The 232895-nt window shown below is 38.2% G+C and overlaps 4 protein-coding genes and 2 long non-coding RNA genes across 9 annotated transcripts; 3 read left to right on the top strand and 3 right to left on the bottom strand.

Annotated features, from left to right (window-relative positions):
- The first annotated feature begins 12215 nt into the window (after window positions 1-12215).
- LOC120299281 (cytosolic phospholipase A2 beta-like) lies at window positions 12216-59050 on the top strand. The gene is made up of 18 exons (XM_039323926.1): window positions 12216-12236; window positions 25041-25172; window positions 25702-25760; window positions 28052-28094; window positions 28331-28394; window positions 31662-31789; window positions 32480-32584; window positions 33327-33364; window positions 34413-34548; window positions 36439-36575; window positions 37236-37458; window positions 37741-37858; window positions 40742-40882; window positions 50705-50896; window positions 53237-53403; window positions 54363-54491; window positions 56098-56284; window positions 58827-59050. The coding sequence occupies exons 1-18, from the start codon at window positions 12216-12218 to the stop codon at window positions 59048-59050; spliced, it is 2244 nt and encodes a 747-aa protein (XP_039179860.1).
- A 1910-nt stretch (window positions 59051-60960) lies between these two features.
- On the bottom strand, window positions 60961-171863 carry SPTBN5 (spectrin beta, non-erythrocytic 5). 4 transcript variants are annotated; one of them, XM_039323905.1, is made up of 70 exons: window positions 171776-171863; window positions 171067-171145; window positions 169734-169850; window positions 168720-168887; window positions 166493-166612; window positions 165494-165651; window positions 163872-164100; window positions 162499-163133; window positions 161008-161146; window positions 159310-159542; window positions 157688-157841; window positions 155950-156147; window positions 155291-155488; window positions 154285-154491; window positions 153399-153551; window positions 151144-151274; window positions 150329-150580; window positions 147761-148048; window positions 147082-147304; window positions 146369-146508; window positions 144708-144807; window positions 143701-143871; window positions 141567-141731; window positions 141037-141263; window positions 139828-140014; window positions 137442-137642; window positions 136765-136881; window positions 134917-135080; window positions 133882-134014; window positions 131965-132110; window positions 130473-130587; window positions 129661-129771; window positions 128335-128514; window positions 126876-127079; window positions 126415-126564; window positions 119676-119780; window positions 118961-119146; window positions 117111-117266; window positions 116432-116623; window positions 115342-115434; window positions 114052-114170; window positions 112698-112812; window positions 111692-111805; window positions 109911-110032; window positions 105787-105949; window positions 104028-104216; window positions 102971-103048; window positions 101973-102145; window positions 101514-101604; window positions 101063-101209; window positions 99911-100048; window positions 99407-99663; window positions 97685-97871; window positions 96278-96490; window positions 85650-85846; window positions 80303-80507; window positions 79829-80023; window positions 78881-79036; window positions 77656-77873; window positions 77210-77399; window positions 74200-74376; window positions 73221-73325; window positions 70723-71265; window positions 68472-68543; window positions 66453-66539; window positions 65687-65778; window positions 64966-65051; window positions 64662-64785; window positions 63885-63997; window positions 60961-62645 (listed from the first exon to the last, which is right to left on the bottom strand). In XM_039323905.1, the coding sequence occupies exons 2-70, from the start codon at window positions 171118-171120 to the stop codon at window positions 62515-62517; spliced, it is 11697 nt and encodes a 3898-aa protein (XP_039179839.1). In that variant the 5' UTR covers window positions 171121-171145; window positions 171776-171863; the 3' UTR covers window positions 60961-62514. The 4 variants fall into 4 exon arrangements, with proteins under 4 accessions (XP_039179839.1, XP_039179842.1, XP_039179840.1 ...); XM_039323908.1 differs by having other exon boundaries at window positions 154285-154410; XM_039323906.1 differs by having other exon boundaries at window positions 166493-166609.
- On the top strand, window positions 171046-182812 carry LOC120299274. The gene is made up of 2 exons (XR_005554372.1): window positions 171046-171154; window positions 180253-182812. It is a non-coding gene; the product is annotated as an uncharacterized LOC120299274 (long non-coding RNA).
- Window positions 180757-211679, bottom strand: EHD4 (EH domain containing 4). The gene is made up of 6 exons (XM_039323909.1): window positions 211298-211679; window positions 202258-202434; window positions 192366-192463; window positions 189581-189993; window positions 185689-185853; window positions 180757-183775 (listed from the first exon to the last, which is right to left on the bottom strand). The coding sequence occupies exons 1-6, from the start codon at window positions 211528-211530 to the stop codon at window positions 183236-183238; spliced, it is 1626 nt and encodes a 541-aa protein (XP_039179843.1). The 5' UTR covers window positions 211531-211679; the 3' UTR covers window positions 180757-183235.
- Window positions 211680-212429: 750 nt separating this feature from the next.
- LOC120299273 lies at window positions 212430-220098 on the top strand. The gene is made up of 2 exons (XR_005554371.1): window positions 212430-212562; window positions 219759-220098. It is a non-coding gene; the product is annotated as an uncharacterized LOC120299273 (long non-coding RNA).
- Window positions 220099-220388: 290 nt separating this feature from the next.
- Window positions 220389-228430, bottom strand: LOC120299261 (cytosolic phospholipase A2 epsilon-like). The gene is made up of 7 exons (XM_039323896.1): window positions 228361-228430; window positions 227866-228003; window positions 226455-226562; window positions 224802-224987; window positions 224184-224350; window positions 222773-222959; window positions 220389-221082 (listed from the first exon to the last, which is right to left on the bottom strand). Exons 1-7 carry the CDS (start codon window positions 228428-228430, stop codon window positions 220859-220861), a joined length of 1080 nt encoding a protein of 359 aa, XP_039179830.1. The 3' UTR covers window positions 220389-220858.
- Between the last annotated feature and the right edge of the window lie 4465 nt (window positions 228431-232895).

The following is a 232895-nucleotide window of genomic DNA, read 5'->3' as shown; positions in this document are numbered from 1 at the left end:
TCAGGATGGACACCCTGCTCCTCTGCGCCAAATGTTCTAGTGTAATAATAATAATAATAATATAAAAAAAAAACCAAGGATGCGGCTTGGTTAAAAGAGGTGGATGCAAATAAAACAGAAGTTGAAATGAAAGAACTAGTAATAACAACAAAACTGGTAGAAAAAAGAGCAAGGAAAATCAAAAATTGGTCAGCACCAGGTGAAGATGAACTGCATGGGTTTTGGTTGAAACATCTAACTGTTATACACCCACTCATTGCCAAGCAGTTCAACAATATACTACAAGGAGGATAAATTGAAAAGTGGCTAACAACTGGGAAAACCTACCTAATAATGAAAAATCCAGCAAAAGGGGCAACACCAGGCAACTACAGGCCAATTACCTGCTTACCAACAACTTTCAAATTGCTAACTGGTGTGGTAGCTGATGCAGTACAACAGCATCTAGTTGAAAACAATCTCTTTCCACCTGAGCAGGAAGGAAACCGCCCCAATAGCAGAGGAACAAAAGATCAACTCCTAATAGACAAAATGATCTTGGAAAACTGCAAGAGAAGGAAGACCAACCTGAATGTGGCATGGATTGACTACAAAAAGGCATTTGACTCTCTGCCACATGATTGGATAATCAAGTGCCTCGAAATAACAGGAGTCAGTAGAAACATCAGAAAATTTGTGCAAAGATCGATGGCACAATGGAAGACACAGTTGCAGATCAATGGTGAGAGAGTAATATTTTAAGGAGATTCATTGTCACCATTACTATTTGTTATTGCACTGTTTCCTCTGTCAACAATACTGAATAACTCAGGACATGGCTATCAAACATCAAAAACATCTACCAGATTATCCCATCTCCTTTACATGGATGATCTGAAGCTGTATGGAAAAACATCATCTGAAATAGAATCGCTCCTCAACACTGTCCGTATATATAGCCAAGATATTGTAATGGAGTTTGGCTTGGACAAATGTGCCACACTTACTATCAAACAAGGAAAAATAGTGAAAACTGAAGGAATCAAGATGCCCCACGAAAATAACATTAAGAGTCTGGATGAGGAAGAGTACTACAAATACGTGGGTATCCTTCAAGCTGACAACATCAAGCACACTGAAGTCAAGAAAAAGATTAGAGGTGAATACATCAAGAGATTGAAGAAGATCTTAAAGTCCAAACTCAATGGAGGAAATACCATAAAGGCAATCAACACCTGGGCAATCCCAGTCATTAGGTACACAGCTGGAATAGTGGACTGGACTCAAGCAGAACTAAAAGCAATGGATAGGCAGACCAGAAAAATAATGACAATGAATCATGCCCTTCATCCATGCAGTGACATTGACAGACTTATCTACCAAGGCAAATAGGTGGGCGTGGAATGCTACAAGTACATCAGATGGTTGAAGAAGAAAAAATGGCTTTGGAAGAATATCTGAAGAACAATGATGAAGATGCCCTGAAATTAGTATATCAGGAAGGCTTACTAACTACTGGAGAGACCAAACTGGCCTTCAAGAAAGACCAAATGAAGAACAGAATAGAGGCATGGGAAGACAAAGCACTACATGGCCAATATATTAAAAAAATAGCTAGGAAAGCAGATATTAACAAGACCTGGCAATGGCTAAGAGCAGGAAAATTGAAGAAAGAGACCGAGGGACTAATTCTGGCTGCACAAGACCAAGCCTTAAGGACAAATGCATATAAATCAAAATTGAGAAGACAGCAACAGACAGTAAGTGCCGCTTATGCAAAGAAGCTGAAGAAACAGTGGACCACCTAGTAAGCTGTTGCAAGAAGATTGCACAGACTGACTACAAGCAGTCCTGGTGATTTGAACTCATCTAGACTGGACAAATGCTCACTTACCATTTTCTTGCCTATCTTAACTTGTGTTTCTAATCTGTTTTTTACAGTACTGTTTTTGATAGGTTGGGCTGTTTTTTCCCTTTGTGTAAAAAAATTGAGCTAAATAGTTCTGCTTTCTCCCTCTTGCTTATCACCTTCATGCCACTTTCTCCCATGAATGGGCCAATCATTTCCTTGACTTTTTTCTTGTTTTTCATTCTGAGCCTTAGCTTTCCTCACTTCACCTTTGCAGACTCAGGCTATTTGCTGATATTTTGCCTTAGTTATGTGCCTCTCTTTCCACTTGTTATACTTGCCCTTTTTGTCTTTCAATTTGTCCTCCAAGTTACATCATTCTCCAGTCAATGCTGAGAATCTTGAGACTGAAGCCCACATATCTAGAGCAGAGGTCCTCAATCTTTTGGGCACCATGGACCAGTTCCGTGGAGAGAGCTTTTTCCATGGGCCGGAGGCTGTGTGGTTTTGTGTGCTGCCTGCATCCCACGGATGGGGCTTTGCTTATTTGGGAAGACCGGTTGCTGGCATGCCACGGCCCAGTACTGGTCCACGGACCAGGGGTTGGGGACCCCTGATCTAGATGTTCAGGTTGAGGATGGCTGTTCTGCAGAACTGGAACTCTGATGAGCATAAATCTGGATCCAACTCATTGTGAAGAATAAAAATGAAAACGGACATAGTCAGCATGTCTTACTTGTCCTGTTGCTCACTGATTTTTAAAGACAATTGTCAACTTTGTCAATAAAGCCTTATATCTTCCCCTTATTTGTGTTTGCATTTAACTTGTCTGAAACCACATCCAAGTTTTTTTGGATATATGTGAAGGGGAGAGGGAGTAAAGTATAATTTAATATAACTAAATACAATTACAGATGTTTAACTAAATAACTAAATCTCTATGTGTAGTATTCCTCACCATCATCTCACACTGCTTAATAGCAGGGCTCACACTTTATTTATTGTGGGACCAATTGCAAAGAATATCTCTCTATGCAAAGAGATAAACATTCAATTGCTACATGTTTTCATTTTTATCTTTTGAATCTGTGAGCTTTAATTAGTTTTGGTTCTAAATGATAATTGTGATTTTAAGATGTTAATTGGCCTTTGCAGGTAGGGAGTGGCTGCCCAGAATTACTTAGATCAGTGATGGTGAACTTTTTAGAGACCAAGTGCCCAAACTGCAACCAAAACCCCACTTATTTATCATCGGGTGCTGGATGGGCGTGGCCCATTGGGTGGGCGTGGCCCACTGGGTAAACATGGCCTACTGGGTGGGCATGGCCTACTGGGTGGGTGTGGCTGGCATGGGTGTGGCCTACTGGGTGGGCATGGCCAACTCGACGTCACTCATGTCAGGGGCACTTGTGCGGGCCTGGGCAGGTCTGGGGTGGATCTGAGGGTCTCCGATGGAGAGGGAGTGGGACCAGGGTGAGCACTGGGCATGGTCCACTGGAGGAGCCTCACTGAGTCTCAGGCCATGCAGAGGGCCCCTGGATGGTGGCACGGACTGCCTGGAGCCCTAGGCAGTGGAGGTCAAACACCCAGCCTGGCCCTTGAGCTCCCATGGCATCAGGACCCCACAGCCCTGCCTACCCTAGCCGCACTTCCCCAAGGGGGTGTCCAGCTGCGTTTACCTCCTCCTCAAGGCTACTGCTTCTGTGCTCGCTCTTCTTGGCCAGGTTGCTCATGGTGGGTGCAGAAGGGCAAAGTGCATGGGTCAGAGGGAGGCCCACTCCCTCTGCATGCGAGGAGACCTGGTTTTGTAACCAAAGCATCCTCAGCAGTAGGATGGGAGACCACCAGGGGATGGAGAAAGGGCAACAGGGCTGCTGGTGGCCAAGTGCTAAGGCAGGACTTCCCTCAGACCCTCCCTCTTATTCCAATCTCCTTCCTTCCTTCCTTCCTTCCTTCCTTCCTTCCTTCCTTCCTTCCTTCCTTCCTTCCTTCCTTCCTTCCTTCCTTCTTTCCTTCCCTCCTTCCTTCCTTCCCTCCCTCCTTTTCTCTGTGCCCAGGAAGGGACGAGGGGAGGGGAAGAGGTTGGCAGCACTTCTCTCAAAGAGTAAGAGAGTTGGAAGAGACCTTTGAGGTCTATAGTCCAAGCCCCTGCTCAAGCAGGGGACATATACCATTCCAGACAATGGAATAACCAATCTCTACTTAAAAGCCTCCAGTGATGGAGCATCCACAACTTCTGAAAGCAAGCCTTTTCACTGGTTAGTTGTTTTCACAAGTCCTTAGTTCTAGGCTGGTTTTCTTCTTGATTAATTTCCATCTATTATTGCCTTCTGATGCTTTGGAAAATAGGTTGACCCCTTCTTCTCTGTGGCAGCCATCAAATATTAGAACATTGCTATCATGTCACCACCCCTAGTCTTTTTCACTAAGCTAGACACACCCAATTCCCACAAACATTTGTCATATGTTTTAGCCTCCAGCCCCCTAATTATCTATGTTTACCATCCATTTAGATCAGATGGTCCCCCTGGTTTGGTTTATAGAACAGTGGCCATGAGCAGAGCCTTCTCAGAGACAGCACTCCAATTATAGAATTTTCTTCCAAGAAAAATATGAACAGTGCATCCCTCACCCGTTTAGAGGCAACTCCAAACACTGTTCCGCCAGGCATATGTAGAACAACACTACATTTTATGGTCAAACAGCACTAAGTAAATTACTAGTAATATTTTTCTTTCTTAAAATACAAACTTTTAATATTGTTTTAAGCAGTGTTAGTGATGCTTTACAATAGCTGTCTTTGAGAGTTTTTTTGTAAACCACCCTGGATTTCTCAGAAACATTTAATTTCAAATTAGATGTTGATTTAATAAATTAGGCAGAAGAAACAAATGTTTAAATACATCTAAATTCCACAGACCTATTGCCTCTTAGGCGCATACTGCAGAGAAAATAAGGCATTGCATTTCTAGCCAGCATAGCCACAGGATTATGGGAACTATGATCCATGACACCCAAGAGACATTAATTTGGATAAGGCTGGATTAAATTATAAAAGAGCAGATGAGAGGAAGTAGAAGCAAGAAAGACTTTCCATGTCTCTGACAAAACAATTGCGGGGGGGGGGGAGAGTTGACTCGGCCTTTTAATTTCAACTCATGCCAATTCCTCTTAACTTCCCATTCAATCCAAAGAGTTCTATGATTTTAGGGAGGGGAGGTGGCAAGAATAGACCACAAAGCCAATCTGCGAGTTTGCTGTCTCGCCTGCCTGCACACCACCTCCCCGACGCAGCACGGGTGTGTGTGTGTGTGTGTGTGTGTGTGTGAGACAGAGAGAGAGATTCCCTTTTTCTAAGTTTGCTTACTCTGCAACGCTTTCCTTTCCCCACACTTTCGCTTCCCTGCTGGCTCAATCTCTCTTTCTCTCCCTCACACACAAAAATTCTCCCTGCTTTCTCCCCCTTCTCGCCCCTTTCCTCCAGCTCAGTGGTTCTCAACCTTTTTAATGTCGCGACCCCCAACCGGTTGTAAGTCGAGGACTACTCAACCGGTTGTAAGTCGAGGACTACTCAACTAGTGCAGCACTGTTTGCAGAATGGGACTTTTGGCGGGCTCAGCAGGGCAGAGACAGCCTGGACAATTCCTATTGGCTTTTGAAAGCCAATAGAATTAGACTCTATTCAAGAGAGTCTATTCTATTGGCTTTCAAAAGCCAATAGAATAAAAGGGAGTAGCACAGCTAAGGAAAAGGGAAAAAAAATGGCGGACTGCATTGTTTGGCGACCCCCGTAAAATGGTCGTTCGACCCCAAATGGGGTCCCAACCCACAGGTTGAGAACCACTGCTCCAGCTGCACCTGAATGGAGAGGGAGGAGGTTAAAAAAAAAGAAAGTGGGAAGAAAGGGGGAAGCTCCCCTTTTTTGTAACACCTTGGCTTCCTCCTCCTTCTCCTTTTCTCCTCCTGGCTCTCTCTCTCTCTCCCTCTCTCTCTCTCTCTCTCTCACGCACGCACACACACACACACACAGAGGGAAACCCTTCCTGCTTTCTCCTTCTCATTCTTTCTCTCCAGCTGCCACATGTTGCCAGCCACCAGCAGTTCCAGGCTACGGTTCTACATGACTGCTGCATTCCCCTCTCCGGCCCTAAAATGTGGCAGAGAGGGCGAATGGGAGTTGGCCAATGCTTGCCTTGTGCCACTGCACGCTCCCATCTCTGCGCCTTTCATCCCACAGGCCGGGCGTGCGCAGGGGCACTTGGCTCACAGAATGCCAAGGCCCAAGTGAGGAAAGGTGTGATGCAGCAAAGCAGAGCCAGACGAGGAGAGGCTTAGCAAAGCAGGAAATGGCGGGGCATGATGGATGAGGCTGGGAGGGGCAGGGTGAGGCAAATGAGCTGCACCTGCTGCTGCAAACCACCAGCCCCTGAGCGCTCGCCGTTTCCTGTGTGTGTGCCAGGAAGGCGCCCAGCTGGGTTGGGGTGGGCCAGGGCTGGGGCAGAGGGGGCTGGTCCCTTGCCATTTCTGGGACAGCCGCAGGGGTTAAATTTGGGCCCTCCCTAGCCTGCGGGCCTTGTGTTTTACATGTCTGAGCTACAGCTTTGGTGGCTCTGTAGGCTCTGTAGGCACCTGCTGCCTTGGTGGCTCTGTCAGAGAAGAGAACTTTGCAGCTCTGTCTACAGAGCCACCAAAGCAGCAGGTGAAGCGCTGGAGGTTCGGGAAGCGAGGGCGCTGAAGTGGGCGGTTGGGCCATTGGCAAGAGCAACGCGTCTGAGCAGAAGGCAGCCTCAGAACAAGTGGGGCAGGTAAGGAAAGAAATCCTTGCTCCCCCCAGAAACTGCCTTTCTTTCCTTACCTGTCTCCCAGCCCTGTGCCATTTCTCCTTCATGATCCGCCCCCACTATGTGCAAAGAAACAAAGGATTTTTTGGGGGAAAAAGGTCAATCAATCAATTCCAACTTTACGATCTTTCACAAGAAGTTGGAATTGATTGATTGACCTTCCCCCCCCAAAAAAAACTTCCTTTTGTTTCTTTGCACGCGGCAGTGGCAGCAGATCGCAAAGGAGAAATGCCATGGGGCTGAGAGTCAGGTAAAGAAAGAAAGGCAGTTTCTGGGGGGACCAAAACTTTCCTTACCTGCCCCAGTTGTTCTGAGGCTGCTTTCCGCTCAGACGCATTGCTCTTGCCAATGGCCCAACCGCCCACTTCAGCACTCTCCCTTCCTGAGCCTCTGGCACTCCACCTGCTACTTTGGTCAGCCTGCCAGCCCCCATCTCAATGCCCTGCCCACCCCCTCCCAGCATGGCTGCCCCAGGGCTGCAAGGGTTGGCCTGGCAAGGGAAAAGCATGTGCCCCATCTTCCCACTACCTTGTAGGGTAAGGTTACCGTGCCCATCCCTACCCAGATGCCCTCGCCTCCCCAAGCATTTTTTTTTACTAACCTGCCTTTCAGTTGCGATGATTCAATTCAATTCACCTAGTGACCAAAATTCTGGTCCCAATTGTAGTTGCAAGTTGAGAACTACCTTCCTTCTGTTCATTATAGCAGGGCAGGATGGAAATCAGTGTTGACTCACCTTTAGCGCACATGTTAATATGTACACATATATACTTATACAAGCTGATCCAAATCTACTTAGGAAGCTAGGCATCGCTCTAATGATACATTAGCTAATATTACTTAAAAGAATCCAGTTATCTCTCCACTCAATTTCATCCAATCTTGGAAATCTTGTTATTCATTAAATTAGAACAATTAGTGCTAAGTGTTTTGCCAGAAAATACTGGGAGTGGCTGTACATCATTAAACTGCATTCCTGCTGAGGTAAACCTCCTGGAACAATGGCCATCTTAGGTAAATGTATTGTAGAGTGTGATCCAGTCTTTAATTTTAACTGTTTCTTCATTGTTTATTTTTTTTTGCTAATAATTGTTGAACATTTCTGATGATGTGGATCATTTATATGCCTCTTAACGGATCCAAGAAATTATTGAATCTTATTCTTCTTTGGCACCCTGGAAACTCTGTTGTATTTAGTTCCAGCTTTTGTGATCTCAAAGATACTTCTTCTTAGCTGTTTTATTATTTCTTATTAAAAAGCAGAACACTTCTTTTCTGAGGGAAAAAGAGCTAGATGAAAGAAGGTCTGTTCCAATGGTTATTTCACTTCTACCCAGTAGCCCAGTCCTGGTTTCCTGTCATTGCAAGCCTCTGAATACCATGAAGTCAGAATATGTCTGCTTCTGGAATTATTTCATGGATGGGCTTGAAGAATGCTGTACATCCAAGAACATTATTTTCTCTACATAGAGAAGAATTCTGTTTGTACTGTTGGCATATATCAAGGTTCTCTATCAACACCAACATTATCTCTGGGTGGAGAAGAACTACCTCCCAGACGAATAGCCTTGCAATTTGGGGATCCTTCTGGATTTATTGCTTCTGCTTAAGCAGCAAATGGAAGTCTTAGCTAGAGGGGCCTTTACTCAGCTTAGTGTGCCAATGATGACTTGACCTGGTACAGGGGGACCTAGCTACATAACGCATGCCTTCTTCAGTTAGACTATTGCAATACAGTGTTCTTGCGGCTATCTCTGAAGTCTATTCAGAAGCTGCAATTAGTCTAGAAGACAGTAGTCAGTGTGCTAATCAGCATACATCTGTGGGAACATGTAACACCTCTGCTATTATTAGCCCCATTAAGTAGATGAACTGAGGAAACCAACTCCACAAGAAGGCTAAAAGTATTTTTTTATAGTATTGCGATTGTCTTTAATTCTCCATGATTCTTGACATGCATTTGCTGAAGATGGAGATCCCGCTATCACTGCTTTAGAACAAGTACACATCAGCAATTGGTTTTGCAGATATTCATCAGGTCTAGTCCCACCATCTTCAGATTAATTATGTCAACCTGCAAGAACTAGAAAAAGTGCAGAGAAAAGCAAAAAAGGTGATTAGGGACTGAAGGTAAAACATATGAAAAATAGTTGCAGGAACTGGGCATGGCTAGTCTAGTGAAGGGAAGGACCAGGGATGACATGATAGCAATGTTCCAATATTTGAGGGGGCTGTCACAGAGAAGAGAGAGAGTCAACCTATTTTCCAAAGCACCTGAAGGCCAGACAAGGAACAATGGATGGAAACCAATTAAGGAGAGGTTCAACCTAGAAACAAGGAGAAATCTTCTGACAGTTTGCCTTCAGAAGTTGTGGGAGCTTCACCACTGTAAGCTTTCAAGAAAAGACTGGACTGCCATCTGTCAGAAATAGTGTAGGGTTTCCTGCTTGGGGGGGGGGGTGGATTAGATGACCTATAAGATCACTTCCAACTCTGTTACTCTGTTACTGATACCTCAGGTCTCCAAAAGTAACGGGGCAACTAAAGCTGGATCTCTGGGCCAAAGAGTGGCAAATGGTGGGTGCACAGAGAAACAATCATATTATTTTTCTTCCTCCAGTGGTTTCCAGTGGGAAGTCAGCATGGAAGCATCTTTAGAATCTGAAAGGAAGGAAATAAATTTATAGAACTACAGGTAGTTTTTGACTTACAACTATTTTTTAATGTTCAAAGTTACAACAGTGATGAAAAAGGCTACTTACAACTGATTCTCATCCTTACGACCATTGCAACATCTTCGCAAGTATGGAATCAAAATTTAGGCTTTTGGCAACTGGCATGTATTTACTATGGTTGTAGCATCCTGAGGTCATGTGATCACCATTTAGGACCTTTCCAGGGGGCTTCCAATGACCACGTCAAGGGCAGAAACTAGATTTGCTTAACAACACAGTGATATGCTTAATGACTGCAGCAAAAGAGATTGTAAAATCGGGTGTGACTCATTTAATGACCACATAGCTTAGTAATAGAAGTTCTGGTCCTAATTGTGTCATAGGTTGAGAATTACCTGTAACAAAGAAAAGGTGAAGCACTTCTCTATAGAGCTTCCTTTACTTTGTATTCTCTTCTCTAAATTGGTTTAAATATATGCAATAACTGATCAATAAAATATTGTAGACTCTTTGTTTCCATAATTACAATGCATTGTTTATAATACATTGTTAAACAGAGGTCCATAATTTTGAAGGGAAAATATTCTTAAAATTATTTTTTTTTAAAAAAATCATTGAAATGAAAATAGGTAAGATATTATTGAATTAAAACAGGGGGATGTATTTACATACATTTACATACATAAACTTTGCTGATCTAATGGTTATCTGCAAGCATAAGTTCTTTTGTAACTGTAAGCTAAATTGTTATAAAAGTCATCCTGAATAAGAGATTCATCTAAGAGACATCCAACCTCCCTCACTTTCAGGTTACACAACATCTTTGAAGAATCACACCCGCTCCTCATATGCATTTCAAATACTCTATGAATAGTGATTCTGTAGAAACTGCTGCCTCTTAGAGCTTCTGTGGTTTCTGGCTAGTTAGTTGAGATATTTGCACCATGAAAAATGCAGACAACTAAACGTGTCAGTAGTCATATAAAGGCATCATTCAGGAATGTTCCTGACCAAGTTTCCCAACTTGCCTGAGTAGCTCTTCATGAAATTTTAGTTTATTTTTAAAAATTCATGGCTCCTCTTTTTGTCATTTGGCAAGAGAAAATTGAAATCTCTCTTTTCTAGCTTTTCTTTTCCTTAATATAGTTTCTGAGTTCTTGTTTTCTTTCTTGTAACTGCATTGCACCTTCTAATTTGTTGAAGGTTCACAAGATGTGCAGAATGAGTTGTAAATGAAATTGGATGCTGGCACCATGCTTTATGTGCCATAGTTGTATAGCAAAGAGAAATATAATAGGAAAGATCCCACACAAAGAAAAGGATAAATGTTTTCTGGTTGGGAGGTCCAGGAAAGGGTGATGGTTTGAAATGGGTAAGATAGGAACAAAAATGCTTTCTCAGGTAAAAAAGAAAAAAATAAGGGACACAAGGAACAAATTGTAAATGTCGTTTTGTCCTAATTTCAACAAGTGAAATGGTATTATTAATACTTCTAAAAACATCTTGTTATGAGGCATGTCAATAGCTTGTATGCTAGATGGTTTATGCCAATAAAGTGGTAGTGCCTCATTGCTATTTTAAACTCCCCCATTAAGTTTCAGACAATAAGATAGATATAGATAAAAATTTAAATTCAGCAATGTAATTAGATATAATAGATTGCTACACTGTCTTGGAGAATAGGAAGACCATTTCTCAGGGAGACAGTCATATCAATTGTCACTAGAGTGTCCTCATGATACTGTTCTATTTTAGGACAGTTCCTAGGATAATGCAGCTATCTTTGGTCCAAGATCACGGGAAGAGGTGTAGCCGTGTTGAAGCATTATAAAGAATAACTCCTTTCTACTTTGAAGGATCTTTTTGTAACTATAAAGGATGATCAGCATCATGGTGGATGGATTTCATTATAGTCATGATAGGTGTCCATTAGAAAACCTGAAGGAGTGACCTGGGACATATCATCTGGGAGAAAGTTTATCTACTTGTATATGATTGTTAAGAGGAAACACTGACTTGATGACACATAACCAACCAACCAACCAACCAACCAACCAACCAACCAATTTCTCCTATCATCTGGTGATCAGATTTTTACACTCTGTGTATCAACGTTTTATTGCCAGTTATGCAATTTCACTCTGTACTGGAGACTTGTTTTTTTTTCCTTACCATAGATCATGATATTAACAGTTACAGGCTATAGTCTACTGTAGCAGTCCCCAATCTTTGTGGCTTGATGGTGTGATGGAGAGGGGAACCAGCCATGTAAGTGGTGGGCTGGCACACATGGATGCATACAATTTGACTTGCATGAGTGGTGGGCCGGCGCGCATGCGCATGCATGCACAGCTCCACTTGTGCAAGTTGAGCTGCGTGTTTTTGTGTGTATGTGTATGTGTGTGCCGGCCTGCTGCTCATGCAGCCCAGTTGCGAATAGGCCCTGGCCCAGTTGTAGACTATGGCCTGTGGGTTGGGGACCCCTGGTTTATCACATCATACCTGAAAAATGGGTAATTATAACAAGAAAATAGTGCTACTGTTTGTGTGTGTAGTGGGAAGAGAAGGAGAGAAAAATCAGGAACTGTTTGTACTGGAATGAATGCATTGGTTCAGGATTCAGAACAGATAATGGTTAGTTACTTCATCTGGGTTTATGGTGGTGAAGTTTAACTGCAGCTATTTCTTGGGCTAGAAAAAAACCACAGTCCTTTCTTCTTTTCTTATCCAGAAGTCACACTGGGTGGAGCCTGGAATGTGCATATATGATTCTTGTCTTTTGGGATGTGCCAAGGAAGAGCAACAGATTTGTGTGTGGTCTGTCTGTTAACGAATTGTTTCTTGCGCTTGTGAAAAGACTACTTGACAAGAATGGAAACTACAGAGGAGAAGGTAAGAAAGAGACTGTCATTGCTGTCTATATTTTTTTGATTTCTCTGCTGAGAAATCATAACAAGTAGGTACATTCTCTCTAATCTTTCAGTCAATCTGAATTTTTTGAAATGATGAAAGTTGGCTCTATTTCAAACTTGGAATAGTTTCTGGGTGTTCTGATAAATAGAGGGGATCTCTTTCTCTACAAGAAGATACTAATCTATTACTGGGTGGGTTTGAATATTATAAAATTGGTTGGGCATTGAAAGGAATGACTGAAAATCCATTTAAACTTTATGGACAAAGCAAACTTCTTAAGAACATCAATCAACTCCTTGTTGCTGATGTATTGTTTTAAAAGTATTCAAGAAAGTTGAAGACCTATACAAGGTGTCCTTGCAAAAATTGCCCCTGTGTCAGAAAAAAAAAAGAAAGAAAATGGGAGAATGCTAATTGCCTCACAGTCTTAAGTAGCAGGTTTGGGGAGAAAATCTGGCTGTTTGTTTGGATTTCAGCACATTAAGTTGTGTTTTAATTCATTAATCTTGTTTCCGTGGTTTTGGTTTCATACTGATTCATTAATCCTGCTTGTTTCCTTTTTTTATTTTTTATTTTAAAAAAATCTAGATGTCTTTGAAACTATCAACAAGATGAAATTTTGGAACCCTGCAGATTATTTATTATTTTTTAAAAAACAACTTATAAGATGTAGCTAACATTTTGTGAGATTGCACCCTGTTTATTTCTTGGCGGCTGTCTGCATCATTCAAAACCTTGTGACAGCATTAAAGGAAGTTGGTGCCTGTTGCATTTCAAAGTTTTGCCATTTAAATATGAAGCGGCACACCTTTTTGCCTGCAAATAAAAATTTAGCTCTGTTCATTCAGTTCACTATTCAACTTGACTTTTTCTTTTTTTCTTAGAGTTTTTGAACACAATAAAAGCATAAAAAAGGAAAAATAAGAGAGAATTTTTTAAAAAGAAAAGTAATATATATATATAAATTATAACTTCTGTCCTTCTTTCTATCCAGTAGTTGCGGTCTCACTGTTTCCTCTCTCTCTTTAACTGTTTTTAGTTCTAATATCATCAATTCAGTCTTTTTTTTCTTTCAGCAAAAAGTTCACATAAAGTTTCTAGTCTTTCAAATAAGTCTTTTATCATTTTTTCTTGGCTTTTCACGTTTCAAAAGGAATATAGTCTTTTAAAAATGTATCTAACTAATAGTTGGATAGAAACATATTGAAATACGACAGGAACACAGAGATAGCAAAACTTATAATTTAAATCTACTGTAACTGAGATCTTAAAAAGCAAGAGAACTGAGAAGGGCAATTTAAATTTGTGAGTAATTATTGGGAGAGACAACTGGGCAATTCCAATAAATCCCCTTTGATGAATTACACTTAAAATCCTTATATAGAATTAACTGAAAGAAAATTGAACACTTTTATAGTGCAAAATAGAAAAAGCAATGCATTTTTAAAAAATGTGTGTATAATTGTATATGTAACTGTAAAACTGAAAAGCTGTGATTCACACACACACTCCTACATGCATATATTTTACTTTTTATGAATTTAAAGTAAATTAATTCTTAAAAATTACAATCCTAGGATAATTTTGATATGTTGGCAGATCTTTAATTCTTTGCTGGTATTTTTATTCCTACTGATATTGGTCTAATTCCTGTTTAGAAACCAAGTCAGTCATGAGCAATTATTTTGAATCAGTTCCATCATATATATAAATTAGGGTACACACCATTTTATATAATTTTCTACTATCTAAAAACTTCTGTTGCAGTATTCTGATTTTCACAATCAAATCAGACATTTTTTTTAAAAAAATAAATTTATTAAATGTAATAGGTAGTCCACCTTTTCACCACAATATACATCAGTTCTCTAAATTCCTAATAAAAGAAAACATTAGCACAGAAAAATAATAATGCCTTCATTCAGACATGTTCCTAATTTCCTTTTCAATTCTAGCCAGGAGAGATGTAGTAGCCTCTCCATTTAACTATATAAAATAAATGATTGATGAGAAAATATGATATCAAATTAGATAAGTAAATTACACCTTTCCTAAACTATTTTTTCCCCAAGAAACTAAACTGCCAGCTTCATTTAGAAGGCCAATGAATGCTGACAGGTTGGGAAAAGATTGGAAGGTGAACAAGTTATTGTAGGATGGGATAGGTATCTTAAAATTTTAAAATATTTTATCTGGTTTAAGTTGATAATTCTGGACTGATATTATCTGCAGACAGAGCAGTTATTTAACTTAAGTCCATTTCTAGAAGTTCTCTAGTTTTATGAAAGATATATCTATCTTTTAATATCTTTCTCTCTTGTATTTCCAACGTCTTCACAGAGATTGATAGACCTGCCTGATTACAGTATATACTACCTCCAGTCTATGGCTGCTTGCTGTTTAATTAAAGGAACCCTAGGAAAATAGTTTTAAATATCAATATGCAATTTGTCTCCTTTTTTCTTTGAAAATATCTACAAAACCTATTGAGTAGTGGTGGTAGAAATGGGGTTTGCTGACAACAGAAATAGGGTACAGGTAGTCCTTGACTTACACTATTTGTTCAGCGACCATTTAAAATTACAATAGTACTAAAACCAGTGACTTATGACCAGTCTTCACAATTATGAGAGTTGCAGCATCCCCTCAATCCCAAGATCCAAATTCAGGCAACTGGCACGTATTTATGACTTTGGCAGCATCCTGGGGTCATGGGATTGCCATTTGCAATTTTCCCAGATCAGCTGGTTTCTGATAAGGAAAGTCAATGGTGGAAACTGGATTCACTTAATGACAGTGTGACTTACTGAAAAACTGCAGCGATTCACTTAACAACCGTGGGAAAAAAGTCAAGTTCGTAAAATTGAGTGTGACTCATTTAACAACCATCTTGCTTAGCAATGGAAATTCTGGTCCCAATTGTGATCATAAGCTGAGGACCATCTGTTTTGGGGGAGTGGGACAACTTTTTTTCATGAAAGTTAATCTTGGGAGAAGAATACAGTCTGTGTGATGACAGTAGTTCTCCATGAGCTTGTCTGGTCAAATTTATACACATTTGGATTTAATTAACGATAGTAAAGATTTCAGCAAATGATCAGATGTTTATCGTATTATACTGTCATAGAATAGCTGCTGACTCTAGTCAGCTAGGAATGTGCAGATTTCCATCTGTGTCAATGTATGCATATTCAATTCCAACTTTAACAGACAGTTTTAAAATAGTTTAAAAGTCAAATACCAAAATGCCATAGTTATATACATTCTGGATATATGATTTCCCAATATACATTGTTTTATATGCATTCGGGGGGACTCTGTGTATTGTATGTTTTATATGCAATTAACTAAATATACTGATTAGACAAATGCGTGCTGTTTTTTTAACACAGTGTTCTCCAGTCACTGTTGGTTTTATATTTCTAAGACAGGGACTGCTTAGGGTAGTCAGGATATCTGGGAATCTGTACTGTATGGAGTCTGTAGTGCCTGTTGAGCTTAGTTGCTTGCTTGGAGATATTTCATTACCTGAACAAGTAACATAAGGTTTCCTAGTTAGGTAATGAAACATCTACAAAGAGATGAATTAATTTATCCTGAATGGGTTTTTGGGATGGATGTTCTTTTGGAGGAGAAAAGACAGGATGCTAGGACCCAACAAGTAGCCAGAGAATAGAGGAAAATTAGTACAAGGATTATTATAGGAGAAATTAATGGACACGTTTTTCTGCAACAGTAGGAGATTCCTTAATTATTTCCCTTAGCAGGATATTAATATTTAGGCAAGACAGGATGAAAAGTGAATTGCGCACTTTTGCTACTGTAAAGCTCATTTGAAATGGTGTTTAATTAGTGATATAACTGTAGCTATGTAAAGAAGGTACAGCTGGCAGTTCATCAATTTCATATGGCAAGTTGATAAAATCAGGCCTGGAAATGCTATCTTGACTGTCACTCACCTATGTGCTGTATTTCTTGGGAAGACACAGATTTCTGTGCTGCAGTCAAAGAAGATAATGTCAGGGTTTGAGTAAGTCCATGAAAAGCAGGAAGGGTGGAAGAAGGCCTTAGGGCACAGCCCAAGAACCAAGACTCTGGAAGTTAGGTGCAAATGGGTGTACAAATATACTTCCTACGTGTGAGATGATACAGGTACACACAGATCACCAAATTTTCTAAGAAACTGATGTTCAATGAAAAGGTCTGCAATTCTGATGCTAAAAATAAGGTAGCTTTGCCTGGGACAATAACTTGTCTGGTTAGTTCTATAATTTCAGGTTGTTTGAAACACATTGGTTATATAATAGGAAGTGGAACTACAATTTTATAGGCAGCTTTGAAGGGAAATAATTAATGGTATGCACATTAAAAGATGGAGCAACCATATTTTTATGCTTTAATTGAATGAATAATGAATGCTGGGATTTCTGTTTGCAGGGCATCCATTCTGCATTTCTTATTTTATGATCTCAATTTCTATAACTTTTTATAACTCATTTATTCTACTGTAACAAAAATGATGAAAGAAAATAAAATGATTGCATTACAAAATGTTAAACATGGGAATCCTTACATGCAAGCAGGAAGTATGGCTTTCTTTTTTTAAAGCTTCACTAAAGAAAGCATAAAGGACAGAGAAGAGTAGGAAGCTTGGAAAGAGAAGAATAAAAATTCTGTAAGATTTTGAATACTTTGAGTTGCAAGGCAAAAGTTATAACTGTGCTATTATAGTTGTCCTTTAAAAGGTGGATGAAGATTTCCGATTTGCCGACACAGCCACTGCGGCTGTTTGGAAGGCGACTCCGTGTTCAACGTCTGATTTTCCTTCACTGAGGGACCCTGGAAAGGGTCGAAAGTTGCCCTGTAGGGGTGATGAGCAAGGAGGGGACCCCCGCTTTATATGGGGCAGCCCTCTAAACTGGCAGAGAAAAGACCGGCCATAGCAATATGGCTCAGTATTAGGCTGCAGACAGCCAAAGTCAAATCCATTATCAAGCACTTTGAAAGCAACGCGGAAGAAACTGGGTGAGATCTGATTTTCTCTTTACCCCAAGTACCTTCTTTTGCCCCTGTGAGGAGGGAGGGAAGGGAATTTCTATCCCACCCTCTAAGAACAGCGGTGTCTGACTACCCAGGGGAATCAAAGCATTAAAAAGAACAACTTTAATTTAATTGGATTTATATGTTTCTGAAACTTGGGGACTAAAAATTTTCCTATTTCTATTGGAGACTTTTGTTTTTATCTACAAAAAAGAAATAAAATTGAAAAAGAATTAGACAAATTTGGGACTTAAAAAAATCTAAACGGCATTGGTGACATCTTGTGGTGAAGCGTGGTATTGCAATTTGTTATTTCCTAAAAAGAAACTTGGCTCAAAGCCCAGACCTAGATAAGATTTTCCTGACCTTGGAACTATCCGTGAGAAGATTCAGCTGTAAGAGAACAGCTGGGCAGCAAAATTGGCCCACATGAACTGTAACTGTAAACCTTTACTGACTTTTGCTTAACAAATAACTTTCACTAGAAAGGCTATTTACAAATAAGTGAAAGATGGATGAAGACCAAGAATTTTTTTTTCTACGTTGAAAGCAATACATGAAAGCATTCTTGAAGCTTGTGATAAAATAAGACCTAAAAAAAAGATCAAGATGCCAATTTAGATGCACAAAGCCAAATTTTGACTACAACTAAAGAACCAACAATGCAGAAGATAACAGAAGAAGTGGGACAACCAAATATGAAGATAGAGGACCCAATTGACCACCAAATTCACCTGATGGAAAATTTGGAAAAGGAAGTGACAACATTGAAAATGGAAATGACTTTCTATATAAATCAGAAGAAATTTGAGAAAGAAGTGGAACAGATTGAACTGAAGACAAATATACTAGAGCAAATATGGGGAACTGGAATAACAGGGAGACAATTTAATGAATACAAATGGGCTAGTCCTTCCAGAAAACTGGCAATCAAATGGTCTCCTTTAATTCAAACAATACATGTAAGAATAGAGGGAGATCCATTTGATGATTTAAAGGCGCTAATATGGAAGCCTAATTGGCAAAGGAAGACAGGTAGAATAAGGTTGAAAAAACTGGGATTTTGACTTATTAGAGGGGATTTTATATTGCCAATTAGAGGATTAAAGGGAGATGTTGAGATAAGGGGAATTTTGGTTATTAGATTTATAATAGTTGGAAAATAGCTGAAAATAAGGATTTTATCGGCTTAATATTTAAAAATTGGACTTAAAAGGGAAAAGAAAGTTAAATATTATGAATATGTTTGATTTATTGATTAACCCAGGCAATATATATAATGGTTTTGATTTATTAAAGGGGATATTGTGTTATTAAGTAGATGATTAAATAAGATGGGAAATAGATAACTCTTAGGAAATAGAACAAGATTATATTCAAATAGATAAAATATGTATTTTGGACATTACAGCTTGTTATGAAGTGAGATAAGGGACATTTTGGTTACCCAAAGTCTGGAAATTACAAATATTAAAGGTTAAATTGGAATATTGATAAGAAATTAAAAATTGAGTAAAATTAATAACAGGATATGGATTGTTTATGAAGATTGAAGGTAATTAAGATATGTATAAGCTAAAAATCTATTGATAAATGTAATAATGATGTTCTTATTGGATTGATATAATTAGAAATGTACTAACCTGAATATGAGACAGTAAATGTTAAGGGAAAAAGAGAAGAAATATTCGATGTTGTAACCTGAGATTTGCACTAAGATTTTGTTATTGAGCTATTGAAACCCAGTCACCATGTTGCTTTTTAAATATTCAAATGTAAAATTGGAAAACTAATAAAATATTTTAAAAAGGTGGATGCAGACATCCTTAGATAGAAGTACAGCATTAAGGAAGCATTTTTGAAAGAAAAGCTTTTGTTGTGTCTCCTTTTATGTGTATTTTGGTACTTTAACTTGGTATATATAATAATTCAATTTCATTTTGTCGGTGTATGTACAGTATATACAGAAAATGCTATGCATGAAAATACATATGATAAGGAACCAGTCCACAGGAATGGAAAGTGACAGATATAATATTTGTAATTCAGGGTTGAATTGTTGGGTCCTCGATTCTCTCTGAGCTTGGTGGGGTTTTTTTTTGTTTTTTTTTTTGCAGATATTTCATTACTAAACTAGGTAACATCATCAGTGCTAGAAGGGAGTGGGGTTTGCTCTTGTTTTTATATATTAGTGGCTTGCCCTGTCAGTGTTAGTGGGGAGTGTTCTTGGTGATTTCTTGATTAGGCTGTTTACTGTTAGCTTGTTTGTCTATGTCAGTAGTTCCTTGATTGGGTTATCATTTACTTCTTGATTGTTGGTCTAATATTAATCTTGGTGTTAATCTCTCAAAGTATCTCTGCAGAAAAATTAATTTCTGTGGTCAGGTTTCAAGATTTTACCAATTACCCTATCAACAATATAGATTTTTCCAGAAATCCCAGTGCTTCATGTTTTCTGAGCTTGCCAGTTTTATAGAGCTTAATATAAAGCCCTTTCACATACACATAAAATACGTGTGGCGGTCAAGCATCACATAATAATCATCAACGAATCCAAGAAATGGGCTCTGTCACACAGATTATTGCATGACCATGGCCATCTCCAGGTTTATTTGCAAGGACTTCTCATAAGGAAAGTAATCTGGATTTGGAAAGTATAATAATTTAACTACTGAAGATAATAAAACCTGAATATTGTATATGGCAACTATAGCTCTGCAGTATGACAATGATCATGAAGTAATCTGGAAAACATCTGAAAACTAAAAGAACAAGAAAAGTATGCATTTCATGAGTTGGGTGGCCCTTCCCTTCTGCACTGCACCAGAATTCCACAGCAACATCTAAGGATCTTTCATGGCTGGGCATTGCAGGGAAATATCATAAGCTGCCTATAACAAATAGCAGTAGCACTTAGATTTATATAGCGCTTCATAGTGCTTTACAGTCCTTTCTAAGCAGTTTACAGAGTCAGCATATTTCCCCAAAATGAAAGGAATATGGATGGGGGTATATAATATCATATGCCAGATCCTAGGGACTGGCTCAGGACCTCATTATTGGCTTTGTTTCCATTGCAGAACCAACTCTTTCCACTATGCCTGCTGTCTGTCAAGATACTGAAAGCCAGGATTCTCCCCTCTTATATGCCAGGTAAGTTCCTAGCATGTTATGGTTGAAAAATAGAGTTGAGTTACTTGTGTTGATCTCACAGAAACAAAATTTTAGAAAAGCTGAGCTCAGAATTTTAGAGATTGTTTTGTGACCTAGAGCAAAATAAAATATAATAAACTTGATTGTTTACAGCTTATATGGGATATCAATCTTTTTTTTCAACAGCATCTCTTGCTTTTGTTCCAGATTTTTCCACTGATTCTCTACCACTAGTCCCTAGGTTTCATTTTCCTGTTAATGCACCACTCTGTCTCCAACCCAAAAGCATGGTTTTTAATAAATTTCCTGCAGTGAATCTTCAAATAATCTTTTCTGGAACCCAGATCAGGACATGCTTTCTTATTACACTTTTTTCTATGAAGAGGATTCATCTTCTACCCAGTTTACACTGCTCCTATATCTCATTTGATGTTTTATCTCATTAAATTGAATCTCATTTCCACTACATAAAATTGTTTCTAAAAAGTCTACATCTTAATAAGAGTTTCTCAGAATCTGAGGACTTCCGGTTTTGTGCCCGTAGCACATGGCCAAGCGAGAGTGGACCTCCACTCCCCACGGCTAGTTTCGTCCTGCCAGGGGAACCCTAGATGGGTCTGAAGTCGCCTCAAAGAGGTGACTGTGAAGGAGGGGCACCCCGTTGATCACGAAGCGATGGCAATCACTTTGTTTGATCTGGGAGAAGCCCTCTGAACCCGACAGGAGAAAGGCTAGCTGCATGTCAGTGTCTAAGCTAAGCTACCTGCAGCCGAGAAGTCCAAGAGCACTAACAAGAACACCGGTGAACAGCGTGCTTGGAATTGGTGAGAGTATTTAATCTTCTCTCCCTTATTTTGCAACTAAGTCCCTGGGAAAGGTCCCCAAAGCAAAAAAAACCTCTGAAAGTGAGAAGAAAATGTTTTTATTTAATCATTTATATATGGAAAATATCAAATATCAAAAATTATATTTGTTTGATGATGAAGAAGGAGAATGCTATTGGGAGAAGAGAGGATCAAGGAAATATCAATTGATATACTAATTATGGAAATATAAAATTTAATAATTATTGACTGTTAATTAACTATTATTGATTATATATATATACATTTTTAGATTGCAAACAAAGAATAAAGGGAGAACTGGGATAACTATTTCGAGTTTCTTAACTCTCTTCAGCCAGACTTACCCTTCTGAGATTCGAACCTGGGCTGTGTGCATGTTAGGCAGCTGTATTAACCTCTAGGCCACAGGCTCTTTCTCATTTAGAGAAAGGTTAGAGGTTAATACAGCTGCCTAACATGCACACAGCCCAGGTTTGAATCTCAGAAGGGTAAGTCTGGCTGAAGAGAGTTAAGAAACTCGAAATAGCTATCCCAGTTCTTCCTTTATTCTTTGTTAGCAATCTAAAAATGTATATGTAAATAATGTTGCAGTTGGTGACTGCTGCCTGTGGATGGCTCTGGATTGAGCTGATACAGGCAAAAGAAAAAAGAAAAAGAAAGAAGATTTCTTTCTCCCATATTTGGGCCGACACACACACACACACACACACACACATATATATATAATTTATATATATATAAATTCATGAACCAAGATAACACGCTGTACACCAGGTTGTTATTCTAAAAAATCAATAAAATTCTTACAAAAAAAGAGTTTCTCAGAATCTAAAGAGCTGAAAAACCTTTAAATTAATTCACTTAATTCATTTATTTATTACATTAACAGAGGGATTGAATCAAGATCATGTGAGGTACTAATACTAATGGTACTAATGCCTTAGTAAGACCACACCTAGAATAGTGCATCTAGTTTTGGTCACCAGACTATAAAAAAAGATGATGAGACTCTAGAAAGAATGCAGAGAAGAGCAACAAAGATGATTAGGGGACTGGAGGCTAAAACATATGAAGAACAGTTGCAGAAAATTGGCATGGCTAGTCTAGTGAAGAGAAGGAGCAGGAGTGACATGATAGCAGTATTTCAATATCTGAGGGGCTGTCACAGAGAGGAGGGGGGTCAACCTATTTTCCAAAGCACCTGAAGGCCAGACAAGGAACAATGGATGGAAACTGATCGAGGAGAGAACCTAGAAATAAGGAGAAATCTTCTGACAGTGAGAACAATCACCCAATGGAACAATTTGCCTTCAGATGTTGTGGGTCTTTCATCCTTGGAAGCTTTCAAGAAGAGACTGGACAGCCATCTGTCAGAAATGATACAGGGTCTCCTGCTTAAGCAGAGGGTTGGACTAGGTCAGGGGTAGGCAACCTTGGCTCTTTTATGACTCGTGGACTTCAACTTGGCTGGCTCAGGAATTCTGGGAGTTGAAGTCCACGAGTCATAAAAGAGCCAAGGTTGCCTACCCCTGGACTAGATGATCTATAAGGTCCCTTCCAACTCTGTTATTTTATTCTATTATATTGCAATTTTAGCTTGCCACTCTTGGTGGCATGTATTTAATGACAAATAATGTATAGATTAATATATAACAAATAGAACTATAACAAATAGATATTTTTAGAAGGAGGTGGCACTCTTAAATTCCCATAGGAAGGTAGTCATTATATTTCTTTTGTTTCTTAAGCTGTGCTGAATATTTGAAAAAACAATTACCAAGTTCTTCTTTTTCCTGCTGTAGTTTCTGCATCACGTTGCTATGTGACTTTGCATCTGCCAACAGCATCGCAGGAGATATTCAGAACCCAGACTATCAGGAATTCTTATTACCCAGTCTGGAATGAAACATTTTATTTTAGGATCCAAACCAAAATCAAGGTAGTGTAACGTAATTGCAAATAGTACGTACTATTTGAGCTTACAGGATAAACAAATCCATAAAATGTTATTGCAAAATGGACTTTTCCAAACAAAACTGTAAAGTTTACTCCCTGATTTGATACTTGAAACAGAAAACAAACTACTGAAATTTTTGGCTTCTATCATTTGGAGATGCTTGCATGCTGAAAGTACTTATCAGAAATTTTGTTTGTAGGCATAGAGATCAGATAGTTAATGCCTTTTGTTCAGAGATTACTGTTAATTCCTTGCCAAGACTGGAAACAAATACCCTGAGGTTGCCAGTAGTGAAACATATTCCATTATACATATTTAATATGAGGGTTTTAAAATGCCAGTGGCATCTGTTGTAAAAGAAAAGAGTGCTAATAATTTCTGGGAACTTAGTAGACAGGGTTTTTTGGGGGGGGGATTTTTTCCTAATATAATATCCCAGAAAATACATTTTGGTTAAGTTTTCAGGTGAATTTTCCATCTTTCCTGGAAATGGGGCTGTATATATTTATTTAACCACACTGGCATTGGAAGAATTATTTAGATGAAATAGCATCTAAGACCTTTTTCAACATCTTAATGCCAGCTCTATGCCTTGATCTTGGAGATTCTGATCCAAACTGGGATAGGGTTGCAGAGGGCTGGATATCATTGCTAATTTGACACTAGCAGAATGATCAAGGACATGACTAAATAGATGACTTAAAGAAGAGTGGAGAGTGGTTCCAGTCTAAGCTCAAGACAAAACCTTCACCATCAACAATACATCAAGATGTCATGAGCTCTAGGCAAAGGTCCGAATTTCCTGAATTTCCCTAAGTCTGAGTATAGCTAGACTTGATTGTTTCTAATTGCAGAAACTGAAGTGCTTGGGAGTAATAAGACAAGCTGTTATTTGCAAGTGGAACATGATGTCCAATGTGATCTGTCAAAGAACTTATAGGCCTTTCTTTCTTGGCCCTTTTGGTTCTTGACACAAAAGCCTTTGTATTGTCACAGGGTAGAGACCATGATTTGGAATTGAAATGAGAATTCAGAGGCAGTGGAAGATGGTTTGCTAGTCCCTCAGTAATATCTCCTGAGATCGCCAAATGATCATAATTATTGATTTGGCTTCTGTTCTTCCTTCTTTTTGTTCTTCACCTGAAAGATCCATAATTTTGAGCAATAAGTTGAGACACCATAAACTGGAACAATATTATGAAGATAGGATCTTGTATTTTTCCAAAGACTTGAGGTAAAAATAGCAGCTTTTTTTTTAGATTAAAGTTTCCAAGTAGGAACAAAAGGTAATTACCAACTCATCTGAAGCTAGAGATTTGCCATAACAGATGGTATCAAAAGCTGCTGAGAGAAATGAGAATTCCTCAAAAACAGACCTCCATCATAAAATAGAAATAGACACAAAGAAGATATTATGAAAAACAGTACCTTTCTACACATTTTAAAGAGCTAGAATTGTTGGCTGCTGAAGTTTCAAATACAACTTGTATTTATCCATTTATGTATATGATAGTGGAGAATATATAGTACTTTCTCTCAACAGCTTCCACATTGATTATCCAAAATAAGATTCAGATTGTGGGGGGGGGGTATAAATGAACTATACATAAGTAAATAAATTAGCAGCTATACAGAGTTAATAAGATTGACTAATTAGATTTCTTACTCTGAGTATATGTCAATAGCCAAAATTCCATCAATTTGGAAGAAAATATTATAGCAGAAATACCTACATTGTCATCAGTAAAAAGGTGCCTGCAATTGCCATTTCTTCTCTTCTGTCCCCAGAATATCATACAGTTGAATGTTTGCGATGCTGATCCAATCACCAGTGATGATATCCAATTTATTGTTCTTTTTGATTTGTCAAACGTCCAGCCTGGAAATCCAATCCTTGAGAAATTCTCCTTAAAACCAAAGGTGAGGGCCAAAAAGTTATTTTGAAGATAATGTACGGTACATTTATTCCTTATCCCTAATGGATGTTCTTTCCCCAAGTTTATTAAATGGTACATTTCATGGGTTTTGTGGAAGGAAAGCACAGATAGAGTGAAATTTAAGGAAAAGTTTTATAAGCCTAGACATAAGTATAAAGTGTTTATTTTGAAATGTGGAAGTTTATTTCTGTGGAAGTACAATTTCTATCCATTTGCTTCACCAAAAATCAAAACTAAAGGAGACTTAGGCAACCATTCCTGGTAAAATAGCAGGTGGCCAAGAAAAGAAGTGTCCTTATAGAGGGGATTAGGCTTCTAATCACATGTCATCTAAACAAAATTTGAAGCAACCTCAACTTCCTTTCCTTTCCTTTCCTTCTTTCCTTTCCTTTCCTTTCCTTTCCTTTCCTTTCCTTTCCTTTCCTTTCCTTTCCTTCTTTCCTTTCCTGTGGACTGCATATGTTAATGTTGTCTTCATTACTTACATTTTATAAATATTTTTCTATTACCAGAAACAAGAACAACCTTATCGTTATGAATTTCTAGAAGTGGAATTCAAGCTCTCAGATGTGTAAGTGATTTGAAAGCTGATTAAGTCATTGTTCATAGTTTGGTTCTTGGAAATTCCTTCTTTGAATTATTCAGCAGATAATAAAGCTTGGTTTTCGGGTATTTGAGTATCCTATCCTATCCTACCTCAACCTGTCCTACCTATTTTGTTTAGTAAGCCATACAATTCTGCAATGATCTGTTACAGAATTCAATATAAATATATTCTGATACATTGCCTGGATTTATGTAACATAACAGACTGAAGCAGATTTCTGTTTATATAGCATACTGTATTCCAGGGGTGTCAAACTCGCAACATCACGTGATGTGTTGTAACGTATTGCGACGTTTTCTCCATTGCTGGCAATGGGGTGGACACAGTTTTGGCATGATGCATCCGGCCATGGGCCGGCAGTTTGACACCCCTGCTGTATTCAAATAAATGAAACATAATATGATGTAACTTTGTTCTGAATTATACAATATGCTAAACCATGTTGGAGTTCCTGCAGATATTGAACCACTATTTTTTCATCCCTATTTAGCTCATATCATGTGAAAACAACCATTTGGAGGTTCCACTAGTTCTTCTATATGCTGTCCATAATTAGAACAGAATCACCCTTCCAACTCAATCTCAGGATGAGTTCCCTGTCCCCAAAAAATTCTCAAAAAGATGGCCAGTTCTAGAGCACTTTTGTGGTTGTTGAGTGTGTTTCCTTAACAATGAAAATAGCCAGTTTCTGTACTGCATTGTCAGAACCTGGATCCTGGAATGCTAATTTGATTTGAACAAGGATCATTAGCCACTAATTCCGCATTATTCTGAATTTAAGGAACTATATTTCGTATTTTTATTTATAGATTGCATAAGTTAGAAGTTATATAAAACAGGAAAAAAAGATCTGTTTCTGGTCTATTTGGTGAACAAAAGACTTTTTCTTCTTCTTTTGCTTCTGTAATAATTATAATCAATAGGATTTTTTCATGATGACAGTCATTTCCTGTAATGGCTCCATCTCTATTCAAGGAGGTTCTCCAGGCTAAGCATGAGCCCTAACTCAGATATTTTATTTTTGTAGGTGGAAGAGAAAGGAGCTTGCTTTATTTATTAAATGTATAATCATATAATCAGCCTTTTTGCTTCTATAAGCACCAATGGTGAATTTACAACAAGAAAGAAAAATACAAAGGTGTTTAATGGACAAATTATCTTATCCTTTAATTCAGTGCTGTGCTGAAGTACTGCTGGTATTGTTTTATTTTTGGATTATTATTTTTATGGCTGGTTGAGTGGTGCAATAGCCTAGAGGTAAAGCCCAAAATCTGGAGGCTGAGAGTTCAATCCTAGGCAGCGACAGATGTTTATCAGGGCGCAAAGAGTAAATATCTGCTCTGAACTCCACATAGGCATCAGGAAGGGCATCCGACCAGTAAACACTCAGCTCCATTCAGTTACCTTTCAGTCCTTCCCAAGGACCTGGGATAGGCAGATGTTGTTTGAGATATTGTCACAGCTTTCCAAGCAGAACTGCCCATTTTCAATTGACTGAGGGTGTCAATATAAATGGTGTTCAAGTGATGTTCCAGTTGTTATCTTGTTGTTGTTGTTGTTGTTGTTGTTGTTGTTATCACAGTGGTTAGAATGTAGTAATGCAGGCTAACTCACTGCTCACTCCAGGAGTTTGATTATGACCGGCTCTGATAGCATCCTTTCGAGGTCGGTAAAATAAGGACCTAGATTGTTGGGGGTAATATGCTGACTCTGTAAACTGCTTAAAGAGAGCTGTAAAGCACTGTGAAGTGTTATATAAGTCTAAGTGCTATTGCTATTGCTCAGTGGTGGGATTCAAATATGTGAACAACCAGTTCTCTATGTGGATGCCACTTACGGAAGTCCACTCTGGACCTGGACAACCAAAAATTAGCTACCAGTTCTGCCGTACTGGTGCAAACTGGCTCAATCCCATCACTGCTATTGCTATTATATTTTGGGTTTGGTTTTTCCACACTCCACTATGTTTTATTGGTGTCCCTTTAAATTCAGTTCATGGACAAACTGATAAAGATGTAATGAGTAAAGAATTTTACTCTGTGTCACAATGCACAAACATCATAATGATGTGTCTGTCTGTAGTTGCAATTTATAGAATAGGAGTGTCTTCAGCTGTTTGTATTCCCTTTCTTGTTCTTGTCAGTCATCCACAAGGCCTTATTTCTAAAACAGCAAAGACTAACAACATTGGTCTTATTTGTTTTTTTTTTGTGTGTGTGTTGTGTTTATTTTTCTTTTTTTCCTCTGCTTTTTAGGCCAGGCCCTTCTGAGCAACTGATTTCCAATGGTGTCCTAGTGGTAAGTTTATCTGGAGTCTTGTGTAAACCAGCCTTCTATAACTTGGTATTCCTTAAAGGTGTTGGGTCCGTGTTAACCACATGGGCTGGAAAATCTGCAAGAGGCAGGTTGGGAAAAATGGGTATATGCCATCATTTTTCTCCATAGGAAGCACTGCATTGTGGGATATGATGTAATGCAAGGAAAGAAATAGATCAGAAGTTCTAGACACAATGTTGCATCTTTGGTTTTCATAGGCCCGTGAACTTTCCATTTTGGATGTAAGAGTGAACAAGGAGGATAATGAGAAGGTTTTGAAAGGTATGTCCCTTGTTCGTTTGTGTACATGTGTGGGTAACTTTTAGTCAGTGTTGACTCCTGCTGTTTTTCCTGCAGTTTTCAAGTGGTCTGTCATTGCCTGCGTCCCAGGGCTGAGAAAGAGGAACTGGCCCAAGGTCACCCAGCTGGCTTGTGGCTAAGGTGGGATTAGAACTCATGGCCCCTGGTATCTAGCAGGGACCTTAAACACTACACCAGACTGGCACTGTCTTTAGGGACTTTTTGTCTTACATAACCAGCTGGTGTTTTACCAGATTCCTTTTAACTACAGAGGTATTATTAGTTGCAGCCCTGGACTGATTAATCAGGTAATTTAATATGTAAAATACTCTTTTAATTTATTAAAAAGACAAACCTGATAGGCTCGTGGTGGCAAACCTATGGCATGCATGCCAGAGGTGGCATGCAGAGCCCTCACTGTGGGCACGTGCACCATTGTCACAGACAGAGGGACACAGGGCTGGGCCGCTCCCCTCCCCCTCTCCATGCATGGCGGGTCCAGGAATAGCTGAGAGAGCTGGGTGGGGTGAGGGAAACCTATAAAAGGAGCAAGTTTTGGTGGGAGAATGAGTGAGCAGCATTTGGTGCAGACAGCGAGCGATCGAGTGAGCAAGCACGAGTGACCAGTGGTGAGTTTCATCGGCTGCTGCTCCAAGCCCCTCAACCGGCCAGCCACACAGGGGAGAATGAGGATGAGTGGTGGCTGGGTGTCTGGAGCTGCCTTGGTTGCTTTCTGGGGCAGGCCCCAATGAGGCACACTGGCTGCCCAGCCTCGTGGGGCAGCAGCGCCTGGGCAACGTGCGGGGCTGAGCAGGAGGTGGTGGTGGGGAACCCTGCATTGCCAGGCCTGGCCGGCAGCAGATCTGGAAGTGAAGCTGTGCTGCCTATCGTTGTGCTATGGCACATGCCCATATCTCCAAGCTGCCCCCCCACATCATCCTGCATGCTCGTCCTGGAGGTGCACGTGGAATGATGTGGGGCAACAGCAGCAAAGGGTGGGTGTATGCCAGATCCCACCTTCCCCCACTGCTGCCCCTACCAGTGCGAAGATGGGTGGCACAGCTTCACTTCTGGATCTGCTACCTGACACCATAGGCCCCTGCACACAGAGGCCAGTTAGCGTATGGGGGCCAACAGTATCCGTCAGCAGCCACAGTCTGCCAGCTGTTCTGCATCATGGTGAACTGGCCATGGAGCCCCATCGGCGCGGGAGGAGACAGCCCTGGGATGGCCAAAAGGAATCCTTTCCCTGGCCTGGGCCCCATCCACTTGATGGCTCTGATGGGGGCAACAGCTGCTGCTGCTCCAACCAGCCAACCATGCAGGGAAGCAGGAGGAGGTAGAGGGGCAGTTGGGGGTCTGGGCAGCTGGTACGTGAGATCCGCTGCCTCATTGGGCTGCCAGAGAGCAGCCGAGGTGGCTCCAAACCCCCAGCTGCCCCTCCACGTCCTGCTGCTTCCCTGCATGGTTGGCTGGTCAGAGCAGCAGCAGCAGCCACTCCCATCAGAGCTGTCGAGTGGATGGGGCCCAGGCTGGGCAGGGTCTTCCTTCTGGCTGTCCTGGGGCCATTTCCGCCTGTGCCGATAGGGCTCCCTGGCCAGTTTGCCATGATGCAGGACAGCTAGCAGGCTGTGGCTGCTGAGGACACCGTCAGCCCCCATGTGCTCACTGGCCTCTGTGTGCAGGGGCTGATGGTGTCAGGCAGCAGCGGCCCCGGCCACTGCCTCGCCTTGCCTTGCCCCGCACAATTGGCCACCACGCCCTGACTTGCCTTACCCACAGGACGAACCTCCGGTCCATTGCCCCACCTGCCAGGAACACCCTGGATTTTCCCCAACCCTGCCCGGCCCCCACAGGCATCTCTCCCCACAAGCATCATCGAGGTGGCGATGCCCATCCAGGCCATGCCCACCCAATTGGCTGTGACAACCACAGCCATGCCCACCCAATTGGCCACTTCCACCTGGCACCCAGCAATAAATGAATTTTGGGTTGCAGTTTGGGCACTCGATCTCTAAAAGGTTTGCCATCACTGGCTCTGGAGAATATTTAAAGAGTATTATTTTAAAGTAATTACTGCACATGGTTAATATTTAATATGATATATGTATTAAAATATTTTTGAAAAATGTGCTGACTTTTTTGTTGCTCAGCTTTGAGTAAATTAATAATAATAATAAAGTTGAAAGTTGACCTTGTAGGCCATCTAGTCCAACCCCCTGCTCAGGCAGGAAACTCTATACCATTTCAGACAAATGGCTGTCCAGTCTCTTCTTAAAGACTTCCAGTGTTGGAGCATTCACCGCTTCTGGAGGCAGATTGTTCAACTGATTAATTGTTCTAACTGTCAGGAAGTTCCTCCTTAGTTCTAGGTTGCTTCTCTCTTTGGTTAGTTTCCATCCATTGCTTCTTGTCCTGCCTTCAGGTGCTTTGGAGAATAGCTTCACTCCCACTTTGTGGCATAGCTTCCTCACCACTCTTTTTTGACACCTGTGTGAAACTGCTGGGTGAGGTCATTCAATGACATAGGATGTGGTATTATCAGTATGCAGATGATTTTAGCTAAAGTTAAAAAAGTTAAAAGTTAAAACCTTCTCTTTTAACATTGTGTATTTTGTGGGACTTGATTTTTGGTATGCAATAATATTTAGAGTACACTGTTTTTGATATAGTGTTCATGATTTCTATCAGTATCCAGATCTATCACATCTGAAGCATCTGAATGTTAAAGTGAAAGTAGTGTGAAATCTGAATAAAATATTTAATTTTATATTCAAATTATAAAATGTGAATGGCAATTGGCAAAATGTGAATTTGAGGTGGAGTTCAATTTTTTTTAAAGTGTTGTATTTTCTTTGTATCAGATTTATGAAAACAGAAAAAAGCCCTGCCAGTTTAATGTATCAGCTGATATTAGATTCTTCAGGCTATATTCACTTATGCATACCTGGTTATAAATTATCTAAATTTTAGCAAGACTTTTGACCTAATCTAACAATTCTTTCATATTCACAAGCTGTAAGCAGAATATCCTTTTATACAGTCATAGTATTAAATATTGTATGTATGAAAGAGACATGGGGTTCTATGTCTACTGTATGTCTGATCCATTTGACAAAGGATGCAGTTCAATAATTTATTTATAAATACAAAATAACAAGCGTCCATGCTAAAATAAAGTGTTCAACAACACATTTTTGGAAGCATAAATATATAATGCCTAATTTATCATGTATTGTTTTATTTTAGCCAATAGAAATGTGGTCTTTTCAGTCCAACAATCTTATGAAGGAACACAGAAGACAAGCACAAATTTAGATTCCTTCCGCTTTCATTGCATAAAAAGCTTTGGACCAGTACTAAAAGTTAAAACTCAGGTAATTGTCTCAGTTACTATGTACCCACAGCAGCACAGGGAAATAAGTATGAATGTATCCCTTTTCCATGGATGGCCAGTTATTCATTGGGTTATAGTATAGCAATAAATAAATAGCCATCAGTACCATCCTGCTGATGTTTCAAAGAGTCTTGAAGATTTGGGTCTTCATCCAGGTCTTTGGCAAGTGGCCACTTTTAGATTGTGTGGGTTGGTTTTTTTCCCCCCAATCTGGTCTTGTTATTCTTGCCATCTTCACTCTTCATTTTTGTGGTTAGCTATTTTCTTGTTTTCACTTTTTAAAATAATTTGAAAATGGTAGCCAAAATACGATGAGACAGTCTGCTTCCATATAGCTGTTGAATACATACATTTCTTTACCCCAGACTTGTGCTAGATGGCAAAAAGGTTTCCTCTGAACCAGCAAGAATTACTGTAAATTTAATGAAGGTTTAATAAAAAGTTAAAGGAAAATAGAAGAAAAGAGTCCAAACAATTCTTGAGGTTCAAGAATTTTCAGATTCAGCTAGGGTTTTTTAAAACTTTAACCTGAATTTTCCTGAATGAAAAGTTCATTCAGTGACTGAAAGGCCAGCTAATCATCATTATCATGATCACCATTAAACAATAAGTAATCTTCATTTTTAGTATGCATCTTTTTCATTTGGCTCATCTTTTTTTTTCTTCCCAGAACATTTTACCTAACGAGGACAGTGATTCTGATTATTCTTTAATTCTGCCTTTGAAACTGCTTCCAGTTGGCTATCAAGTCAAAGTTGAATTACCAACGGGGAAGGCAAGTTTTGATTTTTAAAATGAATGATCATGTTAGAGAATTTTAATTTCTCTATTGGTGAAAAAATAAATCAAAAGCTCTCACAGTTGACTGCATTTAGCTGATTCAAAATAACTTCTTTATATTCATATAAAAATATTTACAATACCATACATTCTTCTTTACAGCAACATAGCTCAATTGAAGACTTCTTACAGAGAGATACAGAGACAAACCTGAGACTGAAAATTCAGCTTCTAACTCAATACCTTTTTCCACAGACTCAGTAGCACTTTCTTCACATTGGCTGACTAAGTTTCCACATGACTCTTCCTGCTCATGAATATTCCAACAGATCACATTTCCTGATATTGTTAATTTTTTTTTAAAAAAAAACAGCAACACAAAAGGTTGCTATTCAATGTAACTGACTGCTGGTCAGAAATCATACATAAACTTCATAAACTACATAATGAGCTAATAGGAATTTCTTATTTTGAAGTAGGGAGCAACATACTAGAAGCTCTATTCAGTAATTCAAAATACGAATTACTGAAATTTCAAGAATAAGTCTAATATAGCACTTTCTGAGTTTCTTTACTGATTGATAAAATGAATTTAAGTGCTCTTATGCCTCCTCAGTTGAACAAATCTAAAGAGTTCGTTTGGTTATTGTTTTTTCATATGCCCAACTTATTTGTCCCTCTACCCCTTTTTGGTCCAGATTCACTGTCTTCACTAAGGCATGTTTTTTGCTTTTTAGGGTAGTACCTTTGACCTGTATCTCCAGGTAATGGACTGGTAAGGTATTTTCTTTCTTGGCATAGTTAATACACTGAGTGAATGCAAAGGAAAGACAGTTTATCCTCAGCATAAATGACATGTGCCCCATTTGAGGCTTGCATGCAACTCCCTAGTACAGCGGTTCTCAATCTTCGTGTGATGGCGACCCCTGTCACATGGACGTTCCGCCCCCATGCGCGGCACGCATGCGTGGGGCCGCCCCCATGCGCGGTGCGCACGCGTGGGCTGCCCCCATGCGCGGCATGCATGCGCGGGGCTGCCCCCATGCGTGGCGTGCATGCACGGTGCCGCCCCCTGGGGGGGAAATGGCAGATCGCGTTGTTTCGCGACCCCCATAAAATGGTCGATCAACCCCAAATGGGGTCGTGACCCATAGGTTGAGAACTGCTGCCCTAGTATCTCATTCGTACTTCTTCAGAAATTCAGGAGCAAAACTACCCTATTTCACTGCTTTGATTTCGCCCTGAAAAGTGGGAAGGAGAACAGTTTCCCTCTGTGTCTCATCTTTGCCCTTAAACTTTTCACAGAGAGTTTCCCCAAAGCCTTAAACAGTTTTCCCAAACCTGAAAAGGAAAAGGAAAAAATCAGCCACAGCCCTTCCTGTAGTTAAGAAGCTGAGATGTAGCTTCTGACCATTCAACACTCTTTGAATGAGAACTTGGTTTTTCTAATTGTAGTCTAATCTGCTGTAGGCTTCAGATATAACTTCATATCAACATAAGAAGCCAGTTGGGTACCCATGAATTAATTGATGGTATTGCTGGGCATGCTCCAATGGTCTAAGGCTGGACTTCCTCCCGAGGTGTTCCCTTTGCATAAAACAAGTCCATCGAAGGAGGAGGAAATCAAGGCTTAGTGCAATGAAGAGCATCCAGCAATCCTCAACTGATTGGCATGGGGCTGATTTTGATTCCCATACAGACCTGAAACCAAATCCGGTAAATGCCTGTAAGTTGTGAATTGATATCAGCTAACTGCATTATTGTTTAAATGATCAGACATCTAGTCTATGTTTAGCAGTGATGTGGCTATTTCTGTGTTCCAGGTCACAGAATCTTCATGTGCGTTTGGGTTACGAGCTTTGTCCTGATGAGCAGGGTTATCTGCGCAAAAGGAAAAAGGTTGTTGCAGATGCCCTATATAAGCTTTTTAATCTAGGAGAGGAGTTACAAGAGGATGAGGTATGTGGACATCTTGTAATTATTTGCATGTTAATGAATTACCATCATGTTATTGCCAAACATAATTGTGCTTGCACAGCACGCTAGATTGAAAATGTAAGTTAAGGAGCTGCCATCTGTATGATTCTAACAGAGATTGAGGTATGCTATGTTGTCTGGGCACAAAATGGAAGCCATACTGGATTTCTAGAAATCAAATTGTTACTTAAATTCATGGAATGTTACAAAATCCAGTTTCTGGATATCCATTTTGGATTTGCACAGATCTAAACCTCTGTTTGTATATAGTTTGATCCTACATATAAGCTGACTATAAAGAGAGCCAGTCTGGTCTAGTGGTTAAGGCATTAGATTAGAAACTCAGAAGGTGTGAGTTCTAGGTCTGCACTAGTTACGAAGCCAGCTGCATGAATTTAGGCCAGTCACTCTCTCAGCCTTAGGAAAGAAGAGATTGCAAACCACTTCTGAAAAGTCTTCTCAAGAAAATTGCAGAGGTTTGTCCAGCTCCTTACTTAGGAGCCAAAACTTTATAAGCTTTTAAAATGCATATCTAAATCTTCAGCTCTCTTTATTACTTAGCCTAGATCCAGTCAAAATTAACAAAAATGACATAAATATATATCCCTCTTGTCCATTTAGTCTATGTTCCTCTCATGCCTTTCTTAACAATTAAACATTATAAAAATTAATTAAACATTATCAAAAATAATTTCCCCTTGTGTAGATGTCAAAAACTCATCTACTACCCCGTTAGATATTTCTAAAAAAAACCCAACAGTATCCAATCCATATAACCATTCAATATCATCATAAAAAATAAGCTCATTATTTAGCCAGTTAGTCAGATAAACCAATTTTATATTTTTCTTTTTACTCCCAACCATTCTTAAATCCCATAAATAAAATTCTGACTCATTTTCTTTTAGTGTCTTTTCCTCTTTTATTGAAATTTTTATCATCTTTCAAGTCCACTTCCAATTTCCATGAAGTAACTCCAATAAATTTCTTATATTTCAATTTGAAAGGGAAATCCACAATGTCCTTTTCAATGTTTGAATGAACATCTAATTGCATTTGTAATCCAGTGAATCTATCTCAATTGTTTCCAGAAGGATTTGTTCATTTTCAGTTGTTACTTCTGGTTCCAGTAAAAAATTATCGTCACATTCCATAAATCAAACATTTTCTTTAAAGTAGCCATCTTGTGTTCTGGTAATTGACCTTCAAGGTTTTGTTTTATAACTGATATATAAACAAGGCAGCTTTCCTATACAAGAGTTTTTTCTTTTATTTTTTTCCTTTTTAAATTTTAAAAAATTATTTTATTTTATTTTAATCTCTTTAGTGTAGTTTTTGTGAGGCAAGCAAAAATCAATAAAGTTGTCAGAGATTTCTAAATATTATAGTCCCTGAAATAATGACAATCACCAGTCATATTTAAACAAAATCTCTCTTTAACTGAAGAAGAAATTATAATCTAAAAATTGCATTAGAATGAGGAATGTCAGTTTTAGTATCCATAAATTTAGGCTATGATATAGCTGTGAGCTCACCTGAACTCACCTATCTGTTGCTCAATTCACTAACCAATCGGGGAAAAAATCTTTTTCTATGACTTATTCATGAGGTGTGACAGTAGGAAGGACATATGTTAATTTCAAGTTTCTTTCTTAAATCTAGAGGAAGAAAAAGCATCCTCCCTCAATAACTGGAAGTGAAAAAAGCTGCAACACTGTTTCCGTTTGGAGACAGTTAAGCTGCCATTTTCCCCACTGGAAACTGGAACTACCAATTTGATCTATTAAAAGATAACTTGGAATTTATATTCTAGAATCCAAGATTGTACTATGTTTATATTATTGATGAAGTGATTGTATATATTTCTAACAGGTCCCAGTGATTGCTCTTGTGGCAACTGGAGGTGGTATCAGAGCCATGACATCATTATATGGTCATCTCTCAGCCTTCCAGAAACTGAACCTTTTGGATTGCATTACATATATCACCAGTGCTTCTGGATCAACGTGGTAAAAACTAAGATAAATGTGTTACATTTTATTAGAATTCCAATTATACTGGGCCCAGTGCTGAGAACATTATGTCTGTGGAAATGAATTCAATTAGAAAAATACATTATTCAGCCTGCTTTACCATGATGAGTATTTTTGGGACTTCACTCCCTGTACTCCTTCATTAGAGTAGGACTATGAAAGTCAATGTTCTACTGAGCAGAAAGAATGGAAGGGATTCCTTGGTGGAGCAGAAATATCCCACACCCCAATTCTGAATGTAAAATGATTCAACAATATTATCGAAGGCTGGATTAAAAGTTGAGAATCAAGATGAATATTCATATCTTTCAGCCAGAAAAAAAGATGAAGTTCACGTTGGGGTTAAAGATTACTATAAGTATAATTAGAACTGAATTGTCCATGTCCACTATATGTCAGCATTTAATAAAGGACAAGAATAAATTCTTCTATTTCAAAATGTGCGTCCAAAGAGTTAATTAAAACCATGTGGGTTGAATTCTTTGGGCAATTCAACTTGAAAAATAGATATCGACATCAGATTTCTCACTTTACAAGAACAGGATATTTCTAAAATGCTTGTAAAATACTATGAATATATACTAGTGGAGAATTTTTATTTTATTTTATTAAATATCATTTTTCCTACTACTGCAGGACACTGACAAATTTGTATCGTCATATTGACTGGTCCCATCAAAGTTTCAACAACCACATCAGAAATTTGAAAAGAGAGTTGATCAAGAACAAAAAGGATACTATTTCTAGTGAAAGATTGAAGCAGTATCATAAGGAGCTAACTGAGCGGATCAAAGCTGGTCATCTTTCATCTTTTACAGCACTCTGGGCCCTTATTCAGGAAGCTTTTTTCCACAATGGAGTATGTTAATTATTTGTTATGCAGCAAAGATGTGCTCGCTAGTTTCTTCTATTGAAGCAGGAATGTGACATTATGTAATATCATCTGTGCTGGTGAGTGTGGGTTGCCTCACACTTCTGAGCACTGATGATGTTATCTAGTTGGGTAATGAAACATCTGAAAACAAACAACCAGGCTCAGAGAATATCAAGGATTTCACAGTTTAACGCTGAGCTACATGTATTCTCTTCTATTGAATGATGCATATGTTAAAATATTTATTTTGTTTCCCTTTATTTGAAGGCAAATCCCACTAAGCTTTCAGAACAGCAACAGGCTTTGACTCAGGGGCAGAACCCCTTTCCTATTTATACAGCCATAAATGTCAAACAGGATCATGTCAGCACTTTTGACTTTAGAGGTGGGTAATCACATACCAGTCTCTCCACTGTGGAAATTTAGATTTTGGTTGCATGCTATAGGCATTGGAAGAGAGGAGAAAAAATGTTGACCTTGAATTTAACAGAACAAGTACTTCCTATTTATCACAAATCTCTTAGAGTACTTCTACATGGATTGTATAGAAAAGGTTGCATTATACTCAGTTCTACCCAATGTCATCAAGGCAGAAAGATCGTGCAGAAGATCAAAGATAAAAATGTAGTACTGTAATATTTAAGCTATTGATAGGTTAGAGATGCTTTGTTGTTGTTGTTGTTAGTTGCGAAGTCGTGTCTGACCTATCGTGACCCCATGGACAATGTTCCTTCAGGTCTTCCTGTTCTCTACCATTGTCCATTTAAGCTCACACCTACTGCTTCAGTGACTCCATCCAGCCACCTCATTCTCTGTCATCCCCTTCTTTATTGCCCTCAATCTTTTCCAGCATGAGGCTCTTCTCCAGTGAGTCCTTCCTTCTCATTAGGTGGCCAAAGTATTTGAGATTCAACTTCAGGATCTGGCCTGCTAAAAAACAGTCAGGGTTTATCTCTTTTAAGACTGACCAGTTGAACGCCTTGCAGTTCAAGGGACTTGCAGGAGTCTTCTCCAGCATCATAGTTCAAAGGCCTCAATTCTTTGGTGCTCAGCCTTTCTTATGGTTCAACTTTCATAGCCATACATTGCAACTGGGAAAACCATGGCCTTGATTATATGTATTTTTGTTGTAAGGGTGATGTCTCTGCCTTTTAATATGCTGTCTAGATTTGCCATAGCTTTCCTCCCCAGGAGCAAGCGTCTTTTAATTTCTTGGCTGCAGTCCCCATCTGCAGTGATCTTGGAGCCTAGGAAAATAAAATCTGTCACTACCTCCATTTCTATTTGCCAGGAATTGAGAGGGCCAGATGCCATGATCTTAGTTTTCTTAATGTTGAGTTTCAAGCCTACTTTTGCACTCTCCTTTTTCACCCGCATCAAGAGGCTCTTTAGTTCCTCTTCACTTTCTGCCATTAGAGTGGTATTATCTGCATATCTTAGGTTGTTGATATTTGTCCCAGCAATCTTAATTCCAACTTTTGATTCATCTAGCCCTGCCTTTCTCATGATGTGCTCTACATATAAGTTAAATAGGCAGGGTGACAGTATACAGCCTTGCCAGACTCCTTTTCCAATTTTGAACCAATTAGTGGTTCCGTGTCCAGTTCTCACTGTTGCTTCTTGACCCACTTATAGGTTTCTCAAGAGACAAATAAGATGGTCTGGTACTCCCATCTCTTTAAGAACTTGCCACAACAATTTGCACTGATAAGAGTTAAAGCCCAAAACATCCAGCAGGGAACCAGTTTCCTGTCCTGATCTAAGTTATCTCTGCTTGCATTGTTATTTAGAATAATGAAAACTGTTCTCCTCTACATCAATATTTTGAATGTTTGAAAGGACCTGCTTATGTTTTTGCTGAGCAACTAGGCCTTTTTTTAAAGCATCCACGTTTAACCTCCAAAAACCTAATATGTTGAAAGCTAGTGATTCAAATCTATATCTGAGTAAGAGGAAATGACATTATCTTTTATTGGCTAAGAATTACAGGTAGTTCCAGAAATTTTCTTTTAGAAACTTATGCATAAGATTTGAATAAGTATTTAAAGAGCTATAAATTATTCCCTTAAACAGCTTTTCATTATTCTCTATTTTATAAACATAGTGATGCAAGTTGTTCTTTGAATAAAAACTTCTGGTTTGTCATGCTTTGCATTTAGATTTGTGGTAGATGTTACAAAATTTATCAGGGTAATTGGGACAAGATGGTTGTTTGTCTGATGCTATTTTTTTCTACAGGAAATTTCTCTGGAGGTCTTTCTTTCTTTCTTTCTTTCTTTCTTTCTTTCTTTCTTTCTTTCTTTCTTTCTTCTGATTTAATTAGATTAATTACATAACCTTTATTGTCATTTTTTACTCTGGGCACATTGGCAGACATTAAAAATGAAATTTAGTTGCTTGCTCTCAAAGTGTACACATACTGTACATAACACACATTTAAACATGCTATATACAATGTAAGGACCTGCTCAATCAGTCCTACCAAGAAAGCAGAACTCTTGAAATGGACATCATTTCAAAAGGAACTTTTATTGGGAGATGTTGACAGCAGGAATAGAAGGCAGTATTTGAGGGTTTCCCGCATGAATCAATAGGTCAAAAGAATCAATTGTAACCCCATCCCAACTGTCCATCTCGATGAGTCAAACAGGCCAATCTGCAAGTGTGAAAATGCTATGGGAATGGGGTGATAAGGCGCTGCTTCCAAGGCTGTTTGATCTCTCTGCACTGTGTCTTCTGTGCCCGGAGATAAGGCAGATGGCTGGAGCCAAATTCCATTCTCACCCCAATGGAGAAACATCAAAGAAGAATAGAGCAAGGAATAGAGCAAAGGAAATACACATCAGCAGTCCCAAGCTTCCCCCTTCCCCTCAGGAGAATAGCAGAACCCGAAAAGAACAAGAAACCCCATGCCCATAGAAAGACAGGGTTCTGACATACAACATATGTATAAACCCATACCATTACATATAAATAACATCTAAATATTAATCACTGTCCATCTTGAATACATAATTGAAAAGGGAAGCTTTAGAGTTTAGAGTATGGAACGAAACTATGACTGAATCTGGATGTTCTGGTGGTTCAGATACCACCGAGCTTCCTCCCAGAAGGTAACAAGGAAAACAGTCATGAAGAAGATGTGTAGTGTCCCAGACAATCTTGTGGACTCTGCTCAAGCAATACTTATATGCTATGTCCAATTTCATTTTTGGATCAGTAGCCAACCAAGCTGTCTTTCACTCCTTTGTGTATCCCTTTGTTGCAGAATGGCTGGAGTTCAATCCTTATGAAGTGAGTTTCCTAAAATATGGTGCACAGATTCGCTCAGAGGATTTTGATAGCGAATTCTTCATGGGAAGGGTGGTGAAGAAGATCCCAGAGTCCCGGATTTGCTATCTGGAAGGTGGTCTGTTTAATTATAAGCTAAAGGAAAATACAGCAGAACTTATCAGAGAAATCTTGGAAAGATCCTGTCTTCCTGGGCAGCCTTAGGTTTCTAGCCATTTTACTCCAAAGTGCTTAGAGCTCCATTGTGTCAATATTCCAGTGATAAGTAGTCTTCTCATGCTGTTTACACGAAGCCAAAAACACCAGCCTGAAGATGACGAAAGGGATTTCGTCGAAACGTCGCCAAGACACTTCCAATTTTACGTGGAAGAAAACCTGAATAACCAAAGACCTACATACAAACACCCGCGAAAACCTCAGAAAACATATATAACACTATATATATATATAACACTATATATATATAACACTATATATATATATATATATATATATATATATATATATATATATATATATATATATGTAGGTCTTTGGTTGTTCGGGTTTTCTCCCGCGTAAAATTGGAAGTGTCTTGGCGACGTTTCGACAAAGTCCCATTCGTCATCTTCAGGCTGGTGTTTTCAGCTTCGTGCTTCGAGCAGCAATGTGTGGTCTTAGCTGTTTCTTCCTTTTAACTGCCAGTGGGGGTATGAACTGATTGGGTGGGAGCTTGGCTGTGTTCTGATTGGGTGGAGGTGTGTTCTGAATGGTTAGGGGCTTGGCTGTGCTCTGATTGGCTGGGGGAGTGTTCTGTTTGGTTGTGCTCAGGTTAGTCTGAGTTGCAGAGGGGTTTAAGATTTTGGGCTGCCTTGCTATTTTTTGGCTTCGCGTTCGTGGTCGTGCCTCCTCTTCATGGAGGGTGTCAGTTTGCTTCATGTATGGATTGGAGGGGTTTAAAGTGGCTAATGATGCAGCTGTGGTCTGGCTTCTGGCTTGTGGTCGTGCCTCATCATCGGTGTGGCTTTGGGTTTGTTTTTTGCGTGGATGTGTGGTGGTGACATCCTGTGTGGTTTTTGTGAGTGTGGGTCTGGTATCATTTTTTGTGTTAGGGAGTCGTTTGTCAATAAGGGCGGGTTTCCAAATGGCTGGTAGGCGGGAGGTATCATCTCGTTTGTTCATGCTGTGTGGGCGTTTTTCTATCTCGATGGCTTCTCTGATTATTCTGTTATTAAAATGTTCAGTTTTGGCGATAGTTCTGGTATTTTTAAAGTCAATTTCATGTCCTGTGGCTTTAAGGTGTTGGACCAGGGAAGATGTTGGTTCCTCTTTTTTGACTGAGTTCTTATGTTCTTCAATGCGTGCACTTATTCTTCTGTTGGTTTGTCCGATGTATGTGGTGGGACAAGTGGTGCATGGGATTTCGTATACTCCTTGATTTTCTAATTCAATTTTATCTTTGGGGTTTCTAAGGATGGTGGATATTTTTCTGTTTGTGCAGAATGCTGTTTTGATGTTGTGTTTATGGAGGATCTTACTGATTCTGTCTGTGGTGCCTTTTATGTATGGGAGGAGGGCTTTGCCGTTTTCTTGTTCTTTGTCTTGGATTTTAGTGGGGGTTTCTTTTTGGATTAGGTTTGTAATCTTATTTCTATGGAATCCATTGGATGTTAGTACATTGGTGAGAGTGTGTAGTTCGGGTTTTAGGTGTTGTTCGTCAGCTAAGCGTTTTGTTCTGGAGATGAGTGTCTTGGCTACAGAGTTGATCTGTGCTGGGTGGTGGTGTGAGAGAGCGTGCAGATAGCGGTTTGTGTGTGTTTTCTTCTGGTAGATGGTGTGTCCTAGGGAGCCATTGGATTTCTTGTAGACTAAGACATCCAGGAAGGGAAGTTGGTTGTTAGCTTCTGTTTCCATGGTGAACTGTATTTTGGGGTGTAGGCTGTTGAGGTGTGTGAGGAAGTTGTCCAGTTTTTCTTTCCCATGTGGCCAGATTATGAAAGTGTCGTCTACGTATCTGAGCCAGAGTTTGGGTTTGTGATCCGATTTTTCTAGAGCTTGGGTTTCAAAGTGTTCCATGTAGAGGTTTGCAATGACAGGTGAGAGGGGTGATCCCATGGGTGCTCCTTTGTTTGTTTGTATTTTTGTCCATTATAGATGAAGTATGTGTTGGATAGGCAGTGGTTGGTCAGATCTAAGATGTGTTTGGGGGGGTATATTTGTTTTGAATAGCTGTCAAGGCTTCTTTGATAGGCACTTGGGTGAAGAGGGATATGACATCGAAGCTCACTAGTAGGTCGCTGGGCTGTAAGTTTTGTTTCTTTATGATCTCTATAAACTGGAATGAGTTTTTTACATGTGAGGTGATGGATTCTGCATAGGGCTGTAGTTGTTTGGCGAGAAATTTGGCTAGGTTTTGTAGAGGTGAGCCTATGGAGCTGACTATAGGTCTGAGTGGGGTTCCTTCTTTGTGTATCTTGGGGAGACCATAGAGTTTGGGGCATCTGGATGATTTTTCTCTGGGAATGATTCTTTGCTGGATCTCTTCGCTAATGGGGGAGGCTTTTATTTTGGATCTGGTGGTTTTTTCCAGGTAGGTGGTGGGATCTGTATTTAGGGGTTTGTATGTGGAGTCTTGGAGTAGGTTGGTTAATTTGGTTTGGTAGTCAGATGTGTTCATAACCACTGTGGCGTTGCCCTTGTCTGCTGGTAGGATTATTATGCTGGTGTCTTCTTTCAGGTTACGTAATGTTGTCTGTTCCTCTTTGGGTAAGTTGCTTTTGGGTGGCTTGCTGGTGCAGAGGATGTTGGTGATTTCAAGTCTGATTCTGTTAGCGTCATCGGGGTTGATTTTGGTCAGGCTGGTTTCAACTCCACATATAATGGTTTCAGTGGAGATGTGTTTGGGAGCGACTGCAAAGTTGAATCCTTTCGAAAGGACATTGGTTTCGGCTTTGGTGAGGATCCTATCTGAGATGTTATGCACTGTTTGTTTCATGTGTGGCTGTGAGGGAGGAGGGGTTTGTTTCTGGCATTCTTGTAGTCTTCGGAGTTTGTTGGTGTGTGTATCTGTCTTGAGGGTGGTCTGTGTTTTGGCTCTCCAGACGGCGAGTTGTTTGGATTTGTCCCAAAGTGCGGGGTGGATCTTGTTGCTGAGTTTGAGGTGGAGTGTGAGGAGATCTTTGTTAATTTGGTCTAGGAGGAATCTTTTTGTGTGAAGTTCATTTCTGATTAGGGCCAATTCTGTTCTTTTCAGGATCCGTTTGGTGGCTGCAGAGTTGGAGTGGAATTTCAGTTGGAAACATGGGGGGATTAGATTTTGATCTCGGCAGTTGCGTAGGAATGCGAGGTCGCATAAAATGGAAGCTCTTTGGACTTCAAGTTTTTCCTAGGTCCTGGTCAGATGGTGGATTTCCTCCCCGTAGAGGTTCGATATTTGTTTTCTGAGGTTTTCGCGGGTATTTGTATGTAGGTCTTTGGTTGTTCGGGTTTTCCCCCGCGTAAAATTGGAAGTGTCTTGGTGACGTTTCGACGAAGTCCCATTCGTCATCTTCAGGCTGGTGTTTTCAGCTTCGTGCTTTGAGCAGCAATGTGTGGTCTTAGCTGTTTCTTCCTTTTAACTGCCAGTGGGGGTATGAACTGATTGGGTGGGAGCTTGGCTGTGTTCTGATTGGGTGGAGGTGTGTTCTGAATGGTTAGGGGCTTGGCTGTGCTCTGATTGGCTGGGGGAGTGTTCTGTTTGGTTGTGCTCAGGTTAGTCTGAGTTGCAGAGGGGTTTAAGATTTTGGGCTGCCTTGCTATTTTTTGGCTTCGCGTTCGTGGTCGTGCCTCCTCTTCATGGGGGTGTCAGTTTGCTTCATGTATGGATTGGAGGGGTTTAAAGTGGCTAATGATGCAGCTGTGGTCTGGCTTCTGGTTTGTGGTCGTGCCTCATCATCGGTGTGGCTTTGGGTTTGTTTTTGCGTGGATGTGTGGTGGTGACATCCTGTGTGGTTTTTGTGAGTGTGGGTCTGGTGTCATTTTTTGTGTTAGGGAGTCGTTTGTCAATAAGGGCGGGTTTCCAAATGGCTGGTAGGCGGGACGTATCATCTCGCTTGTTCATGCTGTGTGGGCGTTTTTCTATCTCGATGGCTTCTCTGATTATTCTGTTATTAAAATGTTCACTTTTGGCAATGGTTCTGGTATTTTTAAAGTCAATTTCATGTCCTGTGGCTTTAAGGTGTTGGACCAGGGAAGATGTTGGTTCCTCTTTTTTGACTGAGTTCTTATGTTCTTCAATGCGTGCACTTATTCTTCTGTTGGTTTGTCCGATGTATGTGGTGGGACAAGTGGTGCATGGGATTTCGTATACTCCTTGATTTTCTAATTCAATTTTATCTTTGGGGTTTCTTAGGATGGTGGATATTTTTCTGTTTGTGCAGAATGCTGTTTTGATGTTGTGTTTATGGAGGATCTTACTGATTCTGTCTGTGGTGCCTTTTATGTATGGGAGGAGGGCTTTGCCGTTTTCTTGTTCTCTGTCTTGGATTTTAGTGGGGGTTTCTTTTTGGATTAGGTTTGTAATCTTATTTCTTTGGAATCCATTGGATGTTAGTACATTGGTGAGAGTGTGTAGTTTGGTTTTTAGGTGTTGTTCATCAGCTAAGCATTTTGTTCTGGAGATGAGTATCTTGGCTATGGAGCTGATCTGTGCTGGGTGGTGGTGTGAGAAAGCGTGCAGATAGTGGTTTGTTTACTTCTGGTAGATGGTGTGTCCTAGGGAGCCATTGGATTTCTTGTAGACTAAGACATCCAGGAAGGGAAGTTGGTTATTAGCTTCTGTTTCCATGGTGAACTGTATTTTGGGGTGTAGGCTATTGAGGTGTGTGAGGAAGTTGTCCAGTTTTTCTTTCCCATGTGGCCAGATTATGAAGGTGTCGTCTACATATCTGAACCAGAGTTTGGGTTTGTGATCCGATTTTTCTAGAGCTTGGGTTTCAAAGTGTTCCATGTAGAGGTTGGCAATGACAGGTGAGAGGGGTGATCCCATGGGTGCTTCTTCTGTTTGTTTGTATTTTTGTCCATTATAGATGAAGTATGTGTTGGATAGGCAGTGGTTGGTCAGATCTAAGATGTGTTTGGGGGGGGTATATTTGTTTTGGATAGCTGTCAAGGCTTCTTTGATAGGCACTTGGGTGAAGAGGGATATGACATCGAAGCTCACGAGTAGGTCGCTGGGCTGTAAGTTTTGTTTCTTTATGATCTCTATAAACTGGAATGATTTTTTACGTATGAGGTGATGGATTCTGCATAGGGCTGTAGTTGTTTGGCAAGAAATTTGGCTATGTTTTGTAGAGGTGAGCCTATGGAGCTGACTATGGGTCTGAGTGGGATTCCTTCTTTATGTATCTTGGGGAGACCATAGAGTTTGGGGCATCTGGATGATTTCTCTCTGGGAATGATTCTTTGCTGGATCTCTTCGCTAATGGGGGAGGCTTTTATTTTGGATCTGGTGGTTTTTTCCAGGTAGGTGGTGGGATCTGTGTTTAGGGGTTTGTATGTGGAGTCTTGGAGTAGGTTGGTTAATTTGGTTTGGTAGTCAGATGTGTTCATAACCACCGTGGCGTTGCCCTTGTCTGCTGGTAGGATTATTATGCTGGTGTCTTCTTTCAGGTTACGTAGTGCTGTCTGTTCCTCTTTAGGTAAGTTGCTTTTGGGTGGCTTGCTGGTGCAGAGGATGTTGGTGATTTCGAGTCTGATTCTGTTAGCGTCATCGGGGTTGATTTTGGTCAGGCTGGTTTCCCACCATCTTAAACCCCCCCTGCAACTCAGACTAACCTGAGCACAACAAAGCACCCACCCAAACAGAACACTCCCCCAGCCAATCAGAGCACAGCCAACTCCCCCAGCCAATCACAGCCAACCTCCCCAGCCAATCAGAGCACAGCCAAGCCCCTAACCAATCAGAACACACCTCCACCCAATCAGAACACAGCCAAGCTCCCATCCAATCAGTTCATACCCCCATTGGCAGTTAAAAGAAAGAAACAGCTAAGACCACACATTGCTCCTCGAAGCACGAAGCTGAAAACACCAGGCTGAAGATGACGAATGGGACTTCATCGAAACGTTGCCAAGACACTTCCAATTTTACGCGGGAGAAAACCCGAATAACCAAAGACCTACACACACACACACACACACACACACACACACACACACACACACACATGTGTTTTCTGAGGTTTTCGCGGGTGTTTGTATGTAGGTCTTTGGTTATTCGGGTTTTCTCCCAGGTAAAATTGGAAGTGTCTTGACGACGTTTCGACGACGTCTCATTCGTCATCTTCAGGCTGGTGCTTTCGGCTTCGTGCTTCTAGGAGCAATGTGTGATTGTAGCTGTTTCCTCCTTTTAACTGCCAGTGGGGGTATGAACTGATTGGATGAGAGCTTGGCTGTGTTCTGATTGGAGGGAGTTGTGTTCTGATTGGTTAGGAGCTTGGCTGTGCTCTGATTGGCTGGTGGGTTGGCTGTGCTCTGATTGGCTGGGGGGTTGGCTGTGCTCTGATTGGCTGGGGGAGTGTTCTGTTTGGGTGGGGGCTTTGTTGTGCTCAGGTTAGTCTGAGTTGCAGAGGGGTTTAAGATTTTGGGCTGCCTTGCTATTTTTTGGCTTCGCATTCGTGCCTCATCTTCATGGTGGGTGTCAGTTTGCTTCATGTATGGATTGGAGGGGTTTAAAGTGGCTAATGATGCAACTGTGGTCTGGCTTCTGGTTTGTGGTCGTGCCTCATCATCGGTGTGGTTTTGGGTTTGCTTTTTACGTGGATGTGTGGTGGTGACATCCTGTGTGGTTTTTGTGAGTGTAGGTCTGGTGTCATTTTTTGTGTTAGGGAGTTGTTTGTCAATAAGGGCTGGTTTCCAAATGGCTGGTAGGTGGGAGGTATCATCTCGTTTGTTCATGCTGTGTGGGCGTTTTTCTATCTTGATGGCTTCTCTGATTATTCTGTTATTAAAATGTTCAGTTTTGGCGATAGTTCTGGTCTTTTTAAAGTCAATTTCATGTCCTGTGATTTTAAGGTGTTGGACCAGGGAAGAAGTTGGTTTCTCTTTTTTGACTGAGTTCTTATGTTCTTCAATGCGTGCACTTATTCTTAATATATATATATTAAGAATATATATATATATTCTTAATATATATATATATATTCAATAATGATGGTGAAATTGCAACTCCTGGGCATAATTATAAATAGAATGAATAAAGCGCGTTCACCAGGAGAGTTTAAAGTTAAAATACTTTAATTAAAGTATTTTACTATATTAAGAGGTTTCCAAGCTTTCGTTGGGAAAACTCCCCAACATCTTCAGGGCTGAGAGATCGTTTCTAATAAGGTGGTTTAAACAGGTTCCATAGATGTCTGCGCGTGGCTCCTAGACCGTGCTAGCGTTCCCCGCTGAACAGCTGATAGGTGGGAGGGGGAATCGGAGTAAAGATTTCTTCCGTCGTTTTCTCCAGCACTTTTGTTCACATCTCCACCTTCGATCTCAGGGGATATTGTTAACACTATGTTCCGCCCTCTCCCGGCAGCACTGGCTCTCGTTGCAGCGGGGGGATTTAGTTCGATGTCATTGTGTATCCTACCATGGAAGCGGGGCTTCATCAGCTGCAATTTAACATCTTTCCTCTGCTGCGTGCTCCCGTATTTATCTTCACTCGCGTGTACAAGCATCAACTGAATATGGTATTTTTCAATGTTTGAATCATCCTCCTCTGTCATAGTGTCCTCCATGCTCATCTTCCCTCGCAGGTCAATATTCAAATTAAATCCCCCCTGTTTCTGTGAGCAAAAGTCTGATGGTATTTGGGCAGACTCCCTGCTCATGTTACTTTCCCTTTTATCAAGCGAACGGGTCGTCATCACATGTTTTTTCTCCCCTCTCTGTATGGGATATTCACCTTTATTATTATGGGTAGTGCTAAATTTAGTGGTTCTATCCTCAAATTTCTTAAGCGGTCCAATGTCATTATTGTTGTTTCCTCCAATCAAAGGGGGTGTGGGTTCCCCTTGATGTTGGTGTCTGGGTAGTTGGGAGGTGTCTGGGTAGTCTATATCAGATCGTTCCTGGTAGGGAGGGGGTGTAGCTCCTGGTTTAGAATGTTGTGGATGTTGATTGTAAGGTTTGTGATATAAAGGATGATGGTTTGAGTTCCATTTTCGTAGTGCTTGTTGCGCTGGGTGCAAGTCAATGTGACGATTGATTGAGTTGTTATTCAAGAACCAGGCTTCTTTTAGCAGCCGACCTCCCTTCGTGGCATCACTGGCTACGATAAGGGTGTTATTGAAATCAAACTGATGGCCTTGTTGTGCCATATGCATCCAAAGTTGTGAGTGTGGTTTGCCTCGTTTTATGGCCAGTTTGCGTTCGTGGAGGCGAGTTTTCATATATATATATATTGCATTGATGCATTGTGCAAATCTAAGATGATTGGATAAACATCTAGCAAAAAGGTGGTTGCTTTGATTTTGATATTCCTGGCTTTTGACTCCTGTTAGGATTTCCTTTAGGTTCTCCAGCTGTGTTATACTAGAGTCACCTATTTTTATTCTTGTCATAATGACTGAGTTTGTATAGCATAATAGTTTAGATTAAAATGAAGCTGGATACTTTGTATTCAGTCTGATTAGGGGACCAAGCCATTGTCCTAGCATAATGTGCCATCATTTTAAACCATAATATGCATTGTTTATTTGTTTGGCTATAGTACATTAGCTAAACTCAATATTTGTGCTTTGTTAATGTGTTAACAGTTGATATGACATTATCACAATAATTTTATTAGCCATAATGGTTTTGTTAATACTGGGATACTAAATTGTTTCTGCAGTATTTAATTAGCTGGCAGTAATAAATATTTATAACAGTTTCTCAGTTAATGAGTCTATATCTTTTGATACAGTTGAGATGGACTATAATTTGAGTTAATGCAATGTCTTGTAGGTATCTGGACTAACATTTTAAGTCCAAATCTCCTGGATTGTTTATACTGGACCTCAACACCAGATGAATTCTGGGAACGATGGGTGAAAGACATGGAAATAAAGCGTAAGAATTTCAATACTATTTTATTCTTTGCTTTGGCAGAGGTTTTTTTTTTTAAAATTGGTTCGTTTACAAAGTAAAATAAAGGAGAGAGACATTCTAACCTCTTCTGTTTCTGGTCACATACTCAGCCAGATAGGAACTAATTGTGGGATCATTGCAGTTACTATAACCTATTATTCAAAAAATTATAGATAGTTAAGAAAATAGGGACTGTTTTGATTTATGAATATTTTGATGTTTAAGGAAAATGACATTTCTAGATTACGTATTGATATAGATCATTGCAACCTTTGCAATACATGCATATAATAATAATGAAAAAAAAATGTGAATATATAAAACCTTGGGATTCTGTCATATATTTTTTAAATATCTCCTCAGCAGATACAAGGAATTTCTCTGTGCCTGCTCATAATCAGGAGTGAAACTGTTGCCTCCTAGCCCCAAACTACAGCAACAATGACACATTTGGAGAAACTTGTACTTATATGCCTATTCTTTAGGAAGAGTGGAAGAGTGATGGTGTTGTGCTTATAGAATTATAATAATGAGCTATTTGTTTAGTATTTCCTTATGCACAACTTTGATTTATAGTCTACTTTCCTGTTCATATGTAGGTGATAGATATGAAAAGATCCATCTGGAATCAATGCTAGAGAAAAGGCTAATTAGCAGGCTAAGCCTGTGATAGGAGAAGAGCTCATTTTTAAGTGACTCAGATCTGTGTCTGTTTTTGCAGGGCACATTCCTTTTTGATGCCACCATTTTCAATGGAATATGCTATATTAAAAAAAAAAAGCCCCAGTAATCCAGAAATGTTATATTTTGGAAACAAAAGGAAAAGTAGCCATAAATGAAGTATTTCTACATTTTGTTTCAGATGAGAATTATTCTTCAATTGATTATCCTGCCACAGTCTACAAACCTCCAAATTATCTCTGTGGAAAACTTTGTGAAATCTTCAATGACATTTTAACTAATCGTCCTTTAAGTGGGGAAAATCATAACTTCCTGCAAAGCTTTGCTTTTGATAAAGATTATCTGCATCAGAAAGAATTCATACGATGGAGTGGTAAGTGAGAATGATAATTTCTAGAAACACTCTAAATGTTCAGAATTGAATCAATTCGGAAATATCTCCAGTCAGTTTCATAACTAGGAGTTATGAAGGAGATGGTTATATAGTCCTGTGGTATCTATTCCTTAAAAGATGATCTTTGATCTAGATCAGGGGTGTCCAACTGCTGGCCTGTGGGCCTGTTGCATCATGCGGAAGCCGCGCCCACTCCAGCTCCGGCAATACAAAAAAAGTTGAGATACATTGTGACATGTCACGACACGTCACTAGATGAGAATATTTTTCATGTATTATAGAAGTGGTATAGTAAGAAAGGTGTTTTGGGGGTATGTGACTTCCAATTATTCTTCCTGCAGGGGACAGAAATAGCACCTTAGGGAAGACATACGATCTACAGCATTCTTGGATAACTTTCCCTTATATAAAAACTTTCTCTAGAGGAAAAAAAGTATCACATATATATTTTTTCAGTCTTGGGAATATTTATTGAAACACACACAATTTTATCTTGTTTCTTTGTCAGGAAATGACCATGTAAAAGGTTGAATTTGGCCTTCCTTTAGCTCTGGAATGGTTTTCCGTTTTTACATTCCCAATGGCCAATGATACACAAAACAATTCTTGATCATTACACATTTGGAACAAATGGGAGTTGTTCCCATGTTTCATTTTCATAATAGTCTGTTTCAGAGATTTCTTAATTAAGCCAAACAATGACATTACTTGTGTAGTCTCTTAAGAATGTGAAAAGTTTGCTGGATTGGACCAAAGCATTATTTTTTTTTTTTGCTGGTGGACTTTCTAGATGGCTGTGGAAAGTCCACCAGCAGCCAAAAGGGCAATAACATTTGGTTACCTGTTTCTCAGTATTTCATATTCATTCATCAGAAATATATTCTGATCCTGTTAGATTAAGCCACAATGATTGCTAAGTAATGTCATATAGTTTTCCTACATGAATTTGTCTAATATTGTTAAAATGGTTATTGGCCTATTTTATTTACACATTGATGGCAATGTGATGAGGTGATAATTACAGCATTCAGAACATTAACTGGGGAGGAATAGAGTCACACAAGATTTTACAATATTCAGAATGTTATAGTTTTAGGATCAATCTCTAATGATTAATAATAAAAAGCTGTTCAGTAAACTATTAAAGCCATGGGTAAGAAGCTGGCAGAATTCCTTTGTGTGTTGAGTGTATCTGTCATTGTGTTCAGAATTCAGCTTTTAATATGCTATATGCATAAAGCAATATTTGCAATGTCTTGGCAAAACTTGTTTTTGTTTGTGTGGGTATGTGAGGGTACTTCTGAGTGGCATGGTGGCCTACTAGTGAACTCTCCCACTTGAGAGTTGAGAGTTCAATCCTAGATAGCAGCAGGTGTTCCTCTTCTAGGGTGCAAAGAAAAAAAATATCTGCTGCGAACACCACATGGTGTCAGGAAGGGCATCCGTCCAGTAAAAACTCAGACCCATCCCATCAATTCGACTCTACCCTGAATTAAGGGATTATACGGTTGTAAAAAGAAAGGTTTTGTGGGAATATTTTCATTGGCTTTGGAATCAACATAAGATAGAGTGCCTAAATATTTTGTTGGATGGAATAATAGACTAATAGCCAACAGATTTTATGATTGAGTTATATACCAACTGTGGTTTTTTTCTTCTTCTGAAGACAATGTTATGAACAAGCTAAATATATATCATTTGGATAAATAAGATTCCGAACTCACCAATGTTCCAATAATATAGTTTAGATTATATTTTGCTTATTTAAACATAAGTACTTGTGTTGCTATTGCTATGCAATTCACTGTTTGCTCAATGAGAATTAAACTTATTGGACTCCTGGCCCATCTACTTCAGCAGTCATTTCTCATAATAGCCAACCTGCATGAAGAAGCTCCCTAGTCTCCTAGCAGATGGCTTTTAGAGGCAATCACACTACCATTGAAGCTAATAGCCATTGGCCCACATGACTTACATGAATTGGTCAAACCTATTTTTGAAGCCAGCCAAGCTCGTAATGAGCAGCACATTTTGTAATATAACATTTCAAAGTTAATTATGTATGGTATAAAAATGTCAAGATTCATCCAAGATTCTATCTCATTAGTGACTTTTAGTTCTAGTATTTTGGGAAGGGGAAAAGAGCTTCTCCTTTTCTACTTTATCCACACAATATATAATTCTGAACACCTTAATCATGTCTCTTATCATTGTTTCCTTTCTCAGACTATGTGAGGCAGCACAGGTTTTGTTGGTGAAAGACTGCCTGGAGTTATCATTCATGTTGGTTGGAAAAAATGCTTATCAATTGTCTTTCAGATACCATATTTGACACTTCTTCTAACAAATTGACTCCAAACACAAGTTCCCTCTGTTTAATAGATGTAGGATATTTTATGAACAACAGTGGCATATCACTTCTCAAGCCAGAAAGGAATCTGGATATAATTATTTTTCTGGATTATGAGATGAGTGGAATCTTAACGGTGAGAAAAAATATTTTCACTATTATTTTCCTTTTGAATGCTTGTGTGCTTACAGGATGGAAAGGTGTTTTAGAGTTTCTTAGATCTATAATTATAGTTCAGCTATACCATAGACACCAAGTTTATCAATATGGTGGATAAGTAGAACACAGATAGTTTCAATTTAACCCAAGAAACAAAAAAGGATCATCTTTATTTTAGTATAAAAAGGATATGATAGTTGAACATATTTGAACATCATTTTTAGGTACCAACACAGCTGATGGGGGGGGGGCAGAGTTCAAGCAACTGAGACAAATAAAACACCTCAAGATGAGATAGTCTGGAAAGAGAGAGAGAGAGAGAGAGAGAGAGAGAGAGAGAGAGAGAGAGAGAGAGAGAGAGAGAGAGAGAGAGAGAGAGAGAGAGAGAGAGAGAGAGAGCATGCTCCAAGTGAATCTCTTCAAACTGTAGGATAACTTGTTAAATTCCATAGTATTATATCTAATAGGAGCTCCATTTTGAATGTAGAAAGTATGTAGTTAGTCTGGAAGAAAAGGAAAGACAATAGTGAGTGAAACAGGCTTCTCTAATACTGCTTTCCTTTTTTTTGTGAAAGAAAGAAAGAAGAAATATGTTGGGTAACCAATTGGAAGTTGTCTGGAGTGTGGACTTTGAATTGTGGTTCAAACTTCAGTTGGACTGGAAATTTCATCTAGAATTTCCTTTCCTCCTTTTCCTTGTACAAAAGTAGTTGAGAAAACAGAATTGTATGTTCAAGGTACTGTATGTGAAGAGGCATTAGGATGGCGAAACAACAATATAAATGCAAGGTGGAGAACCACCTAGTAGATAACAACCCAAAGCAAGTGTGGCAGGGACTGCAGCATTTAACCAACCATAAGGGCAATATGTGGAACACGGTGAATACCGATGCCTCGCTGGCAGAGTAGCTGAACATCTTCTTTGCTCATTATGAGGCAAATGAACCAGACCGCGTAACCCCTGCTGGCCGGCCTTCTGATTCTCAGCCACTCACCTTGTACGAACACCAGGTGAGAGAGGTATTGAAGGCTTTGAATCTCAGCAAAGCTGCAGGCCCAGATGGGGTACTGGGGTCTGTGGTAAAGAATTGTGCTGATCAATTAGCAGGGGTCCTGATAAGGATCTTTAACATCTCCTTGCAAATAGCCTGTGTATCATCATGCTTGAAAGCAGCTATCATTGTCCCAGTTCTGAAGAAAACAGCGATCAATTGCCTGAACGACAATAGGCCCATTGCATTAACATCTGTAGTGATGAAATGGTTTGAAAGATTGGTTCTCCGACATCTTAGGACATGCCTCCACTGGACTTTGATAAACATCAATTTGCCTACAGAAGAAATAGGTTGACAGTTGATGCCATAGCTACTGCTTTACATTTGGTAGCAAGACATCTGGAGAAATCTGGAAGCTATGTCAGGATGCTTTTCATTGATTATAGCTCGGCTTTCAATACTATTCTGCTGAGTATCCTTATTGAAAAGCTGACTGACCTGAATTTTCCCCCTCCATCTGTGATTGGATTAAAGACTTTCTGAGGGACCGGCTACAAACAGTGAGGATTGGGTCTGTTTTATCCACCTCCCTGAAGCTTTGCATTGGCTCTCCACAGGGCTGCATGCTTAGCTCCTGCCTGTACTCATTGTACACATATGGTTGTGTATCATCCGACCCGTCCACTGCGATCATCAAGTTTGCAGATGATACCACTGTGGTGGGTCTTATTACAGGCGGAGATGAGACAGTGTACGGGGGGAGGTACAAAAACTATCCTCATGGTGCCTAGAAAACAACCTGCACCTGAACATTGGCAAGACAAAGGAGATGGTGTTAGATTTCCAGAGGAAAAGAGAGGAACCTGCCCCACTTTACATCAAAGCGGACTGTGTGGAGAGAGTTTCCTCCTTCAAATTCCTGGGAGTCTACCTCTGTGAAGATCTTACCTGGAAAATTAACACAGCCCAGGTGGCCAGAAAGGCCCCACAGAGACTCCACTTCCTCAGGGTCTTACGGAAGCACAGGGTAGAACGACGACTCATGACCTTCTTCTACCGGTCTACTATTGAAAGCATTCTCACACACTGTATTGTGGTTTGGTATGCTGGCTTGACAGCCATGGACAGGAAGGCATTACAGAGGGTGGTGAGCACAGCACAAAATATCGTGGGCTGTTCCCTGACACCACTGAATGACATCGCCAGGGCCCGTTGCCTTGGTAGAGTGAGGAAAATTCTCAGGGATGACTCACACCCTGGTTGGTATCTCTTTACTCTCCTACCATCGGGTAGGAGATATAGAAACATAGTCAGCCGTACCAACAGACTGAAGAACAGCTTTTATCCATGGGCTGCCAGGCTCTTGAATGGGACATAATTTTATGCATGACAGACTTGTGAGGCTGGCGTGCTGTGCAATTAGCTCACAGGGTGTAATAAGTTGGGGGGTTTGTAATCACTGTGAATTGTGGGGGGGGGCACGGAGGGAGGCTCAGCCAATCTCACTGTATACATGTTATACTTTGATAATAAACGTTCATTCGTTCATTCATTCACTGAATCTTCTGCTTATCACAGACAATTACAGATTATTTGGTAGGGGAGGTTCTGATTTACATATGGAAAGCAAAATGAATATATTTGGGAAGATTTTTCTTTTTTGGTCTTTTCTTCAGCAACTAAAGAAGACCGCCGATTACTGTGAAATCCAAGGCATTCCCTTTCCAAAGATTCATCTGAGTGAGAAAGAGCGAAAGGATTTGAAGGAGTGCTACGTTTTCTCAGATGAAGATAATCCCAGTGCACCAATAGTGCTTTGTTTTCCACTGGTCTGTTGCACCTTCATAGAATACTCAGCACCAGGTAAATTCAGCTGATGCACTTGTTACACAATTTTCTGATTTAAGCATTTGCAGTTCCTTCAGTGATTTCTTTAATTCACACATGTTGACTGAAATCCCTTCTGCAATAGCTACACTTTGCATTCAATATGTGATGATTAATTATGTATGCACACACAGACATTGTTCTGTTTTCTGAATATTAATCAGCTGAAGCAGTGTTTTTCACACTTGGCAAATTTAAGATGTGTGGAATTCAATTCTCAGAATTCCCCAGCCAGCATGTTCACACATCTTATGTCCACACAACTTAAGAAACACTTAGAAGAAGACACTATTGAATTATTCTATTTAAAAATAGCTTAGGTAGTTCCAGGCTTTAAATCTGTACCTGAAATATATTCAGCAACCCAAACTGGTATTGGTTCTTGAAAGACAGCAAAGGGGGAAACTGATAAAATATACATCATAACACAGCAAATTATTTCCTTGAATCTCATTAGGATGTAAGTTTGTAAGGATGAAATTTGTGTCATGATATTACCTCATGCATTATGATTTTAATGTGGTTTTGGTTCATTGTGGATGCCTATGTCTAGATATCCTAGTACTTCTTTTTCATATTTAAGCAGAGAGGTCATCAAGAGCAAATAGTGGAGCTGACCAATGGTGGAGGAAAAAATCTTTTTTCTCTCTGTTGCAATCTCTGTCCCTGCCATAGGACAATAGGCTGTATGCAGAGAATAACAGTAGAATAATAATTCCTTGTGGCTGTGAGTGAGTTCATCAGGGCTGAAGTCAAGGGTGGAATCTATTATTTGACTGTTGCAGAACACTGAAGTTCCCTGGAATTTAGTGCAACTGGAGGTTTCCCTAAGCATAAATGAGCACCATTTAAGGCGTTGGAAGGTTGCCTTTGATATTCTGGAGGTCATCCAGGGATGCCTAGAAAGGGTAGGGCTGAAATTTTGAAGACTGCTTTTTGTTGGGCTATGGATAGGGGGCTGGAGATCTCTCAAAAATAAACCAATTCTATTCTCACCAAAATTTGGCTCTTTTTCACTGAATTCTGCAGATCACTGGGTGCTATAGGGATGCTTGAAAACTATATACAGCCCCTGAATTGTTCATTTCTGGCCAGTAAGACTCTGCTTTTCCCCTTATTTTACCAAACAGCTGAACAATAAAAAAAATCTTCCTAAAAACATCATGAGCAGTTAATGTGAGCATAGGAATGTAGCAGAGTGAGGAGGGTGGATGCATACAACTGTCCATAATGGACCTCATGTAAAATTTTACTTTCCTCTTTAGATCCAATGGGAATATATGGAAAGAATATTAGGCAAAGATTCTCATTGCTCCAATCTGTTAACTGGAGACAAGCAGACAGGGACTCTTCAGAATAAGGCATTCATACTTTTGAGTTATATACTACAACTGTGAAAGAATATTGGGGGGGGGGGTTAATAGTAAGGCTTCCAACCACAAGATCAGAGGCAAATAGGTTTATATTGCTTTAAAAGTCTGCCTTAAAAAAATAAAAAAGTTACTTGGCTCAGTGAGATGGTCTAAGTATCACTCCTAAGATTACTCTTAAAACAGCATAGTATAGATTCCCTACAAATATTTTCATATTCTATGCAAAAGCTTCAAATCATAAGAGTAGTTCTGGAAAGTTTCAATCTCCTCTCCCACCCACCTACCCCTTGGCATTTCAAAATGTGCAGTTTTATTTCTCTGGAAAGTGTTCAGACTGAACCAGATTTGCAAGTTCAGGAGAAAAGGACATGTTGCCTAACCATTCCTTAAGCTGTTTTAGGATTTCACAGTTTCAGGTCACGCAAGAAATAGTGGCATAGCTGTAATAATACTTAATTTCAGCTACATTCTGAAGTAGCTTTTCAATTTGCTTTTTTAAAAAAAGAATCTCCTATTATATTGCCACCAAGATCTAAATTTGGAAAGCATTTCTCAGCCCTGCAAAGTATTTGTGGCTGTTAAAAATTATCCTTTAAATACTTGAAAGGCTACCCATGGTAATTATCAATTGAAGATATTTCTTTCACAGGCACTAATAGCTAAAAAAAGAATTTCATCCATGCTCTGCAACGTCTGTTAATTTCACCAGCAAGATGGTGCACATCAGTCAGGGCAAGGTTGGAAACAATATTTTATATTCTGGGTTATGACAGATTTAAAAAAAATGTTTACAGAAAAAACTGCTCCTTTTTTTTCTTCATTGGAAAAAGGGGGTCCCCAGAGAAACATGATTCTTGGGATTTCTACCTGGATTTTTATTGACATATTGCAGTAATATTCCATAACTGAAGTGCTTTCTCTATAGTACATAATTTTAACTAAACTTAACTCTTCAGCAAAATGAAGAATGCCTATCAATGTGCCATTGCTATATCAGTTCCAGAAAATGAGGGTACAAAATAGATAAGTTGATATAAGACCAATTTATTTTGCTTCCAAATACCAAATGTTTTAAATCTTTACCTACTGTGCATTGTTTTGCTTCAAATAAGGTGCACTCACTCACTTTTTTTTTTAATTTTCAGGAGTCAAACGCACTCCTTCAGAAATGAAAGAAGGCAAAGTCAATCTGGAAAAAGGCACTTCACCCTATCAAACTCTTGAAATAACCTACACTGAAGAAATCCTTGACAAACTAATAAATTTATGCAGTTACAATGTTCTTAATAGCAAAGACTTCATCTTCCAAGCCATTCAAAACGCTATACAGAAAAAGCGACACAGTGGGCCCAGAAATGCTAAACAATGATAATGTGTCTCCTTAAAGAGAAGAAATCCAATGTGTAACATGATGCATTGTTTGTGGTAATGTTAATTGGTTGTCATTATGCTGCAATTGGTTGGATGCTTGGGTAATTCTCACTCCTGACTGATATAGCAAGTGGATTTATACTGCTGTAGGCTTTCACAGCTGGTATTTGTTGGACTTCAGGGTTTTGAGATCATGGTCTATAGAACAGAAGTTCTGATGTTAAACAGCAGCTGTGTTTTCAGAGGCAAAGTGGCCAGCAGGCAGTGACAGCGATCCTGACCAATTCACCTTTAGTAGACCAGGTTTCCAATTGGTGCAGGCTGGTGACAGCTAAGGGAGGTTGAGGGATCATTTTGTCTCTGAAGATGCCAGCCATAGTTGTTGGCGAAACATCAGGAACTCTGTTCTCTAGACTATGGTCACTAAACCCTGAAAGCCCAATGGCTTGTAAACTCCTTATTTATTTACATTTTGAAATAGCCATCTTGCCTCAGGTAAACTCTAGTTTGTGTGCCTGTGTAATCAAGCTATAATCTGATCAGTGTTGTTCTCTTAGACCTAGTACTTATAATTCTATTATTCTATTTCTGATTTTTTTATAAAGGTGAGATCAATAAAAGATATACATTCAAATATTATCTATTAGCGGCATCCAACATTTACTATTAGAAGTGATTTAGGAGATGGTGTTGACTGAAATTGATGACATACTGTTTTCTGAAGTAATTGAACCACAGTTATGTTTCTTTATAACATTATAAAAGAAATTATCCTCTACTACTGTATTGGACATGATTTGATGTGATTGGATTTTAACATTTGCAGAAAAGCATGAATTGACTTCACTTTGTTCAGTACCAGCTGTAAGTCATTGCAGTGTATAAAAAAGGGTAAACATTTACTTTGTAAAATGAGAGTTATTCTTTGCTATTTTAAGATGATTGACACATTTCACATGTAAATGATAGCAGTTCAACATGAAAATTATTTTATTATTTAAATGGAATTGTTGGGGGTATTGCTTTATGCATTTTCCCAGTCTTAATGTCTAATAATTCATTAATAGTTCAGTTTCAATCCATACCTTATTGCCTATTCTTGAATTTTTTTTTTAGTCTAGGTCTGTAACTTCACATAACACAAGGAATATATGTCCTCAGTGCAAACTGATATGAACCTTCTTTTTGCTGTTTGCAACAAAATTAAGTTTGGGGGAAAATATAGACTCAGCAACTCCTTTTTTTTTGGTGTGTATTTGTAATTGGCTTTCTTGTCATGCTGGAGAGGTATTGTAATTATTTGTCTGAGTGCAGAAATGAGATCTAGATTTAGTTCCAGGAATTAAATTGTGTCCACTTGATACTTTAAGACCAGATACCTATCAAGCATGGAAAATTAGATTGGATTTATAAACCATGTAACATTGGCATTCTCAGGACAGAGGGAATATTAGAATTTCTGTTGTCACATTGTGATGTGAAAGAGGGAAACTTGCATCATGATGGCACGATGTAAATTTCATCATTATGGCATCTTTTCATTTAGCAATATAGAGATCTATGTCATACAATTTATTTGATTTTGGGTTAGCATAGCCTAGGAACCTAGCCAAATATTTTTTAAAAAAATCATTCAGCAATTAAATAAATCAACTATACATTATTGTGAACTTATGTAAACAGTAGGTGGCTCTTCAACTATTTTCAGACAGTTGTTTTATCCAATGGCATATTTGTTTAAATAGGAAGTGGAAAGCGGTACAGCCTCATAGAAGAGAAATTGATCACAATAGCACAATGTCACTCTCACTAATCTGTTGTATTTTGAAAAGCAAAATCAAGTTATTATCCTAACATTATGTTTGTGATGGATCATAATACAAGGTAACAGACCAGTTGGCAAAAGTATTGTAGCTATTGTTTTGTTTTATTATACCATTTGACAAACTAAAGCAGGTACTGTCCAGCGTCTATCTGGGAATAAGTTCAGTAAACTTCATACGACTTATTTCTGAATTAAAACTCAGAAATTAAAAAAATGAAAGGCAATGTAAGGATTAACCACTGGTATTAATTTGTTTGAAATTCTAAAACCACATTGGTGTAATTCAACAGATACTGAATCAAATTCTAATTATATGCTTTTAAACATGAGCCTATAGCTTAGTTTATTATCTTAATTTATTGAAAGTATCTGTGCTTTGAGACATTTATTTAATATATTTCTGTACGGTTTTCTATATAATTGCTTCTTGAAGATATTTATTCTTTTAATATCTAATGACAATGCTGAAATCTCAAATGTTATCTCAGGTTGGAATAATGATAAATGAAGGACAATCTTTTTATCATGAAGATCTGATTAAAACTCAACTATGGAAGCTTAATTCTTGGTAGCTATTGCCCAACAGCTATTGGTTTGCTATTTTCTGTGATTTAATTTATTGAACCCTCTCCCATGACACCTGCTGATAACCTTTTTTTGAAAAAGATATACTCATTTATCCATTGTAGAATGAAAAAAATAGTTTTTTGAGATTAATCTGAGAAAATGCTACTATTCTTCAAAAATTCTCTTTACCAGAGGCTTCTGTATGCTATTACTGTGGGGGAAAAGAAACCAAAAATGTATGTAGCGGTACACAGCGATTACTACTTCATAATAAAATAAATACATTAAACTCCTTGTGTCTTTCTGGATTTGTTTGAGAAATGCATGAATATATTTATTAATTTAAGGAAAGACCTGAATAAAATCTGGTTTTTATACTATATCTTTTCTTTAGAAAACAGTTTTCAAACTTTGAAAATACATACTAATTTATTTCTTGTGCTGGTGTGTCACCTACTTCAATTTTTCAAGTATTGTTTTTTAAAATGTAGACAAAATGATGGGCAGAATTGTTTTTATTACTTGATATAGATTTAATTAATTTTACCTAATGACGATTGGATGTATCCTTTTATAAATCAATAATCAGGACTTTCCCAATATTAGAAGCTGTCCTGTCAAGGTTATGACGCTTCTCTAGTCCTCATATCTGCATAGAAGAAATATTTGCTCAGAGATACCTGTAGTGCATTTTTTCATACAACCAAAGTTTTTCATTAAATAGAAATCCTACTTCTTATTTCCCTCTTTTTAATCTCCTATAGATGTTAAGGAGGGTAACAGCACTGATATACTCACAATTGTCCAATATTAACTCCAAACTTTCATGGCTTTCAGATGCATGCAATTATAAATACCTGGTGCTACATAATTTACGTGATAATTGTTTATAATTTCTGGCAGAAATATTGGAGGGATATGAATGTACATTTGGTGGAGGATGCTTATTCAATAGATAATGTGCACATTTCTTTTTCAGCCATACCTCTTAAATTAATCGTAAAGGCAATAGGGTTCAATGGACTGAAGAACCTAGCATCTCTAGGAAATTCAAGCAAACTGTATTGCTTCTATTTCTTCCTGAAAAGATGCTTAAAAATCCCCTTATGTTTCTTGACATCTGTTTGTGTTCCAGATCTCTCTGCAGCATCAGGATTGTCTACATACTTTGTTGTGTTCACCATGGGCTCAGTTCCGCTGCCTGAAAAAAAAAAAAGTATTAGTATTGGATGAGAAAGACTGTATAGAAACAGAAGACAATAGAAATTGTATAAAAAAATAAAACAGATATTTTACAACACCTGTATGGCAAACCATTCAATTAAAAACGGCTGCCAATTGAATTCTACTCTCTCATGACCTTTCTGCTGAGTGACATGACTGTAGCTCAGTGGTAGAAAGTATATTTTGCATCAATGCATCGTAAGCTTTAATTTATTGGTTGTAAGCTACCCAAAGTTTTTTTAAAAAGATGGGCAGCTATAGAAATGGAAAGAAAGAAAGAGAGAAAAAAAGAAAGAAATCCAGTATATTCACTTTTTCTAAGCAGAGCTTTAAAGAAACTGCTTTATATCAAGTCTAAGCCCTTTTCTAGTTCAGAATTGTCAACTTATAGTCCTGTTGTTTCTTTGTTTAATTTTTATGTTACCCACCTCCCTACAAGGTGATTCTAGGCAGCATAAAAACCCTAGTGAGCAGAAATATTTCTGAATTTGTACTGTTCTCTTAAAGTTACAAACCAAGAATGAAGAGTTTGTATTAAATAATGCTTTTGCCACGAAAGCAGGATAGGTGAGGCCTAAAAAAACATTTTATTCTTATATCATCATTTTGCTGTTATTTGAAAATGCAAAATTAGGACAATCATCAAACGTTTAGTCAGCCACACAGCTGGTCTGATGACTTGCATTCCTATGATTGAACACTAGCTATGATGGCCTGATTTATGTCTTTTGCTGTTCACATTCCCCTTTTAAAATAGGTTTAATCGATAAAATTTGACTATTTTTTACTATCACATGCACTGCATAGATAAATCCCATAATAAATTAATATATATAACTCATTTTCATTAAATATTTTATAATAGGGGAAATGATGAGAATTAAAAATAAGAAGGCAAATCTTTTAATATTTTACGCAATCCATAAATGACCTGTTCTGATCCCAAACTCAAAACTATGCATGCATCACAGAGAAAATTATGACACTCCATTCTAAACTGATATAAATGCCCTCTATGTTATAATAATCAGTGACAAAAGCAAAGTGAATTGTCATCAACTGATTATAGTGATTTTTTAAAAAAAACTAAACATAGAATGACATCATTTTTATTTTATAAAACTCTTAGCATCTCTCATCTCTAAATAAGCGTTATGTATTATTTTATTAAATATATATTAAGAAAAGGGAAAAAAAACCAGTACAGTGGTATTACCAGGTTCTTTAGAATTCGGAGCAAGAGTTTTGTAATTTTGCTTTGATATTTCTGATTTAACAGAACTTCCAGAGAGCCTTTCTTCTCGATTAGCTTTGAAGGAAGGAGTTCTCCTATTACCAAACAGTATTAACAGAATTAATTCATTAAATAAAATGGATTTATACATTGCTTTTTTTTGTAAAAACAAAAGGTGCCGGAACTCACACGTCATTCAACCCGCCTTGCCTACCCTACAAGGTTCCATCCACAAAAGGTGCCGGAACTCCGTTCTGGGTGTTCTATGACAAAAAAAGCCCTGGATTTATATGGCCACCCATCTCACAAATGCAAGTCTGGGCAGCAGTTAGTTTTCCTTTACTGAACATGTAGATAAGGATTTAAATTTAAAATGCATAAATACAGTGTTATTTATTTTACCTTTAGCTATAAGTATTTTCATGGTAGCTAACATCAAGAAATAAACATGTGCTCAACCACTTAGCAAAACCATAAGGAAATAAAAACATAGCAGTTTTTCATCTTTTCTTCTTTCTTGAACTGAAATGTCTACAACTGTCTATTCAACAAAACAGAACTAGATGGAACAATTGTTAGTCTTTTAGTGCTGTGACACAAGTCCTGTTCTCAAAGTTCAAAGCTCTCTATGATGCTTGGTATTCTAATGTTGTTGAGCACATTGAAAAAACAAGCAATAGTTTATCTGGATTTTTTTGAAGGATACGAACTTAATATATTGAATCAAATATAATTGAATGAACAGAAATCTATGCCTACCTCAGAAGGAAATCTTTGTTAGTCTGTTTATGTGTAGAAGTTCCAGCTGCAGAAATCCAAGGTTTTATCTGAGGTTTCACCACATTTACATTGATTAAAACTGCCTTCTGATTGCTGTTATGATCTTGAGGAATCCATATAAGAAATCAAAGGAATAAAAGAAAAAAAATACTGCTATGGAGAATCTGAAAATTTAGCATTGATGTTCATCCTTTTGCCCAATATTTTGTTTCTGTTCTTGTTTTGTAAGGGTTCTCTGGGCAAACTGAGATACTCCTGACCCCTTAAGACTACATTGATTTACCTAAATTACTCCATAAGGCTTGCATCCAATCCTCCATTAACTTCTCAGAAGATGCTGCAAGGTAGTATTCTGCTCCATCACTTGTTCTGTAAACCGTATATTGAAGACAGAAGTGATGTATTCAATATATTAACTGATATATCTTCACAAGAAAATACATACAGAAACAAACCCACCAAAAGTTCAATTCTTTTTCTTATAAAAATGTTATTAACATTAGCAGACCAGAAAACAAATACACATGCTAGTTTTTGTATTCAGCAAAGCCCAAGATATCTTCTCATGCACTGATTTCAGATAAATTCTGTCTTATAATTCCTAAATAAAATCGATAACTTACTTCAGACCCGAGACTTTCTCCCTTTTGTTAAATGCAATAATGCTTTAGTGAATTCTAGTCTAGTGAAGAGCATTGATAGAGGAATTTATGCTTCAAGATGATTAATAGCTTAACCTTTGTGAACCAAGGGAAGTCCTTTTGCCATCAAATGACAACATTTATAGAGCTGGGATGTGCAATGCCAAGAACTTCTTACTTCTCTGATCTTGACAAGTGTGACATCTTTCACATTCTGTGGGTATTTTTATTTTCACTTTGATTCTTATGGTGCAGATGGCAGCATCCAATTGTACAAAATCATTCTACAGTAAGCTAAGCAGTATTTAGCTCACGAAAATGAGAGCACTGCATTTTATTCTAACTAACAGTGATGTATTTTACCTTAAGCTGAAAGCATATTGTTTCCTGGGATAGTTCATTAGCCTCTCACACCTGGCTCCAGCTATGCTAAGTGATAAGTCTGGAAGTATTTTCTAAGAAAGGGGAAAGACAAGACAAAATTAGCAAAGATTTTCTATCCCATCCTTTTGATTCCATATTCTTTAGAACAGTAAAACTGTAAAATTATATAGATGATTCTTAAATAAAAATCTGTGTAGTGGGAAATAAGCATTTTGGAGGGAGGGCCTGTGCGTTATAATCTACCCACATTTGTGATACACAAATGTGATTTCTGATGCACAAATGCACAAGAGAATGTTTATTCATTGTAAGGAACCTTGTAGTAGGTGAAATGAGTTTTAGCAATTTGGGTTAATACTTTAAAGAAAATAACTGAGCTGCCTCAAATATGCCATGGAAACTTCTGTAGCCTAAATAGTTTTCTCAAAATGTAACTTTCAAAATTATTGTTCTAGAAAATATGGCAATGTCACACATTGTTCCAGAAAAATTGCCAAGGACCATGATGACAATCAACCATTCAATCTATAGATGTATTTTAAATTTGATCCAGAAATATTTTAATCAAGTATTTTGTTGAGTCAGCAGTTTTGATTTCTGTTAATAGGAATTTCAGTAGATGGTTTTAGAAAACATAGTCATTTATCAAACTGCATGTCTTAGCTAGCTAAAAAAAGGGTGGAGAAGGATTTTCAGTGAGACTGCAATGGATATTTAAGATCTAAATGATTATAAAATAAAGTACCTGAATCACTTCCTTCTCATCATTATAGAAGTCAAGTTTATGTCTTTGAAGCTGAACATAAAAAGTGTTCCAAGCTCTTGTCTTTGGCTGAAATAATATAAAATAAAATCAACTATTTCCAAACTGTGCACGGATCAATCTCGTAATTATTTAGAATTATTCATCCATTAGTAGCTTGCTTCCATTCTGAAATAACTGAAATTAATCTAATGAAGGGTGAACTCTTCTGAACTCTTTGAACACAGTCAATCTTCTGCTGCAATTATAGCCTGCCTCTTTCTCTGTCTGTGTATCTGGGTCCACATATACACAACCATTAGACTATCCTTAGTGAGGGGTAAAGTTTATAACTCCCTGATTACAACGATCCTGCTCCACAATGTTGCTTCTTTACTACTATTGACAAAATTCTTGACACATCTTCAAGTCAGCACTGGCTCCTGATAGTTGTCCTGAATTTTTTCCTGGCAAGGTTTTTCATAAGTGGTTTGCCATCTCCTTTTTCCTATGGCTGAGAGACTGGCCCAAAGGCACCCTTCATGCCTAAGGCAAGACCAGAATTCACAATCTCCCAGTTTCTAGATGTGCCTGAACCATGTAATCTCTGGCTAATTGTGTTCCACCTTAACTTTTCTTTCTTTTATCATATTTTATTGGCTTTTAAATTAATAAAGAAAGAGAAAAAAACGACAAAACATATATATGATAAAAATTGCTAAAAACATCTCAGACTAAAAACTTTATTATACACTTAGCTTTCATCAGCGACTGCGACCAGGATCTAGGAACGCTTGTTTTTATAGTCTTTGAGAAGCCAACAATTTGGCTTCATAGGTCTGTCTGTCCCACCCACAACTGGCTGCATCAATCCTATTTCTATAGTGCTGGCTGACACCTGTTTGAATTTTGCCACTCTGCCTCTCCCCACTTGCCCCGCCCACCGAGAATGTTCATCCTGTGGCGTGCGATCATCTGATGCCGCTGCCTGACTGTTCCCCCCACTGTCATGCATTCCTAGATCCTGGTTTATACTTTGACAACGTCAGCAGTCGCTGACAAAAGCTAAGTATGTAATAAAGTTTTTAGTCTCGGTGATCACGTTTTTAGAAGTTTTTATCATGAATATACCCGGGAGTCGCATTTTTAAAGTAATTATATACATATATACTCGCATTTTTAAAGTAATCATATATATATATATATATATATATATATATATATATATATATATATATATATAATTATGTAGGTCTTTGGTTACTCGGGTTTTCTCCCACGTCAAATTGGAAGTGTCTTGGCGACGTTTCGACAAAGTCTCATTCATCATCTTCAGACTGGTGTTTTTGGCTTTGTGCTTCTAGAAGCACGAAGCCAAAAACACCAACCTGAAGATGACAAATGAGACTTCGTCGAAACGTCGCCAAGACACTTCCAATTTGACATGGGAGAAAACCTGAATAACCAAAGACCTACATACAAACACCCGCAAAAACCTCAGAAAACAAATATATATATATATATATATATATATATATATATATATATATATAATATTGCCTAATGCAATATTTTCTAAATATGTATAAGTTTCTAATACCTAACTTATTTCATTATAATAAACATTTACAATTCTATATATACTCATCTAATGCAAATGTTATCCAAACATGTATATATTTCTAATACATATTTCATTATAACATTAAACATTTGCAACTCTATATATACTCAAATGTAAATATTATTTAAATATGTAGATTTTGAAAATATTTATGCAACCATCTTTTTTGTATAAATGAGCCCCATGTTTCATTATACTTGTCTGTACAAAGTCTACAAAGTCAAAAACCTATAAGCATAAGCAGGTATCTGCTCATAAGTGGCAAGTGCAGTTGGGTCTTCTATCCACTGAATAAATCTTTATCATTACAACATATCAATTTGTTAGCCATATTAAGGGCATGGATATTCCATCTTAACTTTTCATCCATATCATGCAGGTATTCTGCTTACATTTACCTCTTTTTTTCTTGAAAGGACCTGGTCTCTCTTTTCTAGAAAACCTGCCATAATGTATTGATTTGCAGAAATCTGAAATGCATAAGAACCTTTCAAGTAATTTAATATGTTATGATGAAAGCTTGAATACAATAATTCACTCATAAATTTCTACAATAATATGACAGAAAAAATGCCATGCAGACAATCTACAGTTGGAAGGAGATGGAATAAGAAATATTTTTTTTATGGATTACAAAATCAGTAGATAATTAAGTCTCCAGTCTTGGAAATATTAATCTTTATGTATTTGAATAATGAAGACTGAATTACTGAAGCAATCTGACATACTAGAGGCCTCTGGCTGGGCCACTACTCTAACTAATGATTTATAAAGTTTCATTGGATAATCCAACTAATCTAACCACTTTTCCGCTAAAGTCAGATTAATGGTGATAAGTTATATTTTGCCTTATTGATGTTTGGATGATGTTAGAAGATGCCATAAATCAGAAGAATATATATATACATTGCTTACTGGTGTACACCGCTTAGAGAGTGCTTGCACTTAAAGCGGTATATGAGTCTCATAAATAAATAAATAAAGAGAAATGGCAGATTTGTAGCATTAAAAACTGTATGTTTAAAGAAGTGTGCTTTATGTTATGAAAAGTAGACGACAGTTGTTGTCTTTTTCTATCATACATTGTAATGACAAGTTGATTTTGGTCCCATTCATCCTGATCTTTAGAGTTTGTGCATATATGCATGTCTTTGTCTTTCTGGTGCATGCTTGCACATGTGTATAAATATGCTGTTCAACATTGGATTTGAATGCAAAAAACCTTCAGAGCCTCAAGCAACATCTATAATTCCTAAAAGGAACTCCACCTCTTTTGAAGAAAAAGATGTCTTTGGTTTGAGAAGTTGCACCTAGATACTATATACATATCTCTCTGCACACTTTTGTATCAATATGATTGATCCTAATAAACAATGTTGCTTAAGAATGAGGATTTTAGAATGCTTCTGATGGATCTTTGAAGATTACTGTGTTTTATATGCAATTTGAAAAATGTCTAATTTATTCTTGTGGTAGCAGTTTTCTTTAATATTCAGCAAATATAAAATTACTTCAAGCAATTTCAGACAACTAGCCATTCTGCAACCAGGACATCCCAGGTTATTAGTTTCCCTTGACCCATTCCGTTTCCCACTGAAAAATGAATTCCCCACGACCACTACAAAGTAAAATACAGTAAATTGAATGCATCTGATCTATCATGTTGTCTTCTTGGCCGGCCTTTTTATTCAGTCCTGATATTTTATCATTAAAGTGGTAGATGGATAGTAGGGCAAATCAGATGTACTGACAATAGGTGCACAGACTGCCTTAGGCCAATCATCAGAGCCAATGAAGCTACTTTTGCAGCATTAATCAGTGAGGCCAAGAAAGTTCTCCTTATATGAAAAAAATCTCATGAAACCACCAAAAAAAAAAAAAAAAAAGGTACCAAGCACAAAAGGACAAAGAAACAATCTATTTTGTGAGTGGATGGGAACCTATGACTGGTAATGGTTCATGATTCCTCTTTCCTGGAAAATGCAAAGAATAAAAGTAAACTATTTTGTCTAAGATTTGAACCAAATATAAATAAATACTGGGTTTTGAATATTGAGAGATCAATCATTTTCTGTGCAGTCCTAGACGAACCTAAAACTTGCAGTTCTAAGAATGCCTACTAGGAAATTTAGAATGATGTTACCTTGTGGAAAGTTAAGTAGTTTATTTCAGCTTAGGTCTCTTTCTCTTCTCTTAATATGAAACAACATTTTTATGGCAACGACTAACATTTTCATTATTCCTTAACTGATTTTTGATGGCTGAAGGCTATGCATGGTACCAAATTACAAAATCGAGGAGTTAAGATCAGAATTTTTGCCTTGGGGTGGGTAGGGATACAGAGGTACCCATGTATGGTACCTGTTTTTTGGTGACTTTTACTGCTGAAAATTGAAAGGAAATTCTGTTTCATTAGTAGATTGCAGCTGAATTTTAGTGATATAATCTTGGAGGACATTGACCCATAAAAATGAAATATGAAATTGCAAAATATTGCTCACAATTGGCAGTACGTTTGGCTGTTCTGAAGAAAGGCATCACCTGATTATGGAATGTTTCTTTTGAATCAGCATGATTATTTTATATAAAAATAAGTAATGAAGTCAATGTTCAGTCAACAAAAGGGTAACACAAAAGGGAATAACTTACTTGGGAAGCAGCTTCTGATCCTTCTGGTGCTAAATCTGAGCGCAGAAAACCTTGGCAATCATCAGGGGATCCTTGACCATCCAGAGTTTTCATTTCACTAGTTTCTAACTCAGAGCTAGAAGTTTCGCAACTGTTTTTCACATCTGACGGATTAAAATCACGAGTGTGTGACTCTAAAACCTCAACATCAGCTTGCTGGATATTCAAGTCTGAAGTCAATGAAGGACATAAAGAATTCTCCATTTCTGGCATGGAATTTTCTAAGCCAAGCACTCTTGGTTCAGGAGAATCATTTATCAAGATCAAGTCTTCTTCAGAACTGATTTGGTGCAAACTCTCTTTGGAGTTTTGGGTAGGAGAGACACTGAGGGGTTTTCTTAAGTTGGAAATTGAGGACCTAAGTGGTAATTGCTGAGTTTTCTTTGGCTCAAGCATTGTGGTTCTTCTATCTGAATGTCGCCTTCTTAGTGAGGGGACTTTGATCAATTTTGTCATTTGCTCATTTTCTTCTATAGTCACTTGTCTCAGTAGCTTCAATTCTCTCTGAAAGAAATCATTTGGAATGAGTGGAAGGACACACAAAAGATTGCTCCTGCTTTCTATTGAAACTCTATCATCAGTACATGAAATTTGCAAGTTTCCTGCCACTTTATCAAATGATATTTAAAGTTCTGCACATAGAATTATTCATTCCTTGAACACATATGCACATGAATATGGAAGAGTTCACCCCTGTATGTAAGTTTGTTACAAATGTCTCACATAGTTTCTATACCACTGGGAAAACCACAATGGACTCCGGTTGTTGAATTTTCATGCCTATCCTCCTTCCCATTTTGAAGAAAACATGCAATTTTGTAGCAGCTCCACTGGTTCACTATTTAGTCTCACCACCACCACCACCACCACCACCACCACCACCACCACCACCACCACCACCACCACTACTACTACTACTACTACTACTACTACTACTACTACTACTATATTACTACCACCACTATTTGTCTCTATTGCCATTTCTTTGGCTGTAACGTACACCAATAGTCATTGGCAATTTTCACTGACACTTTCAGAGTGACTTATGCAAAATGAAACAAAGAGTCCAGAATAGTGGGTAAAAGAAATTAAAGGTGTGAAATAAGAGAAAAGGAAATCTAATTAAACAACTATTTATATGAAGCCTATTTACTACCTTTGGGTCCCTGCAAACCATCCTTGCTTCCACTACAACCAGGCAGTGAATCATGTGTTGTCTTTTATTTTAAATTTGTCTCTAACTGAAAATCTCATCATTTTCCCCCCAAACATGACATTCTCAATCTTCCCTTTCCTCTTGCTCTTTTCTCAGATATTTATTTTGCAATTTGATCTTCATTTATTCTTTTTGTATTAGCAATGTAATTTCATGCTCATCACTCTCCTTTGTATTTAATCTATGCTCACTTATTATCCATTGATTATCTATGTCTTCTTTTCCTACTCACATCTCTTAAGTAATCCTTTGCCATTGCACTGAGCCTATTTTTATATTTTTCCTGATTTCAATTATATATAACAATGTAGGCAGAAAAACAGTCTTGTTTGCTTCTTTTGTCAAATACTCATTCCTAATAGACTACATACTACTGGCCAAATATTGAGAAGTAGAAGTCATGGAGGCTACAAGGAGAATAAGATTAACCACACTAGAGTACTCTATTACTTTGAAAAAAAATGCAATTTAAAAACAAACCCAAAGAAATGTAAAGCATTCTCAGAATGATATGGAAAAACATTCATCTTTTGCAAAGGAAGAAAACTTTTGGAAAATTGGCAGAGGGATTTTGGTGCTTTTGTAGATAATCTCCCATGGTAGCTATTTCACAGAAGGAGCAAAGATCAGTAAGAATTTTGAAAATTGGGATTTAAGGGAAAAAAACATCAGAGCGAGACAAGATCAATCCATTCCTTAACTGCCATTGTCTTAAATTGTATTTTTTTCCTGGCAAGATCACCTCTATGGTACAATAGACCTCTTCATACATGCATCAAAAGTAGCACTTCTGGCTCTGCCTCTGATAGCCACATGGCAGCCATAATCTGCAAAGAAAAGTCTGCAGAGCCAGAAAGTCTACTTACACAGATATCCACTGGAAATGAGAAGGATGGATGATGTAATGCTCTGTAATTTTCTTACTACTCTATGAAGAGCAAAGTGCACATGTGCAAGACAACTGAGGGGAAAAAAAACCTAAAGATGGTCTTCTGTCATTCCTGTATTTTAAATCTCTGTGGTTAGAAGGTTGCTCTTTTCTTTTTTAAAAAAGCTATTGTTGCACTTAGTAATCCATACATAACCATAAGAAGGCCAAGCATTATGTAAAAAACAGGTTTGCATGAATTGCCACTTTATTATTAAGCTCAAGTAAAAAAACCACATGGGTTTGGGAAAGATGATGAAATGTATTTATATATAGTCTGTCCACCACATGTCTTCCTTGGGTTTAACACAGTACCTTTGTCTTTCTATTCAACTGTGCAAACTTCTCTTCTTGGGCTTCTAGCATTTTTTCAAAATCTTGATGCTTCTTCAACAGATGTTTAACATCAGAAACAGAATTCTATGGGAATGAAGTCAATAAATACAATTATTTAATACCAAAAGGCCATTGGAGAGAAAAAAGAGAGGAAAAAACAGAGTAGGGAGAAAGAAACATCCAAGTTGGTTGTGAGGAATGGCTATGAAGCTTTCCACTAATGAAGCACAGATTACTTCTTCCATTTCTTCATTAATGAGGTTATATTTTGAATATGAGTGTTGAAAGGCAACAAGATTTGTGTCTTTACTTGCTATATATGACAAGAACATTCAATTTTGCAGGAATTTTGTTTAGGGGAAGGGCAGGGTAGCTATAATTATTGGCTCAGCAGCCTGCAGTGACTGCAGCAATTTCACTAGAAATTCCCATCCAGCTGGCATTGATACTAGTGGGAGTTTTTCTCTCTCCTGATGGCAACATTGCTACATACCTAGAGAGTCAGCTTTGCTGTCACTGGGGTTGGGGAGAGAATTCTTTCAGTATTATACAATACTGGCCATAAGCCTGTGTCTCATGCTTTCACGAAGACTCATTGGATGGATTTGAGCTGTTCATTCTGCCTCAGCACTAATCTTACAGAGTTGTTGAGGGAAAAATGAAGGGAGCCTACTTGCGTTCCTGAAGAAAAGGCAGGCTATAAATCAGACACAAATTCCTCTACTCTTTGGCAGAATGGTAGCTGGGAAAAATACAAAGTGATGGAAAGATGTTTAATAGAAACCAGCCATAGCATCCTTCCTTATTTCTAGCAATAAGAGAAATTCAAAAGAAATTTCCCAGTGCTCTGGGGAAAAGCTAAAAAATAAAAGTAGGTAATTAAAATGTTTCAGAAGTGATACAGTTGTTTTGGGATAGGTTTGAGTTTGGCATTTTGCACTATATTATGCTTACTTACCCCATAATTTGAATCTGAAAGAAAACTCTCCTTAGCTGTCAACCAGGTTTCAGCAAAGTCCAGCTCCCTTTTTAATAGCTGAATCTCCCAGTTTTCCTCATACAAGTCTTTCTTCATATTCCAGATTTCCCTCACTTTTTGCATTAGCTCCAATAATTCAGAGAGTTTCTCTTTGATCTAGAGAAACAAATTCCCATATTTAAATTGAAGGAGGGGAACAAAAATACAAAAATAGATCATTTCATTTCTCATTTATTACGTAAGCTGAATTTGTGGAATCTTTCCAGGAAACCTCTTGAGCTATTTTGCTTTGGGGAATTCAATCCTAAATTATGCACAGTAGTGAAATGGTCTCCCCCCCCCCCCAAACAAGGCTTATCTCTCAAAAGAATTTCAAAGTGATACAATACCCACTAAATGCCAACAATCAATAAGCAACAAAGAGTATAGTTAGCCATAGTCTTTAATCACATCTTTTAAGTAACTGAGAAAATAACAACAAATGAATTTAGTAACATATGGATAGGAGAACAACAGGTTTCAGCTGAACACTGACAAGACTGAATGGCTTTGGTTTTGGGGCCTTCTGGATAAGAGCTTCACAATCTGGCCCAGACAAATTTTGTGTGCAATTTGGCTGTTTTTCTATACTTATGATTCCTGCTTGAGGAGCAGGTGGCAGTCATGGATAGGAGGACCTTTGCATAACTTTGAATTGTACATCAGTTGCACATTTTCCTGAACTACAAAGAAAATTATTTATGCCGTTTACCTGTAGAATGGGTTAGTATAACATAGCCTACATGAAGTTGCTCTTGAAGAATAACTGGAAGTTTAAGCTGATGCAAAATGTGGCTGTTTTAATTTTTCTGCCATGGCAGAAAGAAAGAAGATGAACAAAGAGAAGTATGAACATAAGGTTTGGCTTTAAATTCCAAAAATGAGGCAGATCAATTGTACAATATAATCTTTGTCTGGAAGTCCTACAGATCCAAGATATTAAAGCAAGCTGAATATTTTGAGGACTTGACGAATTTGTTTTTGGAGGTTACAATAACTTTTAATTTTTTTTATCCTGAGAAATGCAAATAGAATGGTTTCCCAAAAATGCCAGAAAAATTCATATTTAGTAATAAGATTTTTTAACAATTTTTACCCCCTGACTTATTTTTACAATTCATACATACTGAATATAATTATAAAAGTCATTATGAAGTTATTAAGATATGGCCATAAGGAATTTTTTAAACAAATCCTGTTCTCTTCTTCCCTCTTTCTTGATACACTCTGAAGGATCACATTTTGTGTTTAGATCTGGAGACCTTGAGTCTGACTGGGTTGTGTCATATCAAATTACCATCTTATTCTCTCCCTACCCTGTGTGTGCTTTTTTTAGTTCACAAGATCAATTTATTTATTTTGAAACTTTATCTAGATGCCTTATGCCATCCCTATTTTAATCCTCTAAATCACTCTGAAAAGAGGGTAAGACAGTGATTCTTGCAGTTGAAAATAAAATTAAACTGGAATTTCCTGAATCATTTGTATATCCATATCAGAAATGCAAGTGCAATAATTAGGTGATATTTGTTGAAGTCAATTTAGAAGCAAGATTCAGAGTAATTTTTTAAAAAGTAAAACAAGTTAAATTAACCACCTCAGTATTTCCCAACTTTTGATGTGTTGGAACTGCAATTTCCAGGTAATATTTTTGGAATTGCACTCTCAACACAATTGAACAATGTCAGATTAGGGAAGGCTGGCTTTACCATTTAAATTAATTTTCCTTGTAGGAAAAAAAATCTCCAAGAACCATTTCTTATGTTGTGTAAAACTAAGATACATTGTAGTGTAAGTTAAACCCAATTAAAACAATGGCTTAATATCCTAATTTGTTGAACTGTTTCCCATAATTTTCCAATTTAAATGAACTGGGAATCTTGTCAGGCAGACAGAGCTGCATTTGCGTCAAGAAACTAAGTCATATTTCAGTTTATAAAGGATACTGTCAACGTTGGCATATAGTTTCTGAATGTTTGGCATAAGAGGAGTATGAAACTTGGGTTTTTTGCTGACTTTTGATGATGGGGCATACAGTTTATCAATTTTCAAGGGAAGTTATGAAGTCCTCAGTTTTAAAATTTTTAAAAGCCTTTAGCTTTTTTTTCAGATGGCACTATAAAAAAGTTACAGAATCAAGGCCCAAATATTTTGAAGCCTATTTGAAAGAATAGTCTCTCTCCTGACATACCCTATAAGAAAATGAGAGAATATCAGCTCCAGAAAGAGAGGCAACCACAAACTTTTTAGTAAATGTAAATGCATAGGATTTGCAGTTGTTTAGAATCTGCTCAGGAAACAAACCCAGAGTAAAAGGGTTTGAAAACTTATTTTTTCAGAAAGATATGCAGCCATTAACATACATGCTAATGCTTATTCTTGCCTAGCACATTCTAAAAGGAGCTTTGATATCTCAATGACTAATATCCTACTCCATTAGTTTCATCTGGGTTAGCAAAGATCTTGATGTCCTGCTCCTAATTTTTTCTTGCTCTTAGGTTACAGTTACTTTCTGAACCCAGCTGGGAAGGTTGGCATGTTTGTAAATTAAGTGTAGAAACCAAACATGCAAACTCTTCTGCTTTGATGAAAGAAGACTCCTAGATTTGATCATGAGTTTTGTCTTGTCTTAGCTCCTTTTCCTATAGCCCTCCCCTTCTGTAGGTAGTAATAATAATTTATGCTATCCTATTTACTAATGCAAACACAATTTGGTTGCAGGAAGGCAGTTCATAGTTCACTCACTCAACTGCTTTAATGCCAGTAAATGAATTCATTGATTCAAGTCATTTAAAGCATTCAAAGTACATTCTTTTGTAGTTCTAAGTACCTCACAACAATGGTGAAAATGCAGAAATATAAAATAATAAGAAGCAAACAGATTAACCATGTTATGTGTATAGCTACGCTTGCTATTTCAACTTATTGCTTTCTTTAATCAGTAGCTTACTTCCATGCACATAAAATGCCCGTCCTTCACCAGATTATTTCCAATTTGCTCCAAATCTTCATATTTCAACCATTGTTTGTCTATGTCAAGCTTGTATTCCTTGTGGCGTTCAATAAGCAATTCAGCTCCCAGAAGATCATTTGCTACCTCCTCTGAAACAATCAGGGAATGCATCTTTCTTGCCCAGGCTCTGCCAAAATTCCAGAAAATAAAAAAGTAGGATTATTACCATATGAGACACATTGGGTACATAGCAAGTAAATACTTCATATATATCTCAAAATGTTAAATATAGTTTCCACTGTCTTATATTCAAAAGCATTGAATATATAGAGATAAGTATAGTACCGGTATACATGTATCCAAAAGTTTTTAAAATTTGCTGTACCCTCCCCCCTGCCTTTAATATTAGGAAAGGAAACTCTATCGGGCTAATTCATACATACGTCAACTCTCTGCAGTCATTGAAGTAGATTTGGACTTGTTCAGCCTGCTGCAATTTCAGCTTTCTTTCCACACACTTCTTGTCCAGTTTTTCCCAGCACTCATCAACCTCAGAAAGTCTGTTCATCATGTTCTCCCTGGGCAGAGGGTAGAGGCAGCCCAGGCGGCAGGCCTCTCCTCTAACCCTTTCCAACTCTTTTGCAATGGCCACTAGTTCCCTCTGAAATACACGAAGGAAAACTAATTAGCTTGGAATATTCAAGGCACATTTTTTTGCTTCTTTCCCATAGGGCAGTGTTTCTCAACCTTGACAATTTTAAGGCATGTGGACTTCAATTCCCAGAATTCCACAGCCAGCACTGCTGGCTGTGGAATTCTGGGAGTTGAAGTCCACATGCCTTAAAATTGTCAAGGTTGAGAAACACTGCAATAGGGCTTCATGTCTTTTTACTAGATAGAGTGAGATGGATCTGAATCACCTTTCCCTCCCTGTCAATAATACAGTTTCAAACAATGTGAAGAAGGAAACAATCTGAGCAAAAGAGAAAGTCAGAAAGAGAGAGAGAGAGAGAGAACAGTGAAAGAACCCATGTGAGATGGCACCCATGGATAGCCTAATAGAAAGGAAGGGGCTTCTGGGTAATGTAAACGTTCTATTGTAAGCTTGGTCAATACTTACCTATTCTCCTACTTACATTAGGAAAGCAAAGGATAGATATTTCTCCTGCTAGCAGGAAATCTATCAGTCGATTTCCTTAACTTGTCCCAAAATAAACTTTTTAGGATGAAAGAGATAATCGGCCAGGGCAAAGCAATCTGCCCGCTCAGGGACTTGAAGAAAGTCCATTGATTTAGCAGAAAAGAGTACCGTAGTCCTAACTCTCTTTGATATTTTGATTTTAACATATCTTTACACTCTGTTTTACTTCGTTTTTATTATATTGTTTACTATCGTTACTCTTTTACTCTTGTTCTATTTTAGAATGATTTTATAGTTTTCTTAAAAAATAAAATATCTCTCACATTTATTGAAATACAATAAATAAAAAATAAATGGTTAAACTAACCCTGAGTAGATTGCTATTAAGAGCTTATAGTAAGAGAGTAGCCAATCTCTTTAAGGCTGTGAACAAAAATCCCATCACTGGAAATTCTGTAGATTGAAATGTCAGATTTTTTAATTATATCTATGAAGTCAGTTTTTTCAAAGTGACTGTTTCTACTTACCTCCACTCCTTCATGTTGGCTAAGGAGGGTCTGAACTCCAAGTAGATCATAACCATAATCATCTCTGGTCACAACAGCCTCTTTCTCCTGCATCCAACCTTTTAGGTCATCCACATCACGATCATATTGATGAACTTGATGAGCTGCTCTGAGATTCTGATGAAGGGAAAAATGCTTCAGTAAGACTTGTCCCTAACAAACCAGTTTAAAAGTGCTCATGATGTAAGGCAGATGCAAGCGAGGGATACTGACTAACATTGCTATAGTATCATACTTTTGTGTATTATAAATTATGTTCTAAATATCTGATGGTTTTAAGTTACACGTGCTTCATTTTTTGACACAATCATTACCAATCAACAAACCTTATTCTAATGGTACAAGATCACACAGAGGTAAGTCTTGCTTCTATCAAGCACTACACGCAATATCAATGGTACTTGTAACAGCATTATATGATCAAGAACAGTAAAATCACATCATATTTTTTGCCTTGTTATTTTGTATTCAATTTACATAGATCAGCTTGCCCATAATTTTTGATTATATATAGTAACTCATAAAGTATAATCAACATTTTTTAATCATGATAACACTGCCATAATGCAAATGGAGTATTTTGTGGGCATCAGAGGCTACATTTTAACAAGTTTGGTCTTTGAAAGGATAGAGCAATAATCTGTTAATTGGAGAGTCAGGACTAAATGTTTTCATATTCAGAGGTTTGGGAGAGATATGAAGATCAAAAAGATATATACAGCCTATTAAAAACTCAACACTTTTACTTAATATAACTGTATAATAGGGAAGCTCAGAATCATTCAGCCAATCTTGGGTGATCTAATTTTTTAAAAAACTACAACAAAGGACTGGGGTGGTATGTGACATATAACCCGTACATTGCTCATTCATGTCCTAAGGAGCCCATCTGGATACCAGGAAGCTCACCTCTGCTCTTGTTTGGACAGCTTGCTGCAATCTCTCCCATCTGTCATGGATATCCTGGGTCTTCTTCTGGATGTGACTTATTTGATTGTGACACACAGTTCTAAGATGAGATGCTAGATTGTTTATCAGGAGAACTTTTTTATGGCCTAGGGATTCTACCTCTTTCATAAAATCTTCAAATTTCTTTTCTAGCACCTATAGCACCAACAAAGAAGTAGCAGTCAGAGTTATTCAAAATCTTCCTCCTATTTCTTGATATTAGTCTTGAGATAATTAAAAAAATATGAATAGGGCTTGGAAAGTCACTCAGCATTTTTAAAAAAGTGTATGCTTAACAACTAATAATAATAAGCATATGTGAACCACTGCTATCTTTAGTCAATCTCATGTAACTTTTAATAATTAAGGAACTTCAGGAACTATAGAATATAAAATAATCTAGTTGAGGTATTCCAAGGACTACATTTGCTTTACCTCCACATTCTCCAAATCCTGACCATAGTTATCTGATTCAGCCATAGTCTGTTTGCTCAATAGCCAAGCATCCACCAGTTGGATTTCCCTTTCAAAGTGATGCAGCTGAGATTGTTCCTGCAAAGCTTTTATTTGTCTCTCTGCTCTATCCTGGAGACACAAGTATTGTTCTAAAACAGTCTGGAGTTTGGGCAGGATAGTTGAACTATAAAGAGAGATAGACAGAGACACAGACATAGACAGAGAGGAGAGTTTAGAAAATAACATCATTCATTTATATCACTATCCATGTTCCCAGCAATTTTCATATACAGCTCTTGTCTAACTCAAATTGAACATTTATATTTATTACCTATTGTCTGTCTTTCTAATATTAGTAATGGTCTGAAATGTGAAAATATACATACAGTATACATATATATAAGATGTGGATGAATATTATTTGATTCCAGCTCAACCCATTGTTTGCAAAATTAGTACAGTGTATTCAGGGCTTTTATTAATTCCAGATGAAATCCCAAGCATGCTTAAATTTGAGCAGGATGACCACTTTTTTTAATACCCTAATGGCATTCTATTCATAGAGAAAGCATCCAAGCTTCAGGATAAGATGAGGTAACTGCATACAGAAAGCTTGACTTGGTACCAGGTTTTTGTTTTTAATATGCTTGGTTTTTATAACTTTAATATGACTTTTATGTTGTTTTGGTTTTTGATTGCAAGCTTCCCAGGGTTTGTTAAAGATGGACAGCTACATAAATAATTAAGTTAACATATTCATGATAAATCAGAAGGGATATTTGTAATTCCTACCTAACTTCCTATATGTAGAATTTCAAGTTTTGATTATCAAAGGTAAAATTATAAAAGAGCATGGAGTTTTCATACAGAAGTCAGTTGGACTTAAATAATAACATGGATTCTGAACAAAGAAATTATCAATCAAGAAGACTGAATGCATAATAAAGCTTTTTCTTTTGTTATGGTTGATTCTGTCATTTTGTTGAGCCTGCAAGCATCAGAAATATTGTATGAATTACGCTGGTATTTAACACCAGATAAGTTATCTAGAACAGGCATGTAAAACTCGCAACGTCGTGTGACGTATTGTGACTTTTTCCCCATTGCTGTCAATGGGGTGGGTGCAGTTTCGATATGACACATCTGGCCTGCGGACTGGCAGTTTGACATGCCTGATCTAGAATGTATAAAGGTATTTCAAATGAATGTTGGAAATGTAAATGTAAAGAAGGAACTTTTTATCATTTAAGGTGGATATGTGATAAGGCAAAGAAATATTGGAGTAGGATTCATATATTAATGCAGAAAATTCTTAAAGTGAACATAAAAGATTAAAGCAGAAATTTTCCTTCCGAGTCTACTGGAAAGAGAACTGGAAAAAAAAACCTTGGAACTCTGATTTTTTTTATATGGTGGCAGCAGCAAGATTGCTCTATCCACAAAAGTGGAAGTATGCCTTGATTCCTACCATGGATGATAAATGGAATTAGCAGAGATGGCCAAATTGACTGTGCTGATAAAGGAAAAGAACATAAGTACTTTTGTTTCTACTTGGAAACCACTTTTGGACTTTGTGCTTGAGGTGCAAGAAAATGATATCATGATTTTGGGTTTTACTGATTAGACTGATTTGCTGATACAGAAATGGCTAGGGCATACTACTATAGAAATGTAAAAAGTTGAGGGACTTCCAGTATGACGTCATAGCAACACAGATGCAGTAAGGCAAGGCTCTGCTTTCTGTGCCCGATTTTGCCCTGCTGAGGGACCTAAAAGTGATCCTGAAGAGGCAATGAAGAAGGAGGGGTGCCTCGTTGATCACAGAAAGATTGTGGTTAATCCATTTGATCTGAGGAAAGCCCTCCGAACTGGCAGGGGAAAGACTGGCTGCATTCCTGTGGCCAGCCTCTAGCTACTGACAACCCAAGAAAAAAGCACTAATTTACAGACTGTAAACAGGGTGTTTGGAACTGAGTGAGAATATTGATCCTTTCTTTACAATTTACAACCGGATTTCATGGAAAAGGCTCCCAAGAAGCTAAAAACCTCCGAATGAGAGAAGGAAGGGATTTGCAGCCCCACCCTTCCAGAGGAATGGAAGCAGCATTTTTTTATATGTGAGACAGAAATATTTAACATTGAATTGCAAGTAACATAAAGCTTAGTTTTGATAAATTTGAGAACTGAGAAAATTGTTAAGATTTTCTCTTTGAAAAAATACTGGGACAAAATACAAGAAATCAATCTTCTGTTTTAAGAGTCGGAAAATGGATATTGAATGACATCTAGTGGTGGATGAGAGTATAGCACCACAGCTGCAATGACTGAGGCAGACTTGGCAAGAAGCCTAGAAAGAGATAACAACCTAGCTTTTTTGTTGTTTGGTGACTTTTAATTCAACAGAGAACAGATGGCAACAGAGAAAAATATCTTGGCATACTTACTACAGTGTGAGAACTTAATTGCTTTGAAACCTGTTGACCTTCTTGGATTATAAACATATACTGAGCTCTGATTTTTAATCTTAAGAACTATTTGGAGAGAAAGAAAAACTTGACTTCTGGCTACGTTTGTCTGGGGGAGGTTTTTGGATTGTTTTTAGGGTGGTTGAACATTTTGAACATTTTGGATTGTAAATCTCATCTGATTGACAATTTCTGGATGCTTGAGCAGAAGGACTATTACAAAATATTGCTTTCAGTGGTGGATTTATATCCTGGATTCTATTGGATTATAAAGGCTACATACAAAGACCAGAAGAACCAGACAAGACTTTGTTCTATGAACATTAAGATTGGTGGTATTAGACAAGATTAATATTCGAGGATCACAACACTTCTGATAGAATATCTGTAGGGGGAAAATGCATTCTTTATATCTAGCTAAAAGTGATAGGAAAACATACTTAATACTTCCATCCAGGTTTGCCAGAGAGCTGCAGGAGTGACACCTCAAGAAGAAGTAAACATTTTCCAGAAGGAAATACATTCTATGCTACAATTAATTCAGGAGACAATTATTTCACAAAAAGAAGTTGCCAGAAGAAACCATGAGGAGATTAAAAATAATTTTGACAATATAAATGAGCAAATCTCCAATCTAAACTTACAACTATACAGTTCCCAGAAAATGACTACAAAGATTGAACAAACAATCAGAAAACAGTAGATGAATTAGAGGAAATTGATCCAAAGACACAAGATATAAAAGAAAGGAAATATAAACTGGCACAGATAAATAAAAATCTGTAAGACTTAGTTACAACAATGGAAATGGAAAAGACACCCTTTTCAAAATATACCTGACGATAAGAAAGAAGATTTAAAAAAACAGATTATAAAGCTGTTATGGGAAATACTAGAAATTGGGAGACAAAAAATGAAAAGAGAAACTGAGGGAGAAGGAAAGTGAGAGTTCTTTAATGAATACAACTGGGTGGAATTCCCCTTCAAAAATATCCTACTTAAATTGTTCTTCCCATTCCAAACAATATTCACAAAAATAGAGGAAGGAAGAAAGCTAGAGTTACAGTAGACTAAAAAAAACAACAGAAGATCTGACATACCAGATGGGTATTATATGATCCAATATTGGTTTGAATATGGTAAAAAGAATAGATAGCACATAGATATAAATAGATTTTTATAATACAAAAGATATGATTCATAATCACATCCTTTCTTTTGATATGGTAATTATAAAAACACTAGGATGGCTTATATAAATGAAATTTCTGGCTACACAAATGTAACTAATTTTGAGAAAATCATAAATGACAAATTATATTTTGAAATTAAACTTAAATAAGAACTCGAAAAATAGGACATTGATTTATTAAGGAGACTTTAATTGTAAATACAATTTAAATATAAGGTGGTTAGAAAAGAGGTTGTAAATTGATACTATTGTTATTTGTATAACACTAGAAAAATATGAAGAGGATGTGTATACCTAATTTTGTATGTATTAATAGTAGTAAGAACTGTATTTGTTCAATGTTGAGAAAATGAAAAAAACTATGGGAAGAAGAGAGGATCAGGGGAAAAAAACCACTGGGTTGAACAGATTTATATTGAAGAGGTTAAGATGCAACACTGAGTAACAAATATATCCGGAGATCATGTTGTTTACTAAACACTTATGATTTGTAATAATAGAAAATGAATAAAATATTTATAAAAAAACAAAATGTAAAAAGTTGAGATTTGATTTTAATGTCTGATTTTACAGCAATAGAGAGAGTCGGAAGTCAATGCCTTTTGTCCCCCCGCCCTTTCTTCTTGTTTTCCCTTTTTCTATTGTTGTCCCCTACTATTTGCTTTTGTATTTTCACATATTATGTTAAAAAAGAATAAAACTAATAACAAAAGAAATATTGTATGAATTAATACATTACAAAGCTGATGTTTTATGTTCATAAATCTGAATTAGGGTAACATGTATATAATTTTTTAAATTCTTGCAATATGTAAGAATTAAAAGTAAAGTAATGAAATTGCTTTTATGGAATTTATGTCATCCAGAATATATATATGGAAATCCTAACATGGTTTGTTATTCCTAGCTGCTTATCTATGAATACATATGTTTCATTATACAAAAATTCCAACTACAAAGGAGTTCCCATCCAGCTTACTGAAGATGACTTAAATAAGTATGCAAATATGAAAAATTGTTAAGAGATAAACAACCCCATATCTCTGTTGTAACCAAGAACTTCTACATATCTCTCCAGCCTCTTCATCTGTTTTCCCATGCTTTGTAACACTTGCACTATTCATGTTATTGGTTGTGTCTACAGCTTCTTACATCCTCATATCCACTAGAACCAACCCGATCTTAATAGCATTTTGGGGATTTTCTATTAAGAAGTTATTGCTAGACATCAGAAACGTTTTGCAACTGGCTAAGCTATAATTTCTTTTCTCTTGCCTTTTGAACATTTCCCCATCTGATGCAACTAACAGCTGCCATAGGTAAGGGGATCTGCATTTGTATCTGTGCATACAAGTCAATGAAAACTTTTCCTGTTGATCTTCTTGAAAACACAATAAACCTTATTGTGACATTAAGAAATTTGTTAAGATTTCAGATTCTTATTTGATAAGTTCACATTTGAAATTTATCAACTTAATCAAATAGTTACAGGGTTGTTCTTAGAGTTTTACAATTCATATGCTTGTGATAAAACAAATTTACACTTTTCAAATAGCACAAATGTTTGCATGCAGAAGGGGCTTTATGAAATAATGTCTGAAGAAATCCTGAAAATAACAGAAACTGTATTAGTAATTGATTCTCCTCTAGAGAGTTTATGGACACCTACCTCTCTGGGTTATTACTGTTCAAGAAATAGTCTCCTGTTTCCTTCAGCTTCTCAATTCGGGATTTAAATCCCTCCAGATCAAGCTTTGTAGCTTCCATTTTACGTAACAGTGCTTGAGTTGATTCTTCATTTCTCCCATAATCTGGAGTTTCTAGTAGAAATCCTTTTTCTGCCATCCAGGATTCCACTTCCAAAAGCTGAAAGAAAAGCAGTGCTGATGGGACTTGCATGTGAAACAGATTGTTATAATCTGCTAAAAGAGAACGATATTCAATAGGGACAAAGCAAACTACGCATGTTCTCAAGTAAATATGTGAATCAGTGTAAATCCTATCCATGCCAGTATAGCATATTTATTTATTTATTTATTTATTTATTTATTTATTTATTTATTTATTTATGAGACTTATATACCGCTTTAAGTGCAAGCACTCTCTAAGCGGTATACACCAGTAAGCAATGTATATATATATTTACATTGCCCCCAACAATCTGGGTCCTCATTTTACCTACCCCGGAAGGATGGAAGGCTGAGTCAACCTTGAGCCGGTGAGATTTGAACTGCTGACCTGCTGAACATAGTCAGCTAAAGTGGCCTGCAGTACTGCACTCTAACTGCTGCGCCACCTCGGCTCTTATATACATGTGTTAGTCCATTGTGTCAAGTATTCTACACATTATTTTTTAATGTAAAAACTATGCAATAGTTGTATATAACTTTCCACAAAGCCCAAGGAACATTAGATTAAGGATACTTGTTTAATAGTTGCTAGCATTGGCAGTTCAAAGATATTGTGTAGCTATTTCATTTTTAGTCAATTACAGAACTGGAGGAGGGAGAGGTAGAATAAACACAGGAAACGATGCAAACAATGCTGACAGGATTCCTCATAAAATTCCATGGAAGAGGAAAGGTAACTGCAGGAAAGAAAACCCTACACCACTCTACTTCAGATAAGGAAAAGGAACAAAATTGGAAAAACAGTACAATACTTCAACTTTTGAAGGGTCAGACTTTTCCAAAAAAAGAGAAAACATTATATTTTTTTCATTCATTTCATTTTCATTTCATTTAACATTTCATTTCATAAAAGCTAGGCAATAACTAAGCTAGGCAACTTGATAAGGCCACACTTGGAATACTGCATCCACTTTTTTAGTCACCACAATGTAAAAAAAGATGTTGAGACTCTAGAAAAAGTACAGAGAGACTTCTGGTATGACGTCAGGGCAGTGTGGAAGCAAGAGGACAGCCTCTGTCCCCTAACTCTGATCTTTCTATGATTGGGGACCCTTCAGGGATGCTACTCATGATAAAGGGTGAAGCCTGAAGAGTAACAAAATGAGAGGCGATCGCCCATTACAACAAAGGAAACCCCCTAAATCCAGCATGGAAAATTCTGCCATCAACAAATGGCGGATCTGAGGCCCTGACAAAATCACAGAAGATGCAGAAGCAAAGAGGAGCTTAATAGACTATTTTAATGAGGGAGTTAAAATAGTCTAAAATATCTCTATGAAATAAATAGAAAAGCCAAAAAAAAAGATCTACGTGTCTAAGAGAGTGGGTATTGAAAGAAAGCTCAACTGGTGAGGGAATCCTCAATGCAAGCAGTGACCCAGCAGGAAGAGCCGTGAGTTGACAGATTTAACAACCAGAGGATTAACAGGAGGGTGACATAAAAGAAGAAAGACCCTGTGGTAAAAGTTTGAGTGCAAATACAAGGAAGAAGGTGGAGGATTAAAGAAGAAAAAGCTGAGAGGCTGTGGTGAAGGTGGCGTTGGTGGAGCCTGTGTGAAGAGAGAAGTGAAGGGAGAATACTTGGGAAGGAAAAGAAAATGGTGATTTAGGAGGAATGGAGGAGTGAATATGTTCTGGAACATTAGAGATCCTTGGAGAAACTAGTTGGAGAAGAAAGTTGGAGACAGACCTGAACGTGGTGAGGATCTGGAAAGCCAAGGAGATGAGGAGAAAGTGTGAAAAGACAATGGCGTGCAGTAAAAATCTGGAAGGTGAAAGATGGCGAGAGGACACAACAGGAGACAAAGGCGAAAAGAATGGATTCCCGAGGAGAGTGACGAGATCACAAGGAAAACCCGGAGCCTAACAGGGATGGTGTTTTCAGTTGAGAGAGGCGAGAGAGGAGGCGAAAGTGAAAGGAACTGATTGATGGCCGGAGTGACAAAATTGGAAGGAAAATCCGGAGTTTGATAGGGACAGCGTCTTTAGTTAAGAGAAGCGAGAGAAAGTGATGGATTGAGAGGGGGGATACGGTGACGAGTGTGAGAGTGAGCAGAAGGGAAGGAGATGACTAGAGGATGGGGGCATGATGTTGGAAATGACAGGAACGTGGATGAGGCTTGGAAGGCAAAGGAAGAGATAAGAATGGACTAATGATTGAAAATATAGGATTGGAGAAGTAATTTGGATTTTTAGAAAAACTGTGTGATAAGTAAGAAAGAGGAAAGAAAGCGAAGAGGGTTAGAGAAGGTAAAGAGAGAGTGGGGGAACTGTGACAGTGGAGGTAATCTCAGAGGAGTTGAGGAAAGGAAACGAAAAATCAGAAGTTTAGAGTTAAAATAAAGTTGAATAAGCTGTTGGCTAAATAGAATGACATTCAGAAATAGGAAATATTAGAGAAGTAAGTGATAACTATGGCAACACTGAGGACAGGAAAAAAATGGTGTCAAGTCTAACACTGACACCCTCATTTCCACCTGGTCAAAGAACACTAGAAGGAATGTTTGGTACAGAAAAACGGAGTGTAATGTCTAGTATACAAACCATGCAGGCATCACTTCTTACTATTCAAGAAACAATGCTAAAAATGCAGGAGACAATATCTAAAAATCACATAGAAATGAGAGGGGATATGAATAAATTGGATAATAGAATTGAGATGATCCAACAAATGATGGAGAAAAATGAAGCAAGAATCTAGACAGTAGAAGTGGGGTTGGACAAAGTAGGGAAAAAAGTTGATATATGATACAGAAATGATGGAAACTAATAAAAAATTGGAGGAATCAATCATCCATCTAGAAATGGATAGGGCGGCATTCTACCTATGATTTCAAAATGTGGTAGAGGAGAAGGAAGAGGATTTGGGTGCTATCATGGTGGATTTGATTGCCAAGGCCCTGCAAAGGGACAAACAAGAGATTTTGATAGAGATAGATGAGATGTATAGAATCCATACAAATTATGCCAGATGCAACAGACTCCCACGAGAAGTACATATTAGATTTGCTAGGAAAAGGGTGAGAGACATAATCTATGAAATCACAAGAGAGGATCCAATGATTTACAAAGGAGTGGAAATACAAACTCTAAAACAGGTACCAAAGAAGATAAGAGAACAGAGAAGGGAATATAGATTCCTTAGTGCTTATTTAATTAAAAGAAGTATACCGTTCAGATGGTTAATCCCAGAAGGGATGTTAATATCATGGAGGGAGAGGAGGATTAAGATAGATAGCCTAGAGAAAGAACAGGAATTCTATGAGCAACTGGAAGGAGTGGAGGAAGAGAATAGCAGCAAGGAAGAATTGGAATCTAAAAGGCAGGAAGACCAACAGCAGGAAGTAAGGGAAAGAGAACGAGGGACAGAAAGCAAGGAAGAAAAAGGACAGAGGAAAGAAAAAGGACTAGGTCCAAGAATAAGACAAACACACAAATAGGCACACAGGTAGAAAATGAAAAAAGAGATCAGACTATTATCTATTAATATAAATGGGTTAAATGCACCTGCAAAAAGAAAACAAATACTAACAAAATTAGCCAAACAGCATATAGATATAGTTTGTTTACAGGAAGTACATATCAAAGAACATAGGAAATATTTAGAGTTCCCCAGATTAGGAATATTATACACAGCATTAACTGAACAAAAACGGAGAGGATTAGCAGTTTATATTAAAAAAGAAATTAATGCCAAATTGAAATATCAAGATACAGATGGAAGAATATTAGCAATAGAATTACAAACCGAACATAAAACATGGCTACTATTGGTAATATATGCACAAAATGACAAGCAAAAAGAATTTTTACTACAAATTACATGAGAAACTTATAGAAATTGGTCAGGGAAATATTTGTATAGTATTAGATTACAATGCGATAGTGGATGTAAAAAAAGACTATATTAGTGATACAAAAAATAAAAAGAAAGGATATTTTTTGATTTGGTCCATGAATTTAACTTATCAGACCAGTGGAGGAAGCGGAATAATAATAAAAAAGAATATACATTCTTCTCGAACCCACATAAATCTTGGTCTCGAATAGACATGGCATGGACCAATGAAGAAGTAGGTCAATACAGTGAGACAATAGAAATAATGCCAAATATATGGGCTGATCACAATCCTTTGCAAATAATTTGGAAAGGGCAGAAAAAAGCAAGGAGAAGATGGATAATGAACTCTCACATTTTGAAAGAAAAAGAATTTATAGCAAGGAGTAGAAGGGAAATGGAATTTTTTTAAAAAAGAGAACATAAAACAACAATCATCAATACAAACTATTTGGGACACTGAGAAAGCATATTTAAGAGGATTAGTAATAGTTTACACAGCAAGAAAAAACAAGGTGAAAAGGCAAACGCAAAATATATTACAGGAAGAGATTAAAAAATTGGAATCTAAATTATAAAAAGAGCCCCAAAATGAATCGATTAAAATGGAAATGGTTTTGGTTAAACATAAACTAAATGTGATAGATCAAGAGGAAAGAACAAAAGAATTGAAAATAGCAAAATAAAATTTCTTTGAACACGCAAACAAACCTGGGAGATGGCTCTCTTATAAACTAAAAAAAGAGAAAGAAAAAGATTTATTCAGGAATTACACGATAAAAATGGAGAATCACAATATAGAATGGATAAAAAGAAAGAAATAATTGAGAACTATTTTGAGTCATTATATAAAAAAGAGGAGATAGATGTGGAGAGCATTAAACAATATTTAAAGGCGAAGGGTCTGCCAGAATTAAAAGAAGGACAGAGAGAAATTTTGAATGGGAAAATAACAGCCTTGGAATTAAAAACTACTGTGCAAAAACGAAAAAATAATAAAACCCTGGGGCCAGTTGGCCTTCCAGGGGAAGTACACAAGACTCTTTATGAGGACTTTGAAAAGATATTGTTGGAGAAAGCTAAATTACCAGACTCCTGGATAAAAGCTACCATATCCCTGATCCCAAAAGAAGGCACAGAAGACCCCAAACAGATCAAAAATTATAGGCCAATCTCGTTGCTAAATACTGATTATAAAATTTTTACTACTATAACGGCAGAAAGATTGAAACTAATATTACAGGAGATAATACACCCAAAACGGCTTTTTACCTACAAGACAAATTAGAAATAATATGAGAACGGTGTTAAATGTCTTAGAGTATTACAAAGCACATCCGGGAAAACAGGTAGCACTAATTTTTTTAGATGCGCAGAAAGCATTTGATAGTCTCAGTTGGCAATTTATGTTCCAACAGATTGAGGACATGAAATTTGGAGGGAAATTTGAGAATATGATTAAGGCAATATACAAAACACAAAAAACCAGCGTGATAATTAATGGAGATAATACCAAAAACTTTGACATAAATAAAGGGGTAAGACAGGGATGCCCAATGTCACCTCTACTTTTTATTTTGACCTTAGAAGTGCTGCTAACTCAAATCAGAGCCAATAAAGAGATAAAAAGGATACAGGTTAAGACAGAAGAGTATAAGATACAAGCATTTGCAGATGATTTGGTATTTTTTTATTGAGGAACCATTAGTGAGAGGAAAGATTTTGATGAAAAAATAGAAAAATATGGAATAGTGGCAGGATTAAAAATCAATAGAGAAAAGACCAAAATGTTAGTCAAAAACCTAACTGAAAAACAGAAAAGGAAATTAGAAGAGAATCTGGAATTGCAAATTTTAAAAAAGATCAAATATTTAGTAATCTGGCTTACTACAAGGTGCTCCTCAATAAAAGAAGATAACTATAAAAAATTAATACTACAAATGAAGAAAAATTTTGAGACCTGGGGTAAATTACAATTATCATTATTAGGTAGGATTGCGTTGATTAAAATGAATACATTACCAAGACTATTATATTTATTCCAAACAGTCCAGATAAAATTAGAGAATTTTTTTGAAGAATTAGATAAAATAATAAATAAATTCATTTGGTTGGACAAAAAAGCACGGATAAACATGAAAATATTAAAAGATAGTAGAAGTAGAGGTGGACTTGGGCTCCCAAAATGGGAAATTTATTATCAAGCAGCTGGACTACTCTGGATCAAAGATTGGATAAACCTAGACAATAAAAGAGTTTTAACGATTGAAGGACACGACTTACAGGCTGGCTGGCATGCCTTTTTATGGGGGAAACATAAGAAAACACATTCATACTTTTATCAACATCAGATAAGAGATGCGCTGATTCGGATGTGGGAAAAAGTTAAAAAAAGACATTACAGGAAAATCCCAAATTGGATTTCACCGATGGAGGCGATGATTCACCCTAACACCTTGGATAAGAAAAAGATGATTAGATACAAAGAACTATTAGATAACCAAGAAAACCTTAAATCAAGAGAAGAATTAGAAGAACAAGGAATAATCATAGATTGGTGGCCATATTTACAGATCAAATCTAAACATAGTAAGTGTTATGTCCCGAGCCTTTACAAATGGCTCGGGCGTTTGCAGGCAGTCCCGGGCAGGTGCAAAGCTGCCCGGGACCAGACAGGCTGTCGCCAGCGCCGTGCGCATGCGCGGGTGCTGGCGCGGGAAAAGTAACCCATTTACCCGGGAGTTGCCTATATAAGAGGCTGCGAGGCGTTTGGGCGAGGCTGAAGCCATCTTCCTGTAAGCTGAACGCTGAATAAATGAAACTGAGAACTCCAGCTGCTTCTCGTGTCTGTTTTCCCGCCACGGACTCAACACTGGCGACGAGGTGGGATGCCTTGCACTACCTGGAAAGGAAGAAGTGTAAGCTTACCCAAGGAGTCCTGAGCGGCGGAAGAGGAACGGCGTTGACTCGGCAGCTGCCCGCCATTCCGGTGCGCATTCGGGGGTAGGCTGACTGATAGACCCGTCTCCTGAAGATCCGAAGATGGCGAAAATCAGAAGGCTTTCAGAATTCGACGTCTCACATCCAGAGCGGTGGGAGTCCTACGTATCCAGAATGGAGAACTACTTCAAGGCAAACCAAGTGAGGGAAGATAGCTTGAAGGCTGCCACCCTGCTTTGCGTTTGCGGCCAAGACGCCTTCGAAATCGCAGAAAACCTTGCAGCACCTGTTCCAGTAGAGTCTGTAAGCTACGCAGACCTGAAGAAGCTGCTGAAGGAGCACTTCCACCCCAAGGTGTCCGTTATCTCATGGCGCCACACCTTCGAACAGAGGGATCAACGGTCCGGTGAGTCAGCCAAGGAATACATCGCCGCGTTACGGAAGGCCGCCAAGCCCTGCGAGTTCAAGGACCTCGAGGAACGACTGAGGGACCGATTCGTGTGCGGGTTAAGGCATCGAGAGCTACAAAAGAGACTTTTCGCTAAGGAAGAATTATCCTTCCAAGACGCCTTAAGGGAAGTCACCGCAGAAGAAGCAGCAGGCGGCGCCGTCAAGAACATGCGGCCGATCAGAAGCAGTGCAGAGGGTGCGTCCGTGCACCAGGAAGACGTCCGACGAAACTCCGAGGAGGATCCGGACGAAGAAGTCGACCGTCTACACCCCGCGAAGGAAGAGAACCAGAAGGGAAGCTCTTCGGCTCCGCTCAAGTGCATCGGCTGTGGAGGTCGCCACAGGAGAACCGACTGCAAGTTCCGCTCCGCTACCTGCCGGGCATGCGGCAAACAAGGGCAAGAGCTACTGCCCATCTCCACTGAGGGAGCCACAAACGGCCCATCTCAGGGTTCTGCAATTGCTCCGAAAAGAAAGTCATGGAGCTTACCCACACAACAGGCACTCACGCCTACTCCAGCCAGGGAGTCACCCCGGGGGCATACTCACTTTCCACACACATCACACAGCACTCCAGTAACGGAGGATACCCGGGGGCATCCCAACAAATCATTCCCCGCAAGAGAGCTGGCACACAATTCCCAAGGTTGGCCTGACCTTACCCCAAATCCTACAGGGGGTCAAACATACACAGAGCTAGTCGAGGAACCAAGTCCCGACTACAACACCCCTAGCACAAATCAGGGAACACCTGAGTTTTGGGAAAGTACAGAAACCCACACGAGCCCGAGCACAGAATGGGGTTCAGGGAATGGACAGCCTCCTGACAGGTCTTGGACTGACCTAGGAGGTTCTACAGAGACGCCCAGCAGTGGCTATCACTTCAAGGGGCCTGAGGGTCTACAGCTAGGTAGGACAACCAGGTCACAAAGCAACAGAAGCCCTGGCCTGACGAGCCCGGTGGGCAAGCAAGCAGGCCAGGCATCGGGGCACAGTCCTTGGAAGACACCAGGGCACAATAGAGAGAACAGGCTCACGCCTCCCTCCAGTCAGGGGACTTATGCCAGTAACCCAGAGCTAAGAAGGTCACAGAGAGCAAAGAAATCTCCTAAGTATCTAGAAGATTACAGATCTGATTACTGGCAAAAGCCAGTAATCAGTGGGAGCACTGGGGAGCAAAATGTCATATAAAATAAATGTTGTATGTTGGTAGTAGTTTTAGCCCGGGGGAAAGGGGTGTTATGTCCCGAGCCTTTGCAAATGGCTCGGGCGTTTGCAGGCAGTCCCGGGCAGGTGCAAAGCTGCCCGGGACCAGACAGGCTGTCGCCAGCGCCGTGCGCATGCGCGGGTGCTGGCGCGGGAAAAGTAACCCTTTACCCGGGAGTTGCCTATATAAGAGGCTGCGAGGCGTTTGGGCGAGGCTGAAGCCATCTTCCTGTAAGCTGAACGCTGAATAAAAGAAACTGAGAACTCCAGCTGCTTCTCGTGTCTGTTTTCCCGCCACGGACTCAACAGTAAGGATATGGAAGAGCATGGAATAAGCCAGACCCCACATCAATTGGATAAAATTTTAACAGTTAAGGAAGGAAAATTTTTAACAAAAACCTATAAATATTTATTAGAGGTAGATCTGGAGGAAGAATTAGTGAAAGGGCCAAGGATAGCATGGGCAAGAAATGTGGGTCGAAATATAAATTTGGAAGAATGGGAAAGATTATGGAACATAAATTGCAAACTGACACTGTCAACTGCATATAGGGAAAATCAATACAAAATGTTTTATAGATGGCATTTAACACCGGTGAGATTGGCCAAAATGTACAAAAATATGAATCCGGAATGTTGAAAATGTAAAAATAAGGAAGGAACATTTTATAATATGTGGTGGCTGTGCCCTAAAGCAAAGAGCTATTGGGAATGGATAAGGAACTGGATACAGGAGATAACCAAGTTGCAAATTGAATTCAAACCTGAACTATTTCTTCTGGGTATAATAAATTTAAAGATGGAAAAGCAACTCCAACACATCATTATACATATATTGACAGCAGCCCACATAGTATACGCTCAGTGTTGGAAGGGTGAAAACATACCTACAAACGATATGATTATACACAAAATTCTTGAATGTGTGGAAATGAATAAACTTACGCTAGAATTAAAAGACCAGGAGGCAACAGAATTTTATGAAATATGGAACAAATGTTATGATTGGCTAGAACAAAGAAAGAAAAAGACATGATTACTGATGTAAATAAACTGTAAATAATATATATGAGATGTATAACACAGTTTTGTTAAGGGGGAAAAAAAAGAGTACAGAGAAGAGTAACAAAGATGATTAGGGGACTGAAGGCTAAAACATGTAAGGAACAGTTGCTGGAACTGGGTATGTCTAGTTTAACGAAGAGAAGGACGAGGGTGGACATGATAGCTGTGTTCCAATATCTCAGGGGCTGCCACAAAGAAGAGGGAGTCGAGCTATTCTCCAAAGCACCTGAAGGCAGGACAAGAAGCAACGGATGGAAACTAACCAAAGAAAGAAGCAGCTTAGAACTAAGGAGAAATTTGCTGACAGTTAGAACAATTAATCAGTTGAACAACCTGCCTCCAGAAGTTGTGAATGCTCCAACACTGAAAGTTTTTAAGAAGAGACTGGACAACCATTTGTCTGAAATGGTATAGGGTTTCCTGCCTGAGCAAGGGGCTGGACTAGAAGACCTTCAAAGTTCCTTCCAACTTATTATTATTATTATTATTATTATTATTATTATTATTATTATTATTATTATTATTATTTCCATTCAGACTCTAGTAATGTATTTACTATATTAATAAAAAATATCTGACTCTCCACATATTTGATCACAGAGACAAGCAATCAGAGGCCTGCTCACACCAAATAGCTTCCCTGATTTTGCTTGTCTGTATAGTTACCCATCAACCTATGGAAAGATGCTCCTGAATTGCAAGAACCCCTTGGAATAACATAGTTGACGTGGGAGTGGCTTAGAAGAGAAGGACTGCATCAGAATAAAGAAATTTGGTCAGTTCATCTGAACTGGTTTGGAAAAGAAGTGATGTCCTTCTGGCAAAACAGTTATAATTCCATGGATGTAAATAATAGAAATTGAAAATAGCTTTCCATCACTACTTTACCTCACTGAAAAAGTGCTGGGCTTTATGAGATTCTACAAGCCTCCATCTTCTTTCCTGAGTTTCATCCTTCAGATTTTCAAAGCAAATTGTCAGTTTCTTTACTTGTTCCATGATTGTCTGGGAAGCAACCTGTTTTTCCTTCGCCAGCTTCTGCCCAGAACTGATCACTGCTTTAGTCAAGGCATCATGGCTGTTAATCTCATTCTCTAAATTCTGGAAAATACAAGATAAGAGACACACGTATTTTAACAATATAAGGATTTTCTCCATATATTCATAAACATGTCTGTGTTTTTAGGTTGTCAAGCTGCAGCATACCACTTTTAGATTCTGCTAACAAATTAAAATGCTCATGCAGAGTTTTGCATCTATGGGAAAATTGCCAACATAAGCAAGTGTCCACTCACTTGAGTGAAATAAAACTCTCCACTTCGGTGGAGTCTCTTTAATAGCTTAACTTTCCTATACCATCTGTCCTATACCTTTGTAAAGAAGATTAGCACACCCTAATATATTTCTCTAGCTATCAACTTAAAGAGGTTAGGAGCAAGTTGTGCCTTATTAATAAATAAAAGGATTTCTTTTAAAAATGCAAAACTGCTCTGGGGTTTTAGATGGATAGTTAGATATTTTTCTTGTCACCATCACAGAAACCACCCAATTAATATTATATGATTCTTTTTTTTAGAATATAAACAAGCTGTTTTGGTAATTACAAGAAAACAGTAATACTTCAAGCATGAATGAAATATGGCCCTGATATATGTTTTGTAATATTTGTTGCTGTTACTGTTTACCCTATTTTTGCTGTTAACATTACATCATAATGTTGACTGAGGTGGCTTTAAACTGATTAAACAATCAAATAGATAAAATTGACATTGTTTTAAATTATGGATCTAAAAGGCTAGCTCAATTTTTATTTCTGTGTTACTGTCTTTAACTTTTTTCAATAAATAATAGCAGATGCAATGCAGAGAATGTAATATTTGTTTGTATACAGATAAGAAGCGCAGACATATTTCTCGATAGCTTGAATAATAATAAAAAAAAAAGTGGCAGTGGAGCTTCGTGTTGCAGAAGATTACTCTAGAAAATTGTTTCTCAACCTCAGCAACTTTAAGACGCCTGGACTTCAATTCCCAGAATTCCCCAGCAATACGCCTTAAAATTGCTGAAGTTGAGAAAAACTGCTCTAGAAAAAGATATTATTCATTTAATTGACTTCACTATGACACGGAAATGTGAAAAACATGCAACTTTCTGAAGAACAGAAAGTGAGCTTATAGGCCTTGTGGTAAGCTAGCTAAAATTTGTAAAAATAAATTGTAAAAAGCAATGGAAGAAGTGACCAAGAATTTCTCTTTTTTTCCAGTATTTCCTGCTTTATCACTCTATCTATTTTACCTGGTGCTTTTCCTGTAAGCTCTGAACAGTTGCCAAAGACTGGCCATAGTCTCTGGAAGATGCCAGAGGGAGTTTGTCATGAATCCAGGTCAATTCTTCATTGACATCCTGGAGGAACTGGTACAGCAATTTGTTGGCTTCCAAATGCTGCCGCCTTTCCTGGAGTGGCTCCCTAAAACTTTTATATCTGGAAATTCAAAATGAAGCTGTGGGTTAGATTGTTTTTTAAGGAAGACAGATTATGAATCTGAATTGGTCTTTCCACACATCATCCTTAGTGAAGCGTGCAAACCAACATTTGCATTTCCTGTGTCAGATGATCTTTCTCCTTCTGTCATGGCCATTTTTTATAGAGGTATGACTGAAAGCATTTTAACAAACTGAATCACTGTCTGGTTTGGTGGCAGCAGTGCCTCAGATAGAAAGTCCATACAGAGAATGGTAAGTGTTGTGTCCTGAGCCTGCTGAAGTAAACGGTCCCGGGCAACCCAAAAGCTGCCAGCCTTGTGCTCATGCACAAGGCACAAAATAGCCAGATCCCTATTGGTTGTGCTCTCCGGGTTCAGAACGCTATAAAAGGCCTGCGTGCATTTTGCTGCTTGCTTGGTTGGAAGGAGAAGATCAATAAAGAGATTGCTTGTTCACCACGTGTCTTCATCTAATGCCTGAGAACCGAATACATAAATGTAAGGACAGCCAAGAAGATCATTGGACACTCGCTCCCTGGTATTCAGGATGCTGTTTATAAGCACTATGTGCTTAGAGCTCAAAGCATTGTTAGAGACCCCACACACCCACTTTATGGTCTGTTTCTGTTGCTCCCCTCTGGGAGGAAGTTTTAAAATATTTCTAGCAGGATTACCCGATTCTGTTATAGCTTTGTTCCCTATGCCATCCATCTAGTAAACTCGCAAGATTCATTTTTCTCCCCATGCATATGTATACATAACCCGTACTATACTGTTGTTTCTCTGTGTGATATAATATATGTGGGTATATGCATAATTCTGTATTTATTTATTTTTGTCATATTTATATGGTGTATATTGGAGGTGGTGACCCTCTGAGAGCTGTATGCAATGAAATTTCATTTTAGTGTATGCCAATTAGTGTACATTCAAAGCGACAATAAAGTTATTATTCTATTCTAGTAATAGTAATAGTAGTAAAGTTGGAAGGGACCTTGGAGTCATCTAGTCCAACCCCCTGCTCAGGCAGGAAACCCTACACCATTTCGGACAAATGGCTGTCCAGTCTCTTCTTAAAAACTTCCAGTGTTGGAGCATTTACTGCTTCTGGAGGCAAGCTGTTCCACTGATTAATTGTTCTCACTGTCAGGAAGTTTCTCCTTAGTTCTAGGTTGCTTCTCTCCTTGATTAGTTTCCACCCGTTGCTTCTTGTCCTGCCTTCAGGTGCTTTGGAAAATAGCTTAATTCCCTCTTCTTTATGGCAGCCCCTGAGACATTGGAATACTGCTATCATGTCCCCCCTTGTCCTTCTCTTCGTTAAACTAGACATACCCAATTCTAGCAACCGTTCCTTATATGTTTTAGCCTCCAGTCCCCTAATGGGTCTGTTATTCTATGGACTAGCATGCATTGACTGTTAAAATTAGAAACACCAGGCTGATAAACCGAAGAATGATGATATTATTAAAGGTGAAAATTAGAATATTTAGAAGGGGCAGACGAGCAAAGAGAAACTGCAGAACCGTTCAAGCACCTGTGTACCACCTGATCCACCCTTATCTCTATCTCATCTGCCAGAAAATGTTTCTCCTGCTGAAATTCTTGCACTCTGTTGATCAGACTTTGGAAATGGTCCCTGTGGGCAACAAAGCTGGCTTCCAGTTCTTCCTGTTTCTTTAGGAGATCATTCAGAATCAGTAGATTATCACTGCTTTCTGGTGAATTCATTTCGCCATCTAGGTCTTCCAACCATTTATCAGCCTCATCCACGAGATGTAGAAATTGCAGAGCCTGAAGTCAGAGGGAAGTAATCTAGGCAAATAATGACATTTAAACACTGTAGCTACTAGCATCCTTTGTGGATTGATCAGTTCTGTCTCTACAATGCTCTCTCACAAGCACACACATAAACACAATAGGATTATTTTAATTTTTTTGCTTTTTGCTAACCTGAAAATTAGTTAACCAGCTTAATTGGGGAATTTCCAGAATGCTAAGTCACCACTAAAACCTTGAGTTCTTTCCTGTTGTGTTTTACCTTGTAAGCATCCAGAATTTTTCTTTTCTTTTCCTCGCAGTTTTCCAGCAACTCATCCCAAAGCTCATCTATTTCTTGGAGTCTAGACTGGAGGACATCAGAAGCATAATGCCTTTCGTGGAACATTTTCTCTCCTTCCTGCAATAAAGATACTCAAAGTCATCTCTTATGGCTTAGCTTTCTATATGATGTCTTTAAGCAATGATACTATCCAACAATCTTATCATTATAATAACATTTAAGTTATTTGCATTTTTGCTTAAGGCAGTAGTTCCCAACATTTTCTATACCCCGCACGCCTAGAACCCTTCTGATATATTTTGGCACCCCTTACAAAAGTTCTAAATAATGGCAACAAATTATGCATATACACTATAATTTTGAAAACCCAAGTTTTCGCACCCCCTGGAATATCATCTCGCACCCCAGGGAGTGCAAGCACCCCTGGTTGGGAACCCTTGGCTTAAGGCATTTAATTTTGCAAATTATTTGTTTAACTCAGATTCTTCCAGAATCAGCTTTTGAGAAAGTCTCATTCTTTGAAATGTACTGAAACTTCAAAAATTATTTGGAATGTATAGGAACAAGGGCACAGCATGAAAGAAGTTGCATTTTTTGTCAGATTTCTGCATAAGCCTGAATGAGAAGATAGCTACTTTTATGAAGCAATTTATGAAAGTAGCCATATGTCTAATGAACCATTTTTGCAGGCATAGCTGTTTTAAAATGGTAATGTGCTTATAGTCGTATGTATACTGAACTACCTCTTTTGAATTATTTTTGAATAATTATAATCAATAATGTAATGTAATAATGCCATGCTGTGCTGTGCTATAGTATACCAGGGGTCCCCAACCCCCGGTCCATGGACTGGTACCGGGCCATGGCATGCCAACAACTGGTCTGCACAAACAAGCAAAGCCCCTTCCATGGGATGCAGGCAGCACACAAAACCATGCACTCTCTAGTCCGTGGAAAAACCTTTCTCCACGGAATTGGTTCCTGGTGCCCAAAAGGTCGGTGATCTTTATACTATACTATACTATACTGTACTGTACTGTACTGTACTGTACTGTACTGTACCGTACCGTACCGTACCGTACCATACCATACCATACCATACCATACCATACCATTTACTTATTTACTTACTGTTTTGATTCTGTTAAGATGATTTTTGTTAGCCACAATCTCTGCCTGGAAAGTCTGGTGCTTTTGTAGTTTAGCCTGAAGATTGCTAGGATCTCTCCAGCTCTCATCAAGGGCAATACTGTTTTTTTCGTTCATCCAGGCAGCTATCTTTGGATAGAAAAACACAATTATGAGATTGCTGATTAGATTCAATTCCTAATTGTTCAAGGAACTGGAACGGTCTCCCATCTGAAACCCTGAAAGAATGGCAGCAAGTCTACCAAGAATCAGGAACAAGCAATTTGGTCTCTCCCTACATTCTTTGAAGTATACTGCTGTACCACATTTGTTCTTATTGGCTACGTTGAATAGGGTTTCTGGCATTTGTTGATTATTGGAAGTTTTCAAATTTCTCTGAAATTTGAAATGTAAGTATATATGTATCCTCAGGAAATTAAATGAATCGTTATACCTCAAAAGAATTGTGCAGAAATTTTTGTAATAGCCAGGACTCCTCCAGCAGACGCCTCCGAATTAAAGTGATTTCCAAAAGTTTTTCCTTCCTGGAAAGAATAAATAATACTAGTGATATAAGTCAATGTAGCTTATTAAACTTCTTTTCATTTCAGAAGTGATTATAAATGCAAGCTTAATCTTTGCCAAGAGCAGTAGAAGGAAAACACAAAAAGCACAGCATGAGGAAATGAAACAGCAAATGCCACAGCAGGGTTGTTCCTCAAATAGGCACATTATATAAATCTTATCTTCTTTCTAGAGTGACTAGATGGGTGGATAATCACTGTATTCTCTTAGGGTTTTATTTGAAGCACAAAATAATATAGTTAATGAGTGGCAAGTAATAAAAAAAAAATCCATTAAGAAAGAGGAGAGGTGTGGGGTGGTTAAACCATACAGGATGAAACAGGAGTACCTTCTCAACACAGCCTGGCACTTAGTCATTATATTCTCAGAATCATAATGCTGACTGTCCTTCAGCTTTTGGGCAAAGAAAGTTATCTTATCAATCTTCTTCAGGTGGGCCTTCAAGTCTTTTTCAAACTGCATGTGATTTTGCTGCAGACTCTCCACACTGGATACTGAATCCTGCATCAATTGGAACAAGTTAATGTAATAAGGAAAGCTGTCTTCTAAAATAGATTGTTTGTTCATCTAACCCAGTTTTCCTAACTCCAGATGAGTAGATTTTAACTTCTAAAATGTCTCAGCCAGCATGGCAATTGATAAGAAATGTGGGAGTTGGTTGGCTTTTGAAAAATGCCCAGGTTGGGAAGAGCTGATCTAATGCCGTATGATTACTCCAAATCATACGGCATTAGATCTCGGTTAGAAGAGTTATGTTTATAAAGAGTTATGTTTATAAACTGTCTAAATGTGTATAATCCATGCATGCACAGAACAAGAGAAGGATTTGGGGATCACTATTCTAAACAGTCAGGATTCAAATTATTTCTATAAAACTTCCCTTTTTTAATATGAAATCAAAGAATATTGGATTCCTCCCCAAGCAACTTTTCTTTATATTCAGGTCTATAGAGCTCAGATATAATAAGATGTCCAGACACATTTTATTGTAAGATGAGTGGAATATAAATTTAACTAAATAAATAAATGAACTTTAGAGGATTTCAGTTTTTTTCATTTTTTTTAAATTCTGCATGTATTTCTGCTTTTCTGGGCTCTATAGCAGCAAAACTGGGTTGGAAAATGATGACACAGACTAGAAGGCAAAATCCAATAAATTTGCAAAACAACCAAATGCTTTGTGATGTAATGTAATGGAATGAGAGATTCAGTGAGACTTTGGCAGGAAAAAAAACTGAAAGTAAGCACTCCAAAATTATTTGTTTTGCACTTTTGTTCTATGCCAACACTTTTCAGTTTTTAGTGAGAATAGTCTATTTCACTTACCCCCAAGTCTTTGTTTGTTAGAAAGGCCTCTTTGCTGCTTAGCCAACTTTCACTCTCTTCCACATAACCAAAGAATATCTGTTTAGGAGAGAAAGAAACTATTTTACTTCCCAATATAATTACATTGCAAAGTTCAATGGGGCTTAATTGGAAACAAGAGTGCTTGGAATTGGACCCACAGATGAACACTATAGTATAGTATGTGAAAGCGGTCCATTGAGCCAATGCAGTATTAATAAAGGAGTCTATGACAAACTTGTAGTTCAGAATAATAGTAAATAAGGTAGTATTGCCTTTTTTTGAGTTTGCATAAATACTGTAAATAGATTTTATTTACATTTATATATATGATCTATTTATATTTATTGGTATTACTTATAGATTTTATCTATTTATTTGTATACCAAGACTAGTAGATATCATTTTCCTACTAATTTGTTCTAGAGCCATCTAGTAATTATCCATATTTATTCAGGACATATTGATAGCCAAAGACCGTTCCGATTAATTGTTAGCAGTTCTCTATAATTTAAAAGAATTAGCACTGGTATTTTACCCAGCATTCTAACTTTTAACCAGGGACATCAGGGACTGAATCAAAAATTTCTGCATGTGTTACGTGGTCCTTCAGGGCACTGCAACTGTTCCCTAACTTGTACACCATTTCAAAAATAAATAAATAATTGGGATCCTTAAATATATTAATTCTTCCAAGCTTTTCCCCACATAGGGAGAGTAGACCAAAAGTTCCAGTTCCTAGTATTTAAAGTTGAAACCGTGCCACGGTGCATTTAAGGAGAAACATTTCATTAAATCAAAATTACCAAAAAAGGTTTGAAGCTGAGACGAAGATCAGTTTTAGGATCCAAATAAAAAAAGAAATGAAATGTAAATATATTTCTTCTATTTGGAGAAGATTCTATGTTTAAAGAATATCCACCAGCAACCACTGTTTGCTTCCATTTGCCATGCCCTAACTACCAATCAAAACTCTTCCTGACAGCATATATTCTTATTCTTGTGGGCTGCTTCAGAATTATTATTTTTTTTTATCTACCTGTAAGTCTCTGGCTTGAAGTAATTTTAGACTTTGTTCTTCATAGGTCTGGATCATTTCATTTAATGCTTGTTGTAACTTGATGAGGGAATGATGGATCTCAGGAGCTGCATAATGGCCAGAACTGCCAAGTTTCTGACCGTAGTTGCTGAGAGCACCAAGTCTTTCCCCTCGAGCTTCAATCTCTGCCTAAAAAATGTCAGACAGATTGATGGTAAATGTTTGCACAGAAGCAACATTCAGGATTTTTGGAAAACAAAAGTAGATTTTATTCAGCAACCTTTCACGATTAATATTTATGTGGAAAGTAAGGAGTCTGAGAAAGAAGGAAGATTTCAAAATTTGAAAAATATATAAAGAACAAATTACCCTCTCTTTCACCTTAGCAAAGACTAATTTTTACCCTAATTAAATTTGGAAACTTAGATATAAATGAAACATGTTTTTAATTGCACATAATTAAGAAAAACAGCATCACCCATAACTGAGGTAAACAATATCCCCAAAATTTCAGTTTTCTTTTGGTGTTCACAGCAGATTTCATTATTCAAGCACTTTCATGATTGTATTCTTGATGTCAACATTAAAAAACATCAAATGCGTTTATTTAACTGACATCTTTCATCATTTCAAATTTATGAAAGATGTGAACTCAGTCGTTCTTAAACTGTTTGACCAATTATTCCTTTCCCTAATCTTAAATAATGTCATTATTCCCACAAAACAAACAAAAAAACAGCCTCTGCTATTTTACAGAAACATCTTAGTGACAGCTGTCCCAAACCGAATCCATAACTCACAAAAAAGCAATTACAAATTGCTCCATCATCTCTAGAATATATTCCATTTATCCCTAGTGTAAGAACCTCTAAGTTAAGCTCTGGATACTATGAAGCATTCCAGATGTCTTTTTTAGTCTACCAGGAAATTATGTAACTCACTGGCCATTTTTATGGTGTGGATAGTCCTCCTGCCCTCACCTTTTCCTCAAAATAAAAACTCCCCCTCCATCTTTATTTCTCTGAACAAATGAGCTTCTGCACCTTATCTCATTTCCAAGTGGAAGTAGAAGACCTACTGGATCTATAATTATTCTTTTCTCTCTTCTTTCCTCCTGAGACTTTCCATCTTGTTCAATGGAGCTTTCAGTGTCTCCAAGCATGTGTTAATACTATCTATTTTTCTCCTTTCCTTCTCTGTGGTTCAGAAGAATCTTTGTAATAAAAGCTTAGCACAATACCTCCAAATGTGTATATTCCAAGGGAGTTCCTCTGTAACTTGTCTTGATCTCAATAGGCTTAACCTCCACGGGCAGGATATGTATTAGCTTCTTCCCCCCCCCCCCCAACAATTGCTTCAGCATTTGTTGAATATGTAGGCCTCTTCAGTGGCAGAATTATTCAAACAAATAAGTACTTACAATATGTCCTCTAAATTGCCAGTAGCTGAATGTTGATATTCCATGTAAGTTCTAGACTTGCAAAAGATGTGCTCATGTTTACACTGCTATTAATTTTAGCAGAATCCAAATAAAACTGAGGTTTACAGAGAGAACAGACCACATCTGAGCTAAGAAAAGAATGTTCCAGCTCAAAAAGTAAGCACAGAAATAAATAATGAGGATGTAATTACTTATGTGCGTATTGCTACAATCAATGTTATTTCCATTGTCAAGTATTGAAATTGCTAATTAGGAACTTTTTAAAGTAATGGAAACTATTATAAAGATGGCAATATCAACTGACATAATCATACTTGCCTTTACTTCTTGATGCTCCTCTATCAGACTTTCTGCTTCAGCTAAATTTTTAGGAACATCCCCAAGTTCCATTTGACCTTTGACCTCCTGAATCCAATCAAGCAATTCCTTCAGTTCAGAGTTAAACTTCTGTAACTGGTAAGAAGCAATCAGCTTCTCACCCCTGTTGTATACAAAAGAACATAAATAATAATTGAAACTCTTACTAAATATAAGCTGGTGGAATAAAATTGAGTTTAACAAAAACAGAAAGCTTGTAAATTGTTGTTTACTTATTTCAAGGGGGTTGTAAGAATACATACTTAGAAATGTTGGGCTTTTCACATTTCTAGTTTTCAAACCATATTTTTTCATTTAACAGTACTAAAGTCTCTGGAGAGAACTCTATTACTGCACATGCCAAACTGATTCTGCTACCAGAATTTGGCTAGATACCTCAAATTCGCTTTCTCCCCCTACCCCCCCCCCAATTCACTTCCTCACCTTTATCCCTCAATCAGGGACCCACCAAAATGATCCAAAATAAGTAAAACTCTGAAGGTTATCAGGCCCAAAGGGAGAAGAAATGTACTCTTTGCAGGATGGAATATCAATGCCAGTACTCCTAATTCTGCACCTTTGCATAAACTTAGTATTCAGCTAAAACAGAAGATGGAGGAACTTTGCTTCTTCACAAAGATTTCAATCCTTTTCACAACCAGCAATAACATTTAGTAATACCCTGATGGATAATATATTCTAACAGCATTTATTAATCACATTGTGGCTATATGGTTGCCACATGAAGTTTTCTGGAACCAGAGTTCTTAAAATAAAAAATGGGATCATCTGTTAAAATGTCATCTGGCTCCTGCACTTAGCAGGGATTTGGACTAGTTGACTTCTAAGGTTCCTCTCAACTTTATGACTAAACACATCTATTAATATATTGTAGAGTGCATTTGTGGATTCAAAATGTTGGAAGTCTATTTTGAATTTTCACTAAATAATGGCAAAAAACAGGATTGACTAAAGCACAATATGTGAAATCTACAGACTGACAATATAAAGTATTCAGGAATGACCCTGAGAGATAGGAGGAAGAGTCACAGTCTAGATCAGTGGTTTTCAATCTTCCTAATGCCGCGACCCTTTAATACAGTTCCTCATGTTGTGGTGACCCCCAACCCCCCATCCAGCTGGCTGGGGGGGGGTATCAAAAGTTTGACCAAAAAAAAAAAAAGAGAGGGAAAAATGGGAAAGTATAAGTAGTCCTCGACTTACAACAATTCGCTTAGTGACTGAAGTTACAACAGCACTTAAAAAGCGAATTATGACCATTTTTCACACTTATGATTGTTGCAGCATCCCCAGGGCCATGTGATTTAGATTCGGATGCTTGACAACTGATTCATACTTATGATGTTCACAGTGTCCCAGGGTCACGTGATCAATGGCCAGGGGGCGTGGCCAGCTGATCACTCAGGTTGCAGTGTGCCTGTGGGGGGGAATCTGTGGGTCTCTGGGATGGGACTGGGGTGGGTGCCTGCCTTCCTTCCCTCCCTTCTCTCACCTTGTCCCTTCCTTCCTTCTTTTCTTCCTTTCCTTCACCTCCCTCTTAGTCTCTTTCTCCTTCCCTCCCTCTTTCCCATTGTCCCTTCCTTCTTTCCTTCCTTCCTCACCTCCTTCTTAGTCTCTTCCTCCTTTCCTCCCTCTCCCATTGTTCCTTCCTTCCTTTATTCTTTCCTTCCTTTCCTTCACCTCCCTTAGCCTCTTCCTCCTTCCCTCCCTCTCCCTCATTGTTCCTTCCTTCCTTCATTCCTTCCTTTCTTTCACCTCCCTTAGTCTCTTCCTCCTTCCCTCCCTCTTTCCCATTGTCCCTTCCTTCTTTCCTTCCTTTCCTTCACCTCCCTTAGTCTCTTCCTCTTCCCTTCCTCTTTCCCATTGTCCCTTCCTTCTTTCCTTCCTTTCCTTCCCCTCCCTCTTAGTTCCTTCCTTCCTTCCTTCCTTCCTTCCTTCCTTCCTTCCTTCCTTCCTTCCTTCCTTCCTTCCTTCCTTCCTTCCCTCTTTGTCCCTTCCTTCCTTCCCTCCCTTCCATTGTTCCTTCCTTCCCTCTCTCATTGTCCCTTACTTCCCTCCCTCTTCGTCCCTTCCTTCCTCCCCCCCTCGGTGCCCAGGAAGGGACAAGGGGAGAGGGACAGGCTGCCAGAGGCAGAGGAGAGCTCTGCCCAGTTCACTTGCTCAGCTTCACCAGAAAACATGCCGCTTGATAAGTTAGCAGAAGCCCCAGGATCAGCACCGGGCTACAGCTGATTCGTGCTTCTGCTAAATTAGCAAGCAGCATGTTTTCTAGCAAAGCTCGAGCAAGTTTGCTGGGCAGGACCCAAGGAGAGCTGCTACAGCTGACCTGCTTCTTGGCTGCTCTGCAGAAGCGCGGATCAGCTGTAGAGGTTCGCCCTGATCCTGGACAAGAGGGAAGGAAGGAAGGACGGAAGGGACAAGGGGAAAGAGGGAGGGAAGGAGGGACAAAGAGGGAGGCAAAGGAAAAGAAGGAAGGAAGGGACAAGGGGAGAGAGGGAGGGAAGGAGGGATAAAGAGGGAGGTGAAGGAAAGGAAGGAAGGGACAATGGGAGAGGGAGAGAAGGAGGAAGAGACCAAGAGGGAGGGAAGGAAAGGAAGTTCCAGCCAACAGAGGCTTGGCAGCCTGGCCGCTGAGGAACAGAAGAGTGCAAAGCCAAGGAGAAGAAGGTGGCGGTTTCCTCCCAAAGGGGGCTCCTTTTCTCCACCCCTTCCCTGGGTTTGTGGGGAATTTCTCATCACCAACGCTGACAGGTGCTCCTTCGAGCCTTCCAGGAGCTTTCTCACCCCCTTTGCTCCCCCCCGCTTTCGTGAGGATTGTGGCGCCCTTGGAAGCTGATCGTGCTTTGAAGCTTAGGAGAGGAGGAGGAGTCCCTTCCTCCTTCCCTCCCTCTCTCCCTGTCAAGCCCCGGCGGGCTTGATATGAACTGGTGGAGGAGGAGTTGAGGACGGGAGGGGTGGCAAAGGAGACCGGCAGCCATTGACAGACCTCCCGGCTGACAAGTGCAAGTTCGGAGGTCGCCAGCTGACAGGCACAGGAGTTGGGTGCTGTGGCGGCCTCCCCTTCTCTGACCTGCATGCGCGAGAGGAAGTCAATCCGGTTGCTGCACAATGAGTCTCTGGGGAGGGTGTGGCCTTGCTCTGTGCCTGCGCTCTTCATGCGCCCCCTGCAGGCCACATTTGGTAGAATTCGTGCAGACTGCCACCAAGCAGCATATTTTCCACAAACAAGTGAGGTGGAGTGGAGGGGGGGGGGGAGAAAAGAAGGCGGTTGACATGCCCTGCCTAAGACCATTGGAAATATGTGTTTTCCAATGGTCTTAGGCGACCCTTGTGAAAGACTCGTGTGACCCCCAAAAGGGTCGTGACCCACAGGTTGAGAACCGCTGGTCTAGACATTGTCTGATGAACAAAGTCTGAGTCCAGATCAGGAGGGGTCGGAGAGAAAACATCTCAGAAGAGACCATCCTTAGTTTGGGGGAGAGTGAAAATAGGAGGTGGGAGGAGTACTTTCAGATTTGCAATGTAATTTTACAATAAAGACAGAGTTAGAAATCAGGGTTGTGTGTTTAGTCTATGGCTAATAGAAGACAAGGCCTTGTAAAAAATATTTATTTATTTAAAACATTTGTATAGGCAGCCATTTTAAAACAGCTTTGAGCAACTTACAACCAATAAAACAATATAAAAGTAACAGTGATAAAACTAAAAACAAAAAAGGTGCATAGCTTCTGATGCACCCACATTCTCATCCTGATCTTGCTCAATCCCAGCACATAGGAGAAGATCCAGGGATGCTCTCTGGAAGGATAGAAGGGCAGGGGCTTGTTGGTTCTTAATGGGGAGGCCATTCCATAGGGCAGGGGCTGCAATGGAAAAGGTACTTTTCCATAGACCCATAAGATGGCAATGTTTAAGGGAAGGGACACGGAGCATGCCTATCCTATCTGCTCTAATGGGACATACAGATGTCCTCAGAGAGAGATGATCCTGCAGATCACTTGATCTCATGCCATGTGGGACTTTAAAGGTAATAACCAGCATCTTGAATTGCACCTTGAATTTACCTTTGTTTGGTCTCATTCTGGAGTTGTAACCAATGGTTTCCCATTTCCTTTTGCTTTGTAGTCAGTTTGTTACTTATAGTAGATGGATTCCTTTCAATTTGACATAGTTCTGGTTCCAGTGACTAAAAGAAAAACAGGCACTCTACATAGTTAACATGTTTTTCTTTCTGAAGCTGCTCTTAATTTAAACATCTATTCTGTGTCAGGCTTTTCTTTTCATGATATTTCAAAAGGCTTCTCAGAATGAAAAAAGAGAGAGAAAACCAGTTTAATTTGTACTCAGCCACATTTCCAGACAATCTTTATAGCCAAATCAGAGCGAGCAAGCATATACGGTACATCATTTAGTTCAACTGGCCAAATATATAACTTATTAATTAATTAATTAAACAAGACAAAAATCAGGACCAAAAGCTGGCAAAGGTAGGGAGAAAGTAGAAGAAGAGATATGGTAGAAGATCAAAAGGACAGAGGAACTTAACATCAACAATCTGCATATTTCAATTTACAGATCAAAAAATCACAGACATTTTCAGAGTCAATGAAAAGTACATGGAGAATAATTAGCATAGACAGTCTCTTAAGGAATAGCCTTTCATTATTCTGGATTTAACTTTTTTATCTACATCACAGCAGCAGAACAGAGATGGGATAAAATGGGATGAAATAAGATGGTTATCCCCCCTCCCCACACACATTTTGTACCATTAACCAAACAATTTTATGGACTCGGATGTATCCAATATAGATAGATTCTGGTTGAGAGGTTACAGACGTGGAGCATCTGATTAGATAACTTGACAGGAAATTAAACTTGCTGTTCAAGTCACCTGCCTATACTTGCCTAGCCCTGCCCTACCTCAAATTAAAAAGAACAATTGGTGCTTGTTTTTTTTTACTAGTTGGTAGCGCTTGATGGGTTGGGAAAGGAACCAGAGGAATCCACCAATAAGTTTCTTTAATTTGTACCTTATTAAAACTGTATCAGCAACAATGCTCACCAGCTTCATTAATGTGACAAAATAAGGCTTGGCCAACATGCTTTCCCCAGCAAATCACTGGTAGATTGCACTTTTCCCCTGGCTTCCTTATTTTGCCTTCGAGCTCTAAGTTTAGGTGAGATATGGGTTGGATAGTAGGGTTCTTCCTGCCTTGAATGTACTGTTCTTGCTGTTCTTAAGAACAATTGGTTTTGGTGCAGCAGGCTAGCATGGGGCATACTGTAGCATTTAGAATTCTCTGATGGGACCTATTTTTGGAGCAAGCATAAGCATGAGGAAAAAAACATTTTTTAGCCATTCCCCAAAGCCGAATAGAAAGTTTGAATGATGGGGACACCTTGATTTACTAAGTTACCAACCTCTCTATGTTGAAAACCATAGGCACAGTTAAACTGACATTCTTAAGACTCAGTGTGGAAATATTCTGATCATCCAAAAAGGAAATTAATCACACTCATCTTTGAAAGCGAATAACTGTTTTAGGCTGTGATTTAATTTGTTATTTAAAGAAAAAAATTCATTCCACTATTCTATTCTTCAGGTTTCAAACATAAAATCTAGTTGTGGTAGGCTTGTGTTCATATGTTCTGACTCCCTACCGAAAACTTATATTTATATTTTAGAATAAATCAAACTTCTGAAAGCAGCCAAGTCTTGGAATTGAGATTATAGAAATGAGATTACTACACAGTTCTACGTAGTACATATGCACGGCAAATTTCCAGGATTTATGTTCATATTATTTGCAATTGTATTTCAAATATCAGTTATATGTTTTACCTCCATCTTGGACTGAATAATGCCAATTTCTCTCTCTATTTCATCCTGCTTCCGAAGTAGATTTTCTACACTTTCAACATCTTTTCCATAATCCAAGGCTTGTATCAGTGAACTCTGAGGAAGAAAAAAAGATAATAACTCCATTCTTTAGAAAATTACACCTTTGAATATTTTCATCCTTTCGATATTTCTAACTTAAACTTTACATCTTTATATAATGTGAGGATTTAAGAGATATCTATAGAACAAATTTTTAGGCACTGAGTAATCATTTGAAATAAAATAACACAATACTATTATGTCTAGATATAGCATAATATACTAGAGTATATCTCTAGATGGATTGGGGCATCACTGAGATTTGGGTGGCATATAAATTTATTAAATAAATAAATAAATAATAATATACCTTGATAGATGGATAAAACCCCCAAATCCTGTCTAATCATTTGGCTGACTGTACAACCAACCATCGTAATTTTGCCTTTGATGGCTCCAGCTTATCTGCTCCTGAATAAGTAAAATTAGTATTTTGCTAACCTAAAAACTCAATCCCTCCCTATTCTCAAGCTAAATCCATTTTCTATCAAAATTAATCTTTTCATGCATATTTGTTTTTATTTATTTGTTATTCAGGAACTGCTGAATAAAATGGATTCCAATAGCAAAATATGGAAAACCATTTGAGTAATTTTCTTTTTATAGGACTAAAAAATAATGAAGTTATCAAGTTTAATAAAGCTTATACATCTGAAAAAATTATTAGCATTTTCAGAGTATTTTGTAAAAAACTCTTAAAATAAAGAAGAGATGGAGCAAGAACTGTTTGTGTATGATAGTGTTCAGGAATGTTTTTCTGAATTTCTCTTTTCTTTGCACCTCTGACTGTCAAAATTCCCTCTTGATATTTTATTACTATTTGGTTTTCTGAAATTTCATCCACTCTGGATAACTTGTCAAGATTTTTTTTTTCAAAAAATCCTTTAAAAATAATAAAATAAATCACCTTTTCACCAATTCTCTCTGTGATGTCATCAATTTCTCTAATCAAGGCATGGATCTGCAAGGCTTCTTCCAACTTCCTCTTATATGTTTTAAGATCACCATAGAAACTGTTCCACCTGTCATTGAAACATTTAATTTTATTTGAGAAGATCAAATAGATCAAATATGAGATCAGAGCAAAAAAAAGTATATACCGTATATGCCAGCGTACAAGGCGACCCGGCGTATAAGACGACCCCCATCTTTATCGCCGGGACGCATTCCTAGAACGTCATCTTATATGCCGGAAACTACCAGTATTTCCGGCGTATAAGATGACTCGGCGTATAAGACGACCCCCATCTTTGGCACCGATTTTAGCGCTCGCGGAAGTCGCCTTATATGCTGGCATATACGGTATTTGGGTTTATGAATTCCCATAATCAACATAATCCCAACTTTATTTACCTATATGTTTAAGCAAGCACAAACAAAATGACATCAAAAGTGATTAATGTGCAAGACTGGATCTGATTGGATAGCAATAAAAGGGCTCTAAGAGGAGGGGGGAATCACGCCCCCCCCAACAGTAGTGATTTCCATTCTGCTCACCAGTGTTTTCTATCACCAGAGGAATTTTAGTCAATCAAATGTCTTTAATAACAGAGATTTTGTAACCATGTCATTTGCAAAAAGTGATAGAGTATACTGTAGAGTTCAACATCCAAAGGGGGGGGGGGGAAGAGAATGAATGGGAAGTTTGTATGTCATTTGGCACAGATTAGAGATGACAAGAGGCCTTAAAAATGCAAAATAATGAGAAATTTGCATGTCCCTAAGGTGGTGGATTACAGACCATTGTTTGATCACAGACCACAGGCATGGGTTGCAATTTTGAGTATTTTTCCCACATCCTCCCTGAAAAACTAACTGGTAACAATAGCTAGAATAGCTCGCTCTTTCTCTTGGCTTACTCCAGGGAGTCCTCAAGTTATGACCAGCTGAGTTAATTGAAATCATTCTTATTTCACAATTATATTTTTATGTGGGTTGAGTAGCCTGAGGATACATTGACATTTATTCATAACTAGAAGATTACCATTGCCTTAGCAATTTAGGCTTCAATGATGTTTATACCAAAAATTCTTAACAAGTGTTAGGAATGAAATTCAAATAGCTCAGTGTCACTCCCTCTTTACTCCCCCACATCCATTATTCAATGGCAGTTCATTTATACTGGAAGATGATCTATGAAAGAAGATCAGCCGTCTCCATATAAACACCGACACAGGAATGTCAGCATTCCTCTCTGGCTCTGGTCAGATTTGATTGGACTTTTTCCTCTTCTTTTGGATCAGTAGAATTTATCCACACACCTTTCATTCAGCTGTTCTTGGCGTTGGCGTATTATTTTCATCTCTTCCTCATTCTGCCTCTTCAATCGCAGAGCGAGAGCATTGATGTCTCTGATGTGTGCATCATCTACTGTTACCCCCTAGAAGACCAAGGCCAAAGAGGAACCAGATAATAAAGCAAAGTCTTAATTCTCTCCTCCTTTAGATGTTCCTTCTAAGATGCTAAGTCTCAAATCCATGTGTACATGTTAAACCTAACTGTGAGTTCCTATTGGACTGGATATCTGCCTTTCTCAACATTTACTATCGCTCTGGCATCCTGGAAGGAACATTCTCAAAATTGGCACTTTAAACTGCCTCGTCACTATTTTTTTTATAATTGTTGCTGTGAAAAAAGGGTAGAAATGGAAGCAAAACACAATAAAAATGTGAAGACGTTTTCTTCAGAATATAAAATACAGGTAGTCCTCAACTTCTAACAGTTCATTTAGTGACCGTTCAAAGTTACAACGGCACCAAAAAAAGTGACTTATGACTGTTTTTCACACTTATAACTATTGCAGCATCTGCATGGTCACATGATCAAAATCCAGAAATTGGGCAACTGACTCATATTTATGATGGTTGTAGTGTTCCACGATCATGTGATCACTTTTTGCAACCTTCTGACAAGCAAAGTCAGTGGGGGAGTCAAATTCAGTTAACAACTGTGTTACTAACTTAACAACAGCACTGATTCACTTAATAACTGTGGCAAGAAAGGTTATAAAATGGAGCAAAACTCACTTAACAAATGTTTCACTTAGCAATAGAGATTTTGGGCACAATTGTGGTTGTAAGTCAAGGATGTAATGGCGCTACAACTTCTACAAACAAAGTGAAATTTAGTTTTTTCAAAGAGATCACACTTGATTTAGAAATAAATCAATTCTAACATTCCTGACATTATGGAACATAATGATCTATGTCAGTTTTCTAATCAGCCCAAAATCCTCTTGTTGAAATATACTCGGCCACATGACTCTAGACCAATTGCAGTCTCCAAACCAAACCTACCTCAGAGGATTATTATAAGCATTAAATATGAGAAGGCATGCTGTGCATACTATTTTGAAGTCTCTTCTTGGTATAATGTAATTCAGGGAAATAATTAACTCTAGCATTCACATGGTAAATTAGAAGGCCAACAATTTAGAGGATTTAAAAACCCAACAACTCTGATGTCACACTATCTTTCATCAGTCAAATTATCCGGAAACACCAATGTCCTGAAGTGTTATTCATTTAGCTAATAGAAACAATATCACTTACCTCTGACATTCCTCGGAATTCGTTTAATTTTTTCAAAAGCTGAAGGCAATGTTCATAGTCATTCCCCACATCACCAATATTAACCATGACTACCTGGTGAGCAACACAATACCATTAGGAGTCCATTAAAACACAATGAAATCTTCAATGTTTATCTAGTCTTTTTTTTCCACTGGAATTCAAGTCTATTTTGGGTTTGGCTATCTGCCTTCTAAAATGCAATATCAATAGCATACTAAATAACACACTCTGCATTATGAACTGTCTTGATAACAGTACTTGTTATTTGCTTGAAAAGTTAATGCAAGTTGATTCATTGGATGTGTTTTAAAAAGTATGGAGGTAAAATAATCCAGAAATCAGAGCAGAAGTTTGAAGGAATCAATGCAAAATTTTAGTGAATGGATTTAGCAATTCTTTTCTGATGCTTCAATGAATTTTGACTTAAAACAATCCTTACCTTACCTTAAAATTCCAATCACACATCTAATTCTTAAAATGTTGCAACCAGTGGCAGACAAAATGACTGCAAAACGTGCTTGATGAAGAAAAAAAATTCATGATAACATTAAGGTTTCTCTTGAATTTTGAGGAATATTAAATATTTTCTGCCGGTCCTATTTTGTTACCAATTATCTAACATTACAGCCCAATAAATGCCTACTTGCAGTTCATAAAATCATGTAACAGTTTTCTAACACACAAAACAAAACTTTCTAAAATACCCATATAAAATGAATAGCAATTGCTTAACAAAAGAGTCTTAATACATTTTGGAACAAGAAATCCCCCCTCCCCTTGATGGTCACCAAGTTAATTGTGGGAAGATGTAAATTTTGTACTCTTCTGTACATTGCTCATTTTTTAAAAAGTACATTTCTAATAGGAGAGTCACGCATATAGAACACAGTAGCAGCCTCCATGAAATACAGGTTTGATTTATATTCATATATTTGGAAAGAGGAAAACATTTCAGGCATTTTTCAAAATTAAACAAAAATATACATTTTCTTCTACAATTACCATTTTCCAAATGTTCAGCTATAAATGTGTTTTCTAAAGAGAAAGAGTTGTCTACAAATTCACTGACCTTGTCTCTGATCCAAGCCTCTGCATGGTCAACTTTTTGTAGAAATTCAAGAAAATCCCTGCTCTCCTCAAGCATCTTTCCATGAGCAGCAACAGCCTGATCCAACTTTTCCCATTGTTCTTGGAGCAAGGACATCTTTTGGCGGATCTCTTCCGACTGGGGAATATTATGGTGTAGTAGAGCTTCTCCTCTCTTTAAATAGTTAAGAGGGAATAATTAATAAGAAGAAAATTGCAATATCTCTATGCTATTTCTAACACAACTCAGTTCTAAAAGATTGGAAGGCCAGTGGCAAAGGTTAAACACATTGTTTACTTAAGACTAGTTCTGGGATATCTGATCCAGATTTATATCCCGCAGAGATAGATGGATTGACTGATTTGATGTGTAAATTATTCAGGATATGAGAAAGAAGTAGAAAGATTACACTTGTCTAAAGCTGTCTATCTGTCAGAAGGCAGCCAAGGTGATGCGAGCCATCAAAACATTTAAGGCTGAAATTTTCTAACAATTGCAATACAGATCTATCTATCTATCTATCTATCTATCTATCTATCTATCTATCTATCTATCTATCCATCCATCCATCTATCCATCCATCCATCCATGATTTGACCTCATGCTACAGAAGAACCTCACAAGAACCACATAACACAAAACATAAGCTAGCAATACTTGCCATATTAACACTTGCAATTATATCCTTATGAGCCAGAATCTCAGCCTCAAAGACTTGATGCTTCTGAAGAAGCTTCATTTTGTCACATGACTTGCTGAAGTTTTGAAAAGAAGGAGCCTTTATCTTTTGCATGCGTTCAGCAATCCAACTCTCTGCCTGTCACCAAAGGAGCAACATGATTATCACTACATGCAAGACTAAGAGTGGTATATGCAAATCTGATAAGATCAGATTTGCTTTTCGGTTCAAGGGTGCAATTCAACCCAAAGTGTGACCTGGATTTCAAATGTGAAGACATGGTCTATTGCAAAACTGTTTAATCTGTAAATCAGTTTGACATTTCGAAGATGTGATATAATGTAACTGAACTAGCTTTTAAACAAAGCTACAAACAAAAGCTTCACTCAGCCCTTTAATTCTCTACATCACCAAAGTGATCAGACTTAAATTAATGCAGTGTAACTTTTTTGGGTGAGACTTGAGACCCACTATGAAGAACCAAGTGGAAGTTAGTGGTTGCAACATTTCTTCAGATTTTACTGTATTTGGCTTTCCTGAAGTACTGAGTCAGGCCAAGAAATAGTGATAAAACAAAGGCTACCAGCTACCTGATAAAAAAATACTTTGGATTTTTTCCAAATGTACAAGAATAAGATATAATAGTAGTTCTCTAATATAATATGTCCTTTCTCAGCCTTATGCTCTCCAGATGAACTGGTTATATCACTATTATAATTCACAGTCCATATTCATAGCCATAGTGGCTAAAGGTTTGGTTTAGAGGCTAATCTATGCACATCTAAAGGGCACCAGGCTGGGGAAGGCTGCTGTAATGTAAATGTTAAATTAAATGTTAATTTAAATATTGCATTATATTCCATTCATGTTTAAATGTATTTTAGATAGGAATACATGGAATGTGAACACCATGTTCCAAAGCACAGAGCCTCAGAATTATAATAATGTACAATAGCTCTTTTGATTTTTCTTTCTTTAAAAGATGTGAGAAAAATTTAAAAAAAAAACTCAAAAAGAAGTGGGAAAATACAAGAGGGTCAGAAGAGGGTCAGGGGACCACAGGTGTCTTGGTGGTGGGCAAGGGTGGGGGTTAGACTGACAAAAGCAGTGTAGCATGGTCCAAAAGGATGGAGTTTGTGTGGTGATGTCACAATATCGCTTTTGTCATTCTGATGCAAGCATCAAGATCCTATGGATGCCACGGCAGATGACGGTGTCTGATCTTCTTCAGAATTACCTCTTGCTTCCAGATGATACTTTAATTATTTTGCCTCAGTTATTTGCTTAGTAGAATGTTTATTTTGATTACTATATTGCAGGAGGCACCTTTTTACATCCATACACACTACAACAATTACCGTAACCATTAAAGTCAGTCTTCCTTTGCCTTCAATTGACTGCTTGTTCAGCGATCAATCAAAGTTATGACAGTACTGAAAAAAGAGATTTATCATTGTTTCTCAAACTTGGGCTGCCTCAGCATCTCATGGTCATCTGATTACAATTTGTAACCTTCACAACCAGCTTCTAACAAGCAAAGTCAATGGGAAAACAGCAGGAAATCACAGATTTAATCTCAACCACCATGAGTGATTTACGTCACGACTGCAGCTGGAACTGACATCTAAATCGGGTGCAGTCATGTGATATTTCATTATACAATCGCATCATTTAGTGATGGAGTTACTGGTTCCAATTGCAATCAGTAAGTGAGGACTACCTGAGCTGGCAGTCTGAATGGAGAGTGAGACAGCAACCCTTCACTGCCTGCAAAGAGAATGAAAGTTTTTATTTCCCAGACAATGCTTCACTAATACACAACTTATTCTCACCTCAGTTAGACCCTGGTAGAATACAGCCAGCAGGAGTTCTACCTGCAATTTTTCTTGCCTACTTTGAGAAAGGTCTCTGATGCATCTTCTTTTCTTTAACACCACACTGAACCTCTGTTGAATCTGTCTTACTTCCAACTCACTGCCTGGTTGCAATTTTTCCATTTGCTCCTGAAGAGATAGTTCCTAAAAAACCAACACTTAAAATCACAACTACAGTTAACTGATCACAGTTTGCATACATAAAATATTATTTTTTCTATTGGAAGTTCAAAATTGCCCATAACCAAAAACCAGTAACAAGAATATACAGATATGTATTTGTGTGATATGAATGGGTAAAGCTTTCTGAGAACCTCTACTTATCTTGTTGATATTATCTGAAATATTATTTGGGAAATTTTATTTAAGGGTAAATCTTTAAATTCACTGTATATCTTGCTTTTGGTGACATTTGGTGTCAAACTAAGATATTCTTTCTCCCCAAGTGAAATTTCTCAGGTATTTTGCCTGAAGAACTCCCATATTTCTTGAAAATCAGCACTTCAAAGTGTCTTATAGATCAGCTTCTATAAAACAATATCTATTGTTTGAATTGCTTTTGCAAGTTTGTCACAGTATTTGTTTCCCAGTCCACCGAGATGACACATAAGTACCAGGTTTTACCTGGAATGTTCCCATGTCTTTCTTTATATATTATGTATAAAGATTTTACCTTTTCTTCCTGGGAGGCTAGAATCTTCTCGAAAGCCTCATGTTTCTTGATCTGCTGTATCACTTCATCCACACTGCTTCCAAAATCACAGCTTTTCAAATACATCTGTGAAAAATTGGAATCAGTTCTGGCAATATAGTTTTTTTTTTAAAAAAAACACATGGAATTATGGGACCAAATCTGTTGCTTTCTGGAATGAAAGTCAAGAAACATCAGATGATCAAATGATTCTAAGAGATTTTACAAGATGTGTTTCTTACAGAGCTCTGGTCTCTTGTTAGATATTTGGATTAATCAAGAGAAGAGGAATATAGCGTAGTCTGTTTGGAAGTTGGTTTTTTTTCTTTTTCTTTTTGTAAAGTATTATTTTCAAGAATTCCAAATAGAAAACCATATTCAACAGATAACATAAAGATTTTTTAATTTTATTTATTAAATTTATATGCCATCCATCCCTGAAAGAATATAGCTTGAAAATTAGGCAGTAGAATAAATTAGCTATATACATTCCAAATAGTATATAGTCTTAACCTGAGTCCTCTAAATTATCATTTATGTCCTAGCCACTTTGGGTGCAGATTTTTGCAATGAGCACTTCACTGGGCTGCTCCTGAAATTTATGTAGCTGGCCAGAATGTAGTGATGAGCACACCATGATATACCCATGTAACACTACTGCTCAGAAAGTTGCACTGTATGCAATTAGCTTCTGATGATATTCAAGATGCTGGTCACCTCTAAAGGCCCTGGCTATCTGAGGGCTACTTATCTCCAATAGTTTCTGCTTGCCTGAAAAATTGGAGAAGTGGGCACCTATAAGGTCCTTTTGATTAGCAATGTTACCTGATAGGATCCAGGAAGCAAGCTTTCTCTGCCATGGTATCTGCCCTCTGAACAGAATTCCACAAAGCCTAACTTTTTCCCATGACTTAGATTAGGGTGAGTAGCAAGCCTCTTCCGGGACAGCCTGTATTGCTTGAATGTTTTCGTCTATGATGAACATTCTTTTTTATTATTTTGATTTCTATTATTTTTAATATTGTGTGCTTGTGGACTCTGGCGTGATTCCCAAAGACCCATTGCTATACCAACTTTCCCTCTTATACCAAGTTGGGTAATTCCATAAATAAAACAGGTAGATAAATGCATTTTGAAGTGGAACATAGATGAGAACAGAAAGTAAGTATTTTATACTGGTATCTTTTCTTTCAAATGACCACCTTTAATATAGGAAAATTATATTAGCTGTTCCTTTATGTGAATCATTTTATATTACATAGCAAGTGCTCATAACGCAAATAGCTGCAAAACATTTATTACACAGGAAATTGAATACTCTAAATAAAATGCACAATAAATATGAATATATGTGTTACATGGGATTCCATCCATTGTCATGTGAACAGAAGGCTATTCACATAACAGAACCGTGCCTTGTTCTTCTGCTCGTACGCCTTTTAAACTGATTCCACTCAGATTATCATAGTCTCATCTGAGAATGATATCTGAGAAGACAACAGGTCAAGCAGTTTCAAAGAGACTTCTTCACATATTGAGTTACACCCTAATGCAGACTGGAGCCAGGACCTTCTGTCCAGAATTTTGCTCTAGATTCAATGTGTTCCCATTCACCTGTCCCTTTGAAGAGTATCAATGCAAGGGTGACCTTTGGAATGGGGAGGTTTTTTTTTCCAATCCCATTTTAAGCACAACATTTACATATCAAACGGTAACTGCCATTCAAAGCTGTATTACACATGACAATTTGCAGAAACAGAGAGCATAGTGGCACAACTGTGTAAATACGGCAGTGAATTTGAGCAGCCCACCAACGAAAGCAATACTCAGAGTGGCATTTCATATTTAACATTACAGCTTCTGAGGTCATTACTTCAAGTATCTGTCAGCTTATCACAGGCTGAAGAATGGCATGCCCGATGTCCTGTGGTAATAATACACAAGAGTTTTCCATAAAAAAGAATATAAAAGAATCTTTATATAGATAGGAAAGCAGGATTCTGCATTCTTGAACTAAACAATATTTATTTTTGAAATATTCCCCATAAGATTTAAATATTCCACAAAGTAGGGCATGACACGTGAACAATGAGGATTTATCATCCTATTTACATAGCAGTGAAATGCAGTTCATGATTAAGGGTAAATTTTACTGATTATTTTTCTCAAGCAAATCTTATCAAGAAACAATAAAAAATAAGAGAAATCAAGATCTTTCAAGAAAGATCTTTCAAAAGACATTTTTTCTAAAGTGAGCAAAAATGCATATATAGAATAATGACAACTAGAAATATATTTTTTAAATCAGACTGAATTCTCTATTGAAATAATACTATTTTAAGAAATGGCAACTTTTTTTTTCTGTTTCATAGAAATTGTTTAAGACGCCATCTTCCACCAATCTGTTGTCAGAATGGAGCCCAATAGAAGATCTACATTTTATAGATCTGCATAATATACCACAGTGGATTTTTAAATTTGTTCTTCTTATTTTATTTTCCTTCAGCTAAAACTAGTAGTAAAACTTGAAGGGGCTCTAATATCTTGTCCCCAAACCAAATCTATTTTTTCCTAGTGTAAACTAACAAGCTAATAAGGCATTTCTAGAAAAAAAAAGATTTAACATATTTTTGGTTTGAAAATATATGTTTATGTGTATCTATGTACAAAATCTCTCTTTCAATACATTCATGGTTTTTACTAATAAAAATTAGATGACAGTTTACAGAGAGTATATACACATGTACATACAAACACACAGCATTGGGAAATATAGCAAATGTGAGTGTATGTTTATGTGTATCTATGTACACAATCTCTTTCAATACATTCATGGTTTTTACTAATAACAATTAGATGACAGTTTACAGAGAGTATACACACACACCCACACACACACACGTCTATTTTACTAAAGTCACATATTTAGAGCAACTGAAGGCATAACTTGTTTTACTCTAGTCTACTGTATGTGAAAGCTTGAAACAGCAGAATTTAAGCAATAACTAGTAAACAGGCTTCCAATGTCAAGAAGAAACCTCTAGAGTCTTGCAGTTCCTAATCATCCTACTTTAAGAAAACAAAAGTACTTTTGAAGGCTTTACCATTCCCAGAAACCTTTACAACAAATTAACAAAAGAATTGATAATACTGTCAGTTAAAACTAATCTCAGAACAAATTACAGTTGAGAGTACATTTTTCTAAAATGGAATGGAAATCTTCACCACTTTCCTCCCAGTTCCAAAGGATGCAATTTTTACTGAGATAGAGGGACACCATGTATTCTCACCATGTCCATGAGATGATGCCTGCATATTTGTTAAGAAGGCAGCTTGACCTGCATTTGTTGCAGCATCTGGATCCTGAAGATGCTTTGACTCTTGTGAAGGCTGGTATTCAGAACAATAAACAGGGTTTATGGACAATAAGATGCTAGAGCCTTTACAATCTGACTGTAAAGTAGACCCACCCATATCTGAACCTGAAGCTTCGATCAAGACTGAAGGAGTTGGCTGTTTTCTGAATTCTTTTACTACTTTAATAGGAAAGGATGTCCAAGGGGTAGCAAGCATTAAAGATATCTTGGAAATCTTGTGATGAGCAGGAATTATTCCAACACTAGAAGACTTCCCAAATTCTTTGCTAGCTGAGTGATGGTTCTGAAAGACAAGCATATCAGGATCTAATTGTGAATGTGTAACAGTTCTTTTGCCAAGAAGGGTATCTGCTTTAGCTAATGCAGATGGAGTCAACCATATTTCTTTGAAGACTGTCTGTGGAGGAAGAATGGGACACTTAGTGGTGTTGATTACATGAAGTTGTTTAACTTGCTGATCTGCAGCATTTCCAGAAGGGATAACTTGATGACTCTTCTGGGTTCCTCTTGTAAGACCAGGAGATGTAGTTGAATTTTTTTTCAGATGAGGTAATAGAACACTGGAATAAGCTGCTCTGATTGGTTTGATAGCAACACTGCAAGTTGAAATATAGACTTTTACTGAAGCATGGAAATCTGAAAACTGAGAATTGCACTGATTATAGTTCTGCTCCTTTGACTTGGAATTACAAGGTGCAAGAATTTGATACAGATTTTTATTCTGAGACAATGAAGCATCTGGAATGGCACACAGAGAAACATCTAGACGTGATGTCCAGCATGGTAGAACTCTTGAAGCAGCCGATTGGAAAGCTATTGCAGAAGAATGACAAGCATCCAAGTAATTTCCTTTCCAGCCACTTGCACCACTGCAGGAGACAAGCAATGATTGAGCATAAGTGCTGTTGTATCCTTTGCACTGAGTATCTCTCAAAAGTGTAGAACAGGCAGACTTGAAGGTGGAAGAATTAATACAGCTGTTATCTTTCTCTAAACCATTCCTCTTATTTGAATGTGCCAGCACTATATCTAGCCTTGAGCTGTGAACCTCTGAAGACAGGCAGGGAGAAGGCAAGATGGTCTCTGCAGATGATGAATAAGCTGGAAAATACCAAGCTGAGTCTGATATATTTTCTGCTGGTGGCATCGTTTGGAAAGAAGCACCATAAACAGCAGCTCTGGAGATTGGTGATGGAACCACTCGGGCAGAAGACAACATAACTTCCACAGTAGAAATAAAGATGGGTGTGTCTGAAGTCTTCTTAGGAAGATATCTGCATGACATCTTGCAGTTTTAATCCTAGGCTTAGCTTCTGAGCTGTTGCTTAAGACAAATGTTTCATCCTTTTTATGTTGGCTGTAGAGATTTCCATTCTTCCTCTGGTGTGAATAAGTGAAATGTAAAGACGTATTTTTATAATGAAGACATCTGTATTTGATTAAGAACGAGACATAGTGGCACGACTGCTTATTCAGACTGCAAAATATTAGGAGCATGTAGCAAACCGAAAAATGATCAAAATGATGAGGCAGAAGCCAGATGTGTAATCCGAGACCTAATTAACAGTTCTTAGATAAAAAAATTAAGTTATTAACTCACCAGTGCTTCTATAGCCTTGAAAGACAAGAATATTTTCTACTGGTGCTAACAGCAAAAGAGCTGCACTAATGTTCTCTATCCGTCTCTCAATCTGCAAAAGGAATATCTGCACAAGGAATAGCAGCTTCTCTGTCTAACAAAGTCTTAGAAAAATTTCCTACAACTCTTCCAAGTAATGGCATTCCCAGAGTCAGTAATAAAAAAGACAGATATATACTTGCTTAATTTCCTCCATATGCGCTGTTATTTACTTTAGGACAGAGAAATCGTAGACTAAATCTTGCTGAAAACTTCTGAAGCCTTAAGTAATTTGGATGTAACCTAAGCTGCTGGCATAAAATCAAGGACAGACACACTGGCATGAATGGGAAAGCACTCTACTTCAGAACATGACCCAATGCTTTTCTTTCTGTCATATGTCACTGCTGGGATAGCCTTTATATAAATTTAGAGACACAGTTCGGTTCAATCAAGATCCATTGTGATAAAAGATAAATATTCATACACAGTTAACACCATCCAGACACTCCCTTTTCCAAATACAGATGAAAAGGTAATGATGCATTGCCCTCTCAGTTTTAAATTCTTGCTTTCTGCTAATGTTGTGCCACTTAGAAGGGTTAACCTGGCTGCATAAAGCTCCTTGAAAACACCATCTGAAACTTTGGTGTGTGAGACAGGAAAATGTGAGAATTTAGGTGAAAGGCTTTTGATCTCCTTTCCAAAGAACAATAACAAAACAATTTATTAAAAACAAGAATTTGTCCTCTTCAAATATAGAATGAGCTTGCACTATAACCCAGGTGGAAGTGAATTTAAGATTTTCTGAGCTGTGTCATGGATTCAAGAAAAACCTTCTACACCATAACCATGCAAGCAGAAACTGTTATTTCAGCCAGAGACAAATGGTGCTCACACTGTCAGCAGCTAGCAGTCCCTTCATTTCACATAGTAGCTACCAGGGAAGTAATTTTCAATTGGACCATGATATGTGGAAAAGGAATAATGCTTTCCTTCTCATCTGCTACAACAGCTAACTCCTGATGCCTTCCTTTGCAGGTGTTAGCTTAAAAAGCAAATATTTAATGCCACTACATTGAATGTCATTACAATTTGATATTGAGTTGAGCTGATGCTTACTCCTTTGAGGCTGTGCTATTTTCCAAAGCACTAGAAGGCAAGTCAAGAAGCAATGGATGAAAACTAATCAAGGAGAAATGCAACCTAGAACTAAATGCAACCTAGAACTAAAAAGAAGTTTCCTGACAGTGAGTACAATAAAGTAGTAGAATGGGTTGCCTTCAGAAGTTGTGGGTGCTCCATCGCTGGAGGCTTTTAAAAAGAGACTGGGCAGCCAATTAACTGAAATGGTATAAGGTTGGACTAAAAGAACTCCAAGATACCTTCTAACTCTCTTATTCTATTATTCTGTTATTCTGTGATAGTTTTTTTTTTTAGAATCAAGGGATTAATTTCACATCATATATCCTTGCACAGGTGTATAATTGACCATGCTACTAAAAAGTCAGAAACCAAATTTCCTTTTAGGAATTTTGATCAATAAGTTTGGTCAAAAGCAAACTAAGCAGTTTTCTTACTGATATAAGTCTTCTATATATGCAAGTATGTGTAAGATAGAAGGAATAGGTAGAGCATAGGACAAAAGGCAGAGATTAAGTACTTAATAGATTAAAATACACTTTACAATGCATTAAAACATCACTAAAGCATGTGCCAGCACTACCTCTTGGGAGTTTGAAATGTTGTCCAGGTATTCACAGTCTCGGTAAAATATCTGCAAAAGATGGGTCTTCTCTAGCCATTCCTTCTTTTGTGCCCATACCTGGTACACTCTGCGCTTTGCTTCTATCAGAGTTTTTAATACACTTTGGATCTAAAAAAGAAGAAGCCAACTGCTATAAAGCATCAGTTATAATCCATGAAGGGGCAATGATTAATATGTAATTTATACTGCTGTTAATGGAAATATGCTAAGGCTCAGTTTCCAATTATAATTACAGCAATTGCCTGTTTATACATGAGAAAGCTGGTGGGTGTATTTTAATAAAACTCATTTTCCTTTGCTTGGTGCTTATCTCATGAAATCTCTGGATTTAAAAACTTACTCATAACAGGCTAATTTTGTGGAAATGCTGGTGGTCTGAGCTCTGTGCAAAATTACAAAACTGGATCCTGTGTATATACCTCTTCTGTTGCCATTTTCTGTTCCAGTGCGAGCTCTTGTCCCAGCTGTGATACTCGCTCGTAAATCTCATCGCGAGACTCAATCTCTGGCAATAGCTGCTGATGCTGATTAATCTTCAGACCGCTGGTAGATGCATCTCGAATGGTCTCCTCAGCTGCCATTGTTCTTATCATCTCAGATGCCCAGGAAGAATAGTCCCATACCTTAACATTGAGGAAAGGAAATTTAAGATATGGGGTAAGATCTATATCCTTAGATGACAATATAGGTAACAGATGATACTTCTTGTGGCTCGGTTCACACATAGCACTAAAATGTGGTTGGTTATTCATACGTAGGTTCACGCATTGTGTTTTGCCTCACACAAAAATTAAAAAAAACTGTCAAGACTATCTATCGAGTATAGAATACATGTCCTTGGGCATCAAGGCTCAGTTAAGTGGATATATTGCAGCAAAACTATAAAACAGTTACAAAAGAATTTATGTAGCTGCTGTGCATCAAATGCAAGTTCTATTTATAACAATTCATGTTCAAATTTCCTGTAGCTGATATTGTAAACCAACCCAGAGAGTGTTGTAATGCACTATGGAGCAGTATATAAGTCTAAGTCAGGGGTCTTCAAACTTGGCCCTTTTATGTCTTGTGGATTTCAACTACCAGAATTCCTCAGCCAGGCATGCTGCCTGAGGAATTCTGGGAGTTGAAGTCCACAAGTCATAAAAGGGCCAAGTTTGAAGATCCCTGGTCTAAGTGCTATTGCTATAAAAGAAACCCCTCTTGTCATAGGTTTTATGGCCTTTGGCAGAAAGGGTGGTGACAAATAGTAATAGAAGTCCCCCAGCAGCCCCTAGATTCAAGTTGGTTTAGGAAAATAGGGGAGGAGTGGAAAAACAAGTAATGATGTAAGAAGAAACCATACAGGAAGACTATGTGAGTAAACAAAAATGAGACAAATGAAGGAAAGAGTTGAGGAAAGTCAAGTTGAACACTACAAGTTCAGGAAAATCTCATACAGTACAATAAAAAAGAACTGAATGGACTTCAAGTATTTTGAATAACTAACCCTAGAAATTTATTAGATGAAAGAACTTTACAAAGATTGCTGTTGAGACAGATTCTTTATGTTTTTCATAATCATTATGTTGGCAAATATTACATTAAACTTTTAATAGGTCCATATGAAAGATGGATGTCAACCTTCAGCTTCATGAAGGCCTCTTGTTTTCCACAAGACCTAAGCCGGGTTATTCATCTTTAGAATGTTCACTATAAATAATATATTAATGCAGGTACATGATATAACAGTCTGCAGTTAAATGTGTGCAATTGTATGGGCCAGTTGCGGAATATTGATTGATCATTCTAGAAAAAAACTGGCCAACACAACTGGAGAACAGAATAATATAGGATTTTTTTTTTTTAAAAAAAATGTGACAAGGACATTGAAATCCTTACGTAGGTTTGGAAGCGGTATAATCTGTAAGCACGTTCCAGCTGCTCCCTGTTTTGTTCCACTTTACATCGCAAGATTTCCCAATTCTCCACTAAGGCCTGTTGCTTTGCCTTGATCGCCTCCGCCTGCCTCTCAGAGCACAGGCAGAGCACGCCATCTGCAGTATCAATCAAAACATGCAGCTGCAAAAGGAGAGAAAATGAAGTGAATAATTTAACTTTAAAAAAAAAAGTTTAAGAACCCATCCATCAATGACATCTTCCCAAAAGATGGATAACTATACTCCATTCTATACAGAACTTCATAAGCAGCCAGAGTCTTGAATTTCAGTTTTGCAGAGACAAGCAGACCTTTGAAAACTAAATGACTGAAACAGGCTGTCTAGTCTATTTACACTAGCTGGGGATTTGAAACTGGCACAAGATCTGCAGCTGGCTGTATTAAGTAGCCCAGTAGGACAATCTGTCACATCTATATGAGAAATAGTCTGATACAGAGGAGGAGCAGTAGCCAAATCGTTTTCCTTTCTGCAGACATGACTGCCTCACATTTGTCCATCAGCAAATCTGTCAGCCCAAGTGCTGATTTGCCTTCTTCTTACTGCTCAATATGTTCAGCCTGTTTCCCTCTCCTCCTCCAAAAGGAGGCGGAGGAAGAATTGCTGAAGCTAGCATCTCACAAGGTAGCAAAAGCAAATGCTGGACAAATACTGGGAAGGTGAAAGTAAGGACGAGGTTGGGTAGACTGGGATTGCAGCTATGGTGCTTCTTCTCCCTTCCCAAAGGTCTCAGCCTGATACTCCTGGGTGGTAAGGAGATAAAAGAGTTCTAGGTATATTCAAGGCAAGGAATGACTCTACCATCTCATCCATAGCACTTGAAAGAACCCTCTGAGAAGTTCCTGTTTCAACACATGTGCTTTCTTCTTTTAATTTATTTATTACATTTATAAGTCATATTTTATTCATGAACTCAACAATGCAACCTAGCACTCTTACCCCCTAGTTTCCCTTGCAACAACTGCCCTATATTGAGGTAGGGTGGGCTGAAAGAATGTGAATGGCTCAGTGTTATCCAATGAATTTCCATGACTGAGGGTATATAACCTGGCCTCTCCTCCTCCTAGCCCAAGGCATTAATCACCATGGCATCTTGCTGATGATTAGTTTCAGTCCTAATTTATATTTAAAGGATAACATATTCAGAAGACAAGAACCACAGGCAAATTCAAAACAAGACCATTGTATCTGTAAGCTGCCTGGAGTTTCTGTGAGTTCGGCAACCATGTAAATTTTCTTAATACATTTATAGGACTGCAGTATAGCTTACCTGCTGCTCATTCCCAAATAATTCATGCTCAAGAGTTGCTTGCTTATGTAGCTGTGCCTTCACCCCACTCAGATCTTTAGTAGTGGAATCTGGGATGGTCTTCAGTTTGTCCTAAAGACCAAATGTGCTTTCTGTTAATTGCTCTGGTTTGATTTTGTTCTAAGATAGGCAGTATATAAAACTCTTTTCATTTGCATATGCGGGAGTCTATTTGTTAATGAAAAGAATCATAAATTGATCTAAATCTCTCGCCTCCACTGTATAAAACCTTTCCTCCATCTTTGATGCTGGAAAGAAAGAGGTTGAAGAAAAAAATATGTCATGCAGTGGAGTACAATTTAATCCCCTTATTCATTTGAACCAAATTTCCACATATCTATATGTATATATGAGAAAAATATGGGAATTAAACTTTGGACAACTGTTTTTATTGTGCTTCTATATCTTTCTGATTTAAAAATGTTATGGCAAATGTAAATGTCTATGGAGATTTTCAGTCATCCCAGTCATGGTTGTCCCAAAGGTCCTTTTTCAAGAAGCAATTGGACTTTCTTGTTTTTCTTTGAAGATGTTTCGCTTCTCATCCAAGAAGCTGAAGAAACATTTTCAAAGAAAAACAAGAAAGTCCAGTTGCCTCTTGAAAAAGCACCTTTGTGACAAATGTAAACTTTCATAGTACTATAGTTTTACATTTATTGTTAGCCATTGGTGTGGAAAGGCTAGGTAAACAATAGAAATGAATGGTTGTTCTTTCATATCTAATCTGAGCCTCAAAAAGACACATGTTTGGAAACAAAACTGTTTTCTTTCACCTCAATGTGGCTGAGAGCTTCCGTCAAGTCCTGTAGGCACTTGTAAATTGCTTCAGCATCTTGTAACTGTTTGCCTTTGTAGTTTGTCATCTCCAGCAGCTCCTGCCAGTTGTTCCTAAAGCGGGAAAAAAGAGAGAGGTAGGAGGCAGTATCCAGAAGCAAGTTAGAAGTAGACAATCCTGAAAGAATGTGTCAGTCAGTGATTAGTTGTCAATCAGCTATGCCAGTGGTGGCGAACCTATGGCACGCGTGCCGGAGCCCTCTCTGTTGGCACACACACCACTGCCGCCAGCAGCAGGTCCATCAGGCTGCCACTGCCGCCCGGAGCAGGAGCCCCGCCCACCACAAAGGAGGCAAAGCGGCTGAGTAGCAAGCTTGAGTAGAGGTGGTAGAGCAGATTGATAGACTGGAAGAAAAGGGAGGGGGAAGCATTTTACATGCGTGCATGTGCGCATGGGGCCACGAGCACACATGTGCTGCAAATGGGGCGGGGCTAGTGCCTGCATGATATTCACTAGCCCTGCCCCATTCTTGCGTGGTGCAGCGCCTTGTATCTGCACTCTGCATTGGTGCAGCGGCCATTTTTGCACCTTGCAGCACAGTGGCCCATTTTTGCACCCCTGGGTTTTGTGTGTCAGAAGCAGCACTCAGAGGCGCCTCCCTGCCCTTCCTGAGGGCACCACAATGCTGATGCGGCCCTGGCACTTTGTGATAAATAAGTGGGTTTTGGGTTGTGGTTTGGGCACTCGGTCTCTAAAAGGTTCACCATCACTGAGCTATGCCAATTTCTGATGGTGTTTTTCTGCAACAGAAGTTAAAAAATACACAGTGGTGTCAGCCTATAAATCTATTTACCTTCCTCTTGCAAGAAATCTATCCATATTTCTTCAGTTAAGATTTAAAACAAGTTAAGAAATGTGTACAATTTTACTGTAGTACTGAATTAATTAACAAAAGTATATATGTGTGCATACAAGAATGGAGGAGGAGGAGGAGGAGGAGGAGGAGGAGGAGGTGATGGTTCTGGCAATGGCCAACCATCCTTCCTATCTATCTATCTATCTATCTATCTATCTATCTATCTATCTATCTATCTATCTATCTATCTATTCCTCCATCTCTGAAAGGTTTTCAGATAGATAAAATTATATAAACAAATCAACACCTCAAACTAATAAGAAATATAAGAGCATATAAAAAGTCATCAAATGCATGCATTTTATATATTATATTGCTTGAAAGTCTCCTTTTCTCTTGGTTGAGAATAAATAATGAATTTAAATATTGACATAACAATCCTTCCACTTCTGTAAAATTCTGAATAGTTTAAGAAAGACTTAGGTCTTGCAACAAACTAGACATGCCACCCAAATGTTCTTCATGGAATATTTTCCCCCCATGTGGCTCTTTTACAGCTTTCCTGATCTTTGTCTTGAAAAAGAAAAGATCAGGCTGAAAAAAATAATGGAAAAAGACAAGAATGCCTTCTTACCTCAACTGTTTCTGCTTGTTCCGAATCTCCCTGGATTCAAAATGGCCATGATCCAACATTTTCTGCGCTAACTGATCACACGCTGCAACTCTCTGGGCAACAATTTCCATTTGATGCTGAGATTTATCATATTTGACACAAAGAACCTATAAAAAAACAAATAGAAGGAAAAATTGAAGTGATGAATAGTTTTGAATAACTTTTCCAACTTAGCCCTTTTGATTTTTTTCCTGTATGATCCCAGTATGAATTTATTTCAAAGTACAGTGTCTACCAAGTCTGAAATTCCAAACATCTTTGTTCTATATTTTGTTCTAGAAGGATAATTCTAGAGCAATTTGAAAATCTTTAATATCTTTCTCGTTCAAACAATAATAAGTATTACACAGGGAGTCTATTCACAACATTCACTTAATTTCACAGGAACTAAAATTTTGCTCAAATTTTGCCCCCTATAGGGGACCTCTTCTCTCCAAATAATTGTGTCAAAATGCCAAAGTCTCCAGGAGAAACCAAATTAGCTGAGATGATTGGTTAAACATTAATTAGACTGATGTGCGTATTTTTTGATGCAGTTTTAGGACATTAGAAGATTTTTTTTTTTTTGCATCGGTTTTGAATACTGCTCATTGACTTTTATAATCTGGTAGTACAATACTTACGTTTGAGCAGTGGCTTGGTCTCAATTGCTTGAAAATCTCTTCCAATTCTATGATGCTAATTATAAATGAAAACTAATCATGAAAAATCTATTTTTTAAAATCATCTCAAGTGTAAAAACAAAAAAGGAAAGCAAAAAAAAAAAATGACCCCTCAACCTCAGTCAAATCATGCACCATATGAATAGTGCTCTGGAGGGGGGATTATTTATTTGGAGCTTTAAACTTTAGCCTATAATCCAAGGATATTCAGGTACTATTCCCATTGATTATCATATATATATTTATTTCAAATAAGATTATTCTTTTGATTTTTTTTGTGCAATCTCCTTGATCAGAAAAATAATATTTTCGTCATTATTCTGTTGACATTATACTAATTATTTGAAACAATGAATAATCATGAATAGATTAGCCTTTATACAAGCATCTAAATTTGATAAATATTTCTTGTCTTCAAAAGCTCTCTAAAATAATTATTAAACAATGCATTAAAATGCCTGAAAAGATGAGTCAAATTCTGGTGACTTCATAGATAAATTCACACAGTATCCTTGACAGCAACACAGAAATAATTGAACTTTGCCTTCTTCTGAGATACTATTTCAACTTTTTAATCCACCCTATAACCCTGATGTTTCCAGGTCTCCTATCCAAGTATTAGCTAGACTCAATCAGCTTACCTTCTGAGCCCAGATGTAGGGATAAGAGACAGGCGAAAGTTGCGAGCAGAAAACTGCCCTACCAACGCTTGTGCCTTTGTTATGCATCTTACGTGACGCAGGTCTCTGTGACCTTGCCAAGTTGATAAGGCTAAATTGGTGAACAACAAGTTTTCCTGTTTATGGCCTCTAACTTTTTACTCTTGAGGATTGGTAAAGGATTTTAGCCAATGAAATGCTGTTGCCATGCTGTATCTATTGCTATTTGAAAAACTCTATAAAAACAATAAATGGCTACGTTCGGGTGGCCATTTCTTTGCACCCTTCAATGACTAAGGAGTGATTACTACACCCAGACAAGGTTGGCCAGAGGCTATTCTCAGCTGAAAGTAATTGCCTTCACCAACACCTTAACTCACAACTCAGTAGATTACTCCATCCCAAAAGAACATGTTCTTTTTTTCTGTATATGTACAAACCAGTTTTGCAAAAATCATGTATGAAGCCACTCTTTCTGAACAGTCATGTTATACTGTATATTTTATACCATTGCAACTATTCTGGAAATCTTTTTAACTATTAGCATTATTACTTACAAGAACATGGTCATAATCAGCTCCATAGTCTTCAGAACTGGCTACCTGCTTCTGCTCATTGATCCAGCCCTCAAGATCTTCACATTCTCTCAGGAAATCATGTAGTTCAAGTGTCTCCTCCAACCTTTTACCCCTAATTTGAAGTTAAAATAGACGAAACAAAGGCAACAGAAATGTACGTAAGAGGTTTTGAGACAACCATTCTGTAGAAATTACACATTCTATATCATTTTGAAGCTTAAGGCTAATGATTATAACTGAAAGGACAAGAATAGAGGAGCCTTGTGAGTGCAGCATTAGGCTAAGGACATCTGAGTTAGTGTACTTTGCCTTCCTCAACTTTCCTCCTTAAAAAAAGTCAAACTTATTCCACTAAGGGGAAAAAACGATAGGAAGAATGCTACAAAAATATGAGAGGATTATAAGGCTGCCCTTCTTGTTGATGTGACTCTGAATGGGCTACAACACCAATAAGAACAATATTAACAAAAATGTGTCATCATTAAATAAGAGTGAAGAGGTTGTGCATCAGTTCAACAATAAATTTTCCTCTTAAAACAGCCATAAAAAGAAATTCCTCTGATATAGATGGATGTTGCATATGTGAAATCAGTTGTGGCATAATCCCACGAGTAAGCACAGTTTCCTGCTTCCCTGTCTTCTTATGAATTGTCTACTTTTTTTAAGCCAAGGTCATTTCCATGAAGAGGACAAACACTTGCACCTTGTTGTTTATGAAACAAAACATATGATTAGTAGATGATGATCAACTTTCCTTCATGACAGCATAGACCCATTTTTTTTTTTTTTTGCCTCTGCAGCCTTGAGGTCTGATTGTGTCCTACTGAATTATTAGGATTGAGCTCTCTGGCAAAGCAATATAAAACCAACAGACACAAAAATTTAGAAGGCTCCCAGTGATTTTTACATTGTATGATTGAAACTCACTTCCTGATGAAAAGAAAAAAAGAAAAGAAAAGAAAGCTAACAAGAAAATATATAACTGGATCACACAGTCTTTTTTTCCTCCCTTACCTTGCTTTGGCCAATGTTTGTAATTCTTGAAGCTTTATGTGGACCTGCCTTTGAGGCATATCAACTTCATCATAGTGGATGGAGTCTGAAAGTGGTAGAGTTTTGGCAGTTTCCTCTAGTTCCATGACTAAGTTCTGATAAATGTCAATTTCATGTTCTAGAGCCTGACCCAAAATAAGTACCAGTTGAAGAGAAAACGTAGAATATTCAACATTGACAAAAAACAATCCAGTTTTAGTTAATGTGCAAAAGTGATTCAGGAACCCCAAATTAGCAGACAATGTCAGATCTAACTGAAGCCATATTCAATACATATACAACAAGCTAGAAGCTACCTACATGAGTTTTCCAAGTAGTTTGTTCGAAGCCGTTGTAAAAACAGATTAAGTACATAAATAATGTACTGGGGGGGGGGAAGCATAAACTATATGGAAGTAGAAGCAAGTTATTTACATAGGATTTCCTGAGAAAGAAGTGAGTTTGTGATAACTCTGTACAAAGTTAAAGACAAATGAGTTGTTTTTCAAATTCAATTACTGTTTGAGAACTGTAGATCCTAATAATGTACATATGAAGGTGATGCCTCTAACTGACTTGATAAAAATGCATGTTTTCTCGCAAAATTTATCATCTGTGAGAGAACACTCTGATCATAGTCTCAATAAAGCAACTGTATTCTTTAGTTGTTAGTTTGCAGTTGCTTGGGAATTCAGCAATATTTTTCTACAGTGAGACTGAAATACCATACTAGGTTTATTTCAGGACTGTACAGAACTATCTATAATAGGTTGAACATATTTAAGAGGGGAAAAACCTGTCTAGAGCCTTGTAGGGTATATGTGGAAATTATTCATCAATAGATTAGTGTTATTATTGCCTGTCCATGTCCTTTGATGTGTTGCTGCTGTTCACAACAATTAAAAATACATAGATGATGTGAATAACCAGGAAGTTGAAATAAACTTGAAGATGGCTAAATATATTATTTCTTTGAACTTTGAACTTTGAACAAGGTGTTTGGTAGTCCATGGTGGAAAATATTCAAGGCTGAATTATTGAGTTATTGGTGTTCTCTAAGCTTGCTTCTTTTCTAGAAGGAGTTTCCTTAGTAGGTTAAATAACATCATCAGTTCATGGGGGAATATAATTTTCTGACTGTTTATATATAGTATGGTAATTTCTCCTATTAATACCCTTGATTGGGGTATAGTTTCTTCTTAAATGCTTTTTGGGTGGGGCATTTTTTCTTCTTTCTTGTTCTTGTTTATCTGGTGGTTCTCAATTATCTAATATTGGTTAATAGATATGTGAGTGTTTGACCTTCAATTACTTCTTTTCTTGAATGGTTTATAGACTAAGCTTATCTTAATATATCTGTTAATGGCTGACTCATCAGAGTACTATGTCTTCAGGAATTCTCTTTCACTTTTGGATTTACTTGTTCTCCCGACCTCATGCACTGATGATATTTCTTAATTTGGAAATGAAACGTCTGCAGGAACAGAAACAGACTCAGAGACCACCAAGAGCCCAATGTGTATTGATAATGTTGACTGGTTTATCAACAGGAATTTTACAGGGCCCTTACAGCAAGATACCTCTTAAGCCAAGAAAAAAAAAGGGCGGCAGCAGTGGTGGACCAGATATCATTTTAAAAAATACTTCATGTAGAGTTAATATTACTGTCTGAATACAATATAGTTCAAAGGGAATATGAATTTCCCATACTAATTAAAAACCAACATTTTAAGTTTAGTCTCCACATTGTATAGGTATCCTTAAGGCTAGGAATGCAACTATTCAACATCTCAGTAATCCTGCATTGTTCATAGTTTGTAGATAGGTTACCTTATGTTTTGTTATATGGTTAAGAGTTGAGGCTTCATCATTACCACAATCTTTGTTGGTGACCAGTGAAAGCTTCTCTGCCACCCAATTCTCCAGGTCCCCAGTATCCATTAAGAACTTTAAAAATGAAAAGTAGGGTGATATTAAGTAAACACAAGAGGCACTAACTTTCACAGATTAGTTCTATAAAAAAGTGTTTTTGTACTCTCAATATTAAATGAAAAGACTGCTAAAAGAATGACATACATTAATTACATACAAAGTCAGAGATAAAACTTTCAGTGTAAGGCAAAATACTTGGCCACTCCTGCAAGAGACAATGCCAAAGAACTTATAAAGCTGAAACTACTGTGAGAAGACATACTCAAAATAAGAACAAATGAGCAAGGTCAGAAAGGAGCCCTTCCTTTTTCAAAAAGAAAAAGGTAAGATATATATCCCTGTTTGCCTTTGTAAGAGCTGAAGCAAGTGTACCGGAAGAAATCAACTCAGGCGAAAAAAAAAATGTCATATAAAGACAAGGCAGCTATCCCTTATTTTGAAGGATGGGAAAAATATGGCCCAAAGTCTTTTAATTCAAAAGGGAAGGAGAAAAAGAATTTAGGATGTATTTATTTACCACCCTTCTTGTATCCAATGACTCTGGGTGGCTTACAACATTAAATATATATATATACCTGATAGTAAACAACTGACTGCTGCAGTTGCTTTATTTTTTTATCACATGCTTCTTCCAGTTCTGTCCAGTTTTTGCTCAGTTCCTGGCACTTTTCTTTGATTCTCCTAGAAGGCTTGCACATATCTTCTGCCACAGCATTCCCCTTTTCTAGAACCCTGGAGATTTGCTGTTTGTGGGCTTTCACTTCAATCTGTAATTCCTAGGAGAAAAACAGGCAGAAAGGTGATGGAAAAGTGAGAGACAGGACAAATAGCCAAAAGAAGCAATCCAAGAGAAACTTGGAGTCTATGTGCTATTTTTCAAAGCCTAAAGTTTACGGAGTTATTTTTTTGGACTCAAATGTTAAAAAAAATTACCTTCTCCTAGTGTATGTTCTTATGTCTTACATCCAGAGATATAAGATCTCTGAACCAGAAGAGAAAAAAAATGGATTCCTGAAACTCTTGTTTTCATTCTGAAGGGAAAGTTTACTAAATGTATCTATTGTCTCTAATATTTCTTTGATGGCAGTTACAATTGCAGGAACAGTATTGATGACCTGGCCATCACAGTTCTGCCAAAGATATCTGCATACAGAAATGATAAAGAAATTGATCAGAAACTTCCCCAGGAAGATAATGGGAATTCTTTTTGAAATGTTGCCTAAGGTTCTCAACAAGGAATTTCCACTTCCATGTATAAAATAAATTATAGATATTGACAATTTATCTGATTGCTTTTGATAAAACCTATGCGACATTGGGAAATGTTTGGTTTCGAACTGCTGATCAATAATTTATTTGGATAAAATCCAATGGTATAAGCAGTTCTAGCTGTGTTTTAAACTGTTTCCTGATATGGAAGCACCATATTGCTGCTGCCATGGCTGGCGAGGAGTTGGCTTTTTATGTTGTGATTTTTTTAATGAGGTAAGCTGTCTGGAATCATCTCTTATGTGTCAACTGGGTAGCTATATAAATTTGTATAATAACAAACTAAATAATATTGGTATACGTGATTAATTCTTATTATAGATGCTGCTGAAATTAAAGGCATTTGATAATGAAGTGAAAGATATTGATGACTGCTTATTCTTGTTTTTAAAAATTCCATATGTTTATAATTTATCATTTCAGATTCTTTTCTTCTTTTATTTCCTTTACTGTAAATACCTTGGAAGTCTATTGTCTAAGGCAGCTTCTTCTGTGATTGATATTTTACTATATGGGAATTTTATGTGTTCTTTTAACCATGATAGACATTTGGCATCATAATTTAAGGTTAGGAAATGCAATCTTTATAAATATTGCAAAATTTTAAATCTTATTCATGGCTTTTCCCCACTCCATAGAAATTTGTTTATCATTTTTTGCCAATTCTGCAAGGTTTTCAAAAACTTAAATTGATGCTGTTTGAAATAAAAAGCTAATATTGTGTAGTACATTCATTTTTACTGCTGCCTAGAAAATTTCAGGTTTTACCACTTTTCAAGATATTTAAATTTGCTTTTCCATTTTTAATAATAGTTTAATTACTCACCTAATGGAACAAAAACAAAAAATTAAAAATGTTCTACTAATCACCAGTGCTAAGTTTGAATACATACAGTATTTCATTTTATGCATATCGCTGAGTTAAGGTGTTTTGCACAATTTTTCAAAGACAAAAGCAAAACCAAAACCAATTGTTTATGTAATTGTAAAAATATCTTGGCACGGCAAGACCACCCAAACTGACTAGGAAGAATTAGTTCATTTTTAATTACAGGTATATAATTTTCATGATTTAAACCTAATTCATGATAGTGATAATGTTTTAAAACTGGTCCCCAGCAACATTTTAAAAGGACCCAGTTTGGTCTACTGGAAATCAGGAGACTGTGAATTCTAGTCCTACCTTAAGCATGAAAGACTGGGTGACTTTGGGCCAGTCACTATCTCTCAGCCCAACTCATCTCATGGAGTTGTTGTGGCGAGAATAGGAGGAAGAAGGAAGGATTAAGCAACTCAAGGTTGCTTTGAGTTAGTTATTAAGTAATAAAGGCAAGATACCAAACAAACAAATAAATAAAAAAATAAATAAAATCCATGAATATTTCAATGCCAAGCTCGTGGCTCATTTGAACTAAGTTTCTCTATGGCTCTTGACCACCTTGCAGGTTTCAATCAAAATAGTAAGCTTATAGAAAGTAAGCAAAGCTGAGGCATCTCGAGTGAGTACATGCCTTGTTTTGTTTTTAGAATTGTATCTAATGTAGGACTGATATTTGGGTAGGCTAAATCCTTGCTGCTGGTAAGTTTTCCATCTGACTGGAGAATGAGCTGCTAATCCAAATCTAAAAAGTGAAATGCTTTTGAAAGCCCCCAGTCCGACTTTCAGAAGAACCATCATAATTGAAGACTTACCCTCTGCTTCTGTAGCAAGCTTTGAGCCCCATTTAAAGATTTTCCTTGGATTGTGGAATTGGCAATAGACATTCGCTCATTAATCCATTTCATTTCCATGTCGTGGTAATGGTAGAACTGAAACAGCTCCACACTTGCCTCCAATAGATGCCCCCTCTCCGCAAGAGGTTTTTGGAGGGAATCAAATCTGTAAATTAGATGTTTAAAAAAGGCTGTTCAAATCTGTATATTTAAAAAGAATCATTAGGGTTCCTCACTGACTAAACATTTCTAATTGATTGGCCCTATTGGTACTAATGCCATTACTACTATTAGTAAAGTAATAATGTTAAACAAGAAGAGAAAGCAGCAAGGACATTTATATAAAAATAGGAGCACTTTCCAAAACTATTTTACATTATAATTATCCAATCTATGGTATACGTGGCAATTTTAATTTGAATGTATTGTTTTTGTGTAATTTGCTATATTTCCTTATGGAGTGCTTTCCAGAAAAATAAAATAAATAAATAAACAAACTTTGGGAGTGACTGCAAACAGCATTTTTTGGGTTATTTATTTATTTACTTATTGGTCTCAAAGGACAGAAAAATGCCACCTAATAAGGTCACCTGATAGGTGATTATTTGACGAGGATGTGCACAGAAAGTTTAAAGGTATACATTAAGTGTGCTAAACCAAACAAACTTGATGTACCTATTTCACACTTTTTTCTTGCTTTAAATGAGGCAAGTCAAATTAAGTTTTTTACTGAAATTCAGCCAGGCAAGCTGAGAATCGTACATGTAGGAATTTGGTGGCCATATAAATTTGCTTAATAAATAAATAAATGTTCTGGGGACTATCCCCCCCCCCAAAAAGCTCGGAGGCTGCCTGAAGACCAAGGGCCACAGATTGTCTCTTTTCTCTTAGCAAATATTTAACTTTAATGTTTAAATATTTAATTAATTAATTGAATATTTAATATTTAAAATATTTTATGGCTACAAAAAAACCCTGTGAGGCCGATTAAGGTGAAAATATATCTTGTTATGCTTCCACAGAAGAATGGAAGAATGACTTGCCTCATTGACTTTTCTGACAGCCAACCTCAGTATTCAGTCACTGTAGCATGCTAGTAGTTTTTTCTGCTCCCTTCCTTGTACAGTAATTTGCTCTAGTTGAAAAGCAGCCTTTAGTTTTCTGATCCCTGAAAGAAGAGTAGCTTACCTTTCCAGATAACTCTGGGTCTCATCAAGAATCCTCTCTCTATTGAAGTGATGAGTAGCTACACTCTTGGCGTGAGACACAATGGAATTCATTTTCTCAGCCAGTCCCTGCATTTCGTTTTCTAGCTGTCTATGCTCCTTGAGTAAATTGCGACTGGAACGCAAATTATGACCCAATTCTGCATTTCGAAGCATCCTCTCTATCTTCTCTATCTTTTCGTCAGCATCCTAAGGAAGAAAATGTAGAGATCAGATACAAATACAGGTAGTGCTCGCTGTATTTTGCCCACTTCAGAAAACTTCTGTCTTTTTGCTTTCAGATTGGACATCTACTTCTGTATTTGGTCTTGCTAAATTTTGTGGGGCTTACATGTAATATCTGGCTACAGGGGAACCTAAGGGAAATTAAAAGTTGCTCTTCAATTTATGTAATGTCCTATGGCCTTTATATACTGTCTTAGATATTTTAGTATTTGTGGGGTATTTTAAATTTAACTGTAATAAATATTTCCTTCATGCATTGCTCCTAACCTCAAGAAGCTCCATCAGTTGTTCCTGCTGGCCAGCCTGCCTCAGTTTATCTCCACATTCTATCATCTTGCTGTAGAGCTTCTCCCATTTCTTCTTTATTTCTGACATTTTGTCCTGAATGGAATCTGCAGCATAGTGGTCATTTTGTATTAGTTGATTTCCAGTCTAGAGGAATGCAATACATTTAGTCAAAAACATTTATCTTGATAACCAAAAAAATATAGTGGTTATTTCTATCTGCTGGTCTTTATTCAGAGAAAGTGCATGTATAGTGTAAACCTTCATCCCTCACACCAATTGTTGATCATCAGTTATCAATAACAATAATATTACAACTATACATTTTGAGTGAAGACACACTGTTCTACTTCCTAGGAGGTGCATTATGAGCAATAGCATGCTGACTTGGAAAGTAGTCTCTGAATTAGAGATGCTAGCATGCATCAGAATACTAAATCCATGCCTGGGGTAAAATTGACTTTGATTGCACTTATGGCATTTTAGCCAAAATGTGCTCAAACTGACCAGGGTTGTCTTTCTTGTTAGTACAGAACATGTTTGTAACATGGATATGATTAATACTGGTAATCTAGTTCAGGGCTTTTCAACCTTTTCATCCATTGTACCACTTTTAGGATATGGCAATATCCGAGTACCACCAGTTGCCTAGCAAGATGTCAAAAACTTGATGACCCCCCCCAAAAAAGGGAAAAAAGTGATGAAGTATAGGTAGTCCTTGACTTACAACAGTTCGCTTAGTGATTGTTCGAAGTTACAATGGCACTGAAAAAAGTGCCCCCAAGCCACAGCCGAGCAAGACACCTGCCTGCCCACTTGGCAGCGCTCTTCCTCCTGTCCTAGGTTTTCATTGTTGTGAGCATTTCTGTTGAGGATTGGCAGTGGGGGTGGGGTGGGGGATGTTTGATTTTTATTCCTCCTGTCTGCTGGGTGGTTGCAGCAGGTTTTGGTCACTTCACATGACCCTGGGACACTGTGACCGTCATAAATATGAATCAGTTGCCAAGCATCTGAATGTAAATCACAAGACCCTGGAGATGCTGCAACATTTCAGCTGATTGGCGCTTCTCCTGGGCTCAGCAGAAGCACCAGGATCAGCGCCGAGCTCCAGCTGGAGCCTGGTGCTGATCCTGGTCCTTCCACTGAGCCCTGATGGCAGTTCCAGCCATCTCTCATTTAGGCTTGTGCGGTGCTGCCACCGGTTCAGCTCATTCCCCTCCCCCGCTACCACTTTTCTAGGATGGTCGCGTACCACCTGCCAGGTGCCAATGTACCACAGGTGATACCTGTACCACTGGTTGAAAAACCTTGATCTAGTTGATACCTTTTCTACTTTATTAAAATGAGCTACTGTATGTGAAAGGTATGATGAGTAGAAGAAATCAGTTGCAGTAATCTGGTAATGATTGATCTGAATGAAATCCTGCAAGTGGATTTGATGAATGTGCGCAAGAAAAGTGAAGGTGTAGATTCTAAGATCAGAAGTTATAAAATGGTGTAATCTAGGTTGTTCTGGATAGTTTGTTTGTTTCATAGATTGCTGATAGCTCTATATGTTATGTTTCAGTGATATTAAAGAACTAGACATGAAAAATTAAAATACTGTTGTTGTTTTTTGCTCCAGAGAAATTCTTCAAACATTCATTCACTTGCATTATCAAGATGTGCACTCATATGTTGATACATCCAACTTGAAAGCACCTAAATTATGAAGCTTCTAAACTGACCATGCAGTCTTAACCTGAATATTAGAAATCTGATTCTCATTTTAATTTTCTTTAAAAAAAATTAAACACAGGTTTTGCAGGAACTTTAGAGAAAATCATCACTAGTGATTTATAGAATCAACCTGCTATTGCTGTGTAATATGAAGTCTTCTATAATATTATTAATGTGATGGTTTGCATGATGCTACAAACTGCTAGTATGGAAGTCTTCCAAGATTCAACACTGTGTTTTGGGTACATGGACATAAGCTTATTTTTTTTATTAGTTGTATCATAGCAATTTGCATAGAATCTCTGTATGCAATTTTGTAATTCTCTCATTAGCCAAAGATTAACAAATTATTGGCCCTTCTACTAGTCATCTTTCTACCTGCATGAGACCACCTTACCGTCATCAGCCCCATAAAATGCTTCTTATTGGCCATCATTTCTTGTTCCGCAGCCTCATGCCTTTTCAGCTTCCGTAAGATATTTGTTGGGTCACGATAAGACTCATCTGATGCTATCTTGTATTTTTCTTCCATCCATACCAAGAGCTCGGCAGTGTCACGAATGAACTCCTGCAATCGTATATATTAGATTTTGAGAACTTTAGTGGACAATACAGTATACCGTGTCTTACATTTAGCATATTAAAGACACCTAAGACTGTCCTAAGACAGTCTGTATATGTAGACTGTCTATTACCATGTCAAGCTAAGCCAGTGCTTCTCAATTATTTTCTGTCATGCCCCCCTAGGAAGAAGAAAACATTTCGCGCCCCCTCCGCGCGACTGTAAATAGTATCATTTCCGGGTCTAAAAGTCACACGGGCAGGTTTGGCCAATCAGGATAGAGCATCATGTCTATCCAATCGGCTGCTACTGGGGCTGCGCTGGGACAATCAATGCCGTGTGGGTCAAACGAGCCCCCCTTTACGGAGCCTCGTGCCCCCCCTGGGGGGCCCGCCCCACTATTTGAGAAGCACTGAGCTAAGCCAAGACCAAACAAACCATAATATAACTTAGCTGACAGGAATGCACAACTTTTCTGAGCTGAGGGCCACACTTGGCCTTTCAGTGGCATGCTATGAGTCATTCTCCATAAAATAAAGGGCGAGAAAGAAACAAAATTACTTTTACATTTCCTTTAAATTAAATATAGTTCTTATATTTAATCATTTTTCATTCTGCCAGGGGTTTAAGTATACATGTATTTTATAATTTACTAACAAAATTCAGAATCTGGAGGCTACATGTGATCCTGGGGGTCACTGGTTTTATATACTTCTGATTTAATATGACATGTAACACCACAGTCAGATTTACTGTAGATGAAGTATGATGAGTTGGAAAATGCATAGTTCAGAGTGATAAATTCAAACTTTCTATAGTCTGCAACACATCAATATTCTGACCTGTAGTAGAAGAGAATCTAATAGCCTCCTTTTTCTCTGCTCATATTTATTTATGATCAATTTCCATCTTTCACATAAGGTAACCATTGTTTTCTTAATCCTACAGAAGAAGTAACAGATCCTTCAGTTTCTTGAAAAAACATTCTGGAGGAGTGGGAGGGAACAGAAAGAGAAATAGGAAAATAGCTATCATGACTTCTATAAATAGAATTACAGGTGTTGAGACTAAATACACAGTGTCTCAACTCCCATAATTCTGGTGACCCAGGTACATTATTATCAATTTTACATTTAGTACAGCAAATACACTTGATTTTTCTGGTTAAAAGAAAAAAAGTTACTGTTATACAAATTCCTTTTATGAACTTAATGGCATATTTCAAATTCAAGAATGATTATCATTGTTTTTAATTTCATAAATTTTCTATCAAACTAATTCATCATAATGATTCTGAATCTTGTTGGTGCTATATCTGAAATATCTTGTTGGGCTTTATCTGAAATAAATGATACTTAACAATAAGCAGATGGAGTTACAGAACTCACACTGTCAAGATGCAAAGTTTTCTTTGTGTGGCTAAGGGAAACTGAGGCACAGTGAATCTAAATAGTGTGCTTTATGCTGTTCAATGGACTCATTTCAGATAACAGGTCTCTTCATGTTTGCGCCAGCCATTAAAATTAATACAATGCAAAAATTTGGGTTCCCATAAGCTGTTTCTTCCCCTACTGTAAAAGCTTCTGTTTTTTTTTTCTTTATGTGTAGGCTGCTTAGAATTTCTTAATGTGTTGTATTTATTGGTATCTCGTGGCAGCAATTGTTTTTTCTGGTATCATTGTCTTTATCACTTTTTAGGCTCTCTGATGATACTTGATGATCTGAAGAAGCCCAATAGGATGACTTTTCATGGTGAGTCTTTCCTCAGAATTTAATTACAATATGGGAAAAACCCATTACAATATGGATCACTGGACATACTCAGGCATTCCTTGCTGATTTGATAAATAAGAAAGATAAAAAAGCCTAAAGTTCCTCAATGAGAACGTCACTGATCTTTAATTTCTGCAAGAGTGAATCCTACCCCATCAGATTGAATGAGAAAGAGAAAAAGGGCAGGACACAATAAGCACAAGAGTAATTCTCACCTCTTCTCCTTTGAGCTTCCAACTGAGAAACAAGAAAAACAACAAACTATTTGTGAGAAATGCTCCCTTGGTTTTCATCTTCTCAAGCATTGATAATTCAGAAGGTTTTATATAATGAGAGAAATGACCCTCTTCAGATATGCTCTATCCAGACTACTGCACTCAATGTACTGTAAAGCCATTTTGAAAGCTTAAGAAAATATTGGTGGTCCATTTTATTCAGCAGAAGAGTGAATAAAACGCAGAAGCTGCTATATTCTACAGAGAAATGAAGCAATTACATTTGTTATTAAGTTTTTAAAGTGCATTTCAATTGCAATGAAATAGCTTGCAAAAATATAAATCATCTTGTCAACACTAATACTAAACCAGCTTCTGAAAATATCCTCACTCCCTTATTTATAGCATGCACATAAACACACATCGAAGTCAAGGGGAGGAATTTATGAGCTTCTTGATAATAGGTTTGTCCAGTCTCACAGTCTCTCCTCTTTTGTAGTTCTCAGAGGACATACCTGTCACAAGCAAAATGACCCCTTTCTATTAGCTGCTCTCCTTGGCCATTGGCTGCATTTGCTCGACGTTTCAACACCAGCAGCACTTGTTCAAAATCCTCATGTCGCTTCAGGAGACTCTGAGTTGAATCCACGTGATCCTGAAGGAAAGACCCTAAGAGTTACGATGTCCCCATATTATTTTATGTCTGTCTCCAGAACACATGAATGCTCTGAAACCTGAGCTAGCTGGGTGAGGGTAATGTAACAATAATTTAAGAGTGCTCATTTGCCTCACATAGAATTTAATTAATTTAATTAAAATTCTTAATGATGATGCTAGATGGTGTTGAATTGCTATTATTCTCCATTCACTTCAATGGTTATGAAGTTCTGAGACCACCTGAGTGGAATTTGCCTTCCCTGGGTGTACAAATATGGAGGCAAAGCTTAGATTCCTGACCTTGAGTCAGAACAGGGGATATCAGTCTGAAAACACTTCTTCTGCCTCTAGGGCTGCACCTTCCTACCATGTTAACAGCCATGTTACTAACTTAAGTGCTGTAGTGATTCACTTAACAACTATGGCAAGAAAGGTTGCAAAATGGGGCAAAATTAATTGAACAGCTATTTCACATAGCAACAAAAATTTTGGGCTCAGTTGTGATTGTAAGTCGAGGATTTCCCATAAATAAATTCCAGTCTAAATTTGAAATAGAATCATTATTATTTACCCCAAGATTATCAGTCTGAAGAAAGGCCTCATGACTGGAGATAGCAGCAAGGATTGAATCAACTTCTTTGATGAATTTCTGCAATTCTATATTTTCCTGTAGCTTCTTCTGTCGTTCTGTCCACAACTCATCCAGCTCATTCCTTCTTTGGGCAACTCTGTCTATATATTCACCAACATCAGGAGCTCCAACCTTCTGACCTAATTCTTGCAGCTGTTTAAATCTGTCAAAGATTCCAAAACAATTGCATACTGTATATCCCATTTTGTTTGAATAGCATATGCATATTCATGTTTTAAGGTTTTCAAGTTACATATGCTTCTTTACAGAGGCATAAGTGATTAAATATATCTATTCAACAGATGGACAAGGACAGTAGCATTTAATTGGCATTGGTTTAGAGAGTTGTGTTAATTCGTCCATTATAGATTGTAACCATCATATCTGACTTATTATGGCTTAGTCTTTTACATAAAGACAATAATGGTAGGCAATAACTATGATTTAGCATAGTGTTTGCAAACCCCATCTCTGCCTTTGGTGACTAGAATAACTACACCTCTAATGGTCTTTTTTATTGTAGTAATCATGGTTTAAAACTGTCCAAACTGGTACTGCAAACTGCACCATGATTACTATCTGAGCAATTCTTATTGTTACTATAATGTCTTACAAGTACCTGTGATTCTGGCTGTGTATCTCTTTCAGCAAGTCCTGGTGTTCTTTCAAGAGCTGTTCTGCAGAGACCACATCTATACACATCTCTTCCCTTGTCAGTTTCTCCTTCATATCATCAATCCACAAGAGGAGTCTGTGGCTCTCTTGCAGAAAAGCTTGATGATCCCTTGCTATCTGCAAAGCCACTTTCTTCTCCTCTGCCTTTAACTTTAACATTAATAATAGATTCTCCATGTATTCTCCATGTTCTTTTATGATATGACTTTCTGCAGGATTGGTATCCTTGATTCTGTATAATGAAGCCAGAGACACATTCTTGAATTAGAATTAATTCCAATTATTAACCAAAGTTGAATTTCCCTTTAAAAAAGTATTGCCTGCTATATTGTCCTGAATATTGTTAATTTATTGTTTTTTTCCACATCTCAATATTATTACATGATTAATATAGTATGATATGATAAATTTCCATGATTTGGGAATTCATGTAAACATATTTCCAGAAAATTAATTAGAATCTATGTTACAATGTGTAGGGAAAATAGGATAAAATGCATACAATGTTGAGCTAAAAGATACTAGCTGAAAGTCAATTCTAGTTATGAACTCATTATCTTACTGAATGGAGGGCTGCCTTCCTAGATTGCTACATTTATTTAAAATATTAAACACATTGATGTGAAATGTCTTGTGTATTTAGGGAAATGATATGAATAGTAGTATAGTAGTCAATTTAAAGAGAACCAGCTTACTGTAGTGGTTAAAGAGCTAGGGTAGAAATTAGGAAATCATGACTTCTAGTCCTGCCTTAGACACAAATCCAACTGGATGACTTTGGGTCAGTCACTCTTTCTCAACCCGAGGAAGAAAGGAATGGCAAACTACTCCCAAAAAAATGTTGTCAAGAAAACTGCATGAATTAATCTGGGCAGTTGCTATGAGTCAAGACAGGCTTGGAGGGACACACAAAAAGTTAATTTGCAATTACTTAACCATGAATATCACTGAGCAATTTTGGGACAGTCATAGAAACTGAGCAGCTACTTATGTCAGCTGAAATGACTTCTTCTAGTCAGGTTTTATCTGATGGGTAGAAGTGTTACTCAATGATTCAGGAAGGACTTTATATATCAGTTTATATCTGATGCTTTTAAGGTGTCAGTCAGGGTTGAAACTAGCAAGACAGATTCTCTATTATTGGGCCTCATAGCCAGGAGCCTTCTTCTAGATATAGGTTCCTTTCAACTAAGCTTATTTCCTGATTGTTACACTGAACTGAGCCAAAGAGGGATAAGATAACTTTGCAGGTTATTCTGTGTCCCTTGAAGGAAAGCAGGAGTTACCATAATGAAAAGAAAGGATCTTAAAAAATATTGTTTTGGGTTTTGAGCATAAAGGTAATCCCTAATAATATTGGTTCCTAAAGGAAATCAACCCTGACAGTTCATTGAAAGGACACATACTGAAGCTGAGGTGCAAATACTTTGGCTACTAAATGTGAAGAGAAGACTCATTAGGAAAGACCCTGATGCTGGGAAAGATTGAAGGCAAAAGGAGAAGGGAATGGCAGAGGATGAGATAGTTAGATAGTGTCATTGACACAATGAATGGTATAGGATTTCCTGCCTGAGCAGGGCGTTGGACTAGATGACCTCCAAGGTCCCTTCCAACATTATTATTATTATTATGGATCATCGCACAGTCAGCCAGATGTTCAGACTGGATTTGGCATTTTGTCTACCTATCGAGTCCTTACCCAGGACCTGGGATAGGCAGATGTGGATGTTTGATGGTATTACAGGTATCGTCACAGGATGGAAGCAGTTCCTAGTAAGGCCGCCTTTTGCAATTGACTAATAGCGAATTTGTCAATGCCAATGGTGTTCAAGTGGTGCTCCAGTTGTTTTGGTATTGCACCCAAAGAGCCTATTACTATTGGTACTATCCTTGCTTGCTTTTGCCACAATCTTTCTATTTCTATTTGTAGGTCTTTGTATTTTGTTATCTTCTCCAGTTCTTTCTCGTCTATTCTGCTGTCTCCAGGCACTGCCACGTGCACTATCCAGACTTTTTTTGTCATTACTATTATTATTATTATTATTATTATTATTATTATTATTATTATTATTATTATCATCATCATCATCATCATCATCATCATCATCATTATCATCATCATCATCATCATCATCATGAATTTGGGCAAACTCTGTGAGGCAGTGGAAGATAAGTGGGCCTAGTGTTCTTCTTTCTATTCATGGAGAAAATCTATGTGGTTGCTATGAGTTGATACCAACTTGATAGCATATAATCCATCCTATTAATCAATTTCTCTCTATTCAAAGTCATTCCAAACTCCCATCTATTCAATGAGGCAAACACCTTTTCTAAGAAGCAAAATGTATCACCTTATTACTGCTAATCAAGTAAAGGAAGAGGTATGCATCACTGCTGTACCTAAGTCAAGTTAGATATGCGGGTGTCACTCTTTGCTTAAACTGGTATCCAGATTATAAGTGTAACAACTATAATACTAATACTATGACATAGTAAAGAACTGATTTCTTACAAATTGGCTGCCCTCTTTTGGTATTCAATTTTTCTCTCCAGAACTAAGATTTCTCTTTCGCAGGCCGAAAGTTTGTGTGCCTGCCCTTGCAAGACAGCTGGCTTGCTCCCTTGCCCCAAATTCTCAAGGCTGGCCATCTTGTCTTGTAACAGTTCTTGAGTGTCTTGGCAATCCTGAAGAAATGTCTTCACATCGGTAACCCCAATCAGTTCTGAGCCTTTTTCTTCTTTTAATGTTTCCAGACATTCCCACCTAAAAAAAAAAAAAGACAAAAATAAAGCAGAGCTCATTATGGTTAGTCAGGAATATGTCTGCATATATAGAGATATTGAATTTTAAGTTTTAAGAATAGTTTAAATATAGAAAGCGGAAAATAGCAATAGTCCATTCACTATGTTGTGTCAGGTACATTGGAAACCAAATATGCACCTCTATATCTAAAAAAAATTTAGGCTTTTGGCAGCTGCCTGGACAAATCCTTGCAGCCTGCTTCCTAGAACTGAGAGTGCCTGGCTCAAAGTCACCTAGCTGGTTTTCTGCCTAAGGCAGGACTAGAACTTTTGGTCTCCAGGTTTCTGGCCAGGTGCCTTAACCACTGTACAACACTAGTTCTCTTGTTCATTTTTACCTGGTTAAAATAAAAAAAAAACCTTATATGTTTTGGAAAAGCTAATTATTATATATTTAAGGGTGTGGGTCCTTTCAAATATTTGCAAAGTAGAGTCTTATATATCACTGCACCCAAGTTTTTAAAAAGGCCATATATCAACGTTCTTGTGTTCTTTATTTGCTATCAGTTATATATATATATTTACCTCTTGTTTATCTCTTGCTTACGACTTTGGATCGCCTTCTGTTTTCCAGGACACCTCTTAGAAAACATATCTGATGAGGAATTGATTTCATCCAGCTGTTTTTTCCCAACAGCCAATTCTATTAAAAAACTCTGGGGAAAGAGACAGTAAACTAATTTATAAACGTTCATCTTTGCCATAGTTATTTATGAAAATTATCTGGGAGGAGTAAAATGACAAACATATGCGTGATGCTGTTTTGCTACCATGACAATTTGCTACAGAAGCTGCTAATTGTTTGCAATTGTTTACAATCACTGTCTTATGAAAAGTTTCTTCTTTATTATAATTACTGTTTTTGTATATCAAACATGTTTCCAGATGGGGCAGCCTCAGACATTACCAGCCAAAACTAATAGGCAGCTATTCCAATTTCATTCCTTAACAGAAATCTGAAGAAATGGTGGGAAAAATGGGAGAAATAGAAATAGGAAATGACATCAAAAATACCCACTTTCAGGGTTTCTCCAAGTTAAAGTGCTTAGGATAAACTCAGTCCTTGAGTGGGCAGAAAACTTTACCAGCATTTATTTATGCAATTTGTTAATCCAGATGGAATTCACAGATACTAATGATAAACTAATAAAAATAATTAGTATGTTAAGTTATTAAAAGGCAATTTGATACATTAAAATACTCATAATGGTACCAATAGACCATAATCACACTCCTTAACACTGGAGGGGCTTAGAGGGGAGGGGAGTTTTGACAACACCAATAGGTTTACTTGTCTATCAAAACCCATGCCTGGTTTTATTGTTTTAGACAAGTGCTGTTGGAAGAGGGAACAGTGTGATAGAATGGATAAGAAAGCAGACTTCATCTTTTCCTCTAGCATTCCACCTAAGGCTACTCTTGGACAAGTGCACAACCATTTCCCAACCTGGTCTAAGAACTAATGAACATGGTTTGCTGGTTGACATGTTTTGAAAGTTGTTTGAACAGGGTCTACTCACCTTTCAAAATAGTCAGCCAGTCCCCAACAGCTGCTGAGTATATCCCTTTTTCAAAGCCAAGACTCTAAGCTTGGGATCAAGAGAGACAGTCCTATTGATAAGAACCACTGCCCCACCAGGATGGTTTTGATGCACCATGCCATGCTTAAGAGATATCTTATCCTTGAGTAGAATAGAATAGAGCTGGAAGGGACCTTGGAGCTAGTCTAGCCCCCTGCTTGAGCAGGAAAACCTATACCATTTCAGACAAGTGACTGTCCAGTCTCTTCTTCAAAACCTCCAGCCATGAAGCCCCTGCAAGTGATTCCACTGGTTAATTGTCCTGACTGTCAGGAAGTTTCTCCTTAGTTCCAGGTTACTTCTCTCCTTGATTAGTTTCCATCCATTGCTTCTTGTCCTGCCCTCTGGTGCTTTGAAGAATAGGTGGGATCCCCTCTTCTCTGTGGCAGCCTCTCAATGTACTATATATATCAGGCTCATGCCATTCCATAGGGATTATTGGAACACAACACTGATAGAATAGATGGTGAAATAAATTAAGTTGTACCCACAGCTAGGAGCTGCTGACTTCTTGGGTTGTATCTGTAATAACATTGGAAGACCTTAGGCTAATTTAGGGTTGCTCAGGCTGGGAAAGAGATTAAAGTAATTTTGTGGAAATATGTACCCCTCAAAAGTGCAGGAAATCCAGGGCATATTTGCCCTGGGGTTAGATACAAAGGGAGAAAGGATTTAAGGCTTATAAAGGCATAACTTGTCTGGAATAAATCTGTCTTTTTTTAATGCTCTCATTTTTTTTAACATGGAACTCAGTATTAAAAAGTAGATTGCATATGGACACAAAACCTGCCTGCAAATACAGGTAGTCCTTATTTATTGATGGTAATTGGGACTGGTTAAATCTCAAATAATTTATCACCAATTGCTGTTCTTCTGAATAATCCCTTCGGTTATTTCAAATTGCAATATTATTTTCTATAACTTGTAGATCTTCTGTTTGTTCAATAATTAACCTGTAAAGGTATTTCAGTTTCAATTAAGTCTCTGTTGTTTTGGCTGCTACAAACTAACAATGAATAATTCACAGTTTGAACAAGCACAGGTGGTTTTCTTTGCAGATTTACCAGTCAAACCAACATATCTAACCATTGGCTAAAAATCTTGCCATAGTTTTACTGAAATATAACATTTTATGTCAGTATTAATCTTTTATAAATGAAGATGAGTCAGGAACTCAAAGTACAGCCTATTAATAAAGACCTGGAATTTTTGCTGCATAGCTTCCACATTGTCGGCTTTGGGTTGAATGGTCTGGAAAATTTTATCCTTGTCATCTATCCAGGACTGAAACTCTTCACAGGAGTTGTAATATTGATACAGTTGGATTCTTTCTTGTAACTCTTTTTTCCTATGCTGTTTGGAAGAAATTAGAGATGCTTGAATAAGCACTAAAGCATTGCTGATAAAGTAGGTATATTAGCAATAAAATTAGTCAGAAAGATGAACTGAAATTAAGAAAATCCATGTAACTAAACCCACCATTCTACACATCCATCTAAATTTGTCTCATCTTACCTCATCAACCCAAACATAAGGAGCATTATGCAAACTCGATAAATCCTGGATTAGATTTCCTTGGAGATTAGAATGGCCCCAACCCTGTTAGCTTTCCATGTGCCCCTAAAGGTTGGCTATGTTCCCATGCCTGGGGTGCTGAATGTGTTAAGGGGCATGTTTCCTGGCTGTATTACTAACTGGCCAAGTATCTTGCTCTTCTGTATATTCAGTTGGGATGTTTTTCCTTTTTTTCATGTTTTTTATTGTTTTTTAGTATTTTTAACTGCAATATATTTTTTTAATTATAAGCCACCCAGATTCACTGACTGAGGTGGGTGGCTATAGAAATTGATTGATTGATTGAACCAATGAATGAATGAAACCTTTTTCAATCTCTTTCAGACCTTTCCCATGAACATCTGTGGCTAGTGGAAAAGCTATAAGAGGCTTCATTCTTTTTCCTTTATGATCTGTCCACATATTCAGTTAAACAACTGAATGAAGCTCAGAAAAGGCTAATGTGTGTCTGATATTTCACTATACAGAGAAAAGCAAAACAATCCAACAGATTATTAGGAAAAAATAATACCTCAGCCATGGTTTGCAGTTTTTCATACAGCAAAACAACATTCTTCTGCATTTTCCATGTGTTTTCCATAATAATGTGTGAATCAGAGTCAAGTTGTCCAATGAATGTAGTAGGTTTGACAAGAGTCTGTGAAAGATAATGATTTGATGGCATTTTAGCTACTCTCTGGTTGTTGATTTCTGAATTTGCTGCTGGTACAGATGGCATCTGCTCAGAGAAATAGACACAAAATTCTATGTTCAATACTGAGTTCTATTACTCACAAATGCTAAATAACACTTAATTCCAGCTTCGTTTATATATTTAACGATTGATTATGTTACAAAATAAGGTGCATCTAAAAGTTAATGATTTATTAACCAGAGATACTTAAATACAGAAAAAAGATAAAATGAGACTGCCTATTATGGAGTAAGAAGAAATCCCATAGGATGGAGTTCTCATATGGAAATATGAAAGCATGATGGCTAAAATTTCAGGCCTTATACAGTATAGATCCATGTAAGAAGTAAAATGGTCATTTGTGGAGAAAAGATTCATCCGAGGAACAGAATTTGTTTTAAATAAGTATGAACGAGGAGGGGAATCTGAGATATGTCTTTCATTTTGGCCACTCTTTTTCCAATGTGTCAACTTTAAGCATGTCAGTGGGAAATTCTGAGAGTTGAAATCCACGCATCTTAAAATTTCCAGCTTTAAAAAAAACCCACTGGTTTAAGCGCATCAGTAAGTTCACGTATATTTTGGGCAGACAGTTATATAACTTAAACCAGTGGTTCTCAACCTTTCTAATGCCGTGACCCCATAATACAGTTCCCCATGTTGTGGTGACCCCCAAGTGGGTGTGGCCACCAATAAGAGGGAGTAGGACAGCTAGGGAAAAGGGAAAAAAATGGCGGACAGCGTGGTTTGGTGACCCCCGTGAAATGGTTGTTAGACCCCAAATGGGGTCCCGACCCACAGGTTGAGAACCACTGACTTAAACGATTGTTTGGGTACTACATACCACCCGCTGTGCCACAGAATGGGCCTGTTCCTCCAAGTGACTTATTTCTGTAAAATAAGCAGCAAGTTCCTTTTCCAAACGAAGATGACGATGTAACAAAGCTTCTGCACTGGATTCATCTTTTCCATAATCTTTGCTGGCTAAGAGAGTGTGTTTTTCCTGGAGCCAGGAGTCAACCTCATTAATATCTGCAAAGTACTGAAGGGAAAAAAAAAGTCTGAGGTATTGTGATAGTACTTACAGATGATGTTCTACTATAGAATAATTTATGCAGAGGAAAAGGATCTTTTCCTTCGATTCCATTTGTGGAATGCTGTTGTTTTCTGCAGAGGTGAACAATCTGGAGGCCCAGAGCTACATTTTGCCCACATTGAAAAAAATTGATCAAACTTGGTTAAAACTGATAGCATACTAGAAGTGGATAAAACAAATTCATTCAGTACTTTTTCAAATAATATTAAAATACAAAAACACGCAGTTATGTCTATATAAGTAAAAAGCCCAGAAAATTGAAAACTGCTAGAACAGTGGCTTCACTTATTGCAGTCCCATAAAAACCGTTTATTCATGATATAATGATCTTAAAGAATTCAAGGGGGAGGTTAGTAATTTTTTCAACTTCTTTTCTCTTGTTTGGATGAAGGAGGAGACTGACTTACCTGTTGAATGAGAGCAGCTGTATCCAAGCGAATCTTACAATTAGTCATCTCATTTTGGAGCTGTTGCCATAATTGCTGGATGTCTTCCAACTTCTTCTGAATCTCTCGGTTTGAAGGATTGTTCTGCCTTAACTCCCGGCCCTTGCAAATTATTTTAGAACAAATTGCTCGATGGGAGTCACACTCAACTTGGAGAGACTGCCAGACAGAAATTGGGAGATTTGACACCAGTACTTAAAATATGATTTTTATGGATTTGTGGTAGAGCAAAGGATGAAGAGATAAATGTTTGTAACTTTAGAGGGATACATTTGTTTATAGTTGTGATGAAAACTGGAAAGTACTTCTTTGTATATTTCTTTTCCTTTATTATAATCTTATTTCCCTCTTCCTTCTCTTTATTTTTTCTCGCACTTTTTACTTTCTAATCTTCTTTCTTTCTTTCTTTCTTTCTTTCTTTCTTTCTTTCTTTCTTTCTTTAAGTTTTAAAGAAAGAAAATAGATTTTACTATTATAATGAAAATTCTTAATTAAATTATATCAAAAAAGCAGGAAGAAGTGGTAATAAAGATGTGGTAATAAAGATGTGACATACTTTCACATTTGGTGGAATTGTAAAAAGGTAAAGGCTTTTTTGATTATGATTTGGTGGAACATTCAAAAGATTTTTAGAAGGAAGATAAAGTTTACTCCTCAATTATTTCAACTGGGTATTCTTGTGGATCTAAATGATAAAGAAACTATTTTAATGTTGAATTTATTAACCGCAGCAAGGTTACTAGTAGGTTCATATTGGAAGAAAGATTTCTTGCCTACTCTAGATGAATGGATATTTAAAGTTTCTAGTTTTGCAGAAATGGCAAAAATTTCTGCTTATTTAAAGGACCATACACAAGAAAAATATATTACTGTATGGAGAAGATGGATAGATTATATTCAGAAAAAGTATGGAACTAAAAAGTTTCATTTATTTTATGAATGAATTTTATAGTAAATATTATAGAGAATTGCTTAGGAGGTTATTGGAGTTAAAGGTTAAGTATGATATTTTCTTTTTCTTTTTTTCTCTTTTTTCGTGTTCCTTTTTCTTTTTCTTTTTTTTTCTATTGTAAATTTTCTTATTAATAACCCTGTATTCTGCTCTGGGAAGTGAAGGGAGGGGGGTTGGAGGTGGGAGGGTGGAAGAGTGGGGGGAGAAGGGTAATATAGATAATGGTAGCTTATAAGAAGGGTGCGGCCTGGGCAATTCCCCTATGCTGCGTTCATGGGTTTGATAGGGATGAGAGGAGAAGAAGGTGTAGAGAGGAAGTAGGATGGTAAGAGGAGAGGGGGAGGGGAAGAGAGTAGGAAGGGAGGAGAGAAAGAGGAGGGAAGTAGGGAAGGTTTTAAGAAAGGGTGGACGCAGCCTGGGGGGAATGGGTAGGTGGTAGCAATGGTTATGAATTCATTTTATTCTAAAATTGTATTTTTTATGATGTATAAATGGAAAAAATAAAAAACTTTTAATAATAAAAAAAGCAGGAAGAAGGAGGGCAATATATATATTTCTTGGAGTTTTCAGAGAAATCTAAGAAATCAGCAATGCTGGTAAGAGTTCTGTTTTCTTCCTCTCTGAAATGCATCTTATGGCTTTGTGAGAGATAAAAATGAGAAATATAGTCTCACGGTTCCATTCACAGCTCTATTATGGATTTCTATTAAAGTTGCTCAAATGATAAAGAAAATACATTTTACTGACCTTATGACTTTGGAGAGAGGCTGAAATATGAGTGAGATCATCCTCTAAGGTACCCATCTTCACTAATTTCCATTTGTCAGACAACCATTGCTTTTCTTCTTTGCACTCATGAAAAAATTCAAAAAGCTTCAAAGCCCCTTCCAGCTGAAGTTGCCTGAATCAAATGAATACATGATGTACTTTAAAAGGGTAACAACTGGAGATTATTTCAGGTATTTCTAATCGTTCCAGCTTGTTTAAATATAAAAATACAGTATAGTTCCAACCTAGTTTTACTCAGGATCCTAGAATCACACAACAGAAGAAGCCATGGCAGAATCTTCTAAATATTTGCTGCTATAAATTTATTTGGTAAAATTCTATATTTCTTTGTTTTCCTTCTGTTGGAAAAATCTCATGTGTGTCACTTAATTTAATATTACATTTCTCAGCAAAATTGAAATGCATTAAATAAAAGATAGCTGTATAAAAAGACTGAAATTTTTTTCCATAATAAGTTTTACTCAGGGACAATATTAAAGAAAATAAAGGAATAAAGTTCCTTCCAACTTTAAGAAAACAAGGCCAAACCAAATTAAAGTACACATTCAAAAAAAAATTCCCCAATCATACCAAAAATCCCAACTCCCCACCCTTACTCCACACAACCTTTGATGCTAAAGTTTCCTACAGATTGCTTTCACGTTCACTCTGTATTAATATGTAACTGAAGATGTGCCTAGTATTTAATAGTATTTAGTATATAGTTTATATTTAAAAATCCCTTCTCCACCCAATGGGTCTTCCTCAATCTTGGGCCCTCAACCAGAACCTGGGGGTTTGTGGTTCCTGCACATATATTAGCTATTCCCAGCACTGCATTCTTCTGGCTACAGAGCTCTGATGTTGTTCCTGGCATTTGTTGGAGCCAGTTCCCAGCTTAAGAGTCACAATTATTACAACCACTTTGACTTTTACTTTCCACAGTCCCTCTAGTTCCTCCTTCAGGCCCTGGTAGTTTTCCAGCTTCTCATACTTCTTCTTCCTCAGGTTGCTGTCATTTGGCATCACTACATCTGCCACCACTGCTGTCTTCTGGTCCTTGATATCTGGTTGATTGGCTAGTACTGCCCTGTCTAGATATGGAAGTCCCACAGCCCTCTTATTCTCCACAACCTTCTGTGAAATCTCCCCTTTTGACTTAGGAGTGTTTAGCCCATATACTAGATAGATGTTCCGGCACACAGTGATATGTGTGTGTGTGTGAGTGAGTGCAAATGAGCATACGTGTGTGTATGTGTGATGTAGCCAAAAAGAATGATTCTTCCCAGATTCATTTTAAGAGCTTGGTATACTTGCCAAAGTCATTCTTAAAGAACCAGAATTATTTTGCCCTTTGCCTGAATGTCAAAAATTTAGAATGCTTTGGTTTATGTGCCTACATACGCACATGCCTTTTAAAATCATTAACAACATAGGGTTTATCTGAGGGGACTGAGCCCCAATGGTCTCTCATTTCTCTCTGATGAATGCATGGAATGGAGAAACACAATACATGCACAGAGAATTGCAATCTAAGATCAGGATCTTTATCTTTTTGTGGAATAAACCAACGTGTTCATCAATATTTACAAGAATTTTACCGTGTTTGGCAGGAATCCTGAAGATTCTGATGTAGTTGACAAAGCATCTGATATTTGACTTGAAGCATATCTGATTTGGCTGCTTTCCTTTTTATTATATCTTCTGTTTTTTCAGCAATGCACATGATGCTTTCCTCAAGAGAAGAGATTTGGGAGACAACTAATTTGTGCTTTTGCAAAAATTCCACTGCTTCAAAGAGCTCTTTGCCACAATCCTTAGAGCTTACTAATATCTAGAAATAGAATGAAAGAAAAATATTTTGTATGTTTTTTAGCTACTCAATTGCAGGCAGTTCCCAAATTCATACATAGCTTGTAAAATGGTACATTAATAATTTACTACAATTCATACATTATACTAAACCATAAACCATGATTTACAAAAGACAGTGATCAATTTTATCCTTATTACACATCAAACTCAAAACAAGCAAGTTTTATTAGTATGATCCAAGTCAATGAAGTAATGTTACAATAGATGCATAGTATGATAATACCATCTTACTAAATCATGACATCTATTACATATTTATATATGAAAAGAAATATAAGGAATCATGGAATGGTGACATGTTCTACAACACCCTTTCCTAATCTCCCCCTTTAATATTTGGGGGAGCAGAAGAAGAATTGTGAAGCAACCAGAGTGGAAAAGTTTGACTTATGCTACTTGACATACATTCTGGGATGATCTCTTTAATACTATTAAACAAAGTCCTTGGGACGGACTTGATAGATAAATAAAAATGCCAAATCCAGTCTAAACAGCTGGCTGACCATAATAATACTAGTCAGCTAATATTTTGCCTGGTATTGCCATGTGCTGAGATAGAGAAAAATGTTCTAATAAATGGTTGTATAAGATCCTGTGTTGTGATGGAATGTCTAACAGGGAAAGTGGAGGAAGAAACAGGATTGTTGCAAAACAAATTCCTCAGCCTAGCAAGGAGGGACCTACAATGGTACCTTGGTACTCAACTGCTTTGAAACTCATCAGATTTAGTACTCAACACATCAACATTTTGATGTGAAAATTTTGTCCTGATAGTCATCATTTGTTTGGTACTCAACGCACAAGTTAGAACTTGTCAGTGTCAACTGCCTTGTGACTCACTACACTATTCCTTATGGCAAAAAATTATTTGGTACCACTTTTGTACTCATCACACTTCCCAGAACCAATTAACAATGAGTACTGAGGTATCTTGTATGTGAAAGAGACTTGGAATAACTGTCTTAATTTTGCAAGGTATAAGGACTAAGCTGGAGACTTGCTGTAACAAGCTTTCAAGGTGTTTTGTTACAATACCTATTATCAATATAGATCAATACAGAAATCCAAATGGTTCATATTTGTTTGTCTCAAAAGGCTTTATACATGCCAGGCTTGTCACAGAAAAAAGCAAACTAATTAACAGTGCTTGCTATATTTGAACAATATTCCTTCCTACATATCATTGGTTTTCAACATATAATCTTCTAATTTAATGGAGACAAACCCTCCACAAAGTCATGTGAATAGATTTTTATGAGTGGTTACAATCTATGGTTTAAATTCAAATTCTCATTCCAAATACCCCCTCTGCATAAAACATCCTTATTCGTTCTTTTTCCATAGGCTACAGATAGGAAGCATTGCTTGTCCATTAAAGACCACATCCACCAAGATCTACCTTTAGAATGAATAACTCAATATACCTGCACTCCTTTAAGTTCTTCCATAATGGTATCAATGTTCCTCAAAAGGACTAGCACTTCCTGCATCTTTCCCATAGCATGTTTTTGTCTTTTGAGATGGTCCCAGAGATCTTGCCATTGCTGAATGATGTCCATTTGCCTGTGAAGAGAGCAAAAAGAAGAAAAAAATGAGTTATCAGAAGACTTCACTAATGGGCAATTCAAGTTACCCCATATTCTTATGATATATTTCCATATACCTTATTTACAACATTAGCTGCTATGGGGAAATGTGAGGTTTAATCCAATGGGAAAATGCAACTTCAAATTGTAATATTCAGTAGCAACTCTGAATTTTGTGAAAAAATTTTGAATGTGAAAAAAGTGAATCATAGAACAATGTGGAAGGAGAGCCTCCCAACAGTCAGTGTGGATGTTTCTTTTTCTCTTTTTTCTTACCCTCTGGGACCTAGTTGGGCTATGCCCATGATCCAACTCAAAAAAAGTCAAGATCTCTAGGCAGATGGTATCGGTATATCAGGAGGAAATGGTGTGTGTTGGAATGGGAGATCCAAGTGTTTTGCAGGTGAGATCTACAGAACTGGTTAAGCAAACAAACAAAAGATGCCCAGGACAAAATTGGCTTAGGAAGTGCAGAGGAATTTTAAATTTTGGCAGCTGCTCAGGTGAGAAGCAATCAAAGCTGAGGGCATAGAAAACAGCTAGCAACCAAAGCATCCAAACCTAGTTTGACTAAAGGGGTTTTTAGGATTCAGGCCAGTGGTGGGATTCAGCTAGTTCGCACCACTTCGGCAAAACTGGTAGCTAATTTTTTGTTGCCAAGGCCCAGAATGGACTTCCGGAAGCAGCATCCACACAGAGAATCGGTTGTTCACATATTTGAATCCCACTACTGATTCAGGCTGAGAAGAAAAGAAAACGAGGAGAAGAAATGTATGCAACAAAAGAAATGAAAAGAAAAAGAAAGCACAGGGGGAGCAAAAAAAATGTACAGAAATTCACACAAATATATTTAGAGTACAAGCCTGGGAATCCACAGAAAAGCATAGGCTACATTAAGGCAAGACAAAGAAATTTACATAATTCAACACCCATTAAATAAGATATATAGCATATGCAAATAAAATTAGAAAGAGTTGTGTAAATTGATACACAAAGACCCTCATGCCTTTGTAGACCTATTAGACTGCAATTTTGAAATTGTAAACGTTGCATTACATTAGCAGCTTGTGCATATTTTATTCTTTCTTGTGTTATCACCAAGATGTTTTGCTATTGTGATTGCCCTTTATTTTTGTGTCTTTATCATCTGCCCTAACTTTTTTTTATTTTGGGAAGAATACAAAATAAAATATAATATGATCCGTTGAATTACTCTTTCCAAAGATGGAAGTTGCATTAATTCATGCTAAGCAAACACCTGTGATGTGCTTTTCATTCTCTCCAACACCAGTTCTGACTACTGCCCCAATCTGAAGGCATCCTACTCACTTATTGGCAATCAAGTCATTGTCCTGATAGTTCTCCTGCATGATTTCAGCAGCCATTGTAGACAAGGCTTTGAAGCGTTGGTCTTGGGGAAGCATATCTGCTTCAATCGCCTCTAGTTTCCTAGTGTCTGCCTGAAGTTGTTCTATATTGTCAGGTTGCCAATCACCCTGCTTTTGGATTATCTCTCTCATGTTCCTCAAATAGGCCTCACGAATGGCTGCTTTCTTCAGAAACATCTGGACCTGTTGCTCAATTCTCTCAAGTCTTAACAGCTCCTGCTGTATTGCTTTTCCTCGACTGTCCTCTGCTTTCTCCAAAGCAATCCATTTTTTTTCCAGATCTCTTAAAGTTCTTCCTTCAGGGGGCAGATAAGCACGCTGATTGTTGACTTGCTGTTTGATCCGTATGTAGAAGAAATTGGCTTCAATGATTCCCTTCTCGCGGTATTTGGGTGGTTTTTCCACAGTGCGGAAGATCTTAAAGTTATTCATGACGAAGCACATTTTCTCCAGAGAATTGGGGAAAGAATGGTCATCCAGTTCTGTCACTTTGAGCTTTATCCATTTTAAGAGTTCAAAGATCATGTGTTCATACTGGAATTTCAAGTCATCTGTCTCCTTCAGGCAGAACATGATCTGCAGAAAGATCAAATACAACATTTCCCCATTAATCCTAGTTAGTAGAATTCTACTCACATTTTCAATAAAGCCAGATTTCCATCCAAGAGCCTTTAAAAGAAAGTTACATATTCCATGAACAATTCATCATGGAATCTCAGAGTATTAAGTACTGTATTCAGCTAAAATCAGCAATTGTTAATTGGACCAGAACCATCTTTACAGTAATATTACACTCAACACAGTTCTGATCCAAATTTTCTTCCAGAACTTCTCTTGGATATAAAGAAGAAAACATCCAATTGCAATATGGATGATTATATGTTTTTTGTAAGTTGAGGCTAATCACAGTGCTAGAAACAAATGGATTGAGTTCAGTTAAAATGATCACTGTATTGCTGCTGAGTTACTCAGAGGAAAATGCAAATAGTGATTAAAATAACGTGTAACTGTTCATATTTATACCACTACTAGATGAATGAAAAGCTTGGCTTCTTTCAATCAGGGCATACATATGTGTTCCATCCTCAAGATCCTGAGAAGCCATAATCTATCAGTCCCAAATTGTCAGAGGTTACCATGTTATAGGAGTTCAGCTAAGTTTCATCTTAACAGCCTCTGTTTTTTTTGACAATGGAAAACTATGTGTTCCATAGATAAAGACTGAGTCCACCTTCTATTTGGGCCAAAGAAATTATTTACTTAAGACATACCAGACATTAAGAATGCTAATTATCAAAAAACCAATACACTGACTTTAGCAAGCCTCTTCTGGACTGTTTGACCTTGCTTCTGCCTGGAAAAGTAATGGTAGTAGAATGACACATAGGTCATGATGGATCTCTCATCTGGAAATGGCACCGCCACATCTTCAGCATCCAACAACTTTAAGATTCCCAGGTGCTTCTCCGCCACAGTGAAGGCATTATTTAGATTAATTATGGGCTGGTCATGCCGCAGGGAGCTGTATTGTATAAGATCAGGCCTGAAAAGATCATAAATAAAAACAAATAAAATAGATGAAGGAGATTATGTTTAGAAAATGCATTTTTTCCCTTAGAATTTTTAGAAATTTACTCCAGTTTTAAATAGGCTATTGATAGGGGTGTCAGAGGTAATGTAATACAATATTGGTGGAGGGAAAACTGAATATATCTTTCTTCAGTAACTGGATTAGGTACTTTAAAATAAGAATTCATGGTATCACCATACAATTACATTTTCTAGAGTTGCTCTGGTGGAATCAAGAGAAATTGTATTTGTGGATACTCAGGTAATTCAAGTTTGTAATAGGTTTTTGACTTAGAGTAACTTTTCCAATAACTGATGAAAAGTTTCAGAACTTATTAGTGTGCCATCTACCCCAAGTTAAAGTTATTAAATTCCCCTCAGAAGCTGTGAAGAATATAGATCTGCTTTATAAAACATAGAAACAGTTTGTTGAATGACATGGAGTAACACATGCCATTTTCTGCATCTGACTTTAAAGAGATAAGATGCAATAATTTGAAATAATTTGTGAGCAGACTATATATTTGTATTTATCTTTAAAGTAATTATAGTTCAAAATTTATGCAAACTTCTAAATGTGCAGGAGTAAAACAAATATTATTTCTTACATGGTTCAGCATATTTGGAGAAGCCCATAAGAGTGAAAAAATAATAGAACATTAAGACTTAACTTGCCTTCTAGACGACATGGAAATGCTGTGATTTGTATCTTCTGAAGCAGCATTGTAAAAATTTCCATTATAGTATTTTTTTCTGAGCATAATAAGAAAACATCTCCCTTGTTTAAAATGGATGTTCAACATGCATTCATGATTCTCTATCCCTATAATGGCACATGCACAGATACATGTGCAAAAACCACAAGCAGGGCATAATTGTCCCTGATTCTTATGAGTCACCAATGACTCATCTCAGAAGCATGATTCCTTGGATTTTGAAGGTAGCAACTGATAGCTTATCCTCTATGACATTATTCTGTTTCTTATCTTGCTACAACTTGCTCTAACAAGTTTCATAATTCAGCAATAAATAAGAAATGTTTCCTATACAGTACCTGTCTTGAACTTCTGGCTATTTATATTTGCAGGGTGATTCTGGATTCTAATATTACAGAATATATGTAGTATATATTGCATAATACAATCCATTAAAATAATGGATTCTAATAGTATACAAGAGAGGAAAAGGCAACAAAAATAAAGTTGTCCTATCCGCATTTTGCCTACCACACACAATTTGCTAAAGCTTCATTATATTCCTTCCAGATGAAAATCTTCTTTTTCTATTAACTTTTAGTACCTTTCTCAGTGGTACATGAATCATATGTCAGAACACTTTGGAAAGACTGAACTCATACTTTTCCTTACCTGTGAGCATGAAGGAGGGCATTGAAAGCTAGCCCATCATTCCAGCTTTTGGAAAAGTCTTTCACATTGACGTTAGAATAGCTGGCTGTCTTATACTGACACCAAACTAATAGAGCTTCATTGGAAGACAGAGCATCAACTCTAGACCCAAATTCATCCTAGAAAGTCAACAAGGCGAAAGCATTCATAGGATAATCTAAATCTAAATTAGCAAAACTAAAACCCCACAAAGAACCAAAGATTTAAGGATTTAGTAACCAGCAACAGAAATACATGCAGATTTAAATTATAATTAACTGTATGGTTAATAAAGGTAAAAGTAAAGGTTTCCATTGTCCAGTTGTGTCTGACTCTAGGGGGTGGTGCTCATCTCTATTTCTTAGCTGAGAGAGCCAGTGTTGTCCATGGTGACATGGGCAGCATGATTATACGATGAGGTGCCCAGAGTGCTGATATCTTCCTACTGAAGTGGTACCTATTTATCTACTCACATTTGCATGCTTTCAAACTGCTAGGTGGGCAGGAGCTGGGGCAAGTAACAGGACCTCACCCCATTGCATGGTGCTTGGGTGTCAAACCTGGGCTGTCAACTTTCCAGCTTTAACCACTAAGCTATCACAGTTCTCTAGTATGATTAATAATTAGCTGTAAATATAAAATTGAATTGGTTTTTTATGCATCCACTCAACTCGTCTTAGGTTCAGAAGTCTCAAGAGTGACAAATTTTAACCCTTACATTACTGGATAATGATTTTGGTGATTATATAGCTATAGATACATAGAATATTGACTTAAACATTTCACCAATATTGTACAAAGGCTCTGATCTCTGGATCTATAGGAGAACAGTTTCACAAAATTTCCTGCAGACTGCACAATCATCTCTATGCTTCTTTTCAATCATAAATGATATATCAAATTTTAGATTGTTGGAGAATTATTAGGCTAACAGTGATAACAGAAAGAAAAAAGTGAGCAGCTTTTAAATTACAATTTTACCTTATCAAGACTGATCATTGAAATTTGAAATCTGAGGATAATTATCCACATTAATCCAAGGATGAGGGTCTGGTCTCCATCTACTATATTTTCTGGCCCAATTAGCTTCACCTGTACCTGCTGAATGCACAAGAGGTTCTTATCATTAGTGTGTTTACAAAAGTCTCTGAGAATCAAAAAAAATGAGTCAATCAGTACATTTAGGAATAGTTCTTGGAAAACATACAAAACAGAGAGATAAACTCTTCTCCATCTTTGCTATCCTTCTCACATAAAGACTAATTTGCATGATTTTCAGCAATTGGACAAAGGTGATATGTGTGATCAACTTATTTCCATGAGTGACTATGTTTTTCACAGTGCTCGTAGGTATGTTCCCTCCACTATCATGAAAGTGGAGGTGGGAAATATTGATCATTCTGAGCAGCTCCATTATGATGCTAATGCTTCTTTTATTTGGTAGCCAACGGTACAACAGTGACATAATAGTATCATTAAAATCAGTATGGCTGTGATTTCCAGACTGACAATATTTTGGTGATGGGATCAATATTTTTATTTTTTTTGCTGAAAATCTAGAAAAAAAACAGTTTGCTGTTTCTTCTGTAGCAAAATAGCAAGCCTCTCTGGTGATCACAAAAAGGAGATGGAGATCCACATTGGATCCAAAGCTGTACTACTCTTGCTTTTCTTTTTCTAGCAAGACTGGCCCAAATCATGTGGCACATCTAGGAATATCACTGCTGCCACACCCAGGCTCCTAAAGATTATCTATCTTTCCAGGTGTCTCCTCGTTTTCTCTGAAAAATAATTTGGCATACTAATGATGGATTTGAATGCTTTGATGCCACCTGATAATGCTCTCTCAATGCAAATGTCAATGATACTTCTCTCAGTTCTCAAAGGCTAGTCATTCAGCAAGAAATTTGTAAAGAACAGTGCAATATACTTGGACCATTTGAGTTTCTAAGTTTTTGAACAACATTTCAGGTGAGACAAATTCAGAAATTTGTAAAAAAAAAAAAAAGTGGGGAGGACTTGTGGAGAGAACGATGACATTCACTCTCTCATATATGCATGGAGATAACTCCTGCTTTATTTTATGATAGTGTCACATATTAGTTTCCTATTTCCTAATTGTCAAAATGTAACAGAAAGGAGTGAGGAAGAAAAAAATACAGCGGTGTTCCAGACAAAAGCTCTGTTGAGTTCTGCTGTGATGAAATGTAAAAGTAAGTCAGAAACAGGCACATTGATTTATATTAGGTGTGCAAGACGTTTTCAGGTTGCAACAGTTTTTCCCAAGAAACTGTTTAATTAATTAAACTTTGCTAGAACAAAGAAATATAAACTAAATAGAGAGCCAAATAAATAAAATTTAGTCTCCCATATTTGAAATATCAGATCCATCTATTAATTCCAACCTGTTAATTTAATAACTCTAATGAATATCCAGACTTCAATCAGATGTAATACATTGGAGTCCTATTGGGGGACAACACAATGGAGGTGGTGATTGAATAACAACAGGTCCCATCTTCACTCCACTCCACCCCCAAACTTCCCATGTGTCCTTAGGTTTTAATGTTTGATTTTAATTATTTATGTTTTCAGTGTTTAATGATTGTAAGCTGCCCAGAGTTACCCTATGATAAGATGGGCAGCCAATAAATTTTATAATTAAACAAACAAACAAACAAATAAATATTAGAGACTCACTTTCACTAATTACCAGATCACTTCCTGTATTGATCATAGAGCAATATCTTAGCAATCACAGTATATCAATCTATCAATCAGGAGTGCAACTTTCATCCAAGGACTGCATATTGTCCTCAAGTCCTCTTTTGGGAACTAAAGAGCTATCTCTGAGCATATTAACCGAAAACCCATAACACAATTTCTGCCTTTTTTCATAGTTTGAAAACAAATAGAACTTCAAAATTCCCTTAAGCCATAACTCCATTCATATACATTGTATGTGATCTTACATTTTTGTACTGTTCATCTCCCTCCCTCCCCCAAATTTAAGTGCTACCCTTGGTTACTTATGCTATAGACTTTCTACAAAAATGGGTAATCTGTTACTGACAAGATAAAATTTTAGTTGGGGTGGCTGGGTGGAAATTCATCAATAGATAGAGCCACTTCAATTGATGCTTTCCACCCTCCCATCACAGCTGAAACTTGATTAGTGGCTATTATAATTCCAAACTTTGTATCTCACCTTAGATTTGAGGAATTGAATGGCTTTGCTATTGTTCTCCAAAAAATGAACCCTCATCTTGCCTTTGTTTGGCCTGGGAAGTTGTTCAGAAGACAGTAGCTCCAAAATACGCAGGAGATAAATACCATCTTTCAGTTCAGTGTAGAGATCTCGAATCTTAATGTTTGCCTACAAAATTAAAGGATCACAAATAAAGCCAACAACAATAGTACCATGTTCTTAACGCTATCTTGCTTATGGGAATTATGACATAAAGCTGATATTGGACTAGTAGTTATTTGACTGCTCAATAATAAGCAGGAGAGAGGCAATTCTCGTTTATTTTGACATAACAGATGAGACCTATAGAGAAAAAGGCAAACTCAAATACTGTATTATATGAATAAAAATCTATGTCAGGCCTGCCATCTTCAGCATACTCCTCTTTGCTGGCATCTTGCTATAAAATGCAAGGGAGGAGAGAGGTAATTGGGGAAATGAAGACAGGGCATGGGAATAAGCAGAGAAAGAGGATGGAGGATGATAAGGTGATAGGAACCAGAGGTGTCAAACCAGAATGCATAGGCCGATCAATGATGGAGCTTGAGGATGGAATGCAAAACTATACCAAAGAGAAGCCAAACATCAAAGCTGTTCCCAAACACCAAAAACAAATATGATTGGACAGTGGTGAAGGGGGGGAGGGCCAGGGAAAGGGGAAAAATGTAAGGTTTGCACAGGAATACTTGGATCCAGTTTTCCTTATACTGTAACCACTTGACTTTAATAAAAGAACTTTTCACTTCAAATAATGGAGTTGAGGGTCTTTCTTTCTAAATGTCTGAGTTAGGACAAGCCTGACATTCTATTTCTAAGACTTTTCTGCAGAGTATTGTTCTTGACATTATAGTTTAAAAAATAATACATGAATCATTGATTGGGTTGATTGATCAAATTAAGCAGAAGAATCTGTTAACATCAGCAAAAAAGTGTTTAAAGGAATCATATATGAAGAACATTACAAAAGCTACCTACGCTGTGTTTGTAGAAAACATTATTCAACCAATTGGTGAATGTTTTCTTCTGCATGATCATACGTTGTGCTTGCAACTTCCTGAATTGTCCTTGTACATATTCTTCTTCCATGGTAGCCTAAAAACAAGAATATTCCAACATGACTCCAATAGAATAAGATGTCCCAACTTGCTACCAATTCCCCTGAGTTCTTGAGCTTTTTCCTCTTCTTTACATCAAGGAAATTTCATTGGCCATAATATTCTTTTTTTCTGGATGAAAAGTATTGTTTCTCGTGAATAGGAAATGTAGATCTATCAGCTAATCATGTCTACCAAAAGAGGCTTTGTAGACACCTAGGTTGGATAAAGATATTAAGGTCTTTAATAATGAAAGTACTGTTTTTTTTGGGGGGGGTGGCAGTTATTATCATAAACACCCAAGAATCTTGGGATTGCAACAATGAAATAAAATTAAATAAAATACATAAAGGTCATCATGATAAACATGTACATAGGAAACACTTTAAATCACGGGTATCTCGCCGCGTCATGAGACGTGTCATGACGTATTGTGACTTTTTTCGCATTGCCGGAGCAAGTATGAACACGGCCTCTGCATGATGCAACTGGTCTGCGGGCCGGCAGTTTGACACCCCTGCTTTAAATGGTACTAAATAAGACAACCTCTAACAATTAAATTCAACATCCTCATTTGAAACCAAAATAAATTGTAATAGAAAACATGTCTTCTTTTGACTCTCATTATTTGTTTTACTTCATTATCAAGAACCATGTGATCCATATGAAGACACCATCTCTGAACTGCTATGTTAACAACAAAAAAATTCAAGAACAAATATGGGCTTGTAGAGAAGTCCACATGGGTTGAGAATTATACAATCTGGAATGCAGAAGCTGGACAGGCCAATTCTAAGCAATTTTGTGAGTAAGCAAAATACTTATATAGTTAATGTTTATTATTATTTTTTAAAATAGCATTGGTAGTTGGCAAACGTTTATTGATTATATACTATCAGGACTTTGTCAACTCTTTGCGAGTATGTTGATACACGAATGAAGATAAATATATGCATCCCAGGATAATGTTGCAGGATCCAATCTGTGTCGGCCATCAGGGCTAGATTTCATTCAGTTTTGTTTTCCGAGCTTTCGGATTCGTGCTGGAGCCCATCCTCAGGGAATCTCTCTCTCACACAATCTGGTAAGAGAGAAGGTCCTTGAGGATGGGCTCCAGCACAAGTTTGAAAGCTCGGAAGACTAAAACTAGTCCCAGTGACGGACGCAGATCCTGCTACATTGATATATTTTCTCCATGGTGATTCGTCCCTAACCTGATATTCCGGATCTTCCAATGGTGCACTCATCATCACTGCAACTGAGTCCATCTGTTTTGCTGCTGGTTGTCCTCTTCTGATCATGGTAAATATAGAATAGACGTTAAGGTAGCAAATAAGCTATTTTTCAGCTTATGGATATCAAAACCAATGGAGCCATCTCTGATCCAATTCCTGCTTCTAATTCTACCTAATTGCTTACAGTATACCATTTAGCTTTGTACATCCTTTACGGTTGCAAGATGTTTTCTCACATATGTCATTCAGTTTGTATTCCCTGGAATTTTTTAAATTATATTTTACTTATTTATTAAATTTCTATGCCACCCATCTCCCCTACAAGGTGTCTCTGGGTGGCTATAAGGCTTATAAGGTTCCCATCAGTGTGCTTATGAATATAATCCTGTTTATAATTCTTTTTCTCTAACATTATCCCCAACTTCAGCAAGTGACTGATTTATTTTAATAAGATTGAAACACTCCAATTTAAATAGACTCTTCATTCATCTCTCATATAAATTCTTGCTTCTATTGAAGAAAATCCCCCTTTTCTATTGTAAAAGCTTTCTTCTCTTATAAAAAGCAAGGAATGACCTTTGATTTAAAATATAAATAAAATATACCTTTTAACAGTGCCAGGAAGAGATGCATCACATATTTGTTTCTTATTTATGTAGAAACAGAATTCTGTAAAATCTTTACTTACCTAATCTTGCCAAGATGTTCTTGTTAAATTCAAAAAGCAGCCATTCAAAGGAGAGGTAGGTTCCTCATTACAAACTGGTGGCCTATTTGTGCACACACAGTGAACTTTGAATGCTATGATAATAAGAAAGTATTTATAATCTCCATAAAAATCTGACCAGGAAACTTTATTAGAACATTGGGGGTAAAGGTTCTTGGCAAAAGAATTGCGCAAGTGGCATATTTAGAGTCACTGCTTCACATTCTTCAGAATCTGATATAAAACGAGCGAAGGTGCAAGGTTGCCAAAGGAAAGAAAAAAGGATGCTTATGTGCCACGTTGGTATGTGTGTCTATACAAGGTTACAGTTGGCAACACTCATTTAACTTATACAGGAAACAGAATAACAGAGTTGGAACGAACCTTGGAGAACTTCTAGTCCAATCCTGCTCAGGCAGGAAACCCTATGCCATTTCAGAAATTTTCTGCTATGAAATTTTATTTATCTTTTCTCTGGAATAGCTAAAATCTACTTAAAAAAAGATTCAAGATATAAAATATTTTGTCAACTGCCTAATGTAATTGCCTTTCAAGAACCAATGAAGAAAATAAACTCTATCAGCTGTTCAGGGCAGTCACTATGAGGACAATGTGTGACTTCAAGTAAACATGAATTAAAGTGGAATGGGGAACTCATGACATTCAAGATGTGCTTTGTTGGATTAAAAACTTCAGATAACTGCAACCATTTTGGCCAGTAGTGATGTAATATGGGAAGATATATCCCACGCTAACTATCAAGCAAAATTTGTTATTTCTACAGGCTCTTACCAATAAAACATTAAAATCCAAGGTTCTCTAGAAAATGGCACCACCTCAGAGTGACACCCAAGGAAACCAGCATGATTGTATTCCTAAACAAATGAATGCCTTTTTTTCCCCAAGTAAATGAGTCATGTTGTTGCATTAGTAGATTTTTGAACCCTGAATGTCAGTAGGAAATACGATTTGCTAATAAAACTATTATAGTGACTAACTATTATAAATACCAGGCACGCCTAGCACATTTATTGCCAACTGTGAAATACCAGTTGTTTGATTTATATTGCCCTTTGTTCATTTTTCACAATACCTACATTTTCATGATTATCTCACTTAATTAGTGTATGAAATAATTAACTAATGGCTTTAGAATGCTATTGCACTATGCATTATTTTTTTTCTCTGTTGCCACAATGGAAGTTAGGAGGGCAATACCATCTACTGGTATAATTGGTAGAAGAAATTATTATTATTATTATTTATAAATTTTATTGATTTTCTAATATTTTTATTGATTTTCTAATATTTTCACATATTTGAAAAGCAACGTGGAGGTTGGGTAGTATTAATTCAATTACATACAAATATCATTAGTACAGATTTCAAATTGCTACCATAAACATTTCCTCTCTTTTCCTCTTCATATATACTGTCTATTTGTAGATTTAAAACAAGTTTTATTCTATCAATCACCTAAAAATAACTTTCCTACATTTATCAATAGTTTTTAGTTTATATATTTATATTCTAGTTGTTTTACAATACAATCTTTTAGACAATCAATGACCTAATAATTTTTCCAGTTTTAATTTCCACTAACATTTACCGTAAATGCCGGCGTATAAGACGACTTCTGCAAATGCTGAAATCGGTGCCAAAGACGGGGGTCGTCTTATACGCTGAGTCGTCTTATACGCCGGAAATACTGGTAGTTTCCGGCGTATAAGACGACGTTCTAGGAATGCGGCCCAGCTATAAAGACGGGGGTCGTCTTATACGCCGGGTCGCCTAATATGGCGGCATATACGGTAAATTTAACATTTAATATTTATTATTCCCAAGATTTTTAATATACCTCCAATTCCTCTATCACCATTCCTCACAAGATCTAATGTTCAAAATACACATCTTATCTGTTTAACTTCTCACCCTCTACATCAACAAATTTATAATACAATCTAATATCCTTCCTTTCTGCTAGTTTTCGATTTTTTTAAAGTAGTAATCATAATTTCTTTTTATTTCAGTATTTAATGCTTCCTCTCTTCCTCTTTGTATCTGCTGTCTCATGCTTAAACTAATAATTTTTGTTACTGACGTTCCATATAGGCCTGTTTATTACTTTCATCAATATGTTTTTAGCTTCTCTACATCCTATTCACCTTTATATAACCTTTATATACAAATCTAAATTCAAATTTAGCTATTAGTATTCATACTGCTAAGTTTTAATGACCAAAAACTTTTCTTATGTTCAACATGCACATCTTATCTATTTAAGTATATGCTGTTTCAAATTTCGATAAGATGGTTGAAACTCCATTCTTCTTCAGTCTTATTCTAGCTTTTTTCCTTTGCCAAATCATATTCCATGTCCTTGTTGTTGCGTCATCAAGCCAATCTTCTTGTAATGTCATATATTATTTGGTGTTGATGAATCTGTCCAGTCACCACTTTTTGAGAGGACTTGTAGATCTGGTGGGTCGTCTCTTTATTCTTCCATATCGATGTGGTTGTTCTGAGTTGTTTATCTTCTCATCCAACTGTTCTTTTTCTGGATCCTCCAGTTCCTTCTGATTTATATAGAAAACCTTTCCCTTTTTCCAAGTTGTCCATGTCTTTTCTGGATTTTCAAATGTCAATGTTTGTTGAATAGTTGATTCTTCTGTCCTGGTATTTGAATGTTTCATTTTTTCTATTGTATTTTGTATAGATGATTCTTTAGTTGCAGTCAAAATTTGGGCTTTCATATCTGGGCTGTCTTTTTGTTCCTTCCCATAGTTTCTTAATTTTTCATTGGCTGTGGTGAGAGTTTAAATTATTGTTTTCAACACAGAGAGAATTTGTTGATCTTTATCCATAAGGAGATTTTGTTCCTGATCCTCTTCCATATTTTAGACTAAAGGCTTTACAATTAGGAAGTCCAAAAGAAAGGAAAAGTTTTTTTTTCTGGGTAAGGAACACAAAGCCTTTCACAGCTGTTATTTCAAAATTTTCAAGGTTATGTGTCTTATCTATTTCTCTGGTCTGTCAGCCAAGCCCCTGAAAAATAACAAATTAAAATACCAAATTTGACCACATGGTGTTGCCTCTACCTTTTAAAGTCTCCCTTTGAGTCCCAGAGTTATTTTAATATTTTCAGCTTTTCTTCTTATTTATAAGGAAAAAAAACCCCCAGATTTTCAACAGAAATAATGAGAAATAAAAAGTAAAAAGTCTTTCAATCCATAAGCTTTAGGAAATAAAAGTTCCAATTAGGATCCAATTATTTTTTCAACGTTTTCAAAAAAAAAAAGCTCTTCTGTATATTCAATTGCTGCTGTTTCTAGAGGGAGGGTTAAAATCCTTCCTTCTCCACAGGGGGGAAAGTACTTCAGCAGCTTATGCAGGTAATTAAGTAATTAGGATGTAAGAGAGCCAGTCCTGTCCACGCTGCTTTGAAGTTGCCAGATGGTAATGTGACTTCAGCTGTTAGCAGCCTAAGGATGAGCCATATTTCTATGGCCGGTCCTTTTGTCCGCCGGTTTGGAGGGATTGCCAACTCTAGCGGGAGAGATGCTGCTCTCCCATGATCCAGCAAATGCCCCTCCTTGCTGGTCGCCTCTTTGGGGTGGACTTTCGGCCCTTTTCAGGCCCCCCTAGCGATGCGAAACTGGACGGGGGGAGAGAGAGCAAGTCTCCCAGCCATCCATGGCAGCCGCATCTGCAGAAGAAATTATTTTTATCTTCACAATTCCGGTGTGACTGCTGCAAGCAGGCTATTTCTTAAATAAGTTATTTTTAAGACCAATGGATGCAATTGTAAAAGAAAGCTTCTGTGTAGGTTGTGAATAAAAATGAAAACAAACAATGAAGAAAACACTGAGAAAAATATATATAGCCTTTGAGTCAGTGTTGACAAGTCCCTGCAGTTCTTGGCAATGTTTTTGGAAGTGGTTTACCATTTCCTTCTTCCTAGGGCTGAGATAATATGACTGGATCAAGGTCACTCAGTTGGCTTTATGCTTCATGTTCTCTGTTTGTTAGCCAAATACCTTAACCACTACACCAAAATGGTTCTCTAGGTCAGGGGTCCCCAGCCTGTAGGCTGCAGCCCACTACTGGGCAATGGCCTCTTGGCCACTGGGCCATGTGAAGGGATAGCCAGTGCATGTGCATTGTGCATGCACTTATGCGCCACATTCACGCTAGTGCTGCCCCAAGCATCCCACTGGTGCTAGCACCACCCCAAGCGTCCCACTGACACTAGCGCCACCCTGAGCATCCCACTAGCGCTAGTGCCACCCATTTGTAGCACTCACACTTGTGCAGCCCTGTTTGTATGTGCACATGTGCTCAGGCACAGCCTGTTTGTGTGTGCACATATGTTTGCACATGGCCCATCTGTGTGCATGTACATGCATGTAATGATGCCTGCCTCCCTTTCCGGGCTGCCAAACCAAAAAAGTTGGAGACCTCTGCTCTAGGTACATATTTAAAACCTTTTAAAAAGTTTTCTGATTTAAAATGAAATAGCTGGAGATGCAGAAAGTTTGGTAAAATGGCTCTAATAGAGTAGATCAGACATGTCAAACTCGTGATGTCACGTAACATTGCGAGACGTATTGGAACAGTTTTGCCATTGCCCACAGTGGGGTGGGTGTGGCTTCTGGATGACATGTCCGGCCTGCAGGCTGGCAGGTTGACACCCATGGAATAGATTATATAAGGCTCTAAAGCAGTGGTTCTCAACCTTTCTAATGCCGTGACCCCATAAAACAGTTCCCCATGTTGTGGTGACCCCCAAGTGGGTGTGGCCACCAATAAGAGGGAGTAGGACAGCTAGGGAAAAGGCAAAAAAATTGGCGGACTGCGTTGTTTGGCGACCCCCGTGAAATGGTCGTTTGACCCCAAATGGGGTCCCGACCCACAGGTTGAGAACCACTGCTCTAAAGGTAATGACCAGGACTTTGAATAGGGCCTGGAAACTAGTGTTGCAGTCTAAGAATAGATGTAAATTTCCCTGATTAGTTTCCTGCTTGGTGAATCAGTTATAGCCTCTACATTGTCTTCAAAGAGGGCATGGAACTAATCCAATAAGTTGGTGATTAGGATAAGATCTATTATCTCAAGAACACACTGTTGTACCTGCAATAGTAATTTATGCACCAGCTTCCCCTTGAGGCATCATCTTCCAGAGATCAACCAAGTGGCATGGCAAGCTTAAACTCAGAAGATATGATCCTGATATAATCAGGAGATTGATAATGAGCAGCCAATTCCAGAGATGCCAGATGAACCACTGCTGAGGTGGGGAGAGGAGCTGTAGACAGACGAAGTGGGGCTGTCCCTTAATCGGCAGGCCCAGCTGCTATGGGATTCAAAGTCTTAGCTGCCACCATGTCTCAGTGCAAGGGCTTGCCATGCGGAGAGGAGAGGAGAGGAGAGAAGAGAGGAGAGGCATTCTGTAAGATTCCTCACAAGGAAGGAGCCCTTCCAAAAATCAGTAGTGGAAGCTGCTTATATTGAAGGAGCATATCAAGCTCAAGGCTCTCCATTAATAACTGTTCATTTACCCAGACTGTGTATGCCTTGATTCTCGATTTGAAATCTGTCTGGACCCAGACTGTCTGAAAAAACCTCTATGACATTTGGTCCCTTGGACTTCACTTGACCCCTTTTGTGCCTGCTCTTTGGATTGGAACTCTTTTAAGGCAAACTTAAACTTTGGGAGACTTGTCTCTCTACTGTGTGTGTGAATGTCTCTTTGTGTTCATATTTCCTCTACTGTTTATTTATTTCACAAAACTTACCAATAAAGTATTCAGCCCCCTTTCTCTGTGCTTATGTGTGTTTAGCCCGGGACAGGACACCACACTGAAAATAGAGCTGTCCACTAAATTGTTGAGAAAATCTCTAGCTCCTCCCCCCCGAAACTCCAGATCCATCAGAGACCTCTTGGATTATTCTAAACAATCATCTACTCTTGCAGATGTTCAGGTGGGTTGAGCTGCAGTTTGAGTAGGATCTGGTATGACCATTGCAAAATACACAAGTTGGTCTTCCATATCCAGATCACATTTCATCTGCTCAATCTGTGTGTGTGGGAGCTGCAATGACATTTTGGATGACATGCCAGTGTTCACCAGCAGCCAACACTATTTTCAAAAGCATGTCCTGTTCTTGGCCAGTTTTAGAGGCTGTGGAGAGCCAGGGGTGAGCAATTAATTTTCTCAAATGGTCACATGAGACACTGGGACTATTGTGGACAGCTGCCACTACTGCCCACCCCTGCTGCTACACCATTGCCTCATTCCTGTGCTACCGCCCTACCCCTTCCACTGACACCTCCAGGCTGATGCTGGTGATGCCCTGCTCCCTGTCACAGTCTGGATTGGAACTGCTCACAGACCAGATGTCTGGTCTAACCCAGAATCTCTGGAAATTGCACGAGAATGGACATGCTTTTGTGTAGGATTTGAAGGCTGCAGAGGCCACAGAAGAATGCTTCAAAAGCAAAGTCCTCATCTGGGTTGGAGCAAACTCAAGTAGGCCGAAGGCCTGTCAACAGAAAGAAAAAACTGCCAGGCAAATCCTGAGGAGCACTGGGCCATGGAAGCAATCAACCATTCTGCAAAACTCGCATGCCTTGGTGAATGGCTTGTGGTGGAGTTTTTGAGTGGCAGTCATGTCCAGCCTAAGAATTGCTACTGATTGCCACTGTTCAGGGTGGCCTAGATTGGGAGGGGGGGGGAGATAATTCTCTTTGTGTGTGTGTGTGTGTGTGTGTGAGAGAGAGAGAGAGAGAGAGTGAGAGAGAGAGAGAGAGAGAGAGAGAGAGAGAGAGAGAGAGAGAGAGAGAGAGAGAGAGAGAGAGATGCCAGCAGACTCAAGTTAGGCATTTTCTGAATTTTTGACATGTCAAGCCCAAAAGGTTTGTCATCACTGCTCTAGCTTGTCTCTGTAGCTTAATATTACATACAGGGGCTCTCAATCAGTTACCTTAACAGTTCTACTGCTCACTCCAATGCTTTCACAAGTAAGTTTCACCTCTTTTTCCATGAATCATAAATAGGGAAAGGTTTCCAATTCAATTGCAGCCACCCTTTTGACTTTTCTGATTCCTTTGATGAACATCCTGGTGATTCATGTCCTAGTATAGTGTATGAATGGAGTCAAATGTGGCTTATTCAGTAAACAATAGATTTATAAACATGAAAATTGTTATTTCCTTGTACAGTGTACGGGAATTCTTTCGTGAACAATATGCTTTCTTTTCAAAGCTGAATTGACGTAAATCTTTTGAATTTCGAAATTTCCAATCTAAAATCTGATTGAAATATTTCAAGCACTGAAAAACATCAAAACAAGCATGACACTTTTTCAGATCTAAGACTGAATTTGTATCAGTTCTAGGACATACAGTACAAATATGTACAAATACGGCAGTAGCCCAATATCAGTTCTAGTTTTAACCACCAGATGGCAGACCTCTGTAGAAAAGAAACTGCAGTGGCACAAATTTGCATTGTTTTTAATAAATAGCAGTTCTTGTAATTCCATTAGCAATGGAAGAAAAGAATAAAAAAATATGCAAAAGTACTGCAGTATTTAAAAACTGTACAAAAGAGAGAATTGCAACTGTTGAAACAAAGCAACACGTGCCCTTAAACAATAACAAAATTAGTTCTGAAAGAATAGATTACATCCAAGATATTTAGCAGTAGCACAAAAATGAAGTAAAATCATATTTGAAAAAAGGAATGGCACACAGCCTGAACCCTAAAGCTGTACCAGTAGAGAAACAAATATTATGCACAAACTCTGGAATTGGGTCATTGGTGATCCTGGAAATAATGCATCATCAAATCCATGTGAACAAAATACTATTGTATTCCTTCCGTCTCTCATATCAAGTGTATAAAACTAGAAATATTGAAATTCTATTTAACCAATGGGGTTTTCATGCATATTTTGAAAGCCCAAGGTTTGAAAAATCTTCAGTGGAGCTATAGTTGGATGGATTTAGGAATTGGCTACAAATAGCTCACTTATGAACTATTTGTACTTTAATTAACGATCCTTCGAGGCTTCAACAAGATTCAGGGAGAAAATATATTTGGTAAGTCTCCTGTTTGGCCATTAGCAAAATTATAATGAAAGGAGTATGTCATCCTGGAAAAGCCCTTCTGTTATGGATAAAAGTTGGGAAACTCTTGTGGAGAGATACACAGAGAAGCAATTCTTAAAAGATGCCAGAAGTACAGAGAATAACTCATCTTTCTAATAAACCTTTTCCTCCTTTATACTATGGCTGAATCCCCCCCCCCCGAAAATCCAGTTGAATACTAAATGCTGTTAACAGAAATTAAGGCTAGTTTAATTCTTTGTCTTGCTTTGTTTAATGCCATAGTCTTGCTCTTTTAAAAATTGTCATCAGTTTACACTAATCAGCAATTTTTCTTTCTTTCTTTCAGCAAAAATGAAGAAACCAGAGCAAATTTTATTTACCACAATCTCAAAAACAGCAGCAGAATAATGAAGAAAATAAGAATCTTTCAGAAATCCAAGGGTTTTTTTTTGGGGGGGGAAAAGGAAGCGACAATTTTCATGGAATAGTTACATTTGCTGTTTCTACTACAACCCAGTAAGACATCCATGGCACCATCAAAGTCAGACAACTTGGGCTGATGTAAAAAGCTGAGCAGGCTGAACCTGATTAGTGTTTAGATAAGGGATCATCAGGAAATACCAGAGCTGTGGACATTACGGGGAAACCTGAAAACACATCCTGGAAGGAGGCAGTAGAAAACTACGCCTGAAAAGAAAACTACATGGACATTGCCGTAAAATTGCTGGTTGCTGAGCTTGACTCGAAGACTGTTCTCCGTTGACCATACAGACTTTAACGTGGGGAAACATGCAAACATTTGTGCATGCACACACACATGACTCTAAAAAGAAAGACAAACTAAAATGGCTTAAGCTGTGTATTTTTTTTATTTTTGGCAATAAATAAAATATATATTCTGTCTATATGTGATTTACAGATAGAATTTTATTTCTTGATTTCTTTTTTCAGTGTCACCAGAATTTCAATTTCCCTTTAAGGATTTTCCCCCTTGAAATAAACTGTATCTGCTAAGACTCAATACTACAAGAGGGAAAGATGGTAAATTTCTACCAGGCACCAGGCTCTTTAGTCTAACATGGTCCTCCTGGCCATTTGTCTCTGAATTATTATTACCCTTTCTCAATCAATCGGCTCCTTCAAAAACCTTGAAATTGCAAAAACCCACCATTGCAAAATCAGCACTGGCCTATACTGTCCCTCCTGACTGATAGATTCATACTTGAATATTAATCTTGGTAACAGAACTAGAGCTAGATTGACAGTCTATTAAAAAAAACCTGAAATAATTACAGCACCTTAATGACAATGTTCACAAAGCGGTTATAATGAAGATCCAAAACTGATACCGTTCTAATCATATTTAGCCATAAAGTTAACCCAGAAAAATGGGGTTTCCTCAGTAAGCCAGGGTTAAGCCTACTATGGCTTAATGTAACAAAGTACATGTTTTACAAACAGAAGATCCCATGTTAGCACTTCCACTTAAAGGGATCTGAGGCAATAAGTTTGGAAAGACCATACAATGTCACCACTGATGACATCATCAGCGCAGAGGAGACTGAGATGGCTGGATCAATTTGACTTCATATTTGTTACAGTCATATCCTGCCTTTCATTCAGAAGCTCAAGGCAGCAACTCAGTTGAACTAGATCATTGTGTAGAGCAGGGGTGTCAAACTGCCGGCCCACGGACTGGTTGCATCATACGGATGCCGTGTCCACCCCAGCTCCGACAATGCAAAAAAAGTCACGATACGTCACGTGATGCGACGAGTTTGACACCCGTGGTGTAGATCAAGTTCACACGTGACAGTGCAAGGGAAGAAGCCAATAGGAAGCAAGAGAATAGCAAACAAGATCCCTGGGATCACTACCCATCAAAAACTGGGAATACCAAAGAATGATCAATTTCACCTTTCACATTAACAATGAATAATATCACTGAGAAGAATATCAAAACAGTTTTACTTGCCCCGTACGTAATTCACTTTCAGTAAGCATACCTTTCATTTATTCATGGTAACACTGCAAAGAATATTGGTACGTGGTCAGCAAGTTTTATTTTTATGAAACTGAATTCTCAGAATGTGTAATTTTGCAAACTATATTTGTACATAAAGTACCCCACAGATTTATAGCTAATTAAAAAGTATCAATTACCTCTAAGCTATTAGGATCTGACCACAATATTTGGTAATAGCCTCCTCTTAAATGACTTTATAAAGTAAAAAATAAAATGCACAGACACCAATTTTATCACAACTTATCAGCTATGATGTTAACTGGAACCTCCATGTTCTGAGATAGCATATCTCTAATCACCAAATGCTGAGAACAGGGAAAGGTACTGTAATGCATTCATGTCCCATTTATAGAGTTTGTGCAAAATTTGGCTGGAAACAAAATTGAATCTAATCTTGCAAAACTGATATTTTATATGTTATTTATAGCAATTTGAATAATTTCAACAATTACTCTGATCACAATCAACTGAAATAAGTATTTGTTAATTATATTTCACCAATTTTCTCAAATGAAGTTAGTATTCATTAAAACACTTATTTTTTGCATACCATTTTTTTCTTTTTCCCAGTGAACTATTTGTTCATAAATTTTAAACTAAAACATGCTCTTAAATATTTGATTAAAGCAACAAAACTGCACTGAAATGCATTCTCTTAGGCTAAAAACGTAATCTAAGAAACATAGTTTGATTTTGGAATATCATAAAAATATTTCAAATATATTTCAAATAAAAAAAATAATGGCTCTTGGAAGAAAATTGATTTAAAATTTTGTAAAGGCCTTAAGTTTTGTCTTTTATTATTTAAACATCTGAATTTATTTTACACCTACCTAATCCTATTTCATCAATATGACTGTAAATTTAGTGGAAATATTTCTCCTTAACCCATTTAATATTTGCAAAAAGAGATTTAAAAGGCACTTTCGACAAAATATTTTTGTGCAAGAGGGTTTCTATATCTATTCATAAAAGTTAACTAGTGCTCTACATTGCTGGTTCCTATAACTTACAAAGAATATTGCATCTAATTCATGTATATTTTAAAAATCAGAAATAATTTCTATAGGGACACAAATGTGCATACATGGATACCCTGACTAATTATAGTTTCTCATTGCCAATTATGTTCTGCGTGCTTTTTTTTAAAAAGAATGCAAAAGCGATTTTGCTTTAGGACAAATTTAAAATCTGAAAATATTGGCAGATTAATATACTTTCAAGTGGGCTAAAAGGATTCTTGCAAGTTTTTCTATGTAACGGTTTTCACCATTTTGTGTGTTTAACTTTTTCACAATTCATTTTACCGCTCTATTCCACGCACATTTTTTCTATGGGATGGGGGTACCAAATGGATGGGCAAGATATTAGGAAGTTCATATCCTTCCAATTTTATCTTGATGAGATGCTTCGCTAATGCAAATTCCTCTTCGTCCAACATGCCATCGTTATCACAGTCAGCAAGTTTCCAGATTTTTCCCAAGACACTGTTTGGCAGTTTGGAGGTCAGCATATCTTTCTTTGCATTGGCCCCAGAGATTCTACCATTGACTGGTGAGAGAGTGTAAAAGATTTCATCGTATGTGGGTTTATCTTTGGCAACAACCCATTCCTCCTCATCAGCTCCTTCCTTGGCACCTTCCCCATAGCCATGGTCAAATGGTCCTGCTGTGGTGCCATCAAATGCCCCACCTTGCACCTTTTGTGTTGGCATGCTACGTTCTTCCTGTGTAACCAGAGTCATTAAATAAGCCACTTTATTGGCCAGCATGTTATCGACGGCTTCTATCAGTTTTGGTCTCAGTGAATGGAATTTAGTGAAGTCATAGTTCTCCAATTGTTCCTATGAAATGACAAAAACACATAACAATGACAAGTCAAAATCTTTTCAATAACTCCTTGAAGAAATTCTTGATGCTTACCAAGTTTGAAAAGGAGGAATACAGAACGTTGCAACAGCATTAAAGAGTAAACAATATGTTTGAGGAAACAATATTTATCCAGTCTGCGTAAACAGGACACAGGATGAAAATTTAAATTCATTGCATCATAGAATATTGTTAAGTACGAGTAGAAAAACAACATATCTCTAGGTACAGAATTTCCATCAGCAGCAATCAACATAATCAATTGAATTTCAACTCAACAATTCCTATACACTTATTTGGAAACCAAACGAGGTGGCGCAGCAGTTAGATTGCAGTACTGCAGGCCACTTTAGCTGACTGTGTTCAGCAGGTCAGCGGTTCAAATCTCACCGGCTCAAGGTTGACTCAGCCTTCCATCCTTTCGAGGTAGGTAAAATGAGGACCCAGATTGTTGGGGGCAATGTAAATATATATATATATATATATATATACACACACACACACACACACACACACACACACACACACACACACACTGCTTACTGGTGTACACCGCTTAGAGAGTGCTTGCACTTAAAGTGGTATATAAGTCTCATAAATAAATAAATAAATAATACTTTCAATGTTAGTAACTTCTCACCCCACTAATGCTATTCACAAGTAAGAACCTGCACTTAAAAAGTATGGAATGCATATAGTGTATACCTCCATCTTTTCCTCCTTCCCAAGAGGGGCATTACACTTCCAACTGAAGTTTCCCAGTCTACTTTTTATGACTGATTAAAAAGACATTATCACTTATTTATCATAGGCCTTAGCAAGGCCTATAAACCCTGACACTGAAGCTATTTATCAGTGCATCCAACAAATCTAAGACTTTAGCTCTCTCTTAAATTAGAGCCGAAAATTTTAAACAAGCAATGTGATACATTAAAATATTAATTTAAAATTAGGTATGTTGGCCATCCTGAAATTAAAAAGCAGGATATAATCATCATCATCATCACCATCTTCTTATGTTTGATTAAGAATAACAATAATAGGTATGTATCACTATAACATCTTTAATAAGTGGCTTATGCTTATGTTTCTCTCTCTCATAAGAGCTCATTTGCTTTAGCGTTTCTACCTCCCCTAATCTGCAAAACAATATAACAGACAATATTCTTCTAAAAGGGGTATAGGCGGCTGAGGTAGTAAGGGCAGCACTGAATGCTGACAAGATCATGAAGGTTTTTCAGTGTAAATATCCCAACCAGAAACACAACCTAACCAGATAGGATTGTTGAAAGCAAATTGCAAAGCTAGGTGGGAATAGTTCTACGAGAGGACAGCACTTTTTTATAAAGTGCATCAGCAACAGCAACATCACCATCACCTTCCCAAGTCCATACAAAAAACTCGATATGTGGATAGAAATCTAAAGTCTAAACATCTGGCACACTGTGTGACCAAGCTTACTTATTTATTTATGGCCTTGCATATGGAGCTTAAAGGATCACACAGCCATGGAGCTGGTCGGTGTCCCAAGAGCCCTCCCCTTCCAGTTGATTTTTAACTGGGGCTTAATTATTTTTGCCACCCTCTAAAAACATTTCAGTTTTGAAATTTTAATTCTAAGGTTTTAATTTTGACATACTGTTTTATATTCTGACATTTTACTGTACACTACCCAGGTCCTTCTTTAAGGGAGATGGGCAGCTCAGATTTGTGAAAAATGAATAAATATTCTTTTCAATCATAATATATATCCCAAACCAATTGTGAGAAATAAAACTCAGACTAGATGGAGAGATGGAATTATTATTATGTACGCAACTTTGAGCAGATAAACTGTTGTTTGGTAGCCTATTTACCTGTAATGGTTTGATCTACTGAAATACAATACCTGCATTTTCTTGACTTCGGGGAAATCTCCTGATGAAATTTGATACTCCTGCTGTAGCTGACGATAAATTTCAGGTAATCTGTTGATCAATTCCTTCTTTTTATTTTCTTTTCCAAATACTGAAGGCATTTCTTTTTTCAAATAGCTGATTATATAAGCATGCACCTAAAAAGAGTAATTAGAGTTAAAAAAATATGTTTATATATTCATTTATTTTCATTTATCAATAAATGAAAATACTTTTATTTACATGCATATATGTATATTTCATGTAAATAAATTAAACACACACAAATCCACCCAGGAACTTGTAAAGCTGAATCATGGGCCTTTAATGAAAATCTCATATTCCAAAATAGCACCAACACAGCTCTAAAAAGAATTAGCAACTTCAAAATATACAACACTGGAACCAGAATCTTACATCAAACTGAGGATTTTGCTAGGTCAGGAAATTAGAATTATACATAAAATACAATGGATATGAAACTGCAGCAAAATCAAGTAAAAATAATATTTATATTTCTGGAAAAGTTCCACTAGAGAATAAGATCTTAAGTATTTCCAGCAAACATTTATGTCTGACTATGTATGGAAGAATGGGTCATAAAAAAAAGTAAACTCAAGCATTGTCCAACTTTTGAGAAGAGAAAGGAGAAAAAAAAAAGGAAGGCTTGAAGTAACTCAAAATCAGAAATGGGAGCAACTTCTAAGAAAAGGAAACAATGCACCCTTTAGTTCAGATTGTTGTGTTGAAAAACATAAAAAACTTATTAACTTCCACCATAAAAGGTGTGCTCAACCAAGTAAGCACACCTTTACTTCACCCTAGATGGCAGAAATCTTTTCCCTTCAAATCCTGGAGGTTGGAACTGTAGGAGAAAAGCTGTATTATTCTATTGTAGCCAAAAATCAGGAAGAATCTGGTTGAAGTTTTTTTTTTCCTGCCTTTTATTAAAAGGCAGAGGCTCCCAGGAACTGTAGCTCACTTCTTTGGTTCACTTCATTAGTCTGTGCATCTGAACTGCAGTTCTAGAAATTAAATGCTTTTTAATAAAATGGGTGAATCTGAAAAGGCATCACCTGACTCCTCCTGAGTTTTGAAATTAGGACAGACTTTTAATCCCTTCAGCAGGAAATTATGTATAAATTGTTAAGGTCTCAGAAATTAGTGTGTTTCCTTCTTTCTCTAGCTTCATAATCTTTTTCGATTATTGACAGGTAGGATCTATCATTATCCCAAACACTATTTACTGCAATAATCACATTTGGAAAGCTCAGCAGGATGTGACAAACTTTAACTTTGGAATTAAAGATTAGCCATATATGTGCTTGTATACACATATATGCATATAACCTATTCTCTCTTTTAGTTAATATCCTGTATATTACTTGTATATAGTACTTGTATGATTCCATCTTTAGACAATGCAATTTTACAAATGTCACCAGAGAAGGGTAGAAATATTAGAACTATTAAAAGAAGGAAACAAAGCTGAGGAACATTTATCTGAAAAGTATACTGCCAAGTTTCAGTAAAGTTTATCTTGTGCATTTGCCAAATGGGAATGGATTTCCCACAATATGCTATTTTAAAAGCTTCTTACCCCATTGTGGATGATACTGATGGATTGTGCCTGGATATAGATTAACCTCCCATATTGATACTGAACAGCAATTGCTATCTATATATGCAACATGTATGCATATACACATACAACAATGCTACCACTCAAAGAAAATGAATGAAACCATGTTCTGATTTTGAAACAAACAAGATGAAAGAGCTTCCACCTATTCTTAACAGCCAGGAAAATTACAGGAAAATGCCTGTACCAATCAGTACAAGTTTAGGGGGGGAGTCTTAATAATTATATCAATAGAAGTTGTGCAAGCACAATGTTTGTTCAAAAACCTTTACAAAAGTTATTTGTTTATTTAAAACATTTACATATCCATCCATCTTCTAACCAACTCTGGGCAGCTCCCAATCAAATATATAATTATATATAATTACATAATTCCCCCTTGTGAATCCAGAATATTTCAGTTACGAGAAAGAGAATGAAACAGTGTCTGGAATAAAAACAGAAGAGTGTATCATAATTAGCAATGGTCACAGATTGTATTTAGAATTACGATGGAAAAAAAGCTGAGACCACTGAACTGAAACTACAACATTCTTTGAATACCATTATGAAGCATAATTAAAACTCCTCTCTAAGAAAGGTAAATCTTGTAATATATTCACCATAGTTTGTAAAGCCATTGGAATTTTGTTTTGTTTCTTTTACTTCAAAAGGTATTGAAATTTCTGTTCAATGGCTACAAATTCCCTTTCTGCCTTTCTTGCTTATACCACATGACATTCAATATCATTAAGCAGTTTAAACCTGATACCGACAGAAAAAAACACAATCCTGGATTTAAGAAGAAAAGGGACCAAGACAAAGAAAAAAAATTAAAAGTGAATTAGGATGCCTATATTTGTATATACAAGTTTCTACATACAAGTTTACAATAATTTATACTATTTTTATATAAATTAAATTAATGAATTTAAAATATTAAAATATATTTATATTTTTATATATATCTAATTGATGCAGCAGGTTCATACAAGTTGATTTCTTTCAAATGATTACTGCCTCAGGTCCTGCAGTAATAAGTGCTCCTAAACGAATCACAGAAAACAAAAACAAATAAAATAATTTCTTTGTATCCCACTCCTTATTCATGTTAGCATTTCCCTGGCTGCGTGCAAAAAAATTCTAGCATTTTTTATGTGTGGCAGCTCAAAGGTTATTGAGCCAGCTTTCCCCACAAAAGACCCAAACCTCAGAAGCCAAGATGCACGACCAGACAGAGGATCCTACCACAAGTTTTTCACAAAACTGGATTAGAAGCCAAGATGATGCATATCAGGCTTTGCCCAATTTTACTGGTTGGTTTAAAGAGATAAACCGATCAAACGTTATCCAAGGTCAATAAATGAGGGGACTGTTGAACCTGAACCTTCTGAAATCCTGCACAATTTAAGGTGGGGGGAGGGGGAAGAAGAGAAAAAAATAAACAAAACACTTTAAATGCTGGCGGCTTGGTTATATTGAAATAGGAAGATTCCACAGCAGTCTCAACAATTTGATTTTTTCCCCTCTTAATAAAACAGATAAAAGGGCTTTCAGGTTAGGATCTATAGTGGACTAGATGTCCTTGAAAGAATGGAAACGGCAACGTGGTGGACCCTGATTACTCTGACAGTGCATTCTGTCTGGTGCAGTCATTCTGGACAAAAAGAAATCATGAGATTGCCCATTTGCAGAAGGGAGGAAACTTGATTTTTACTCTTTCCCTTGCAATTGAGACAGTTTCACTTCTGGATTACAATATTACAATGACAACCACTAGAACAGTGGCAAAAACAGCAGAAGGGAGGAAAGGGCCACTAGTGCAAGCTGCAGAGAGTATATTTCTTGTTTGGCATTTTCTGACCACAGAGGAATAATCCTTTAATTATTTAGTGTAATAAGAAATTCCTTAAAAGTTATTTTTTTAAAAAATGCAGAGACCATTAAAGCCATAATTTTCTAATGGTAGAACAAAAAGGAAAAGAGGAAAGGAAAGGATGTAATTAAAGCTTTGATATGTGAGGAGAAAAATATTTTGAAGAAAGAAAATAATAACATTTCGCAAAATTTCTACCATGGAAGACAGTGGAGTCCCTTTGCACTGACCATCAGCACTCTAGTTTACTAGGTGTCTATTTTTCCCCACACAATAATCATCATAATGACATTTCTGCGACTTTATATAGATGGCCACTGCAGATGAAAATGCCAAGTCAACAAATCAATCACATCAGTCAGTACCTATATATTACACTCCACCTTACCTTTGCAAGCCGTGACCTCTTGATCAGATCATTCAGTTTTCTCACTGTTGCTTTTTGTGGAAGATTCTGAATGTCTTGGAAAAGATCTTGTGCCTCTACCTCAAACAATTTTCGATTCTCTGTGTTTTGCAGGGGCTGGGCCCAAAAAGAACCAATGTAAACTCGCAATACCTCTGGAGTATTAATTACTTTGCCTAAGGACCACATGAGTGCACCATATACTCTCATTAACTGCTGGGTGTCCACTTGGTCAGCCTTATTCAACACCACCCGTATCTTGTCATCCTGACCCCGGAAGGCCTTGATTGCTTCTGAGAATTCATCAGAAATATCAAGTTTATGGGCATCAAATAAAAGGATGATACGATCAACCCGCTCAGCAAACCACTGCAGGACATGACAGAAGTCGTAACCTGAACAAAAAAGACAATAAATAGGAAAAGGTGATGAAATATGATTTTGCTCACAGTTTTTCAACATAACTCTTGTAAGATGAAGCAAGACATAATTTCGTAGTGCTTGAAAGAGTAGCAGGTTTCAGACGTTACAGTGGCAGCCAGTTCAGCTTCACTCTGCACAGCAAATAATTTTCATGAAGAGCTACTCACAAAAATTGTTCATATGTATTTGAACATGAACCTAAAGCAAGTATCATAATAAAAATGTAGAATTACACAGATTGTCAAAAATACAGGGAATACTCACACATACAGTGGATACCAAAAGCATATATCTTACTCCAAATTATTAACTCCACAGTTACAGACAGGATTTTCCTAGCTAAGTTAGATGATTTTCCTCTATAAATGACAGCACTAGCTTCAAACCTCATTAAACTTGGCAACACATAACAGCCCAGCATGGCAAAAATCTATTGCAGTAGAGATTCTGTTATTCATACATTTTTCCATGCCAGTACTTTTGGGATTAAACATTGCTAAATTTGCAGAGGTTGGTGCTATCATTAAAAGGGGAAAAACAAAACAAAACAAAACAAAAGAACACATTGTAAAACTGAGAAAGGCAAGAGAAAGAAAAGGGAAGAGATAGATTGAGGGAGAAAAGCTAAAATGCCTTGGATGGGAAAAAAGATAGATCCTTTTGAGGTGCGATATTTTTGGCAGATATATTACAGGCAGTCCCTGGTTAAGAACATCTGACTTACAGACAACTCACACTTATGAATGGACTGCTATAAAGCCAACGCTATTAAGAATCTGAGTTAAATACAATGGTTCCTAATAACAAATGCATGCACTATTTTGTGACACCCATGAGAACATTGTGCAGCTTCAGCAGTTCATTATGCAGCTTCATTCTTTGAAGAAGAAAAGCTCTGTACAAACCTCCCTTGGTGTCTACTTCAAGGTAAAGGTAAAATATACACTATATACTAAAATAAATATTTGAATAATGGACACTAAGTAAAAATCATATGTACCTGTTCTGACTTACCTACAAATTCAATTTAAAGAAAGACTTAGGAATTGATCTTATTCATAACCTGGGGGGCTTTATGTACGTTAATTTCTGAAATTCTTAAGTATTGAATCTAAATCTTCAGCACACAACACATATGATTCATTGTTTTGTTATTTTCAGTTAGCAGCATTACAAAAAAAAAAAAAAAACCCACCAAAAAACAGCATGTGATAGAAGCATGTGTTCAGGGAGATATCAGTTAAATATTAATTAATAATTTTGCAGGAATATACTTCAGAATCAATCTTGCAAAAACCCTTCAAAAATCTGAAATCTCTGTAGAGAAGTAGAGATATCAGATATGATTTAATGGATACTCACTGTTAATATGGTTTAATATTTCAAATATAATGATATACTTTATTGTTAGACACTTTAAACACTATTTTACAAGAAATGTAGAGAATATTACAGTAATGTCATAAATAAAAAAATAATCAAATAAAGCAATCAACCTTATTTGATTGTCACTTCAGAATCAGTGTAATGTGTCCTAAGTGGTGAATATTATAAAGCCATATCAAAACTAAATTACAAAACTTACAAATTATTATTGGTTTGATATTCTCAAAGTTGTATACAATAACTACCAGTTCCTTCAGTTCTGCCCTATTTATAGTTTTATTAATATGTCAATATCATCAATAACCAGTTTTCTCTAATTTGTGCCTTCCATGTATTGGAATTATTACTTTCTCAATCTTTGGTCAGTGTGCTGAGAACTGTAGACCTGATATATGTGGAAGGCTTCAGTTTTGAGTTAAATATGACAATAGCTTAATATAGTATTAATAACACAATTCTAACAATTTTAATGACTTGATTTAATAAATGAATAGTAGAGACTCAATATAATAAAATTATGTATATTGCATTTTACCTAGTAGTCTTAAACATTAGAAATGCTTCACATATATTATTTGGTTCTAACTTTTAAGTAATTCTGTGCAGTCAAGTTGAAGTTTTCCCCTTATATATTTCAAGGTTTTATTCAATTACTTTTTAATACGATGAGCATTATAATCAAAGGAAAATGTTGCAATCTTTCAGTTCAGAGACAGTAATATGAGAGAACATAAAACACAGATTTAACGTCTAACAGATTGTGGCTTAGAACACTGTAGAAGCATCTAGAAACATGGCTGGACAAACTGGGCTTGGTATGTTCAATAACTATTCTAATGTTTGAATTATTTTATTTTTAAAAAATTACTTCCAAATCTATTTTTTATTCTGTCTGTGGTAAGTGCCTGCTGCCAAAGGAAGAGGGCATATATGTTCATATAAAAAAGAGGAAAATCACCTCTACTGATGCGTTGTTTCTCTCCTGAAAGAATGCCAGGGCTATCTATGATGCTGATACTCTTCAGAACCTGATTGGGTAATTGAGCACACATGAACCTATATAGAAAAGAGAAAACCTTGGTTACAGAAGACTTGGGAAAAGCCTTTCCCTGTATTTAAACTACCAGTGATAGACGCCCTCACCCAAAGCATGAAAGGCGGTGGTTCATTTTGTCCAATTTCTGTATATAAAATGATTCCAACTTTAAGACTTCTGCACATTTGGAGAGCATGAATACTTCTCTCCATAAGAGACAGAATTTGACTTAGACCAGGATCTTGTTTTTTTCATAGAGAAACTGTATGTGAATATGGTAATTCACATGTAGGGTACTTATCACACGTATATGTCCATCCATGGTCAACAGGCATGATCATAACATATTCAATACCCATCTTCCTATCATAAAACAAGAAACACTGCATTTTTAAATTCCTGTCTACCACCATCTTTCTTCAGGGATTCTCTCCATAGAAGGGGAGTGGATTAATAGCTGGGAAGAAGGAAGGATCCAGGTATCTATGGGATACATTTTCCCAAAGGAGCTCAAAGTTGTTTTAAACTCCCATCAAATCCAATTGTAGATGCCCCTAACCAAGATAATAGCAATTATACAGAAAAACACATGGAAACTGGTTAAAAGAAAAGATTATTTATTTATTTATTTATCTATAGCACTTAGACTTATATACCACTTTACAGTGCTTTACAGCCCTATCTAAGCAGTTTACAGAGTCAGCATAGTGTCCCCAACAATCTGGGTCCTCATTTTACCGACCTCGGAAGGATGGAAGGCTGAGTCAACCTTGAGCCAGTGAGAATCGAACTGCCAAACTACAGGCAGCTGGTAGTCAGCAGAAGTAGCCTGCACTACTGCATTCTAACCACTGCGCCACCATGGCTTTTTAAAATTTATTTATTTATTTACCTACCTACCTACTTACTGACTCCATTTTATTGACCGCCCATCTTACCACAGGGTAACTGGATGGCTTACTGCTATTAACCTGAGATGGATAAATATAGACAGATGGTATAAAGAATCTCTGAAATGTTATTTTTTTCACATCTAGAATTAGACTTCTCTAAGGATTTGCATTGGATTATAACTTCAATATTATAGAGTTATTAGCTAGTTTATCTAGGAATGATAGATATGCTGTTTAATACAACTGGGAAACATTACATTGTAGAAGAATGTATGATAAGGGAAACAGGAGAAACTAAGGGACTGTTCCCATTTTTAAAGAAAAGAAATGTAATTTAAAAATTGCAGGATACATGTGACTATAGATAGATTTTAAGCCAAATACTATGCAAGATTTATTGATATGCTGGTGTAAACTTAAGTAACCCAATTAATAAAAACATTAAAATGAATAGTGATGGCCATATTATGTCTTCCTTCCTAATTATTTTATTTATTTAACAATAGTGTTAAGTATGCCAATCCATAAAAATATTGTCAAGCCCTGAAGGCTTGCCATACACAAGGGGACAGGGGAGCAGATGGCAGTCCACCAAGCTCGGAAGCCGCAGAGCAGCCCACCACCCCACCGCATCGCCGAACCTGGCATCACGTCCCGGACACGCCTCCACGGTCCAACATACCAGCGGCAACGAGCAACGCCGAGTTAACGAGCCCGGGACCACCCGAAAGCCATATGTTGCTAGCAAGCACGGAAGTCCCCGAGCCTCAGCTGATACCGGCAAGCCGGGTGGTGGCCGGCGCGGCGCCGCCGGAAAAGAACCTCATGCCTTCGCACACGGACCTAGAATGGACATGGGATGGGGGGGACATACCCATATGGGGGGACGCTAGACAGGGAGAGCTTGGCGGCGGGAGGCTGCTGCATGGATCAGACGCGCGGGAAGGGGGTTACGAGGGCAGGATTCCGTCGGTGAAAGGGAGAGCACAGGGAAAGGGTGGGGCACTTATACAATTTGACCGGATGCTGGTTTGGGACCGGGGGCGGGGATATAGGGTGGGGCGCACAATTATAATGCGCCGGGAGGAAGCCACTCCCAGCGCTGACTTTGCTTCACATTTGAAATAAAGAAGTCAACGAGTGCAGTGTGTACCAGCGTTCCTTACTTTGCTTTTCACCCAAGGACGACAACGGATGCATTGACAGAAAGTCAGCGCTGCCCTTTTCCGTATTCCGTTCTTCCGTGTGCCGCGAGGAGCAAGGTATGGCACACAGGGGGTGCCCCTGGTCGAGGGGGAGGTGGTGGCTGCCGGCACTGACGGAGCCGTGGAGGCCGTTCCGGTGCCGGAGCCGGCGGCCGAGCAGCCAGTGGTGCAGCCTAAATTATTGTTAGCTGCAAACCCGGGACCTGGCGTGGAGGACCCCGGGGCCACTAAGCTTCAGGAGGAGTGGTGGCAAAGCCCGGTGCTGACCGGAGGACAGGCGGATCAGCTTCCAACGCCCAGGCCGAAGCCCATTCACTCGGGATGGAGGGAGAGACGAGTCACCACAGAGGACGACGAGGACTGGAGCTATTCCACGGCTCCAGGCCAGGAAACAATGGATATATTGCGGCACAGGTTCGGCGAGGCGAGTTATAGGGGCGCCTCTAATGTTTGGCAGTCGGAGGAGGATTCTGCGGGGCGCACTCTGTCATCCCGGTTTCGCTTAAGCAGCCCGCGGCTGCGGTTGCCGCATTCGGCTGGTGGGCCTGCCGTTACGGGTCTCCCTACGGGTAGCCCGCCAGGTCAGCCGCAGCCGGCCCGGCCGGTTGGTCCCGGAGGTGTGGTTGGGGGCCCTGCGCTGGCAGGGGGTGTAGGCCAGCGGGGACCTGCAACGGGATACGCTACTAACGTGCCAGGCCAACCCTTGGGGCCATGGGGTCCAGGGAATCCGTGGGGGGCCCCTCCTATACCTGTCACGTTTGACGGCAACCCGGATCAACTGGCGATGTTCTTGGGCCAGGTCATAAGCCACCTGGATCAGTTCGCACAATTATATGCCTCCCAGTGGGCCATGGTCGGCGCGGTCACCGCCGCTTTGCGTGGAGAGGCGGCGGCATGGGCGGCCGACCTATATAGCGACCATGCCCGCGAGTTGGGGAGCGCGGGGCTGTTCTTGGACGCTTTGCACGGGAGGTTCGAAGATCCCACTCGCGCACAGAGAGCCGAGGCCGAACTTCTAGCGCTGCAGCAAGGGAAGCGCCCGGCCATTGAATATGTACGAGATTTCCGGAGGATGGCCGGCCGTTTGCATTCTTCATGGCCGGAGCGACTGCTGGTGCATCATTTTAGAGCCGGCCTAGACCATGACTTACGGCAGGCCTGCGTATACCGGGGAGTGCCCAACAGACTTCGAGATTGGTTCAAGGTGGTGGTCGAGCTTGAGACGGGCCTTAAAGAGGTGCATCGCGGAGGCGGGGACATTCTGCGGCCACGGCGTCTCGGGGATAGGCCTCGTGAGGAAAGTCAGGCCCAGCCACGAGCAACACCCAAGTCATCGGGGACACCGGGAGAGGCTGTTTTCCGCTGTTTCCGCTGTAACCAACCGGGCCATCGAGCAGCCGATTGCCTGGCCCCTAGCCCCCGTAAGGCCGTAACAGTTAGTAAAGTAACACCCATGAAGAACACCGCTGAGGGTTCGAGAGCTGCCACCCAGCAACCAACCCCGGCAGCGAGAAGAGGGTCCCCAGCAACTCCAGAGGCCATGGCAGTCGCGCGCTACCAGATGGAGGGCGGCGAGGACAGTCCCGACGATGGGTCCACTGATCCAATGGTGAGTGAACCCATTAGGCCTTTTGTTTTACCTATAGTCCTAACGAGTCCGGCAACGGGCGTACGAAGGGCATGTCAGGCTTTGATAGACACCGGGTGCACACGATGCCTGATTAGTAGGAAAGTAGCGGTGGAGAGCGGATTCCGGATATATAAATTAACACAACCCATCAGGTTCGAGCAGGTGGATGGGTCATTGTTGGGAGGGGTTCCAGCGACTCATGTTACCGAACGAGTACGCATGGACCTGGGAGAGCATTGGGAAGTATTACGCTTCATCGTAGTGCCCATTATGACAGAGGCTGTTATACTGGGTCTAGCTTGGTTAGATAAATGGACTCCTACTATATGGTGGGGAGGGGGTTACCGTCACGTACGTCTTGGGGTAGGCCCAATGCCAGTGGGTGGCGATGCTGAAGAGAAGGCCCCTGATGTCCCAGGAACAACAGCGCAGCTCCAGGAGAGGGAGGGGGAACTGCCATACCCCGAGGAGTATAGGGACTTAGCGGCCGTATTCAGCGAGGAGGATTGCAACCAACTGCCTCCTCACCGATTGACAGATTGCGCTATTGAGCTACTGCCGGGGGTGAAACTCCCAAAACCCCGGATGTACGCTATGACACCAACGGAAGTGCAGGAACTCCGTAGATACATCGATCAGAATTTAGCACGGGGGTTCATCCAACCAGCCCGTTCGCGCATAGCGGCACCCGTACTTTTTAAGGAAAAGAAAGATGGATCGTTACGCTTATGTGTTGATTTCCGGGGGTTGAATGCAGTATGCGTTGAGCACTTATACCCCCTACCCCTTATGAAGGATTTATTGGCACATTTAGGGACAGGTCGCATATTTACTAAGTTGGACCTACGAGAGGCGTATTATAGAGTACGAATTAAGGCTGGCGACGAGTGGAAAACGGCATTTAATTGCCCGTTAGGTAGTTTCCAGTTTCGCGTCATGCCGTTTGGATTACAAGGGGCCCCCGCGGTGTTCATGCAGTTAATCAATCAGGTGTTGCATGAACATCTATATCGCGGGGTCCTTGTATATCTAGATGACATCTTAATTTACACCACAACGAAGGACGAACATATTAATCTTGTGAGGCAAGTGCTGCAGAAGCTTCTCGATGCCCAGCTTTACGTGAAATTATCTAAGTGCGAGTTTCACCAAGAAAGACTAGATTATCTGGGGTATCGTATCTCAAGGCACGGGGTGGAAATGGATCCGAGCAAGGTGCAAGCAGTACTGGACTGGCAAGCCCCCAAAACTAGGCGCCAACTACAAAGCTTCCTCGGATTTGCGAATTTTTACCGCCAGTTCATCCCATCATTTGCCACCGTAGTTCAGCCTCTCACAGAGCTTTTAAGGACGAAACATTTGCAGGGGAAACCTCGTCCAAGCCAACAGTTGGAATGGACCATGAACTGCCAAAAGGCGTTCGAGTTATTGAAAGCATTATTCGCTAAAGAGCCGGTGTTACGCCACCCCGACCCAAGCGTCCCATTTGTGGTCCAAGTGGACGCTAGCGATGTGGCGGTGGGGGCAGTGCTGCTACAGAAGAACGATAGCGGGGCGTTGCAGCCATGCGCGTATACTTCACGAAAATTCACAACGGCTGAACGTAGTTGGGCCGTCTGGGAGAAGGAGGCCTTTGCGGTCCGATGGGCCTTAGCAACCTGGCGACATTTTTTAGAAGGGGCCGAGTTGCCTTTTGAGGTGTGGACGGACCACAAGAATCTGGAGGCACTACAAACCCCAAGACGATTGGCTCCCAAACATGTCCGGTGGGCCCAATACTTTAGCCGGTTTAAGTTCGTGCTGAGGTATGTACCGGGAGGGAAAAACTTTCTAGCCGACGCATTGTCGCGAATGCCACAATATCATAGTAGACGGGAGGAGGTCATACAGGCGGTAATACCCTTTTCTCAGCATGAGATAGCTAGAAGTGCAATTCATAACTCTCAAGGAAGCGAGTTGCAGGCCATCAGGACGGCCCTCTTGACGGATAAGTGGGCAAACGAGCATTCAGGGTGGTTGACCAACCGAGACGGCGTGGCGTGGAAAGGCGACAAGATGTATGTGCCCGAAAGCCTACGTACATCCGTTCTTCGGAGGTGTCATGATGCCAAGCAGGCGGGTCATTTTGGGTTTTTAAAGACCTTGCATTTACTGCGGCGGCAGTTTTGGTGGCCCAGATTGAAAGTAGATGTTGAACAATATGTACGAGGGTGTCATGTGTGCGCCAGTGCGAAACCCAGGGTAGGAAAGCCCATGGGACTGTTACAGGCAGTGTCCAATCCGTCTCGGCCCTGGGAAGAGATCGCCATGGATTTCATAGTAGAGCTACCCGAAAACCGAGGTTACAATGTAATCTGGACAGTGATAGATCTGTTCTCCAAGCAGGCGCACTTTATTCCATGCAAAGGGCTGCCATCAGCAAGGCGTTTATCACGGCTCTTTATTCAACATATCTATCGGCTCCATGGTACACCCAAGAGAATTATATCAGACAGAGGGGTGCAGTTTACTGCACGATTTTGGAGGGAGTTTGTTCATTTACTAGGGTCAACTCAGGCGTTAAGCTCAGCGTACCATCCAAGTACCAACGGGGCGGCTGAGAGAGCGAATGCTATGGTGGAAAGATACCTTCGGAGTTATGTATCATTTCAGCAAACGGACTGGGTGGATCTCCTACCGTTTGCTGAGGTGGCATATAACAACACCGTACACAGCAGTACCGGGTACACCCCGTTCAAAGTCGTATTTGGTGTAGATTTTAACCCTATTCCCGAATGGTCACCAGAGGTGGGTAGGGGACAAACCCCTCAAACATGGTACTCCCGAGTCACGGAGCTCTGGGAGCGGGTGAAGGTAGCGCGGCGGAAGGCCGAGGCAGCTGTGAAGATCCAAGCGGACAAGAAAAGGGCAGAGCATAAACCATTCAAGGTGGGAGACTGGATGTATTTGGCTACCAAATACCTGCGGTTACAAGTACTGTGCAAAAAACTGGGTCCGAAGTATGTGGGCCCATTCCAGATAACCAAGGTGATCAACCCAGTTACAGTCGAATTACGGTTGCCTGCCTCCTTAGGAAGGGTCCACCCAGTGTTCCACAGTAGCCTCCTCAAACCGGCACATAGAAGTCCCTACACCGATGGGGTACCGGGGCCAATCTCGGAGTCCCATTACGAAGTACAGGAGGTCCTGGACTCCCGAAGGCGGTACGGTAAAATCCAATACCTTCTACGGTGGAAGGGATACCCGCTCTCCGATGCAACCTGGGTAGAGGAGGGGGATATAAATGCACCCAAACTAATCAGGGCTTTCCACCGTAAGTGTCCAGGGAAGCCAGGACGAAATGGGTGCCACGTCGTGTATGCAAACTCCAGCCTTTCTTTTCCAGGAAGGAACATGGTAGAAGGGGCCGCATGTCAAGCCCTGAAGGCTTGCCATACACAAGGGGACAGGGGAGCAGATGGCAGTCCACCAAGCTCGGAAGCCGCAGAGCAGCCCACCACCCCACCGCATCGCCGAACCTGGCATCACGTCCCGGACACGCCTCCACGGTCCAACATACCAGCGGCAACGAGCAACGCCGAGTTAACGAGCCCGGGACCACCCGAAAGCCATATGTTGCTAGCAAGCACGGAAGTCCCCGAGCCTCAGCTGATACCGGCAAGCCGGGTGGTGGCCGGCGCGGCGCCGCTGGAAAAGAACCTCATGCCTTCGCACACGGACCTAGAATGGACATGGGATGGGGGGGACATACCCATATGGGGGGACGCTAGACAGGGAGAGCTTGGCGGCGGGAGGCTGCTGCATGGATCAGACGCGCGGGAAGGGGGTTACGAGGGCAGGATTCCGTCGGTGAAAGGGAGAGCACAGGGAAAGGGTGGGGCACTTATACAATTTGACCGGATGCTGGTTTGGGACCGGGGGCGGGGATATAGGGTGGGGCGCACAATTATAATGCGCCGGGAGGAAGCCACTCCCAGCGCTGACTTTGCTTCACATTTGAAATAAAGAAGTCAACGAGTGCAGTGTGTACCGGCGTTCCTTACTTTGCTTTTCACCCAAGGACGACAACGGATGCATTGACAAATATTGTAAACTATCTCATGTAATCTAGGTGATGTACAATATAAGAAAATACAGTAAAAAGCAAGATAGACTATACTATATTTTGGACATGCAGCTTTTTCCCATTTGGAATGATTCTTAATGTTTTAAGAATATTTTCTGCAGTCTTTTTACTAGGCTACCAAAAAACAAAATCAAGTAAGGAACAACGCAAATACATTTTATTTTAAAAATCATTCATTCTGTCCTCTTCATGCATTTATTAGGTGGCTTAAAAAAGACAAGTTTATGAGAAGACTGTGTCCTTTATATCAGCTAAACAATCACACTGTGTTTTACATTTTCTGGATGCCAGGAATGTAGTAGTAGCAGGTTTTACATGAAAAACAAGAACTGCAGTTATATATGGAGACAGCACTGTAATAACACTCAAGCTGTTGTGAACAATTATGGGCAATAAAAAAGAGAGAAAAGATTTTTCAGTAGTGTATAAATAAGCTCTGTGGATTCTAAACTACAATTATTTGTAGCAGTTTGCTTTTTTAAGAAAGCTGTAGAAACAGAGTTCACTGCATTATCCCACAATTCTTGTTGGGCTATCAATGAAATATTTTTTTTTAAAAAAAATCTGGGCTGATAAATACACCAACAGGGAAAATATTTTGATTGTTAGGACAAAAGCCAATTAAAATTCTTTCCAGAGGAAACAAGTTTCAAGAATGAAAAAACTCATAGCAAAAGGCTTTGCTATCTGGCCTGGGGGATCAGAAAATGGTGGCGACCCCATAAAATGGCTGTAGTGTTCTTGAATGGCTGAGCTCTCCCAGTGATTGTTCTGTGTGGCTTTTAATTGTTTTTAACATATGAATTATAATATCTGTGTGGCTGTTTAATATTTTTATTTTTTTTGGTATTGTTTATGTTTTAATTATAAACCGCAGCTGCCCAGAGACATGAATGCAAGTTGGGTAGCTATATGTTGAATAAATAAATTAAAAAACAACTGAAAAGGGACTTTTTCCAGAACCAAATATATTTTTGTCCCTTCTTCCCTTCCATTTTACTCAAGCCATAGAGGTAGAACAGGGATTTAGGCAGAAGTTCAAGGCAAGAAATACTGGAAAAGGTGATCGTGAACACCAGAATACTGATGAAGTAAGGCAAGGAAGAATTTACCAGTTTCTTTTTATTCTTTTTAAGAAAGCAAAACTGGAGCTTGCTGACTCTGGAAAGAGTCGAAGAGTTGCTCTATTTTAGGAATGGGAATTATATAAAAAACAACCTTACAAGTCTGTAGCACACACAGTGCACTTTATTCCATTCCTTAAGTAGCTGGTTTTTGCTTTTTTTTTTTTTTTTTTTATAAAAAAGTAAAACTAAAGAGTATTTTGGGGTGAACCGAATAAGTGTTGGAACCATTTTACTCTTTGTATATTTGATTGATAATCAAGACTCTTATTACTTCAATGTGGTATATACAAAAATCCTTCCACCATTTCCCCCCATAATAATAAATCTGAGCTAAGAAACAGTAGTTTGCTGAAGTTATCAAAGTATTTTCATGAGTGAGAATGTAGACTTGAACCTTCCCCAATAGCTTTTTGTCCCTCTAAAAAGGCTAGAAAATTCTTTCAAAGTGTGCAGATTATATCCTACAACCCAGAAAACACTACTACATATAAGTCTGCCTAACTTCTTAGTTTTTTATACTTCAGTTCCGCTTACATGAATCTTGAAGATGGTAAAAAATGGCATAAATTTCCATTATTCAAAGTTAACAGTAATTTTATTAGCTTTGCTTAAAATGTTACTAGCCTACATTTAACACACAATTCTATAGATGTATTTATATGAGCCTATAAAACAAAGGAATTTATGACTCTTTTGGAAATGTATGTATCTATATATGTCATGCTGATTGGAAGACAGAGACGAGAAATGGCCCACAGAAGTTTGGTTATTCAGCAACACAAAATGTTATTAAATATACAGTATGCATAAATTAGTCCACAGCTTTTCCTTACCTATTCAAAAATGCATTTCCAAAACGGCTGAGTTTGCGGAATGGCTTTTTGGGATCCACCACAAGAGCGTTTCCTGGAGTACTCCCTTCAGTATCTCCATACATGACAGCAATAAAAGAATCTGTAGTTGGTTCAGGGCCAATTCGCATGCCTGGAAAATCTTGCTCTAGAAGGTACCTAATCATGATGCAAAATATAATAAAACAATATTAAAAACAAATTGAGAACATAGCATTATTCTTCTAAGGAAAACCCAGGATATAAATAAATGAAAACACTCTAAATGTAGATTTTAACAATTATGCCATTAAGACATATTATATTTTTATATTTTGTAGTTTATAAACTTATCAGTGACTGCAAAATCTATGAATAAATTAAGTCTGCATTTAGTAGGGAACAGAAATAAACATGGATTCTGCAACCATTCAAAAGAGATTTGGCCAATTGGTTAATATAAAGGAAATAATGGACATAATAATAAATTTCACAGGAATAAAAAACAGCCATTAATATTTATGCCAGTTGTTTCAAGTTGAAATAAATACAGCAGAAATTTTAAAGTCAAGTTTAAAGACTTTGTATTTGACTTTTTTCATTTTTATCTGCATCACCAAATTCATCAGCAGTGTCTTCCCTTTCCTGTTCATCTAAATAATAAGCCAATTTTTGATGTCTTACATCCTTTCCCACTTTTTATTTGAAATAAATAGACAGGGGAGGAAATGTTTTCAACCATACCATTCGATTTGTTTCTGAATATTGCAGACCAGGGAACAAATAACTTTTACCCTTGCTAATGCATGAAATACATACTCAAATGTTCAGGTTTATGAATTAGGTTTGCTACCTATAGAGCTGCTTTCTTAGCTTCATAAAATAAGATCAAGTGACAATGTCTGGCAAATTATGTCAATGCAAGAAAATAAAGTATATAAAATGATTGCTTCAGTGCTTTTTTTCTTAAAAAAAAAAAAAAAAAAAAAGGTGCCGGAACTCACACACATCATACAACCCACCTTGCCTACCCTACAAAGTTCCATCCAAAAAAGGTGCCGGAACTCCGTTCTGGGCATTCTATAAGAAAAAAAGCCCTGGATTGCTTGGCAGATCTTTCCTCAAATATTTACTACTTTAAGAGATTACATAAATATCAGCCTTTTAACTGCTGTAATAGAAACTAAAATAATCCAATTCTGATAAGTCAAGCAGCATTATTTCCATTTTCCCTCAATCTTGTGTAATTCACATGACAGCAATTTCCTCCCTATCCACATCCCAGAGACAATTACCTAGTCCTAGAAGTATGCTATTATCTTTTTTCCTGCTGCAGCCATAAGAGATACTGAAGAGATAATTCTGCTTGGCATTCCATTGCAGTACTGAGGTGATGCATTCCTATAGTTCTCAACCAGCATTTGAAGAAGACCAGACTGGGAAAATCTATTCTACTATATGTTTCAAAAAAAAAAAAAAAAAAAAAAAGAAATAGTTACAGATCCTATGCCTATGTTAAGGTACATTATACAAATAATTCAGTGATTTAAAAAATATTTCATGCCAACCCATTCTATGCTGCCATCCTGAGTGGGACTTATATCTTCATCTACTTCAACACATGGAAACCATAGCTGAGGTGTCTTTATACATCTCTGGAAGATATATAAGGTGACCAACCGTCCTCCTTTAGGGAGGACAGTCCTCCTTTTGTAAGTTTTGTCCTCCCTCAAAAAGTGTCCTCCTTCATGTCCTCCTTTTCGATATTTGAAGACTAGTTTGCAAGGCTTTTTTTTTTTCCCTCATAGAACACTCAGAACGGGGTTCCACACCTTTTTTGATGTTTTTTTTCCAACTTTTGCATGAGCTGTGCTACTCCCAATATTGGCTTTCGAAAGCCAATAGGAATTGCTGCTGAGCACCCCAAAACACCCGGCTGGCAAACTTTGCACATGCAACTTGTCTGTATTATTGTTGCAATGAATAAAATGTTTCTTTTATTTACGATATTTTTTTCTTCAATTTATTTGTATCCTCCTTTTCATTGTAAAAAAGTTGGTCACCTTAAGACAGTGGTTCTCAACCTGTGGGTCGGGACTCCATTTGGGGTCGAATGACCATTTCACGGGGGTTGCCAAACAACACAGTCCACCTTTTCCTTAGCTGTACTACTCCCTTTTATTCTATTGGCTTTTGAAAGCCAATAGAATAGACTCTCTTGAATAGAGTCTAATACTATTGGCTTTTAAAAGCCAATAGGAATTGTCCAGGCTGTCTCTGCCCTGCTGAGCCCGCCCAAAGTCCCATTCTGCAAACTGTGCTGCACCAGTCGAGTAGTCCTCAACTTACGACCGGTTGAGTAGTCCTTGACTTACGACCGGTTGGGGGTCGCGGCATTAAAAAGGTTGAGAACCACTGCCTTAAGATATACTAATTCCATTCTTTTTTAACCAGATGGATGTGACTCATGTCCTCATTATCTCCATACTAGATTACCACAATATACCAGAGTTGGGATTGCTCTTGAAAACTACTGCAGATGAGGACTGCAAGCTGATGGGTGCTACCTCATTTGGCAATCAAACACTTATTTTGCAGTGTTGCATTAGTTTCCAACAGACTTCTAGGTTTTATTTATTTACTTTATTTGTATGCTGGTCATTCCTAAGAACTTCAGATATTATCAAGATCAATGCAAAATAAAAAGCAACTCTTTGAAAAATAAATAAATCTACTCATAATGTAAAAGAATTCGACATGAAAACAATAAACAGAAAATATACAAAATCATTGACTCATTTGGCTGACAAACTCAAAGCCACTCTCTCTTGGGTAGATTATAAAATTGTGAAGAATAAGGATGAAGGTCTGTTCTCTGAGCTTGAGGGTTGGTTTTCATTACCAGACTAGGTAACATCTTCAGTGGTGTTTAGTGGAAGTCTGTGTCAGTGTTCTACTTATATAAGGGCTTCAGGTGTGAGAGTGTCAAGTGAGGGTCTTGTGATGGGCCAGGTGTGAGTCATCAGAGAGAGGCTTGTGATGAGGAGGTACTTCAGATAAGGGTCATTGGAGGGTGTGAATTTGTGGGTCAGCAGTGAGTCATCAGTGGGAGGCTGGTAATGGGTCTTGTGATGGGGAGATTATGTCAGGTCAGGGTCATTGGAAGGTAAACTGCTGGGGAGAGAGAGAGGGGCTTGAGGGTTGGTGCTGTCTCAGGATGGCTATTCGATTCGATTTGGATTCTGACGGGTTGATATGCTGGTTGTAGATCAATGTGTTTGTTGATGGAATTGCTTGTAGAGTGCCAGGCTTTGATGAACTCCCAAGTGTGGCGGATGGTAGTGTGGCTGATGATTTTAGTGTTGCTCCAATTGAACTGGTGTTGTTTGGTGTCAGTGTGGGTAAAGATTAGGGATTTGGGATCATGACGTTTGACTACTAGCCTGTGTTCCTGGTTTTTAATATGATGCGATGTTTGTCCCATGTAGAAGTGATTGCAATCGTTATAGTTGATTTTGTAGATGACGTTGCTTCTTTCATCCTTCTGTGTCTTGTCTTTGGTTCTCTTATAAATGATAAGTTAAGACTCTGTATTTTCTTCTGAAGAAGTATATGCAAGTTTTCTTGCTTCTGGACTTGGCTCTTCTTATCTTGTAATTTATTTAGACACTGAGATCCCTATTGCATTTATTACTATCTAGTATGGTCCAGCACATCCTATACTTATGCTCTTAATTTTAATACTCAAATGCAGAGAACATTTGAGGGGCAGGGCTGTCTATCCAAATACCTGTTAAATGAAATTGTTGTCACTGCAGTAATTTAGATAGTTATGTGGAGTACATAAATTGATGCACATGAAATAAGAATATAGTAATGCAACTACACAAATGATATAAGCTGACATAAATGACATAAAATATTTAAATTGTCTGGGACATTTGTGAACAACAGAGTTTTGTTCTTTGTTTCAGCATGAGACCCAAGAGTAACATTTTGTCTATTACATTCAAATCTGTTGAATGAAGGTCCAGAGAATCAAGATTTTACTGTAATCCAAACATCACAAGTAAATTGAGTAAGCAATAGTGTTTTCACATAGTCATAAAACAAGGTAAATGATGAAAGAAAAACCAAGTTGGTGACATGAATGTGGAGAAGGAAAAACTAAGAAGAGGAGGAGGCTAGAACAAGAGATATAAGAAAGCAACGAAGATGTGAACATAAATTTACACAAATAACTTCTTTAGCACCAGCTGTATGTATACTTCAGACTCACTTTATTTGTATTTTGTTATTTGTTGTTTTACTAGTTACTTGGAACACTCAATCCTTTTAAAGTATAAGCTACATAAATCTTATTTTCATTTGACTGTAGTGAAACTGCAGACCGGTCCACACCCACATTAGAGAGTAATATAGCACAGAAGCTTTACAAAACAAATTAAAATAAATATTGTTTCAGTACGGAAATACTTCACTGGTCTAAATAGATTGTCTTATAGAATTACCATTCCACTTCAAACCATTGTACAGACCTGCAGACCCAAAGCAAACAGAGAAGATAAGGACTAAACAAATTGATCCATACAGAAAGTATTTCGTCATAGAACAATTGATTTAGTAGCCTTTAAATATACTTTTTTCAAATATTCTGGTCTGCATATGGAACAACACTGGGCTCTTCTGTTTTGAGTCTGGGCTGAAATGCTGTTCTTATAGATAGAAGAGTTATGAAAGAGGTTAAGAGTGGAAGAAAGACAACCCTGAGAAGTTTTGAAATGGTATTCCTGCAGACAGAAATGGTGATAAAGGGGATTAAGAGTGGAAGAAAGTCAGCCCTGAGGGGTTTTGTCAATGATATGTGCACATACTGGTGATACCAACCTTGCTCGATTCAACCCCTAAAATCATTCCCATTTTTTTCTGCCCAAATACAGTACAACAAAAGTATCCCTAATTTTGTTTCTATTGAACTGCAGCTGATCTGAAATAATCAGCCAGAAGTTTTGGAATCCAATGATTCATTTTGAATGTGAAATAAAGCATATTTTTCTCTTCCATGCACAACCTTTCATTAAAACTCTACTCAGTTACAAAGCTGTCTATTTTTATAAAAGGAGAGCGGATGTTTGCTAAATCCTGTTTTAAATAAAATTTGTGACATGAGGCTTAAAAGGAAATTTCATCTTAATAAAAACAGGAAGATAAGCAATCACAGCAGAAATACAGTAAATGGGAGTCATTAAAGGTGCATATATAAATATTCTCAATTGCCTTCTCAGCCAAGAAAGCTAATACATATATCAATATATAAATATGGAAAAGATTGATAATGTGGGCCACAGATGAAATGATGTATACTGGTGGGCCAACCCAATAATCTTTCTCCATTTCATGAAAGTATTTGTGACAAGAGGAAACTCACTGCTATTAACCTTTCTAAACAATTCTGTTAGGATCAAGCAATCTGCACTGATACAGCTGGAAAAAATGTATTTATTAATATATACAACTATTACGAAAAGCAAAATCTTAGCTCACCAACTCAAACAAACCTAGATGAAATACACATTTGACTTAACTATTAAAGAACATTTCATAGTTTATATTGTATAAAATATACAAGAAAGCACTGCACCTCACATTCCTTACCTCTTTTTTCATCTTTCCTTCATACAGTTTTGTCTATGGATACATATTCTAATGCAGTGGTAAACTCTTTATAAAAAGTTAAACTATCTCCCTATTCTTCATTTGAGGCATACTGGAAATTATTAATGAATGAACTTTTTGAAGAATTGGCTATATTATATCACTGAGACCTTCTTGGATGTTTATCCAACTCTCTTTCAACCTGTTTCTGACATACTTTTCAAATTCAGTATTTAAAACTGGACAATCTATTCACTATGCACAACTGGATAAACCATTCTATGTGATATTAAGCACAACATTTATTGATGAGATTTGTTTCAGACATGAACTTGAGTCACTGAATTTTGAAGATGACTAGGTGGAAGAATAAACTATATTTAGCAGAAAACCCCAAACACACACATTGGCAGAATCAATTTTGCAATCTGAAATTAGGAAAATTCAGTATTGTATCCACAGTTTGAATACATTTGAAATTAATCCAGATTCAACCTGTTGAGCTTTTTTTTTCTTTTTAAAGCACACAATTCTATGAAAAACTATAATAGGAAACATAAACCACGGGCTCTTTAAAACTGCATGAGTCGATTCCTGTGACATCCTTCGCAAAAGAAACAGAGCCTTCAGTTCAGTCAACATCAGTCTCACTACTCTTTGGACTTAAGCCAGTTCACCTTCCAACAGTATTAGTAAATTCAAATATAAACAACTGACAGTATATATTTCCAAAGGAAAAACAATGACTCTTTAGGCAATTTAAATTCTAGCACATTAGCTATGCTAAATATTTACTTCACTAACTGCTGATGAAATGAATGTGTCCTCTTGGTGTTAATAAACTCTTCTTATCTTGAAGTTAAATATAGAACTTGCTAGGCTTTCTACTGGGTATAAAATTAAATTTGTAGAAAGAAAAAGAAGCAGATAACTGAATGATGAAAGGAAAGCACCTAAAAGCAGAAGCGTTGGAACAGGACTTCAATTCCCATAAAACCCATAAAATCTATACTGCTTAGGACATGAAGTCTAAAGGTCATGGGAAACCACTATGTTGAAAATGACTATATTTAATATCAGTCCTTTAACAGAGGAGACACAATGAGAGGAGGACAAATGACTGTACTGAGTATTAATCACAGGAAAAGGAAGCATTAAAATCATACAGATAAAGAAAAGGTAAAAACTGCTCTACTGAGGTGTTGGTATTATAATTACTAGTAATCCCAAAGGTGCTTTTCCAAAAGGCAACTGGACTTTCTTCTTCAATTGTCTTTTGGAAAAGCTCTTTTGGGACAACCATGATCTGGATATCTGAGAATTTCTATAGACAATTACTAGAAATCTGGGATTAAAGCCCAAGTGTCTGAAGAGGCCATTCATGAATTATTTTATTATACACATACAAGAATTGTGATGCTAAATTATTTTCCTAAACTTCAATTTACTATTGAACTTTTGTTCTATAGAGCCTGGAAGTTAGCAAACATATTATTTTCTATACATTTTTCTTCTTGATACTAAGAAATGGATTCAGAATATGAGTCCAAGTTGTGTTTGAAGTTTGTATATTTTAAAAAATGAAAAGATGAAGCAATGTCTCTACAGTTTGGCAGTTCGAGTCTCACTGGCTCAAAGTTGACTTGGCTTTCCATCCTTCCAAGGTCGATAAAACGAGGACCCAGATTGTTGGGGGCAATATGCTGACTTTGTAAACTGCTTAAAGAGGGCTGTAAAGCACTGTGAAGCAATATATAAGTCTAAGTGCTATTACTACATACTAAATTTAATGACCACCTAAAGGACTGCATTAATTCCATATTGATACAAATGGATATCATGTGGCTCTTTTTATCCTTCTGTCATATTTATAGCTAAATTTTAATCATTATATATGTAAGGAATTTTCAGTTGCTTACCTACCATTGTTTTGTATTTATGAGTTTTTAAAAGGCTGTGAATTGTGAAACATTGCTTCCTTTCCAATTATTTATATTTCATTATGTGGATGAGATAATAGAACTCATTCTCTGTGGAAGTTATTATTAAAGGCAAACTAAATATTGAAAAGAGCAAATTGAAGGTGGCCTGTAATAAATACTATCTATAATGTATAAATTGGGAGGTTCACATGTATGTGCATGCAATATTGCCAGAATGAGAGATAATAAAACTCTAGATTCCCTCAAGGCCTAGCTTTAAGTCTTTAAAAGGAGAACATTAAAAGGTTTTAACTTAAGGCTACCTGGAAAGATAATTAAGAGTAAAAAGCAATTAAAATATTACTCAACTATCCTGAGACACTGATCCAGATGGAAATGTATACTAGAAATAAATCTACGTTGATGTTTAGAGCAATCTAATACTAAAAAAAGTTATATCTAAGTAACAATCTTCCTCAACACATTCTTGATAAGGCTGTAAGAGGAAAATTATCACATACTTCTGTATGTAGTATCTATACTACTAAAACTCTTATCCTGAAACTTTGTCTTAAATTATACAGCCAAACATTTACCAGATACAGTCTACTTGGCAGGTTGCAATGCCTGACCTTCAGACAGCATGTAATGTTCAATGTTAAAGAGGATTTTTGGGTTTTGGTTTCCTTATTTTTAACTTTTATTATGCATGAAATAATATAGTAACAATTTCTTTAAAATGTATACTTTTCTGTAAACAAATTAATATGCCATATATCATTTTCTTCATTCAGGAAAGATGCACATTCAGTTTATAAAACATTACAAATACAAGATCATTCTAGACAGAAACACTACAATAACAATCTAATCCTATTAAAGTTAAATGCCTCCAAAGGGCATTTCCATTCCCGAAGGGTGGTCTCATGTTGCACAAAGCCATAATAGGATTTGTAAACCATATTTTACAGTTGAGAATGTCATGTAAACCCAGCCAAGGCTAGTTATAGTTAAGAAAACTGTAGTTAAACAAGCTCTGGCTTACTGCAATACATGATGTCACTCGGGAATAATTTAGTCTCTTGACAATGTTCACAGCTGACCCCGAATAAGCTGCTACTGATCAATTTTGATATCTGAATCCATCTTCTTGGCCTAAGTCATCATTTTTAATATCACAGTTGGGATCAGACAATAGGAAGTCAAACTTGGTAGGTGTGGGACCATATGTCATTTTTTTCCGGCAAATACGCGGTTATCAGCTAGCAAAGGATGATAAATGTGTGGGTAAACCCACCTCCTCCCAACACAAATCCCACCAGGCGAGGAGGGAAGAGAGCTTAACTCTTGGGCTCTTCCGAGAGTTACAGGCTACTATTTAAGCTCGGAGCAGCAGGAAGGAAACTGCCTGGTCCTCGGTCACCCGCCATAATCGGTCCGGGAGGCAGAGGCGAGCGCGTTTTTACCTGATAAAAGTGGTCTTCCCGGTGCTGTACTGACCCACGAGAAGCACCATGGGCTTGTTGTCGAAGTCTGCGTTCTCCAGGGCTGGCGAGTGGAACTCATGAAAGCGGTAATGCTCCTCCAGCGGAAGCAGTTTCTTCGCGTAAAGCTCCTTCAAACCGCCGGTCACCGTTTCCACCACGTCCTCGCTTTCGCCAGGCTTTTGGTGCCCGCTCTGCTTCAGCCAACTGAACATGCCGATGGTCGCTGCTTAGCGGCCGTCCCAAGCCTCTCGCTTACTCGTTCGTTCGCTCTCCCGCCTGGGCTGCCACCAGACTGAAAGGACGACCCGGCAAGCGGTGAACCCCGCCCTTCCTGGTTTGCCTGCGGTTGCCTCGCTAAAGGGGAGGGACGTCCCGGGGCGGAGGCTGGAAGCGCCATGTTCCGTGTCTCTTTCTTCTTCCTCCTCCTCTTCCTTCTTTTTCTTCCCTCTCTCCTGGAAAGCGGGTCCGGCGGTGACTTAATAGAAGCACGAATTTTATAGCGTATCGGGTGATAGGAGCCAGCCCGGGCGGTTAAGTTATCATTCGGTGGGACTGGAAACCAGGAAATTAGTCAATTAATTAAACCCTAAGTTTAATTTTTGGGAATCCAAGTAGAAGAGGGCGCGCTCTCCTTCTCAAGAGCAGGGCCGACTACACCGCCTTTCCCCGGATTATCCGGATATACCGCTAAGGAGGGGGGAGGCCAATGGGCAGCTTCTGCTTCTGCTCAGTGACCGTCGAAAGGCGGTCGGAGGTTCTCTAGAAGTGCCAGCCCAATCTGTCACGTTTCGTACAAGCGGAGGAAAGGAATCTCGGGTACTCTTTTGGGACCCAGCTGTCTGAAAGTGCTCCGCAGTCTTGGGGAGTGTCGGTCTGAGAAAGGGCGGAGTAAACCAACCTTCTGAAGGGTATTTAGATTCCCATCAATCTAAGTGGAAATTAGTTGGCAAATAATGTCAGGCATCACCTTTCAGGGTCTTGCCTCAGTCTTGCGAAGTTATTCAGAATCAAGAGGGAAACGAGAGCTCAACTGAAATGGAATAAAAAGTACTTCCTGTAAAAAATAATAATCCAGGGCTCTTTATTATGAAGCTCGGTAAATGAGTTTCCTGCCAAACTCCATTATGGAAAAAAAGATAATTTAGAATAGTTCGCTTTGGTTAATAGCTAATCCTCAACTGGCAATTATGGCATATAAAGAGGACCTGATCTTGGATTTTGCTGTGGCTTCAATTATTATTAAAGTAATCTTTATGTCTTGTCAATTCTTTGTGTATGCCTATGTTTGTGTAACTCACCAAATTATTTTTAACTTTAATTCTTGTAACCTTTAATGTGTATTTTTCTGTGTGACTCTGGGCCTGTGGTTAGTTTATGGGTGAGTATTTGTGGTGGCGCAGTGTTTGTATAAATATTATTATTATTATCGATCATCGCACAGTCAGCCAGATGTTCAGACTGGATTTGGCATTTTGTCTACCTATCGAGTCCTTACCCAGGACCTGGGATAGGCAGATGTGGATGTTTGATGGTATTACAGATATCGTCGCAGGATGGAAGCAGTTCCTAGTAAGGCCGCCTTTTGCAATTGACTAATAGCGAATTTGTCAATGCCAATGGTGTTCAAGTGGTGCTCCAGTTGTTTTGGGATTGCACCCAAGGAGCCTATGACTATTGGTACTACCCTTGCTTGCTTTTGCCACAGTCTTTCTATTTCTATTTGTAGGTCTTTGTATTTTGTTATCTTCTCCAGTTCTTTCTCTTCTATTCTGCTATCTCCAGGCACTGCCACGTCCACTATCCAGACTTTTTTGTCTTTCTTATCGACAATTGTTAAGTCTGGGGTGTTATGTTGCAGGTGCTTGTCTGTTTGAATTCTGAAGTCCCAGAGCAGTTTAATTTTATCATTTTCTATGACTTTCTCTATTTTATGATCCCACCAGTTTTTGCTTACAGGCAAATGATATTTTTTGCAGATCTTCCAATGCACCATTGTTGCTACTTTGTCATGCCGCTGCTTGTAATCAGTTTGTGCAATCTTCTTGCAACAGCTTACCAAGTGGTCCACTGTTTCTTCAGCTTCTTTGCATAGGCGGCACTTACTGTCTGTTGCTGTCTTCTCAATTTTGACTTTGTATGCATTTGTCCTTAAGGCTTGGTCTTGTGCAGCCAGAATTAGTCCCTCGGTCTCTTTCTTCAATTTTCCTGCTCTTAGCCATTGCCAGGTTTTATTATTATCTGCTTTCCCAGCTATTTTTTTCATGTATTGGCCATGTAGTGCTTTGTCTTCCCATGCCTCTATTCTGTTCTTCATTTGGTCTTTCTTGTAGGCCAGTTTGGTCTCTCCAGTAGTTAGTAAGCCTTCCTGATATACTAATTTCAGTGCATCTTCATCATTGTTCTTCAGATATTCTTCCAAAGCCATTTTTTCTTCTTCAACCATCTGATGTACTTGTAGCATTCCACGCCCACCTATTTGCCTTGGTAGATAAAGTCTATCAATGTCACTGCGTGGATGAAGGGCATGATTCATTGTCATTATTTTTCTGGTCTGCCTATCCATTGCTTTTAGTTCTGCTTGAGTCCAGTCCACTATTCCAGCTGTGTACCTAATGACTGGGATTGCCCAGGTGTTGATTGCCTTTATGGTATTTCCTCCATTGAGTTTGGATTTTAAGATCTTCTTCACTCTCTTGATGTATTCACCTCTAATCTTTTTCTTGACTTCAGTGTGCTTGATGTTGTCAGCTTGAAGGATACCCAAGTATTTGTAGTACTCTTCCTCATCCAGATTCTTAATGTTATTTTCGTGGGGCATCTTGATTCCTTCAGTTTTCATTATTTTTCCTTGTTTGATAGTAAGTGTGGCACATTTGTCCAAGCCAAACTCCATTACAATATCTTGGCTATATATACGGACAGTGTTGAGCAGCGATTCTATTTCAGATGATGTTTTTCCATACAGCTTCAGATCATCCATGTAAAGGAGGTGGGATAGTCTAGCAGATGTTTTTGATGTTTGATAGCCATGTCCTGAGTTATTCAGTATTGTTGACAGAGGAAACAGTGCAATAACAAATAGTAATGGTGATAATGAATCTCCTTGAAATATTCCTCTCTTGATATTAACCTCTCCCAGCCTCTCACCATTGATCTGCAACTGTGTCTTCCATTGTGCCATCGATCTTTGCACAAATTTTCTGATGTTTCTACTGACTCCTGTTATTTCTAGGCACTTTATTATCCAATCATGTGGCAGAGAGTCAAATGCCTTTTTGTAGTCAATCCATGCTACATTCAGGTTGGTCTTCCTTCTCTTGCAGTTTTCCAAGATCATTTTGTCTATTAGGAGTTGATCTTTTGTTCCTCTGCTGTTGGGGCGGTTTCCTTTCTGCTCAGGTGGAAAGAGATTGTTTTCAACTAGATGCTGTTGCACTGCATCAGCTACTACACCAGTTAGTAATTTGAAAGTTGTTGGTAAGCAGGTAATTGGCCTGTAGTTACCTGGTGTTGCCCCTTTTGCTGGATTTTTCATTATTAGGTAGGTTTTCCCAGTTGTTAGCCACTTTTCAATTTCTCCTCCTTGTAGTATATTGTTGAACTGCTTGGCAATGAGTGGGTGTATAACAGTTAGATGTTTCAACCAAAACCCATGCAGTTCATCTTCACCTGGTGCTGACCAATTTTTGATTTTCTTTGCTCTTTTTTCTACCATTTTTGTTGTTATTGCTAGTTCTTTCATTTCAACTTCTGTTTTATTTGCATCCACCTCTTTTAACCAAGCCGCATCCTTATTGTATTTCTTTGGGTTATCCCATATCTGCTTCCAGAACTGTACTGTTTCTTCCTTGTCAGGTACTGACTGATTCCTTGCAGTTTCTCCATTGATGGATTGGTAGAAACGTTTCTGATTGGATTGAAATTGGAGGTTCTGCCTATAGTTTGCAATTCGAGCTTCATATCTACTGATTTTCCTGGCTATAGCTGTTATTTGTTGCTTTATTATTTCCAGTGCTTCCTTGATCTTCCTTGTTTCTAAGTGGTATTTCTTGATTAGGTATTCTTTGGTCTTCTTGTTCTTCAGCTTCTTTTCTTTCATCTGTTCTAGCTTGCTTGCATGTGATCTTAATTTGCTGATCTTATTTTCTAGTCTAACCTTCCATTTTTCTGGTGCACTGTTTGTTTGTTTTTCTTCTTTGTTGATTTTGCATCCCAGGTATTCTGTTATAACTGCAGCTGTGCTGTACATTAGTTGGTTTGTTTCTTGCAGTGAATTGGTGCTTATACTTGATATTGCAGTATTTGCATCTTTTAATGCTTGTGCTAGCTGTTTCTTTGGAACAAGCTTCAATGCAGGTAGCCTTATTCTGTTGTTTTTGTGCTGTTCTAGATGCTCAGTTATTCTTTGTTTCAATTCTTTTATTTCTTTAGTTAGAGGGTTTTGTTCTTCCTGAGGTAGAGGTGCCTGGTTTCCAAATGAGAACAGTTGTATATCTCTGCTGGATTCTTTCACTGCCAACTCCCCCTGGTTTGCCTCTACATTCTGAATTACTTCTGGTAAGGCTTTGATTTCTTTGCCCTGGGTAAACCTTTGCAGTTCGTCCAATTCTGTTTCTGTGAATACTTTATTTCGTGTTATAAATCGGCGTTGATCTGCTAGTCTCTGTTCTGTTATTTCTGATTCTGGATGTTGTTCTTTCCAGAACTGGTGCATTCGTTTTAGATATCCTCTTCTTGTTGGACTTGATCTGTAGTAACAGATCATTATTTCTTTGTTTTCCATCACTGTGTATCTGCGACGGGTAAACACCTTTTCTTCCAGTAGTTCTGCAGCTGCTGGCCCTGGTTGCTCAGCCAACAGTCCTGAGTCCTGTAACCCATTTTTCACCAGATATCCAGGAACTCCAATATCTAGTGCGGACCTTGTTAACCCGGGCGACGTCCGAGCCGGTATGGCATTCTGCAATTTACGTCTCACCATATTTTTTATGGGAGAGACACTCTTTGTCTGACTCCTCTGATGAGACCTGTCCAGTATGGTTGAACCTCTGGCATAGCTCTCATCTTCCTCAGAGTACACAAGCCCCACAACCACGTCAAGGTAGTGCCTCACTATTATTATTATTATTATTATTATTATTATTATTATTATTATTATTATTATTATTATTAATCATCGCACAGTCAGCCAGATGTTCAGACTGGATTTGGCATTTTGTCTACCGATCGAGTCCTTACCAAGGACCTGGGATAGGCAGATGTGGATGTTTGATGGTATTACAGATATCGTTGCAGGATGGAAGCAGTTCCTAGTAAGGCCACCTTTTGCAATAGATTAATGGCAAATTTGTCAATACCAATGGTGTTCAAATGGTGCTCCAGTTGTTTTGGGATTGCATCCAAGGCGCCTGTTACTATTGGTACTACCCTTGCTTGCTTTTGCCACAGTCTTTCTATTTCGATTTGTAGGTCTTTGTATTTTGTTATCTTCTCCAGTTCTTTCTCGTCTATTCTGCTGTCTCCAGGCACTGCCACGTCCACTATCCAGACTTTTTTGTCTTTCTTATCAACAATTGTTAAGTGTGGGGTGTTATGTTGCAGGTGCTTGTCTGAATTTGAATTCTGTTTGAATTCTGAAGTCCCAGAGCCATTCTGGCCCTTCCAAGAATCACATTGGCTCTCATGGAGCAGATTCAGTAACCCAGGCATCCACATTGATGTTTCTAGTTGACCATTTGGTTGTGCCCAAACTTTGGAGGGATGCAATTGCATCTGAAGCAGGCTGGTTTAATTATACTCTGGCCTCTTCAAGGATGTGTCTAGGTCCAGGATAAGCCTTAGATAAAAGGAGCTAGCTGAGAGGGTTTGTGTGTGAGGACCTAGGAGAAAAGGAAATGATGAACTAAATGATAGAACAATTTTATCAGCCGTAGCTACTATTGCTAGTACAAGATAACAAGGCTTACTAGATCTTAAACAAATGGCACACTAAGAAATATTGCTGCTTGAAACTTTGCCAAGAACTTAACTTGACATTTACAGCCATCCTGCTTAGACCAACCATAGTTTATAGCTTGAAGGTAGACTCTCTGAAATTCCAAAGTGGATAAAAAATTCTGACAGAGATAAGAGTTGGGTCTCATATTAGCACTGGAGAACTTAAAAGGCCAGAAAGGGCTAAGTAAACCAAAGGCCAAGAACTTGACTATCTGGTTAAATGAGTAGCGTAAATCCTACTTAGGATATACTAGACAACCTGTGATCCATTGGATCATCATATCAGAAATATTTCCTTACCTAAACAGAGAACAGAATGAACATGGATAGACAAAAAATGTTATGGGAGTAGGAGTAACTTCTGATTTCCTGTCAGCTTCCCCATTGAATTTCCTTGTGGAAAGCTATCAGCAAGCACCAAAACCCTTCCCTCCCAGGAAGGAAGGAAGTTTTAAAGAAGCTTCTGCTCAGCCTACTTTGTTTCCAGTATCTCAGAACAATCCACTTACAATTTCTTTTTGCAACAAACTTTTTCGAAGTTTGGCTGAATTGTTTTTAAAAGAAAAATTCTCATTAAAATCCTCCCCATATACAAAACGTCAGAGGTTGCAGAGTTTTTTATGTAAGATTTGCTGCAAACTGCATTGCTGCATTAGGTGAGAAGACCCAAAGCTCCTTCCATTTTTCTTAGAGTTCAGCTGAAGAGAAAAACCCTTGGTTGAAAGACTAAACTAAACAGATTAGGCAGTGTTAATGGCTTCAGCCTGAATGGTAACAACCTATCATAATTATCTTCCCCATGGAACTTTTGGAAAAAGAAGAGCTGCTTGTAAGATTTACACAACCATCCTTCCCAAGTCATAAAAGGAAGTGAGATGACTTCTGTTTTCCTCCAGTGAAGTAAGGACAAATCACTATATACTCACCATGAAACACTTTTCAGTTCCTTCTCTGATCATAACAAGGAAGTTCCAGTGAAGAGAAGGGAAAGGTTTTATGTTCCACTTGCCATTGGCAGCAGAAACACATCAAAATTGCTTTTAGTTTCATAAAATCTCTATGTTTCCCTCTTATGTGGCTACAATTCAGACTCATCATTTCCATTATTTTGTTAGTTGCTGAAATTAGGTAAGCAATATAGAAAAAGCACAGCACTACTAAAACCAGAACAGAAAAAAGAGTCAAAGAAAAAAATGCTGCAAGGTAGATGAATCCTATAATTAAAGGTATTACAAGTTAGTGTAAATTAGAGATAATACAAGCCATTGGAAGTGAAACTCTGTCTTGTGTTTAGCTTTTTGTTAACAGAGATTAGAATAAATTATTGTAGAATTTTGCTTTTCTTGCTTTGATATGTTTTTTCTGAAAACTACTGTATTACACTGTGCCTATCTATAAGGTTACACTTACATTGGTGAATTCTGCAATGAGGGAATGTTCTAGAACAGTGGTTCTCAACCTTTTTAATGCCACGACCCCAACCGGTCGTAAGTCGGACTACTCAACCGGTCGTAAGTCGAGAACTACTCAACTGGTGCAGCACCGTTTGCAGAATGGGACTTTTGGAGGGCTCAGCAGGGCAGAGACAGCCTGGACAATTCCTATTGGCTTTTGAAAGCAAATAGAATTAGACTCTATTCAAGAGACTCTATTCTATTGGCTTTCAAAAGCCAATAGAATAAAAGGAAGTAGCACAGCTAAGGAAAAGGGGAAAAAAATGGTGGACTGCGTTGTTTGGCGACCCCCGTGAAATGGTTGTTCGACCCCAAATGGGGTCCCGACCCACAGGTTGAGAACCACTGTTCTAGAATGTCTTGACAGAAGTTTCTGAAAATATTAAAATTCTGGCTATGGATTCTGCATAAACATCAATGCCGGATTGTTCTACAAAGGAAACTTCTCAGTTGATATTTTACATTTTATTTTTTAAATGTTATTAATATTGGGGAAAGTGATTTCTATGTGGATAATAGTCTTATATTTGGCTTATCTCTCTTTGATGAGGAAACATATACTGAGGCCTATATTATACAGGACCTAGGGATATTTTTCCCTTTATGGATTACTGCCTTGTCGTGGCGAAGGGGCTTGCGTAACTCAATGAAGCTATAAGCTATGCCGTGCAGGGCCACCCAAGACGGACAGGTCATAGCAGAGAGTTCTGACAAAATGTGATCCACTGGAGAAGGAAATGGCAAACCACTCCAGTATCTTTGCCATGAAATCCCCATGGACAGTACTAAAAGGCAAAAAGATATGACGCTGGAAGATGAGCCCCTCAGGTCGGAAGGTGTCCAATATGATACTGGGGAAGAGCAGAGGGCTAGTACTAGTAGTGCCAGAAAGAATGAAGCGACTGGGCCAAAGCTGAAAGGATGCTTAGCTGTGGATATATCTGGTGGTGAAAGGAAAGTCTGATGCTGCAAAGATTTTTTCTCCATAGGAACCTGGAATGTACAGAGAATGAGATGGCTGGATGGAGTCACTGAAGCAGTAGGTGTGAACTTAAATGGACTCCAGAAGATGGTAGAGGGCAGGAAGACCTGGAGGAACGTTGTCCATGGGGTCGCGATGGGTCAGACACAACTTCACAATTAACAACAACAAAGGGATATTTTCCCCAACACAAAGTCAAAGATAGGATTCAGGCAATATGATGTTTTGTTTTGTTTTTTAGTTTTGGCTTAGTGGGGTATGTGAATATAGTTTTTGTAACTTGTAAAGTAAGGTTTATGAATTGTTTATTTATCTGACGATGATTAAAGAAATCCTGATTTAAAGTATGTAGTATTCTAGTCATCGATGATATGCAAATATCTTTCCCTCTTTATGATTGGTTTGTATTTGATAGTTTTGATCACTTGCATACTGGCAAGGGAAAGACAGAGCCCAAATTCTAACATTGCAATATGAAAATCATTCCAACCAAAAACACCAACTTGATTCAAGTAGCATGTTACAGTTTCCTCCTGCATATGCATGTATTTTTAAACTGATCATTATTTATTTATCAGAAACTGGTTTTATGTCCTCAAAAATTGTTTCTCATCATTCATATGGCACCAGACCAAAATAACTTGTATGAAAGACGTTCTCATATATTGTTCATACCATTTTTTGTTACAGAAACAAAGAAAAAATGCATATCACAATAGAAATGGAAATGTTTCAAAGAGAAAACCACTTTTTGCATAAAACCTATAAACAGCAACATTACAAGGCACAAACAACATTTTTCATAGGACATTTTTTTGCGCTTGTTCAGATGACCTTCCAAATTTATCAGTGTAGAAAGTTCTGTATCCTTGTTTTACTCTGTCACTGTGCCTTTGTTGCCAAAAGACAACTAAAATTCATTAAAAGAGCATTTCAGGTTTTACAATTTATTCATTTTCATAAAAGCAGCAATTTTTTTCCTCCATATCCAGGATCTTAAATATTCTTTTCATTATTTTATCTTACTTTCTTTCTGGAACGAAATGATTTGTTCTGTAATGCAGGGGCAACTGAGGTACTCTCCCCCTCCCCCAAAAAAGTTTTAGATCACAGCATATGAAGGTTCCTCTTATACTGTTTTTTCCGTTCCACAGCTAACCGTAAAGCATGAATCAAAGTATTTTTGTTATTTTGGATGTTGTACTGGCTCAGTTTTACTAGTTTCTCAAAATCTTCATCTGAATATTCCAAAGCATAAACATTATAAGGACCAAAGGTACTTGTCACATCAATATCACCATCATTCATCTCTTCAGGACTACGCTTCACACCTATGATTTTTTTAAAATAAAAAGAAAAAAACCCCAGATTAGTCAGAATGCAGCAAATACATGGAGATTCGTCAATTTATTTTAGCATAGGTTTCCCTGATTTAAACTGGATTAGATGAATTGCTACACTTTGACTGCAGATATATATGAGCACGGCAAACTAACTTAGCAAAAAAAAAAAAAATTTTTTTCTTAGCAAGGAAAAAAAAGATGTATTGATTCATTCTAATAAAGAAAAACAATATTTAACTTTTTCATTTGAGAAACCACTGAAATGCATATCAGATAAATTTGCTCAAGGCTTCGAGATGGATTTAAACTGCTGTCTTTATATTTCAACCATGGAAGGAAAGAACTACATTGCAGACGATCAAGAGACTCAGGACACCACAAATTGGTTTTTTGAGAACCTAGAAAACAACACACAGACAATTTACTTGTCTTCTGAAGTTGTCTTAATCTGGCTTCTCCCAGCCACAATTATCTTCTACCTTCTTTGGAACCCTCTCCTTCCTGTGCTATATAAGAGACCTATTGGTTATTGTCACTATTTTTAGCATATTCTTTACCAAACCCTATACCACAAACATGGACAAGTCAAAAAATTGGCCATAACTAGCAGAAAAAAAATATTGCATCCAATTTAATTATATAATAATAATAATAATAATAATAATAAATAGTAGTAGTAGTAGTAGTAGTAAAGTTGGAAGGGACCTTGGAGGTCATCTAGTCCAACCCCCTGCTCAGGCAGGAAACCCTACACCATTTCGCACAAATGGTGGTCCAGTCTCTTCCTAAAAACTTCCAGTGTTGGAGCATTTACTGCTTCTGGAGGCAGGTTGTACCACTGATTAATTGTTCTCACTGTCAGGAAGTTTCTCCTTAGTTCTAGGTTGCTTCTCTCCTTGATTAGTTTCCACCCGTTGCTTCTTGTCCTGCCTTCAGGTGCTTTGGAAAATAGCTTAATTCCCTCTTCTTTATGGCAGCCCTGAGATATTGGAATACTGCTATCATGTCCCCCCTTGTCCTTCTCTTCGTTAAACTAGACATACCCAATTCTCGCAACCGTTCCTTATATGTTTTAGCCTCCAGTCCCCTAATCATCTTTGTTGCTCTTCTCTGTACTCTTTCTAGAGTCTCAACATCTTTTTTACATCGTGGTGACCAAAACTGGATGCAGTATTCCAAGTGGGGCCTTACCAAGGCATTGAAGAGTGGTATTAATACTTCACGTGATCTTGATTCTATCCCTCTGTTAATGCAGCCTAGCACTGTGTTGGCCTTTTTGGCAGCTGCAGCACACTGCTGGCTCATATTTAAATGATTGTCTACTAGGACTCTGAGGTCCCTCTCACAGTTACTACTATTGAGCATGGGGCCACCTATGCTGTACTTGTGCATTTGGTTTTTCTTTTAAAGCAGTGGTTATAACTAATTGCTCTTTTTTTTATTCTATCATGTTAAACAAAGTTAAAAAAAAATAGTGAGACCTAGAGCATTTTATTGGAGAGAAAAGAAAGACACAACTTTTGTATCTCCACTTTTCAGTTTGGATCCCTTTAATCCTGAGCTCAAATTCTTTTTCTCCTTTGTATTCCATGAGTTTCTCACATTTGGTTAAAACACAACACCAGACATAATTAAGGGTGGGGGGTGTAGGAAGCAAGAAGCATTCACACATACTTACCAGGTTCTTTATAATTTTGGAAGGTATTACAAACCAGGGGGTATAGGAGAACTAATGGAATATTTGGACCTTCTTGTTCTCCTAGCAAATAGCATTCCTTTACATCTTTTTCATCTTGTTCCTGTGGGATAATTCTAGGAAAAGGAATTCCTTGTTCTGAGAAATAATCTGAGGCCATTTGCAGAGGCTGTATAGATTGAGGGGAGGGGAGAGAAACAGTCAAACAAATTTTTATAAGTACTTTATTTTTTTAAAGAAAAAATATTAAAACCTTACCACAGCTTTCTCACAAGGGTTCTTATGAGCTAACGTTGGCTTAATTGCTCAATTTCACAATCTCTAAAGGCTTATAAATGAACAAACAAGATATGAAAGACCACAAAAGATGCTGATTCTTTCTTTTTGAAGATGAAAAATGGATGCCTAAACCTCCACAAAACCCATTTTACTCCTTGATCATGTTCCCCAAATGTGAAAAAGACCCACCAGATTGAATATTTTGCTTTGTGCACTCCAATAATGTCTCTCCAAATTAGGGGTTTTTCATTAAAATGAAGACAACAAGACCTCACTGATTTTGTGTTTTGATCCTGGTCATTTAGCGGCAGCTGTCAATACAGTTTGTACAATGTGATGTGGCCTTAGGACTGAGGTGAATTGGGTACATCTGCATACTGGGTAGACTGAAATGTGTTTGAATTCTATACCCATTACTCAGTCTATATTCAAAACCCCCTCTAAAATACCAGTAGGTTGGGAGCAAACCAGATCTCGGGAAAAGCTCATTGCAGGCCTTGCAACATAGGTGTGCTCTTGGGGTCCTGATAGATGGCACTGTTTAGTCAAAGAAATGAACAGCATATCATCTCTCAAATGAGCTGGGCAGATAATACAGTAGGGGAGGTAGGTAGTTCCTCATGTAACCCGGAGAACAGAATAATTGGGGGAAAAAGATGTCCCGATTTAACATTCAGTCATCTTCTGGGCCAGTTAGCATTCTTTGAATAACAACTTCATTGGGCCTTTTCTTCCATCCCAGAATCTTGTGTGTTGTGTAAACCAGAGGACAAAAGAGGGCACTAGAAGTCAAGAAACTCAAGAGAGCTTAAACTGTCATGCCATAACATCAGTAACAAAGGTAAAACTTATTTATGAAAGTAAAAATGGCAAATAAAGTTTTCTGTAAGTTAATTGGCCCAACTGAAAGTTGTTGTTTTTTAAACCAGTTTCTCACTTTCATGTGACAAATGTCATGTGGCAGAAGAGGAAGCAGCTGCAAGATTCAGATTCTGTAAAAATAAGATTCCTGCTGAAGAGAAAATAGTTCTGACTGTCAACTTCCTCCTTGCATCACAAAAAAAAGGACTTATAAGCCCAAACACTGCTGAGAATAAAATGTCATATTTCTCACCCGTAATTGTGAACCTGAGCTATAATTTAAATGTATGAAGACGTCCACTTTTCTCTCTGGCCTCATAAGTGGGGGATAGCTGGTGTCGAGGGCAAATGCATTATCCACCAGATACAGATGCTCTTCAGCTCCAATTAGCTGGTTAGGAAAACTGTCAAGATCACAATCTAAATAAAATACACTTCTGGTTAAAAGCAGGCAATAGCATTACTCTAAGAAAAGTTTAAAAAAACACACAACCATGTAACTGCAGCTCAGGAGGGACAATAATGTAACTTTTCTTCTATGCAGCGGACAACTAGACTTCTTCCCCCCCCCCCCCAAATATCTGCCTTTCAGTAATTTGATAAAAGACACGGTTTCATCTAGCAGTTTAGCTTCTGAAAACAAACAGCAAAATCTCCAGTAGTACTAAGAGCAGTGCTTTTTTTCTTAAAAAAAAAAAAGGTGCCGGAACTCACACACATCATACAACCCGCCTTGCCTACCCTACAAGGTTCCATCCAAAAAAGGTGCCGGAACTCTGTTCTGGGTGTTCTATGACAAAAAAAGCCTGACTAAGAATATCACTGGAGTACAAGCTCTTCAAAAGGACCTTTAATTAAAAGGAAGCTATACCTTTCCAGTTTGCAAATCCACTCTCTAAATACTTGTTGTGCATTGGGCAGCCTCTTAGGAAATTGGGAATCAATGACACAGCAGGTCGCCACATAATAACATCTTGAAAAATGCTGGCAAGGCTTCCTGGAGGACACTGGACTCGAACAGGTAGTTTATACCTTTCTGGACGACCAGTAAGCTCTTCTGCAGACAAAATAATATCCATTAAATGCATGCAGGTTTTTTGTTTTCACAGCCATACCTATAATAACCAATGGGTATGGGACACTTGAAAAATGTACATGACTGACTTTTTCTCATTTCTTTGTACTAGTTCACTTTTCTCTCTTGTCTGGCCAAATTTTAAATAATCAAAGATAATTTACACAAGGGTTCCATTGCCCAAAAGGAGCTGTAATGCACCCATTTTACTTTTCTAAAAAGCAGAATGTTACATGATATAATTTAGTGTTTTTGCTTTCAGGAATGGGACTTGATGAGTCATTATATTTGTGTGCATGTAAAAAAAAGATTCTTCCTAAGTTATGTGTTGTCAGTACAGGATTTGTTTCTATCAAACAACAACAACAACAAAAACCTGTCAGATCTGTAGGTGTGAAATTTATCTATTTATTAAATTTATTGGCTGCCCACCTTACCACAGGGTAACTCTGGGTGGCTTACAATATTAAAATATAAAACTATATAAATAAAATATTACAAAAGTATGTAAAAAATACAATAGCTAAAAGATGGGGAGGGAGGGAGTAGGATGAACAGGGAGGAGATGGGATCTGATATTATTCTATCAGCCACCCCAACATGAAACCCATAGAAAGCAGCTGCATTTATTTATTAAATGTCTACATTGCTCATTTCATCTAAGTGACTCTAAGTGACACACACTGAAACTGCGGGCCTACCTAACTTTTTGGGCAGCTACTGATATAACCACTCTCTTACATTTTTTCAATTGTACTGTAGCCTCAGGGACTGAAATGGGGACCTTCTGCAAATAAAACATTTGTTTTCCTACAAACCTTGTAATGTATTTTATAAAAAGGGAGTGCAGAGAACGGCACTGTTACTACTTGAGAAAAAGGAATACAGCATCACGGAACAGGGACTTCCCAGGACCATTTCAAATAGATAACCTGATTGGTGGTTTTGAAAGCCAATCAAAAGGCCAGCAAGACTGGGTCAAACCTTGCCTTCTCTGTTTGTTTATTTATTTATTTGTTTGTTTATGAGACTTATATACCGCTTTAAGTGCAAGCACTCTCTAAGCGGTGTACACCAGTAAGCAATGTATATATATATTTACATTGCCCCCAACAATCTGGGTCCTCATTTTACCTACCCCGGAAGGATGGAAGGCTGAGTCAACCTTGAGCCGGTGAGATTTGAACCGCTGACCTGCTGAACACAGTCAGCTAAAGTGGACTGCAGCACTGCACTCTAACTGCTGCGCCACCTCGGCTCCACCAGAAGTCAAGGCAGCTTCAGTCCTGATACCAAAATGATAATGGATTTCTTGCAATTATTACTATTAATACTGGGTATTTTGTAGCAGTATCTTAAACTACAAAGTATCTACCAGATAAAAATACAGGAAGGATATAAATATCCATATTATCGAACAAAGCAGGAGAATATGTAAAAGCAACTAACCCAAATCAGTTATTCTGTCTCGTGTCCAGATCTGCCAAAAATCTTCTGAAGTGGTAGCCTGGTACCAGCCATCCATAATGTTCAGAGAAAACACACTACTCCAGATTCCTGCAAAAGGGAAGACAGGAGTGTTTTTGTGATATCTTAAAAACAATTGTGATGAAATGATTCTTTTCCTTTTCTGCTTTATTGTTTCATAATATAATTGTTGTTATATTTTATATTAGTGAATAATTTGGCCATGGTTATGTATACTGCCATTTTATTTTAAGGATTAACCCAGAGTGTTTTGGTTCAAATCATACTTCAGCTGTGAACTGATCTGTGCCTCAGGCAGGATTTTACTCCCTAGAATGCTATATAATCAATAAACAATTCCTTGAATTTGTTAGGCAGCACTTTTGCTTATCTCTGCAATTACAAAAATAAACATATGTGTTTATATACAAAACAACTCCATTCTCATAAATCAGAACAGATCAAGTAATATAGTTTATAATCATCATTTACAAGTAGCGCCTAGTTTAGTTTTGTGAGATATCACTGTTTTTCCATGAGAAATGAAAACTTATTTTCAATTATCGTGTATTTTTCCTGCAACCAAGAATAGAGGATGCTGCTTATTCCAAACAACCAAACACTGAAGATGTAGTGAAATGGATAAATATCATAATTAATTGAAATGTGCTAAACAATGGATGGATTCTTTTTAAAGCCTTTCATCATTATGTATCTTAAAGTATAACAAAATTAAGAAAATATAATGTTGATATTTGAAATATGTGCAAAAATGTATTATTTACAAATTTACAAAATCATGGAAATAGCCTATTACAGTCATGCCTTGGTACTCGACTGCTCTGAAACTTGTCAGATTTGGTACTCGACACATTTTGATGAGAAAATTTTATCCCGATATTCGTTTGTTTGGTACTCGATGCGCAAGCTAGAAATGTTGGTTGCCTCATGACTTGCTAACCTTTCCAGCCAAAACAAAGGGTTGCATAGTAGCCATGTGGTAGTTCTTGCCCTGCGCACATCCCCTTGCAATCTTATCTTAGCTTCTGTAGTCATTTTGTGCATTTTTGCACTTCTTTATCATCAGTATAAATAAAGGGAAAATTTTATTTTCTTTAAGTATTTATTAATTTTTAGATTTATCATGTGACGATATACAATCCTATCTTTTTTACATATTGCCTTAAAAATGTGCATTGTCTTTGGTTTGGGAACACATTACATTCATTTACCTTATTCCTTATGGGAAAAATTTGTTTGGTATTCGTCATGTTTGGTACTCATCATGCCTTCCAGAACCAATTAGCAACAAATACGGAAGTACCACACTGTATTTGGTAAATTTCAGTGTGAGAACTAGTGGCATCTTTATTTTAATTAGCTATTCAGTTACCTTCTAAAAAGCAGATACGTGATTCTGGGATTTTCTCCATCAAGTGTCCCATGAAGAACTTGCTACCAAAGTGTTCAGGACGAATGTAGGCACCATATTTTTGGAATCCAACTTCATATGGTGTGAATTCCATCCATTCTAAAAACAGAGACATAAGAGAATAATATCCCATTCATGTTATTAATAGGATTTTATATTATGCTTTTAAATTGTTTATTTATTCAATAGGTTTAAATAGCTGCCCATTGTGATATAATTCTATGGCTGCTTTCAATGCATAAATTTAATAAGAGTTCTCTTTAACACATGCCATACTTCAGAGAACTGGAGAGAAGCAACCCAAAATACTGATAAGGAGTAAAATAATAGATACTTCCTGGTTTTTAAGCTTTGCTAGAACATGCTGATCAGGGCTGGAAAAGTTTGCATGGGCTGGGAGGTGGGGGTCCTTAAAAAAAGCCGGAAGGAGCTTTGTGATTTAACTCTAGTCTATACCTTCCTGTTGAAACAAACTGAAGAGAGTCAAGTATTTTAGATCCTTGATATCCAAGTATGCCATAGCCATTCCTGGAATACTTGATTTAGAGCAGTGGTTCTCCAGCATGATTGGATGGAGAACCCATGGATGGGTTGTCTTAATCTATCTGCTCCAATTAGACTAAGTCTGAAATTTAGCACTGCCCCCTCTGTGCCAACTGCACCGCAGTTTTAGACTTAGTCTCTTTGCTCTAAGACACGTTTTTTTCTTCGCTCCTGGAGCAGAAGACTTTGTAATTTCTTTCTTATTCCTTTATCTTAGTGCTAACCCCTTTTTTATTAATAGATTTTGACAATAAATTTTTTTTTTCTAGTGATCATCCATCCCCGGCCTACAGCCTAGCAGGCTAACAGGCTGACAGACCTTTCCTTTCAGGGAAAACCTTCCTTCTTCCTTTTTCTTACTTAGAGAGCTTTCCACCTTAAGAATCAAGCTCGTATTGAATTTCCAGAAGGAAGAGAAATCTCCTACCAGGGGCTGTTCCTCTGCTTCAGAGGCTGTGTTTCAATAACCGCCACTCCGATGGCTCCCTGCTGCCAGCTGATTGTCGGAAGACGCGAATTTCGCCTGCTGACTGCCTGTGGCTCCAGAAGCAAGGGTAAGCTTGCTAATTGACTGGGGGGCTCCGCAAGCGACGACGAGGCTCATCAGGCCTGGAGGGAGCCTTTTCTAGGTCCCTCGGCCTCAGCAGACCGCCCCAAGCAGCAGGAAAAGGTTTTGGGCACCGACCCAATTTTCGGAGCCTGGAGGCCTTACTAGTCCTCGGCCTACCTCAACGTCTCTCAGCTGGCCTAATTATCATCCATCCACTGCGTTAGGAGCCCAGGCAATTCCTCAGAACGAGGGCTCATCGCAGCTTAGGCCTCAGGCCTCAAGGCCTTCTTCTAACGGCCGTTTTTTTGACGCGAACTCTGCTGCCGCCATTTTGAATTGACTCACGGTGGCCATTTTGTAACTGACTGAGGCCCAGACTGCCTGTAGCTCACTCCTGAGGGCAGTGTATGACCACTTGAGGCAGAGGCCTCTAAATTTGTCTGCATCATCTCCACAGACGGATTGGATTGGGGAGGGCCAGCTCACTCCGGAAGGACGCAGTTCCCACCAACCCCCATTGCCCACCCCCCTCACGGGCCGGATCATCCCTGTGGGCTCCCTTAGTAAATTTACAATGCCGAGGGGGGGCGTTTTTGCTAAAGTTGAGCCCAAAGCAGATTCATCATGGCAGAGAAGTCCACCAACGAGCCGGCCAAGAGGAAACATCAAACAGAGGCAAGTGGAAAGAACACCACCAAGCGAGCCAGGGCAAGCAGGGAAACCAATAATCCATAGATGAGGGAGGAGGAGTCCCAGAGACTGAGAGCGGCCTCCCCAGGTCAGACAGGCACAACAGGAAGGTCCATTTTTGAACCCCTCTCCTCACATTGTGCCTCAGCCCCAGGGGCCTGGTCTCCCCCCAGGGGAATTCCCCAATTAGAATCAGCCACAAGAGTGGCTCCAGGGATTGGTACAACTGGCCAGGGCATTCTTAACTTGGGGCCCCAGGCCACATTCACCCCCACTGCAGCAGGGCTTCGCCCTCCTGAGAACCAGGCTTTGAATCCAGACTTTCTTCAGTCCATGATAGCCCAGGCTGTGGCTCAATTTATGGCCTCCAACACCCCACATCCACCCTCCCAAGCCATGTATCATCCACAATCTCTAGAGTTGATGGATGATCCCTCATCAGATCTGGAATCAACAGGGGCTGAACCATCTGGCCTGATTATGTCAGAGGACGAGGGCATCACTCCATCTGACCCCACCCCTCCTGTTGGTCTCTTTGACCATTCATTCTTTAATTCCCTGCTACTCAAGGCCTGCACTACTGCAAACCTCCCTCAAGAGCAGGAGACCCCACCTACAACATCCAAGGGTCCCCACGCCATATACACCGAGCCCTCAGTCTCGCAGAACCATATTCCCTGCCCTCCCCTTTTTCTGAATATAGTTCAAAAACAATGGGAGAACTTAGGATCCCTCTCAAGCCCTGGTACAGTAGAGAGAACATTATTCAATGTTGCCCCCTCTCTGGCCTCCCTATTGGAGAGTCCTGAGATTGATGAGCCCTTGTACTCATTGTTTCCCAATGCTAACATCCCTGGGGATATAAATGAGGCACTTAGGGCAGAAGATAAAAAGACTGAGTCTGCATTACACAGGTCCCACCAGGCATCAGCCTTGGCAACAAAGGCGGCAACATCCATGGCCTTCTTTGCCAGGGCTTTGGTCCTATGGTTACGGGAGCACCAGGACATGATCCCTCCGGACCAGCTCAGAGCTCACCAGAATCTGGGTAAGTTAGTGGCCACGTCTCAATACCTAGCTGACGCTTCCCTGCACATGGCCAGATACACTGCCCGGACCATCGCGGCAGACATCTCAGCATGAAGGCTCCTTTGGCTCAGGAATTGGCGAGCAGACACCAAGGCCAAGTGGCGTCTGGCCTCTAAATCTTACACAGGTGGACATCTCTTTGGTAAGGCACTAGAGCCATACCTAATCGAAGGTAAGGACAAACGTAAAACTTTGGTTAACGCATCAAAGAAAGGAGACAGGCGCTCGGGGAATAGCATGTCGCAGAGTAATTACAGAAGGCAGCCCTTTCGGCCAGCTCCATCCTGGGACTGGGCCCAGGCTTCTCGCCCCTCCTTTCAGAGACAGGAACGTCAGCGTACAGCGTACAGAGGTAGATCACAGTTCCAGACCAAGCGGTCCTTTCGAGGCACAGGGGGCCGTTCCTTTAAACGAGGCAAGTGATCCCGCAGTCTCACCTCCCATAGGAGGCTGGCTGGCCCTTTATTCCAGCACTTGGGCAGCCACCACTACAGATGCATGGGTGTTAGACACCATCACCCAAGGGCTGAGACTAGAGTTTTCTTCCCAACCACCTGACAAATTCTGCTTTTGCCCTATTCCAATGAGCAGGACCAGAGCTGATCTTATGTCAGAAGCCATAGCTCATTTATTGCAAATACAAGCAATTGAACCAGTACCACAAGACCAAGAAGGACGAGGGTTTTACTCAAACCTATTCATCATTCCCAAGACTTCGGGGGGCTGGAGGGCGATCTTAGACTTAAAAGGTCTAAACCTTTACTTGAGGTATAAGAAATTTAAGATGCAATCACTTCAATCAATCTTGGCTAGCATCAGGCAAGGTGACTTTCTTACCTCGATAGACCTGGCTGAGGCATATTTGCACATTCCTATTTTTCCTGGCCACCGCAAATTCCTCAGATTCAGTTATGCCCAACGCCACTACCAGTACAGAGCCCTACCATTTGGCCTCTCATCTGCACCGAGAGTATTTACAAAGGTACTGGCAGTGCTCGCAGCTCACCTTAGACAAATTCCCATCAGAGTTCAATGTTATTTAGATGACATTCTAATTCAGCCATCATCATTACAAAATGCTCACTCAGACCTTGCCCTAGCCATCAAGGTTTTTCAGGAGCACAGTTTTTCTGTTAATTTCCAGAAAAGTCATACCGTACCAACAACTCGGGTCCTCCATTTGGGCGCTGTTATAGACACAGACAACTGTACGGTCTACCTATCTCAGGACCAGTGGAACTCTTTTCAGACCCTTGTACGTTGGATCCGAAAGGACAGAGTAGTCACATTGGCATCCTTATCACAACTACTGGGGAAGATGGTGTCCTGCGTGCAAATTGTGCCATGGGCACGTCTCCATGCCAGAGAATTACAGTGGCTTCTCCTTCCATTTCAGAGACTTCACACCAGCACATCCCACCAGAAGGTCCGAGTTCCACGGTCGGTGTTGAATTCCCTTCAATGGTGGGACTCTCCGGCACTGTCACGGGGAACAGAATTCAAAGAACCAGACAGGATCACCATCACCACAGACGCAAGCCTGTTTGGGTGGGGGGCACACCTCCACACACACTGGGCCCAGGGTCAGTGGTCCAGGCAGGATCTAAAGAACAATATAAACTGGCTGGAACTAAGAGCCATACACATGGCCCTAAAGAGATTCAGCAGCTTAGTACAGGGCCAGCACGTCCTGGTCTTAACCGACAACATCACAGCCAAGGCCCATATCAACCGACAGGGGGGAACAAGGTCCAAGCCTCTCATGCAGGAGGCCAGATTGCTGGGGTCTTGGGCGGAACTGAATCTTGCCTCCATCAGGGCGGAGCACATATCCGGAGTGGCCAACCAGCAGGCGGACTCACTGAGCAGAGCCACCGTGGACCATTCCGAATGGCAGCTGGATCCGAAGGTCTTCAGAGAGATCGTGGACAGGTTTGGTTCCCCAACCTTAGACCTTTTTGCCTCCCCAGCCAACTCACAACTTCCCAGATTCCTTTCCAGGTACCCGTCTCCATCAGCGGAGGGAACAGATGCACTCCGCAGTCCCTGGCCCAAGGAACTGCTCTATGCCTTTCCTCCCCTACCCCTTCTACCTGCCACGATCAGGAAGATTCTTCGC

This window comes from Crotalus tigris, unplaced genomic scaffold (assembly GCF_016545835.1).
Source record: "Crotalus tigris isolate CLP2741 ecotype Arizona unplaced genomic scaffold, ASM1654583v1 scf7180000024286.1529876, whole genome shotgun sequence".
NCBI classification, from domain to species: domain Eukaryota; kingdom Metazoa; phylum Chordata; class Lepidosauria; order Squamata; family Viperidae; genus Crotalus; species Crotalus tigris.
This window is presented reverse-complemented; position numbering and strand designations above follow the sequence as displayed.

Coding starts and splice junctions, on each gene's coding strand:
- LOC120299281 (XM_039323926.1), top strand. CDS start 12,216: ATGGAAACTACAGAGGAGAAG. Junction 12,237..25,040: donor TGGAAACTACAGAGGAGAAG/GTAAGAAAGAGA, acceptor TTCTGTCCCCAG/AATATCATACAGTTGAATGT. Junction 56,285..58,826: donor CATAGAATACTCAGCACCAG/GTAAATTCAGCT, acceptor TTTAATTTTCAG/GAGTCAAACGCACTCCTTCA.
- SPTBN5 (XM_039323905.1), bottom strand. CDS start 171,120: ATGGACTCAGTTGCAGTGATGATGAGTGCACCATTGGAAGATCCGGAA. Junction 141,264..141,566: donor AACTGATGGAGCTTCTTGAG/GTTAGGAGCAAT, acceptor TTTCTTCCTTAG/GATGCTGACGAAAAGATAGA. Junction 71,266..73,220: donor AGTTGAATAGAAAGACAAAG/GTACTGTGTTAA, acceptor GATTTCTTTCAG/AGAGAATTGAAGCTACTGAG.
- EHD4 (XM_039323909.1), bottom strand. CDS start 211,530: ATGTTCAGTTGGCTGAAGCAGAGCGGGCACCAAAAGCCTGGCGAAAGC. Junction 202,435..211,297: donor GGGAAGACCACTTTTATCAG/GTAAAAACGCGC, acceptor CATCATGATTAG/GTACCTTCTAGAGCAAGATT. Junction 185,854..189,580: donor AGAGGTCACGGCTTGCAAAG/GTAAGGTGGAGT, acceptor TACTCTTTTTAG/GTGCATGCTTATATAATCAG.
- LOC120299261 (XM_039323896.1), bottom strand. CDS start 228,430: ATGGCTATGGCATACTTGGATATCAAGGATCTAAAATACTTGACTCTC. Junction 226,563..227,865: donor ACGTATCTGCTTTTTAGAAG/GTAACTGAATAG, acceptor TCCCTTTTGCAG/GAATCTGGAGTAGTGTGTTT. Junction 221,083..222,772: donor CCAAAATTATAAAGAACCTG/GTAAGTATGTGT, acceptor AAAAAATCATAG/GTGTGAAGCGTAGTCCTGAA.